The sequence below is a fragment of the Hemitrygon akajei genome, chromosome 17 (assembly GCF_048418815.1).
Source record: "Hemitrygon akajei chromosome 17, sHemAka1.3, whole genome shotgun sequence".
In the NCBI taxonomy this organism is placed as follows: Eukaryota; Metazoa; Chordata; class Chondrichthyes; order Myliobatiformes; family Dasyatidae; genus Hemitrygon; species Hemitrygon akajei.
The window spans coordinates 17513553-17801910 of record NC_133140.1 but is presented as its reverse complement, the minus strand read 5'-3'; the positions used below and the strand labels follow the sequence as shown (position 1 = coordinate 17801910).

The 288358-nt window shown below is 43.4% G+C and overlaps 3 protein-coding genes and 1 long non-coding RNA gene across 6 annotated transcripts; 3 read left to right on the top strand and 1 right to left on the bottom strand.

Annotated features, from left to right (window-relative positions):
• The first annotated feature begins 61152 nt into the window (after positions 1-61152).
• On the top strand, positions 61153-164766 carry exoc3l1 (exocyst complex component 3-like 1). 3 transcript variants are annotated; one of them, XM_073069717.1, is made up of 13 exons: positions 61153-61219; positions 98818-98978; positions 110675-110894; positions 118348-119020; positions 130903-131020; positions 136082-136207; positions 137832-137932; positions 138516-138623; positions 139138-139288; positions 140337-140459; positions 142671-142826; positions 154852-154976; positions 156930-164766. In XM_073069717.1, exons 1-13 carry the CDS (start codon positions 61186-61188, stop codon positions 157111-157113), a joined length of 2280 nt encoding a protein of 759 aa, XP_072925818.1. In that variant the 5' UTR covers positions 61153-61185; the 3' UTR covers positions 157114-164766. The 3 variants fall into 3 exon arrangements, with proteins under 3 accessions (XP_072925818.1, XP_072925817.1, XP_072925819.1); XM_073069716.1 differs by having other exon boundaries at positions 130900-131020; XM_073069718.1 differs by lacking the exon at positions 140337-140459 and having other exon boundaries at positions 130900-131020.
• On the bottom strand, positions 145935-176547 carry LOC140740510 (uncharacterized). The gene is made up of 3 exons (XR_012101871.1): positions 176485-176547; positions 170575-170737; positions 145935-146996 (listed from the first exon to the last, which is right to left on the bottom strand). It is a non-coding gene; the product is annotated as an uncharacterized lncRNA (long non-coding RNA).
• tmem208 (transmembrane protein 208) lies at positions 176541-210721 on the top strand. Its single transcript, XM_073069719.1, has 6 exons — positions 176541-176655; positions 176902-177000; positions 180408-180467; positions 190458-190594; positions 201222-201306; positions 208169-210721. The coding sequence occupies exons 1-6, from the start codon at positions 176650-176652 to the stop codon at positions 208304-208306; spliced, it is 525 nt and encodes a 174-aa protein (XP_072925820.1). The 5' UTR covers positions 176541-176649; the 3' UTR covers positions 208307-210721.
• A 30241-nt stretch (positions 210722-240962) lies between these two features.
• trim71 (tripartite motif containing 71, E3 ubiquitin protein ligase) lies at positions 240963-287416 on the top strand. Its single transcript, XM_073069715.1, has 4 exons — positions 240963-241971; positions 263313-263480; positions 279462-279596; positions 280601-287416. The coding sequence occupies exons 1-4, from the start codon at positions 241057-241059 to the stop codon at positions 282050-282052; spliced, it is 2670 nt and encodes an 889-aa protein (XP_072925816.1). The 5' UTR covers positions 240963-241056; the 3' UTR covers positions 282053-287416.
• Positions 287417-288358: the final 942 nt, after the last annotated feature.

Below are 288358 nucleotides of genomic sequence, written 5' to 3'. Positions count from 1 at the left end.
TTGGTTTTATCCCCATCATGAAGCAGAGTTGGTTCGGTCCCCATCATGAACCTGGGTTGGTCTTCCAATCATAAAACACGATTGGTACTGTCCCCATCATGAACCAGGTTTGTTTCTTCATCCCATCATGAACCACGGTTGGTTTTATGCTATTCATGAACCAGGGTTTGTTTTTCTCCATCATGAACCAGGACTGGTTAATTCCCCTTCATGTACTAGGATTGTTTCTTTCCCCATAATGAACCAGTGTTGGTTCTTTCCCCATCATGATCTAGGATTGGTTCTTTCCCCGTCATGAACAAGGGATGTTTCTTTCCCCATCATGAAGCAGGGTTGGTTTTTCCCCATCATGAACCAGGGTTGGTTCTTTCCCCATCATGAAGCAGGGTTGGTTTTTCCCCATAATGAACCAGCCTAGGTTCTTTCCCCATCATGATCTAGGATTGGTTCTTTCCCCGTCGTGAACAAGGGTTGTTTCTTTCCCCATCATGAACTAGGGCTGGTTTTTCCCCATCATGAAGCAGGGTTGGTTTTTCCCCATCATGAACCAGTGTTGGTTCTTTTCCCATCATGAACTAGGGTTTGTTTTAATCCCATTGTTAATCAGGGTTGGTTCTTTCCACATATTAAACCAGGGTTGGTTTTTTCCACATCATGAACCAGGGTTGTTTCTCTCTCCATCATGAACCAGGACTGTTTTTTCCTGCAACATGAACCGGGACTGGTTCTTTAACCATCATGGACCAGCGTTTATTTTTCCCCATCATGAACCTGGGTTGGTTCTTTCCCCATCATGAACCAGGGTTGGTTCTTTCCCCATCATGAACCAGTGTTGGTTCTTTCCCCATCATAAACCAGGATTGGTTCCTTCCCCATCATAAAACAGGATTGCTTCTTTCCCCATGATAAACCACGGTTGGTTTAACCCCATCATGAAGCAGAGTTGGTTCGGTCCCCATCATGAACCGGGGTTGGTCTTCCCATCATAAAACACGATTGGTACTGTCCCCATCATGAACCAGGTTTGTTTGTTCATCCCATCATGAACCACGGTTGGTTTTATGCTATTCATGAACCAGGGTTTGTTTTTCTCCATCATGAACCAGGACTGGTTAATTCCCCTTCTTGTACTAGGATTGTTTCTTTCCCCATAATGAACCAGCGTTGGTTCTTTCCCCATCATGATTTAGGATTGGTTCTTTCCCCGTCGTGAACAAGGGTTGTTTCTTTCCCCATCATGAACCAGGGCTGGTTTTTCCCCATCATGAAGCAGGGTTGGTTTTTCCCCATCATGAACCAGGGTTGGTTCTTTCCCCATCATGAAGCAGGGTTGGTTTTTCCCCATCATGAACCAGTGTTGGTTCTTTTCCCATCATCAACTAGGGTTTGTTTTAATCCCATTGTTAATCAGGGTTGGTTCTTTCCCCATATTAAACCAGGGTTGGTTTTTTCCACATCATGAACCAGGGTTGTTTCTCTCTCCATGATGAACCAGGACTGTTTTTTTCTGCATCATGAACCGGGACTGGTTCTTTAACCATCATGGACCAGCGTTTATTTTTCCCCATCATGAACCAGGGTTGGTTCTTTCCCCATCATAAACCAGGATTGGTTCCTTCCCCATCATAAAACAGGATTGCTTCTTTCCCCATGTTAAACCACGGTTGGTTTTATCCCCATCATGAAGCAGAGTTGGTTCAATCCCCATCATGAACCGGGGTTGGTCTTCCCATCATAAAACACGATTGGTACTGTCCCCATCATGAACCAGTTTTGTTTCTTCATCCCATCATGTACCACGGTTGGTTTTATGCTATTCATGAACCAGGGTTTGTTTTTCTCCATCATGAACCAGGACTGGTTAATTCCCCTTCATGTACTAGGATTGTTTCTTTCCCCATAATGAACCAGCGTTGGTTCTTTCCCCATCATGATCTAGGATTGGTTCTTTCCCCGTCGTGAACAAGGGTTGTTTCTTTCCCCATCATGAACCAGGGCTGGTTTTTCCCCATCATGAAGCAGGGTTGGTTTTTCCCCATCATGAACCAGGGTTGGTTCTTTCCCCATCATGAAGCAGGGTTGGTTTTTCCCCATAATGAACCAGCGTTGGTTCTTTCCCCATCATGATCTAGGATTGGTTCTTTCCCCGTCGTGAACAAGGGTTGTTTCTTTCCCCATCATGAACCAGGGCTGGTTTTTCCCCATCATGAAGCAGGGTTGGTTTTTCCCCATCATGAACCAGTGTTGGTTCTTTTCCCATCATGAACTAGGGTTTGTTTTAATCCCATTGTTAATCAGGGTTGGTTCTTTCCCCATATTAAACCAGGGTTGGTTTTTTCCACATCATGAACCAGGGTTGTTTCTCTCTCCATCATGAACCAGGACTGTTTTTTTCTGCATCATGAACCGGGACTGGTTCTTTAACCATCATGGACCAGCGTTTATTTTTCCCCATCATGAACCAGGGTTGGTTCTTTCCCCATCATAAACCAGGATTGGTTCCTTCCCCATCATAAAACAGGATTGCTTCTTTCCCCATGTTAAACCACAGTTGGTTTTATCCCCATCATGAAGCAGAGTTGGTTCAATCCCCATCATGAACCGGGGTTGGACATCCCATCATAAAACACGATTGGTACTGTCCCCATCATGAACCAGGTTTGTTTCTTCATCCCATCATGAACCACGGTTGATTTTATGCTATTCATGAACCAGGGTTTGTTTTTCTCCATCATGAACCAGGACTGGTTAATTCCCCTTCATGTACTAGGATTGTTTCTTTCCCCATAATGAACCAGCATTGGTTCTTTCCCCATCAAGATCTAGGATTGGTTCTTTCCCCGTCGTGAACAAGGGCTGTTTCTTTCCCCATCATGAACCAGTGCTGGTTTTTCCCCATCATGAAGCAGGGTTGGTTTTTCCCCATCATGAACCAGGGTTGGTTCTTTCCCCATCATGAAGCAGGGTTGGTTTTTCCCCATAATGAACCAGCGTTGGTTCTTTCCCCATCATGATCTAGGATTGGTTCTTTCCCCGTCGTGAACAAGGGTTGTTTCTTTCCCCATCATGAACCAGGGCTGGTTTTTCCCCATCATGAAGCAGGGTTGGTTTTTCCCCATCATGAACCAGGGTTGTTTCTCTCTCCATCATGAACCAGGACTGTTTTTTTCTGCATCATGAACCGGGACTGGTTCTTTAACCATCATGGACCAGCGTTTATTTTTCCCCATCATGAACCAGGGTTGGTTCTTTCCCCATCATGAACCAGGGTTGGTTCTTTCCCCATCATAAACCAGGATTGGTTCCTTCCCCATCATAAAACAGGATTGCTTCTTTCCCCATGATAAACCACGGTTGGTTTTATCCCCATCATGAAGCAGAGTTGGTTCAGTCCCCATCATGAACCAGGGTTGGTCTTCCCATCATAAAATACGATTGGTACTGTCCCCATCATGAACCAGGTTTGTTTCTTCATCCCATCATGAACCACGGTTGGTTTTATGCTATTCATGAACCAGGGTTTGTTTTTCTCCATCATGAACCAGGACTGGTTAATTCCCCTTCATGTACTAGGATTGTTTCTTTCCCCATAATGAACCAGCGTTGGTTCTTTCCCCGTCGTGAACAAGGGTTGTTTCTTTCCCCATCATGATCCAGGGCTGGTTTTTCCCAATCATGAAGCAGGGTTGGTTTTTCCCCATCATGAACCAGTGTTGGTTCTTTTCCCATCATGAATTAGGGTTTGTTTTAATCCCATTGTGAATCAGGGTTGGTTCTTTCCACATATTAAACCAGGGTTGGTTTTTTCCCCATCATGAACCAGGGTTGTTTCTCTCTCCATCATGAACCAGGACTGTTTTTTTCTGCATCATGAACCGGGACTGGTTCTTTAACCATCATGGACCAGCGTTTATTTTTCCCCATCATGAACCAGGGTTGGTTCTTTCCCCATCATGAACCAGGGTTGGTTCTTTCCCCATCATGAACCAGGGTTGGTTCTTTCCCCATCATAAACCAGGATTGGTTCCTTCCCCATCATAAAACAGGATTGCTTCTTTCCCCATGTTAAACCACGGTTGGTTTTTTCCCCATCATGAACCAGGGTTGTTTCTCTCTCCATCATGAACCAGGACTGTTTTTTTCTGCATCATGAACTGGGACTGGTTCTTTAACCATCATGGACCAGCGTTTATTTTTCCCCATCATGAACCAGGGTTGGTTCTTTCCCCATCATGAACCAGGGTTGGTTCTTTCCCCATCATGAACCAGGGTTGGTTCTTTCCCCATCATGAACCAGTGTTGGTTCTTTTCCCATCATGAACTAGGGTTTGTTTTAATCCCATTGTTAATCAGGGTTGGTTCTTTCCCCATATTAAACCAGGGTTGGGTTTTTCCACATCATGAACCAGGGTTGTTTCTCTCTCCATCATGAACCAGGACTGTTTTTTTCTGCATCATGAACCGGGACTGGTTCTTTAACCATCATGGACCAGCGTTTATTTTTCCCCATCATGAACCAGGGTTGGTTCTTTCCCCATCATAAACCAGGATTGGTTCCTTCCCCATCATAAAACAGGATTGCTTCTTTCCCCATGTTAAACCACGGTTGGTTTTATCCCCATCATGAAGCAGAGTTGGTTCAATCCCCATCATGAACCGGGGTTGGACATCCCATCATAAAACACGATTGGTACTGTCCTCATCATGAACCTGGTTTGTTTCTTCATCCCATCATGAACCACGGTTGGTTTTATGCTATTCATGAACCAGGGTTTGTTTTTCTCCATCATGAACCAGGACTGGTTAATTCCCCTTCATGTACTAGGATTGTTTCTTTCCCCATAATGAACCAGCGTTGGTTCTTTCCCCATCATGATCTAGGATTGGTTCTTTCCCCGTCGTGAACAAGGGTTGTTTCTTTCCCCATCATGATCCAGGGCTGGTTTTTCCCCATCATGAAGCAGGGTTGGTTTTTCCCCATCATGAACCAGTGTTGGTTCTTTTCCCATCATGAACTAGGGTTTGTTTTAATCCCATTGTGAATCAGGGTTGGTTCTTTCCACATATTAAACCAGGGTTGGTTTTTTCCCCATCATGAACCAGGGTTGTTTCTCTCTCCATCATGAACCAGGACTGTTTTTTTCTGCATCATGAACCGGGACTGGTTCTTTAACCATCATGGACCAGCGTTTATTTTTCCCCATCATGAACCAGGGTTGGTTCTTTCCCCATCATGAACCAGGGTTGGTTCTTTCCCCATCATGAACCAGGGTTGGTTCTTTCCCCATCATAAACCAGGATTGGTTCCTTCCCCATCATAAAACAGGATTGCTTCTTTCCCCATGATAAACCACGGTTGGTTTTATCCCCATCATGAAGCAGAGTTGGTTCGGTCCCCATCATGAACCTGGGTTGGTCTTCCCATCATAAAACACGATTGGTACTGTCCCCATCATGAACCAGGTTTGTTTCTTCATCCCATCATGAACCACGGTTGGTTTTATGCTATTCATGAACCAGGGTTTGTTTTTCTCCATCATGAACCAGGACTGGTTAATTCCCCTTCATGTACTAGGATTGTTTCTTTCCCCATAATGAACCAGTGTTGGTTCTTTCCCCATCATGATCTAGGATTGGTTCTTTCCCCGTCATGAACAAGGGATGTTTCTTTCCCCATCATGAACCAGGGCTGGTTTTTCCCCATCATGAAGCAGGGTTGGTTTTTCCCCATCATGAACCAGGGTTGGTTCTTTCCCCATCATGAAGCAGGGTTGGTTTTTCCCCATAATGAACCAGCGTTGGTTCTTTCCCCATCATGATCTAGGATTGGTTCTTTCCCCGTCGTGAACAAGGGTTGTTTCTTTCCCCATCATGAACTAGGGCTGGTTTTTCCCCATCATGAAGCAGGATTGGTTTTTCCCCATCATGAACCAGTGTTGGTTCTTTTCCCATCATGAACTAGGGTTTGTCTTAATCCCATTGTTAATCAGGGTTGGTTCTTTCCACATATTAAACCAGGGTTGGTTTTTTCCACATCATGAACCAGGGTTGTTTCTCTCTCCATCATGAACCAGGACGGTTTTTTCCTGCAACATGAACCGGGACTGGTTCTTTAACCATCATGGACCAGCGTTTATTTTTCCCCATCATGAACCTGGGTTGGTTCTTTCCCCATCATGAACCAGGGTTGGTTCTTTCCCCATCATGAACCAGTGTTGGTTCTTTCCCCATCATAAACCAGGATTGGTTCCTTCCCCATCATAAAACAGGATTGCTTCTTTCCCCATGATAAACCACGGTTGGTTTTATCCCCATCATGAAGCAGAGTTGGTTCGGTCCCCATCATGAACCGGGGTTGGTCTTCCCATCATAAAACACGATTGGTACTGTCCCCATCATGAACCAGGTTTGTTTGTTCATCCCATCATGAACCACGGTTGGTTTTATGCTATTCATGAACCAGGGTTTGTTTTTCTCCATCATGAACCAGGACTGGTTAATTCCCCTTCATGTACTAGGATTGTTTCTTTCCCCATAATGAACCAGCGTTGGTTCTTTCCCCATCATGATCTAGGATTGGTTCTTTCCCCGTCGTGAACAAGGGTTGTTTCTTTCCCCATCATGAACCAGGGCTGGTTTTTCCCCATCATGAAGCAGGGTTGGTTTTTCCCCATCATGAACCAGGGTTGGTTCTTTCCCCATCATGAAGCAGGGTTGGTTTTTTCCCATAATGAACCAGCGTTGGTTCTTTCCCCATCATGATCTAGGATTGGTTCTTTCCCCGTCGTGAACAAGGGTTGTTTCTTTCCCCATCATGAACCAGGGCTGGTTTTTCCCCATCATGAAGCAGGGTTGGTTTTTCCCCATCATGAACCAGTGTTGGTTCTTTTCCCATCATGAACTAGGGTTTGTTTTAATCCCATTGTTAATCAGGGTTGGTTCTTTCCCCATATTAAACCAGGGTTGGGTTTTTCCACATCATGAACCAGGGTTGTTTCTCTCTCCATCATGAACCAGGACTGTTTTTTTCTGCATCATGAACCGGGACTGGTTCTTTAACCATCATGGACCAGCGTTTATTTTTCCCCATCATGAACCAGGGTTGGTTCTTTCCCCATCATAAACCAGGATTGGTTCCTTCCCCATCATAAAACAGGATTGCTTCTTTCCCCATGTTAAACCACGGTTGGTTTTATCCCCATCATGAAGCAGAGTTGGTTCAATCCCCATCATGAACCGGGGTTGGACATCCCATCATAAAACACGATTGGTACTGTCCCCATCATGAACCAGGTTTGTTTCTTCATCCCATCATGAACCACGGTTGGTTTTATGCTATTCATGAACCAGGGTTTGTTTTTCTCCATCATGAACCAGGACTGGTTAATTCCCCTTCATGTACTAGGATTGGTTCTTTCCCCATCATGAACCAGTGCTGGTTTTTCCCCATCATGAAGCAGGGTTGGTTTTTCCCCATCATGAACCAGGGTTGGTTCTTTCCCCATCATGAAGCAGGGTTGGTTTTTCCCCATAATGAACCAGCGTTGGTTCTTTCCCCATCATGATCTAGGATTGGTTCTTTCCCCGTCGTGAACAAGGGTTGTTTCTTTCCCCATCATGAACCAGGGCTGGTTTTTCCCCATCATGAAGCAGGGTTGGTTTTTCCCTATCATGAACCAGGGTTGTTTCTCTCTCCATCATGAACCAGGACTGTTTTTTTCTGCATCATGAACCGGGACTGGTTCTTTAACCATCATGGACCAGCGTTTATTTTTCCCCATCATGAACCAGGGTTGGTTCTTTCCCCATCATGAACCAGGGTTGGTTCTTTCCCCATCATAAACCAGGATTGGTTCCTTCCCCATCATAAAACAGGATTGCTTCTTTCCCCATGATAAACCACGGTTGGTTTTATCCCCATCATGAAGCAGAGTTGGTTCAGTCCCCATCATGAACCGGGGTTGGTCTTCCCATCATAAAATACGATTGGTACTGTCCCCATCATGAACCAGGTTTGTTTCTTCATCCCATCATGAACCACGGTTGGTTTTATGCTATTCATGAACCAGGGTTTGTTTTTCTCCATCATGAACCAGGACTGGTTAATTCCCCTTCATGTACTAGGATTGTTTCTTTCCCCATAATGAACCAGCGTTGGTTCTTTCCCCATCATGATCTAGGATTCGTTCTTTCCCCGTCGTGAACAAGGGTTGTTTCTTTCCCCATCATGATCCAGGGCTGGTTTTTCCCCATCATGAAGCAGGGTTGGTTTTTCCCCATCATGAACCAGTGTTGGTTCTTTTCCCATCATGAATTAGGGTTTGTTTTAATCCCATTGTGAATCAGGGTTGGTTCTTTCCACATATTAAACCAGGGTTGGTTTTTTCCCCATCATGAACCAGGGTTGTTTCTCTCTCCATCATGAACCAGGACTGTTTTTTTCTGCATCATGAACCGGGACTGGTTCTTTAACCATCATGGACCAGCGTTTATTTTTCCCCATCATGAACCAGGGTTGGTTCATTCCCCATCATGAACCAGGGTTGGTTCTTTCCCCATCATGAACCAGGGTTGGTTCTTTCCCCATCATAAACCAGGATTGGTTCCTTCCCCATCATAAAACAGGATTGCTTCTTTCCCCATGTTAAACCACGGTTGGTTTTTTCCCCATCATGAACCAGGGTTGTTTCTCTCTCCATCATGAACCAGGACTGTTTTTTTCTGCATCATGAACCGGGACTGGTTCTTTAACCATCATGGACCAGCGTTTATTTTTCCCCATCATGAACCAGGGTTGGTTCTTTCCCCATCATGAACCAGGGTTGGTTCTTTCCCCATCATGAACCAGGGTTGGTTCTTTCCCCATCATAAACCAGGATTGGTTCCTTCCCCATTATAAAACAGGATTGCTTCTTTCCCCATGTTAAACCACGGTTGGTTTTATCCCCATCATGAAGCAGAGTTGGTTCAATCCCCATCATGAACCGGGGTTGGACATCCCATCATAAAACACGATTGGTACTGTCCCCATCATGAACCAGGTTTGTTTCTTCATCCCATCATGAACCACGGTTGGTTTTATGCTATTCATGAACCAGGGTTTGTTTTTCTCCATCATGAACCAGGACTGGTTAATTCCCCTTCATGTACTAGGATTGTTTCTTTCCCCATAATGAACCAGCGTTGGTTCTTTCCCCATCAAGATCTAGGATTGGTTCTTTCCCCGTCGTGAACAAGGGTTGTTTCTTTCCCCATCATGAACCAGTGCTGGTTTTTCCCCATCATGAAGCAGGGTTGGTTTTTCCCCATCATGAACCAGGGTTGGTTCTTTCCCCATCATGAAGCAGGGTTGGTTTTTCCCCATAATGAACCAGCGTTGGTTCTTTCCCCATCATGATCTAGGATTGGTTCTTTCCCCGTCGTGAACAAGGGTTGTTTCTTTCCCTATCATGAACCAGGGCTGCTTTTTCCCCATCATGAAGCAGGGTTGGTTTTTCCCCATCATGAACCAGGGTTGTTTCTCTCTCCATCATGAACCAGGACTGTTTTTTTCTGCATCATGAACCGGGACTGGTTCTTTAACCATCATGGACCAGCGTTTATTTTTCCCCATCATGAACCAGGGTTGGTTCTTTCCCCATCATGAACCAGGGTTGGTTCTTTCCCCATCATAAACCAGGATTGGTTCCTTCCCCATCATAAAACAGGATTGCTTCTTTCCCCATGATAAACCACGGTTGGTTTTATCCCCATCATGAAGCAGAGTTGGTTCAGTCCCCATCATGAACCGGGGTTGGTCTTCCCATCATAAAATACGATTGGTACTGTCCCCATCATGAACCAGGTTTGTTTCTTCATCCCATCATGAACCACGGTTGGTTTTATGCTATTCATGAACCAGGGTTTGTTTTTCTCCATCATGAACCAGGACTGGTTAATTCCCCTTCATGTACTAGGATTGTTTCTTTCCCCATAATGAACCAGCGTTGGTTCTTTCCCCATCATGATCTAGGATTGGTTCTTTCCCCGTCGTGAACAAGGGTTGTTTCTTTCCCCATCATGATCCAGGGCTGGTTTTTCCCCATCATGAAGCAGGGTTGGTTTTTCCCCATCATGAACCAGTGTTGGTTCTTTTCCCATCATGAACTAGGGTTTGTTTTAATCCCATTGTGAATCAGGGTTGGTTCTTTCCACATATTAAACCAGGGTTGGTTTTTTCCCCATCATGAACCAGGGTTGTTTCTCTCTCCATCATGAACCAGGACTGTTTTTTTCTGCATCATGAACCGGGACTGGTTCTTTAACCATCATGGACCAGCGTTTATTTTTCCCCATCATGAACCAGGGTTGGTTCTTTCCCCATCATGAACCAGGGTTGGTTCTTTCCCCATCATGAACCAGGGTTGGTTCTTTCCCCATCATAAACCAGGATTGGTTCCTTCCCCATCATAAAACAGGATTGCTTCTTTCCCCATGATAAACCACGGTTGGTTTTATCCCCATCATGAAGCAGAGTTGGTTCGGTCCCCATCATGAACCTGGGTTGGTCTTCCCATCATAAAACACGATTGGCACTGTCCCCATCATGAACCAGGTTTGTTTCTTCATCCCATCATGAACCACGGTTGGTTTTATGCTATTCATGAACCAGGGTTTGTTTTTCTCCATCATGAACCAGGACTGGTTAATTCCCCTTCATGTACTAGGATTGTTTCTTTCCCCATAATGAACCAGTGTTGGTTCTTTCCCCATCATGATCTAGGATTGGTTCTTTCCCCGTCATGAACTAGGGATGTTTCTTTCCCCATCATGAACCAGGGCTGGTTTTTCCCCATCATGAAGCAGGGTTGGTTTTTCCCCATCATGAACCAGGGTTGGTTCTTTCCCCATCATGAAGCAGGGTTGGTTTTTCCCCATAATGAACCAGCGTTGGTTCTTTCCCCATCATGATCTAGGATTGTTTCTTTCCACATCGTGAACAAGGGTTGTTTCTTTCCCCATCATGAACCAGGGCTGGTTTTTCCCCATCATGAAGCAGGGTTGGTTTTTCCCCATCATGAACCAGTGTTGGTTCTTTTCCCATCATGAACTAGGGTTTGTTTTAATCCCATTGTTAATCAGGGTTGGTTCTTTCCCCATATTAAACCAGGGTTGGTTTTTTCCCCAGCATGAACCAGGGTTGTTTCTCTCTCCATCATGAACCAGGACTGTTTTTTTCTGCATCATGAACCGGGACTGGTTCTTTAACCATCATGGACCAGCGTTTATTTTTCCCCATCATGAACCTGGGTTGGTTCTTTCCCCATCATGAACCAGGTTTGGTTCTTTCCCCATCATGAACCAGGGTTGGTTCTTTCCCCATCATAAACCAGGATTGGTTCCTTCCCCATCATAAAACAGGATTGCTTCTTTCCCCATGATAAACCACGGTTGGTTTTATCCCCATCATGAAGCAGAGTTGGTTCGGTCCCCATCATGAACCGGGGTTGGTCTTCCCATCATAAAACACGATTGGTACTGTCCCCATCATGAACCAGGTTTGTTTCTTCATCCCATCATGAACCACGGTTGGTTTTATGCTATTCATGAACCAGGGTTTGTTTTTCTCCATCATGAACCAGGACTGGTTAATTCCCCTTCATGTACTAGGATTGTTTCTTTCCCCATAATGAACCAGCATTGGTTCTTTCCCCATCATGATCTAGGATTGGTTCTTTCCCCGTCGTGAACAAGGGTTGTTTCTTTCCCCATCATGAACCAGTGTTGGTTCTTTTCCCATCATGAACTAGGGTTTGTTTTAATCCCATTTTTAATCAGGGTTGGTTCTTTCCCCATATTAAACCAGGGTTGGTTTTTTCCACATCATGAACCAGGGTTGTTTCTCTCTCCATCATGAACCAGGACTGTTTTTTTCTGCATCATGAACCGGGACTGGTTCTTTAACCATCATGGACCAGCGTTTATTTTTCCCCATCATGAACCTGGGTTGGTTAATTCCCCATCATGAACCAGGGTTGGTTCCTTCCACATCATAAACAAGGGTTGGTGCTACACCTTCATGAACCAGGATTGGTTAATTCCCCATCATGTACTAGGATTGTTTCTTTCCCCATGATGAAACAGCGTTGGTTCTTTCTCCATCATGATCTAGGATTGGTTCTTTCCGCGTCATGAACCGGGGTCGGTTCTATCCCCTTCATGAACCAAAGTGGGTTGTACCCCTATCATGAACCCATGTTGGTTCTTCCCCATTGTGAACCAGGGTTGGTTCTTCCACATCATGAACCAGGGTTGGTTCTTTCCCCATCATCAACCAGGGTTGGTTTAATCCCTATCATGAAGCAGGATTGGTTCCGTCCCCATCATGAACCAGGATTGGTTCTTTCCCCATCATGATCCAGGGTTTCTTTTATCCCCATCATGAACCATGGTTGGTTTTATCCCCATCATGAACCTGGGTTGGTTGTATCCCCATCATGAACCAGGATTGTTTCTTTCTATATCATGATCCAGTTTTGGCTTTAGCCCCATCGTGAACCAGGGTGGGTTCTTTCCCAATCATGAACCAAGGTTGTTTTTTCCCCATCATGAAGCAGGGTTGGTTCTTTCCCAACCATGAATCAGTATTGGTTCTTTCCCGATAATGAATCAGGGTGCATTTTCCCCCATCATGAACCAGGGTTGGTTCTTTCCCAACCATGAATCAGTATTGGTTCTTTCCCGATCATGAACCAGGGTTGGTTCTTTCCCCATCATGAACCAGGGTTCGTTTTTCCCCATCATGAACCACTGTTGGCTCTTTCCCCCTATTGAACCAGGGTTGTTTCTACCGCTATGATGAACCGGGGTTGGTTCTTTCCCCATCATAAGCCAGGATTGTTTCTTTCCCCGTCATGAACCCGTATTGGTTCTTTCCCCATCATGAACCAGGGTTGGTTCTTTCCCCATCATAAACCAGGGTTGTTTCTTTCCCCATAATGAACCAGGGTTGGTTCCTTCCACATCATAAACAAGGGTTGGTGCTTCCCCTTCATGAACCAGGATTGGTTAATTCCCCATCATGAACCAGGATTGGTTCTTTCCACATCATGAACCAGGGTCGGTTCTATCCCCATCATGAACCAGGGTTGGTTCTTTCCACATCATGAACCAGGGTTGGTTCATTCCCCAGCATGAACCAGGATTGGTTCATTCCCAGTTATGAACCAGGGTTGGTTTTATGCCAATCCTGAATCAGGATTGGTTCCGTCCCCATCATGATCCAGGTTTGGTTTTGTCCCCATCATGAACCAGGGTTGGTTGTACCCCTATCATGAACTGGGGTTGGCTCTTTCTCCGTCCTGAACAAGGGTTTGTTCTTTCCCCATCGTGAGCAAGGGTTGGTTCTTCCACATCATGAGCCTGGGTTGTTTCTTTCCCCATCATGAACCCGTATTGGTTCTTTCCGCATCATATAACAACAATCACAGCACGGAAACAGGCCATTCCGGCCCTCCTAGTCCGTGCCGAACTCTTAATCTCACCTAGTCCCACCTACCCGCACTCAGCCCATAACCCTCCACTCCTTTCCTATCCATATACCTATCCAATTTTACCTTAAATGACACAACTGATCTGGCCTCTACTACTTCTACAGGAAGCTCATTCCACACAGCTATCACTCTCTGAGTAAAGAAATACCCCCTCGTGTTTCCCTTAAACTTTTGCCCCCTAACTCTCAAATCATGTCCTCTCGTTTGAATCTCCCCTACTCTCAATGGAAACAGCCTATTCACGTCAACTCTATCTATCCCTCTCAACATTTTAAATACCTCGATCAAATCCCCCCTCAACCTTCTACGCTCCAATGAATAGAGACCTAACTTGTTCAACCTTTCTCTGTAACTTAAGTGCTGAAACCCTGGTAACATCCTAGTAAATCGTCTCTGCACTCTCTCTAATTTATTGATATCTTTCCTATAATTCGGTGACCAGAACTGTACACAATATTCCAAATTTGGCCTTACCAATGCCTTGTACAATTTTAACATTACATCCCAACTTCTGTACTCAATGCTCTGATTTATAAAGGCCAGCGTTCCAAAAGCCTTCTTCACCACCCTATCTACATGAGACTCCACCTTCAGGGAACTATGCACTGTTATTCCTAGATCTCTCTGTTCCACTGCATTCCTCAATGCCCTACCATTTACCCTGTATGTTCTATTTGGATTATTCCTGCCAAAATGTAGAACCTCACACTTCTCAGCATTAAACTCCATCTGCCAACGTTCAGCCCATTCTTCTAACCGGCATAAATCTCCCTGCAAGCTTTCCCCATCTTTCCCCATGATGAACCACGGTTGGTTTTATCCCCATCATGAAGCAGAGTTGGTTCGGTCCCCTTCATGAACCAGGTTTGTTTCTTCATCCCATCATGAACCACGGTTGGTTTTATGCTATTCATGAACCAGGGTTGGTTTTTCCCCATCATGAACCGGGGTTGGTTCTATCCCCATCATCAACAAGGGTTGGTTCCTTCCCCATCATGAACCAGGGTTGGTTCTTTCCCATCATGAACCAGGGTTGGTTCTGTCCCCATGATGAGCCAGTTTTACTTTTTCCCCATCATGAACCAGGGTTTGTTTTTCTCCATCATGAACCAGGGTTGGTTCATTCCCCATCATGAATCAGTTTTGGTTCTTTCCCCATCATGAACCAGGGTTGGTTCTTTCCGCATCATGAATCAGTTTTGGTTCTTTCCCCATCATGAACCAGGGTTGGTTGTTTCCCCATCATAAACCAGGATTGGTTCCTTCCCCATCATAAAACAGGATTGCTTCTTTCCCCATGATGAACCACGGTTGGTTTTATCCCCATCATGAAGCAGAGTTGGTTCGGTCCCCTTCATGAACCAGGTTTGTTTCTTCATCCCATCATGAACCACGGTTGGTTTTATGCTATTCATGAACCAGGGTTGGTTTTTCCCCATCATGAACCAGGGTTGGTTTTATGCCCATCATGATCTAGGGTTGGATTTTCCCCATCATGAAGCAGGGTTGGTTCATTCCCCATCATAAACCAGGTTTGGTTTTATCCCCATCATAAACCAGGATTGGTTCTTACTCCATCATGAACCAGGGTTGGTTTTTTCCCCATCATGAACCAGGATTGGTTCTACACCCCATCATGAACCACGGTTGGTTTTATCCCCATCATGAACCAGGGTTGGTTTTTCCCCATCATGAAGCAGGATTCGTACATCCCCATCATAGACCTGGGTTGTTTCTCTCCCCAACATGAAACAGAATTGGTTCTTTCCCCATCATGATCCAGGGTTGGTTTAATGCCAATCATGAAGGGGGATTGATTCCGTCCCCATCATGAACCAGGATTGGTTCTTTCCCCATCATGAACCAGGGTTTCTTTTATCCCCATCATGAACCAGGGTTGGTTTTATCCCCATCACGAACCTGGGTTGGTTGTATCCCCATCATGAACTAGGGTTGGTTCCTACCCCATCATGAACCAGGATTGTTTCTTTCTATATCATGATCCAGTTTTGGCTTTAGCCCCATTGTGAACGAGGGTTTGTGCTTTCCCCATCATGAACCAGGGTTGGTTCTTCCACATCATGAACCAGGGTTGGTTCTTTCCCCATCATGAACCAGGGTTGGTTCATTCCCCATCATGAATCAGTTTTGGTTCTTTCCCCATCATGAACCAGGGTTGGTTCTTTCCCCATCATAAACCAGGATTGGTTCCTTCCCCATCATAAAACAGGATTGCTTCTTTCCCCATGATAAACCACGGTTGGTTTTATCCCCATCATGAAGCAGAGTTGGTTCGGTCCCCATCATGAACCGGGGTTGGTCTTCACATCATAAAACACGATTGGTACTGTCCCCATCATGAACCAGGTTTGTTTCTTCATCCCATCATGAACCACGGTTGGTTTTATGCTATTCATGAACCAGGGTTTGTTTTTCTCCATCATGAACCAGGACTGGTTAATTCCCCTTCATGTACTAGGATTGTTTCTTTCCCCATAATGAACCAGCGTTGGTTCTTTCCCCATCATGATCTAGGATTGGTTCTTTCCCCGTCGTGAACAAGGGTTGTTTCTTTCCCCATCATGAACCAGGGCTGGTTTTTCCCCATCATGAAGCAGGGTTGGTTTTTCCCCATCATGAACCAGTGTTGGTTCTTTTCCCATCATGAACTAGGGTTTGTTTTAATCCCATTGTGAATCAGGGTTGGTTCTTTCCCCATATTAAACCAGGGTTGGTTTTTTCCACATCATGAACCAGGGTTGTTTCTCTCTCCATCATGAACCAGGACTGTTTTTTTCTGCATCATGAACCGGGACTGGTTCTTTAACCATCATGGACCAGCGTTTATTTTTCCCCATCATGAACCAGGGTTGGTTCTTTCCCCATCATAAACCAGGATTGGTTCCTTCCCCATCATGAATCAGTTTTGGTTCTTTCCCCATCATGAACCAGGGTTGGTTCTTTCCCCATCATGAACCAGGGTTCGTTTTTCCCCATCATGAACCAGGGTTCGTTTTTCCCCATCATGAACCAGTGTTGGCTCTTTCCCCATCATGAACCAGGGTTGGTTAATTCCCCATCATGTACTAGGATTGTTTCTTTCCCCATGATGAACCAGCGTTGGTTCTTTCCCCATCATGAACCAGGGTTGGTTCCTTCCACATCATAAACAAGGGTTGGTGCTTCCCCTTCATGAACCAGGATTGGTTAATTCCCCATCATGTACTAGGATTGTTTCTTTCCCCATGATGAACCAGCGTTGGTTCTTTCCCCATCATGATCTAGGATTGGGTCTTTCCGCGTCATGAACCGGGGTCGGTTCTATCCCCATCATGAACCAAAGTGGGTTGTACCCCTATCATGAACCGGTGTTGGTTCTTCCCCATCGTGAACAAGTGTTTGTTCTTTCCCCATCGTGAACCAGGATTGGTTCTTTCCCCATCATGAACCAGGGTTTCTTTTATCCCCATCATGAACCATGGTTGGTTTTATCCCCATCATGAACCTGGGTTGTTTGTATCCCCATCATGAACCGGGGTTGGTTCATTCCCCATCATGAACCAGGATTATTTCTTTCTATATCATGATCCAGTTTTGACTTTAGCCCCATCGTGAACCAGGGTGGGTTCTTTCCCAATCATGAACCAGGGTTGTTTTTTCCCCATCATGAAGCAGGGTTGGTGTTTCCCCATCATGAACCAAGGTTGTTTTTTCCCCATCATGAAGCAGGGTTGGTTCTTTCCCAACCATGAATCAGTATTGGTTCTTTCCCGATAATGAATCAGGGTGCATTTTCCCCCATCATGAACCAGGGTTTGTTCTTTCCCAACCATGAATCAGTATTAGTTCTTTCACGATCATGAACCAGGGTTGGTTCTTTCCCCATCATGAACCAGGGCTCGTTTTTCCCCATCATGAACCACTGTTGGCTCTTTCCCCCTATTGAACCAGGGTTGTTTCTACCGCTATGATGAACCGGGGTTGGTTCTTTCCCCATCATAAGACAGGATTGTTTCTTTCCCCATCATGAACCCGTATTGGTTCTTTCCCCATCATGAACCAGGGTTGGTTCTTTCCCCATCATAAACCAGGGTTGGTTCTTTCCCCATAATGAACCAGGGTTGGTTCCTTCCACAACATAAACAAGGGTTGGTGCTTCCCCTTCATGAACCAGGATTGGTTAATTCCCCATCATGTACTAGGATTGTTTCTTTCCCCATGATGAACCAGCGTTGGTTCTTTCCCCATCATAAACCAGGGTTGGTTCTTTCCCCATAATGATCCAGGGTTGGTTCCTTCCACAACATAAACAAGGGTTGGTGCTTCCCCATCATGAACCAGGGTTGGTTAATTCCCCATCATGTACTAGGATTGTTTCTTTCCCCATGATGAACCAGCGTTGGTTCTTTCCCCATCATGAACCAGGGTTGGTTCCTTCCACATCATAAACAAGGGTTGGTGCTTCCCCTTCATGAACCAGGATTGGTTAATTCCCCATCATGTACTAGGATTGTTTCTTTCCCCATGATGAACCAGCGTTGGATCTTTCCCCATCATGATCTAGGATTGGGTCTTTCCGCGTCATGAACCGGGGTCGGTTCTATCCCCATCATGAACCAAAGTGGGTTGTACCCCTATCATGAACCGGTGTTGGTTCTTCCCCATCGTGAACAAGTGTTTGTTCTTTCCCCATCGTGAACCAGGATTGGTTCTTTCCCCATCATGAACCAGGGTTTCTTTTATCCCCATCATGAACCATGGTTGGTTTTATCCCCATCATGAACCTGGGTTGTTTGTATCCCCATCATGAACCGGGGTTGGTTCATTCCCCATCATGAACCAGGATTATTTCTTTCTATATCATGATCCAGTTTTGGCTTTAGCCCCATCGTGAACCAGGGTGGGTTCTTTCCCAATCATGAACCAGGGTTGTTTTTTCCCCATCATGAAGCAGGGTTGGTGTTTCCCCATCATGAACCAAGGTTGTTTTTTCCCCATCATGAAGCAGGGTTGGTTCTTTCCCAACCATGAATCAGTATTGGTTCTTTCCCGATAATGAATCAGGGTGCATTTTCCCCCATCATGAACCAGGGTTTGTTCTTTCCCAACCATGAATCAGTATTAGTTCTTTCACGATCATGAACCAGGGTTGGTTCTTTCCCCATCATGAACCAGGGCTCGTTTTTCCCCATCATGAACCACTGTTGGCTCTTTCCCCCTATTGAACCAGGGTTGTTTCTACCGCTATGATGAACCGGGGTTGGTTCTTTCCCCATCATAAGACAGGATTGTTTCTTTCCCCATCATGAACCCGTATTGGTTCTTTCCCCATCATGAACCAGGGTTGGTTCTTTCCCCATCATAAACCAGGGTTGGTTCTTTCCCCATAATGAACCAGGGTTGGTTCCTTCCACAACATAAACAAGGGTTGGTGCTTCCCCTTCATGAACCAGGATTGGTTAATTCCCCATCATGTACTAGGATTGTTTCTTTCCCCATGATGAATCAGCGTTGGTTCTTTCCTCATCATGATCTAGGATTGGTTCTTTCCACATCATGAACCAGGGTCGGTTCTATCCCCATCATGAACCAGGGTTGGTTCTTTCCACATCATGAACCAGGGTTGGTTCATTCCCCAGCATGAACCAGGATTGGTTCATTCCCAGTTATGAACCAGGGTTGGTTTTATGCCAATCCTGAATCAGGATTGGTTCCGTCCCCATCATGATCCAGGTTTGGTTTTGTCCCCATCATGAACCAGGGTTGGTTGTACCCCTATCATGAACTGGGGTTGGCTCTTTCTCCGTCCTGAACAAGGGTTTGTTCTTTCCCCATCGTGAGCAAGGGTTGGTTCTTCCACATCATGAACCTGGGTTGTTTCTTTCCCCATCATGAACCCGTATTGGTTCTTTCCGCATCATGAACCGGGTTTGGTTCTATCCCCATCATCAACAAGGGTTGGTTCCTTCCCCATCATGAACCAGGGTTGGTTCTTTCCCATCATGAACCAGGGTTGGTTCTGTCCCCATGATGAGCCAGTTTTGCTTTTTCCCCATCATGAACCAGGGTTTGTTTTTCTCCATCATGAACCAGGGTTGGTTCATTCCCCATCATGAATCAGTTTTGGTTCTTTCCCCATCATGAACCAGGGTTGGTTCTTTCCGCATCATGAATCAGTTTTGGTTCTTTCCCCATCATGAACCAGGGTTGGTTCTTTCCCCATCATAAACCAGGATTGGTTCCTTCCCCATCATAAAACAGGATTGCTTCTTTCCCCATGATGAACCACGGTTGGTTTTATCCCCATCATGAAGCAGAGTTGGTTCGGTCCCCATCATGAACCGGGTTTGGTCTTCCCATCATAAAACACGATTGGTACTGTCCCCATCATGAACCAGGTTTGTTTCTTCATCCCATCATGAACCACGGTTGGTTTTATGCTATTCATGAACCAGGGTTGGTTTTTCCCCATCATGAACCAGGGTTGGTTTTATGCCCATCATGATCTAGGGTTGGATTTTCCCCATCATGAAGCAGGGTTGGTTCATTCCCCATCATAAACCAGGTTTGGTTTTATCCCCATCATAAACCAGGATTGGTTCTTACTCCATCATGAACCAGGATTGGTTCTACACCCCATCATGAACCACGGTTGGTTTTATCCCCATCATGAACCAGGGTTGGTTTTTCCCCATCATGAAGCAGGATTCGTACATCCCCATCATAGACCTGGGTTGTTTCTCTCCCCAACATGAACCAGGATTGGTTCTTTCCCCATCATGATCCAGGGTTGGTTTAATGCCAATCATGAAGGGGGATTGATTCCGTCCCCATCATGAACCAGGATTGGTTCTTTCCCCATCATGAACCAGGGTTTCTTTTATCCCCATCATGAACCAGGGTTGGTTTTATCCCCATCACGAACCTGGGTTGGTTGTATCCCCATCATGAACTAGGGTTGGTTCCTACCCCATCATGAACCAGGATTGTTTCTTTCTATATCATGATCCAGTTTTGGCTTTAGCCCCATTGTGAACGAGGGTTTGTGCTTTCCCCATCATGAACCAGGGTTGGTTCTTCCACATCATGAACCAGGGTTGGTTCTTTCCCCATCATGAACCAGGGTTGGTTCATTCCCCATCATGAATCAGTTTTTGTTCTTTCCCCATCATGAACCAGGGTTGGTTCTTTCCCCATCATAAACCAGGATTGGTTCCTTCCCCATCATAAAACAGGATTGCTTCTTTCCCCATGATAAACCACGGTTGGTTTTATCCCCATCATGAAGCAGAGTTGGTTCGGTCCCCATCATGAACCGGGGTTGGTCTTCACATCATAAAACACGATCGGTACTGTCCCCATCATGAACCAGGTTTGTTTCTTCATCCCATCATGAACCACGGTTGGTTTTATGCTATTCATGAACCAGGGTTTGTTTTTCTCCATCATGAACCAGGACTGGTTAATTCCCCTTCATGTACTAGGATTGTTTCTTTCCCCATAATGAACCAGCGTTGGTTCTTTCCCCATCATGATCTAGGATTGGTTCTTTCCCCGTCGTGAACAAGGGTTGTTTCTTTCCCCATCATGAACCAGGGCTGGTTTTTCCCCATCATGAAGCAGGGTTGGTTTTTCCCCATCATGAACCAGTGTTGGTTCTTTTCCCATCATGAACTAGGGTTTGTTTTAATCCCATTGTGAATCAGGGTTGGTTCTTTCCCCATATTAAACCAGGGTTGGTTTTTTCCACATCATGAACCAGGGTTGTTTCTCTCTCCATCATGAACCAGGACTGTTTTTTTCTGCATCATGAACCGGGACTGGTTCTTTAACCATCATGGACCAGCGTTTATTTTTCCCCATCATGAACCAGGGTTGGTTCTTTCCCCATCATAAACCAGGATTGGTTCCTTCCCCATCATGAATCAGTTTTGGTTCTTTCCCCATCATGAACCAGGGTTGGTTCTTTCCCCATCATGAACCAGGGTTCGTTTTTCCCCATCATGAACCAGGGTTCGTTTTTCCCCATCATGAACCAGTGTTGGCTCTTTCCCCATCATGAACCAGGGTTGGTTAATTCCCCATCATGTACTAGGATTGTTTCTTTCCCCATGATGAACCAGCGTTGGTTCTTTCCCCATCATGAACCAGGGTTGGTTCCTTCCACATCATAAACAAGGGTTGGTGCTTCCCCTTCATGAACCAGGATTGGTTAATTCCCCATCATGTACTAGGATTGTTTCTTTCCCCATGATGAACCAGCGTTGGTTCTTTCCCCATCATGATCTAGGATTGGGTCTTTCCGCGTCATGAACCGGGGTCGGTTCTATCCCCATCATGAACCAAAGTGGGTTGTACCCCTATCATGAACCGGTGTTGGTTCTTCCCCATCGTGAACAAGTGTTTGTTCTTTCCCCATCGTGAACCAGGATTGGTTCTTTCCCCATCATGAACCAGGGTTTCTTTTATCCCCATCATGAACCATGGTTGGTTTTATCCCCATCATGAACCTGGGTTGTTTGTATCCCCATCATGAACCGGGGTTGGTTCATTCCCCATCATGAACCAGGATTATTTCTTTCTATATCATGATCCAGTTTTGGCTTTAGCCCCATCGTGAACCAGGGTGGGTTCTTTCCCAATCATGAACCAGGGTTGTTTTTTCCCCATCATGAAGCAGGGTTGGTGTTTCCCCATCATGAACCAAGGTTGTTTTTTCCCCATCATGAAGCAGGGTTGGTTCTTTCCCAACCATGAATCAGTATTGGTTCTTTCCCGATAATGAATCAGGGTGCATTTTCCCCCATCATGAACCAGGGTTTGTTCTTTCCCAACCATGAATCAGTATTAGTTCTTTCACGATCATGAACCAGGGTTGGTTCTTTCCCCATCATGAACCAGGGCTCGTTTTTCCCCATCATGAACCACTGTTGGCTCTTTCCCCCTATTGAACCAGGGTTGTTTCTACCGCTATGATGAACCGGGGTTGGTTCTTTCCCCATCATAAGACAGGATTGTTTCTTTCCCCATCATGAACCCGTATTGGTTCTTTCCCCATCATGAACCAGGGTTGGTTCTTTCCCCATCATAAACCAGGGTTGGTTCTTTCCCCATAATGAACCAGGGTTGGTTCCTTCCACAACATAAACAAGGGTTGGTGCTTCCCCTTCATGAACCAGGATTGGTTAATTCCCCATCATGTACTAGGATTGTTTCTTTCCCCATGATGAATCAGCGTTGGTTCTTTCCTCATCATGATCTAGGATTGGTTCTTTCCACATCATGAACCAGGGTCGGTTCTATCCCCATCATGAACCAGGGTTGGTTCTTTCCACATCATGAACCAGGGTTGGTTCATTCCCCAGCATGAACCAGGATTGGTTCATTCCCAGTTATGAACCAGGGTTGGTTTTATGCCAATCCTGAATCAGGATTGGTTCCGTCCCCATCATGATCCAGGTTTGGTTTTGTCCCCATCATGAACCAGGGTTGGTTGTACCCCTATCATGAACTGGGGTTGGCTCTTTCTCCGTCCTGAACAAGGGTTTGTTCTTTCCCCATCGTGAGCAAGGGTTGGTTCTTCCACATCATGAACCTGGGTTGTTTCTTTCCCCATCATGAACCCGTATTGGTTCTTTCCGCATCATGAACCAGGTTTGGTTCTATCCCCATCATCAACAAGGGTTGGTTCCTTCCCCATCATGAACCAGGGTTGGTTCTTTCCCATCATGAACCAGGGTTGGTTCTGTCCCCATGATGAGCCAGTTTTGCTTTTTCCCCATCATGAACCAGGGTTTGTTTTTCTCCATCATGAACCAGGGTTGGTTCATTCCCCATCATGAATCAGTTTTGGTTCTTTCCCCATCATGAACCAGGGTTGGTTCTTTCCGCATCATGAATCAGTTTTGGTTCTTTCCCCATCATGAACCAGGGTTGGTTCTTTCCCCATCATAAACCAGGATTGGTTCCTTCCCCATCATAAAACAGGATTGCTTCTTTCCCCATGATGAACCACGGTTGGTTTTATCCCCATCATGAAGCAGAGTTGGTTCGGTCCCCATCATGAACCGGGTTTGGTCTTCCCATCATAAAACACGATTGGTACTGTCCCCATCATGAACCAGGTTTGTTTCTTCATCCCATCATGAACCACGGTTGGTTTTATGCTATTCATGAACCAGGGTTGGTTTTTCCCCATCATGAACCAGGGTTGGTTTTATGCCCATCATGATCTAGGGTTGGATTTTCCCCATCATGAAGCAGGGTTGGTTCATTCCCCATCATAAACCAGGTTTGGTTTTATCCCCATCATAAACCAGGATTGGTTCTTACTCCATCATGAACCAGGATTGGTTCTACACCCCATCATGAACCACGGTTGGTTTTATCCCCATCATGAACCAGGGTTGGTTTTTCCCCATCATGAAGCAGGATTCGTACATCCCCATCATAGACCTGGGTTGTTTCTCTCCCCAACATGAACCAGGATTGGTTCTTTCCCCATCATGATCCAGGGTTGGTTTAATGCCAATCATGAAGGGGGATTGATTCCGTCCCCATCATGAACCAGGATTGGTTCTTTCCCCATCATGAACCAGGGTTTCTTTTATCCCCATCATGAACCAGGGTTGGTTTTATCCCCATCACGAACCTGGGTTGGTTGTATCCCCATCATGAACTAGGGTTGGTTCCTACCCCATCATGAACCAGGATTGTTTCTTTCTATATCATGATCCAGTTTTGGCTTTAGCCCCATTGTGAACGAGGGTTTGTGCTTTCCCCATCATGAACCAGGGTTGGTTCTTCCACATCATGAACCAGGGTTGGTTCTTTCCCCATCATGAACCAGGGTTGGTTCATTCCCCATCATGAATCAGTTTTTGTTCTTTCCCCATCATGAACCAGGGTTGGTTCTTTCCCCATCATAAACCAGGATTGGTTCCTTCCCCATCATAAAACAGGATTGCTTCTTTCCCCATGATAAACCACGGTTGGTTTTATCCCCATCATGAAGCAGAGTTGGTTCGGTCCCCATCATGGACCGGGGTTGGTCTTCACATCATAAAACATGATTGGTACTGTTCCCATCATGAACCAGGTTTGTTTCTTCATCCCATCATGAACCACGGTTGGTTTTATGCTATTCATGAACCAGGGTTTGTTTTTCTCCATCGTGAACCAGGACTGGTTAATTCCCCTTCATGTACTAGGATTGTTTCTTTCCCCATAATGAACCAGCGTTGGTTCTTTCCCCATCATGATCTAGGATTGGTTCTTTCCCCGTCGTGAACAAGGGTTGTTTCTTTCCCCATCATGAACCAGGGCTGGTTTTTCCCCATCATGAAGCAGGGTTGGTTTTTCCCCATCATGAACCAGGGTTGGTTCTTTCCCCATCATGAAGCAGGGTTGGTTTTTCCCCATCATGAACCAGTGTTGGTTCTTTTCCCATCATGAACTAGGGTTTGTTTTAATCCCATTGTGAATCAGGTTTGGTTCTTTCCCCATATTAAACCAGGGTTGGTTTTTTCCCCATCATGAACCAGGGTTGTTTCTCTCTCCATCATGAACCAGGACTGTTTTTTTCTGCATCATGAACCGGGACTGGTTCTTTAACCATCATGGACCAGCGTTTATTTTTCCCCATCATGAACCAGGGTTGGTTCTTTCCCCATCATGAACCAGGGTTGGTTCTTTCCCCATCATGAATCAGTTTTGGTTCTTTCCCCATCATGAACCAGGGTTGGTTCTTTCCCCATCATGAACCAGGGTTTGTTTTTCCCCATCATGAACCAGGGTTCGTTTTTCCCCATCATGAACCAGTGTTGGCTCTTTCCCCATCATGAACCAGGGTTGGTTAATTCCCCATCATGTACTAGGATTGTTTCTTTCCCCATGATGAACCAGCGTTGGTTCTTTCCCCATCATGAACCAGGGTTGGTTCCTTCCACATCATAAACAAGGGTTGGTGCTTCCCCTTCATGAACCAGGGTTGGTTCTTTCCCCATCATGAATCAGTTTTGGTTCTTTCCCCATCATGAACCAGGGTTGGTTCTTTCCCCATCATGAACCAGGGTTTGTTTTTCCCCATCATGAACCAGGGTTCGTTTTTCCCCATCATGAACCAGTGTTGGCTCTTTCCCCATCATGAACCAGGGTTGGTTAATTCCCCATCATGTACTAGGATTGTTTCTTTCCCCATGATGAACCAGTGTTGGTTCTTTCCCCATCATGATCTAGGATTGGTTCTTTCCGCGTCATGAACCGGGGTCGGTTCTATCCCCATCATGAACCAAAGTAGGTTGTACCCCTATCATGAACCGGTGTTGGTTCTTCCCCATCGTGAACAAGTGTTTGTTCTTTCCCCATCGTGAACCAGGGTTGGTTCATTCCCCATCATCCACCAGGGTTTCTTTTATCCCCATCATGAACCATGGTTGGTTTTATCCCCATCATGAACCTGGGTTGGTTGTATCCCCATCATGAACCGGGGTTGGTTCCTTCCCCATCATGAACCAGGATTGTTTCTTTCTATATCATGATCCAGTTTTGGCTTTAGCCCCATCGTGAACCAGGGTGGGTTCTTTCCCAATCATGAACCAGGGTTGTTTTTTCCCCATCATGAAGCAGGGTTGGTGTTTCCCCATCATGAACCAAGGTTGTTTTTTCCCCATCATGAATCAGATTTGGTTCTTTCCCCATCATGAACCACGGTTGGTTTTATGCTATTCATGAACCAGGGTTGGTTTTTCCCCATCATGAACCAGGGTTGGTTTTATGCCCATCATGATCTAGGGTTTGATTTTCCCCATCATGAACCAGGGTTGGTTCATTCCCCATCATAAACCAGGTTTGGTTTTATCCCCATCATAAACCAGGATTGGTTCTTACTCCATCATGAACCAGGGTTGGTTTTTTCCCCATCATGAGCCAGGATTGGTTCTACACCCCATCATGAACCACGGTTGGTTTTATCCCCATCATGAACCAGGGTTGGTTTTTCCCCATCATGAAGCAGGATTCGTACATCCCCATCATAAACCTGGGTTGGTTCTCTCCCCAACATGAACCAGGATTGGTTCTTTCCCCATCATGATCCAGGGTTGGTTTAATGCCAATCATGAAGCGGGATTGATTCCGTCCCCATCATGAACCAGGATTGGTTCTTTCCCCATCATGAACCAGGGTTTATTTTATCCCCATCATGAACCAGGGTTGGTTTTATCCCCATCACGAACCTGGGTTGGTTGTATCCCCATCATGAACCAGGGTTGGTTCCTACCCCATCATGAACCAGGATTGTTTCTTTCTATATCATGATCCAGTTTTGGCTTTAGCCCCATTGTGAATGAGGGTTTGTGCTTTCCCCATCATGAACCAGGGTTGGTTTTATCCTCATCATGAACCCGGGTTGGTTCGTTCTCCATCATGAACCAGGGTTGGTTCTTTCCCCATTATGATCCTTGGATGGTTTTTTCCGCATCATGAACCAGGATTGGTTCATTCCCCATCATGAACCAGGATTGGTTCTTTCCCAGTTATGAACCAGGGTTGGTTTTATGCCAATCCTGAATCAGGATTGGTTCTGTCCCCATCATGATCCAGGTTTGGTTTTGTCCCCAGCATGAACCGGTGTTAGTCTTCCCCATCAGAAAACATGGTTGGTACTGTCCCCATCATGAACCCGTATTGGTTCTTTCCCCATCATAAGCCAGGATTGTTTCTTTCCCCATCATGCACCCGTATTGATTCTTTCCCCATCATGAACCAGGATTGGTTCTTTCCCCATGATACAACAGTTTTGGTTTTTCCCCATCATGAACCAGGGTTTGTTTTTCTCCATCATGAACCAGGACTGGTTAATTCCCCTTCATGTACTAGGATTGTTTCTTTCCCCATGATGAACCAGCGTTGGTTCTTTCCCCATCATGATCTAGGATTGGTTCTTTCCGCATCATGAACCAGGGTCGGTTCTATCCCCATCATGAACCAGGGTGGGTTGTACCCCTATCATGAACCAGTGTTGGTTCTTTCCCCGTCGTGAACAAGGGTTGTTTCTTTCCCCATCATAAACCAGGGCTGGTTTTTCCCCATCATGAAGCAGGGTTGGTTTTTCCCCATCATGAACCAGGATTGGTTCTTTCCCAGTAATGAACCAGGGTTGGTTTTATGCCAATCCTGAATCAGGATTGGTTCTGTCACCATCATGATCCAGGTTTGGTTTTGTCCCCAGCATGAACCGGTGTTAGTCTTCCCCATCATAAAACATGGTTGGTACTGTCCCCATCATTAACCCGTATTGATTCTTTCTCCATCATGAACCAGGGTTGGTTCTTTCCCCATCATAAACCGGGGTTGGTTCTTTCCCCATCATAAACAAGGGTTGGTGCTTCTCCTTCATGAACCAGGATTGGTTCTTTCCCCATGATACAACAGTTTTGGTTTTTCCCCATCATGAACCAGGGTTTGTTTTTCTCCATCATGAACCAGGACTGGTTAATTCCCCTTCATGTACTAGGATTGTTTCTTTCCCCATGATGAACCAGCGTTGGTTCTTTCCCCTTCATGATCTAGGATTGGTTCTTTCCGCATCATGAACCAGGGTCGGTTCTATCCCCATCGTGAACCAGGGTTGGTTTTTCCACATCATGAACCAGAGTTGGTTCTTTCCCCATCATGAATCAGATTTGGTTCTTTCCCCATCATGAACCAGAGTTGGTTCGGTCCCCATCATGATCTGGGGTTGGTCTTCCCATCATAAAACACGATTGGTACTGTCCCCATCATGAACCAGGTTTGTTTCTTCATCCCATCATGAACCACGGTTGGTTTTATGCTATTCATGAACCAGGGTTGGTTTTTCCCCATCATGAACCAGGGTTGGTTCATTCCCCATCATAAACCAGGTTTGGTTTTATCCCCATCATAAACCAGGATTGGTTCTTACTCCATCATGAACCAGGGTTGGTTTTTTCCCCATCATGAGCCAGGATTGGTTCTACACGCCATCATGAACCACGGTTGGTTTTATCCCCATCATGAACCAGGGTTGGTTTTTCCCCATCATGAAGCAGGATTCGTACATCCCCATCATAAACCTGGGTTGGTTCTCTCCCCAACATGAACCAGGATTGGTTCTTTCCCCATCATGATCCAGGGTTGGTTTAATGCCAATCATGAAGCGGGATTGATTCCGTCCCCATCATGAACCAGGATTGGTTCTTTCCCCATCATGAACCAGGGTTTATTTTATCCCCATCATGAACCAGGGTTGGTTTTATCCCCATCACGAACCTGGGTTGGTTGTATCCCCATCATGAACCAGGGTTGGTTCCTACCCCATCATGAACCAGGATTGTTTCTTTCTATATCATGATCCAGTTTTGGCTTTAGCCCCATTGTGAATGAGGGTTTGTGCTTTCCCCATCATGAACCAGGGTTGGTTTTATCTCCATCATGAACCAGGGTTGGTTCGTTCTCCATCATGAACCAGGGTTGGTTCTTTCCCCATTATGATCCTTGGATGGTTTTTTCCGCATCATGAACCAGGATTGGTTCATTCCCCATCATGAACCAGGATTGGTTCTTTCCCCATCATGAACCAGGGTTGGTTCATTCCCCATCATAAACCAGGTTTGGTTTTATCCCCATCATAAACCAGGATTGGTTCTTACTCCATCATGAACCAGGGTTGGTTTTTTCCCCATCATGAGCCAGGATTGGTTCTACACCCCATCATGAACCACGGTTGGTTTTATCCCCATCATGAACCAGGGTTGGTTTTTCCCCATCATGAAGCAGGATTCGTACATCCCCATCATAAACCTTGGTTGGTTCTCTCCCCAACATGAACCAGGATTGGTTCTTTCCCCATCATGATCCAGGGTTGGTTTAATGCCAATCATGAAGCGGGATTGATTCCGTCCCCATCATGAACCAGGATTGGTTCTTTCCCCATCATGAACCAGGGTTTATTTTATCCCCATCATGAACCAGGGTTGGTTTTATCCCCATCACGAACCTGGGTTGGTTGTATCCCCATCATGAACCAGGGTTGGTTCCTACCCCATCATGAACCAGGATTGTTTCTTTCTATATCATGATCCAGTTTTGGCTTTAGCCCCATTGTGAATGAGGGTTTGTGCTTTCCCCATCATGAACCAGGGTTGGTTTTATCTCCATCATGAACCAGGGTTGGTTCGTTCTCCATCATGAACCAGGGTTGGTTTTATCCCCATCACGAACCTGGGTTGGTTGTATCCCCATCATGAACCAGGGTTGGTTCCTACCCCATCATGAACCAGGATTGTTTCTTTCTATATCATGATCCAGTTTTGGCTTTAGCCCCATTGTGAATGAGGGTTTGTGCTTTCCCCATCATGAACCAGGGTTGGTTTTATCTCCATCATGAACCAGGGTTGGTTCGTTCTCCATCATGAACCAGGGTTGGTTCTTTCCCCATTATGATCCTTGGATGGTTTTTTCCGCATCATGAACCAGGATTGGTTCTGTCCCCATCATGATCCAGGTTTGGTTTTGTCCCCAGCATGAACCGGTGTTAGTCTTCCCCATCATAAAACATGGTTGGTACTGTCCCCATCATGAACCCGTATTGGTTCTTTCCCCATCATAAGCCAGGATTGTTTCTTTCCCCTGCATGCACCCGTATTGATTCTTTCCCCATCATGAACCAGGGTTGGTTCTTTCCCCATCATAAACCAGGGTTGGTTCTTTCCCCATCATGAACCAGGATTGGTTCCTTCCACATCATAAACAAGGGTTGGTGCTTCTCCTTCATGAACCAGGATTGGTTCTTTCCCCATGATACAACAGTTTTGGTTTTTCCCCATCATGAACCAGGGTTTGTTTTTCTCCATCATGAACCAGGACTGGTTAATTCCCCTTCATGTACTAGGATTGTTTCTTTCCCCATGATGAACCAGCGTTGGTTCTTTCCCCATCATGATCTAGGATTGGTTCTTTCCGCATCATGAACCAGGGTCGGTTCTATCCCCATCATGAACCAGGGTGGGTTGTACCCCTATCATGAACCAGAGTTGGTTCTTTCCCCATCATGAATCAGATTTGGTTCTTTCCCCATCATGAACCAGAGTTGGTTTTTCCCCATCATGAAGCAGGGTTGGTTTTTCCCCATCATGAACCAGGATTGGTTCTTTCCCAGTAATGAACCAGGGTTGGTTTTATGCCAATCCTGAATCAGGATTGGTTCTGTCCCCATCATGATCCAGGTTTGGTTTTGTCCCCAGCATGAACCGGTGTTAGTCTTCCCCATCAGAAAACATGGTTGGTACTGTCCCCATCATGAACCCGTATTGGTTCTTTCCCCATCATGAACCAGGGTTGGTTCTTTCCCCATCATGAACCAGGATTGGTTCCTTCCACATCATAAACAAGGGTTGGTGCTTCTCCTTCAAGAACCAGGATTGGTTCTTTCCCCATGAGACAACAGTTTTGGTTTTTCCCCATCATGAACCAGGGTTTGTTTTTCTCCATCATGAACCAGGACTGGTTAATTCCCCTTCATGTACTAGGATTGTTTCTTTCCCCATGATGAACCAGCGTTGGTTCTTTCCCCATCATGATCTAGGATTGGTTCTTTCCGCATCATGAACCAGGGTCGGTTCTATCCCCATCATGAACCAGTGTTGGTTCTTTCCCCGTCGTGAACAAGGGTTGTTTCTTTCCCCATCATAAACCAGGATTGGTTCTTACTCCATCATGAACCAGGGTTGGTTTTTTCCCCATCATGAGCCAGGATTGGTTCTACACCCCATCATGAACCACGGTTGGTTTTATCCCCATCATGAACCAGGGTTGGTTTTTCCCCATCATGAAGCAGGATTCGTACATCCCCATCATAAACCTGGGTTGGTTCTCTCCCCAACATGAACCAGGATTGGTTCTTTCCCCATCATGATCCAGGGTTGGTTTAATGCCAATCATGAAGCGGGATTGATTCCGTCCCCATCATGAACCAGGATTGGTTCTTTCCCCATCATGAACCAGGGTTTATTTTATCCCCATCATGAACCAGGGTTGGTTTTATCCCCATCACGAACCTGGGTTGGTTGTATCCCCATCATGAACCAGGGTTGGTTCCTACCCCATCATGAACCAGGATTGTTTCTTTCTATATCATGATCCAGTTTTGGCTTTAGCCCCATTGTGAATGAGGGTTTGTGCTTTCCCCATCATGAACCAGGGTTGGTTTTATCCTCATCATGAACCCGGGTTGGTTCGTTCTCCATCATGAACCAGGGTTGGTTCTTTCCCCATTATGATCCTTGGATGGTTTTTTCCGCATCATGAACCAGGATTGGTTCATTCCCCATCATGAACCAGGATTGGTTCTTTCCCAGTTATGAACCAGGGTTGGTTTTATGCCAATCCTGAATCAGGATTGGTTCTGTCCCCATCATGATCCAGGTTTGGTTTTGTCCCCAGCATGAACCGGTGTTAGTCTTCCCCATCAGAAAACATGGTTGGTACTGTCCCCATCATGAACCCGTATTGGTTCTTTCCCCATCATAAGCCAGGATTGTTTCTTTCCCCATCATGCACCCGTATTGATTCTTTCCCCATCATGAACCAGGGTTGGTTCTTTCCCCATCATAAACCAGGGTTGGTTCTTTCCCCATCATGAACCAGGATTGGTTCCTTCCACATCATAAACAAGGGTTGGTGCTTCTCCTTCATGAACCAGGATTGGTTCTTTCCCCATGATACAACAGTTTTGGTTTTTCCCCATCATGAACCAGGGTTTGTTTTTCTCCATCATGAACCAGGACTGGTTAATTCCCCTTCATGTACTAGGATTGTTTCTTTCCCCATGATGAACCAGCGTTGGTTCTTTCCCCTTCATGATCTAGGATTGGTTCTTTCCGCATCATGAACCAGGGTCGGTTCTATCCCCATCGTGAACCAGGGTTGTTTTTCCACATCATGAACCAGAGTTGGTTCTTTCCCCATCATGAATCAGATTTGGTTCTTTCCCCATCATGAACCAGAGTTGGTTCGGTCCCCATCATGATCTGGGGTTGGTCTTCCCATCATAAAACACGATTGGTACTGTCCCCATCATGAACCAGGTTTGTTTCTTCATCCCATCATGAACCACGGTTGGTTTTATGCTATTCATGAACCAGGGTTGGTTTTTCCCCATCATGAACCAGGGTTGGTTTTATGCCCATCATGATCTAGGGTTTGATTTTCCCCATCATGAACCAGGGTTGGTTCATTCCCCATCATAAACCAGGTTTGGTTTTATCCCCATCATAAACCAGGATTGGTTCTTACTCCATCATGAACCAGGGTTGGTTTTTTCCCCATCATGAGCCAGGATTGGTTCTACACCCCATCATGAACCACGGTTGGTTTTATCCCCATCATGAACCAGGGTTGGTTTTTCCCCATCATGAAGCAGGATTCGTACATCCCCATCATAAACCTGGGTTGGTTCTCTCCCCAACATGAACCAGGATTGGTTCTTTCCCCATCATGATCCAGGGTTGGTTTAATGCCAATCATGAAGCGGGATTGATTCCGTCCCCATCATGAACCAGGATTGGTTCTTTCCCCATCATGAACCAGGGTTTATTTTATCCCCATCATGAACCAGGGTTGGTTTTATCCCCATCACGAACCTGGGTTGGTTGTATCCCCATCATGAACCAGGGTTGGTTCCTACCCCATCATGAACCAGGATTGTTTCTTTCTATATCATGATCCAGTTTTGGCTTTAGCCCCATTGTGAATGAGGGTTTGTGCTTTCCCCATCATGAACCAGGGTTGGTTTTATCTCCATCATGAACCAGGGTTGGTTCGTTCTCCATCATGAACCAGGGTTGGTTCTTTCCCCATTATGATCCTTGGATGGTTTTTTCCGCATCATGAACCAGGATTGGTTCATTCCCCATCATGAACCAGGATTGGTTCTTTCCCCATCATGAACCAGGGTTGGTTCATTCCCCATCATAAACCAGGTTTGGTTTTATCCCCATCATAAACCAGGATTGGTTCTTACTCCATCATGAACCAGGGTTGGTTTTTTCCCCATCATGAGCCAGGATTGGTTCTACACCCCATCATGAACCACGGTTGGTTTTATCCCCATCATGAACCAGGGTTGGTTTTTCCCCATCATGAAGCAGGATTCGTACATCCCCATCATAAACCTTGGTTGGTTCTCTCCCCAACATGAACCAGGATTGGTTCTTTCCCCATCATGATCCAGGGTTGGTTTAATGCCAATCATGAAGCGGGATTGATTCCGTCCCCATCATGAACCAGGATTGGTTCTTTCCCCATCATGAACCAGGGTTTATTTTATCCCCATCATGAACCAGGGTTGGTTTTATCCCCATCACGAACCTGGGTTGGTTGTATCCCCATCATGAACCAGGGTTGGTTCCTACCCCATCATGAACCAGGATTGTTTCTTTCTATATCATGATCCAGTTTTGGCTTTAGCCCCATTGTGAATGAGGGTTTGTGCTTTCCCCATCATGAACCAGGGTTGGTTTTATCTCCATCATGAACCAGGGTTGGTTCGTTCTCCATCATGAACCAGGGTTGGTTTTATCCCCATCACGAACCTGGGTTGGTTGTATCCCCATCATGAACCAGGGTTGGTTCCTACCCCATCATGAACCAGGATTGTTTCTTTCTATATCATGATCCAGTTTTGGCTTTAGCCCCATTGTGAATGAGGGTTTGTGCTTTCCCCATCATGAACCAGGGTTGGTTTTATCTCCATCATGAACCAGGGTTGGTTCGTTCTCCATCATGAACCAGGGTTGGTTCTTTCCCCATTATGATCCTTGGATGGTTTTTTCCGCATCATGAACCAGGATTGGTTCTGTCCCCATCATGATCCAGGTTTGGTTTTGTCCCCAGCATGAACCGGTGTTAGTCTTCCCCATCATAAAACATGGTTGGTACTGTCCCCATCATGAACCCGTATTGGTTCTTTCCCCATCATAAGCCAGGATTGTTTCTTTCCCCTGCATGCACCCGTATTGATTCTTTCCCCATCATGAACCAGGGTTGGTTCTTTCCCCATCATAAACCAGGGTTGGTTCTTTCCCCATCATGAACCAGGATTGGTTCCTTCCACATCATAAACAAGGGTTGGTGCTTCTCCTTCATGAACCAGGATTGGTTCTTTCCCCATGATACAACAGTTTTGGTTTTTCCCCATCATGAACCAGGGTTTGTTTTTCTCCATCATGAACCAGGACTGGTTAATTCCCCTTCATGTACTAGGATTGTTTCTTTCCCCATGATGAACCAGCGTTGGTTCTTTCCCCATCATGATCTAGGATTGGTTCTTTCCGCATCATGAACCAGGGTCGGTTCTATCCCCATCATGAACCAGGGTGGGTTGTACCCCTATCATGAACCAGAGTTGGTTCTTTCCCCATCATGAATCAGATTTGGTTCTTTCCCCATCATGAACCAGAGTTGGTTTTTCCCCATCATGAAGCAGGGTTGGTTTTTCCCCATCATGAACCAGGATTGGTTCTTTCCCAGTAATGAACCAGGGTTGGTTTTATGCCAATCCTGAATCAGGATTGGTTCTGTCCCCATCATGATCCAGGTTTGGTTTTGTCCCCAGCATGAACCGGTGTTAGTCTTCCCCATCAGAAAACATGGTTGGTACTGTCCCCATCATGAACCCGTATTGGTTCTTTCCCCATCATGAACCAGGGTTGGTTCTTTCCCCATCATGAACCAGGATTGGTTCCTTCCACATCATAAACAAGGGTTGGTGCTTCTCCTTCAAGAACCAGGATTGGTTCTTTCCCCATGAGACAACAGTTTTGGTTTTTCCCCATCATGAACCAGGGTTTGTTTTTCTCCATCATGAACCAGGACTGGTTAATTCCCCTTCATGTACTAGGATTGTTTCTTTCCCCATGATGAACCAGCGTTGGTTCTTTCCCCATCATGATCTAGGATTGGTTCTTTCCGCATCATGAACCAGGGTCGGTTCTATCCCCATCATGAACCAGTGTTGGTTCTTTCCCCGTCGTGAACAAGGGTTGTTTCTTTCCCCATCATAAACCAGGATTGGTTCTTACTCCATCATGAACCAGGGTTGGTTTTTTCCCCATCATGAGCCAGGATTGGTTCTACACCCCATCATGAACCACGGTTGGTTTTATCCCCATCATGAACCAGGGTTGGTTTTTCCCCATCATGAAGCAGGATTCGTACATCCCCATCATAAACCTGGGTTGGTTCTCTCCCCAACATGAACCAGGATTGGTTCTTTCCCCATCATGATCCAGGGTTGGTTTAATGCCAATCATGAAGCGGGATTGATTCCGTCCCCATCATGAACCAGGATTGGTTCTTTCCCCATCATGAACCAGGGTTTATTTTATCCCCATCATGAACCAGGGTTGGTTTTATCCCCATCACGAACCTGGGTTGGTTGTATCCCCATCATGAACCAGGGTTGGTTCCTACCCCATCATGAACCAGGATTGTTTCTTTCTATATCATGATCCAGTTTTGGCTTTAGCCCCATTGTGAATGAGGGTTTGTGCTTTCCCCATCATGAACCAGGGTTGGTTTTATCCTCATCATGAACCCGGGTTGGTTCGTTCTCCATCATGAACCAGGGTTGGTTCTTTCCCCATTATGATCCTTGGATGGTTTTTTCCGCATCATGAACCAGGATTGGTTCATTCCCCATCATGAACCAGGATTGGTTCTTTCCCAGTTATGAACCAGGGTTGGTTTTATGCCAATCCTGAATCAGGATTGGTTCTGTCCCCATCATGATCCAGGTTTGGTTTTGTCCCCAGCATGAACCGGTGTTAGTCTTCCCCATCAGAAAACATGGTTGGTACTGTCCCCATCATGAACCCGTATTGGTTCTTTCCCCATCATAAGCCAGGATTGTTTCTTTCCCCATCATGCACCCGTATTGATTCTTTCCCCATCATGAACCAGGGTTGGTTCTTTCCCCATCATAAACCAGGGTTGGTTCTTTCCCCATCATGAACCAGGATTGGTTCCTTCCACATCATAAACAAGGGTTGGTGCTTCTCCTTCATGAACCAGGATTGGTTCTTTCCCCATGATACAACAGTTTTGGTTTTTCCCCATCATGAACCAGGGTTTGTTTTTCTCCATCATGAACCAGGACTGGTTAATTCCCCTTCATGTACTAGGATTGTTTCTTTCCCCATGATGAACCAGCGTTGGTTCTTTCCCCTTCATGATCTAGGATTGGTTCTTTCCGCATCATGAACCAGGGTCGGTTCTATCCCCATCGTGAACCAGGGTTGTTTTTCCACATCATGAACCAGAGTTGGTTCTTTCCCCATCATGAATCAGATTTGGTTCTTTCCCCATCATGAACCAGAGTTGGTTCGGTCCCCATCATGATCTGGGGTTGGTCTTCCCATCATAAAACACGATTGGTACTGTCCCCATCATGAACCAGGTTTGTTTCTTCATCCCATCATGAACCACGGTTGGTTTTATGCTATTCATGAACCAGGGTTGGTTTTTCCCCATCATGAACCAGGGTTGGTTTTATGCCCATCATGATCTAGGGTTTGATTTTCCCCATCATGAACCAGGGTTGGTTCATTCCCCATCATAAACCAGGTTTGGTTTTATCCCCATCATAAACCAGGATTGGTTCTTACTCCAACATGAACCAGGGTTGGTTTTTTCCCCATCATGAGCCAGGATTGGTTCTACACCCCATCATGAACCACGGTTGGTTTTATCCCCATCATGAACCAGGGTTGGTTTTTCCCCATCATGAAGCAGGATTCGTACATCCCCATCATAAACCTGGGTTGGTTCTCTCCCCAACATGAACCAGGATTGGTTCTTTCCCCATCATGATCCAGGGTTGGTTTAATGCCAATCATGAAGCGGGATTGATTCCGTCCCCATCATGAACCAGGATTGGTTCTTTCCCCATCATGAACCAGGGTTTATTTTATCCCCATCATGAACCAGGGTTGGTTTTATCCCCATCACGAACCTGGGTTGGTTGTATCCCCATCATGAACCAGGGTTGGTTCCTACCCCATCATGAACCAGGATTGTTTCTTTCTATATCATGATCCAGTTTTGGCTTTAGCCCCATTGTGAATGAGGGTTTGTGCTTTCCCCATCATGAACCAGGGTTGGTTTTATCCTCATCATGAACCAGGGTTGGTTCGTTCTCCATCATGAACCAGGGTTGGTTCTTTCCCCATTATGATCCTTGGATGGTTTTTTCCGCATCATGAACCAGGATTGGTTCATTCCCCATCATGAACCAGGATTGGTTCTTTCCCAGTTATGAACCAGGGTTGGTTTTATGCCAATCCTGAATCAGGATTGGTTCTGTCCCCATCATGATCCAGGTTTGGTTTTGTCCCCAGCATGAACCGGTGTTAGTCTTCCCCATCATAAAACATGGTTGGTACTGTCCCCATCATGAACCCGTATTGGTTCTTTCCCCATCATAAGCCAGGATTGTTTCTTTCCCCATCATGCACCCGTATTGATTCTTTCCCCATCATGAACCAGGGTTGGTTCTTTCCCCATCATAAACCAGGGTTGGTTCTTTCCCCATCATGAACCAGGATTGGTTCCTTCCACATCATAAACAAGGGTTGGTGCTTCTCCTTCATGAACCAGGATTGGTTCTTTCCCCATGATACAACAGTTTTGGTTTTTCCCCATCATGAACCAGGGTTTGTTTTTCTCCATCATGAACCAGGACTGGTTAATTCCCCTTCATGTACTAGGATTGTTTCTTTCCCCATGATGAACCAGCGTTGGTTCTTTCCCCATCATGATCTAGGATTGGTTCTTTCCGCATCATGAACCAGGGTCGGTTCTATCCCCATCATGAACCAGGGTGGGTTGTACCCCTATCATGAACCAGTGTTGGTTCTTTCCCCGTCGTGAACAAGGGTTGTTTCTTTCCCCATCATAAACCAGGGCTGGTTTTTCCCCATCATGAAGCAGGGTTGGTTTTTCCCCATCATGAACCAGGATTGGTTCTTTCCCAGTAATGAACCAGGGTTGGTTTTATGCCAATCCTGAATCAGGATTGGTTCTGTCCCCATCATGATCCAGGTTTGGTTTTGTCCCCAGCATGAACCGGTGTTAGTCTTCCCCATCAGAAAACATGGTTGGTACTGTCCCCATCATGAACCCGTATTGGTTCTTTCCCCATCATGAACCAGGGTTGGTTCTTTCCCCATCATGAACCAGGATTGGTTCCTTCCACATCATAAACAAGGGTTGGTGCTTCTCCTTCATGAACCAGGATTGGTTCTTTCCCCATGATACAACAGTTTTGGTTTTTCCCCATCATGAACCAGGGTTTGTTTTTCTCCATCATGAACCAGGACTGGTTAATTCCCCTTCATGTACTAGGATTGTTTCTTTCCCCATGATGAACCAGCGTTGGTTCTTTCCCCATCATGATCTAGGATTGGTTCTTTCCGCATCGTGAACCAGGGTCGGTTCTATCCCCATCATGAACCAGGGTGGGTTGTACCCCTATCATGAACCAGTGTTGGTTCTTTCCCCGTCGTGAACAAGGGTTGTTTCTTTCCCCATCATAAACCAGGGCTGGTTTTTCCCCATCATGAAGCAGGGTTGGTTTTTCCCCATCATGAACCAGGGTTGGTTCTTTCCCCATCATGAAGCAGGGTTGGTTTTTCCCCATCATGAACCAGGGTTGGTTCTTTCCCCATCATGAAGCAGGGTTGGTTTTTCCCCATCATGAACCAGTGTTGGTTCTTTTCCCATCATGAACTAGGGTTTGTTTTAATCCCATCGTGAATCAGGGTTGGTTCTTTCCCCATCTTAAACCAGGGTTGGTTCTTTCCCCATCATGAACCAGGGTTTGTTTTTCCCCATCATGAACCAGGGTTCGTTTTTCCCCATCATGAACCAGTGTTGGCTCTTTCCCCATCATGAACCAGGGTTGGTTAATTCCCCATCATGTACTAGGATTGTTTCTTTCCCCATGATGAACCAGCGTTGGTTCTTTCCCCATCATGAACCAGGGTTGGTTCCTTCCACATCATAAACAAGGGTTGGTTCTTTCCCCATCATGAACCAGGGTTGGTTCTTTCCCCATCATGAATCAGTTTTGGTTCTTTCCCCATCATGAACCAGGGTTGGTTCTTTCCCCATCATGAACCAGGGTTTGTTTTTCCCCATCATGAACCAGGGTTCGTTTTTCCCCATCATGAACCAGTGTTGGTTCTTTCCCCATCATGATCTAGGATTGGTTCTTTCCGCGTCATGAACCGGGGTCGGTTCTATCCCCATCATGAACCAAAGTAGGTTGTACCCCTATCATGAACCGGTGTTGGTTCTTCCCCATCGTGAACAAGTGTTTGTTCTTTCCCCATCGTGAACCAGGGTTGGTTCATTCCCCATCATCAACCAGGGTTTCTTTTATCCCCATCATGAACCATGGTTGGTTTTATCCCCATCATGAACCTGGGTTGGTTGTATCCCCATCATGAACCGGGGTTGGTTCCTTCCCCATCATGAACCAGGATTGTTTCTTTCTATATCATGATCCAGTTTTGGCTTTAGCCCCATCGTGAACCAGGGTGGGTTCTTTCCCAATCATGAACCAGGGTTGTTTTTTCCCCATCATGAAGCAGGGTTGGTGTTTCCCCATCATGAACCAAGGTTGTTTTTTCCCCATCATGAATCAGATTTGGTTCTTTCCCCATCATGAACCAGAGTTGGTTCGGTCCCCATCATGATCTGGGGTTGGTCTTCCCATCATAAAACACGATTGGTACTGTCCCCATCATGAACCAGGTTTGTTTCTTCATCCCATCATGAACCACGGTTGGTTTTATGCTATTCATGAACCAGGGTTGGTTTTTCCCCATCATGAACCAGGGTTGGTTTTATGCCCATCATGATCTAGGGTTTGATTTTCCCCATCATGAACCAGGGTTGGTTCATTCCCCATCATAAACCAGGTTTGGTTTTATCCCCATCATAAACCAGGATTGGTTCTTACTCCATCATGAACCAGGGTTGGTTTTTTCCCCATCATGAGCCAGGATTGGTTCTACACCCCATCATGAACCACGGTTGGTTTTATCCCCATCATGAACCAGGGTTGGTTTTTCCCCATCATGAAGCAGGATTCGTACATCCCCATCATAAACCTGGGTTGGTTCTCTCCCCAACATGAACCAGGATTGGTTCTTTCCCCATCATGATCCAGGGTTGGTTTAATGCCAATCATGAAGCGGGATTGATTCCGTCCCCATCATGAACCAGGATTGGTTCTTTCCCCATCATGAACCAGGGTTTATTTTATCCCCATCATGAACCAGGGTTGGTTTTATCCCCATCACGAACCTGGGTTGGTTGTATCCCCATCATGAACCAGGGTTGGTTCCTACCCCATCATGAACCAGGATTGTTTCTTTCTATATCATGATCCAGTTTTGGCTTTAGCCCCATTGTGAATGAGGGTTTGTGCTTTCCCCATCATGAACCAGGGTTGGTTTTATCCTCATCATGAACCCGGGTTGGTTCGTTCTCCATCATGAACCAGGGTTGGTTCTTTCCCCATTATGATCCTTGGATGGTTTTTTCCGCATCATGAACCAGGATTGGTTCATTCCCCATCATGAACCAGGATTGGTTCTTTCCCAGTTATGAACCAGGGTCGGTTTTATGCCAATCCTGAATCAGGATTGGTTCTGTCCCCATCATGATCCAGGTTTGGTTTTGTCCCCAGCATGAACCGGTGTTAGTCTTCCCCATCAGAAAACATGGTTGGTACTGTCCCCATCATGAACCCGTATTGGTTCTTTCCCCATCATAAGCCAGGATTGTTTCTTTCCCCATCATGCACCCGTATTGATTCTTTCCCCATCATGAACCAGGGTTGGTTCTTTCCCCATCATAAACCAGGGTTGGTTCTTTCCCCATCATGAACCAGGATTGGTTCCTTCCACATCATAAACAAGGGTTGGTGCTTCTCCTTCATGAACCAGGATTGGTTCTTTCCCCATGATACAACAGTTTTGGTTTTTCCCCATCATGAACCAGGGTTTGTTTTTCTCCATCATGAACCAGGACTGGTTAATTCCCCTTCATGTACTAGGATTGTTTCTTTCCCCATGATGAACCAGCGTTGGTTCTTTCCCCATCATGATCTAGGATTGGTTCTTTCCGCATCATGAACCAGGGTCGGTTCTATCCCCATCATGAACCAGGGTGGGTTGTACCCCTATCATGAACCAGTGTTGGTTCTTTCCCCGTCGTGAACAAGGGTTGTTTCTTTCCCCATCATAAACCAGGGCTGGTTTTTCCCCATCATGAAGCAGGGTTGGTTTTTCCCCATCATGAACCAGGATTGGTTCTTTCCCAGTAATGAACCAGGGTTGGTTTTATGCCAATCCTGAATCAGGATTGGTTCTGTCCCCATCATGATCCAGGTTTGGTTTTGTCCCCAGCATGAACCGGTGTTAGTCTTCCCCATCAGAAAACATGGTTGGTACTGTCCCCATCATGAACCCGTATTGGTTCTTTCCCCATCATGAACCAGGGTTGGTTCTTTCCCCATCATGAACCAGGATTGGTTCCTTCCACATCATAAACAAGGGTTGGTGCTTCTCCTTCATGAACCAGGATTGGTTCTTTCCCCATGATACAACAGTTTTGGTTTTTCCCCATCATGAACCAGGGTTTGTTTTTCTCCATCATGAACCAGGACTGGTTAATTCCCCTTCATGTACTAGGATTGTTTCTTTCCCCATGATGAACCAGCGTTGGTTCTTTCCCCATCATGATCTAGGATTGGTTCTTTCCGCATCATGAACCAGGGTCGGTTCTATCCCCATCATGAACCAGGGTGGGTTGTACCCCTATCATGAACCAGTGTTGGTTCTTTCCCCGTCGTGAACAAGGGTTGTTTCTTTCCCCATCATAAACCAGGGCTGGTTTTTCCCCATCATGAAGCAGGGTTGGTTTTTCCCCATCATGAACCAGGGCTGGTTTTTCCCCATCATGAAGCAGGGTTGGTTTTTCCCCATCATGAACCAGGGTTGGTTCTTTCCCCATCATGAAGCAGGGTTGGTTTTTCCCCATCATGAACCAGTGTTGGTTCTTTTCCCATCATGAACTAGGGTTTGTTTTAATCCCATCGTGAATCAGGGTTGGTTCTTTCCCCATCTTAAACCAGGGTTGGTTCTTTCCCCATCATGAACCAGGGTTTGTTTTTCCCCATCATGAACCAGGGTTCGTTTTTCCCCATCATGAACCAGTGTTGGCTCTTTCCCCATCATGAACCAGGGTTGGTTAATTCCCCATCATGTACTAGGATTGTTTCTTTCCCCATGATGAACCAGCGTTGGTTCTTTCCCCATCATGAACCAGGGTTGGTTCCTTCCACATCATAAACAAGGGTTGGTTCTTTCCCCATCATGAACCAGGGTTGGTTCTTTCCCCATCATGAATCAGTTTTGGTTCTTTCCCCATCATGAACCAGGGTTGGTTCTTTCCCCATCATGAACCAGGGTTTGTTTTTCCCCATCATGAACCAGGGTTCGTTTTTCCCCATCATGAACCAGTGTTGGCTCTTTCCCCATCATGAACCAGGGTTGGTTAATTCCCCATCATGTACTAGGATTGTTTCTTTCCCCATGATGAACCAGCGTTGGTTCTTTCCCCATCATGATCTAGGATTGGTTCTTTCCGCGTCATGAACCGGGGTCGGTTCTATCCCCATCATGAACCAAAGTAGGTTGTACCCCTATCATGAACCGGTGTTGGTTCTTCCCCATCGTGAACAAGTGTTTGTTCTTTCCCCATCGTGAACCAGGGTTGGTTCATTCCCCATCATCAACCAGGGTTTCTTTTATCCCCATCATGAACCATGGTTGGTTTTATCCCCATCATGAACCTGGGTTGGTTGTATCCCCATCATGAACCGGGGTTGGTTCCTTCCCCATCATGAACCAGGATTGTTTCTTTCTATATCATGATCCAGTTTTGGCTTTAGCCCCATCGTGAACCAGGGTGGGTTCTTTCCCCATCATGAACCAGGGTTGTTTTTTCCCCATCATGAAGCAGGGTTGGTGTTTCCCCATCATGAACCAAGGTTGTTTTTTCCCCATCATGAATCAGATTTGGTTCTTTCCCCATCATGAACCAGAGTTGGTTCGGTCCCCATCATGATCTGGGGTTGGTCTTCCCATCATAAAACACGATTGGTACTGTCCCCATCATGAACCAGGTTTGTTTCTTCATCCCATCATGAACCAGGGTTGGTTTTATGCTATTCATGAACCAGGGTTGGTTTTTCCCCATCATGAACCAGGGTTGGTTTTATGCCCATCATGATCTAGGGTTTGATTTTCCCCATCATGAACCAGGGTTGGTTCATTCCCCATCATAAACCAGGTTTGGTTTTATCCCCATCATAAACCAGGATTGGTTCTTACTCCATCATGAACCAGGGTTGGTTTTTTCCCCATCATGAGCCAGGATTGGTTCTACACCCCATCATGAACCACGGTTGGTTTTATCCCCATCATGAACCAGGGTTGGTTTTTCCCCATCATGAAGCAGGATTCGTACATCCCCATCATAAACCTGGGTTGGTTCTCTCCCCAACATGAACCAGGATTGGTTCTTTCCCCATCATGATCCAGGGTTGGTTTAATGCCAATCATGAAGCGGGATTGATTCCGTCCCCATCATGAACCAGGATTGGTTCTTTCCCCATCATGAACCAGGGTTTATTTTATCCCCATCATGAACCAGGGTTGGTTTTATCCCCATCACGAACCTGGGTTGGTTGTATCCCCATCATGAACCAGGGTTGGTTCCTACCCCATCATGAACCAGGATTGTTTCTTTCTATATCATGATCCAGTTTTGGCTTTAGCCCCATTGTGAATGAGGGTTTGTGCTTTCCCCATCATGAACCAGGGTTGGTTTTATCCTCATCATGAACCCGGGTTGGTTCGTTCTCCATCATGAACCAGGGTTGGTTCTTTCCCCATTATGATCCTTGGATGGTTTTTTCCGCATCATGAACCAGGATTGGTTCATTCCCCATCATGAACCAGGATTGGTTCTTTCCCAGTTATGAACCAGGGTCGGTTTTATGCCAATCCTGAATCAGGATTGGTTCTGTCCCCATCATGATCCAGGTTTGGTTTTGTCCCCAGCATGAACCGGTGTTAGTCTTCCCCATCAGAAAACATGGTTGGTACTGTCCCCATCATGAACCCGTATTGGTTCTTTCCCCATCATAAGCCAGGATTGTTTCTTTCCCCTGCATGCACCCGTATTGATTCTTTCCCCATCATGAACCAGGGTTGGTTCTTTCCCCATCATAAACCAGGGTTGGTTCTTTCCCCATCATGAACCAGGATTGGTTCCTTCCACATCATAAACAAGGGTTGGTGCTTCTCCTTCATGAACCAGGATTGGTTCTTTCCCCATGATACAACAGTTTTGGTTTTTCCCCATCATGAACCAGGGTTTGTTTTTCTCCATCATGAACCAGGACTGGTTAATTCCCCTTCATGTACTAGGATTGTTTCTTTCCCCATGATGAACCAGCGTTGGTTCTTTCCCCATCATGATCTAGGATTGGTTCTTTCCGCATCATGAACCAGGGTCGGTTCTATCCCCATCATGAACCAGGGTGGGTTGTACCCCTATCATGAACCAGTGTTGGTTCTTTCCCCGTCGTGAACAAGGGTTGTTTCTTTCCCCATCATAAACCAGGGCTGGTTTTTCCCCATCATGAAGCAGGGTTGGTTTTTCCCCATCATGAACCAGGATTGGTTCTTTCCCAGTAATGAACCAGGGTTGGTTTTATGCCAATCCTGAATCAGGATTGGTTCTGTCCCCATCATGATCCAGGTTTGGTTTTGTCCCCAGCATGAACCGGTGTTAGTCTTCCCCATCATAAAACATGGTTGGTACTGTCCCCATCATGAACCCGTATTGATTCTTTCCCCATCATGAACCAGGGTTGGTTCTTTCCCCATCATAAACCAGGGTTGGTTCTTTCCCCATCATGAACCAGGATTGGTTCCTTCCACATCATAAACAAGGGTTGGTGCTTCTCCTTCATGAACCAGGATTGGTTCTTTCCCCATGATACAACAGTTTTGGTTTTTCCCCATCATGAACCAGGGTTTGTTTTTCTCCATCATGAACCAGGACTGGTTAATTCCCCTTCATGTACTAGGATTGTTTCTTTCCCCATGATGAACCAGCGTTGGTTCTTTCCCCTTCATGATCTAGGATTGGTTCTTTCCGCATCATGAACCAGGGTCGGTTCTATCCCCATCGTGAACCAGGGTTGGTTTTTCCACATCATGAACCAGAGTTGGTTCTTTCCCCATCATGAATCAGATTTGGTTCTTTCCCCATCATGAACCAGAGTTGGTTCGGTCCCCATCATGATCTGGGGTTGGTCTTCCCATCATAAAACACGATTGGTACTGTCCCCATCATGAACCAGGTTTGTTTCTTCATCCCATCATGAACCACGGTTGGTTTTATGCTATTCATGAACCAGGGTTGGTTTTTCCCCATCATGAACCAGGGTTGGTTTTATGCCCATCATGATCTAGGGTTTGATTTTCCCCATCATGAACCAGGGTTGGTTCATTCCCCATCATAAACCAGGTTTGGTTTTATCCCCATCATAAACCAGGATTGGTTCTTACTCCATCATGAACCAGGGTTGGTTTTTTCCCCATCATGAGCCAGGATTGGTTCTACACCCCATCATGAACCACGGTTGGTTTTATCCCCATCATGAACCAGGGTTGGTTTTTCCCCATCATGAAGCAGGATTCGTACATCCCCATCATAAACCTGGGTTGGTTCTCTCCCCAACATGAACCAGGATTGGTTCTTTCCCCATCATGATCCAGGGTTGGTTTAATGCCAATCATGAAGCGGGATTGATTCCGTCCCCATCATGAACCAGGATTGGTTCTTTCCCCATCATGAACCAGGGTTTATTTTATCCCCATCATGAACCAGGGTTGGTTTTATCCCCATCACGAACCTGGGTTGGTTGTATCCCCATCATGAACCAGGGTTGGTTCCTACCCCATCATGAACCAGGATTGTTTCTTTCTATATCATGATCCAGTTTTGGCTTTAGCCCCATTGTGAATGAGGGTTTGTGCTTTCCCCATCATGAACCAGGGTTGGTTTTATCTCCATCATGAACCAGGGTTGGTTCGTTCTCCATCATGAACCAGGGTTGGTTTTTTCCCCATTATGATCCTTGGATGGTTTTTTCCGCATCATGAACCAGGATTGGTTCATTCCCCATCATGAACCAGGATTGGTTCTTTCCCAGTTATGAACCAGGGTTGGTTTTATGCCAATCCTGAATCAGGATTGGTTCTGTCCCCATCATGATCCAGGTTTGGTTTTGTCCCCAGCATGAACCGGTGTTAGTCTTCCCCATCATAAAACATGGTTGGTACTGTCCCCATCATGAACCCGTATTGGTTCTTTCCCCATCATAAGCCAGGATTGTTTCTTTCCCCATCATGCACCCGTATTGATTCTTTCCCCATCATGAACCAGGGTTGGTTCTTTCCCCATCATAAACCAGGGTTGGTTCTTTCCCCATCATGAACCAGGATTGGTTCCTTCCACATCATAAACAAGGGTTGGTGCTTCTCCTTCATGAACCAGGATTGGTTCTTTCCCCATGATACAACAGTTTTGGTTTTTCCCCATCATGAACCAGGGTTTGTTTTTCTCCATCATGAACCAGGACTGGTTAATTCCCCTTCATGTACTAGGATTGTTTCTTTCCCCATGATGAACCAGCGTTGGTTCTTTCCCCATCATGATCTAGGATTGGTTCTTTCCGCATCATGAACCAGGGTCGGTTCTATCCCCATCATGAACCAGGGTGGGTTGTACCCCTATCATGAACCAGTGTTGGTTCTTTCCCCGTCGTGAACAAGGGTTGTTTCTTTCCCCATCATAAACCAGGGCTGGTTTTTCCCCATCATGAAGCAGGGTTGGTTTTTCCCCATCATGAACCAGGATTGGTTCTTTCCCAGTAATGAACCAGGGTTGGTTTTATGCCAATCCTGAATCAGGATTGGTTCTGTCCCCATCATGATCCAGGTTTGGTTTTGTCCCCAGCATGAACCGGTGTTAGTCTTCCCCATCATAAAACATGGTTGGTACTGTCCCCATCATGAACCCGTATTGATTCTTTCCCCATCATGAACCAGGGTTGGTTCTTTCCCCATCATGAACCAGGATTGGTTCCTTCCACATCATAAACAAGGGTTGGTGCTTCTCCTTCATGAACCAGGATTGGTTCTTTCCCCATGATACAACAGTTTTGGTTTTTCCCCATCATGAACCAGGGTTTGTTTTTCTCCATCATGAACCAGGACTGGTTAATTCCCCTTCATGTACTAGGATTGTTTCTTTCCCCATGATGAACCAGCGTTGGTTCTTTCCCCATCATGATCTAGGATTGGTTCTTTCCGCATCATGAACCAGGGTCGGTTCTATCCCCATCATGAACCAGGGTGGGTTGTACCCCTATCATGAACCAGTGTTGGTTCTTTCCCCGTCGTGAACAAGGGTTGTTTCTTTCCCCATCATAAACCAGGGCTGGTTTTTCCCCATCATGAAGCAGGGTTGGTTTTTCCCCATCATGAACCAGGGCTGGTTTTTCCCCATCATGAAGCAGGGTTGGTTTTTCCCCATCATGAACCAGGGTTGGTTCTTTCCCCATCATGAAGCAGGGTTGGTTTTTCCCCATCATGAACCAGTGTTGGTTCTTTTCCCATCATGAACTAGGGTTTGTTTTAATCCCATCGTGAATCAGGGTTGGTTCTTTCCCCATCTTAAACCAGGGTTGGTTCTTTCCCCATCATGAACCAGGGTTTGTTTTTCCCCATCATGAACCAGGGTTCGTTTTTCCCCATCATGAACCAGTGTTGGCTCTTTCCCCATCATGAACCAGGGTTGGTTAATTCCCCATCATGTACTAAGATTGTTTCTTTCCCCATGATGAACCAGCGTTGGTTCTTTCCCCATCATGAACCAGGGTTGGTTCCTTCCACATCATAAACAAGGGTTGGTTCTTTCCCCATCATGAACCAGGGTTGGTTCTTTCCCCATCATGAATCAGTTTTGGTTCTTTCCCCATCATGAACCAGGGTTGGTTCTTTCCCCATCATGAACCAGGGTTTGTTTTTCCCCATCATGAACCAGGGTTCGTTTTTCCCCATCATGAACCAGTGTTGGCTCTTTCCCCATCATGAACCAGGGTTGGTTAATTCCCCATCATGTACTAGGATTGTTTCTTTCCCCATGATGAACCAGCGTTGGTTCTTTCCCCATCATGATCTAGGATTGGTTCTTTCCGCGTCATGAACCGGGGTCGGTTCTATCCCCATCATGAACCAAAGTAGGTTGTACCCCTATCATGAACCGGTGTTGGTTCTTCCCCATCGTGAACAAGTGTTTGTTCTTTCCCCATCGTGAACCAGGGTTGGTTCATTCCCCATCATCAACCAGGGTTTCTTTTATCCCCATCATGAACCATGGTTGGTTTTATCCCCATCATGAACCTGGGTTGGTTGTATCCCCATCATGAACCGGGGTTGGTTCCTTCCCCATCATGAACCAGGATTGTTTCTTTCTATATCATGATCCAGTTTTGGCTTTAGCCCCATCGTGAACCAGGGTGGGTTCTTTCCCAATCATGAACCAGGGTTGTTTTTTCCCCATCATGAAGCAGGGTTGGTGTTTCCCCATCATGAACCAAGGTTGTTTTTTCCCCATCATGAATCAGATTTGGTTCTTTCCCCATCATGAACCAGAGTTGGTTCGGTCCCCATCATGATCTGGGGTTGGTCTTCCCATCATAAAACACGATTGGTACTGTCCCCATCATGAACCAGGTTTGTTTCTTCATCCCATCATGAACCACGGTTGGTTTTATGCTATTCATGAACCAGGGTTGGTTTTTCCCCATCATGAACCAGGGTTGGTTTTATGCCCATCATGATCTAGGGTTTGATTTTCCCCATCATGAACCAGGGTTGGTTCATTCCCCATCATAAACCAGGTTTGGTTTTATCCCCATCATAAACCAGGATTGGTTCTTACTCCATCATGAACCAGGGTTGGTTTTTTCCCCATCATGAGCCAGGATTGGTTCTACACCCCATCATGAACCACGGTTGGTTTTATCCCCATCATGAACCAGGGTTGGTTTTTCCCCATCATGAAGCAGGATTCGTACATCCCCATCATAAACCTGGGTTGGTTCTCTCCCCAACATGAACCAGGATTGGTTCTTTCCCCATCATGATCCAGGGTTGGTTTAATGCCAATCATGAAGCGGGATTGATTCCGTCCCCATCATGAACCAGGATTGGTTCTTTCCCCATCATGAACCAGGGTTTATTTTATCCCCATCATGAACCAGGGTTGGTTTTATCCCCATCACGAACCTGGGTTGGTTGTATCCCCATCATGAACCAGGGTTGGTTCCTACCCCATCATGAACCAGGATTGTTTCTTTCTATATCATGATCCAGTTTTGGCTTTAGCCCCATTGTGAATGAGGGTTTGTGCTTTCCCCATCATGAACCAGGGTTGGTTTTATCCTCATCATGAACCCGGGTTGGTTCGTTCTCCATCATGAACCAGGGTTGGTTCTTTCCCCATTATGATCCTTGGATGGTTTTTTCCGCATCATGAACCAGGATTGGTTCATTCCCCATCATGAACCAGGATTGGTTCTTTCCCAGTTATGAACCAGGGTCGGTTTTATGCCAATCCTGAATCAGGATTGGTTCTGTCCCCATCATGATCCAGGTTTGGTTTTGTCCCCAGCATGAACCGGTGTTAGTCTTCCCCATCAGAAAACATGGTTGGTACTGTCCCCATCATGAACCCGTATTGGTTCTTTCCCCATCATAAGCCAGGATTGTTTCTTTCCCCATCATGCACCCGTATTGATTCTTTCCCCATCATGAACCAGGGTTGGTTCTTTCCCCATCATAAACCAGGGTTGGTTCTTTCCCCATCATGAACCAGGATTGGTTCCTTCCACATCATAAACAAGGGTTGGTGCTTCTCCTTCATGAACCAGGATTGGTTCTTTCCCCATGATACAACAGTTTTGGTTTTTCCCCATCATGAACCAGGGTTTGTTTTTCTCCATCATGAACCAGGACTGGTTAATTCCCCTTCATGTACTAGGATTGTTTCTTTCCCCATGATGAACCAGCGTTGGTTCTTTCCCCATCATGATCTAGGATTGGTTCTTTCCGCATCATGAACCAGGGTCGGTTCTATCCCCATCATGAACCAGGGTGGGTTGTACCCCTATCATGAACCAGTGTTGGTTCTTTCCCCGTCGTGAACAAGGGTTGTTTCTTTCCCCATCATAAACCAGGGCTGGTTTTTCCCCATCATGAAGCAGGGTTGGTTTTTCCCCATCATGAACCAGGATTGGTTCTTTCCCAGTAATGAACCAGGGTTGGTTTTATGCCAATCCTGAATCAGGATTGGTTCTGTCCCCATCATGATCCAGGTTTGGTTTTGTCCCCAGCATGAACCGGTGTTAGTCTTCCCCATCATAAAACATGGTTGGTACTGTCCCCATCATGAACCCGTATTGATTCTTTCCCCATCATGAACCAGGGTTGGTTCTTTCCCCATCATAAACCAGGGTTGGTTCTTTCCCCATCATGAACCAGGATTGGTTCCTTCCACATCATAAACAAGGGTTGGTGCTTCTCCTTCATGAACCAGGATTGGTTCTTTCCCCATGATACAACAGTTTTGGTTTTTCCCCATCATGAACCAGGGTTTGTTTTTCTCCATCATGAACCAGGACTGGTTAATTCCCCTTCATGTACTAGGATTGTTTCTTTCCCCATGATGAACCAGCGTTGGTTCTTTCCCCTTCATGATCTAGGATTGGTTCTTTCCGCATCATGAACCAGGGTCGGTTCTATCCCCATCGTGAACCAGGGTTGGTTTTTCCACATCATGAACCAGAGTTGGTTCTTTCCCCATCATGAATCAGATTTGGTTCTTTCCCCATCATGAACCAGAGTTGGTTCGGTCCCCATCATGATCTGGGGTTGGTCTTCCCATCATAAAACACGATTGGTACTGTCCCCATCATGAACCAGGTTTGTTTCTTCATCCCATCATGAACCACGGTTGGTTTTATGCTATTCATGAACCAGGGTTGGTTTTTCCCCATCATGAACCAGGGTTGGTTTTATGCCCATCATGATCTAGGGTTTGATTTTCCCCATCATGAACCAGGGTTGGTTCATTCCCCATCATAAACCAGGTTTGGTTTTATCCCCATCATAAACCAGGATTGGTTCTTACTCCATCATGAACCAGGGTTGGTTTTTTCCCCATCATGAGCCAGGATTGGTTCTACACCCCATCATGAACCACGGTTGGTTTTATCCCCATCATGAACCAGGGTTGGTTTTTCCCCATCATGAAGCAGGATTCGTACATCCCCATCATAAACCTGGGTTGGTTCTCTCCTCAACATGAACCAGGATTGGTTCTTTCCCCATCATGATCCAGGGTTGGTTTAATGCCAATCATGAAGCGGGATTGATTCCGTCCCCATCATGAACCAGGATTGGTTCTTTCCCCATCATGAACCAGGGTTTATTTTATCCCCATCATGAACCAGGGTTGGTTTTATCCCCATCACGAACCTGGGTTGGTTGTATCCCCATCATGAACCAGGGTTGGTTCCTACCCCATCATGAACCAGGATTGTTTCTTTCTATATCATGATCCAGTTTTGGCTTTAGCCCCATTGTGAATGAGGGTTTGTGCTTTCCCCATCATGAACCAGGGTTGGTTTTATCTCCATCATGAACCAGGGTTGGTTCGTTCTCCATCATGAACCAGGGTTGGTTCTTTCCCCATTATGATCCTTGGATGGTTTTTTCCGCATCATGAACCAGGATTGGTTCATTCCCCATCATGAACCAGGATTGGTTCTTTCCCAGTTATGAACCAGGGTTGGTTTTATGCCAATCCTGAATCAGGATTGGTTCTGTCCCCATCATGATCCAGGTTTGGTTTTGTCCCCAGCATGAACCGGTGTTAGTCTTCCCCATCAGAAAACATGGTTGGTACTGTCCCCATCATGAACCCGTATTGGTTCTTTCCCCATCATAAGCCAGGATTGTTTCTTTCCCCATCATGCACCCGTATTGATTCTTTCCCCATCATGAACCAGGGTTGGTTCTTTCCCCATCATAAACCAGGGTTGGTTCTTTCCCCATCATGAACCAGGATTGGTTCTTTCCCCATCATAAACCAGGGTTGGTTCTTTCCCCATCATGAACCAGGATTGGTTCCTTCCACATCATAAACAAGGGTTGGTGCTTCTCCTTCATGAACCAGGATTGGTTCTTTCCCCATGATACAACAGTTTTGGTTTTTCCCCATCATGAACCAGGGTTTGTTTTTCTCCATCATGAACCAGGACTGGTTAATTCCCCTTCATGTACTAGGATTGTTTCTTTCCCCATGATGAACCAGCGTTGGTTCTTTCCCCATCATGATCTAGGATTGGTTCTTTCCGCATCATGAACCAGGGTCGGTTCTATCCCCATCATGAACCAGGGTGGGTTGTACCCCTATCATGAACCAGTGTTGGTTCTTTCCCCGTCGTGAACAAGGGTTGTTTCTTTCCCCATCATAAACCAGGGCTGGTTTTTCCCCATCATGAAGCAGGGTTGGTTTTTCCCCATCATGAACCAGGATTGGTTCTTTCCCAGTAATGAACCAGGGTTGGTTTTATGCCAATCCTGAATCAGGATTGGTTCTGTCCCCATCATGATCCAGGTTTGGTTTTGTCCCCAGCATGAACCGGTGTTAGTCTTCCCCATCATAAAACATGGTTGGTACTGTCCCCATCATGAACCCGTATTGATTCTTTCCCCATCATGAACCAGGGTTGGTTCTTTCCCCATCATGAACCAGGATTGGTTCCTTCCACATCATAAACAAGGGTTGGTGCTTCTCCTTCATGAACCAGGATTGGTTCTTTCCCCATGATACAACAGTTTTGGTTTTTCCCCATCATGAACCAGGGTTTGTTTTTCTCCATCATGAACCAGGACTGGTTAATTCCCCTTCATGTACTAGGATTGTTTCTTTCCCCATGATGAACCAGCGTTGGTTCTTTCCCCATCATGATCTAGGATTGGTTCTTTCCGCATCATGAACCAGGGTCGGTTCTATCCCCATCATGAACCAGGGTGGGTTGTACCCCTATCATGAACCAGTGTTGGTTCTTTCCCCGTCGTGAACAAGGGTTGTTTCTTTCCCCATCATAAACCAGGGCTGGTTTTTCCCCATCATGAAGCAGGGTTGGTTTTTCCCCATCATGAACCAGGGTTGGTTCTTTCCCCATCATGAAGCAGGGTTGGTTTTTCCCCATCATGAACCAGGGTTGGTTCTTTCCCCATCATGAAGCAGGGTTGGTTTTTCCCCATCATGAACCAGTGTTGGTTCTTTTCCCATCATGAACTAGGGTTTGTTTTAATCCCATCGTGAATCAGGGTTGGTTCTTTCCCCATCTTAAACCAGGGTTGGTTTTTTCCCCATCATGAACCAGGGTTGTTTCTCTCTCCATCATGAACCAGGACTGTTTTTTTCTGCATCATGAACCGGGACTGGTTCTTTCACCATCATGGACCAGGGTTTATTTTTCCCCATCATGAACCAGGGTTGGTTCTTTCCCCATCATGAACCAGGGTTGGTTCATTCCCCATCATGAATCAGTTTTGGTTCCTTCCCCATCATGAACCAGGGTTTGTTTCATTCCCCATCATGAATCAGTTTTGGTTCTTTCCCCATCATGAACCAGGGTTGGTTCTTTCCCCATCATGAATCAGTTTTGGTTTTTTCCCCATCATGAACCAGGGTTGGTTCTTTCCCCATCATGAACCAGGGTTTGTTTTTCCCCATCATGAACCAGTGTTGGCTCTTTCCCCATCATGAACCAGGGTTGGTTCCTTCCCCATCATGAACCCGTATTGGTTCTTTCCCCATCATAAGCCAGGATTGTTTCTTTCCCCATCATGAACCCGTATTAGTTCTTTCCCCATCATGAACCAGGGTTGGTTCTTTCCCCATCATAAACCAGGGTTGGTTCTTTCCCCATCATGAACCAGGGTTGGTTCTTTCCCATCATGAACCAGGGTTGGTTCTGTCCCCATGATGAACCAGTTTTGGTTTTTCCCCATCATGAACCAGGGTTTGTTTTTCTCCATCATGAACCAGGACTGGTTAATTCCCCTTCATGTACTAGGATTGTTTCTTTCCCCAGGATGAACCAGCGTTGGTTCTTTCCCCATCATGATCCCGTATTGGTTCTTTCCCCATCATGAACCAGGGTTCGTTTTTCCCCATCATGAACCAGTGTTGGCTCTTTCCCCATCATGAACCAGGGTTGGTTCCTTCCACATCATAAACCAGAGTTGGTGCTTCCCCTCCATGAACCAGGATTGGTTCTTTCCCATCATGAACCAGGGTTGGTTCTGTCCCCATGATGAACCAGTTTTGGTTTTTCCCCATCATGAACCAGGGTTTGTTTTTCTCCATCATGAACCAGGACTGGTTAATTCCCCTTCATGTACTAGGATTGTTTCTTTCCCCAGGATGAACCAGCGTTGGTTTTTTCCCCATCATGATCCCATATTGGTTCTTTCCCCATCATGAACCAGTGTTGGCTCTTTCCCCATCATGAACCAGGGTTGGTTCCTTCCACATCATAAACCAGAGTTGGTGCTTCCCCTTTATGAACCAGGATTGGTTCTTTCCCCATCATGAACTAGGATTGGTTCTTTCCCCATCATGAACCAGGGTAGGTTGTACCCCTATCATGAATCAGGGTTGGTTCTTTCCCCATCATAAGCCAGGATTGTTTCTTTCCCCATCATGAACCCGTATTGGTTCTTTCCCCATCTTGAACCAGGGTTGGTTCTTTCCCCATCATAAACCAGGGTTGGTTCTTTCCCCATCATGAACCAGGGTTGGTTCCTTCCACATCATAAACAAGGGTTGGTGCTTCCCCTTCATGAACCAGGATTGGTTCTTTCCCCATCATGAACTAGGATTGGTTCTTTCCGCAGCATGAACCGGGGCTGGTTTTTCCCCATCATGAACCAGTGTTGTTTCTCTCTCCATCATGTACCAGGACTGTTTCTTTCCCCATCATGAACCATGGTTGGTTTTTCCTCATCATGAACCACGGTTGTTTTTTCCCTATCATGAAGTAGGGTTGGTTTTTCCCCATCATGAACCAGGTTTGGTTTTTTTACCATCATGAACTAGGGTTTGTTTTAACCCCATCATAAACCGGTTAGGTTTTGTCCCCATCATGAACCAGGGTTGTTTCTCTCTCCATCATGAACCAGGACTGTTTCTTTCTGCATCATGAACCGGGATTGGCTCTTTCCCCATCATGAACCAGTGTTTCTTTGGTCCCTGTCATGAACCTGGGTTGGTTCTTTCCCCATCACGAACCAGGGTTGGTTCTTTCCCCATCATGAAACAAGGTTGGTTCTTTCCCCATCATGAACCAGGGTTGGTTGTACCCCTATCATGAACCGGGGTTGGTTCTATCCCCTTCATGAACCAGGATTGGTTCTTTCCCCATCATGAACTAGGATTGGTTCTTTCCGCATCATGAACCGGGGTTGCTTCTATCCCCATTATGAACCATGATTGGTCCTTACCCCATCATGAACCAGGGTTGGTTTTATACCCATCATGAACCAGGTTGATTGAGTCAGGGCACAACTGTCTTTAGCATCCCAACTCTTTACCTCTCCCCTGCAATCTCATTTACATTGTAAGCATATACTTGTGAACTCGTGTTACGTTGTATATATGCAGAGTCATAGAACACCACAGCACAGAAGTAGGCCTTTCAGCCCTTCTAGTCTGTACTGAATTGTTACTCTAATAGTTCCATCGACCCACACCTGGATTATAGCCTTTGTACCCCTCCTGTCTGTGTACTTCTCCAAACTTCTCTTAATTGTTGAAATCGAACCCACATCCACCACTTCTGCTGACAACTCATTCCACACTTTCACCAGTCTCTGAGTAAAGAAGTTCCCCCTTAGGTTCCCTTTAGATACTTTACCTTTCACTTTTAGACTTTGACCTCTAGTCTACAGCCTCTAGTTGTAGTCTCATCCAACCTCAGTGGAACAAGCCTGCTTGCATTTATCCTGTCCATACCCCTCATCATTTTTTTATACCAATCTCCTCTCATTTGTCTATGCTCCAGAGAGTAAATTCCTGACCCATTCAACCTTTCCCTAGGACTCAGGTCTTCAAGATCCAGCAACATCCTTGTAAATTTTCTCTGTTTCCTTTCAGACTTGTTGATATAGGTCCAGAACTGCTTGTAGTATACCACATAAGCATTGGCCATTGAGATACAATAGGTATTGAGCTCTGCCCTTCCAAGTCGTTTTCTTCTTAAAGCTGTCCCTTAAAGGCTCCTTTTTACCATCTTTCCAACTACCTCCGTATTTAGCTCAAAATTAAGTTTTGGCTGGTGATGGATCTTTGGACACTTTGATATGGTGAAGGCTCCACACAATGCAAGCTATCATAACATCCAACATCATCACTTGTTTCAAACGCCAGCTTGGAAGGACTGATCGCTGGGCTAAGTTTCCAGGGAACTGCAACTAAATTTGAATTTAGAGAGGAAGGAACCTGGAAAACATTTAATGCATTTAATAACATTTAATACAGGGTGAAAAATATCATTTCTGTCCATGACATTGCAGAATTCAGAAACGTCATGCTTTATTACTAACATATGCTGTGAAATTTGTTATTTTGCAGTACAGTATAAGACATAAAATATACTATAAATTACAATAAAAAATATTTATACACTATAATATTTAAAAATCATAATTAGTGCGAAACTAGTGAGGTAGTGTTCATGGACTGTTCAGAAAACTGATTGCTTCTGTACTTCCACCCTGATGTTAGTAATGAGAAGAGAGCATGTCCTGATTGGTGAGCATTCTTAATGATGAATGCCATCTTTGTGAGTCATCTTCTTTTGAAGATGTCCTTGATAGTGGGGAGGCTTGTACCCATGATGGAGCTGGCTGAGTTTATAACCCTATGCATCTTTTTTTCCATTCCTGTGCAGTAGCCTCTCCATATGAGATGGAGATGTAACTAGTTAGAATGATCTGTAGACATTTGCTGGAGCCTTTGTTGGCATACCAAATCTCCTCAAACTCAATGAATTAGATGTTTGTCATATTAATAACACACAAAAACTAGACAAGGAAAAATTAAAACAAAAATAGAGGTGTATAAGATGATGAGAGGCATTGATTGTGTGGATAGTCAGAGGCTTTTTCCCAGGGCTGAAATGACTAGCATGAGAGGGCACAGTTTTAAGGTACTTGGAAGTAGGTACAGAGGGAATGTCAGGGTAAGTTTTTTACGCAGAGTGGTAAACATGTGGAATGAGCTGCTGGCGATGGTGGTGGAGGCAGATACAATAGAGTCTTTTAAGAGACTCCTGGATAGGTACATGGAACTTAGAAAAACAGAGGGCTATGGGTAACCCTAGGTAACTTCTAAGGTAAGGACATGTTCGGCACAGCATTGTGGCCAAAGTGCTTTTATTGTGCTGTAGGTTTTCTATGTTTCTATGTTTCCAAAAATAGAGAAAGCAGGAAATACTCAGTGGGGCAGGTATATTGTTAATATGTGAAAGGAAAGTGGAGTAAAGTTTCAAAGTACATTTATTATCAAAGTATGTATATGGTATAGAACTCTGAGATTTGTCTTCCCACAGGCAGCCTGTTCAAAGGAAAACATCAAAACCCAAATGCACAAAAAAATTCACACAAACAGCAAAAAACAAGTGAAAAATACAGAATATAAAGCATCAAACCACAAAATAATCGAAAAAGTCCAGGAATGTTCAGTTCCGCTTGGTTCAATTCAAACTAATGCTTTGTTGCTCACTAACTGCCAGTCTGCCCTGATCAAAACTGTGCAAAATAACAACAAAAAAAGGAGTGATCAGAAACACATCATAACGTGAGGTACAGTGGAAATCCACCTGTTCACGGGGGAGGAAATGCAAATACCACACAGACACTAACAGAAGACAGGATTGAACCTGGGGGCAATGACTCCACTAACTGCATCACTGTGCAATTATATATATAATTTCATCTCAACTCAGAACTAACTTCTAATCTCCGTGCTTCCAGTTGTCAATCATCTCCTCAAGTACGTTACTCCACCGTAACCACCGGTCCAATAGAAGCAGTCTTGGTCTGTGATTAGTTACATTGCGTTTTCAGACTGTAATTATGACAAGTAAATATTGCTGAAGAACTTGAGTCGATAATGCAGATCAGGTTTATCATCTATGGAAAAACTGCCATATTTTCAATATGTATATGATGGTGTTTAAAGTGGTTTAACATGGAATATAAAACATTACAGCACAGTAGAGACCCTTTTAACCTACTCTAAGATCATTCTAATCTTTCCCTTTTATCTAGTCCCTATTTTTATTTCATCCACATGCCTATCTAAGAATTTCTTAAATGCCCCTAATGTATCTGCCTCTGCCAACTTCCTGCTGACGCCTTTATTATTTTTCAGAATCTGGTCTTTACTGGCAAGCTCACCATTTCTCGTCTATTTCAAGTTGCCCTTGAGAGGTTAGTGAGCTGTCTCCTGGAACCACTGTATTCCTTCCGGTGAAAGTGCTCCCACCCTGCTGTTGAGGAGGCAATTCCAGGATGTAGACCTGAATGATGAAAGAGGGCGGGCAACTTATTAACCCATAATAGATGCCCCACAACTTGGAGGGATCCAAAAAGGTGGTAGTGTTCTGAGGTACCTGCTGCCACTGTCCTTCTTAGTGGTAAAGAACAGGGTTAGAGAAATGGATAAACAGGTAACAAGTAGATGGTGCACACTGCAGCCATCAAGCACCAGCAGAGGAAGGAATAAAGTTTGGGGTATTGAGCATAGTGCCAATCAAGAAGGTAGCTTTGACCTGTAGGTTTTAAGCTCTTGAAATTTTCTGGACATGCACTCATTCAGGCAAGTGGAGGCTATGCCATGGCAGTCCAGATGGTCACAGCCATGATTTTTAATGCCAGTTTGCAATGTGGAGAGTTTTTCAATGCGAATGCAGCTCTCTGCACAAGAACTGGTGGACAGACGCACCTACCAAAGCTGTCAAGGACACAGAGAATGCTACAGGGCAAGGTTAAGCAGGTTTATCTCGCTGTCTGCCACAGACCCAGTCATGCAGGTTTGACCTGGAGAGTTCAGTCAGATCTGTGACATACCAAGCTATCCATGATTATTGGCACTGGAGACATAAGAGTGCATTCTATGCCTTGGCACTGTCAGTACAAACAGATTAAAGATTAGTTTTTTTCTCACATGTACAATGAAACATAGAAGAAATACATCATTTGCATCAATGGCCAACACAGTCCAAGGGGGCAGCCTGCAAGTGCTGCCGCAGTTCTTGCACCAACATAGCATGCTCACAGCTTACTAACCCATCCATCTTTGGAACATGGGAGCAAACCAGAGCACCCAAAAGCCATTAACACTTGAAGATATCAGAGCAGAATTAGTTCATTGGGACCACACTGAGCCTGCTCCACCTTGGCTGATTTATTGTCCCTCTCAACCCCATTCTCCTGCCTTCTCCCTGTACCTGCCACAACCTTACCAACCAAGAACCTATCAACCTCTGACTTAAATGTATCCAATGACTAGGCCTCCACATAAATTTCACAATGCCAGTGGAGGTAACACATGTGGTCACAGGGTGAATGTACAAACTCTGTACAGAGAATGGCAGGAACTTACCTCCAGTTATTGGCTTTGTAAAGTGCTATACTGGTCGTTATTCCTCTGTGCCATCCAGGGAAAGAGCAGTGAAACTAGTTAAAGTAAGTGGGGGGAGGAACAAGGCATAGTGATCAGGTGGTTTCCTTGTCCGCATTTGACCATGAATGTTCAGAGGGGGTGAAGTCAGTGCTGAGGAATCCAAAGGCTGCATCCACCTTTGCAGTGAGAGTAGGAGGAATGTCAGAGGAAGACAGCTGAGTGGGCAGGGAGTGGGCCTTGTGGGGTGAGGGGGGCTAGATAGTGTGGGGGTAGGATTCTGAACAGTTGGGCTGACGGTGGTAACGTGGGGGGGAGGTGAGGGAGTGGAATGCTGCGGGAGGGCTGTATAATGTTGGGGAGGATCCACACAGGGGTCCCGGGTTTTGTATCCTGCCCTGCTTCTCCGGACGTTACCAGTCTAGTTAGAGAGCGTTGTTTCCAGTTTACTGGTTTGTCCCAAGCCGATCACCCTCCGCCCCTCTTTCCTCCTCTTGCTGCCGGACTCTCCCTCCCCGCCGCTGCGGAGGAAACTGACTCAGCGCTCAGTGTCCTGTTTCTTCTCTCCTCCCACTCTCCTCCCCCTCCCTGCTCTCCGCCTCTTATGTGACCACTTACTGCCATCCACAGCCCGTCGGCGACCGCACAGGGGATGTCTACAGAGGCTGGGAACCATCACAAACAAGGTAAGGGAGCCGGCTGCCACAACACTGCGCTGCCCCACGATAACACCCGTCCCGGGAAGCTCCGTCCCATGAGCCAGTTGGCCCGTCCTGCCCTGAGGACAGTCCATCAATCGCTCCGAACTTGGGAGTAGGTCTCCTCCCATACACCAGACTGCGGCTGTTCATCACACTGTTCTAGGGAGGGTGAGTAGGGAACAGCCACACTTGAGATTATTATAGACAACAGGTTAAAAAAATATTAGGTCTGTCTCTCTAACAGGGCTATAGGAGCATAAGCGAAGGGATAAATATCTATGTTTTAAACGCCAGCTATCTTGATCTCTCTGCGGCGTTTGAATTAGACATTTCTGGAATTTCAATTTCACTTCTGTCAAATTCCGCCGTTTAAAAAAAAACTTTAATGAATCCCTTATCACAGTCAGATCTCTCTCTCCCTTCTCGCTGACCCACCCACAATCTCCAGAGACCCGACTCGCTTAATAATCCTACCCTTGCCTTTGGGAAGCTTGTACTGGGAGGACGTCTGGATGGCAACTTGCAATGACTTGGTGGAGGAACGAGATGGGCTTGGTACGGATATTTGGGCTTCTCTTTCCCCCTTTCACTAGTCCGCGGAGGACAGGATTGGGTCTCGCCTCGAAATGCCGACGGTCCATATTTTTCAAAAGATGCGGTCTGACTCGCCGTCTTCCCCCAGCATCTTTTTTCATGTGTGTGCCGAACCACACCGTAGAAGTGCGCAGGAAGTTTGGTTTTGAGGGGGCGTCCCCCATGCACCAAGGTCCCACAAAAGTCAGTGGGTTCATGGCGAGATTATTTTAGAAGATTAGCTTGATGGAATGTTGATTTGAACTTTAAATTGTTTTGTAGTATCACCTCTTTAACCAAATCTTCCTTCCCCATACGAAAAAGCTACATCGTCCACTGAATCTGTCCAATTAGATGCTCGGGTGCTGCAGCGGAATTTGGAATATACTGGGTCGGTGCCAGACGCGACCAGTGACTCTGACACACAGACAATATATTTACTATTTTAAAAAATACAGACAGGAACCTGGGCGGAAATGAATATGCATTGTGTAGTCCGAAAATGTCGGAGCATTTCTCTTAGGGATGTAATGGCCAGGATTAGATGCCATGCCTTCATGCAGATTATTATTAACCACATGTAAACACTAGTCTCCAAACTGTCCAAGATGCAGTTCATGAAACGTTAACACGGAAACCGGTATAGAACTGCAAAGAATAACAGGTCAGAAACATAGAAACATAGAAAATAGGTGCAGAAGTAGGCCATTCGGCCCTTCGAGCCTGCACCGCCATTCAGTATGATCATGGCTGATCATCCAACTCAGAACCCTGTACCTGCTTTCTCTTCATACCCCCTGATCCCTTTAGCCACAAGGGCCATATATAACTTCCTCTTAAATATAGCCAATGAACCAGCCTCAACTGTTTCCTGTGGCAGAGAATTCCACAGATTCACCACTCTCTGTGTGAAGAAGTTTTTCCACATCTCGGTCCTAAAAGGCTTCCCCTTTATCCTTAAACTGTGACCCCTCGTTCTGGACTTCCCCAGCATCGGAAACAATCCTCCTGCATCTAGCCTGTCCAATCCCTTTAGAATTGTATACGTTTCAATAAGATCCCCCCTCAATCTTCTAAATTCCGGTAAGTATAAGCCTAGTCGATCCAGTCTTTCTTCATATGAAAGTCCTGCCATCCCAGGAATCAATCTGGTGAACCTTCTCTGTACTCCCTCTATGGCAAGAATGTCTTTCCTCAGATTAGAGGACCAAAACTGCACACAATATTCTAGGTGCGGTCTCACCAAGGCCTTGTACAACTGCAGTAGAACCTCCCTGCTCCTGTACTCAAATCCTTTTGCTATGAATGCCAACATACCATTTGCCTTTTTCACCGCCTGCTGTACCTGCATGCCCACCTTCAATGACTGGTGTACAATGACACCCAGGTCTCGTTGCATCTCCCCTTTTCCTAATCGGCGACTGTTCAGATAATAATCTGTTTTCCTGTTCTTGCGAACAAAGTGGATAACCTCACATTTATCCACATTAAATTGCAACTGCCATGAATTTGCCCACTCACTTAACCTATCCAAGTCACCCTGCATCCTCTTAGCATCCTCCTCACAGCTAACACCGCCGCCCAGCTTTGTGTCGTCTGCAAACTTGGAGATGCTGCATTTTATTCCCTCATCTAAATCATTAATATATATTGCAAACAACTGGGGTCCCAGCACTGAGCCTTGCGGTACCCCACTAGTCACTGCCTGCCATTCTGAAAAGGTCCCATTTACTCCCACTCTTTGCTTCCTGTCTGCCAACCAATTCTCTATCCACATCAATACCATACCCCCAATACCGTGTGCTTTAAGTTTGCACACTAATCTCCTGTGTGGGACCTTTGTCAAAAGCCTTTTGAAAATCTAAATATACCACATCTACTGGCTCTCCCCATCCACTCTACTAGTTACATCTTCAAAAAATTCTATAAGATTCGTCAGACATGATTTTCCTTTCACAAATCCATGCTGACTTTGTCCGATGATTTCACCTCTTTCCAAATGTGCTGTTATCACATCTTTGATAACCGACTCTAGCATTTTCCCCACCACCAATGTCAGACTAACCGGTCTATAATTCCCTGGTTTCTCTCTCCCTCCTTTTTTAAAAAGTGGGGTTACATTAGCTACCCTCCAATCCTCAGGAACTAATCCAGAATCTAAGGAGTTTTGAAAAATTATCACTAATGCATCCACTATTTCTTGGGCTACTTCCTTAAGCACTCTGGGATGCAGACCATCTGGCCCTGGGGATTTATCTGCCTTTAATCCCTTCAATTTACATAACACCACTTCCCTACTAACATGTATTTCCCTCAGTTCCTCCATCTCACTAGACCCTTGGTCCCTTACTATTTCTGGAAGATTATTTATGTCCTCTTTAGTGAAGACAGAACCAAAGTAGTTATTGAATTGGTCTGCCATGTCTTTGTTCCCTATAATCAATTCACCTGTTTCTGACTGTAAAGGACCTACATTTGTCTTGACCAATCTTTTTCTTTTCACATATCTATAAAAGCTTTTACAGTCAGTTTTTATGTTCCCTGCCAGCTTTCTCTCATAAATTTTTTTCCCTTTCCTAATTAAGCCCTTTGTCCTCCTCTGCTGGTCTCTGAATTTCTCCCAGTCCTCAGGTGTGCCGCTGTTTTTTGCTAATTTATATGTTTCTTCTTTGGACTTGATACTATCCCTAATTTCCCTTGTCAGCCACGGGTGCACTACCTTCCCTGGTTTATTCTTTTGCCAAACTGGGATGAACAATTGTTGAAGTTCATCCATGCGATCTTTAAATGTTTGCCATTGCATATCCACTGTCAACCCTTTAAGTATCATTTGCCAGTCTATCTGAACTAATTCATGTCTCATACCTTCAAAGTTACCCTTTTTTAAGTTCAGAACCATTGTTTCTGAATTAACTATGTCACTCTCCATCTTAATGAAGAATTCCACCTAATTATGGTCACTCTTACCCAAGAGGCCTCGCGTGACAAGATTGCTAACTAACCCTTCCTCATTGCTCAATACCCAATCTAGAATGGCCTGCTCTCTAGTTGGTTCCTCGACATGTTGGTTCAGAAAACCATCCCGCATACATTCCAAGAAATCCTCTTCCTCAGCACCCTTACCAATTTGGTTCAACCAATCTATATGTAGATTGAAGTCACCCATTATAACTACTGTTCCTTTATTGCATGCATTTCTAATTTCCTGTTTAATGCCATTCCCAACCTCACTACTACTGTTAGGTGACCTGTACACAACTCCCACCAGCGTTTTCTGCCCCTTAGTGTTATGCAGCTCTACCCATATCGATTCCACATCCTCCAGGCTAATGTCCTTCCTTTCTATTGCGTTAATCTCCTCTCTAACCAGCAATGCTACCCCACCTCCTTTTCTTTCCTGTCTATCCCTCCTGAATATTGAATATCCCTGGATGTTGAGCTCCCATCCTTGGTCACCCTGGAGCCATGTCTCTGTGATCCCAACTATATCATATTCATTAATAACTATCTGCACATTCAGTTCATCCACCTTGTTATGAATGCTCCTCGCATTGACACATAAAGCCTTCAGGCTTGTTTTTACAACACTCTTAGCCCTTATACAATTATGTTGAAAAGTGGCTCTTTTTGCTTTTTACCCTGGATTTGCCTGCCTGCCACTTTTACTTTTCACCTTACTACTTTTTTCTTCTACCCTCATTTTACACCCCTCTGTCTCTCTGCACTTGTTCCCATCCCCCTGCCACATTAGTTTAAAGCCTCCTGAACAGCAGTAGCAAACACTCCCCCTGGGACATTGGTTCCAGTCCAGCCCAGGTGCAGACCGTCCTGTTTATACTGGTCCCACCTCTCCCAGAACTGGTTCCAATGCTCCAGAAATTTTAATCCCTCCCCCTTGCACCATTTTTCAAGCCATGTATTCAACTAAAATATCTTCCTATTTCTACACTGACTAATTTCTACTCAGAAGCCGGGATTAATTATTTGTACGTATCGAGAAAAAGTTTGCATTGTGTGCCCAGCACACACTTATGTTGAGAAAACCCCGGTTGAGTGCACCAATTCATGGTGTGCCTTGATTCACCTTATTTTGAAACTGATGGCTGTCTTAATCACTTCATCTAACAAGACTTGCTTAATAAAGCAGCTTTTTGAACTTGTGGAATGACTAATTACTTGGGAACAGGATTTTTTGTTGGGGGACCCAGCTGACAGTAACTATAAGTTATTTATCTCTATGCAAAATAGTTATTGACTTGGAGCGGCAGCAGTAATGCGATCAATCTAGTCGAGTATGATATTCTCCAAAGGGTTTGTCTGTTGGTGGGTCCTCGGGTGGCTGGTGAGGCCGATTTAGGATCCACACAACAGGGACCTTACGGTGATTATCTTAATGTAGAACGCCTGGGTGTGACTTGTTTAACATGGGGAGTCTGATGCACAGGCAGCCACCACACGATCCATGACAGTTTGGGGTCAGGATCCAGTCGCATGGAGTGCAGGATGATTGAGGACCATTCACTGCTGCAGCTTTCCTTTGCCTTCACTGCCATTGAGATGTATCATCATCTCCTGCCAACTCCCCCACTGAGGTCTCGATTAGGTTGTTCTTTGTCTGGAAACTTACCCTTGACCTTAACACCATAGGTGACCCTACCAGTAGCTAATCACTAGATGTCTAAACTCCAGATCTTAGAAAGACACAAGTCTCTCCACAATGACAAGGTGATTATCCCTGGAGAAGTGGCTTGGAGTACTAATAGTTGGGATACCATAGGTGAAAATTCAGTACATAATACTTGCTAATAGAGAAGCTGAGCAAATAGTATTTGTCAATGAAGAAACTGAACTAATTGTTTTCAGGAGGAGAATCTTATGGCTTGAGGATGCGAACCCACAGGTGCTGTGAGTTGACTACCTGAACACGTGCCCTCGCTGACACAGTATCTGAAGCAGTTGTCCTCAGCTGCGAGGGATGTGAACCTGCATTGTATCTGATTTAAAGTGTGGCTGGTGGTATATTTGAAACTGTAGTATTTGCTGAAGTGTTCTCAAAACCAAGACTGCTAACTAATGGGTTACTATTTGATGATGGAGTGTCTGTAGCAACAGTACATGAAGATGGAGCTTGGGGTCAATAACAGTTCTTGCTGATAACTTGTCAAGGATCATTGTTACTTGTTGAGGGATACCTGAATGTTCAATGGATCCTGCTTGTTCCTTTTTTGATTTATTTGCAGTCTTCTTTGGATCTTTTGTACGTAGAACATAAAACAGGACAGCTCAGGGCAGGCCATTTGGCCCACAATGTTGTGCCAATCTCAACACCAAGTTATATTAAGAGTCCTCATGCTATGTACCATCCCATATCCTTCCATTCACCTGTGTCTATCTAAAAGCCTCTTAAACTTCACCAAACTGGCTGCTTCCACTATCAACACTGGGAACACATTCAAGCCACCTACTGCTCTCTGCATTACAAAAATATCTAGTACTCATGTTTTGTTTAAATGTCCCAACCTTAACCTTAAAGCATGTCCTCTGGTGTTGGACATTTATTTTACCCTGGGAACAAGTTTCTGACTCTCTACTGTATCTATGCCTCTCATAATTTTAAAAATCTCTATCAGGTCTGCCTTCAGCCTCCAGCACTCTAGAGAGAACAACTCAAGTTCGTCCAACCCTTCCTTATAATTCATACTCTCTAATCCAGGCAACATCCTAGTAAACATATTCTGTATCCTCTCTACATCCTTCCTGCCATGGGGTGACCAGAAATCCACACAATACTCCGAGTGTAATTTGACTGATGTTTTGTATAGCTGCGGCTTGACTTCCTTACTCTTACACTCAATACCCCTACCAATGATGGCCACCTTATCCATTAGAGAAACCACTGTCAGTGAGCTATGGATCTCTTTGTACCTCAATGTCTCTAAGGGTCCACCAGTAATGAGAGTATGTTATGCTCATTCTCTTTATGTGGAGTTTGATCCAATGTAACTGATCAACAAATCTCCTACTTTCTAGCTTCTAATGACAGTTTCACCTCTATCTACCTATACGTACTTCCAATAAAAGGGCTCACACTGAATGCCACCCTACCTTCTTCTCATAATAAATTTGAAAAGATATTTTGGTTTGATTTACTTCCTTAAAAGATTTTTACTGGTTATTGTTTTCTATACTTGCCTTGGAAACCACTGTCTCCCACTTCATAGCTTCCCCCTTCCCCTGGTTTTATTGATCTACACTCACTAGCTCTTTTTTTTTCAGCAGAGATCAGCCATGATGGAACGGTGAAGCAGACTCAATGGGCTGAGTGCCTGAATTCTGCTCCTATGTCTTATGGTCTTAATCTACTGGAGGAACTCAATTCCTTTCTCCCCACAAATGCTGCTCCACTGCTGAGATCCTCCAGGAAATTATTTGTTGTCCCAGACTCCAGTATCTTGGATGTCTCCTTTGTTCTCTAAGGGTTTATCAAGAACATTTTTCATCAAACTTTTTTCCCCACTCCTGAACTGCAGCTTTATCCATGTCCAGTTTTGTATGCAGCCCCTGCCTTGCCCTCCCAATGCCATCTTCACATAAAATTACCTTGTGATTTCTTAAAATGTTTGGCTCCTAAATTTGTTGAATGTGTATTCACTGTTTTATACGTTGCTACAGATACAGGTGCAGTGTGTATATTCAGTGGCCACTTTATTAGGTACCTCTGGTACATAAATGTGGCCTTCTCTTGCTATAGTGCATCTACTTCAAGATTCAATGTGCATTCAAAGAATCTCTCCTGCAAGCCTCTGTTGTAACATGAGGTTATTAGAGTTGCAGTCGCCTTCCTGTCAGCTTGAACCAGTCTGGCCATTCTCCTCTGATGTCTGCGAGGCTGGTTTCGACGGAGGTTTCATAGTGTGCTGCATCTGCGAGGCTGAGTCGGGCAGCGCCGTGGAAGTCCATAGCGGGGGTATTCTCTTCTGCTGCCTGCCTGGGATGGCGAGTCTGTCGGGACCCTGGGGACTTGTGGAAACTGTGTGGTGATTTCTTTTGAACTTATAGTCCTTTAACATCTTTGGACTATTTTTACTGTGCCCATGGTCTGTTTTTTTTTATCAATTATGCTATTGTTTGCACTGTTGTAACTATGTGGTTTTGTGCAGGTCTTGTAGCTTTAGTTTTTGGTCTTGTTTGTCTGGTGGATTTGGAGCTCCTTTCCGGGGAATGCGCTAAGACGGTAGCGCAATATTAATACGCAGCAGCCTCTCTGGACTCTGGATTGGGGATTGCCAAATGTTATGTGGATTTTCTAGTGTAGTCTGTTTTGTCATATGCTTTTATGATATCATTCTGGAGGAACGTTGTCTCATTTTTTAACTGCATTGCATTTGTGGTTTCTAAATCACAATAAACTGAATCTGAATCTGAATTAACAAAACATTTTCATCCACAGAACTACCACTCACTGTATTTTTTTTTGTTTTGTTGCACCACTCCCTGTAAATTCTAGAGACAGTGTACATGGAAATCTCAGAAGATCAGCAGGAGTATTTTGAGATACTCAAAGCACCCCATCTGGAACCAACAATCATTCTATAGTCAAAGTCACTTAGGTCACATTTCTTCCCCATTCTGATGTTTGGTCTGAACTATAGCTGAATCTCTTGATCATATCTGCATGTTTTTATGCATAGAGTTGCTGCCACATGATTGGCTGATTGCACTAACGAGCAGGTGTGCCGGTGTACCTAATAATTAGGTACCTTATACCTAATAAAGATATACTGTACTGTATATCTGGCTTGGGTAAAAAACCATCTGATTTTAATATTGAGGAAAAACTACCATCTGCACAGAGTTAGCTGCTTTTGGTATGGGTGATTAATGAGGGTTTCTGATGCCTAAAATTAGAAATATTTCTGTATAACAACCTAGCGAACACTCCACCTTTCTCTGTGAGGTAATGACAGCTTGATTATGACTCCCCACACAACACAATTTCCTCCTGACAACCCTAATCTCAGATAAATAATGGTCACTTGACTAAGTTGCTGCCAGGTGTGAGACTGACACCTATTAAGAGTCAAGGGAGGAGAGTCTGCAGTATTTGAGGAGGGGTGAGTAATTAGTGATCTTGCCACATATGCCACAACATTGCTAGACTGTACAGTCAAGCAGCAGGACATTTCAAATACCTGCTGACATAAGAATATTGGATGACTTTGCCAAGGGCTGGTGCCATCTGTATCTGTTGTAGTCCAAACTGCTGCTGTCTTTTTGTCTTCCTTTTTCGTTTTCTCACTCCATCTCTTTCATCTTTCTTCAAGTTCTCGCTCCCTCTTTTACTTCTCTCTCCCTCCTTCCTTTTACAAGCTGCACCAACTTTTTCCCTTTGATTATTCTCATTTATTTTTCTCTTCCTCTCCCCTTCCAGTCTTTTTCATGTCCTTTAACCTGTTCTCTTCCTTCCTCTCTCTCTCTGTTTTCCTTTTGCCTCAGTCCCATACCTGATCTGTCTCTTGGGCTGGATGTTGCATTCAGTGAACCTGGTCAAAGTCAAGGCACTATCAGTAATTCAAAAAATTTGGCAAGGGGTTTCTAGGCAATTTTTAAATAGACAACAAGCTGTCAGAGGACAACGTGAAAGGGTCATTAATTAAAAATACATCTTGAACCCAGACTACTACACTGCTAGTCATAAGCAGCACATGTTATAAAAGCAATAGCTAAATTTTACACACAAAAATGATCAAATGATCTGTTCTCTAGGAGCGCTGCCACAAAAAAAGCAACATTCATCATCATGAACCCCCACCATCGAGGCCATACACTCTTCTCATGGCTGCCATTGGGATGGATGTACAGGAGCCACCAGGTTCAGAAACAGTTAATGCCCTTCAGCTATCAGCCTCCAGAATCAGAATGGATAACTTCACTCACCTCAACGCTGAACTAGTTCCACAACCTACAGACTCACTTTCAAGTACTATACACTCATGTTCTCAGTATTATTCATTTCTTTGTGTAACTTATCTTCTTTTACATATTGGTTGTTTGTCATACTTTGCTATGAATAGATTTTTTCATAAATTCTATTTTTTTAACTATCCTGTAAATGACTGCAAGAAAATGAATCTCAAGGTTATCTCAAGGAATCTCCTTAGGGCATTGAAGAATGCAGTAGAACAGAGTGATCTAGGAATAATGGTGCATAGTTCCCTGAAGGTGGAATCTCATGTGGATAGGGTGGTGAAGAAATCTTTTGGTATGTTGGCCTTTATAAATCAGAGCATTGAGTATAGGAGTTGGGATGTAATGTTAAAATTGTACAAGGCATTGGTAAGGCCAAATTTGGAGTATTGTGTACAATTCTGGTCACCAAATTATAGGAAAGATGTCAACAAATTAGAGAGAGTACAGAGGAGATTTACTAGAACATTACCTGGGTTTCAGCACCTAAGTTACAGTGAAAGGTTGAACAAGTTAGGTCTTTATACTTTGGAGTGTAGAAGGTTGAGGGGGGACTTGATAGAGGTATTTAAAATTATGAGGGGGATAGATAGAGTTGACATTTGATAGGCTTTTTCCATTGAGAGTAGGGGAGATTCAAACAAGAGGACATGAGTTGAGAGTTAGGGGGCAAAAGTTTAGGGGTAACACGAGGGGGAATTTCTTTACTCAGAGAGTGGTAGCTGTGTGGAATGAGCTTCCAGTAGAAGTGGTAGAGGCAGGTTTGGTATTGTCATTTAAAGTAAAATTGGATAGGTATATGGACAGGAAAGGAACGGAGGGTTATGGGCTGAGTGCAAGTCGGTGGGACTAGGTGAGAGTAAGCGTTCGGCACGGACTAGAAGGGCCGAGATGGCCTGCTTCCGTGCTGTAATTGTTATATGGTTATATGGTTAAGGTTGTGTAGGCTGACATATACATACTTTGATAATAAATATACTTTGACCTTTTGATCTTTGATTTTTGCTTTCAGTTCTGCTGATTGAAGGGTAACAATTGGCCAGAATGCTGGAAATGTTTTCAGACAGCATGTGAAGCCTTGCCTTGAAGTCAGTTCAGAACGCCCTGTCTGACAAAGCACCACTCACCTGGTCCCTCACTGGAGTGTTGTTGCTTGGGTCTCTGGAGTGGAGGTGAGGTGTTCCCAGCAGAGAGTGACATACATAGCAACAATTCAGACTGGCTGTGGCTTTCCATCCAGTAGGACTGATGTGGGCACTCAAGCAGGGAAAAGCAGGACTAGTAAGTGCAGCCACATCAGAAAATCATGGAGTCTTACAGCATGGAAAAAAGCCATTTGGCCGAACTCATCCATGCCAAACATATTCCTCAGAGAGCTTGTCCCACCTGCCTGCATTTGGCCTGTAGCCCTGCAAGCTTCTCCTACCCATGTCCTTCCTTAGGCGCCTTCTTAATGGTCCTAATGTGCCTACTCAACCACTATTTCTGGCAACTCATCCCAAATACGCACCACCCTTTGCATGAAGAAGCGGGTTCTGTTGTCCCTTTTAAATCTCTTGAACCTCTCATCTTAAAACTATGCCTTTTAGTTTGATCACCCCCTCTCTGGGGAAAAAGACTATATGCTTTCATGCTGTTTACACACCTCTCTCAGGTCACCCTTCAATCTCCTACGGTCTGTTGTCCACATGCCTCTGTCAGGTCACCCTTCAATCTCCTATGTTCCAAGGAATAAAGTCTTAGTTATACAATGTCTCCTTGTAACTCAGCTTTCAAGTCCAGGCAATGTCGTGGAAAATCTATTCTGTACTTTTTCTAGTTTACTAACACCTTTTTATAACAGAGTGAACAAAACAGTACAGAATGCTCCAAGTGTGGCATTTACCAGCATCTTACACAATTATAACCATATAACAATTACAGCACGGAAACAGGCCATCTCGGCCCTTCTAGTCCGTGCCGAACGCTTACTCTAACCTAGTCCCACCGACCTGCACTCAGCCCATAACCCTCTATTCCTTTCCTGTCCATATACCAATGTAATACATTTTGGAGAGAAGTATAGGGGAAAGTCAGAGGCAGGTTTCAATACATAGTGCTGGGTGCATGGAATGCAATGTCAAGGATGGTGATGGAGGCAGGTAAATTAGGGAGATTGATGAGACTCGTAGATAGGCACTTGGATGAAAGAAAAATAGAGGACTATGTGGGAAGGAAGGTTTAGATTGACATTGGAACAGGTTAAAAAGGGGGCACAAAATTGTGGGCCAAAAGGCCTGTAATGTGCTATATTATTCTATGTTCTGTGTTCTTGCAGAACAAATTCTAAGCACTTCCTTACTGGTACAGTAACACAAAGAGATTCTGTAAATGCTAGAAATCCAGATTAATAAATACAAAATACTGGAGGAACTTAGCAGATCTGGCAGCATCTCTTGAAAAGAATAAACTGTTTTGGGCCAAGACCTTTTACCACCTTGGCCCAAAATGTCAACTGTTTATTCATTTTCATCAATGCTGCCCAACCTGTTCAGTTCCTTCAGCATTTTATATGTCTTACAGTGTCACTTTAAGCAGCCTGTAAAGGAAGGGTTTCCAACCTGGGCTCCATGGACCCCTCAGTTAATGGTGGGGTCCATGCAACAAAAAAGATTGGGAGAGCCTGCAGTAAAGAGAAACTTTTAATTTTCCAAGGCATAAGATGTATTGAGTGATTGTAAGTAATCCAGTTCCTGTCACTAGTGACCTTTGCTCAATATTGATCTTGGCTGTAAAGTGATTTCAGCACAGAATGATTTCATGATGCACTACTTCCACAGCACACTGTACTGATATGATCAGGCAACATCTACGGAGGAGAATAAAGAGCTGACGTTTTGGGCCGAGATGCTTCATCAGTACTATTAAACAATCGACGTTTTGGGTCAAGACCCTCATTGGGACTTCTGTACTCAATGCAGTGACCAAAGAAGGCCAAGATGCCAAAATCCTTCTTCACCACCCTGTTCACCTGTGAGGCCACTTTCAGGCCCTCTATTTTATAATCCTCTGGAGATGAGAAGGTGCCAACAGTAACTGCCGAAGGGTCTCAACCTGAAACATTGACTGTACTTTTTCCCATAGATATTGTCTGACCTGCTGAGTTCCTCCAACAATTTGTCGGTGTTGCTTGGATCTCCAGCATCTGCAGATTTTCTCTTGTTTGTGACATTATCCATTTGAGACCCATTTTGAAAACTGCCTAAAATAATAGGTTGGGTTTCTAGCACTGATTTTGGATTTGAGCTTTGCCTTCACTGGAGTTTTCTCTGTTCTCTGCATGGATCCTATCTGATGAAGAAGCTGATTTACTTGCTGTTGAGTTCGGACACCCAGTAGTAAATAGCTTTGAATTAGTCAAAGTTGATAAGGACCACTGCCTCAAGTCTTCAGCAACCCAACTCCAATCCTGATCTCAGATGTTACCTGCGTATTGTTGGCACCTTCTCATCTCCAGAGTATTATAAAATAGAGGGCCTGAAAGTAGCCTCACAGGTGAACAGGGTACCATAGAACACTACAGCACAGTACAGGCCCTTCAGCCCTCCATGTTGTGCCGACCCATATAATCCTTAAAAAAAAGTACTAAACCCATACTACCCCATAACCCTCCATTTTTCTTTCATCCATGTGCCTGTCCAAGAGGCTGTTAAATACCCATAATGTTTTAGCCTCCACCACCATCCCTGGCAAGTCATTCCAGGCACTCGCAACCCTCTGTGTAAAAAACTTACCCCTGATGTTTCCCCTAAACTTCCCTCCCTTAATTTTGTACATATGCCCTCTGGTGTTTGCTATTGGTGCCCTGGAAAACAGGTACTGACTATCCACCCTATCTATGCCTCTCATAATCTTGTAGACCTCTATCAAGTCCCCTCTCATTCTTCTTTGATCCAAGGAGAAAAGTCCCAGCTCTGCTAACCTTGCTTCATATGACTTGTTCTCCAAACCAGGCAACATCCTGGTAAATCTCCTCTGCACCCTCTCCATAGCTTCCACATCCTTCCTATAATGAGGTGACCAGAATTGAACACAATACTCTAAGTGCGGACTCACCAGAGATTTGTAGAGTTGCAACATGACTCTTGAACTCAATCCCCCTGTTAATGAAGCCTAGCATCCCATAGGCCTTCTTAACTACCCTATCAACCTGCTCAGAGACCTTGAGGGATGTATGGATTTGAACCCCAAGGTTCCTTTGTTCATCCACACTCTTAAGTAACTGACCATTAATCCTGTACTCAGTCTTCTGATTTGTCCTTCCAAAATGCATCACCTCACACTTGTCCAGATTGAAATCCATCTGCCATTTTTCTGCCCAACTCTGCAGCCTGTCTATATCCTCTTGTAACCTTCGACAACCTGCAGCTCCATCCACAACTCCTTCAATCTTCGTGTCATCCGCAAACTTACTCACCCATCCTTCCGCCTCTACATCCAGGTCAATTATAAAAATCACAAATAGCAGGGGTCCCAGGACAGATCCCTGCAGCACTCCACTAGTCACCGACCTCCAGGCAGAATACTTTCCTTCCACAACTACCCTCTGCTTTCTTCCTTTAAGCCAATTTTTTATCCAAACAGTCAAGGTTCCACTTATCCCTATGTTCTATAGATTCAGGAACAGTTCCTGCTGATTGGAGGGTGGCTAATGTTGTCCCACTTTTCAAGAGAGGAGGGAGAGAGAAAACGGGGAATTATAGACCGGTTAGCCTGACGTCAGTGGTGGGAAAGATGCTGGAGTCAATTATAAAAGAGGAAATTACGACACATTTGGATAGCAGTAGAAGGATCAGTCCGAGTCAGCATGGATTTATGAAGGGAAAATCATGCTTGACTAATCTTCTGGAGTTTTTTGAGGATGTAACTATGAAAACGGACAAGGGAGAGCCAGTGGATGTAGTGTACCTGGACTTCCAGAAAGCTTTTGATAAAGTCCCACATAGGAGATTAGTGGGCAAAATTAGGGCACATGGTATTGGGGGCAGTGTACTGACATGGATTGAAAATTGGCTGGCTGACAGGAAACAAAGAGTAGCGATTAACGGGTCCCTTTCAGAATGGCAGGCTGTGACCAGTGGGGTACCACAAGGTTCGGTGCTGGGACCGCAGCTGTTTACAATATACATTAATGATTTAGATGAAGGGATTAAAAGTAACATTAGCAAATTTGCTGATGACACAAGCTGGGTGGCAGTGTGAAATGTCAGGAGGATGTTATGAGAATGCAGGGTGACTTGGACAGGTTGGGTGAGTGGGCAAATGTATGGCAGATGCAGTTTAATGTGGATAAATGTGAGGTTATCCACTTTGGTGGCAAGAATAGGAAGGCAGATTACTATCTAAATGGAGTCAAGTTAGGAAAAGGGGAAGTACAAAGAGATCTAGGTGTTCTTGTACATCAGTCAATGAAAGCAAGCATGCAGGTACAGCAGGCAGTGAAGAAAGCTAATGGCATGCTGGCCTTTATAACAAGAGGAATTGAGTATAGGAGTAAAGAGGTCCTTCTGCAGCTGTACAGGGCCCTGGTGAGACCCCACCTGGAGCATTGTGTGCAGTTTTGGTCTCCAAATTTGAGGAAGGACATTCTTGCTATTGAGGGAGTACAGCATAGGTACACAAGGTTAATTCCCGGAATGGCGGGACTGTCATATGTTGAAAGATTGGAGCAACTGGGCTTGTATACACTGGAATTTAGAAGGATAAGAGGGGATCTGATTGAAACATATTAGATTATTAAGGGATTGGACACACTGGAGGCAGGAAGCATGTTCCCACTGATGGATGAGTCCAGAACTAGAGGCCACAGTTTAAGAATAAGGGGTAGACCATTTAGAACAGAGATGCGGAAAAACTTTTTCACTCAGAGAGTGGTGGATATGTGGAATGTTCTGCCCCAGAAGACAGTGGAGGCCAAGTCTGTGGATGCATTCAAGAGAGAGTTAGATAGAGCTCTTATAGATAGTGGGGTCAAGGGATATGGGGAGAGGGCAGGAACGGGGTATGATCAGCCATGATCACAGTGAATGTCAGTGCTGGCTAGAAGGGCCGAATGGCCTACTCCTGCACCTATTGTCTATTGTCTATCCTATGCCTCATGACTTTCTGAATGAGTCTCTCATGAGGGACCTTGTCAAATGCCTTGCTAAAGTCCATGTAGACCACATCCACTGCCCTACCCTCATCAATTTCTTTTGTTACCTCTTCAAAAAACTCAATCAGTCTCGTGAGGCACGATCTTCCCTTCACAAAGCCATGTTGACTATCCATGAGGGTAGTGAAGAAGGATTTTGGCATGTTAGCCTTCGGTCACTGCATTGAGTACAGAAGTCCTGATGAGGGTCTTGACCCAAAACGTCAATTGTTTATTAGTACTGATGAAGCATCTCCACCCAAAACATCAACTCTTTATTCCCCTGCGTAGATGTTGCCTTTTCAGATGAGTTCTGCCAGCATTTTGTGTATTGCTCTGGATTTCTAGCATCTGCAGAATCTCTTGTGTTATTGAGTATGGAAGCTGGGATGTTATTTTGCAGTTGTACAGGTGTTGGTGAGGCCACATTTGGAATATTGTGTTCAGTTTCTGTCACTCTGCTATAGGAAAGATGCTGTTGAGTTGGAAAGAGTGCAGAGGTTTACAAGGATACTGTTGGGACTTAAGGGACTGAGTTATGCAGAGAGGTTGAGCAGGTAGTGACTGTTTTCATTGGAGTGAGGGCAAATGAGGGGTGATCTTATGGAGGAGCATAAAATTATGGTGGGCAGAGAAAGTGTGAATGTGGAAATTTTTCTGCCAGGGAAGAGAGGGCACAGGTTTAAGGTGAAAAGGGAGAGAATTAATAGGAACCTGAGGGGAAACTTTTTCAACCAGACAGTGGTCATCACATGGAATGAGCTACTAGAGGAAGTGGATGAGGAAAATGCATTAACAACATTTAAAAGGTACCTTTAAGGTCAGGTAGATGAATAGGAAAGGCTTAAGAGGGATATGTGTCAAATGCATACAACTAGAACTCACTTAGCTGGGAACTTTGGTCAGCATGGACCAGATGGGCTGAATGGCCTGTTTCCAAGCTGTGTGTCTCCATAACTTCATGGGTTTTTGCCTGGTGCTATGGTTTCCTTCTACATCCCAAACTCAAGTTATATTGCAGCTGCTCTATATTGCCTCTGCTGTAGAACATGGGGAGAGTTGAGTGACAGGTGGGCAGAACAAAGTGGGGCAGGTGTAAATGAACACTTGTAGATGGGTCAGAGGACCTGATCTGTGTTGTATGACTCCATGATGCAAGATTTGGGAAACGTGTCTCAGGGAGTGAAGGTGCTATTCAGGTGGTTGAATAAAGGCATAGTAAAGGCATTTTATTTCAAATATACAATCTATGCATGAAAATATACAAGAAATTCAATATGGTACATAACTGCCTTTGCATTGACAGTGTTGTCAAATCTATACAGCTGTGCCATCAGCTGTTAGTACATTCTATGTGCAAAGCACTATTTCACTTGTGATAACAGTATTATTAAGCAATATCAAAATAAACTATATTTATAAGAATAAACAATTCAATACTTTTTCATACATTCACAGTCAATGTGTTAAGTAATATTCTATTATGTTCCTTAAAACCAATAGCACTTTTACCACTCATGTTGCCCCTTGGGTGTTACAGTACTACAATAATTGAGGATCTCCCTCACCCAACCTGGCCCCTCCCTGTTCAGTAGCAGAAGAACTCCAGTGCTGAGGTCCTTCCTCACCGGGACTTTGCAATGGCTGCTCCAAGCTTCAGCACATCCCTCCACAGCTTGGAGTGTGCCAGTCGGCAACATTCCTCTATGGTAAAGGTTCCCAATCTTTTTTATGCCATGACCCTCATCATTAACTGTGGACCTCAGTTGGGAATCCCTGCTCTACGGACATCTCAATGTGCTCTTTAAGGGATGTAATCAGTTCCATGCCTGACTACAACCTGTTAAATGTAGTTAGCCAGGTGGTGAAATGAGTGGTGCAGATTTTACATGAGACTGGTTGGGTGAAGGCAGATACCAGAATAGCCTTGAATGCAAATGTTTCTCCTCCATTTGTTCCTAGTGGTTGTGCTTGAACTGCTAAGTAATGACTTTGGAATCGTGCACCTCAAGACTGAATATGTTCTGTTTTAGTCATGTGACATTTGAATAATGGAGCTAATGGCAGCACTGAGAGCTCAGAAGATTGATGAGGTGCCTCTGTATGGGAACATGAGCATGTTTATTCCAGAGCCCGCTCTTCCTATAAACACTGTCATGGATCGGGCTGAAAACTTCCTGATTCGGTGTAAACTAGCAGTGTCCTATAGTGCATGATTCAGTGCTTAATACTGACCACGTTAAATTACCAGTCAAATGCTTCTAGCATGATGAAATCTCAGCTGCACACACGCCAGTTTGAAATGGATCAGCTACAACAAAGCCTACTGCTAGGATTAAGGGGGAAACAAGGTAAATATTTGCACTAAATTTTAGATGGAGGCTACCTGTACGACTTAATTGTACATGACTTTTGAGAAGCTGTCCTGTGTTCTTGGCCTAGTTTGTGTCTGACTGGTTTGTGTATTGACACTGAGTAGGCATTTCCTAGAGATTTCCTCAGACTCCAAACTACCAAGTCCTTTTAAATGACTTTTCACCCAGAGAGACACAAGACGATGCAGGTGCTGGAATCTGAAGCAACCAACAAAGAGATTGTTGGGCGAGTGACTCTGAGAGTCAATAACTCTCAGAGACGTGAGTCAAGGTAGGCTTTTATTGGCTGGAAGAAAGCACCGTCAGCAGCGTCAGCAGCAAGCGACCACCACACAACATCCTGGAGACTGAGGGAGGAGCAGTGCCTCCAATCGCCTTTATACCGGGGTCTGTGGGAGGAGCCACAGGAGCAGTCCGGGGGGGGGCGTGTCCAGACAGGTATATGTAGTTCACCACATTCACCCCCCCCCTTTGTTTTAAAAGAGAGTCCCCATGGGGCGAAGTTTCTTAAAAGTATATTTACAGGTTAAGTCTATCAGGTGGTCGAATCTGTTGCTGCGATCTACGTAGCACCGGCGGTGATTACACCGGAGACGGTGGTTGTGCTGGTTCCGGCCTGACTTGAGGTGTCAGCCTATTAGGCGTCAGTGATCCCTCATGCGTGTGCGAGACGCCCGGTATAGGAGTGTCGTGAGGAGTCTGTGTAGGGCTTGGTGTGCGCGGTGTCAGGTGGGTATACACCTCGGTGGGTACAGGGTTCATAGTTACCGTGGAGTGTTCGGGGTAGTGGTCTGCTGCTCCTGCGGGCACCAGGTCATGGACTGAGACCGTGTCCTCCCGCCCATCAGGTAAGACCACGTAGGCATACTGGGGGTTCACATGTAGTAGGTGAACCCTCTCGACCAGCGGGGAGTATTTATTGCTCCTCGCATGTTTCCGGAGCAGCACTGGCCCTGGGGATGTCAGCCAAGCTGGTAGGGTGGTCCCAGTGGCAGACTTCCTGGGAAAAGAAAAGAGGCACTCATGAGGGGTGACATTGGTGGACGTACATAACAGAGAGCGGATGGAATGGCGTGCCTTGGGGAGGACCTTCTGCCAGCGAGAGACCGGCAATCCCTTTGACTTAAGGGCTAAAAGTGTGGCCTTCCACACTGTGGCATTCTTCCTCTCCACCTGTCCATTTCCCCGGGGATTATAGCTCGTGGTCCTACTAGTAGCAATGCCCCTAGCCAGCAGGTACTGGTGCAGCTCGTCACTCATAAAGGAGGACCCTCTATCACTGTGGATATAGCAGGGATATCCAAACAGAGTGAAGAGCTGGCGCAGGGCTTTTATGACGGACGTGGCAGTGGTGTCGGGGCAGGGGATGGCAAAGGGGAACCGTGAGTACTCGTAAATAATGTTGAGAAAGTAGACATTGTGGTCGGTGGAGGGAAGGGGGCCCTTAAAGTCAACACTCAGTTGCTCAAAGGGGCGGGTGGCCTTGATAAGTTGTGCCTTTTCAGGGCGGTAGAAGTGCGGTTTGCACTCAGCGCAGACTTGGCAGTCCCTGGTCATCGTCCTGATGTCCTCAAGGGAGTAAGGCAGGTTCCGGGCTTTCAGGAAATGGTAAAATCGGGTGACCCCCGGGTGGCAAAGATCTGCATGGAGGGCATATAGCTGGTCGAGCTGTGCGCTGGCACACACTCCCCGGGATAGAGCATCAGGGGGCTCATTGAGCCTTCCAGGCCGGTACGGGATATCATAGTTGTAGGTGGAGAGTTCTATTCTCCACCACAAAATTTTATCATTTTTGATTTTGCCCTGCTGTTGGTTGCTGAACATGAACGCAACTGAGCGCTGGTCGGTCAACAAGGTGAATCTTTTGCCGGCGAGATAGTGCCTCCAGTGCCTAATAGCTTCCACTATGGCCTGGACTTCTTTCTCCACCGCAGAGTGCCAAATTTCAGGGCTTTGAAGGGTACGAGAGAAGAATGCTACTGGCCTGCCTGCCTGATTGAGGGTAGCAGCCAGCGCGAAGTCGGAGGTGTCACTCTCTACTTGGAAGGGAATGGTCTCGTCCACCGCATGCATCGTTGCTTTGGCAATGTCCCCTTTAATGCAGCTGAAGGCCGCGCAAGCCTCAGCTGAGAGGGGAAATGCGGTGGACTTGACCGGGGGCGGGCCTTGTCTGCGTAATCAGGGACCCATTGGGCGTAATAGGAAAAGAAGCCCAGGCACCGTCTGAGGGCTCTGAGGGTGGTGGGAAGAGGGAGTTCTAGCATACGGTCGGGATCAGGGCCAATGACCCCGTTCTCCATGACATACCCAAAGATAGCGAGTCGGGTGGTTCCGAACACACGCTTGTCCCTGTTATAGGTAAGGTTCAGGGCTTTGGCCACTTGGAAAAATCGTTGGAGGTTGGTGTTGTGATCCGGCCAGTCGTGACCGCAGATATGTGGTGTTATCCAGATATGGGAACATGGCCTTCAGTTGGCAGTGGTCCACCATCTGGTCCATTTCCTCTGGAAGACAGAGACACCATTCGTGACACCGAAGGGGACGTGCAGGAAGTGATAGAGCCTGCCGCCCGCCTCGAAGGCAGTGTAGGGGCAGTCCTCCGGGCGGATGGGGAGCTGGTGGTAAGCGGATTTCAGGTCTATGGTCGAGTACACCTTGTACTGAGCTATCTGGTTGACCATATCCGCGATGCGGGGTAGGGGGTACGTGTCAAGCTGCGTGAACCTATTGATGGTCTGGCTATAGTCCACGACCATCGTATTTTTCTGCCCGGTCCGAACAACCACCTGGGCCCTCCAAGGACTTGTGCTTAGCTCAATGATCCCCTCCCTGAGCAGCCGCTGCACCTCTGACCAAATGAAGGCCCTGTCCCCCGCGCTGTACCTCCTGCTTTTAGTTGCCACAGGTTTACAGTCGGGGGTCAGGTTGGCGAACAGCGGTGGGGGAGGGATCTTGAGGGTGGAGAGGCTGCAAGTGGTGTCAGTAGCGCAGCTGTTGGCATGGTGCTGGGTGGGATGTGCGGGTCGGTGTGTGTGTGTGGTCAGTAGCGGGGTATATGACGAAGTCTCACAAAACTGAGGATTCCTGACAGTGAGTGGTGGGAGGGGCCCGTCATATGCCATAGTCACACTTTTTCGGGGGCTCTGGAAGTCCAGCCCCAATAGCACAGGTGCACACAGTTGAGGCATGACCAGTAGCGCAAAGTCCCGATATTCTGTGCCCTGCACCACCAATGTCGCTACACAACCCCCCCGCTGTGGAATGCGACCCAGAAGCCATGGTGACCCTCTGGCTTACCGGCTGTGGTGCAGCGTTGCACCATGTCCAGGTGAATAAAACTCTCAGTACTGCCCATGTCAAACAGGCAGCTAGTCCTGTGCCCCTCCACCAGGATGTCCATCATTGACCTTGCAAGCTGGTGTGGGGCGCTTTGGTCGAGGGTTACGGAGGCCAGAGTTGAATCGCCGTCTTGGTGCCCGGTAAGCACCCGTGGGTTGGAGGCGGGGCGAGATGGCGCCAACAAAGATGGCCGCCCCTATGCCTCGCACGAGGCGGGCAGGCAAGATGGCGGCGACCAAGATGGCCACCCCCATGCCTCGCACGAGGCGGGCAGGCAAGATGGCGGCGACCAAGATGGCGACCCCCATGCCTTGCACGCAGCGCTGCTCAACCCCGCTCGTGGTTTAGACTTACAGACCTTGGCGAAATGGCCCTTCTTTCCGCAGCTGGAGCAGGTAGCTTCTCGGGCCGGGCAGCGTTTTCAGGGGTGCTTTTCGAGTCCACAGAAGTAACACTGCACAGACTTGCAACTGGCAGCAGCTGTGGTCACTTCGCCGGAGGGTTTCGGGGAGTTCATGAACTCGTGAGTGGCAGCAGCTGTGGTCGATTCGCTGGCGGGTGGCGGGGTCTGCGGCGTCCACGGGGCCAGCGGGAGATCGCGTGGCTGGACAGCATCAGCGTTGTGCAGAGCAGCCTCCAGTGTGTCGGCCAGCTCGATCGCCGAGCGTAAGGTAAGATCGGCATTTTCCAGCAGCCGCTGGCACACGTACACTGACCTGATCCCTGTAATGAAGGCATCTCGTACCAGGAGCTCCGCATGCTGTTCCGCCGTCAGTCCCCTGCAGTCGCAGGCCCGCACGAGTGTCTGTAGGGCCCGGACAAACTCAGCGCTCGACTCTCTGGCCCGCTGCCGCTGTGTCGCTAAGCGATGTCTTGCGTAGACGGTGTTCACCGGCCGCAGGTACTGTCTTTTGAGGGTGTCCAGTGCCCCTTGGTAGGTCGGCAGGTCCCTGATAAGGGAGTATACTTTCGGACTGACTCTGGAAAGGAGGATTTTGTGCATGATAGCAGGCTCAGTCACGGGAATCTCTTCCAAGTATGATTGGAAGCATGCGAGCCAGAGTTCAAAGGCAAGAGCTGCTTCTGGGGCTTGAGGATCAATGTCCAATTTTTCCAGACGTGAAATACTTTCCATGTTTTAAAACTTCCAGCCAATAGAATTGATGCACCATCAATAACTCTCGGAGACGTGAGTCAAGGTAGACTTTTATTGGCTGGAAGAAAGCACCGTCAGCAGTAAGCGACCACCACACAACATCCTGGAGACTGAGGGAGGAGCAGTGCCTCCAATCGCCTTTATACAGGGGTCTGTGGGAGGAGCCACAGGAGTAGTCAAAGGGGGGGCGTGTCCAGACAGGTATATGTAGTTCACCACAGCGAGGCAAAGAGATGGCTGATTGTTTTTGATCAAGAACCTGATTCAAGGTCTCACCCTGAAACACACTAGCCCTTTACTTTCTCAGATGCTGCCTGACCTGCTAAGTTCCTCTAACTGTTAGAAGAACAGGAGTTCTTAACCTTGGGGATCTGTGCATAGATTCCAGTGGGTCTGGGAAAAATTTTACATCTTTACTACCACTAACCTCTAACTGAAGTTTAGCATTTCCTTCAATAATGAATGTAGGTAATAAATCACAGTAGTATTAGTAGTACCTGTGACTTTGTCACCAATAGAAATCATAGAGATTTTCATGTCACAATACAGTTGTAACAAGTACCTCAAAACATCGTTTATTGCACACTCATCACTACTTTGAAATTACGGTAGGCATTAGATCTGCCGCTAGATCAAACATGATTGCAGTCTTCCTGTTTGCAGATGCTCGTGCAATGTAGCAGGCTAACTATCAGACAGCCCTGCAATTGGATCTCCAACATGATATGTACAGTATGTTTCTTTCTCCAAGACCACCTCACAGTTTAATGTTCGCATTCAAACTAAGCAACAGCCTTCACATGGATATGTCTTTAAAAAGTAAAACATAATTTTAATTTTCCTATATTTTAAATGTATAGTCTTGTTATTTATTGTGCTCATAAAGCACATATATTGCTATATCACAAATTTGTTTCTAATATTTCTAATATTTTTATAACTGTATTTCAATATAATTGCTTTCTTTTGTAATCCTGTGAATTTTATTAAGTACATTATTTTGAGAAGGGGTCTGTAAGCTTCACCAGACTGACAAAGGGGTCCATAGGCTTCACCGGACTAACAAAAGGGTCCATAGGCCTCACCAGACTGACAAAGGGGTCCATAGGCTTCAACAGACTGACAAATGGATCAATGGCATAAAAAAATTTTAAGAGTTCAAAAAACACACACAAAATGCTGGTGGAACACAGCAGGCCAGGCAGCATCTATAAGGAGAAACACTGTCGACGTTTCGGGCCGAGACCCTTCGTCAGGACTCAAAATATACTTTGTAGTTTTTTGACCTGGCATTACACTGACTCAGAAGATAATCTTTAATTCAGGGAGACTACATTCATTAAAGGAGGGTCAGCAAGATGGCAGTAGGTTGAAACCAGATACCTCGCATGACCAGAAGGGTAGAATCTCATCCTCTAGCCCCTCAGTTAGATTATTTTCTTCACCTGACTGACACCCTGCTAAATGTAGGTCAACCATTATTTTTGCTTAATGCTTATTTCATCACCAAAGGATCATAAGACTATAAGATATAAACCCTGGAATACCCACACCATGAGTTCAGAGGGAGTACCTTCACCACAATCACTGAAATGGTTTACAAGAGCATCTCACCATCACTTCGTGGTGCATGGCCAAGTGGTTAAGGCATTGGACTAGCTATCTGAAGGTCGTGAGTTTGAGCTCCAGCCAAGGCGGTGTGTTGTGTACTTGAGCAAGGCACTTCACCACACGTTGCTCCAGTCCACCCAGCTGAAAATGGGTACCGGCAAAATGCTGGGGGTTAACCTCGCAATAGACTGGCATCCTATCTGGGGGGGAGTTTCATACTGTCAGTTGCTTCACACCATGGAAACCGGCATAAGCACTGGCCTGATGAGCCTATAAGGCTCGGGATAGACTTTAACTTAACTTAACTCACCATCACTTCAGAAAGGCATAGGTTATATGCCCAGTTACCTAGGATTCCATGAGTGTCATAGAGTAAAACAGCACAGAAAAAGACATTTTGGGCTAATTCATCTATGCCAAGCATGGTCCCACCAAGATAATCCCATTTATCCATAACCCTCTAAACCTCTCCTATTCATGTACTTATTAAAATGTCTCTTAAATGTTACTTTACCTGCCTCAGCCATTTCATTCCATATACACAAATAAGTGACCCACAGATTCCTATTAAATCTCACCCCTCTCACCTTAAACCTATGTTCTCTGGTTTTCATTTTTACCCAGGGAAGGAGACTAAAGGGTATTCATCCTGCCTATGCCCCTCTTGATTCTGTAAGATCATCATAAAATCTTGTACACTCCAAGGACTAGGCCTAGCCTGCCCAACATTTCCCTATAACTCAGTTTCTCGAGTCCTGTAGGTATCCCCGTAAACCTTCTCTGCAGTCTCTTCTAGTTTAAATACTGTATATCTTTCTTATAACAAGGGAACTAATTCTGTACACAATCCCCTCAGTGTGTTGTCATTGTCTTGTACAACTGCAACATAAAAATATGAGCAAATAAAAAGAGTAATTTTGGACTCAACCTTTTTTCATCTTTGACTCCATACTTCTGGTCAAACATAACAATGTTTCCCGGTGCCCCTCGCTACCAGCCTGTCCCATGACTATCTGACAAAGGCTCAGTCACTCTATGCTTCCCTTCAGGTTCCCCCACACATCACATGGCTTTTATTGTTTTAATTTCAGATGGATTACTGGGCAGGAAACAAAAATTGGACCATTCAGCTTGTGTCGCTGTGGCCACATGTTTGCTGCAGGAAGTTACCTATGAGAATCAGAAATGGATATTTTCAGTCTATAATCTCTGTGGTCCATGAGTCTGAAATTCGGGTATATCCTTCCATAAATCTATATCTATAAATCTAGGGTTGGATTCACATGGTCTGAGTTCATGAGGTGAGAGGTGATAACTGTCCCAGGTTTATGTATTTGGCAATGCAATGTTGCTTCCATTTCTAATATAAGGCTTTGCTTTTAAGCCCTCCTCAGCTAATGAGATCCTAATAATGTTTGGGTTTAATGCTTACTGTGAATGCTTTTCACTTAATGCTTTAATGAAGTCAGTTACTGACTTCCCCACAATTCACCTTCCAAACTGGCGTCACACCTCCACTTCTCATGGGACCAATTTGATGAGCGACTTTGTTCCATCCACCACAACGGCTGGGTTTTTCCTGTGGCCACCCAGTTTAATTCTATTTCCCATTCTCATTCTGACATGTCAGTCCATAGACTCTTCTATTGTAACAATGATGACACTCTCAGTTTGGAGGAGTAACATCTCATTTTCTGGCTGGGTAGATGCAAACCTGTTGGAACTTCTGGTAATCTCTCTCCCTCCCCCTTCTCTCTTTTTCCATTCCCCATTCTGTCACTCTTACTCCTCTTCTCCTCACCTGCCCTTCATTTCCTTCTAATGCCCCACTTCCTCCCTTTTCACCATGGTTGACTCACCTCTCATATCAGATTTCTACTTCTTCAGCCCATTACCTTTTCCACCTATCACCTCCCAGCTTCTTACTTCATTCCTTCCGCCCACCCCACACCCACCCACCTTCCCTGTCACTTGGCTTCACCCGTCACCTGCCAGCTTGTACTCCTTCCCCTCCCCCATCTTCTTATTCTGGCTTCTTCCCCCCTTCCCTTCCACTCTTGATGAAGAGTCTTGACCTGAAATGTTGATGGCTTATTCCTCTCCATAGATGCTGCATGACCTGCTGAGTTCCTCCAGCACTTAGTGTGTCTACTTTCATTAACCCTGTCAACACCCTGATCCAGGGTCTCAGCCTTTCCGCATGGATTCCAAAGCAGGAAGTCAAATGAGTCATCAATGTCAGAAAAGGAGAGGCGGAAACTAACAAAATGTAATAGGAGCCTGTCAGGTGGTACACACACAAAAAAGAGGAAAAAAAGAAAGAACGTCAAAGTTAGACAGAGTTATTTTTGAACTGGTTTTGTAAGGGCAGGTGCAAATGTTTCCTCTCCAATGCAGTAGCTGTGGCTTCTTGTGTATTGTTCCAGTGCATAAAATGTGTTGCTTGCTACCCAAATTAAGCCTTCCAAATTTGCTACCCAAATTTATTATGATTCAGCATCTTAGTCCTAACAAATTCATTAAAATTTTTGCATTACTCTCATTTTAATGCTGTCAATAGATCAAGCACAGTTCACTCATTCCATCTTTGTGAGCTAGCTGGTCCTGACTAGAACTACAATAACACATAGGAGGAAAATAAGGCCATTTGACCCTTCAAGTCTGTTCCACCACTTCACTATAGCTGATTTATTTTCCCATTCTTCTGCCTTCCCCCATAGCCTTTGATGCCCTTACTAATCCAGAACCTATCAACCTCCACTTTAAATATACCCAGTAACTTGACCTGCACAGCTGTCTGTTGCAATAAATTCACAGATTCACCACCCTCTGGGTAAAGAAATCTATCATTTCAGTTCTAAAGGGACATCTTTGTATTCTGAGACTGAGCACTCTGGTCTTAGGCTCCCCCACTATAGGAAACATCCTCTCTACGTCTACACTTTCTAGGCCTTTCAATATTCAATAGGTTTCAATGAGATCCCTCCTCATTCTTCTAAACTTCAGTGAGTATATACCCAGAACTATCAAGCGTTCCTCATTTGCTAACACTTTCATTTCCAGGATAATTCCCATGAACCTCTTCAGAACCCTCTCCAAAGCCAGCACATCCTTCCTTAGATTCTTACATTCTCCTCATACTTTTTGTTTTGAATTTACCTCTGGATACGAGACAATTATCTTAGGTCTTAAACACCAACTCTAGACTGCACCTGAGCTGATGGAATGCTGGATTGTTGCAAATATCTCAAACACGAGGAAATCTGCAGATGCTGGAAATCAAAAGCAATACACACAAGTTGATATTTTGGGCTGAAATCCTTCATCAGGACTGGAAAGAAAGATGAGAAGCCAGAGTAAGAAGGTGGGGGGAGGGGAGGAAGAAGTATGAGGTGGCAGGTGATCAGTGAAACCAGGTAACCTCCATTCTGATGGCACAAACATCAATTTCTCAAACTTCAAGTAATTGCCCTCTCTCCTTCACCACCCTTTCTTCAACCCTGTCCTATCAGATTCCCTTTTCTCCAGCCCTTTATCTCTTTCACCAATCAACTTCCGAGCTCTTTACTTCACCCCTCCCCCTCTCCCAGTTTCATCTATCACCTGACTTCCCTTTTTTTTTCCAGTCCTGTTGAAGGAAACATTGACTGTTTACTCTTTCCCATTGACACTGCCTGACCTGCTGAGTTCCTCCAGCACTTTGTGTGTGTTGGTACTATCTAGCGTTCAGACATACACTGAAACATCCATCTGTAGAAGAGCAATATACAAGGTGTGAAAGGTATGCTCATGGGTAGAATAGCCTGGTGGTAATGGTGCCTGACTTACAAGCTGGAGGTTATAAGCTACAATCGCACTCCAGCGACTTCTGAAATTGAACAGATAAATCTGGTAAGTTGTGGGCTGATACCAAAGAAGACAAGCCCAGGAAAGCTGCCGTGCTTTTGCAAAAACATGATTACGTTGGTGATGTCCCTCATCTATCTTTCTGAAGGGATGTTAAACCAAGGCCAGGTGTGTAAGGGAAGATCCCAGAAGATAAAGAATTAGGGCAAGTATCCAATCAAATTATATATCGCAGACACCATTATAAAGCAAATTACTTTGTGCTATCTCTTTGTTGTTTGCAGCATGAAAATTTATAACAACACAAAATGTGACAACACTAGAAAGATGGCTGTAATAATGTGGGGTGTGTTGAAGTTAGGGAAGGATCTATAGTAATCCAGATCTATCTATCTGTATGTCCTCCTCTCTCAATCTTTTTCTCTCCCTGGGGTGACACAATAATTTAGCAGTTAGGCTAACACTATTACAGTATTCAATTCCATCTCTGCTGGGAGTTCATACGTTTTCCAAGTGACCACATGGGTTTTTTTCCGGGTTCTCTGGTTTCCTCCCACACTCCAAAGCTGTATAGATTACTATGTTAATTGGGTAGCATGGTCTCTCTCCCTCTAGTCCTTTCTTTTTTCTTCCCTCTCTCTCTCTTTTCCCCTTTCTTCCCCCCTCCTCCCCCTCTTCCCCCACCTCTGTCTCTTTCCCCCTCTCTTTCCTCCTCTCTCTTTTCCCTATCTTCTTTTTCTGTCTCCTCACCCTCTTTCCCTTTCTTCCACTCTTCATTCTTCTCCTCTTTCACTCCAGCACCCCCCACAACACTTTCTCTCTGTCCTCTTTCTCTCTTTTACATCCACCCAGATCTTTTACATCTTTTACATTACACACTCTGCAAATGTGTCACTGTGAAACACAAGGATATATCTATTCTGGCGATAGTGCAGATGAGATTCACTAGGATTATGCTGGAATGGAGGATAGGCTGGGTACATTTTCCCTGGAGTGAAGGAGACTGAGGGATGAGCTGACAAAGTATATAAGATTATGAGAGGCATTCATAGGATAAGTATGGTAGGGGTGTCAAAATCAAGAGGTTTAAGGACTTAGGGTGAAAGGTATAAGCTTTAAAGGGATATTGGGGATTTTTTTTTAGTACAGAGAGCAGTTGATATCTGAAAGACAATGCCAGAGGAGGTGATGCAGTCAGATGCAATTACTACATTTAGGAAGCATTCAGACAGGCATTTACCCCTGCAAGCGGGACAGGTGCTGACCCTGCTTCTACACTTCCTCCCTCATCACCATTCAGAGTCCCAAACACTCCCACCAGATAAGGCGACATTTCAATTGTAAATCTATCAGGGTTATCCACTGTATCCAGTGCTCCTAGAGCAGTCTCCTCCGCATCAGAGAGACCTGACGTAGATTGTGGCTTTACTTCATCTAGTACCTTCTCTCCATCCACCAATGAAAGGGTGACATTTTCCAGTGGCCATCCATTTTAATTCTGCTTCCCATTCCCATTCTGCCATGTCATTCTATGGCCTCCTCTAATGTCACAATGAGGCCACTCTCAGATTGGAGGAGCAACAATTCATATGCTTTCTGGTTAGCATTCAACCTGAGAGTCCAGAGGATGACAAGAATAATTTTGGAAATGAAAGGGTTAACATACGTGGAGCATTTTGTGGCTCTGGGATGGTACTCACTGGAGTTTGGAAGAATGAGGGGGATCTCATTCAAACCCAATGAATATTGAAAGGCCTAGATAGAGTGGACGTGGAAACAGCTTTCCTATAGTGGATTAGTCTAGGACCAGAGTGCTCAGCCTCAGAATACAAGGATGTCCCTTAGGAACAGATATGAAGAAGAATTTCTTTAGCCAGAGGGAGGTGAATTGGTGGAATTCATTGCCATAGATGGCTTTGGAGGACAAGTCTTTGGGTATACTTAAAGTGGAGGTTGCTAGGTTCTTGATTAATAAGGGAGTCAAAGGTTGCAAAGAATGGGGTTGAAGGGAAAATAAATCAGCCATGACAGAATGGCAAAACAAAGTTGATGGGCCAAATGGCCTAATTCAGCTCCTATACCCTACGATCTTATGGCACATACATAAATTTCACTTACCTGGTCATTTCTTCCCTCCCCTTTCTCTTCTTTCATTACCCTTTCTAGATTCCTCTTAGCCCTTCTCTTATTCTCACCACCCTCTCATGCCCTTCTTCCTTCCCTTTCTCCCCGGTCCACTCTCCTCCCCTATCAGGTTCATTCAGCCCTTTACCTCTTTCATCTATCACCTCCCAGATTCTCACTTCATCTCCCTGCCCCACCCACTTATTTCCCCCCTTACCTGGTTTCACCTGTCACCTTGCCAGTCTGTATTCATTGCCCTCCCCCATCTTCTTATTCAGGCTTCTTCTCCCTTTCTTTCTAGTCATGATGTCAGTTTATTCCTCTCCATACATGCTGATCTCCTCCAACATTTTGTTTTTGTTGCTAAGGCATAGAAGGATACAGACCTAATGTGAGCAAATAGGATCAGCAAATACAGGCAGAAAGGTTGGCACCTGTGCAGTATGCTGATGGGCTCATTTCAAATCCTTGCCTCTGATGCAAATAGTGGGACTACCTCCTGACACCCTCAAGTCCATTTCAAATAGGCAACAATAGGCTAATGTTTCAGCTATATAGGACCCTGGTCAGACCCCACTTGGAGTACTGTGCTTAGTTCTGGTCGCCTCACTACAGGAAGAATGTGGAAGCCATAGAAAGGGTGCAGAGAAGATTTACAAGGATGTTGCCTAGATTGGGAAACATGCCTTATGGAAACAGGTTGAGTGAACTCAGCCTTTTCTCCTTGGAGTGAAGGAGGATGAGAGGTGACCTGATAGAGGTGTACAAGATGATGAGAGGCATTGATCATGTGGATAGTCAGAGGCTTTTTCCCAGGGCTGAAATAGTTGCCACAAGACACAGGTTTAAGGTGCTGGGGAGTAGGTACAGAGGAGATGTCAGGGGTAAGTTTTTTACTCAGAGAGTGGTGAGTGCATGGAACGGGCTGCCACAACGGTGGTGGAGGTGGACACGATAGGGTCTTTTAAGAGACTTTTGGATAGGCACATGGAGTTTAGAAAAATAGAGGGCTATGGGGAAGTATAGTAATTTCTAAGGCACAACTAATGTTTCTAATGTTTGGCACAACTTTGTGGGCAACAAAGTATTACAAAGTAATACAACAGTATTGTGCTGTAGGTTTTCTATGTTTCTATGTTCCTAACAACTCTGGCTGTTAATCTAATGTTGACATTACATTCCACTATGGTTGGTTCCAGTTGTAACTCATAACCACAGGCTTACAAATCCAGTTTGAAATCTTTCAGATTGTAGGATTCCTGTCATTCAAGATAACATTGCATCCGATCAAATATTGAAAGACTGAGATAGTGTGGACATGAAGAGGAAGTTTCTTACAGTGGGAGAGCCTAGGACCAGAGGACAAATACAAGGATAGAGGAATACAAGGACATCCCTTTAGAACAGAGATGAGGAGGATTTTTTTTATCCAGCGAGTGGGGAATCTGTGGAATTTTTTGCCATATCAGCTGTGGAGGATGAGTCACAGGGTACATTTAAAGTGTAGGTTGATAAATTCTTGACAAGAAAGGGTATTAAAGGTTATGGGGTTCAGAGGGATGATAAAGCAGCCATGATGGATTAGTGCAGCAGACTCAATGGATTGAATGGCCTTATTCTGCTCTGATGTCTTACAGTGTTATGATTGTTGAAAATTCGGAGGCAAGAAATCAGACACAATTTTTGGGCAGTAAGTACTTTGGTATTGTTTCCCATGTTCCCAGAGCAAAAAAATAAATTTGAAGTACACCTTTTTATTGACATCATGTGTCTCCAGAGGAGAAAGTACACGCATGTCTGCTGCAGGTTGAACAATGCCTGTTCATTGAATCTCTGCAAGTCCACTAGGGGAGTCAAAAGTCCAATGTCTCCAGATTCATGGGTCTGCCGGAGGCTGGAGATCTGTTCTGGGGTTAGGGGACTGCGTATGTGTACGTGCGGGTGGGTGGGAGGGAGGCGTGGGGCTTGTTTTGCTGTTGTTTTGTTGCTTTGTATGTTCTATTTTCTTGTGTTTGTGTTGTTCTGCGGAACATGGTATGTATGCTATATGTGGGTGTGTGTGGCGACACTTGAGGGCTTCCCCCAGCACACCCTTGGCTGTGTTGGTTGTTCACAGAAATCACTGTATGTTTTAATGTACTTTGGATAAATAAATCTGAATCAGTTACATTGTGGTAAACAAGACAGGAAGGAGGTTGAAATTCATTTTCTGTAGAATGATGAATTGCTGCTTCTGTAACTCATCCCTGACTCCCTGTTGCACAGGCCATCTCAGTGACATTATCAGTCAGGTGCACCTTCAAAGTCGAGGGTGGCCATTCTTATCTCATCTATAGAAATCCTCCCTTGTATACGTAGTTATTTCTAAGTCAGCACAATATCTAAAGCTAATTGGAGCCTGATAGGAATCTGGCTGAACATCAGTGACCTGATTATTGACCAGTCAGTGTTGGTCAGCTGTTCCTCCATCTTCATTGTGTCCAACTGCAGCTTTCTCTACCTCAACAGCACAGTCAGAGTCTTGACGTCAATAGGTAGCAGCTTACCACCAGCTTCCCAAAGGCATTCAGGATGAGCGAAAATGCAGATGCCCTCGTCATATAAACTAACAAAATAGTTGTTGCAATCTTACACTCTTGATTTTGTTGGAAATATCTAGAAAAGAGAAAATATCAAAATAGAAAACAGAACAATGGAATTTGAATTATTCCATTTATAAGAAGAGTTATGCAATTGTTCCATGGTAAGTTTACATTGTTATATTTTTACCCTGCAGTACGCAGAGTTCTTTGTATAATGTGATACTGGGTGAGCTTAGCTTGGCTCCTGGTGACCTTGGGCACGAACATTGTATTTGACGTGTTAGAGAAGGAAATAAGGTTTGCTTTACCTTTGTGTAACTTCCTGCTGCTCAGAATAGTTTTCATCTTTGTGAGTCTGTCCATCAAAGTCATGAGCAATGTCAGAGCTCACCTGAGCTGCCCAATAGGTGTCACGTGGTCACAGGTCTGAGGCGGCATAGTACGTTGAAAGACTGAAAGAATACAGGGATATTGCTGGCACTAGAGACCCACATTATAGGGGAAGGTTGAATAGATTAGGACTTTATTCACTGGGGCACAGGAGAATGAGGGGAAATTTGACAGAGATATATAAAATTATGAGGGGTATACAGTAGATAGGATAAATGCAAGCAGGCTTTTTCTTCTGAGGTTGGATAAGACTAGAACTAGAGGCCATAGGTCAAGGGTGATAGGTGACATATTTAAGGGAAATCAGAGAGGGATCTTCTTCACTCAGAAGGTAGTGAGTGTGTGGAATGAGCTACCATTGAAAGTGGTGAATGTGAGTTCAATTTCAATATTTAAGAGAAATTTGGATAAGCACATAATGGGGGGGAGTATGGGGGGAGTTTGGGGGAGTAATGTTTCATCAGGATTAGACGGGCTGAGGGGTCTGTTTCTGTGCTGTAGTGCTCAATGACCCTATGACCACCGGTCATATCAATGTACAAAAATACCGAAGATCACACAGGAGTTTTCTCCCAAAGCAAAGACTGTTTGCTAAGATTACATACAATTGGGCTGAGGAGTGGCAGGTAGAGTTTTAGTTCTGATAATTGCAAGGTGTTGCATTTTAGTAAGGCCTACATAGAGAGATCGTTTTCCTTGGAAGTGGCAACTCCGGTAGACAGGAAGGCAAAGAAGGCATTTGACATCTTTGATTTTATTGGTCAGGAGCTGTGGTGTACAAGACTGCATACAGTTCTATTCGCCCAGCTATAGAAATAATATCATTAAACCGGAGAGGATATAGATATATTTATGAGGATGTTTCTGGGACTGAAGGATTTAAGTTATGAAGAAAGCGTGGATAACCTGGGACTTTATTCCCTGAAGCATAGGAGGCTGAGGGGTGACCTAAAAGCAAGGGTTCCCAACCTTTCTTATGCCTTGGACCAATATCATTAATCAAGGAGTCCATGGACCCCAGGTTAGGAACCCCTAATCTAAAGAGTTTTATAACATTGTATTGGGCACAGATGAGGTGAACAACCACAATCTTTAAGGGAGTCCAAAACCAAAGAACAGAGGTTGAAAGCAATAGGGAATAAGTTTAAATGAGACCTGAGGGGTAAGTTTTTCACACAGACGGTGGTGACTATGTGGAATGAGTTGCCAGAGGAGATGGTAGAGGTGGATAGAGATATGACATTTAAAAGACATGGAAAAAGGTACATGAATAGGAAAAGTTTCAAAATTCAAAGTTAATTTATTGTCAAAATAGATAGAGGTATGTGTTATCATATCCTACCTTGAGATTTCTTTTCTTGCAGGCATTTACAAGAAAAATAAAGAAATAAAATATTATTTACATGGAACACAGTAATCTACAGCACATTACTGACCCTTTGGCCCACAATATTGTGCCAACCACGTAATCTATTCTAGAAACTGTCCAGGATTACCCTACTGCATAGCCCTCTATTTTCCTAAGCTCCATGTACCTATCTAAGAGGCCCTTAAAAGTCCTCATTGTATCTGCTTCCACCACTGCCGGCAGTGCATTCCATGCACCCACCACTCTCTGTGTGAAAAACTTATCTCTGACATCCCCTTGGTACCTATTTCCAAGCACCCTAAAACTGTGCCCCCTGACGTTAGCCATTTCAGCCCTGGGAAACAGCCTCTGGCTATCCCATAATCAATGCCTCTCATCATCTTATACACCTCTCACCCTCTCAACCTAGTTGAGACCAAGTTCACTCAACCTATTCTCATAAGGCACACTCTCTAATCCAGGCAACTTCCTTGTAAATTTCCTCTGCAGTCTTTCTATAGTATCCACATCCTTCTTGTAGTGAGATGACCAGAAATGAACATTGTACTCCAAGTGGGATGTAACTAAGGTCTTATATACTATAACGTTACCTCACGGCCCTTGAACTCAATCCCATAGATGATGAATGCAACGCACCATACGCCCTCTTAACAACACTGTCAACCCGCACAGCAGCTTTGAGTGTCCTATGGACATGGACCCCAAGATATCTCTGGTCCTTCACAATGCCATGCGTCTTACCATTAATACTATAACCTGTCTTCAAATTTGACCTACCAAATTGAACCACTTCATACTTATCTGGGTTAAATTCCATCTGCCACTTCTCAGCTCAGTTCTGCATCCTATCGATGTCCCGCTGTAACCTCTGACAGCCCTCCACACCATCCACAACACCTCCAACCTTTGTGTCATCAGCAAACTTACTAACCCACACTTCTACTTCTTCAACCAGGTCATTTTTAAAAATCACAAAGAAGAGGGGTCCCAGAACAGATCCCTGAGGCACACCACTGGTCACCAACCTCCATGTGGAAAACGAACCATCTACAACCACCCTTTGCCTTCTACGGACAAGTTAATTCTGGATCCACAAAGCGAGGTCTCCTTGGATCCTATGCCTCCTTACTTTCTAAATGAGCCTTGCATGGAGAATCTTATCAGATGCGTTACTGAAATCCATATACACAACATCCACTGCTCTACCTTCATCAATGTGTTTTGTTATTTATTAATTTATCTAGAGATCCAACACGGTTACAGGCCCTTCCAGCCCAACCACCCCACGCTTCATAATTACTCCCATGTGACCAATTAACTTGCTAATTCATACATCCATGAACTGTTTGTTCTTCTGCCATCAGGTAAACGTTACAGGAGCATCAAAACTAAAACCACAAGGCTACTAAACAGTTTCCTCCCACAGGCAGTCAGACTGCTAAATAGCTGTTCTACCTGACTCTGCTTTGGACACTTATAACTTGTTTTTAACTGACATGTGGCTGTTGTGTTTTATTATTTATTGTTATGTTTATTATTTAGTGTTGCGTTTGTTATGTGATGATTGCACTGCTCCTGGGAAACGCTGTCTCATTCTGCCCTGCAGAGCTGATGTACGGTTAGAATGACAATAAAGTTTTTGAATCTTTTTTGAATCTTGAATTTTTGGAATGTGGGAGGAAACCAGAGCACCAGGAGGAAACCCACATGGTCATGGGGAAAATATACAAACTCCTTATAGACTGCAGCAGGATTGAACCCAGGTTGCTGGCACTGTAGTGGTGTTGTGCTATTTTGCCATCCTGTATCTATGAAATAGAAACTACAAAAAAAATAAACAAAGACTGACAAACAGTCAATGTGCAAAACAAAAATACTGAGAACATGTTTTGTCAAAGAGGTTTAGAGGATATGCGGTAAACTCCAATTGTAGCTCATCACCTCAGGTTTACCTCATCACCTCAAATCTGGCTTCAAATCATTCAGATTTCAGAATTCCTGTCATTCAAGATAAGATTACAACCTATTGAATATTATAAGGTCTAGACAGAGTTCAATGCAGGAAAATGGGACTAGCTTATATAAAACAACTTAGGTGGCATGGTCAGGTTGAGCTGAGGGTCCAGCTTCCTTGCTATATAACCCAACGACTCTATAACAATCATTGCTAATGTTTCTATGAACTACAGTATGTATATAGATAAAGCTGTGACAAGCATACCTTCTGGACCTTGAATAAGAGTAAAAGGGAAGCAATCAGCTTCAAGTAGGGTCAGAGGAGAGGCCTACCACTTGGAAGGCCCCAACAGGATTCATACCAACTAGTCAGAAACCAACATGGTGAAATAGACCAAAATGATATAGTCTTTTTGGTATTTCAAAGATAAAAATAAACTTTCTATATATAGAAGGGAAGGGATTTTTTTTTTAACACTCCCGTCCCTCTGTTAAGAAGGCAAGACAGTGACTATACTTCATTGGGAGTTTGAAGAGATTTGGCATGTCAACAAATACATTCAAAAACTTTTATAGTTGTTCAGTGGAGAGCATTCTGAGAGGATGCATCACTGCCTGGTATGGGGTGTGGGGGAGGGGCTACTTCACAGGACCGAAAGAAGCTGCAGAGGTTTGTAAATCTAGTCAGCTCCATCTTGGGTACAAGCCTACAAAGTACCCAGGATGTCATCAGGGAGCAGTGTCTCAGAAAGGCAGCATCCATTATTAAGGACCTCCAACACCCAGGGCATGCGCTTTTCTCACTGTTACCATCAGGTAGGAGGTACAGAAGCCTGAAGGCACACACTCAGCGATTCAGGAACAATTTCTTCCCCACTGCCATCCGATTCCTAAAAGAATGTTGAATCTTTGGACACTACCTCACTTATTTTTAATATACAGTATTTCTGTTTCTGCATGTTTTTAATCTATTCAATATACATATACTGTAATTGATTTACTTGTTTATTTATTATTTTTTTCTCTCTCTGCTAGATTATGTATTGCATTGAACTGCTGCTACTAAGTTAACAAATTTTACTCCACATGCCAGTGATATTAAACCTGATTCTGATTCTGCTAGACAGTGCATGGCCCGAGCTGGAGAAAGCTGAGAAGCTGGCCCGTGGAGCTGCGTTAAAATGGGCCTCAGGGATCTTCTACCGTCCAGACCAATTAGAGAGATTGGGCCAGTACCGCAAGAGGGAAACCCAAAGAACGTCCTCTGTTCAGTCCAGGCTGAAGGTAAGTGTGAATGGGATCATGTGTGAAAGTGAGGCTGCAACATGTTAATGCACTGCCAAAGGTGTCACTAGGGTGTGAAAGCGGTCCATCCATCAGCTAAAAGAGTAGCTGAGGGTAGTGTCAGATCAAAGGAAAAGTTGAAGAATGAGAACCAAAAAAAATGCTGCAGAAGGTGAAGGCTGACTGTGAGAGAAATTCAGCAAGGAATACAGAAACAAAATTTCTGTGTTACAGCCATAGGTAAAAGTGAAATGATTGACAGTAGTTCATGTGGATCCTTGCCAGCCAGAGACAGGAGGTACAGGGGAAGAAGGAAAATGGCAGAGAAAATAAACAACACACACAAAATGCTGGAGGAACTCGGCAGGCCAGGCAGCATCTCTGGAAAAGAGTACAGTCCACGTTTTGGGTCTAGAAGCCAGGACTATGTGTGTCTTGGATTTCCAGCCTCTGCAGATTTTCTCTTGTTTGTGAGAGGAATTAAACAAATATTTTGTGTGTAGCTTCACATTAGCAATGTAAAAATCTGTAAGGATTTAGTATTAATGAACAGTACTGGAATTATTAATTACACAAGAAGCCAATAGATCTGCAGGAACTGATTGTAACACCTGAGTAGTACCAGTCTTACCGTGTGTGACTCGTCATCCACTCTTTAGAGAAAATCAAATTACACTAGGTGCTAGTAGGCCATCAGAAGAGTCCAGGTAAGGAAAAGGAGACGATGAACAGAAACCACACACTTCTGGAAATAAGGTTTTGCGTATAAGAAAAAAAAATGTACAAAATATTTACATGAGCAAGAACAATTCAAAATTCAACATTCTGTTTAGGTTCCAAATCTCAGATATCAACAAAAGCCAAATTACTGTTTAGTTAGAATCAGTGAACTTCATTAGAATAACCTTTGTTACTCCAATTTCTCTAACTAATTATATCCAGTGTTATTTCCTATTTAAAAGTTTACAGACTAATCTCTCCTTCTTACTTATCCCTAGTTAGTTCAAAACCAAATATAATTCCTATTCTCAAGTATTATAGTTAACTTCAGTTTCAGTTTCAGGCAGTACATCTACAAGTGCAAATACAGTACTTTTTAGTACTTAGTACTAAATTTAGTACTTAGGAATACTAAGAGATAGGATCTACAAGTAATTGGATAGACAGGGACTTATTAGGTGAGTCAACACGGCTTTGTGCATGTTAGGTCATGTTTAACAAATCTATTAGAGTTTTTTGAGGAGGTTACAAGGAAAGTGGATGAAGGGAAGGCAGTGGATGTTGTCTACGTGGACTTCAGTAAGACCTTTGACAAGGTCCCACATGGGAGGTTAGTTAGGAAGATTCAGTCGCTAGGTATACATGGTGATGTGGTAAATTAGATTAGACTTTGGCTCAATTGGAGAAGCCAGAGAGTGGTCGTGGAGGATTGCTTCTCTGAGTGGAGGCCTGTGACTAATGGTGTGCCACAGGGGTCAGTGCTGGGTCCATTGTTATTTGTCATCTATATCAATGATCTGGATGATAATGTGGTAAATTGGATCAGCAAATTTGCTGATGATACAAAGATTGGAGGTGTAGTGGACAGTGAGGAAGGTTTTCAAACTTGCAGAGGGATTTGGACCAGCTGGAAAAATGGGCTGAAAAATGGCAGATAGCAGCTGAATACAGACAAGTGTGAGGTATTGCACTTTAGAAGGACAAACCAAGCTAGAACATACAAGGTAAATGGTAGGGCACTGAGGAGTGCAGTAGAACAGAGGGATCTGGGAATACAGATACATAATTCCCTAAAAGTGGCGTCACAGGTAGATAGGGTAGTAAAGAGAGCTTTTGATACATTGGCCTTTATAAATCAAAGTATTGAGTATAAGAGTTGGAATGTTATGGTGAGGTTGTATAACGTATTGGTGAGGCCGAATTTGGAGTATTGTATACAGTTTTGGTCACTGAATTACAGGAGGATATTAATAAGGTTGAAAGAGTGCAGAGAAGGTTTACAAGGATGTTACTGGGACTTGAGAAACTGAGTTACAGAGAAAGGTTGAATAAGTTAGGACTTTATTCTCTGGAGCATTGAAGAATTAATAGAGGTGTATAAAATTATGATGGGTATAGATAGAGTGAACACAAGCAGGCATTTACCACTGAGTCTAGGGGAGAAAAAAACCAGAGGACATGAGTTAAGGGTGAAGGGGGAAAAGTTTAAAGGGAGCATTATGGAGGGCTTCTTCACACAGAGAGTGGTGGGCATGTGGAATGAACTGCCAGGTGAAGTGGTAAATGTGGGGTCACTTTTAACATTTAAGAAAAACTTGGACAGGTACGTGGATGAGAGGTGTATAGAGGGATATGGGCCAGGTGCAGGTCAGTGGGACTAGGCAGAAAAATGGTTCAGCACAGCCAAGAAGGGCCAAAAGGCCTATTTCTGTGCTGTAATGTTCTATGGTTCTTCACAGTTCGTGTCTTCAGCTTCTAATCGATGCTGCGTTTCTCTCCTTGTCTGTCCTGTGTCCAGCCCGCCCCTTCCTTGCATAGTGTTTGTTTTCAAATTTTCTTTTTTAAAATCGTTTCCATTCCTCCGCAGGTAAAACTTTCTAACATTATAATTTTGGGTTTAATTAACCATGATGATCTGCATGTTATGGAGAAAACTGATGGACTGATTGTCACTTTGCAAAGTTCCACTGATTTAGAGATAAGAATAACTTTACTTCAACCCAGTTAAATGTGAAGTGGTTCATTTTGGTAGGTCAAATATGATGGCAGAATATGATATTAATGGTAAGACTCTTGGTAGTGTGGAGCATCAGAGGGATCTTGGGGTCCGAGTCCATAGGACGCTCAAAGCAGCTGTGCATGTTGACTCTGTGGTTAAGAAGGCATATGGTGTATTGGCCTTCATCAATCATGGAGTTGAATTTAGGAGCTAAGAGGTAATGTTGCAGCTATATAGGACCCTGGTCAGAACCCACTTGGAGTACTGTGCTCAGTTCTGGTTGTCTCACTACAGGAAGGATGTAGAAGCCATAGACAGGGTGCAGAGGAGATTTACAAGGATGTTGCCTGGATTTGGGAGCATGCCTTATGAGAATAGGTTGAGTGAACTCAGTCTTTTTTCCTTGGAGCAACGGAGGATGAGAGGTGACCTGATAGAGGTGTATAAGATGATGAGAGGCATTGATTGTGTGGATAGTCAGAGGCTTTTTCCCAGGGCTGAAATGGTTGCCACAAGAGGACACAGGTTTAAGGTGCTGGGGAGAAGGTACAGAGGAGATGTCAGGGGTAAGTTTTTTACTCAGAAGTGGTGAGTGTTTGGAATGGGCTGCCGGCAATGGTGGTGGAGGCGGATATGATAGGATCTTTTAAGAGACTTTTAGATAGGTACATGGAGCTTAGTAAAATAGAGGGCTATAGGTAAGCCTAGTAATTTCTGAGGTAGGGACATGTTCTTTGTGGGCTGAAGGGCCTGTATTGTGCTGTAGGTTTTCTATGTTTCCATTAGTTGTCACATGTATCTCAAAACATACAGTACAGCGAAATAGGGTGATTGCGTGAAATCAAATCAGTGAAGATTGTGCTCAGCAGCCTGCAAGTATCGCCATATCTCCAGCACTCTAATAGCGTGCCCACAACTCACTAACCCTAATGTGTATGTCTTTGCAATATGGGAGGAAACTGGCGTGGTCATGCAGAGAATGTACAAACTCCTTTCAGACAGTAGCAGGAATCGAACATCGATCTTACAGCTGGTACTGTAATAGTGTCACGCTTTTCAGAAGCTGAAAGCACTAAGTGTAACTGCACTGCTTAAAAATGAAGGGAGAGAGAGAACTGATGGCCAATTAGCCTGCGATATGTTGATTGAAATTCTACATTTCCTTAAGACATAGAAGGAACATATTAAGCCCATAGAGTCCTGCTGGCTCTCAGTGCCATTCCATTCCCCCCACCCCACTAACTTACCCTGTCACCTATTCTCCACATGGTCCCATCAAAGCGCAACACCTCACCCCCAGATTCTACCTCTTACCTACACAGGAAGAACAATGTACAGCAGCCAATCGGCCTACCAAACCACATGTCCTTAGGATGTAGAAAGAAACTGGAGCACCCAGGGAAACCCATATAGACACAGGGAGAATGTGCAAATTCCACAAAGACAGTAGCTGGGATTAGCCTCGAGCATGGGTTACTGCAGATGTGACGTATTAGCTCTAGTAAATATGCCACTGGGCCGACCACACTAGAATCTACAATGAAGAATGCGGTAATGGTCTTAAGATATCTTGCACAAGCTTTGGCCAATGCCCCACCTACTCATAAACCTTTGTCTTCTCTCTCTGTGACCATCTTATGATTCCTCCCGAAGCTGAACCAGAACCAAGCTTTCCGCAAGGACTTAACCTTTCCCATAGTCTGGGCTGCAGTTGTATTGCCCCTGGGTACCCTCCTGCTGCTGCCCCTACCTCCAGACCAGGAACTGAGTGCTGATTGCTGGCGTCCCACCTAGAGAACTGCCCTCTTCTGCTGCCAAAATGGGATGGTGTCCATTAATCAAGTCAAGTCAAGTCAAGTCAACTTTTATTGTCATTTCGACCATAACTGCTGGTACAGTGCATAGTAAAAATGAGACAACGTTTTTCAGGACCATGGTTTACATGACACAGTACAAAAAACTAGACTGAACTACGTAATAAAAAAAAAAACACAGAGAAAGCTATACTAGACCTACACTGGACTGCATAAAGTGCACAAAAACAGTGCAGGCATTACAATAAATAATAAACAGGACAGTAGGGCAAGGTATGAGTCCAGGCTTCGGTGACCCATAAAAACAGGGAAGTCGCTGCACTGTGGGGAAGAGTAGCGATTGGTAATTGGCAATTGGTAGATTATTGTCACATATACTGAGATACAGTGAAAAGCATGTCTTGCATTGCTGTTCAAACAGATCAGATCATTATACAGTGCAATGAGGTAGAACAAGGTAAAGCAATAACAGAATGTAGAATAAACTGTAACAGCTACAGAGAAAGTGCAATGCAGGTAAACAGTAAAGTGCAACGTTTCAACAGGTCATCAACAAGATGCTCAGTTATGCTGAAAAGTGGCCAATGATGTTCAATGCAGAAAAAAATGTGAAGTGATGCACATTGGAAGGCTGAACAAGGTAAATGGCAAAATTCTTGGCAGTATGGAGGAACAAAGGATCTTGGGGTTTTTACAAATTTCTGCAGCTTCTTTTGGTTCTGTGCAGTAGCACTCCCATACCAGACAGTTATGCAGCCTGTCAGAATGCTCTCCATGGTGCATCTATAGAAGTTTTTGAGTGTATTTGTTGACATACCAAATCCCTTCAAACTCCTAATGAAGTATAGTCACTGTCTTGCCTTCTTTATAATTGCATCGATATGTTGGGACCAGGTTAGATCATCAGAGACCTTGGCACCCAGGAACTTGAAACTACTCACTCTCTCCACTTCTGATCCCTATGAGGATTGGTATGTGTTCCTTCATCTTACCCTTCCTGAAGTCCACAATCAGCTCTTTCATCTTGCTGAAGTTGAATGCAAGGTTGTTGCTGCAACTCTACTCCATTTGTTGGTATATTTCAGTCCTATATGCCCTCTCATCTCCATCTGGGATTCTACCAACAATGGCTGTATCATTAGCAAATTTATAGATGGTATTTGAGCTATGCCTAGCCACACAGTCATGGGTATAGAGAGAGTAGAGCAGTGGGTTAAGCACACACCCCTGAGGTGCACCAGCATTGATTGTCAGCGAGGACGAGATGTTATCACCAATCCACACAGATTGTGGGCTTTCAGTTAGGAAGTCAAGGATCCAATTGCAGTGGGAGGTACAGAGGCCCAAGTTTTGTAACTTCTCAATCAGGATTGTGGGAATGATGGAATTTAAATGCTGAGCTCTAGTCGATTTACAGACCTTCGTTGCCAGACTTCAGCAGACGATGTACCTCCTGGTTCATCCACAGTTTTGATTTGGGAATGTACAATAAGTCACATACTCATCCACACTGATTTTAATGAAGTCAATAGCAACTGCAGCAGACTCATCCAGATTTGAAGACAAATCCCTGAATACAGTCCAGTCCACCGATTCAAAGCAGTCCTATAGACACTCTTGTGCTTCCCTTGTCCATACCTTCTCGGTCCTCACTACTGGTGCTGCAGTCTTCAGTCTCTGCCTATACCCAGGGAGTAGAAGTACAGCCAGATCATCAGACTTCCCAAAGTGAGGGCGTGAAATAGAACAGTAGGCATTCTTGATGGTGGTGTAGAAATGGTACAGTGAGTTGTTTCCTCTGGTATTTCAAGTGGTCTATTGAAGGTAATTGCTTAGTAATTTTTTCAGACTGGCCTAGTTAAAATCTCCCAAAATGATGGTGAAAGCATTAGGATGCGTTATTTCATGCATTTTGCTCAGATCATCTAAAGCCTGATTGACATTGGCCTGAGGTGGAATGTATACCACTACCAAAACGATCACAGAAATCTCCCGCAATAGGTAAAAAGGACGGTACTTAACCCTTCCCTCAATTCCTCAAAGTTGCCTTGCAGGTTGATAGAGTGGTTAAGAATGTGTTAGAAGTGTTGGCCTTCATTAGCAGGGAGATTAAGTTCAAGTACAGTGAGATTATATTTCAGCTTTATAAAACTCAGGTCTGCCTGGTTTACCACCAATCATGAAGCTAGACTTCTGAGGGGACAGGAATATCCACGACCAAGTCTCATCCAGTGAAAACCATTGCAAAGATTCAGTAATGCCATACTTATAGTTTGGGAAACACAAGTGCTTAGTTTCACTTTTTTAGCTATGATTCTAAAACAGATACTCACTCGACAAACAAGAGGAAACCTACAGATGCTGGAAATCCGAATAACATACACAAAATGCTGGAGGAACTCAGCAGGCCAGGCAGCATCTATGGAAAAAAGTACAGTTGACATTTCGGGCCGAAACCCTTCAGCAGCACTGGAGAAAAAAGCCGAAGGGTTTCAGCCCAAAATGTCGACTGTACTTTTTTGCATAGATGCTGCCTGGCCTGCTGAGTTCCTCCACCATTTTGCGTGTGTTACTAACATATTCACTCTGCCTTGCAGCATTGAAATATTTCCATTGTGGCTACTCACTCCTCCATAAACAGAACTCACAGGACCCCTTATCTTTCGGAAATGCTCAGGAGAATGCAAGGGAGGTTCAACAGAAATGTAGCAGAGCTGAGGTGACAGGGGATGATATGTAGAGAGGGCAGAAAAACCAAAGTTATACATAGAGTAAAGAGGATTAAAGGAATATGTAGTAAAGTCAAGTTGACTTTCATTATCATTCGCACGCAAGTTATAGGTACAATAAAAAAATTGCTAGCAGCAGTATCACAGGCACATAAGTTTAGATCAAACACCGAATAATGATTATACATGAATTACACAAACTGAAAACAGACTGTGCAATTAAGACATTGGTGCAAAAGAAAACACAATGAGAGAAGTCTATGGTAGTGCAAGAGGTACCCCATAGTGTTCAGTTGCTGAAGTAGGGATAAAGTTTCACAGGTTGGTTCAAAAATCTTATGGTTGTGAGCAAAGTAGCTGTTTCTGAATGCGGAGGATTTTGATGGAAGCAGTGGGAAGAGAGCATGACCTGGAGTGTGAGGATCTTTGATGACCCAGCACCTCATTGATGGGAATTGCTGTGTGTGTAATGGACCAGTCTGTGTCCTCCACTCCCTGCACCCTGTTGCATTCCTGTGTGTTGGAATTGCTGTACCAGACCATGCATGATGCAACCAGCCAGGATATTTTCAATATTACTTTGATTTAAGTTTTTTTAAGAGTATGTGATGACATGGCAAATCTCCTTAAACTTCTAAGCAATATTCCAAATTTCAGAATCAGGTTTATTATCACTGAAAGATAGAAGCACAGAAAACCTACAGCACAATACAGGCCCATCGGCCCACAAAGCTGTGCCAGACATGTCCTTACCTTAGAAATTACCTAGGGTTACCCATAGCCCTCTATTGTTCTAAGTTCCATGTACCTATCCAGGAGTCTCTTAAAAGACCCTATCGTATCCGCCTCCACCACCATCGCTGACAGCCCATTCCACGCACTCAACACTCTCTGTGTAAAAAATTTACCTCTGACATCTCCTTTGTACCTACTTCCAAGCACCTTAAAACTGTGCCCTCTCGTGTTAGCCATTTCAGCCCTGGGAAAAAGCCTCTGACCATCCACACGATCAATTGCCTCTCATCAGTTTATACACCTCTATTAGGTCACCTCTATCAGATGTTGTGAAATTTGTTGTTTTGTGTCAGCACCACTGTGTAATAAATAAAATACACTACAAATTTAAAAAAATAAATAAGTAGTGCAAAAATAGTGAAATAGTGTTCATGTGTTCATTGTCTGTTCAAACATCTGCTGGCAGTGGGGAAGAAGCTATTCTTAAAATGCTGAGTATGTGTTTTCAAGCTCCTTTACCTCCTCCCCAATGGTAGTAATGAGATGAGGCAGTGGGAGGCCTTAACCTTGGATGTTGCATTTTCGAGGCATCACGTTTTGACTATGTCCTCAATAGTGAGAAGATTTGTGACTTTGATGAAGCTGTTTATAATATTACAATTAAGATGAATTCTGCTAAGAGAGAAAGGGAGGAACTGTTTCCACTAGCAGGAAGGTTAGTGCTTAGAGGTCATATACAAGACAATTGGAAACTAATCCAGGGCAAGTGAGGAGCAAGAGAATTTTTTCCTGTGTAACACTCTCACAAGGGTTTATATACAAACTTGGCTCGTTAGCTAACTCTGCTAACAGCCACAGACTCAGTGATGAGAAGGACACCTTTCATAAACAATGTACATCTAGGGTTGGTGTGATTTGGGGTTCAACCAAATAGGAATGTCATGATGTTCCGTTTAAGGAAACCTCGATTTGAGTGAATACTGTGTAAGAACTGCCCATACACAGTTATTGGTAGCCCAGACATGACAGATCATACACCAGAATAAAATTATAAAGGAAGTATATTTACCAAGTTCATCTTTATCAAACAGTTAATAGAAAAAGAAAAGAAAAGGGCCCAATGTGCACATAGTCGTTGGAGATCATATTGGAGTCTTCGGGTGTGTATCTTTTATTCACGTGCTAGACAGCACCGTCCACATTCTAAACTTCACTTGGAATCCATCTCAAATAGACAGACTCTCTCAGGAGTATTGGCTCTTCCTCCTTGTGGCCATTCATCTGCACAAAGCACTTCTTGTAAAGGGATCTCTCCTTCCAACAGCTTTCTGTGGCATCATTTGGGGGTTATATGGGAGGCAGGGTTTGAGGGTCGGCACAACATCATGGGCCGAAGGGCCTGTAATGTGCTGTACTATTCTATGTTTTATGTTCTATGTTCTATCCCTTGTGCCCTGTTCCACAGCTTCCAGCAAAAAGACCCCAAATCAGACTACTGTCCTTCAGAAACTCTTCCCCACAGCTCTCTGGGACCTTCTCTCACATCCACAAACCTGATTGGCTGACTCACATTCCAAAGTTGGACAACATGTGTCTTTATCTTTAAAGACAAAACACACTTTCCAGCATGGCACACCGCCTTTAGCAGAAAGCTGCTAATATAAACTACCTCACAGCATAGTAGTAGGAATCTTAACCAAGGAATTTTACCTGTTACTCAGCATACAGTGTATTACAAAAGGCTGGATAACATACATGAAGAAGTAAGTTAGAATAATGCTTGCAAGCATAAAAACTACAAGGTTATGAGGCAAGAAAGGGACTTCCTTTATTTCAGAATGGAAGCCTTTTGTACGATGCTGTCTGTGTCACTCCAGAGAAAGCAGAATAACAGCAGAGAAGGTGCAGAGGGTCTTTGGTGCAGCGGGTTCATGTTGACCATCCAGCATCCATTTACACCACGGGTTCTTAAGCTGTGGTCCATTGGCCCCTCGGGGGTCTGTGGATAGATTCTGGGGAGCCTGTAAACTTGGATGGGAAAAAAATTTACACCTTTATTTTAATAAATCTCCAAATGAAATTTAGCATTTTATATATATTACTATATCACAAATTTATTTTTTAGTATTTTGATAACTGGATCTGAATATAATTGGTTTCTTTTGTAATCCAGCTTCACCAGTTTGCCAAAGGGATCTATGACATTAAAAACGTTAAGAACCCTTGATTTACATTAATCCTCTGCTAATCCCATTTCACTCCCCCCATGTTCCTATCAACTGCTCGCACACAGATTTTCCCACTCACCTACACAACCAACCTGCATACCTTTGGGGTGTAGGAGTGAAGCAGAATACCCAGGGAAAGCCACACAGTCTCAGGGAACATGCAATCATGTCTCTGATCTTGTTAGCAGGATTGGAGGGTGTAGTCATTATACAAGGCTGTCTCAGCAAGTCCTTTTCTGTTTGGAACACAAAGATTTGGTTTGGATACCTAAAATTCTGAGGCACTTATACGGGCCAACAGAAAGAACTGAAAGAGCAACATCTAAAGGATACAGACTTAACTTAGTTGGGATTAGATCAGACTTGAGCAATTTTGTTTACCCTGTCAGTAGTTGGTATACCTAACTCTTACAGGGGTTGGTGGAGGCAGAAAGCTTCCCTGTACTTGGACATGGAATTCATCTGAATTTTTGCCCAATATGCACACAGCATGTTGAATGACCTTCTAGTGTAAATTTCTATGATACTTTTCACGGAAAGGCTCCTTCAAAGATTTAGCATTGTGTAACATAAAATATTTTTGGAATTTGTTCTTTCCTGATTCAGCAGCAAGAGGTATCCAAATACAAATGAAGCACAGTACATGCGTTAAGGATTATGCAATTAATTTATTACAGTAAAGAGTGAAATACAAAAAGGATGGAAAATGCTTAATAGAGATAGAGAAGCAAACAAAATAAAACTCATAACCAAGCACTGAACCAATCTATTCAGAGGAATCACAAGTGACGAACAGCCTTTTCTAGTCTTACTTTCTATGCTGTTCTCTCTTCCTTTCTATTTTTCTACATAGACATAGAACAGTATGGCACAGTACAGGCCCTTCGCCCACAATGCTGTGCCAAACATGTACTTACTTTAGAAATTGTCTAGGGTTCCCCATTGCCCTCTATTTTTCTAAGCTCCAGGTACCTATCCAGGAACCTCTTAAAAGACCCTATTGTATCCGCCTCCACCACCGTCACTGGCAGACCATTCCATGCACTCACCCTGACATCCCCCCGTACATACTTCCAAGCACCTTAAAACTGTGCCCTCTTGTGTTAGCCATTTCAGCCCTGGGAAAAAGCCTCTGACTATCCACATGATCAATGCCAGCTTATCATCTCATCATCATTATTTTGCATATTTGTACACGTACCAAGGACAAATCAAGTTGACGTCTTTCCTTACACATAGGCATGACTGGCTGAAGAGTAAGTGTATGGTTCCGATGGAGGGGTGGGAGGTGAGGTGAAGCTGAAACTGCATTTTTCTTTTCTTTTCCGATACTGAGTATCCCGACCATTAGGGTACAGATGGGGAGGAATTGTGAGCCCCAGCTGGGAATGGTGAGAGGGGTATTCCAAAGCTGCACGAGTACACGCGCTCACTGTCCGCCTGAGGGAATGGCTGCTCTTTTGTTTCGCAGTCTGCTGTTCAGTCCTACCTGGAAGGGGTTGGGACAGGCCTCGGGCAGCTAAGAACCTCACTGGATGACGTCCGAGCTGTGTGCCGCACGATGGTGGAGGTGCAAGAGGAGTGCCAGAACAAGGTGAACGGCTTCGAGAGCCTCAGCCAGCTGAGTGGGCTGGTTTCTGACCATGTCCAGTTGTCCACTGCAGTGCACAATCTGCATCAAGTCTTCTCAGGTAAGGAGCCTGCTGAATATTCCACTTGCCTACTTCCCGTTTCCCACCTATTTAAGGATTTTGATGTGATCAGCTTTCTAACAAGTCCTGTTTTCCAAGAGGCTGGCTGGGCCAGAATTACTGACCCAGTACACCGAATGGCCTCACCACCCCAGTTCACGTGGATTGGAGGATGCTTGAAGTCAAAGTCTAGGTCAAGTTCCTGGTCAGAGGAGCAATGGAAAACTTAGTTTCAGCAGCATCTCAGCCACATAGCATCAGATACACAATGTTCACATAAATTAACTGTAAATTATACAGCAGCACAATTTGAACTTCCATCTTGGGCAGAGACTGGTTAGGTTGGTCTTGTTTTCCTGGAGTGAAGGAGGCTAAGACAGGATAGGTGGATGTAGATTATGAGAGGTACAGATAGGGTAGGTGGTCAAATTCCTGATGCCTCATTGGGGTTTCAAATACATCATAGCTTCAGGGTGAGAGGAAGGAGTTTTAAAGACATTTGACAAGGTCCCTCATGAGAGACTCATCCAGAAAGTCATGAGGCATGGGATAAGTGGAACCTTGGCTGTTTGGATAAAAAAATTGGCTTAAAGGAAGAAAGCAAAGGGTAGTTGTAGAAGGAAGGTATTCTGCCTGGAGGTCGGTGACTAGTGGAGTGCCGCAGGGATCTGTCCTGGGACCCCTGCTATTTGTGATTTTTATAATTGACCTGGATGTAGAGGCAGAAGGATGGGTAAGTAAGTTTGCGGATGACACGAAGATTGGAGGAGTTGTGGATGGAGCTGCAGGTTGTTGAAGGTTACAAGAGGATATAGACAGGCTGCAGAGTTGGGCAGAAAAATGGCAGATGGAGTTCAATCCGGACAAGTGTGAGGTGATGCATTTTGAAAGGACAAACCAGAAGACTGAGTACAGGATTAATGGTCAGTTACTTAAGAGTGTGGATGAACAAAGGGACCTTGGGGTTCAAATCCATACATCCATGCAGGTTGAAAGGGTAGTTAAGAAGGCCTATGGGATGCTAGGCTTCATTAACAGGGGGATTGAGTTCAAGAGTAGAGAGGTCATGTTGCAACTCTACAAATCTCTGGTGAGACAGCACTTAGAGTATTGTGCTCAATTTTGGTCACCTCATTACAGGAAGAATGTGGAAGCTATGGAGAGGGTGCAGAGGATATTTACGAGGATGTTGCCTGGTTTGGAGAACAAGTTATATGAAGCAAGGTTAGTAGAGCTGGGACTTTTCTCTTTGGAGAGTAGAAGCATGAGAGGGGATTTGATAGAGGTCTACAAGATTATGAGAGGCATAGATAGGGTGGATAGTCAGTACCTGTTTCCCAGGGCACCAATAGCAAACACCAGAAGGCATATGTACAAAATTAAGGGAGGGAAGTTTAGGGGAGACATCAGGGGTAAGTTTTGTACACAGAGGGTTGTGAGTGCCTGGAATGACTTGCCAGGGATGGTGGTAGAGGCTAAAACATTAGGGGTATTTAAGAGCCTCTTGGACAGGTACATGGATGAAAGAAAAATAGAGGGTTATGGGGTAGTGTGGGTTTAGTACATTTTTTAAGGATTATATGGGTCGGCACAACATGGAAGGCTGAAGGGCCTGTACTGTGCTGTAATGTTCTATGGTTCTATGGGATTTGAGGAGAGAGCTTTCATAACACAAAGAGTAGATGCTACCTGAAACATGCTGGAATCAGAGACAATCACTATGTTTAAGTGGCATTTAGACAGACACTGAGATAAACAAAGCATTGAAAGATCCTAACTTGCACATAGGATGAATGCCGGTTGGCTAAAAGGTCAGCATGTAGCAGATCAAAGAAACTGTTTTTGTGCTGGTGGAATCTATGTTGACCGGCACTAGGACAGCACTGACTCATTGCAACAAGTCTGATGCCTCATCCGGCGACTGGGCAAACACTGACGGGCTCCCTCTGTATACAGGGGATCACTGAGCAGAATTGCTGACATAAATCTCTGCCGTAGCGCTTTTGCCTGAAAGCATTCTGTCTGAGACTGAACCGCAGGAAAAGTTCACAGATCAGAAATTAGTACCTCTTCTTGGACAGACAGCACTTTTACCCACTGAAGTTTGAATGAATTATTAATGAGCAAACCTGTAGTGTCCTGTCCCTTTGTACAATCAGAATCAGGTTTAATATCACTGACGTGTGTTGTGAAAATTGATGTTTTGCAGCAGTAGTACGGTTTAATACATAAAAAACTATAAATTACAATAAGAAATATATATTAAATTAAATAAGTAGTGCAAAAGAGAGCAAAAATACTGAGGTAATGTTCATAGGTTGGTTCATTGTCTATTCAGAAATTTGATGGTAGTTTCAGTGAAGGGCCAGAAAACTGGACAAAATTGCTCACTCACAACCAGTGACCAGACCAACACTACCCTTCCAAACACCCCAGTACAATGATCAATGTTCCAGCCATATTGATGTAGAAGGGCAGATAGCGTAAGGTGGATGTAAGGAACAGAAACAGGTTGGGGAGGGAGAATAAATTGAATAATAAATATGTTTAAATAGTTAAGCTGAGGTTGGGTGAGACAAGAACTAGAGGTCATAGGTTAAGGATGAACCTAAGGGGAAACATTTCAGATGAACTTCACTCAGAGGGTGGTTCAAGTGTGGAACAAGCTGCCAGCAGAAGTGTTGAATGCAGGTTCGATTTCAACATTTAAGAGAAGTTTGGAGAGAATCATAGACAGGAGGGGTATAGAGGTCTACAGTCCAGGTGCAGGTCGATAGGACAAGAGACAAAGAAGAATAACAGTTCAGCATGGACTAAATGGGACAAAGGGTGTGTTTCTGCATGGCAGAGCTCTATGACGCTAGAATTCCCAAGCCGTTGAAGGAAGATCATAAACAAGAGATTCTGCAGATGCTGGAAATCCAGAGCAACACACATAAAATGCCAAGCAGCATCTATGGGCTGAGACTCTTCATCAGGAATGGAAGGAAGATGCCAGAATAAGAAGGTCAGAGAGTGGAAGGAGGACAAACCAGGTGGGTGAGGTAGGGAAGGATGAAGAGATAAGAGATCAGAGTGGAGAAATAGAACAAGAAGAAAGGGAGGGGGAAAAAATTACCAGGAGGCAAAATTAACATTCATGCTATCAGGTTGGAGGCTACCTTGACGGAATATAAAGCGTTGCTCCTCCACCATGAGACTGGTCTCACCATGGCAGCAGAGGAGGCCGTGGATCAACATGTCGGAACAGGAATGGGGATAGGAATTAAAATGGTTGGCCACAGGGAAATTCCCTTTTTGTGGATGGAGTGGAGGTGCTCAGCAAACATGTCGCATCTCACCAACACAGAGGAGGCTGTATCAGGATTAATGGAATGATAGCTGCAGACAGTGGAGAGTGGAGGGGGAGGTAAGGGGTGGTAGGGTCCCATTGAAGATGGCGGAAGTTACAGGGAAGCAACATATCTTGTTATTGACAGCCCTCAATGGCTTTTATTCTTGGAAGGATTGTTGCAGATGATGGGAAGATTTTCTTGCTGCAGCTATGAAGTGGAACGCTACCAAAGTTGGTCACATTCCAATGGTAAATTGATATATTCTTCATTCACAAAGCTATTCACTGGATATGATTGCAATCAAGATTGAAACCAATCAAAAATTAATTTGTTGGTGGCATGGTGATGTTTGGCTGAGGCTGATGTTAAATAAATTCACAGTGAGAAAACAGACATCATTGATTCTCTCTTCAGAACTAGATCTATGCACTAGAATGGAGCAGTCATCCCAGCTATAGTTACCTCCACCTCTTTCCTGCCTGGTTTTGGCCTAAAGATTCCCTGTTGCTATGTGGACAGTGCTTTCTTTGTTCTTCCTACTTAAAACAGGAAACAAATATTTTCCTGGAATTTCTTATCTTGGGTACAGAGAGATTGTTGGGAGGGAGCAGCCAGATGACTGACTAAGCAGGAGGAATTGTTTTTGTCCTTTGGTAGAGATGTCAGTATTACAGTATTAGGGCATCGAGGGCATCTTCAAAAGGTGATGCCTCAAAAATCCATCGTTACCCTCTTCTCACAGCTACCATCAAGAAGGAATGTGTGCCTGAAGACACACATTCAATGCTTTAAAACAGCTTTTCCCCCTCCCCCATCAGATTTCTGAATGAACAATGAACCCATGCACACAAGCTCACTTACGTTTTCTTTTTTGCTCTCGTTTTGCACTACTTCTTCAATTTATTTTTCATATATTTTTCATATTTATTTTTCATGTATATTTCTGATTGTAATTTATATTTTATTATTATTATTATATATTGCATTGCACTGCTGCTGCAAAACAATGAATTTCACGACCTATGCCGGTGATATTAAACCTGATTCTGATTCTGACTTAAAAAGGCAGTTAGATGGGAATAGAAAGCTATGGTCTGAATGCAGACAACTGGATTAGCGTAGATGAGCTGAAAACTCAGCACAGAAATGATGGACGAAGGCGGTGTCCCTCTGCTGCATGATCCTCTGACTCTTATTTTCATTAACCATAGAGTACATTCAGGTTACTTTCATCTTACTGACAATTTATATTGTCCTCTGACTGCATGAGCTTTCTTCTTTCATTAACCATGGAGTACATTCAGATTACTTTCATCCTACTGACAATTTATGTTGTTCTCCGACTGCATGGGCTTCCTCCAGGTGCCCCGGTTTCCTTACACACCCCAAAGGCCTACTGTTTGGGAGTGTTAATTTGTCATGGTAAATTATCCCTAGTATAGTGGAAGAATCAGGGTAGAGTTAATGGGAGTGTGAGAGGGTTATTGGGGTATAGCAGTGATAGGATTGCTCTAAGAGAGCTGGTGTCTACTCGATGGGCAGCATGGCCTTCCTCTATGTTGCAAGGAAATATTTGACAATCAGTCTAGTTGGTCCAAGGTGCAATGTTTCCACATCCAGTATATCCTTTTTTAAGAACTGATATAATCCGATCAAGACTGCCTTACATTTAAATTTTATGTTTCATGCAGTAAAGTCCATAGCTCATTTGCCTTCCCGCTTCCTGTGACCATTTGTTAGCTTTCTGCTCTTCTCAAAATAATTCCCTATATTCACTCTCCACTTCAACATCTAATTCCATCTCCCAATTCTAATTTTCTCTTATCCCCACTCTCGTTATCTCTTCTGCTACCCTCTTGGTCATTTATCCACTCTGACTACATCTCTGTCTGGACTTTTTGTGCCCCACATACAAGATTCAAGTTTATTTATCACCAGTACATTGAAACATACAGCGGTATTTGATATTTGAGTTAACAACCAACACACCCAAGGATGTGCTTAGGACAGCCCATGTGTTGTCACACAACCCAGACCAACCTATCGTACTGACATGCTTGGCAAACAACACAGAACACAAGAAACAACAAAAGTGAAACAAGCCCCATCCCTCCCTCTCTCCCACGGTCATACTCCATTGTCACCTCCTATTTCTTTTACCTCTTTTCAGTTACATGGTCCTCTTTTTCAAGCTGAAACATAAAATATCTTAACTGGCATACTTTCAAAAAACCTACTTATCTTGACAACTTAAAAAGTTTCACCTGGCTATCTAAATTAAACCAGAGCTGGAGACAAATTGAAAGTGGGAAATCATTCATGCATTTTCCAAAACCCAAATACATCACCAGCAATCTGGATACATGAAATAGCATCTTTCCATCTAACAATATTTTACTCAGACAATATCCACTGGAAATTTTATGTAACGAACTTTTAAATGTCCCATTGCCAAATGTCTTTTGAAAACCCAGTTATAGCACAGGGCGCCACAATAAGGTAGCAGTTAGTGCGACGTTACTACAGCTCGAGGTGTCAGAGTTCAGAGTTCAGTTCTGTCATCTGTAAGGTGTCTGTATGTCCTTCCCGTGGAATGTGTGGGTTTTCTCCGGGTGCTCCGGGGTTTCCTCCCACAATCCAAAGACCTACCAGTTGGTAGGTTAATTGATTATTGTAAATTGTCCTGTGATTAGGTTGGTGTTAAATCAGTGTTTGCTGGGCTGTGCAGATTGAAGGGGCAGAAGAGCCTATTCTGTGCTGTATCACAATAAATTTTTTAAAATCCCTGATTCCCCCTTACTTAACCTGTTTGTTACTGTCCTAAAACAATAAATCCCATGAGATTTCTTAAAAAAAGGATTTGTTTTCAAGCTGACTCTGTCTTATCATTTATTAAACTCCGTAACAATGGAATTTAACATTTTCCTACCATATGATCTCACGCTAACTTTTCTTCTTTCTCTAGTAGCAATGAAGTGATTTCCACCATAATGCACTGGCACTGTCCCAGAACCTGGGGAAGTTTTGAAAATAATCATTGATGCATTCAACACCTCTAATGGTACTGCCTTTAGAACCCTGAGACAGTTAGTGACCACAGTGATGTCAAATGGATCAGTGATGATCTCCCGAAGTATCACTGGGTTATAGTGAATGACTTCTATGTTCTATTTGAATGGATAATCGGAGACTTTTTGTTTAGAGGGATATGGATCAAACACGAGTAAATGGAACAAGGAACGTAGAAGGAGGGGAAATTTGATAGAGGTATACACAATTATGAGGGATATAGATAGGTTAAATGCAAGCAGGCTTTTTCCAGTAAGGATGGGTGAGGCTCGAACTAGAGGTCCCGGGTTAAGGATGAAAGGTAAAATGTTTGAGGGCAATATGAGGGGGAACTTCTTCACTCAGAGGATGATGAGAGTGTGGAAGGAGCTGCCAGTGGAAGTGGTGGATGTGGGCTAAGTATCTTAGAAGCCCCTAATGTATCTAACTCTACCACCACCTGAAGATGGGCTGAAGGGCCTGTTTCTGAACTGTAGTGCTCTATGGCTCCATGATTCTATCCCCCAACAATACAAAAAGCCTGCACGCCACAACTTCAGAAAAATCACACACAATTTATTCTTACAGGTAGCTTCCCTTTAATTGTTGTTCAGTTGTTGTCGAATCCAACTCTACGTGACCTCATGGACCATACACTCCATAGGGTTTTCATGGCAAGGTACAGAAGTAGATTGCCAGGCCTTTCTTCTGTGCAGATACTGCTGCTGCCCAGGTTGGGACCTGGCTGGGTTTGAACACAGGACCATTTGCCTTGAAGTCCAGTGTTGATGCCATTACAGCAACAGCAGGCCCAAACTCTACTTAATATCTGAGCTGTGTTGCTCTATGACTCTCATGCTCAGTTAAGATGGTTGGCATGAAGGAGTTGGGCTGTTGGACTTCTTGCTGTGCTATATAACCATGTGGCTCTAAGGAGGAAGTCTACAACAAGGGATGGGGGAATGAGTAAATAAAGGTTTGCTGTGAGCACATAATTTGGATTAAATATGAAGTGACTTGTCAGTCTGAAATGTTAAGTGCTATCAATCTGTGTGAGCTGTTTGTTGCAGTCCCCGAAGTTGTGGCTGAGACACAGCAGCTGATTGAGGAGAGGAGGCTGCTGGAGGCACACACCAAGCTGATGGAGATGGAGTGCTGGCGTGATGACATCCTTTACCAGCTGCATCGAGCCGGCAAGCAGAAGACGGAAGGCGAGCAAGTCGTCCTGTCATACTTCAGTGGTGTTGGCCAGCTCAATGAGGACCTCGCTAAGGAACTCTGGGATGTTGTGAGCTGCGGCCTGACCTTGGTCAAGCAGGACCCTGCCCTCTTTGTCTCGGCTATTCGCGTGATTGAGCGGGAGGAGAAGATCGACCAGGTGACCATGGATAGTCAAAGCCAACACAAATTTCTCCCCCCCGGACGGCCCAAGAACCTGAGACAGGTGTTTTTTAAGGTTATTGAGCAATCAACCGCAGCGCAGTTCAGAGCAAGGCACACAGACACGAAGGGGCCAGGCCTGGCAAATCATTTATCAGCCTTACAGAACAATGTCCTCAATGATTTGAAAGTAGTAAAACACTTGATGGTTCAATGTTGTCCTCCGCACTATAACATCCTTCAGACCTACGCCGTGCTCCACCACACTTGCCTCTCAGGACATCTGCAGGATATAATATCCTGGGACCTGGAGAAGGGTGAAATCTACACTGTGCTGCACTGGATCCGACATGTCTACCACAGGTATGTGGCAGGGCAAGTGATCACCTTTAGACATGCAATACTTTGAGAAATGATCCAAATGGTAAATGGTGTTGCTTGTAATCTCAACAAGCAGAGAAAACCAATGGTTTAAGATCCAAGGATCTTAAGAGCAAAAGGATAGTAAGGGATAAAATTGGTCCTCTTGAAGATCAGAGTGGTCGGCTATGTATGGAACCAAAAGAAATGGGAGAGATATTAAATGGGTTTTTTGCATCTATATTTACTAAGGAAACTGGAATGGAGGCTATAGAAAAAAGGCAAACAAGTAGGGAGGTCATGGAACTTATACAGATTAAAGAGGAGGAGGTGCTTGCTGTCTTGAGGCAAATCAGAGTAGATAAATCCCCAGGACCTGACAGGGTATTCCCTCGGACCTTGAAGGAGACTAGTGTTGAAATTGTAGAGGCCCTGGCAGAAATATTTAAAATGTTGATATCCACGGGTCAGGTGCTGGAGGATTGGAGGATAGCTCATGTAGTTCCATTGTTTAAAAAAGGCTCAAAAAGTAAGCTGGGAAATTATAGGCCGGTAAGTTTGACATCGGTAGTAGGTAAATTATTGGAAGGAATACTAAGAGATAGGATCTACAAGTATTTGGATAGACAGGGACTTATTAGAAAAAGTCAGCATGGCTTTGTGTGTGGTAGGTCATGTTTAACCAATCTATTAAAGCTTTTTGAGGAAGTTACCAGGAAAGTGGATGAAGGGAAGGCAGTGGATGTTGTATACATGGACTTCAGTAAGGCCTTTGACAAGGTCCCGCATGGGAGGTTATTTAGGCAGATTCAGTCGCTAGGTATACATGGAGAGGTAGTAAATTGGATTAGACATTGGCTCAATGGAAGAAGCCAGAGAGTGGTAGTGGAGGATTGCTACGCTGAGTGGAGGCCTGTGACTAGTGGTGTGCTACAGGGATCAGTGCTGGGTCCATTGTTTTTTGTCATCTATATCAATGATTTGGATGATAATGTAGCAAATTGGATCAGCAAATTTGCTGATGATACAAAGATTGGAGGTGTAGTGGACAGTGAGAAAGGTTTTCAAAGCTTGCAGAGGGATTTGGACCAGTTGGAGGATGGGATGAAAAATAGCAGATGGAGTTTAATGAGGACAAGTGTGAGGTATTGCACTTCGGAAGGTCAAACCAAGGTAGAACATACAATGTAAATGGTAGGACACTGAGGAGTGTAGTAAAACAGAGGGATCTGGGAGTACAGATACATAATTCCCTAAAAGTGGTGTCACAAGTAGATAGGGTTGTAAAGAGAGCTTTTGGTACATTGGCCTTTATAAATCAAAGTATTGAGTATAAGAGTTGGAATGTAATGGTGAGGTTGTATAAGACATTGGTGAGACCAAATTTGGAGTATTGTGTGCAGTTTTGGTCACCTAGTTACAGGAAGGATATTAATAAGGTTGAAAGAGTGCAGAGAAGGTTTACAAGGATGTTGCCGGGACTTGAGAAACTGAGTTACAGAGGAAGGTTGAATAGGTTAGGACTTTATTCCCTGGAGCGTAGGAGAATGAGGGGTGATTTGATAGAGGTGTATAAAATTATGACTGGTATAGATAGAGTGAATGCAAGCAGGCTTTTTCCACTGAGGCTAGGGGAGAAAAAAACCAGAGGTCATGGGTTAAGGATGAAGGGGGGAAAGTTTAAAGGGAACATTGGGAGGGATTCTTCACATAGAGAGTGGTGGGAGTGTGGAATGCGCTGCCAGATGAAGTGGTGAATGCAGGCTCACTTTTGACATTTAAGATAAACTTGGACAGGTACATGGATGAGAGGGGTTTGGAGAGATATGGCCCAGGTGCAGGTCAGTGGGACTATGTAGAAAAATAGTTCAGCACAGCCAAGAAGGGCCAAAAGACCTGTTTCTGTGCAGTAATGTTCTATGGTTCTAAGTAATAGAGTAATAGAGATCCAAGTAATAGAGTAATAGAGATCCAAGTAATAGAGTAATAGAGATCCAAGTAACAGAGTAATGGAGATCCAAGTAACAGAGTAATAGAGATCCAAGTAACAGAGTAATAGAGATCCAAGTAACAGAGTAATGGAGATCCAATTAATAGATTGTAAGAGATCCAAGTAATCAACCATCAACGATGACCTCACCTGCATTTCTTCCATTTCACGCACATCTGCTCTTACCCCATTCTCCTGCCACTCTATCAGGGTTCCTCTTGTCCTCACCTCCGCATCCAGCAAGTAATTCTCTGAAATTTCCACCACTTCCAATGGGAACCCACCACCGAGCACATCTTTCCTCACCCTCCCTCCACTTTCTGCTTTCCGCAGGGATTGCTCCTTATGCATTCCCTTGTCCATTCATCCCTCCCTACTAATCTCCCTCCTGGCACTTATCCTTGCAAGTGGAACAAGTGCTACACCTCCTCCCTCACTACCATTCAGGGCGCTAAACAGTCCTTCCAGGTGAGGCAATACTTCACCTGTGAGTCTGTTGGGGTTACTTACTGTGTCCGGTACTCCCAGTGCAGCCGCCTGTATATCGGTGAGACCCAATATATGTTGGGAGACCACTTCGCCAAGCACCTATGCTCCATCCGCCAGAAAAAGTGGGATCTCTCAGTGGCCACCCATTTTAATTCCACTTCCCATTCCCATTCCAGTATGTCCATCATCCACTGTCATGATGAGGGCACACTTAGGTTGGAGAAACAACACCTTCTATTCCGTTGGGTAGCCTCCAACCTGATGGCATGAACAATGTTTTCTCAAACTGCCTCCACCCCTTCTCCTTCACCATTCCCCATCCCCTTTTCCCTCTCTCTCCTTACCTCCTTGTCCTCTGCTGCTGCTCCTCCCTTTTCTTTCTTCCATGGCCTTCTGTCTTTTTCACCCTATCAACTTCCCAGCTCTTTACTTCATCCCTCCCCCTCCAGGTTTCACCTGTCACCCGTGTTTCTCTCTTCCTCCCACCACCTCAGCTTTTTTGTTTCAGCCCAAAACATTGACTGTACTCTTTTCCTAGATACTGCCTGGCCTGCTGAGTTCATCCAGCATTCTGTGTGTGTTGCTCAGATTTCCAGCATCTGCAGCAAGGAAATAGACTCTTCAATCCATCGATTCCATGCTGGTCAGCAACTATGCATTTTATAGGAACTAGTAGATTCATCCATCTTTGTTTCCCTCTTGCATTCCCTTTAACTTTCCCTAGATTCTTTGAAGGAATTATAGATTTCTATTCCCAGCACCCTTTGTTCTTTGACACACTTCATTTACTTTGTAAGTCCTACTCTGGTTTGTTCTCCCAAAATTGCAAAACCTCAGACTAGTTTGCATTAAATTCCATTTGCTATTTTTCAGTCTATTTTCCCACCTGGACCAGATCATGCTGCAAACTTTGATAGCCTTCCTCACTGCCCATCACAGCACTCAATCTTGGTATCATTCACAAATTAATTGATCCAATTTATCACATTACCATCTAACCCAGCACTGATCCCTGCAGCACATCACTTTTTAGTCTAGCAACCATCTACTACCACTCTCTGTCTTCTCCCACCATGCCAATGCTGAAACCAATTTACTACTTAGACTTGAATGCCAAGCAACTGAACCTTCTGGACCAGCCTCCTATGCGGGATTTTATTGCGAAAGTCCATGAAGACAATGCCCTCTGCCTTTCCTTCATCAAATTTCCTTGCTACCTTGTCAAAAACTCTATAAGATTAGTTAGACTTGATCCACCATGCACAAAGCCATATTTATACATCATGTCCCTTAGAATACCTTCCAATAATTTACCCACAACTGATGCCTGGTTCACTAGCCTGCCATTTCCTGGCTTATTCTTGCAGCCATTCTTCAACAATGGAACATTTATTATCATCCTGTCCAAACTGAGCACGTGGACAAGGACAGTTCAGATGCAAAGAAATATGGAAAAATATTTTCCTCTTTGGTTCCTTTTGACAGAAAAGTGTGCACCAAAGAGGTGCATGTCAGTTGGTGAGAAATTGATGCTGAGGTGAATGAAGAGTGCTTGTATACAAGCCCACTGAAAGCCAACGTGCAGTTGCAACAATTGATTAGGAAGGTGAATGCTGTGATAGTTTTTATTCCAAGACAGCTTGCATACAGGAGTAGAAATGTCTTACTGCAGTTATGGAAGGCCTTGCTAAGATAGACCTTAGACCTCACCTGGAGTGCAGTATACCTTTCTTGGCTCCTTCACCTAAAAAAGGGCATACTTGCCATAGTGGGAATGCAGCATAGATATGTTTAACTATTTCCAATGTGCATAGGTTGCCAGATGAGGAAAGATTGAAAATGTGCACTTGCAAAAATTCAACTGAATCAAAGGAGATATCACTGGGAATGACAAAATTGCTACACGGTTTGATAAGGTGGTTGGTTACACCGCGGTTATCTCCCCTGGCTAAGGGGTCTCAAACCAGAGCATCAAAGTATTCGAATAAAGGATGGAGATGTTTTATATAGAGTCATAGAGCACCACAACACAGAAACAGACCCTTCAGCCCATCCAGTCTGTGTCAAAACATTATTCTGCCTAGTCAGCTGAACATGGACTGCAGTCCTATGTTCCCTTCCCATCCAGATTTCTCAAATGATGAAATCAAACCCACATGCACCACGTCCACTAGCAGATTCTCACCATCCAGAGTGAAGATGTTCCTTCTCAGCTTCGCCTTAATATTTCACCTTTCACCCTTAATCTATGACCTCTAGTCCTAGTCTAATATTCCAATCTGCAGTCTATAGTCAAGGCTAGATATATTTACAAAAGTCTGAGTTGTCGACTGGTTATCTGACAATGCTACCTCAGAATGGTTTTGTGAATGGGATTTACCTGTGCAAAGATTGCACATGTTTGATTTGTATTGAAATGCTGGCCAGAGGCACAGCTAAGTGCAGATCACAAACCTTCTGTATTTTAGCCAGAATGGTATAAGGAGTTAAAGTCCTTCACCGTATCAATTGTTTTCTGATACCTTGCGAAGATACCTTAGAAAGGCATATGGTGTGTTGGCCTTCATTAGTCAAGGGATTGAGTTCAAGAGCAGTGAGATGATGTTGTAGCTCTATAAAATCCTGGTTGGACCACACTTGATTTATTGTGTTTAGTTCTGGTCACTTTATTACAGGAAGGATTTGGAAGCTTTAGAGAGAGTGCAGAAGAATTCACTAGGATGCTGCCTGGGTTAGAGAGCATGTCTTATGAGGACCAGTTGAGCAAGCTAGGGCTTTTCTCTTTGGAGCAAAGGAGAATGAGGGGTGAATTGCTAGAGGTGTACAAAATCTATCGGCATAGATCAAGCAGATAGCCATAGAATTTTCTCCAGCCAAAATTAGCTAATTTGGCTAATAGGGGGCATATTTATAAGCTGATTGGAGGAAAGTATGGAGGCAGATAGCAGAGGAGGGTTTTTACAGAGAGAGTCGAGGGTGCATGGAATACCCTGTCAGGGATCGTAATAGAGGCAGGTACAAAAGGGGATATTTAAAAAAACTTAGATAGGCACATGGATTATTAAAAAATTGAGGGCTATACAGATATATTGATAGGTTGAGCTTAGAGTAGGTTTAGTGTTCGGCACTACATTGTGGGCTGTTGTTGTGTAAATGAAGCCATCAGAGAAAAGTACTGGTAGATATGAAGCAGCCCCTTTATTTGATAAAGCAAAATACAGCAAGCATCAGATGGATATTCTTTAGCTGGAAAGGTCTTCCTGTGCACAGCACTACACACATTTTATGTGCAAAAGATTAAAAAAAAATTCAGGACAATTAAAACAAATCTATAGTTCCAATCTTCCCAACATCACACCGAAACAAGCGTTAATCACTCTCACAGCCATGCAATAGAATGTTGATTGGACTCGTGCATTTGCAGACAATCAGCCAAGTACCTGTTTCCTGGTCTGCCTGTTCGGTGAATCTATTGTTCAGAACTGCATTAAAATCAAATCCACAATCCATATTCAGATCTGAAGACTGCTGGCCCAAGTTATCTGCTAAATCCAAAAATCACTCGAACATGGGCAAAGGGCATAATTTCTGTTGTAGTGTTCTATATTCTGTGAAGTTAATTGAACTCACAGAAGTCCAGAGGTGTCAGGGGCTAGATGAGCAAGACAGTCCACTTGATATTTCATGTGCCTCATCCTTGCATCTTGAACCAAAATGCAGTGTTTTGCCTTTGTTGGGAAGGTTCATGGAGCCTCCTCCTCTTATCACTGCTTAACATTAGTGTGTTGCCAAGTGACAGCTTCTACCAAGGGAGTCTGGGACACCTGAGCAGCATGGTTGTGAAGGAGGAGAGCGGTGTCAATGTTGAGTAAAGTACTGGAAGTTCATAAGGGACAACTAGCTGAGTCTGCTTTGGTTGTCATCAGCCTTGTTGGTCATTAGTAGCTTAGCAATGCAGGATGGTTAATCTATAGGGATTGAGGTGATATATGCAGCTCATCATGATTGATAATATGTTTGGAAATCAGATTTTACTTATTTAAAATAAATCAATTAAAACTGCAGATACATGAAGTTTGAACTCTGGGTACCGGAAAGGCTCACCAGGTCAAGCAACATCTGTGGAACGATGCAGGTCCAAGTTACACACAATTCTGATTGTCATTATTTGTCCCATTGAAACATACAGTGAAATGCGTCAGATCAAGTTAGTGATTTCTGGGGGAACCTCACTTTCAGCCCCAACATAACATGCCCACACCCCTAACCACACATCTTTGGAACATGGGAGGAAACCTACAGAATGACAGAATGACAGTGACAGTTACACTGACAGACTGTGTAAACTCCTTACAAACAATGGTGGAAATCAAACCACAATCTTACAGCTGTCTGCTGTAAAGTGTTGCACTAACTGTTACCCTACTGTGCTACACGTGATCTGTTTAACTAAATGAACTAAATCTCTACGATGATTGGGGTCTGAACTTATCTCTGCAAATCATTAGCTCAGGGTTTTAAAGTATTTATTGAATAACCAAAGTGCTATGTATTGTGGCAACTGGTCAGTGAGGTAGCAGGGCTGGGTACAGAAGTGCAGCAGTTATACTTATTGGATACGTTATCCTGGGGAATGCGAGTTCAAATCCCACCATGGCACTCTGAGGAAGGAGTGATTTATTTAATTGGATATTATGGAATCAGAATTCCAATGGTTGATGAGGATTGTGGCATGCACTGTGCTGTTTTATTTGGACAGCTAGGTTCACTGGCAATCACCAACAAAGGCTCTTCCAGCTGCTTAGTGCCTGGACAATAGCAATAAAATAGAACGGATTTATTTGTTAAAGCCTTTTCAGTCTCCAGGATGCCGTAAGTTGTGTTATCTTTTCTCAAATATTATTCTTGCAAACACTCCCTGCTCATGCTCAATCTTTCAGCCTGGAGGACTCTCAAAAACATTGAATTGCACTATCTTCATGTGCGGGGAAACAAAACCAGTGTCGGCTACTCCAGAACTGTCTGTATGGGTTGGGTGTGTGTGTTTCAGCTACTTTGACAGAAAACTTGTTTTGAGTCCCTATATTGGTGTCATTGTATTTCTATTTATATATTTCCCACTTTTATGAACAGCTTTAGTAAAGCCAGTGTTTACTGCCCATTCTTAATTGTCGTTGACGAAGTGGTGATGAGCTGCCTCCTTGAAGCATTGCATGCCCGTAAGGAACAATGAACCACAATGCAGTAGAGGAGGGAGAATCTGAATCAGTCACAAAATGTGTTCATCTGAGGGCAGGATAAATCTTCAGAGATGTTGACAGCCAGGAACTTGAAACTGCTCACCCTTCCACTACCGACATTTTGATGAGGACTGGTATGCATTTCATTGACTTCCCCTTCCTGAAGTCCTCTATCAATTCCTTGGTCTTACTGTAGTTCATTGCAAGGTTGTTGTGGCGACACCACTCCACCAGCCAATCTAGCTCTCTGCTGTAAACCTCCTCGTCAGCATCTGAGATTCTAACAGCAGATGTGTCATTGACGAATTTATACCGTAGGTGGCGCTTGGAGCTGTGCCAAGCCACACAGAAAGAGTTCAGAGCGAGTAGAGCAGTGGGCTAAGCACACATTCTGGAGGTGAGCCTGTGAGGATTGTGAGCAAGGAGGAGATTTTGTTTCTGATCGGCACTGACTGTGGTCTCTGACTGAGAAATCAAGGAGGTCATTACAGAGGGAGGTAGAGAGGTCCAGATTTTGAAGCTTATTGATTAGTACTGAGGTAATGCTGTTGTTGATTGTTGAAGAGCAGCAGGAGCAGGAGTTCTCAGATTTCAAAATGGAGCTGATGAAGGAACGGGTATGCTCTAGAAGGGTACACATTGGAACCAGTTCTGATTCAGATTAGATTTGTTTATTGTCACATACAGCAGGGTGCAATTAAACAGTACTGCAGCATAAAAGCCAGGACCAACAGGCTCCAGGACTGCTTCTTCCACCAGGCCATCATACTGCTTAATTCATGTTAACGCAACTATTTCTATGCTATATTGACTATCCTGTTGTACATAATATTTATTATAAATTACTATAAATTGCATATTGTACATTTAGACGGAGACACAATGAAAAGATTTTTATTCCTCATGTATATGAAGGATAAAGTCAATTCAATACCGTGCTCCCGTGAAGCTGACAAATTGAACTATATACATGGCAGTAATAAATGCAACAATACCTGTGCACACAACAAAGTGTCAGAAAAATAGTCGCGGAATCTGAAGGGTCAATAACAGGGATGGCACGGTAGTGTAGAGTTTAGTGTAATGCTTTAAGGCACAAGGAATCACCAATCAGAGTTCAATTCCCGTTGCTGCCTGTAAGAAGTTGGTTCGCTCACCTCACAACCGCGTTGGTTTCCTGTAGTTTCCTCCCACATTCTGAAGAGTTATCACGGGCTAGGTTTCTGGCCATGCGATGATTAGACCGTGTTGGTCGTTGATGCAAATGACACCTTTCACTGTATTGATGTATGTGTGGCAAATAAAAGCTGATCTTTATCTTTTAAACTGTTAATAATGGAGGTAAAATTAAGAGTCCAAGGACATGGCTGCACTTTGTCCAGCAGTGGAGGGAATGAGTCTTCAGGGTAGTGAATGCCAATTGAATAGGCAGCTTTGCTTTGCCCTGGATGGTATTGTGCACCTTGAGAGCTTTTTGAGCTACAACCATCCAGGCGAGTGCAGAGTATTCTCTCGCCATCCTTGTAGGTTTTACATTGCAATGAGGTCACTCATACAGGATATCGAGCCTCCTCACGTGGTCCAGTCAAGTTCTGGGATATTGATGCTGGATCAGTCAACAATGTTAATAGCATTGAAATCTTTAAATCTTCGATGGTCAAAGCTAGGGTGTTTGACTCTCCCCAGAACTTTTGTGATGTGTATGTTACTTGCCTGTCTGAATATTACAAAAAATTTGCTGCACACAGGCACAACTGCTTCAAAGATTCAAAGTACATTTATTATCAAAGTTTGTGTGCAGTACACAGGCAGCCATGAAACAAGAAAGAAAAACATCAACCCCTACACACAAAAAACAGAACAAATCACACAAACATCAAAAAATGAGTGAGAAACATAGAATGCAAAGCACCCAACCAGTCCAGCCTTATTCAGCTCAGTTCAATCCAGCTCTGTGTCACTCGTTATCTTAACTTCAGACCGCAAAGCCAGTTCGCCTCGAACAAAATCGCACAAAATAGCAACAAAAAAAGGAGTAAGCAGAAATCCAAAACACATGAACTACAGTGTTCAATCCACAAACCACTGAGGAGCTGCAAATAGAAGTGAACAATCAGTGAAACAGAACAGTGTAAGTAGTATCATTAATAATGAAAGCGCATTAAAGAAAGGGCAGCAAATATCATTTTGTTGTTACTCTCAGCTTAAGAAGGAAGAGTCTCCAGAGCTATGGGGAAGGGACAGAGAAGTAGGGTTAAAAGCAACCAAAAGCTGTGGGTGCTGGGGATCAGAACAAAAACAGAAAACACGGGAAACACTCAACAGGTCAGGCAGTGTCCTTAGAGAGAGAGATAGAGTCAAACACCTTTCATTAGAACTGGAAAAGTGTTAAACTGCAGAGTGGGGTAGCGGAGGACTAATTGGACACTCTTTGCAAAGACCTGGGACAAATTGAATAAATATAGTCATAGTCATAGAGGCATAGAACAGTACAGCACAGAAACAGGTTCTTTGGCCCACCTAGTTCATGCCAAACTATTATTCTGCCTAGTACCATCAACCTACACTTAGACCATAGCCCTACATGCCCCTCATCCATTCACTCAACCTTAGTGGAAAATGTCTGCTTGCATTTACCCCTCATAATTTTGTATACCTTGATCAAATCCCCCCTCATTCCTGAGCTCCAGGCAAATAAGACCTAACCTGTTCAACCTTTCTCTATTACTCAGGTTCTCAGGTCTCAACAACATCCTTGTAAAATTTGTCTGCTCTCCTTCACTCTTAGAGATATCTCCTGTAGATAGGTAACCAGAACTGCACACAATACTTAGACAACTTTAACATAACATCCCAACTCCTGTACTCAGTACTTGCAATAATTTGATAGTTGCACAGGAAATTGGGAGCAGGAGTAGGCTGTGCAGTAACTCAGACCTGCCACATCATTCAATATGATTTTGGCCGATCTTCCCCAGTCACTTCATCTGTGCCAATACCCCACTGCTCTCAGTTTCCTGAGCTATGTATCTATTTCCTCATTAAATATCCCAAAGATCCAGCCTCCACAATTCTGCAGGGGAGGGTATTCCAGAGATTCACCATCCAGTGTCAGGAGAAGTTCCTAACTACCTTAGTTATGATTGACTACTTCCTACCCCCACCCCTCAATCATGTAGCCATTGTAATCATTGGGAAATCAAAGCATAGAAGGCATGGGTGTAAATGAAAGGGGAGATATTTAATAGGAACCTAATGGGCCACTTGCACCAAGAGGGTGGTCAGCGTATGGAACAAGCAGCCAGAAGGAAATGTATTTAGACACGTTCAGGGACAGGAAGGCATGAACAGGAAAGGTTTTGGGGGATACGGGCAGAATGGGACTTGGTTAGATGGAAATCTTGGTCGGCATGAACTGGGTGGGCAGAAGAGCCTGTTTCTGTACTGTATGACTCTCTAATCATGTCCTCATTTGAGAATCTCCTCCTAGTGGCAACATCTCAACATTTACTTTGTCATGCCTCTTAAGAAGAGATTCCTCTCAACACCATTCTCTTGCCTTCTCCCTGTGACCTTTGACACCCTTACTCATTAAGAACCTATCAACCTTTGCTTTAAGTATACCCAATGACTTAGCCTCCACAGCCATCTGCAACAATAAATTCCACAGAATCGCCATCCCCTGACTAAAGAAATAACTCCTCATCTCTGTTCTAAAGGGACATCCTTGTGCCTGTAATTCTAGATTCCCCCACGATAGGATTCATAGAGTATTAGAGTCATAAAGGACAGGAATGGGCCCTTTGGCCCACTGTTTTCATGCCAACACTTGCACCCTGACTGTACTAATCCCATTTATGCATATTAGATTCACGGCCATCTTATGCTCGCAGAGCATCTGTCCTCGTTCTGCTAAACTCCAAACATTCTGTACCTGTTTGTTCTCATTACACTCTTTAACTAAATTGGCTCCCTAATTCCTCGGCCTTGAACATATTCCTGCTGACAGGAAATGTCCTCTGATGGAAGGGAAGGAGGTCTGCCTCAGAAGCAACTGCTGGTAATAATATGCTTGTAATTGCCTCTGAAGGTTAATCTTTCCTAATGGTGTTATTGCTTCCTTGTTTCCTGTTTTCCTTTTTGTTAATTTTCTTTTTCCCCAGCAGTCCTGAAATGATGGATCATCCCGATCTTTTTCCTGATGTTGATGTCGCCTCACTGGGCCCTCTGATTTCCCAGGATGCACTGGAACAGCTGCAGATTAAATATGTAAATGCTGTCCGGGTGAGTGTATGAGGTTTTAAGCTTGGGAGGGCCAGCCAGCACTCAAATTTATCAGATGACTTTTGGAAAAACCCAACTTTAAGCAGCAGCTCTGCAGATACTTGTAACGACAAATCAAAGCAGTGACTCACAGTGTTGAGGCTGGGACTTGCAACTGCAGGGTTACAGTGATATGAAAGATTCTGCAGATGCCAGAAATCTTGAGCAATGAACACAAAGTACAGGGAGGAACTCAGCAGATCAGGCAGCATCTGTGGAAGGAAATGAACAGTCAGCATTTCGGACTGAGACCCTACATCAGGACTGGAAAGAAAGAGGGCAGAAGCCAAAATAAAAGGGGTAGTGGGGAGGGCAGGGGCTTGAGCTGGTAGGTAATAGATGAACCTGGAGGAGAGAGGGTAGGTAAGTGGGTGGGGAGTGGGAATGATGTGAGAAGGTGGCAGGTGATAGAGCAGACTCAATTGCCTGAATGGCCTAATTCTATTCATATGCCTTATGGAAAGTGCTTAAGAAGATGGAATAAGACAGGAGAGGACAAGTGGACCATGGAACCAGGTATAGATGATGAGCAGGTTGTGAGGATGGGGGAGGGAAAAGAGAAGGAGGAATGAGCCTAGAGAGATAAGAGAAAGCAAAGAAGAGAACAGAAAGTTAGGGAAATCAATGTTGCTGCTAGCTGGTTGGAGACTAAAAAGACAGAATATGAGATTATGTTCCTCTAATTTGTGTCTAGCTTCCATGTAACAGTAGAGGAGTCCGTGGGCAGACATGTTGGTGTGGGAATGGGAAGGGGAAATGAAATTGCTGGCCCAAGTGAGATCTTGGCTGTTATAGCAAAAAGAACCCCTCCACCCAGCCCACCCCCCAACTTGTTTGGTGTTGAGGTAGTTGATCAGACTTGATTTTACTGGAAGTTGGAACTGGCTCAATGGGTTAAATTTGATTGAACAAATAATGGATAAGTAGTCACATGAGCTTTCTGGTAGTACTTACATCGATAGCATTCATGTGTATGCCCTGGGAACCATAAGATGATATTGTACAATAAAGATTTCGTAGACGACTGCAGGTTTTGTTATTTCATCACTAGATCTACACGCACACAACACTGGAGGAACTCAGCAGGTCAGGGACAATCTATGGAGGGAAATAAGCAGTTGACATTTCAGGTTGACAATCTTTGGTCCACTGTCCTCTCCTATCAGATTCCTTCTTCAGCCTTTTACCTTTTCTACCTATCACCTCACAGCTTCTCACAACAATCCCCAATCCCCAGCCACCTTCCTTTTCACTCAGTCTCACCTCTCATCTGCAGCTTGTACTTCTTACCCTCCCACCCCTTTCTTATTCTGGTGTCTTGTCCCTTCCTTCCTTGTCCTGATAAAGTGTTTTGTCCAGAAATGTCGACTGTTTATTCCCCTCCAGAGATGCTGCCTGTCCTGCTGAGTACCTCCAGCATTTTGTGTGTGTTGCTCAAGGCTTCCATCATCTGCAGAATTATTTGTCGTCACTAGATCTGGCATTTTGTAATATTTATTCATTATCCAGAATGAAGCCAACATTCATTGCTGATCCTGAAAGACTCCTGAACAGCATGGCTTGTGGCCATTTCAGTTAAACACATCAATGGGTCTGGAGTCACATATAGACCAGTCCTTGTGAAATATGAATGATATTGATGGATATTCTCAACAATTAGCTGTGGTCATCAATAATGAGACAAGTTGTTTTATGCAACAGTGGGTCTACTGTCCCCACAGTGTGGATATACAAAGCTATGCAGTGATTTAAACACCTTCTCAAAATTCACCCGAGGTGGAAGCTTCCTTCAGGGATTTTAATTGGGGGGGGGGGGGAATACATATATATATAAAAATACTTGTGAAAATATATTGCTGCTTCAAGGGCAAATAAGAGAGGCTGGAGACGAATGTCTTTCCACCATGTACTGCAGTTGAAATCCAATTAATCCATGCAGGAAATGATAGAAAATGAGCTTTCACACAGGAAGTGATGTTCATACAAATTGAACTACACCAGAACAATAAGAATTAAACCTGGGTCTCAGGAATGTTAGTCTCATAGCTTAACAACTGTGCCACCACTGTACCAAGGCCCAACTCTGCCCTGTCCAAGCAGTGTCCATATCCAGCATTACCCTGATAGAGAAATGCCTGACTCCCCTCTTCCACCACCAACCGTCTCCTTGAACACTTCACCACAGTTTCTTCTGGCTTTCAGTCTCAAAGGTTACAACAAATGTAATGCTTATGATCCACTGTCCAGTGACCTTTGTAACATTCCCTGCCCCACCCAAACTGGGATTCATGCAAGGGATGCCTTCCTTTGATTTTTCTCCAAACTACCGACTACCACACATGTCCCACACTCACTTTGTCAATAAGACCATAAAACTAGAAGTAATAGAAGCAGAATTAGAGCATTTTGCCCATTGAATCTGCTCCACCATTCCATCATGGCTGATTCATTATCTCTCTCAACCCCATTCTCCTGCCTTCTCCCCGTAACCTTTGATGCCCTGACTAATCAAGAACCTATCAACTTATCAACTTCCATTTTAAATATACACAATGACTTGGCCTCCACAGCTGTCTGTGGCAATGAATTCCACAGATTCGCCACCCTCTGCCTATTGAAATTCCTCCTCACCTCTGCTCTAAAGGCATGTCCTTGTATTCTGTGCTCTCTGGTCCTAAGCTCCCCCACTGTAGGAAACATTTGTTCCATCTCCATTCTATCTATGCCTTTCATTATTCAACAGGTTTCAAAGGTTCTCCTCCCCCCCCCCCCCCCCATTCTAAACTCCAGTGAGAACAGGCCCAGAGTCATCAAACACTCCTCATATGCTAACCTTCTCATTCCCAGGATCATTCTCGTGAACCTCCTTGGGACCTACTCCACTGCTACCACTTTGTTTCTTAGATAAAGGGCCCAAACCTGCTCACAATATTCCAAGTGTGGTCTGATCAGTGCTTAAAAAGCATCAGTATTATACCCCCCCCTTTAGTGCAAAAGACCACACTCTACCAAACTGTTGAGCATCATGAGATAAGGATTAGGGCTTGTATGAATGTAGTTCTTTTTTTGCCTTGTTGAAGAATTCAGAAACAAGCCATGCATCTCCCAAGACAGTGAAGATTGACAACCAGCATAAATGAGACAATGAATCAGATTTCAGGGAACAACCTGTTTCCCACGAAGACAACACAGCAGTGAGCTCACTGATAACAGCACTCAATCTCATCAATGGACCTTCTTGTGACTTTCAATTTCTCAAGCAATTAACTTGAAGTAAAGCCATTTCAGTTCCCAGCATGTTTTCAATCAAGACACCCCTGAATGTATATGAGAAAGTTAGGTTAGGAACCAAGATGGGGGGTTGGAACAGGAGTCCAGAACGAATCCGGAGAGAATATTAGGGAGTAAACAGGACAAAGGATGGCACAGTAGAGCAGCGGTTAGCATAACACTATTACAGTGCCAGTGACCTTTGTTCAATTCCCACTGCTGCCTGGAAGGAGTTTGTGCGTTCTCCCATGATCACATGGGTTTACTCATGGGTTGGTGAGTTAATTGCTCATGTAGACATGTTTGTTTGTTTATTTATTGAGATACAGCGCGGAAAAGGCTCTTCCGGTCCCTCCAGCTGCACTGCCCAGCAACCCTCAGATTCAATCCTTGCCTAATCACTGGACAATTTACAATGACCAAATTAGCCTACCAACCAATATGGCTTTGGACTGTGGATGAAAACCAGAGCACCCAGAGGAAATGCACACTGTCGTGGGGAGAATGTACAAACTCCTTATAGGCAGTGGCAGGAATTGAACCCGGATCGCCTGTACAGTAAAGTGGTGTGCTAATCGCTGTGCTACCATGCTAACCATTTGGGTGGTGCAGGCTTGTGGGCTGGAAAGGCCTGTATCTCTAAATAAGACAGCTCTTTCAAGTTAACAAAATACTTTATTTGACCAGGAAGGAAGAGTGTAAGCAATAAAACTTTATATTCATGGTTCGTAAATTCTGTAGTGTAAACTATAAAGGGAAAAAGACACAAACAAACATAGCACTCATGTGGCCTCCTGATAGGGATCCAGTGTGAATAACTTCATCTCCTCACTGCTGAACTGATTCCATAGCCTATTGATACAATATGAAGGACTCCACCTCATGTTCTCAGTATTATTTATTATGTTTTTAATTTATTGTTGGCACAATTTGCCTTCTTCTGCAGATTGGATCTTTGTCAATGTTTGTTGTCTATGGTTTTTCATAAGCTCTATTCTAATTTTTTAATTTTCCTATGGATGCCTGCAAGAAAATGAATCTCAAAGTAGTATATGTAATTAGATAATAAATTTACTTTGAACATTTAACTTTGAGACGATGCCTGTTTCATCATTCCAGAGGCTTCTCCACCTGACTTAGCCCCATCATATACAGCAATAAAAGCTCAGACATGGTCCTTCCCCACAGAGCCTTAGTGTTGGCTTCACTGAGTTCCAGTGCGTTCTGCTGCCAAGGAGTCTGGGTGCCCCAGCTAGAACAGGATTCTGTTGACATAATGTGATCCCACCCACCATCTCAAAATGGTGTCAGATCCTCTTTAAGGAGCAGCAGGCCATTTCCTTGCCCTACTGGTTTGTCATCTTTGTGTCACACATGCAAAGGAGGAGGTTGTTGTTGAGATGAACCCCTGTCTGTCACTCAGAGTTAACAGATACCAAGTTTATACCAAAGTATGCATTAATTAAGATAATAAGTGATTTGGCAACTCTCTCATATTTCTTCCATACTATCCAGGTCCACAACTCTATGCAGAAACAAAGTGACCTATTGCCATTTTCCTCCACCTCACCATGTGAAACAGCTGTCTCAGGGGTAGCCCAGCCCAGTCTCCGATCCAGTTTGAAAGGCAAGACCAGGTTAATAAACAAGCCCAGTGTCAGAACCAGACCTTTGCTCAAGGAAGCCTGGTTACCTGGGGGAAAGCACTCATGAGGTCTGATGTAACTGAATTCTGAATCCTCCATGTTTCAGATAGCACTGTCTGACTGGATGCAGAAGGCACTGGACGCTGAGGTGAGCGACTGGCACAGTGAAGGGGGGCCAGAGTCTGACCACGAGGGCTACTATCACTCCAGCCTGCCGGCCATCGTGACTCAGGTCAGCGGAACGGCGGCATCGTACCGGTGCACATGCTGTGGCGGTCCAAGGACCTTGGGCGTGTTGGATTAGGGACTAAATTATTACTGATTCTCACTTCTTTTTGTAGTTTAACTTTCTTTATGCTTGCTTATATGTTGATATAATCACCTGTTTGTCCATAAATATTCAATGGATTTTCAGTCATTTGTAGTATAACTGGTTCTGTATTTTATGTAGTTTTTTGTCTGTAAATCAGTGTCACATCAGCATAAATTGAATTGTCTCATAGGCTGTTCTTATCAAAAAAAAAATCCCCTTGTCACTCCAACTGGAACAGTTTTCAGTATAAAGAAGGATCACCAGGAAGGTTCTTTGTTAAAGTGAGTTCGTTAAAGGTAAAGTTAGTTATAAACACAAGAGATTCTGCAGATACTGGAAATCCACAGTAACACACACAAAATACTGGAGGAACTCAGCAGTTCAGGCAGCATCTGCGGAGGGAATAAGGAGTCAACATTTCAGGCTGAGACCTTTCTTCAGGACTGGAAAGGAAGTGAGAAGAAGCCAGAGTAAGAAGGTTGGGGGGGAGCGGAAAGAGTATAAACTGGCAGGCGATATGTGAGACCAGGTGGGGGATGGGGAGGCGGTTAAAAGCTGGGAGGATCTTCCTCTCTTTTTACATTCCCTATTCTGGTTACCCTCTCACTCAATCTCCTCTCCTCAGCTGCCCTCATCTCTCTCTGGTGCCTCTCCTCGTACCCTTTGGTCCTTGGTCCACTTCCCTCTCATATCAAATTGTTTCTTCTTCAGCCTTTTACCTCTTTCACCTATCACCTCCCAGCTTCGTCCTTCATCCCCCCTCCCCCACTTTCTCCCTCACCTGGTTTCACCTTTCACCTGTCAACCTTACCTTCTTATTCTGGCCTCTGTCCCTTTCTTTTCCAGTCCTGATGAAGGGTTTCGTCCTAACATATCAATTGTTCATTCCCCTCCATAGGTACTGTCTGATAGAGTTTGTTACCTGCTGCTGTTATTTGCTCGCACTGCTTTACTGTTATGAACATCTAATAACAAAATGTGCATCTCTTTCTGGACTTGAGAAGAATCTGTTGGACAGTGTCATCTCCAGAACCAACAGCTGTCAACTGCTGCTTGCTGCACTCTCACCATCTGCTAGTGTCGCAGGTCTGGAACACCTGCTTCCAGCCAGCAGTTATCGAGTGACCTTATCTTCCTCATGGGTCAACTCAACTTCCAGCTCCATGTCCATTTGTGGCACTGGAGCACCCAGAGAGACCCTCAGAACATGCAAACTTGATTGAATGGCAGAGCATACTCGGTGGGCTGAATGGCCTAATACTGCTCCTACATCATATGGTCTAACTCCACACTGATGGCACCCGAGGTCAGGATCGAACCCGCATCGCCGAAGTAGTGATTCAGCTGGCTGTGCTGCTCGGCTGCTCTGTGGGTGAGCCCTAAAGTTTTGCCATTGCTCACAATCTGCAGCAGCCAATAGGCCTCGAAGCCGGTTGGTCACACAGGGATGCTGACACAGCTCATGAAGGATGTCAAATGATGTGTTGGAATGTACCCTGTGCATTCTTGCCTTGAGCATCAAACTTTTTCCTCTCCCATCCAGATGCTGGAAGAGAACGTCCAGGTGGCGATGATGATCGGTGACCACCTAAGGGACCAAATGATCGTGATGGCTTTGCAGGAGCTCGAGTCCTTCCTGTACAGGTAACTTCCATAAAGTCAATGGAGGGAGGAGTCACATGTTCTCCACTGCTGCCAACTCGCACAGTGATGAGGAAACCATAGAGTGTATTCTGTCAGGTTAAATTTACTATCAAAATATATCGTGTCACCATTTAACCTCTTGTAGGCATTTACAGGAAAATAAAGAAATACAATAGAATTTATAAAAATCTGTTCTTTGTTTATGTACAGATTTTTATAAATTCTGTTGTATTGTACTGACAAACAACAAAGGAAGACAAATTGGGAAAATGAAATAAATAATAATGAGAACTTTAAAGTGAATCTGTAGGTTGTGGAATCAGTTCAGAGTTGAGGTGAGTGAAGTTATCCACACCAGTTCAGGAGCTGAATGGTTGTAGGATAATAATTGTTTCAGAACTTGGCGGTGTGGGACATAAGGCTGCTGTACCTCCTACATAATGGTGGTAGAGAAAAGAAGGCATGGCCTGGATGGTGGGTGTCCTTGATGATGGATGCTGCTTTCCTATGGCAGTGCTCTTTGTAAATGCAGATACCTCCCATCCTGATCCATTGTACTTTACGGACCTGATGTATATTTCAGGTTCCGGGAGGCTGTCATCAGCTATGGGAGGGAACGGAATAAGGATACCCAGCCTAAGCATTACATGCTGAATCTCCTGGCTGCCGTCAACAACTGTATCGCATTCAGGTACGATGAGATTTCTCAGTTACTGTCTGTACGTCAGATCACTGGCAGAAGGGAATGTAACGAACATTTCTTACGATGCAGAGTGCAGGATGAATGTACAATGAAGCTGGTGTCTGGGTCCATGTTTGCATGTGTGCACTATTAGACTTCACCCTCTTCCCAGCCTTGACCCAAGAGTATCCAGCACTAAAACATAGAACACTACAGCACACTATAGGCCTTTTATTCCACAATTTTGTGCCAAGTGTGGTCTAACCAGGGCTTTATAGAGCTGCAACATTATCTCACGGCTCTTGAACTCAGTCCTCCGACTAATGAAGGACAATAGACCAGAGCTTGGGATTTGAGCTGGGGTGATATTGATCAAGGTCCATAGAAACAAGGGTCTTGGCAGAAGGGGAGGACTGAACCTGCCCTATTGGCTGGATGAACAAGAAAAGTGGTTTGGAGGAGGAGGAAACAGATTGTTCCATTTGGGCATGGGTTGAGTGACGTTGTCCCCGTTGTGTTTCAGGAAATCAGTTCAGTGGCTGCAGCAGCAAAGCGACAGAGCATCCCACAATGACTGCTGCTTAAAAGCTGCTCACACCGTTGACGTGGCCGTGGATCGAGCCATGAAGAAGAGCTGCAGGCTACTGATAGATGAAATGCTCCTGGAGCTGCAGGTACTCAACTGAGCGTTGCTTACTCAGTGAAGAACTGGAGTGAGTGGGAACACCAGTTTAATAAGCAGGGATTGTAAGTTCTAATACTGGATCACTTCAGGCAATCAGAACAGCAAGCTGTGGGTTCATATCCGAAACAGACAACTTAGGATTTACAATTCTGTAAAGAGTTTACAATTCTGGCATCAAACACCTATTTACTTCAGGGAAGTAAACTTTTGATCTTCTTCAGATTGAATCACAGAGCACTACAGCACAGAAACTGGCCCTTCAGCCCATCTGGTCCATGTTGTACAATTATTATACCAAGTCTCATCAATCCACTCCTGGACCATAGCCTTCCATATCTCTCCCATCCATATACCTATCCAAATCTTAAATATTGATATCGAGCCCACATCCACGACTTCTACCGGCAGCTTATTCCACACTCACACCACCCTCTGAGTGAAGAAGTTCCCTCTCATGTTCCCATTAAATATTTCACCTTTCACCCTTAACCTACGACCTCTAGTTCTAGTCTCACACAACTACAGTGGAAAATGACTGCTTGCATTTACTGCATACCCCTCATAATTTTGAATACCTCTATCAAATCACACTTTCATTCTCCTATGCTCCAAGGAATAAAGTCCTAATCTATTCAACCTTTCCCTGTAACTCAGGTCCTCAAGTCCTGGCAACATCCTTGTAAATTTTCTCTTTCAATCTTATCAATAATTTTCCTGTAGGCAGGTGAACAGAACTCCACACAATGCTGGCCTCACCAGCATGAGTCCTGTCCCATAGCAAGTTGGCAGACTATTGTCTCCCCTCTGAAACTGGCCTATGGAATTCAGTAACTGGTGGAGTACTGTAAAACCAACCCATGTTTTATCAGCCTTATGCAAATTTGGATAGAGACCAGGGATGGTTAAAAATAGGGGAATATCCTATTTATCTGATCAAAGGTCTTTCATGTCCATTGTGCAGTCTTGAATCTCATTATTTAAAGTGTATTTTGGCATTAGTTGTTGGGTGTTAAACTCACTGGGAACACTCTCTTTAGCCTCATTTCCTTACGTTGATGTCTGGGTCCTGGCTCTCTGGTTCCGAGTTCATTGACTCCGCCTGCAGTGTTTTGGACACATACTACAGTTATTTCATCCGCATCAGGGAGCCCATCTTCCAGGTGAGAATTGAGCTCTGTCATTTGCTCAGTGTCCGCCTTCTGCCCATTTCTAATGTGACCCAGCAAGAAGTTTAATGAGTTGCTGTAAAGGGACAGGAAGCGGGATGCTTGAGTAATCCAACTATGAACCAATAGCAACTTCCTTTGTTTATTTATTTAGAAATGCAGCATGGTAACAGGTCCTTCTGGTCCAATGAGCCCATGCTGTCCAATTACACCCATACGACCAATTAACCTACGAACCCAAAAACCTTTGGAAAGTGGGAGGAAACCAGAGCGCCCGGAGGAACCCCAGGCAGTCACAGGGAGTACATACAAGCTCCCTACAGACAGCGGTGGGAAATGAAACCGGGCTACTGGTGCTGTAATTGCGTTATGTTAACCACTCATTTTCTTTATTTTATTTTGACATGGAACATTTAACTGTTTCTCTTTCCACAGATACCCCAGTCTGCTGGTGTAGCATTTCCTATTTTTATTTCAGATTTTCTGCTGTTCTTTTGATTATTATTTTATCTCCATCCCCATTTTGATTTTACTATGGATGTAAAATGGTGAAGGGGAAGCCCATGATTGTCAGTAGCCTTTGTGCATTTGAGATTGTTTAATGTCATTTCCAGTACACAAGTATAAAGGAAAACAAAATAATTATTACTCCGGATCTGATGAAGAACAAAGAAAACACAATGAGATAAAGAACACAATTAAAAAACAAAATAAATATAAATCCATAAGATACCTTGTGTACATAGATTGATTGTATATACATTTAGTGACTGTAGGTACAGGAGTTTCTGTACCTAAGGTGACTGACTGGAAATGATAAAGTAGTGGTGGAGGATGTGTTAGTGGGTGGAGGTGTTGATCAGCCTTACTGCTTGGGGAAAGTAACTGTTTTTGAGACCGATGGTCCTGGCATGGATGCTACATAGTCTCCTCCCTAATGTAAATTGGGACAAACAGTCCATGAGCAGGGTGGGTGGGCTCCTTCATGATATCCTTTGTCCAGCACCTTTCTGTATATATGTCCTTGATGGAGGGTAGGCTGCTGTTGGTGATGCATTGGGCAGTTTTGACTGCTCATTGTAGAGCCTTCCTACCCATTGCCGTGCAGCTTCTGTACTCTACGGTGAGGCAGCATGTTCGGATGCTCTCTACTGAGCATCTGCAGAAGGTGATGTGCATTCTACTTTAATTTCCTTTCAATCTTTATGATTCGGGGGATTCGCAATGCAAGTGTGTGAGAATGTGAAAGGCAAGTCAGTTTATGAGGGACTCGCTGGGGCTCAGAGACGATGAGGCCATAGAGCCCAGACACTAATACCCATCATCCCCATTGTCATGCTGTTGTTACAGCCAGCTGACAATAAGCTAGGATTAAAAATAGAAAAGTACTGGGGATACCCACTGGTTGGGTAGTGTCTGTGGGAAGAGAAGCAGAGTTAATATCTCAGGTCACACAGCATGGAAACTGGCTTTTCAGCTCAATTGTCCATGCCAACCAATATGTGTGTTTGAGCAGGACCCATTTGCTGGTATTTGACCCATTTCCCTCTGCGCCATCCTTATCAGTGTGCCCGTCCAAGTGTCTTGCCACATTCTATTGGCACCCCACCTCTACCGCTTCCTCCACCACTTCCTCCTGGTTATTTCTTCCAAACATCCAGCACACTCTGTGTGAAGAGGGTTCCCCTCAGGTCCCATTTAAAGCCTTCCTCTCCCACTTTAAACCTATGTACTCAAGGTTCTGACTCCCCTACCATGGAAAGAGGACTATGACCACCACCTTATCTATCCTCCTCATGAGTTTGTTGATGTCTGCAAGACTGAAGAACTTTCATCAGAGCTGGGAAGGCGATAAAAGAAGCTGGGGGCTGGGGGACATCTCTGATAGGGTAACCTTAGAGATAAGCTGCAGGCAAGGTCAGTGGGTGACTGGGAGAAGTCAAAGGGTGAGAACGTAGACAAGTAGTGTAGGAGCTGTGAGAGACAATGTAAGTGGACAGTGACCCCAGGGATGGTTTGCATCCTGAGCCATGTATCCACATAATGGGGTGCTCTAATTCATTGGGTATTGATGATTCCCTACTGAGGGTAAGAGAGAAGGGTGATTCACTAAGAAGCAGAGCTATAATGGAAAGGGAAAGTAGTGGCAAAGCTGCATATTCCCGGGTGTCATGATGAAGTCTCCGGGCTGTGTTGACCCCACAGTTCATGCTGGTCGAGGGCCTTCGTATGGTGGTCGTTGAATACTTACGCAGGCTGATGCTGAAGAAGATTGTCTGCAAGAACCCCGCTGAGCGGGAGAAGATGGCACACAGAATGTCGCACGATGCCACACAGCTGCAAGAACTTTTCTGTAATCTGGTGAGTGATCTACAGTCATAACATTTGTTAAATTCCAAAGCACTGACCTGTGTTGTCCTTCATTCAGCTTTTGTGCCATTTGTTGCATGTTTATGTGGGTTGGAGCATTGGTCACATGCTTAAGGAATAACTGTTGATGCTCAGTCCCCAACCATAAGCTTGTCAGGGTAAGTGTAGATGGAAAGAATTCACACCGAGTCCAGGGTTTGTGTTCATAACAGACTCTCTCATTATTACAAGCTGACGTCAATTGGGGAGTCACTCATCCAAGAAAGAATGCTCCCGGATCCAAAGTTTCTATTATTCTTATAGTATTTATCTACTTTTCTCCCACTGTCTCTACTTCACATGTGCTGTGTATACATTGAGTGAGGTAAGCCCTTTTGCAGTGTCAAGCGTTAGCACCAAATTTTGATGTGGGATATGTGCAGTTCCACTTTTACCTGATGAGTACAATGGCTGGCTTCCATCTTGGAGTTTTAAGAAGCCATTGCTAGGCTATTAACCAGCCATAAGTTGACTCTTGTGCCATGATGAGGCCATCCCGAGGATGGAGGAGAAACACCTTGTATTCCAGCTTGGTAGCCTCCAAATTGGTGGCATGAATATCAATTTCCCCTTCTGGTAAAAAAAATTTGACCCCCCCCCCCCCATTCTTCTTCTATTCCCCACTCTGACATTTTACCTCTTCTCACCTGTCTATCACTTCCCCCTGGGTCCCCTCATCCTTCTCTTTCTCCTATGGTCCAATCTCTCCAGTGTTCCCTCTCATATGCAATGACCAGTGTGCAGAAAAATCTTGTGTTCTGCAATGTTTTGCCTGGTTACAACAACTCGTGCTCACTGCATTTTATATATAGAGGTATTCATTTTGACAGCAACAAACACATCAATAAGAACTTTGATCTCCTTGGGGTTTGATTGTTTTCACTCTCATTCATCTACACTCTCAAAAAACATACATAGCAGGCCTGTAGCGGGTCATGAAGGATTTTCTTGCAGTGCTTTTGCACACCATCCATGTGTGATTTCCTTGCTAAATGATGCTTCAAAAAGTCAAGTTTCCAAATATCACTCCACTTTGAGTGATGTTTGAGAGCACTTTGAGAGGCCCCACAACTACTAAACCATCAATTATTGTTTTAAGATCCATTCGGTTTACTGATGCCCTTCATGGGAGGAAATCTGCTCTCCCTACCTAGACTAACCAATATGAGTCAGAACAATAAACATCTATACAAATACTTGAGTCACAAAGGCAAAGAGAGCAATTGGACCTTATGCAAGTGAAGGTGAATGCAGATGGCCATTGCGGGCCAAAGGACTCATTTCTGTACTCTACCACTCTATGACTCCAACTGTACCTTCCACACCTTTGACATTCGCCCCTTTCATTCAGAATGGAGACTATTCCTGTCTATGGAATCATTAAAATGTTGCCACTGCCTATTAACCAGCAACCTTTAGGGTCATTGAGTACTAAAGTTCAAAGTAGAGTAAATTCATTATCAAAGTACATACATATCATCATATACAACCCTGAGATTGATTTTCTGTGTGCACACTCTTAACAATAAAAGATCAGAGTGCAGAAGATAACAAACTGTGCAAATGTAAATATAAATAAATAGCAATAAATAACAAGAACATGAGATAACATCATAAAGAATCCTTAAAATGAAATCATTGGTTGTGAGAACATCTCAATGGATAGGCAAGTGAGTGTAGTTATCTCCTTTTATTCAAGAGCCTAATGGTTAAGGGATAGTAACTGTTCTTGAACCTGGTGGTGTGAGTCCTGAGACTCTCATACCTTCCACCTGATAGCAGCGAGAATAAAGGATAACCTGGTTGGTGAGGATCTGATTATGGATGCAGCTTTCTTATGAGTGTTTCATGTAGATTTTCTCAATGGATGGGAGGGCTATGCACAGAAACAGGCCCTTTTGTCATAAGGGGGCATGGAGACTGGACCCAAATGCAGGACACAGACACTGAAGTACTAGGAACAGGACTGGGCAAAGCTAGAAGACAGGACAAGTTGCAGAGACCTTGGAGTCCTAGGAGATCTTGTGGCTAGCCTCCCAGGCAGGACGCAGGACTCCCGGGCAGGATGCAGAGGACAACCCGACAGAGGCGAGGAACAGGAAGGGACAGAACCAACCACAGGGCAACAGCAATCTGGCCTGACTTACCCAACAGAGGCAAGGGACAGGAAGGGAGCTTGGTCTGGGGTGGCTCCAAGACTCAAGGCAGCCAGAAGATTTGGGCAGGCTACAGAACAGCCAAGTCCATACCTCACTCAAAGAGCTCATCTTTCAACAGTGGGTACTACCAACAACCCCCAACTATGCTCAATCCCAGAGCCACTTATATTCACAGCCAACTGATGAGCTTCAAGTGCAGATGCTTGAGCCCAACCAAACCAAGATGAGCCTCAGGTGCAAATGCTTGAGACCAAGCCGAAGTGAGGGACAGTTGGAGGACCCGGAGTCCGGAGTCTGCGGACCGGACCGTGAACTAGAATGTGGACTTCAGACCGGACCATGACACCTTTAGCCTATCTAGTCCATGCTGACCTGATCTTTTGCCTAGTTCCATCTGCTTGCACTTGGACCATATCCCTCTGAAACCCTCTCATCCAAACTTCTTTTAAATGTTACAATTGAACACACATCTGCTATTTCCACATTCCACCACCCTCTGTGAAGACGTTTCACTTCAAATTTCACATTTCACCCTAATTATGACCACTAGTTTTAGTCTCACCCAACCTGAGAGGAATAAAGCTGCATGCATCCACCACATCTATATCCCTAATAATTTTGTATACCTCTGTCAAATCTCTCCTTATTCCCCTGCACTCCAGGGAATAAAGTCAACCTTTCAACCTTTCCCTGTAATTCAGATCCTCAGCTTCCAGCAACGCCCTTGTAAATTTCCCATTTTATTACATACTTGTAAATTTTCTTCTTGATCAATTTTGTGTGTATTCTGTTGGGTTTGAATTTGCAATTCCTTCCACAGAGAACATGCTGGTCTGTAGGGTAATGTAATTGGGAAAAAGGTACATAATTCACAACCACTGACACTGAGTTGGGGTTTCTCTTTAATAGGCTGATCTGACTTGATGATTTTGTTACATATGGATTTTTTAGCACATTTTGTGTTCAGATTTAGGAGTTCAACAAAATGTGTTATGGGTTTCATTAAACATAAAACACCTTACTTGGTTTTATTTCTGAAAACCTATGTTGTTGACCCCAATGCTCTGGGACAGTTATTGAACATGTTGGCCAACACAGTCACTTTGAAACTGATAGAGTTTTGGGAGCAAAATGCTGTCACTTGGTTTGTACAAGATGAGGCCCAATTCTCACTTTGAGAAATTTCCATCAACAGCACCAAATTCTATGTGGTAGCATCATTCAACAATCCCTCAGCTGCAAGTATCGAGTCTGCTAGAACACCTCCTTGAACAAGATAAATACTGATCCCTCAAAACTCACCTTTTACAGACTTTTGGACTATCGGTGTATGAGCACACCTAACAATTGCTTACCTTACCTTATTACCTTATTTTACCTATATTTTTAAAGAACTCTTCATGCAACAAATGCCTGGTCAAGTTTGCATAGCCTTCGCTAATGCTACAGGGTGCTTGTTAAGATGACTGATGGTCCACACTCAGCTAGGCTGCAGTGCATCATTCCTCCTCTTTCCTCTACCTCAATAAGCCCAGTCAGCAAGGCCCCCAACATAAGGATGCCTGTGCCTGCAAAACAGATGGAAAAGAGCCAGGCCTGTGTTTTTACATGCTTGCTTTGGTACGAACACTAGGAAGTGCTGACTGCCTTGCTGCTTCAGCACTCCCAGCGCATTGGGACATCAGAGATTTCAGCTGCCAGGGTCTTCTACTGTTGATGAGAAGGCAAAGAATGATGAAACCTCGCAGGAGGCCAGCAATGGCAGCAAGATCCAGACTTACGGGACACAACAGGTGATGCTCTGCTTCAAAGGGCAACGTTACTTATGTGACTTTGTCCTGGCTGAAGTGCCAAGACCTCTCCTCGGTGTGGATTTCCTGTTGATCTTAAGAACTGCCAGCTTGTTGGTGTCAAGGACTTTGGGTTGTTACCCTGCTCTGCCGGTAAGTTTCCCACAGCAATCCTGTCAAGCACATAAAACAACACATGTGAGTTTACTCAACTGTTGGGCGAACTCCCAGACTTCACCAAGCCCATATAACAACCTCTCCCTCAATGTCACAAGAATAAAGGAGTTGGTTGTGGACTACAGGAGGAATGGAGACAGACCCCTATTGACATCAATGGATCTGGTGGTTGAGAGGGTGAACAGCTTTAAGTTCCTCAGCATCACCGAGGACCTCACGTGGCTGTACATACCAGCTGTGTGGTGAAAAAAGCACAACAGCACCTCTTTCACCTCAGATGGTTGAAGAAATTTGGCATGAGTTCCCAAATCCTAAGGACATTCTACAGGGGCGCAATTGAGAGTATCCTGACTGGCTATATCACTGCCTGGTATGGGAACTGTACTTCCTTCAATCGCAGGACTCTGCAGAGAGTGGTGTGGACAGCCCAGCACATCTGTAGATGTGAACATTCCTCTATTCAGGACGTTTACAGAGCCAGTTGTGTAAAAAGGGCCCGAAGGATCATTGGGGACCTGAGTCATCCCAACCACAAACTGTTCCAGCTGCTTCCATCTGGGAAATGGTACCAGAGCATAAAAGCCAGGACCAAAAGACCATAGGACATATTAGAATTAGGCCATCTAGCCCATCGAGTCTGCTCCGCCATTCAATCATGGCTGATCCTTTTTTCTATCTCCTCCTTAAGCCCAGTTCCTAGCCTTTTCCCCATAATCTTTGATGCCATATCCAATCAAGAACCTATCAATCTATGCCTTACATACACCCAACAACCTGGCCTCCATAGCTGCATGTGGCAACAAGTTCCTCAAATTCACCACCCTTTGGCTAAAGAAATTTTTTCACATCTCTGTTTTGAAAGGGTCCCCCTCTACCCTGAGGCTCTGCCCTCGTGTCCTAGATTCTCTCACCATGGGAAACATCCTTTCCATATCTATTCTGTCTCGGCCGTTCAACATTTGAAAGGTTTCAATGAGATCCCCCCTTGTCATTCTGAATTCCAGTGAGTACAGACCTAGAGCCTTCAAATGTTCCTCGTATGATAACCTTTTCATTCCTGGAATCATCCTTGTGAACCTCCTCTGGACTTTTTCCAATGCCAGCACTTTTCTAAGGTGAGGGGCCCAAAACTGTTCACAATACTCAAGGTGAGGCCTCACCAGTGCCTTATAAAGCCTCAGCATCACATCTTTGCTTTTGTATTCCAGACCTCTTGAAATGAATGCTAACATGGCATTTGCCTTCCTCACCACCGACTCAACCTGCAAATTAACCTTCAGGATGTTCTGCATAAGGACTCCCAAGTCCCTCTGCATCTCAGATTCCTGGATTTTCCCCCCATTTAGAAAATAGTCTGCACACTTATTTCTACCACCAAAGTGCATGACCATGCTTTTCCAACATCCCACCAGGCCATCAGACTGATTAATTCATGCTGATACAATTGTATGGTCTATGCTATATTGACTGCCCTGTTGTACATACTATTTATTACAAATTACAATAAATTGCACATTGCACATCAGAATCAGAATTAGGTTTATTATCACCGGCATGTGTTAACTTAATTTGCTAACAGCAGCAGCAGTTCAATGCAATACATACTATAGAAGGGGGAAAATACATAAATAAATAAATTGCAGTTTCTGTATATTGAAGATTAAAAATCGTCAAAATCAGAAATAATATGTATTGAAAAAGTGAGGTAGCGTTCATGGGATTCAATGTCCATTTAGGAATCGGATGGCAGAGGGGAAGAAGCTGTTCCTGAATCACTGAGTGTGTGCCTTCAGGCTTCTGTACCTCCTCCCTGATGAGAAAAGGACATGCCCTGGGTGCCAGAGGTCCTTAATAATGGACGCTGCCTTTCTGAGACACCACTCCTTAAAGATATCCTGGGTACTTTGTAGGCTAGTACCCAAGATGGAGGTGACTAAATTTACAACCCTCTGCAGCTTCTTTCAGTCCTGTGCAGTAGCCCCCCCACCATCTGATGCAGCCTGAATGCTCTCCACAGTACATCTGTAGAAGTTTTTGAGTGTTTTTGTTTACATACCAAATCTCTTCAAACTCCTAATGAAGTATAGTAGCTGTCTTGCCTTCTTTATAGCTGCATTGATATTTTTCTTCGAACGAGGTTGGAGGCAACTGAGAAGAATGAGAACAGGATACTAAACTAGACCAATTGCAAATAAGAGAAAACCCACAGATGCTGGAAATCCAAGTATCCAGTCGACTATTTTCCATAGATGTTGTCTGGTCCACTGAGTTCCTCCACCATTTTTTGTGTGTTACTAAACTAGACACTAGATGATATTCCAAGTAGAGCTGATGATTGAGGACTGAACCTCAGAGAGACAATGTTGGTAGTCAAGGGTAAGAGCTGGATCCAAGATGTCCCTTTCAGAAACCCAGCGCCTTTCCTTTGGTCCAAATCCTTTCCAGTCCATGAGGAACTGTCAAACACCCTGAACAGTTCATGAGTCCAGAATTCTTTTTATGGTGAAGACCTGTTCCCCATTGATAAATCTGGGTGACAGTGGGATTGATTGTGGTGGGCTAAAGGACTGGTGTCCACAGGTTTTAATTTAGAAATGTGGAAAGTGGAATTGATCTTGAGGGTCTTGGGGAGCTGCAAGGTGTAAGCCACTGGGTTTGCTTTCTTGAGAACCTTGAAGGATCCAATAAACTTGGGTGCCAACTTCCTAGACTCCACCTGGAGAGGCAAATCCTGAATAGACAGCCAGACCTGGTTCCTAGGCTGTAACGTTGGTCCCTGTCTTCTCCTGTGGTTAGCCTTTATTTCAGCCTTTGGGTAGAGACCAACAAAATCTCCCTTGCCCTAGTCCATTTTACTTGTAGCATCAGCCAAGATCTTCAGCCGCAGGGACCCTAACCTCAGTCTGCTGCTCAGAAAAGAGAGGCAGAAAATATCAAAATTGGCATTCAAACTGGTACAACCCATCTGCAGAATGCTGTAAAGTGTGAGCAACCTCTGCCCACATCAAATAGTTGCACCACTCATCTGAATTTTCTGAGGTCAGGCACCTTATGGTTCATTCCGTATCCTGGTTCACCCATTCCATCTGGCCATTGGGCTGCGGATGAAACCCAGAGGAAAGACTTGCGGTTGCCCCAATCAGTGTACAGAACACCCTCCATAAATGTGATGCAAATTGAGGACCGTGATCCAAGACAGCTTGACATGAAGTCCATCATCTAGAAGCCTCTTTTGATATCTCTGACATGAGCGACGCTCTCATCCATAGGCTTCAAGAAGATTAAGATATCATCCAAGAAGACAAAGGCGTGTTTATGGAAAGCATTCCAGAGCACATCTGGAAAACTGCTGGTGTGTTCACGAGGTCGAAGGACATGACCAGATACTCATAGTGCCCTGTCAGTGTGTCTAATGTAGTTTTCCACTCATCACCTTCCTTTATAGGCAAAATAAATTGTACACACTCCACAAGTCTAGGTTCGAGAATACTCTTGCCCCTCGGAGAACCTCGAAGGCAGTGTTCATGAGTGGAAGGGGGTAATGATTTTTTGGCAGTTATGCGATTCAGCCCTCTATTATTGATGCATGGCTGCAGGCTCCCATCCTATTTCTGTACGAAGAAGAAGCCTGCACTGGCTGGTGGGGTGGAGGGCCAAATGAACCCCTTTTCAAGAGCCTCCTTTATGTGTGTCTCCAGAGCATTTCTCTCCAGGCCTGAGAGTGCGTATAATCAACCCCGCAGAGGACAAGTACCAGGCAGTAGATCTAGAGCACAGACATAGGGTCGGAGCAGTGGAAGAGTCAAAGCTTTCCCCTGGCTGAAGACCTCTTCCAAATCCTTGTAGATGGAAGGGATTTCAACTCACCTGGGTGTTTCAACTACCCCAAACCTTCCTCCAAGGATGATTCCTGAGGCCCCCTAGATAGCAGGAGTGATTCGGCAGACCCAAGAGTCTCCTCCATAGGTTCACTAGAGTCTTTAGTTGAAACAAAGACCAAATCGGAGTCCAAGTCCTCATCCAAATCTTCAGACAATGCCAATGAAGTGTGACAAATCATCTTTGTGCTCCTGGGTCTAGGCTCCAAGTGTCTACATTTAAGAGCCTTTCCCTTAGATTGGACCTGGTGACTGGATCCCTTAAGCTTAGCTGATAGAATTCCAGACCTCCTTGGCTCTCTCCTGAACTAGAGACCCCCTCTGTCTAGTTCCAGTATACTCCACCCCCCTCGACTGGACAGGGTCAGGACTTGCACAGTCCTGCTGGCTGGAGCCAGATTACCTGCCCTTGGAGACAGGACTGGGTCTCCTGAAGGCTCCAGGTTATTCCGAAAGAAGTCTGCCTCCTTGTTGGCCACAGGTCTCAAGAGAGCCTGAGGTCAGAACACCAAGCCGAAAACATACACTCTTGCAGCGACTGGACCAGTCAATGGTCCTCCCTTCCTTTCGGCTGACAAGGGTGCCCAATGATCAGGGGTGTGTGAAGGGAATCGATGATATAGAAATAAATGTCCTCCACATGCTCCTCTTTCCTCATCCGCAAAACTGATGTCTGCTGCAGGATGTGCCCTGAACCAAGTGGACGACCATCCAGAGCTGTTGCGGACATGTGGTGGCTCAACTCCTGTAGGGGTATGTTAAGCTGATGGGCAGTCCCCAAGTCCAGGAAATTTCCTTGCTGCCTCAGAGTCCACAAAGGCCTTCACCTCTCGCCAGTTCCTTCCCCAGGAGATCTCCACCTTCAGTGTGACCCCATAATCAGTAGGGCTGGGAGGAATGGTTGCTACCGTCAGGGTCCTCCTGACAGCTGTCCTCCTGACTGCTGCAGCTTCGGACATTTGGCCCATAGGTGACCTGCTTATCCATGGTAATAGCAGCAAACTTGACCCCAACACAGGGACTTCTTATCAGCGGAGAGTCTTGTGCAGCCGATTTGCATGGGCTCAACAAGACCCTGAGCAGGAGATGGGCTGGACATTGTCCAGGTCAGGAAGTGGAACTGTGATACATTGAGGCTGGGCTCAGGCTCGCCCTCTTCAACCTTTTAAGGTAGCCCACTTTTCCTCCACCAAGCGATTATCGAGGCCTCCCTGTTCCAGCCATTCTCTTCGGCCAAAGTCTGAAACTCAATAGCTTAGTTGGCTGCTGACCAACTGCCCTGGCACACCTTCATCAGATGGTCCGAGGTTCTGTTTGCTCCTGATAGATGATGGAACACTTTCTTCACGGTGACTGTGAACTCTTCCAAACCCGAGAAAGTCTCCAGCCTCTGCTCCCAATGCGCCTTGGCCCATGCCAGTGCTCTCCTGGTCAGGAGAGAGATCATGAAGGCCACGTTTCTGCACTCTGTAAGGAGCCGGGACAGCTGGAGTTCAAACACCAGCGAACACTGAGTGAAGAAGCCGTCGCAAGAGCCCAGGTCACCACCGAATCTCTCCAGGGTTGGAAGATGGACTGACTCGACAGAGTGACGGACAGCCTCAACCAAGTGACTTTGGTTTCCACCTTGTGATGCTTGGTGACCTTGAGGTCGTGATTCTCCCAGCTCTGTCTAGAAATTTTCTCACTGTGGCTACCCACAGCTGACGAGAAGCTCTAAAACCCCACTAGATCCATGTTAGGCTCAATCGTACTGTAATGAGAGACCTAGACGAGGGTGGTTAGGACCCAAGTGCTGGAGTAGAATTGAGACACGATATGAGACTGAAATGAGAACAGAGTACTAAACTAGACACTAGACACTGAAAAACTTCTATAGTTGTACCGTGGAGAGCATTCTGACAGGCGGATCACTGTCTGGTATGGAGGGGCTACTGCACAGGACCGAAAGAAGCTGCGGAAGGTTGTAAATCTAGTCAGCTCCATCTTGGGTATTAGCCTACAAAGTACCCAAGGAGCAGTGTCTCAGAAAGGCAGCGTCCATTATTAAGGACCTCCAGCACCCAGGGCATGCCCATTTTTCACTATTACCATCAGGTAGGAGGTACAGAAGCTCGAAGGCACACTCAGTGATTCAGGAACAGCTTCTTCCCCTCTGCCATCCAATTCCTAAATGGGCATTGGATCTTTGGACACTACCTCACTTTCTTTTAATATACAGTATTTCCGATTTTGCATTTTTAAAATCTATTCAATATATGTATACTGTAATTGATTGACTTGTTTATTTATTGTTAATAATTTTTTTCTCTGCTAGATTATGTATTGCATTGAACTACTGCTGCTAAGTTAGCAAATTTCACGTCATATGCCAGTGATAATAAACCTGATTCTGATTCTGATAATTCAAGTAGAGCTGATGATTTAGCGCTGAACCTCAGTTCAGTTGCTATTTAATTATTAAAATCCTAGTGACAAAGCATGGCTACCAATTAGCTGGGTGGGCTTGAATCTTTCAAAGCCAGCTATCCATATTCCGGATAGTTAGAGGATCTAAACCCCGGGGGCTTGCAAGGTTGTGCTCATGTCATAACATTGATGTTGTGAAGCTGATATCACTGCACCAAGCCCATCCATCTCATTGAAAGATGAAAAAGCAATGAAGTAGTGAATAGCTGGACTACAGATGTACACTTCAAAATTGTTGATGAAAATAGTTTTACTGTAATTAAATAAAGAAATAATATTATTTGTAGCTTTAACTAGATTTGAATGTTTTTGTAACTATTTGTCACTGCTTTGAATTTACAGTTCTTATTTCTTTCACTGTGTATTGTAAATCAAAATTCTTTATAGTTTTTATGCAATGGCTGGAAAAGGGAGAGGATAGTGGGGATGTGGTCTGGGAGCCAAGGGGTGGTAACCCAAAAAGCTTGAGAACTTCTGTGATAGATGGAAGAGGTAAAGGCTGTAGAAAAAGGAATCTGATGGATGAAATCTGATCAAGTTTATCATCATTCAACCCTACACAGTTAAACGAAACAATGTTCCTCTAGGACAAAAGTGCAAATCACAGTGCATAGAATCACACACAGCATCTAGAGTTACGATACAGCAAGTACAATCACGCACAGCACCTATAGTTATGGTACAGCACATACAATCACACACAGCACCTATAGTTATGATACAGCACATACAATCACACAATAATATTAGCACAATTTGATGGTGCATGGCATGTTGTCCTGGAGCCATGTTTCTATAAGAATAAGCTCATAGCAATTCCTCATTTCACCTTGGGGCGGTTGCAGACAAAGATAATCCAGTTTGTTTCCTGAGAGCAACACTAGAGAGCAGTAACAGGAGAGCCAGCCCGCTGGGGTTAGCCTATAACCTAGCACGAATTCCATCATGCCCTCTCACACCGTTTCTGGTCCCTCCATCACTAAGTAGCTGTAATAAGTGACACCGTCATGTTATGAAGGGTACCACATACCACTCACACTCAGTGCACAGACACTCAAGGGAGAGTTTTTCTGCTTCCAAAGAAAGAAAGCCTTGCATTTATACAGGTCCTTCTAAACTGCTAGACACCCTAAAAGCACTTTACAGGCAATAAGTATTTTATTTTTGTGATGAACTCAGCAAGGAAGGAAATGGCCAGTTAGTTTCTGTAGCAGTGATAACTATTAATTGTGAGTTGGTGGGGGTGGTGGTGTGAAGGATCTGGGAGAGAAGTTTGCTCCCAAACCCCTTCCTTACTGAAGTACTGCCATGTTATCACTCACACTGAGCAGCGACACATGCCTTCATTGGACATTTGCTCCAAAGATCTCATTTCCAGTGTAATGGAGCTGGATTACTGAACTAGATGTTAAATTTGAGGCAAAGGTTTTGAGATGGTAAGGAAAGGCAGGGATTAACAGGGTGAAATTTGCTGACATCTCCCCTTTGCTTCTGCCTGCTACAGGGACTGGGAGATGCTGATCGGCTCACCAACGTGATTTCCTCCATCTCGGAACTCATCAAGCTAACAGACAGCTCCCTGCTCAGCCTGGAGGTCTCTGGCTTGGTGGCCAATTATCCCGATATCAGGTAACTCTTCCCACCAAAGCTGCACTTCCTTCACCAGTCCATATCCAACAGTGTGGCACCGAGCATCTCAGCCACACTCCAATCCTCAGCCCACCTCCCGAACTGACTGAGATCTCTTTGTAACCTGTTTCACTATCAACAACATTAGCTACCTTGCTGTTTATGCCCTGTGCACTCATATCCAAATCATTTCCATAAATAATGAATAACAGAGGTCTCAACGCTGGCCTCTGCACCCCACCCCCCACCTCCACCCACTAATTACAGGTCTCCAGTCGAAGAATTGAACTGAACCTTTACCTTATCACCGAGCCAAATCTGAATCAGCCTCGCTAGTTCCCCCTAAGAACATTTGAGAACATCCATATTTGTACAATCATGATGGAACTATGTGTCCTTCCCTTGGAAGAATGAGAGAGCATAATGCTACATCTCTCCTCTCAGACTGCAGCAGTGCCCACTGGTCATGGGGAGTGGGGAGGGGTGCAATGCTCTCATCAACACTCTTAGTACTCGTGCACTCATGTTTCATGATCTGGACATCACTGGCAAGACAGCACTTATTGCCCATCCTGGAGTGGCCAGCATTTATCGTCCATCCCGGAGTGGCCAGCATTTATTGGCTCTCTCTGATGAACAGAGGGCTTTGTTTGGCTGTTCAGAGGGGTATTTTAATGGTATAGGTGACTATATAAAGGCAAAGATTTCCTCCACTAGAAGACTTTTAGTGGAGGAAATACAGTAAAACCCAGTTAATCTACCACCTTGGGGACTTTGATGGTACTAAACAAGCAGATTTTCTAAACTAACGGATGTAATTCCATTAATGCTCCAACACACTTCCAAATCACTTCTTTTTGATGTTATACAGTAGATAGTACATTTTTCAATTAACCCAATAAGTTCTGGTAAGTTTAAAGAAAGCACACGAAACTAAACCTGGTGATTGTACAGGGAGATAGGAACTTGGATAGGGATGGGGGATGGTGGCAAGGAGTGGGTGGGGTGATGGGGCTTGATAATTGAAGTGCAATCAGTGTGGCCTGCAGGAAAGGTGAACAAAACCCGATGGGGTAGAGTGCATGACCATGGATTAAAGCAGGGGAAAGCCAAAGAGAAACAAGGGGCCTGGTGATTGAAATGTAGCTGGTGTAATCAGCAGGAAGTGTGAGCAGAATTCCTGGCAATGAGGAGTAGGTGTGAGTTAAAACCGGAGATAGCCAATCAATAGCAAATGTCAGACCATCCACCCTGAGTTTCTTGCTGGAGTTTAGAAGAATGGGGAGACCTATTGAATTTAGGAATCATTGAAACCTACTAAATAATGAAAAGTCTAAATAGAGTGGGCATAGAGTGGGTGTTTCCTATCCTATATGTTCAGAGGGCACAGCCTAAAAATAGAAGGACTTTCCTTTAGGACAGAGATGAGGAGGGATTTCTTTAGCCAGAGGGTATTGAATCTCAGAGTTGTATATGGTGATACATGTACTTTGATAATAAATTTACTTTGAACTGAATCTGTGGAATTCATTGCCACAGCCAGCTGTGGAGGCCAAGTCATTGGATATATTTTTAAAGTGGAGGTTGATAGTTCCTTGATTGGTCAGGGTGTCAAAGGTCATGGAAAAGGCAGGAGAATGAGTTTGAGAGGAACAACAAAGCAGTCATGGCAGAATGGTGGAACAGAGTCAATGTTTTGAATTGCCTATGTTTTATGGTCTTATGGTCTATATTTGCCTTGATTTAACTTTGTGGCAACTACAATTCAGTGTTTCAGCCAGCCCTCCCACTGATTTACGACTTTGCACTTGAGGGCATCAGGTGGACTGGATGTTCAACTATTCTATGTTGATAGGTTGTGTATAAGTGAGGATGAATAGGCCAGGAGACTTTAGCAAAGACTTGTGCAGACTTCACCTTTGTTCCTTACTAAGAGACCGTTTCCTTTCCCAGTGATGAGCATGTTTCGGTGCTGCTGGACATCAGGGGGGACGTGTCCAAGGAGGTCCGCGGCACAGTGCTGGACATGCTGGAGCAGAACAGCCAGCCTCCAGAAGGCTACCAGTCCATCTTCTCCGATATCTTGGTGCCAGCTCCAATCCTTCCCTTCTGCCTCCCCACTGTCAAATGCGGTTAAATCACAGGGCATCAATTCTATCCTCAGAAGAGGCTCCCTCAATAAGGAACAACTGATGTGGTGATTGTGGACAGCTGAGTGGCAGTGCGAGTTGGGATTTTTTTCTACCACTATGCCCAAGCCTGATAGGTACAGAAGCCCTGACAGAAAATGTGGGCTTTTTGGGTAGGTAACTCTGGGCACCAAGGGTCTCAGATCTCTGCAGCACGTATAAACCCCTCCTACTTACACAGCATGTTACAGGTTCCTGGAATTACCTCACTTCTTGGCTCAGTCAGTGAAGCCAATAGGCATGTACCCCACACAACCTGGATTTAACTCTGCCCGGCATTCCCAACGAATTATCCATTATTCCAAAGGAGCATGTATGACAACATTGAGAGCAGCATCAGACTGGCCTGGCTTTTCTAGCCTCTCCCATTTGCCTCTTTCCCTCTCTCACCTGCCAAGTCCACCCACAAGGAGGATGGGATTAGAATGAGGTCTGTTAGACTCTGTGTGACAGTCAGGATTACTTTGGATGGTTATCGTGATGGCTATGGGCTGAAGGGCCTGTTTTGTGCTGCCTTGTTCCCACGTTCTATGACTCCAGACACTCCCACAGACGACAGGGAAAATGTCTCCGAGGCAAGGGGTTGCCAGGTATCATTCTGCCCAGGGGGTATTCCCAATGTAGCATTCCCAAAGGCCCTCAAACCTTGGAAATAAGGGCACGTTCAAAGACATTGTCCCTGGTCTGCATCAGACCATGGATTATGGCCACCATTAGTCTCTTGAGACACAAATTTGGGGGCTGCCCTTCACCTAGGTTAGGTTATGGTGGATTGGCAGAAGAGAGGGGAGGGGAAGGGAAATGTTGACTGTTGCTGACCTTGGTTTGCTCCACACCCCAGTTCAACCTTCCACTCCCTGAGCTCCCCTCAGGTTGGCTGGGCCTCTCCTATCCAGGTGAAGGAAGCAGCTCAGAGGATAGGCTCTCCAGCTGAGGGCAGAACCAAGATGCCTTGACCCATTCCCCCAATCCATCCTTTTGCTGGTCTCACTAACCACTGTCTTTGCTGGATTCGAGACCCTGAAGCTAGCCATGTTCCTTCTGGTGAATGAAAAACTAGAGCATTGTTAATTTCCAGAGGAGCCATCAGTTTTACAACAGCGTATTGACATGTCCCTGTAGTCAATGATGTAGGAAGACATCAAAGCCAGATGTCACTGCAGCAAGGATATACCAACAACAAACACTTTTTCACATTGTGCCACATTTCTATGTTGGATTGGTCACGGATTAACATGAGGAGACCAACACACGGTTTGATCTTCTGAAGACCTCCTGAAACAGATCAAGTCTGATTCTGCCTGGAAGTTAAGGAGGAGATCTGGTGGGTGAACCCACATCTGTCTAATACTGCTGGTGGTGAGCCAAGACAAGGATCCATTGTACTTGTCCAGTTCAGGCCACAGAGACCTGAGGCTTTGCACTGAAGTTCCTGGAGCCAAGCCAGGAGACACCAGGGTCAAATGCAGAGCTCACCAGGTTATCTGTGTAATGAAACTCTTCAGTCACTGTATAGCTTCCTGCCTGCTTCCACCCTGTCATTTCATCATTATTGGAGAGGCCCCAGCACACAATCCCTGAGTTAGAGCACCATCCCCTTCCCACTCACTGAAAACCACCCAAACCTAGTTCAGGGGACAGTCACTGTAACTCAGCCTTACTCACTGAGAAGTCATAGACATAGATATAGAACAGTACAGCAGAGGAACAGGCTCTTCATCCCACAATGTTGTGCCAAAACAGAAACGTAAACCAAACATCCCCACAAACTAATCTCTCCTACCTACATATTCCTCCATCTTCCTCATATTCATGTGCCAATCTTAATGTCTCTTAAAAGCCTCTAATGTATTTGCCTCTACCACCAAACCTGGCAGTACATCCCAGGCATCCACACATCTTGGAGTAGAAATCTTAAACCACACATCCACTTTCAACCTACCCGCGCCCCCCCCCCCCCCACCTTCGATGCATGCCCTCTGGTATTAGACATTTCTACTCCAGGGAAAAGATACTCAATATTTACTTTATCTATGCCTCTCATAATCTTATAAACCTCTATCAAATCTCCCCTCACCCTCTGCCGCTGCAGAGAAAATAACCCAAGTTTGTCCAGCACCTTCTGATAGTACATGCCCTCTAAACCAGGCAGCGTCCTTTTGGACCCTCCCCAAAGCTGCAACATCCTTCTCACAGTGGGGCGACCAATGGTATGCAACACTCCAAATGTGACCAGAGTTTTACAAAGTTGCAACATAACCTCTTGAGTTTAGAACTCAATGCCTCAATTAATAAAAACCAGCATTCCATAAGCCTTCTTAAACACCCTATTGACCTTTCTAGGAGCTATGAACTTGTCCTAACAGGGTACTGTCTCCTTACATTTCTACCAAGCTGCAACACCTCACATTTATCTGAGTTAAACTCCATCTGCCATTTCTCTGCCCATATTTGCAAGTGCTCTATATCCTGCTATATTCTTAGCCAGTCTTCTACTCTATCCACAACTCTACAAATCCACAAGTTTACTAACCCACCAATCTACATTTTCATCCAGGTCATTTATGTACATTACAAACAGCAGAGGTCCTGGAACAGAACCTCCAGCTCAAATAAGTTGCTCCGACTACTACTCTCTGACTTCTATGTGCAAGCCAGTTCTGAATCCAAACAGCCAATTCACTGCGAACCCCATGCACCTTGATCTTCTGGATTAGCCTCCCATGAGGAACTTTGAAAAATGCTTTTTATATGTCTAAATATGTAGACAATATTTACTGCCCTATCCTCATCAATCTCTAAGACTCTCCCGCAAGGACCATACCTAACCTAATCTTTAGCTATTCTGAAAGTTAAGGAGTTGTGGTTACTGTTCCCTAACTGTTCCTCAATTGCCTGGCCATACTCATTATCCAACACCAAGTCCAGTACAGCTCCTCCTCTCATTGGACCATCTACATATTGATTTAAGTCACTGGTCAAACACTTCAAATGTAGCGAATTTTGTTTTCTGTTGCATTCCCTATGTTTGCTGTATTGAGCGATGTCTCTTTCACTGCTCATTAGCTTTACATTCTGATGGGAGAAACAACCTCTTCACCCTTGTCCCAAAGGCTGACCCTTCCCAGCCATGAATCAAGAGGTAGGTATTTCCCCACTCTGTTGGTGGAGCTGGATCCCCAGCTGTGAACCCATGCCTTGGGCAAGTCCTGACACCCTTTCCAGTCGCCCTACATGCTGCTTAGCCATGTTCAGCCAGAAGAGGAAATGATTGATCCATCACTGGTTCATCCTGAGATCCCCTCCATCACTGAACCTGACTTCTGCCAAATCAATTCTCCCCAGTCTATCAAGAAATGATTACAAACCCAATACAACAAACACTGGAGGGCCCAGACTACACCTGGCTGTTATACTAAAGATCTGAGCTCCACAATTAGCCCAGCCTCTAAGCAACTCTTCCAGTGCAGTTACAATATTGACATCTACATGGCAATGTAGAAGATTGCCCAGGTAAGTCTTGTGCACCAGAAGCAGCACCAATCCAATCCAGAACAAACACAAAATGGGGAGGAACTCAGCAGGTCAGGCAGCATCTATGAAAATGAATAAACAGTTGACAGATAGATGTAGCCTGATAGGCCAAGTTCCACCAGCATTTTTTGCCTGTTGCTCTGGATTTCTAGCATCTGCAGAATCTCTTGTGTTTATGGTTTGCTATTCCAACCCAGCTGAATGCTACCTAATCTGTCTACTTTCAGTCATCAGCAAAGTGACAGAAGGCGTCGTCAATCATGCTGTCAAATGCCACTTGCTCTATAGTCCCTGGTCTGGATTCTGCCAGAAATACTCTGTTCCAGACTGCTTATGGACTTGTCAAACCATTGCTCCAAATCCCATTAAGACTTCTTGTTATGTTTCGTAACTTCAAAACTTCAAAGAAATACACATGACTTCAAAATCCAGGTCTAAATTCAAGTTTACTTTCAGTGAGCCATGCACGTATCATGTGGTACTGTGATGACGTATGTAATTAATGTATTTTTACATATAACCCATAATTAATTATTTAAATGAACAGGAAAGCTAATCAACATATATATACAAGACCACTCAAATATTACTGAAATATTAAATACACAGCGCTTCCCACCATCTCCAACGCACAAATCAAGAGGGTAATAGATTACCGTGCACTAGCCTGGATGGGCGCAGCCACAGTAAGTCTCACCAGCATCAACCAAGCAACCCAATTAATTGGCACCCCCTCAACTGCTCTGAACCTCCATTCTCTCCACCTGCAGCACAAGTGCTATAGTGTGTACCATCTACAACATATACAACAGTTCCTTGTCCAGACAACTGTGGTTAAAAATGTCCTAAGATTATGAAACACAGTTTATAAATGCAAGACCATACAAACAGGTATTAAGTTTCCTTATTATTGTCAATATTGCTTATCATTAACTTTTTGCACTCAGAAATATGGAACTAAGTTAACATCAAATCATTAATTATATCCATTGAAAAAAGTTTGAATCAGAGGAACAATGACCTCCATTACCATAACACAGCACCCTAAATAATTTGTTCTGTTAACAATAGATGCTAAAAGGCAGTGAATCTGTAAGTATTAAAACAAATGTATACAGTACTTATTCCAATAGCTGGGGGAGTCTAGGACCAGACAACACAGCTTCAGAATGCAAAGATATCCCTTTGGAACAGAGATTAGGAGGGATATTTTTTAGTCAGAGGATGCTAAATCTCAGGGTTGTATATGGTGACATAATTGAAGTGAATTACGTAATTGTACTTTACTAATAAATTTACTTTGAACTGAATCTGTGGAACTCATTGCCACAGATGGCTGTAGAGGCCAAGTCATTGGGTATATTTAAAGCGGAAACTGATAGGTTCTTGATTAACAAGGGTGTCAAAGGTTACAGAGAGAAGGCAGGAATATGGGGTTAAGAGGGAAAATAAATCATCAGTGATCAAATAGTGAAGCAGAACAAATGGGCAAAATGGCCTAATTCTGCTCCTATGTCGTATGATCTAATGGACAGCAACTCCCAAGCCGGTAACCTGTATGGTTTGAATGCCCAATAGTGCAGGTGCATGAAAATACTATAACCTGCAGATACCCCTCCAAGTCACACACCATCCTGACAGGCAAATCTATCATCACCCTTTCATCATCGCAGGGTCCAAATCTTCCATTTTGCTCCCCAAAAGCACAATAGGAATACCTTCACCAGATGGAATTGGAGAAGGCAACTCACAACTACCTTCTCAAAGGCATTTGGGAACAGGCAATAAATGCTGGCCATCAGCAGTGCCCAGATCAGAGAAATGAAGACAAGAAAAAGCCACAGCTGAAAATCCTTCCCCCACTAACCCCTCACCTACCAACCCTTCAGGAGTCTGCTGCCCAATTCCAACACCAACCTACCTGCTGCCCAATTGCTAGACAGCAGTTTACTCCAAAACTTGGGCTTCAAATGCCTGACCACATCCTCAGGGTCCCATCCCTACAGCTGGGACTGGAACTCAGACCCCACCCTGGTACCCTTCATCTGCTCTGTCATTGCAGATTGGGGAAAAAAAGGCTTCTGAGAGCTTGTGGTCTCAGATTCAGATTTATTTAGCACCTGTATAGTGAGACGTGCAATGAAGTGTGTTGTTTGTGTTAACAACCAAAACACTGCTGGGGGCAGCCTGCAAGTTTTACCTCACATTTCAGCGTCAACATAGCATGTCCACCTTTCTTGGCAGAACAACACAGAATGCAGCAAAAATCTGAACATGTCAAGCAACAAATTAACAACAGTGTTCCTTCCTCCCTCCCACCCTCTCATGCACACACACAGTTCTCTAACCCAGCACCATCCATATTCAGCCTCCAGCAGACTCGTATATTCGCAGACATTGGGCCTTCGATTTCCCCAGCAGACTCACAGAGAGTTGTAAACTCACAGTTGGCCATCTGCAGTACTGCGTGAAGCTGTGTGCAGGCCCTGATGGCTTGGTAAATACTGCCACAGTCAGGCAGCCACTATTCATAGGCAAAGCTCTCTCCCTGACACCAAAGAGACTGCAGATACTGGAATCTGAGGCAACAGGCACAATCCTGCAGGAGGAACTTGGTGGGCCGTGGGGCATCTGTGGGAGGAAAAGAACAGTCAACATTTTGACCCGAAGCATGGACAATTCCTTCCCCCCTCCCCCCCCCCCCCCCCACACACAGATGCTACTCAACCATCTGAGAACCTCCAATGGATTGCTGAAAGCTCTTTCTTCTAGGGCCATGCCGAGAGATGTAGATGGAAAACCCAGTCCATCCTGGTAGGTGGCTCCTAATGTTGGCTCACTCCAGGACCACTATTCGTTACCAATGTTTATAATCCTCAAGCAGAACCAGAATCTAGCTAAACCTGTCAGTCTATAATAAATGGCATACATTTATGCCACACCTTTCACAACCTCAGAACATGCGAAGGGGCTCCACAGTCAGTAGATCTGTGGATACCGAAGTAAGTTGGAGCAGCTGATAGATGAGATCCCACCAACACCCATGATGTAATAATGTTATGCAGATCAAAACAGGACCTTTGGCACATTGAGTCTTCACTGACATCAACCATCTTAATCCTGTTCACTCTCTCCACATTCCCTTCAACTCCCCCCAAGTTCTAACTCTCACCTACTTACAGCAGCCAATTAATCCACTATCCTGCTCGTTTCTAGGATGTGGGAGAAAACTGGAGCATGGGGGGAAAGGCAAGAGCTCACAGAGAGAATGTGCAAACTCCACACAGACGGTGCCTGAGGTCAGGGTGGAACATGCATCTCTAGGGCTGAAAGGCAGCAGCTCTACAGCTGTGCCACTGCACCATATGGTTCACTCACACTGATCTGATTAAGGCAGGGACATTGACTAATAACAGCCCTCCTCAGTATGCTGCAGATGGGACAATACTCATCCAAAAGGCAGCTTGGACATACCGTGTCTGATCTTTGGCTTGTGAAGCTGGCACTCCGTCATTTGCAGGGCACCAATGAACAGAATGCAGAATTACTCTGCCAGAATGCATCATAATCACCCAAGATAATCACCATAATCACCTCATCCACCAAAGATGATCCTAAATCTCAGATGATCTTCCCCCAAATGAGAACCATGGAATCCCAGATTTAACAAAAAAAATTGAAGATGATTCTTTGTTCTGAGACTATGCAATTTCCCCCTCTCCATTCTACCACCAAAACCTAGAGGAGCAAGGCTCCCCACAGCCACTCTGCACAGGGGCTTGCTAGATTCAAGCAGACTGTGCTAGGGAGGTGGAACACTACTTGCTTGTTAGATTGCAATGTAAATGCTAAAAGTAGCTGCAAGAAAATGCCCTAACACCAGGAGGCAGCAACACAGCCCAGTAACACAGCCAATGAACTGCCCATAGTATCTGAATTTTCCATGGTTCCAGGAACATTGTGTAAACTGGGAGAGAAACCATGGATACTTTTGGTTCAAAGACACTTTTGCTTGCTTCCTAGATATATTCATTCCTGCCTAAAAATAAAAGCACAATGGACTTGGACTCTGTCTGGCTCTTTGTTTGTGAATGACAAGTTTGCAGCCATTGGTTTCATCAGGATCTGGTGTGCAATCAGCACTGGTAGAATTATCCAACACATTCCTCACAATGGAATCATCACAAACTTCCAGAGCCTGGGATTGAATTCAAGATTATTTATTGTCATTCTTCAGTACACAAGTGTAAAGGAGAATAAAATGATTGTTACTCAAGATCCAATACAGCATAAAAAAACACAATAAACATAAAGAACACAACAAAAAATAAATATAATTACATATTATTAGCTGGTATTAGATAGATTGATTATATATACAGAGTGACAGGACCTACGTACAGGAGTTTCTTTACATAAAGTATGGATGAAGATGGTTGTCAAACTTTTCAAATGACTCCAGAGATTTAATCAGGGTTTAATATATTTAACCTGACGTTGCTGGTGATAGGGGTGTTTTTGTCTTGCAATATGATCAGCAATAATTTTCAAAGGTTTTGAACTGTTCTCCAACATGTTGTATATGTGTGAGATGGAGTTTACAGACTGTGGTAGACATTGAGGATGAATGTGCAACATACACAAAAAATGCTGGAGGTCAGGCAACATCTGCAGAGAGGAGTAAACAACACATTTTGGGCTGAGACCCTTCATCAGGACTGGAAACAAAGGGGCAAGAGGCCAGAATAACAAGGTAGGGGGAGGGGAAGGAGTACAAGCTGACAGGTGGTAGGCGAGACCAGGTGAGGAGGAAGATGGTTGGGTGGAGGAGGGTGATTGAAGTGAGAAGCGAGGAGGTGACAGGTATAAGATGAAAAGGGCTGAAGAAGAGTAAATCTTATAGCAGGGGAGAGTGGATCATGGAAGAAACAGAAGGAGGAAGGACACCAGAGCAAGGTGATAGGCAGGTGAGAAGAAGAGAAAAGGGAAGAGGGAAGCCAGAGTGGGGAATGGAAGAGAGAAGGTGAGGGGAAAAAAATTCTGGAAGTTAGTGAAAGCGGTGTTCATGTCATTTGGTTGGAGGCTACCAGATGGAATGTGAGGTGTTTTTCCCCTGACACGAGGGTGTCCTCATTGTGGCAGTTGAGGAGGCTGTGAACTGACATTTCAGAATGGGAATGGGGATTGGAATTACAATGGTTAATCACCAGAAAATCTTGTTTGTTGCAAATGGAGTGAAGGTACTCGACAAAGCAGTCCCCCAATCTATGCCAGATCTCACAGATGTAAAGGAGGCAACACCACGAACACCAGATGTGTAGACCCCAGCAAACTTGTAGTTGAAGACCTAAAACATAGGAGCAGAATTAGGCCATTCAGCCCATCGAGTCTGCTCTGCCATTCCATCATGACTGACCCTGGATTCCACTCAACCTCATACATCTGCCTTCTTACCATATCCTTTGATTCCCTGACCAATCAGGAAATGATCAGCTTCCACCTTAAACATACCCATGGACTTGGGCTCCACCACAGTCTGTGACAGAGCATTCCACAGATTCTCTACTATCTGGCTAAAAATGTTCCTCCTTACCTCTGTTCTAAAAGGTCACTCTTTTATTTTGAGTCTGTACCCTCTAGTTGTGGATATCGCCACCATAAGAAATATCCTCTTCAAAGCCACCCTATCTAGTCCTTTCAACATTCGGTAGGTTTAAATTAGATCCCCCTGCATTCTTCTAAATTGCAGTGAGTACTGGCCCAAAGCTGCCAAACGTTCCTCATATGTTAAACCCTTCATTCCCAAAAACACCCTTGTGAACCTCCTCAAGACTCTCTCCAATAACAACATATTCTTTCTGAGATATGGGGCTCAAAACTGTTGCCAATATTCCAAGTGCACATGACTAGTGTCTTATAAAGGCTCATCATTATTGCCTTGCTTCTATATTCTATTCCCTTTGAAATAAATGCCAACACTGCATATGCCTTCTTTAGCATAGACTCAACCTGTAAATAAATCTTCTGGGAGTCTTGCACATCTGATGTTTGAACCTTGTCTCCATTTAGATAATAGTATGTACTATTGTTCCTTTTACCAAAATGCATTATCATACATTTCCCAACACTGTATTCCATCTGCCACTTCTTTTGCCCATTCTTCCAATTAGTCTAAGTCTTGTTGCAATCGCATTGCTTCCTTGGCACTATTTACCCCATCCACCTATATTTGTATCATTTGCAAACTTTGCCACAAAGCCATCAGCTCCTTTATCCAAATCACTGACAAACAATGTGAAAAGTAGCGGTCCCAATACCGACCCCTGAGGAACACCACTAGTCACCGGCAGTCAACCAGAAAAGGCCCCTTTTATTTTTGCCTCACCTGGAAGGACTGTTTGGGGCCCTGAATGGCAGTGAGGGAGAAGGTGTAGCACTCCCTCTGCTTGCAGGGATAAGTGACAAGAGGAGATCACATATCAAATCAACCATTACCATCTGGTTTGAAGCAGAACTATAAAACCATAGAACACTACAGTTCAGTACAGGACCTTCAGCCCTCCATGTTGTGCTGACCCATATAATCTCTAAAAAAATACTAAACCCACACGATCCTATAACCCTCCATTTTTCTTTCATCCATGTGCCTGTACAAGAGGCTCTTAAATACCCCTAATGTTTTAGCCTCCACCACCATCCCTGGCAAGTCATTCCAGGCACTCACAACCCTCTGTGAAAAAAAACTTACCCCTGATGTCTCCCCTAAACTTCCCTCCCTTAATTTTGTACATATGCCCTCTGGTGTTTGCTATTGGTGCCCTGGGAAACAGGTACTGACTATCCACCCTATCTATGCCTCTCATAATCTTATAGACCTCTATCAAGTCCCCTTTCACGCTTCTACTCTCCAAAGAGAAAAGTCCCAGCTCTGCTAACCTTGCTTCATATAACTTGTTCTCCAAACCAGGCAACATCCTGGTAAATCTCCTCTGCACCCTCTCCATAGATTCTTCCTATAATGAGGTGACCAGAATTGAACACAATACTCTAAGTGCGGTCTCACCAGAGATTTGTAGAGTTGCAACATGACCTCTCTACTCTTGAACTCAGTCCCCCTGTTAATGAAGCCTAGCATCCCATAGGCCTTCTTAACTACCCTATCAACCTGCTCAGAGACCTTGAGGGATGTATGGATTTGAACCCCAAGGTCCCTTTGCTCATCCACACTCTTAAGCAACTGACCATTAATCCTGTACTCAGTCTTCTGGTTTGTCCTTCCAAAATGCATTACCTCACACTTGTCCGGATTGAACTCCATCTGCCATTTTTCTGACCAACTCTGCAGCCTGTCTATTTCCTCTTGTATCCTTTGACCACCTATAGCTCCATCCACAACTCCTCCAATCTTCATGTCATCCGCAAACTTACTCACCCATCCTTCCACCCCTACATCCAAGTCATTTATAAAAATCTACATCCAGGTCATTTATAAAATTCTCACAAAATATGAAAACATCAGAAAAGGTCATAGCCTGCAGCTCACCATCATTGCATGGCTTGTATGTGGCCAGGACAAAGAAGCAGCAGGCAAAATTATTGTGGACACTACAACATGAAACCGCCTTTTCCAAAAGCTCCCTTCTGGAAAGCACTATAGGGCTACTAAACAAATACTTCACACCAGTTTAAAAGTTTCTTCCCCAGGTAGGTAACCTAATCATGCATTCTAGTAGACCTCCACCACACACACCCTCAATGTATCACCTCAGTCACTACACTGCGTTTTAAACAACTGTTTTTGATGCTGTTTACATTGTAAGTACATGCTGGTATTTATATATTTATGCACTTTTTATTCCATATCAATACACTAAGCTCTCACTTTATCTTTCTCTAATTTTTATTCTTTATAATTGTTGAATGTTGTTGATCTTTGTTGCATCTCGACAGAGGGGCTGTTTATGCGCAGGGTGAAGTGGTCAGCCTGCACTATCCTGAAGTCCAAAATAATCTCTTTTATCTTGTTTATTTTGAGATTGAAGTTGTTGTGCTCGAACTGTTCTACCAGAAACCTAAGGATGCACACTCTCCATTTGTTGAATGTGGTCTCGAGCTGCCTGTATCTACTCTCTAAGTTCAGGCTCCTGTATCTCCTCCCTGATGGTCTTGAGAGTCATCTATCTCGCCTCAATTGGTCTTGAGGCTCCTGCATCTCCTCTTTAAAGTCTTGACACTCCTGTATCTTCTCCCTGGTGCTCTTGAGCATCCTGTATCTCCACTCTAATAGTCCTGACACTCCTATATCTCTTCTCTAATGGTCTTGGGAATCCTATACCTCCTCTCTAATGATCCTCAGACTACAGTAACTCCTCCCTAATAGTCTTGAGGCTGCTGTAACACCTCTCTAATGGCATTGAAACCCTGTATCTCTGCTGTAATGGTCTTTAGACTCCTGCATCTCCACTGTAATGGTCTTCACGCTCCTATATCCCTCTCTAATTGTCTTGCAGATCTTGTATCTCCTCTCTAATGCTCTTGAGATTCCTTTATCTCTACTCCAATGGTCTTGAGGCCCCTGTATTTCCTTGCTAATGGTCTTGAGGCTCCTGTCTTTCTACTGTAATGGTCTTGAGGCTTGTATCTCCTCTCTAAAGGTCTCAAGACTCCTGTATCTCCTCTCCAATCATATTGAGACACTTGTACCTCCTTTCTAACAGTCTTCAGGCTCCTGTATCTCTTCTGTAATGGTCTAAAGCCTACTGTATCTCCCATTTAAAAGTCTTGACACTCCTATATCTTCTCCCTAATGGTATTGAGACTCCTTTATCTCCTCTCTAGTAGTCCTCAGACTACTGTATCTCCTGTCTAATGGTATTGAGACTTTTATATCTCCTCTCTAGTGGTTGGTATACTCCCATAATTGCCTCTCTAATGGTCCTGAACCTCCTGTATCTCCTCTCTAATGGCCTTGAGGCTCCTCTATCTCCTCTCTAATGGGCTTGAGACTCCTGAATCTCCAGTGTAATGTTCTTGAGGTTCCTGTATCTCCTCCCTAATGGTCTTCAGACTCCTGTATCTCCACTCTAATGGTCTTGAAGCTCCTGTATCCCCTCTCTAAAGGTCTTCAGGATCCCATATCTCCTATCTAATGGCCCTGAGACTCCTGTATCTCTTCTCTAATGATCGTGAGAATCCTGTAACTCCTACTAATACTTTGAGGCTCCTGTATCTCCTGTTGAATGGTCTTGAGTCTCCTGTGTCTCCTCTCTAATGGATGTGAGACTTATTTATATCCTCTCAAATGGACTTTCAGACTCCTGTATTTCAATAGGTTTCAATAGGTACATTTAATGTCAGAGAAATGTATACAATATACACCCTGAAATTCTTTTTCTTTGCAAACATCCATGAAAACAGAGGAGTGCCCCAAAGAATGAATGGCAGTTAAATGTTAGAACCCCAAACCACCCCCAGCTCCCCCTCCCCCTCATAAGCAGCAGCAAAGCGATGACCACCACCTCCCCACCAGCAAAAAAGCATCTGCATTCTCCACCAAGTACTCAAGCGTGCAGCAAAGCATCAATAAAGACACAGCCTTGCAGCATCCCAAAGACTATTCATTCACCCGGTATTCAAAAAACCACAGGCTCTCCCTCTCCCTAATAAGGAAAAAAGAGGTGTCCCTGCTTTCACAGTGAGAGGGGAGACATAACAAAACAACTCGCTGATTTACTGTGTTAAAAGTCCGTTGTGTTGCTTTTTCCGAGCTCTGTGCCCAAAAGAACTCAGGTCTCTGGGCACACAACCAACAGCCAGCTCGCTGCTTTTGATCTTCTGTGTACTCAGGCGGTGGCACCGACCTCAAATTTGCCTACCTCCAGAGCCATGGAAATCCGGCACCCTGAAGCGCAGTAGTCTTCCAGGCCGCGACCTTGGCATATCGAAAAGCAGCCGGTCGTGAGGCCCTGAGAGCGGGTCCCATTTCCGCAAAGAACCTAAGTCAGTATGTAGCTCCAGGTCAGGATCTTCAAAAGAACCCTGGAAAGGAAAATAAAGAGATATTATAGATAGAAATAGAACGGTTTCGAGTATGCAAGCAAAGGAGTCGCCATTAGGCGCCATCATCCTAAGCTCCACTCTCCTTCCTAAGCATCTTGAGACTCCTGTATCTCCTCTCTAAAGGCCCTGAGACTTCTATATCTCCACTCTAAAGGTGTTGACAGTTCTGTATCTCCTCTCTAATGGTCTTGAGACTCCTATATCTCCTGTCTAATGGTCTTGAGATTCCTGTATCTCCTCTTATTGTCTTGAGAGTCATGTTCCTCCTCTCTACCGATCTTGAGGCTCCTGTATTTCCTCTCTAAGGGTCTTGAGACTCCTGTATCTCCCTCTGATGGTCTCGAGACTCCAGTATATCCTCTGTAATCATTGTGTTGCTCCTGTACCTCCTCTCTAATGGTCTTGAAGCATATATCTCCTCTCACAAGGTCTTGAAGCTCCTGTATATCCTTTCTAATGCACTTGAGGGTTCTGTATCTCCTCTCTAATGGAATTGAGACACCAGTATATCTTCTCTAAAGGTATTGAGACTCTATAGGTCTTGAGACTCCTGTATCTCTTCTCTAATAGTCTTAAGACTCCTGTATCTCTTCTCTAATAGTCTTGAGAATCCTGTATCTCCTTACTAATAGTCTTGAGGCTCCTGCACATCCTCTCTGATGGTGTTGTGGCTCCTTTATCGTCTCTGTAATAGTCTTGAGACTCATGTATTTCTACTCCAGTAGTCTTGAGGCTCCTGCATCTCCTCTCTAACACTCTTGAGACTCCTGTATCTCCCATAAAATGGTCTTGAAATTCCTGTATCTCCACTCTAATGGCTTTGAGACTCCTGTAACTCCTCCCTAATGATCTTCAGACTCCTGGATCTCCTCTCTAATGGTCCTGAGGCTCCTGCATCTCCTCTCTAAAGGTCTTCAGGCTCCTGTACCTCCTCTCTAATGGTCCTGAGGCTCCTGCATCTCCTCTCTAAAGATTGTCAGTCTCCTGTACCTCCTCACTAATGGTCCTGAGGCTCCTGCATCTCCTCTCTAAAGGTCTTCAGGTTCCTGTACCTCCTCACTAATGGTCCTGAGGCTTCTCTATTTGCTCTCTAATAGACTTGAGACACTAGTATATCTTCTCTAAAGGTATTGAGACTCCACTCTAGTAGTCTTGAGGCTACGGTATCTCCTCTCTAATGGTCTTGGGAGTACCTATCTCCTCTCTAACTATCTTAAGACTCCTATATCTCCTTACTATAGTCTTGAGGTTCCTGTACCTCCTTTTTAATGTTGTTGTGGTTCCTGCATCACTAATGGCTTTGAGAGTCTTGTATCTTCTCCCTAATGGTCTTAAGACTTGAGTACCTCCACTCCAATAGTCTTGAGGCTCCCGTATCTCCTCTCTAACACTCTTGGGACTCCTGTAACTCCTATTAATGACCTTGATGCCCCTGTATCTCTTCTTGAACGGTCTTGATTCTCCTGTATCTTCTCTCTAATGATTGTGAGACTCCTTTATATCCCCTCAAATGGTCTTTCAGACTCCTGTATCTCCTCCCTAAGAGTCTTGAGGTTCCGGCATCACCTCTCTAGTGGTCCTGAGACTCTTGTACCTCCTCACTAATGGTTCTGAGACTCTTATATCTCCTCTCTGACTATTCCTAATCATATTACACCTCTCCAAATGTTCATAAATCCTGCCTCTCAGGATCTTCTCCATCAGCTTACCAACCATTGGAGTAAGACTCACTGGTCTATAATTTCCTGGGCTATCTCTACTCCCTTTCTTGAATAAGGGAACAACATCTGCAACCCTTCAATCCTCCGGAACCTCTCCCATTCGCATTGATGATGCAAAGATCATCGCCAGAGGCTCAGCAATCTTCCCCCTCGCCTCCCACAGTAGCCTGGAGTACATCTCATCTGGTCCCGGCAAAATCCAACTTGATGCTTTCCAAAAGCTCCAGCATATCCTCTTTCTTAATATCTACACACTCAAGCTTTTCAGTCTGCTGCAAGTCATCACTACAATCACCAAACACAAGGAAATCTGCAGATGCTGTAAATTCAAGCAACACACACAAAACGCTGGTGGAACGCAGCAGGCCAGGCAGCATCTATAGGGAGAAGCACTGTCGACGTTTCGGGCCGAGACCCTTTGTCAGGACTAACTGAAAGGAAAGATAGTAAGAGATTTGAAAGTAGGAGGGGGAGGGGAAACTGCAAAATGATAGGAGAAGCCCGAAGGGGGTGGGGTGAAGCTGAGAGCCAGAAAGGTGATTGGCAAAAGGGATACAGAGCTACAGAAGGGAAAGGATCATGGGACAGGAGGCCTAGGGAGAAAGAAAGTAAAGGGGGAGGGGAGCACCAGATGGAGATGGAGAACAGGCAAAGAGTGATGGGCAGAGAGAGAAAGAAAAAAAAAGGGAGGGGGAAAAAAACTAAATATATCAGGGATAGGGTTAGAAGGGGAGGAGGGGCATTAATGGAAGTTAGAGAAGTCAATGTTCATGCCATCAGGTTGGCGGCTACCCAGCTGGTATATAAGGTGTTGTTCCACCAACCTGGGTGTGGCTTCATCTTGACAGTAGAGGAGGCCATGCATGGACATATCAGAATGGGAACGGGACGTGGAATTAAAATGTTTGGCCACTGGAAGCCCCTTTGTTTAAAAAAGGAAGACATCTCCTTCGTCCTGGAATGACGTCCCCCTCCTACTTTCAAATCTCTTACTATATTTCCTTTCAGTCAGTCCTGATGAAGGGTCTCGGCCCGAAACATCGACAGTGTTTCTCCCTATAGATGCTTCCTGGTCTGCTGCATTCCACTAGCATTTTGTGTGTTACTACAATCACCAAGATCCTTTTCCATAGTGAATATGGAAGTATTCATTAAGTACCTCTTATTTTCATTTCAAATACCAAAGAAAAAAAGAATCATCACAATAATAAATAAATAAACAATAATATTGAGAACATGAGATGAAGAGTCCTTGAATATGATTCTTAAATTTGTGAAAACAGTTCAGTGAAGGGGAGTGATGCTGTCCCAACTTGTTCAAAAGCCTGATGGTTGAGGAGTAAACACTGTTCTGGAATTTGGTGGGGTGGACTGAGGGTCCTGTACCTTCTTCCTGATGGCAGCAGTGAGAAGCAATCATGGCCAGGGTGAAGGGAGTTCTTAATGATGGATGCTGCTTTCCTGTGACAGCGTTACTGGTAGATGTACTCAATGCTGGAGAGGGCTTTACCCATGATGGATTGGACCGTATCCATTACTTTTTATACAATTTTCCATTCAAGGGAATTGGTGTTTCCATACCATAGTGTAGATGGGCAAAAAGGTCTACATGGAAGTGGTTGACTAAGGGATTATTTCTGTCTGGTACAACTCTTTGATTAAACTGATAGGGCATTTTGACAACACTGTACAGTTTCCGTCTCCAAATTTAAGGAAAAATGTACTTGCATTGGGGACAGTGCAGAGAAGTTCCACCAGATTTGTTCCCAGTGTGAAGAAAGATTGTGCAGGTTGGGGCTATGCTTACTAGAACAGAGATGAAAGAATGGTGATTTTGTTGAAGCATAAGATTCTGTGGGGCATTGACAAAGATGGATAATTAGAATATGTTTCTCTTAAGAGAACAATGGGTTCAGTTCCAGATTAAGATTTCAGCATTTCCAACAGACACAAGGAAGAATTTCTTCTCTAAGGGTGCTGTGACTTCTTGCAATTGCTTACCCCGCTATCCATGGTGGCACTGTCATAGAACGTAGAATGGTACAACACAAGAACATGTCATGCCAAACAGGTGAAATTAATAATTAAATTCCCAACTAAACTAATCCCATCTGTCTACATTTCCTGCACATTCCTGTGCCTATCTTTAATACCCCTCACATATTTGCCTCCACCACCATTGGCACTGCAACCACCAACCACACTACAGTAAAAGCATGCCACACACATCCCCTTTGAACCTACTCCCTCTCATCTTAAATGCATGCCTTCTGGTATTGGACAGTTCAACCCTGGGAAAAATATACTGGCTATATACCCTGTCTGCATCTCTTATAATCTTATAAATCTCTATCAGGTCTCTCCTTTGCTGTCCCTGCTGCACAGAAAACAACCTAAGTTTGTCCAATGTCTCCATTTAATAAATGCTCTCTAATTCAGAGAGAATACAATAAGCGTCTTTTGCACCCTCTCCAAAGCCTCCACATCCATCCTGTAATGGGCAAATAGAACTGAAGGAAAGAAGTAGATGTTTTTAGAGTTTATTATTGTCACGTATACCACGACACAGTGAAAAACAAAGTGTAACAACTGCTGAGAAGGTGCAAGTAAGCAATAAGGAGCAGGATCATGACAAGGTACATTGTGTGGTCAAGAGTCCATTTTATCACAGGGAACTGTGGGATAGAAGCTCCCCATCAGCCTATTGTTACATGCCTTCAGGTTTTATATCTTCTGCCTGATGAAAAAAGGGGAGAAGAGAGATTGTTTGGAGTGGGTGGAATCTAACTAGATTTCTATAAAACTGGAACTTAACTCTTGAACTCAGTCCCTTGATTAATGAAGGCAAACATTCTGTAAATCTTCCTTACCACTCTAACCACTGGAGCCACTTTCACAGAACTATCTAATTTCTAAGGAAGCTGAGATCCTTCAATTTGTGCAGCAGGATGTTGGAGATCTTTTACCAGTCTGTTGTAGCAAGTGCACTCTTATTTGCTGCTTTTTGTTGGGGAGCTGCATTGGTGCTGGTGGTTTAAAAAGACTATACAATCTAAATAAAAAGGCTGGATCCGTCCTTGGTTACAACCAGATCCTTTTGAATTCGTGATGGAGAGGAGGTCACTAAACAAACTGTTATCCATGAGGACAATCAGGCACATCCTCTCCATGACCTACTGAATAAGCAGCGGATTCTCCCCGAAACGTCGTCACTACCTCCTCCCATAGATGCTGTCTGGCCTGCTGAGTTCTGCCAGCATTTTGTGTTTTTTATTTTTTTGAATAAGCAGCGGAGCACCCTTTCAGTCATTCAGCTCCTGTCACAAGAATCGTTACAGAAAATTTTTCCTACCAAATGCAATAAGCATAACAACAGTTCATCTCTGTGCGACAGGAGGACACATCATAGTACAATAGTCTGTTTTATTATTTCATACATTACCATTGCACATCATTGCAAATTATTGCTCATTGGTAAATTATTATTGCGTATATTATCCGTCTGTACTTTATTATTAGTTAAGTCTGCACACTGCTAAGTGTGTTTTAAACGTTGCTGCTGTAACGAAGGAATTTGCCACTCGAGATCAATAAAGTACAATAATAATAATAATAATAATAATAATAATAATAATAATAATAATAATAATTTGGACCACAAGATCCATCCGCTCATCAGCATTTTCAAGGATCTTGAAGGCAGTGATTGACACATGTTCGAACTACAAGGAGATCAACGGTAAGGGAAGTGACATGAGTGTTCCAAGGCTAAAGCTGGATCGGTCATAATCTTACTGAATAGTGAAGCAGGTTCGAGGAGCCGAATAGCCCACTAAAAATTTTTATATTATCTGTCAAGGGCGGGTATGCATTTGAAATGATTTAGGTACAGGCATCATCCAGCGGAAGCTGTGGAGGAAGCCGTGCTGCTTGACCCGCAGATACTGCCGAAGAAGCAGGTGAGAAAGGTGAGGAGGGCGGTCCGAGGACAAGGTCGGGTCTCACCTGCCTGACATAACGCCAGTGCGCTGCCCGACCACTCGACGTCAATGCAGATGTCACGTCGCTGACGAAAACACTGTGCGCCGGAAATACGATGGAGCGCTGACTAGCCGTTCAGCGGCCTCGGTTGGCGGTTCGGTCACCGGTATTGTGTGAGGACCAGTAGCCATGGCGGTGAGTGCGGAGCATCGGGAGACTGGAGCCAGGGCTTGGGGCCTCCGTGAGCCAGAGTGCAGGGTGGGTTGGAGCAAGGTGCAAGAACGGATTGGGAGGGGAAAATCTATGTAGATAATCAAATGGAAGGACTTTGCCTTCGTTGATAATGTCCCATGTGTGTTTTTGGAATATCTCAGGACGGATAAAATATAATTTTATACTTTGCCTCACTGATTCTGATTAAATAATTTCTGGCTTGTGCAGCCGAAAACCGGCAAGGTTGGAACAAAAGGCAAGAAGCAGATCTTTGAAGAGAACAAGCAGACGTTGAAGTTTTACCTGAGGATTATTCTGGGAGCTAATGTAAGTTGAAGGTTTTTGGGAGGGGAAAATCTTGGGGTTTCCTTTGCATACTTCAGTTCTCGCTATTTTCCAAAGACAAAGGTTGCTAGGGTAATTGGCATAGACTCGGTGGATGAAGGGCCATTATCTATGCTGTTTTGCTCTAATCTTTATAAAACACCATTCAACTATTTTTGTTGACTTAACTAGCTCCTAACCATAACTGCTCTGTATTGAATTTTTTAGCATAACCATTTCCCTTTTCCGTTTCAAAATCAGGTTTAATATCACCAGCTCTCAATTGCAAGATAAAGTTTGTCAACCTGGTTTTCTGCATTAATTATTCAAAATGTGGTCTGATCTTCATCTCAGTCACAATAGTAAACAACCACATTCTGCCTAAACTAATAACATACAAACAGTAATACTTTGCATGTCTTTATTGAACACATTGTTTAATCATTCACAGTCCAGGTTGGAAAATGTATGTGAACCCTTGTATTTAGTAACTAGTAGAATCTCCTTTAGCAGCAATGACCTCCACCAAATGTTTCCTATAGCAGCTGATCAGACTTGCACAACAGCGAGGAGGAGTTTTAGACAATTCCTCCATACAAAACTGTTTCAGTTCATCAATATTTCTGGGATAACCTTACATGAATAGCCCTCTTCAGGTCATGCCACAGCTTTTCAATTGGGTTAAGGTCTGGACTCTGACTCAGTCATTCCAAAACAGGAATTTTCTCCTTTTTAAACCATTCTGTTGTTGATTTACTCTCATGTTTCGGGTCATTGTTTTGTTGCATCATCCATTGGCTACCCTGACTTTCTCCTGTAAAAATGCCTTGATACAATTTTGAATTCATGGTTCCCTCAATGCTTGCAAGCTATCCAAGATCTGAGGCAGCAAAGCGGCCCCAAACCATGATCCTCCTTCCACCATGCTTCACAGTTGGGATGAGGTTTTTGGTGTTGGTTTCAGCGCCCTTTTGCCTTCAAGCATAACGGTGTACATTTATGCCAAAAAGCTCAAGCTTTGTCTCATTTGTCGACAGGACATTGTGCCAGAAGTATTGTAGAATATCCAGGTGATCTTTTGCAAACATGAGACATGTTTGGAGAGCAGTGGTGTCCTTCTATGAACACCATTCTTGATCAGTGTTTTTCTTGTAGTGGGCACATGAACAGAAACTTTAGCAAGTTCCAGAGATTTCTGTAGGTCTTTTGCTGTTATCCTTGTATTCTTTTTCACTTCCTTCAACATTGCATGCTGCGCTCTTGCTGTGATCTTTGCAGGACGTCTAGTCCTATGGAGGGTACCAACAGGACTGAATTTCCTCCAATTGTAGACAATTTCTCTTGGTGTGGACTGATGAACACTCATGTCTTTAGAAATGCTTTTGTAGCCTTTTCTAGCTTCATGAATCTCTACAGTTCTTCTTCTAAGGTCCTCTGAAAGTTGTTTTGATCAAAGAATGGTGCACATAAGCAGATCTTTCTTAAGAAGAGCAGGCTCTGTCAGTAACCTGACTTTGTGTGTCTTTTTTTATAGGGCAGGGCAACTCTACAACACACTTCTCCAATCTCATCCCCTTGAATGGAATGCCTGACTCCAAATAGTTTTTGTAGAAGGCATTACCCCAGAGGTTCACATACTTTTTTGAACCAAGACTGATTGTAAATGGTGTTTTCGGTATTGATGAGTAGTAGTACAATTGTTAGTTTAGGTAGATTGTGTTTGTCTATTATTGTGAATTAGATGAGATCGGACCACATTTTATGATAATACAGCCAACCAGGTAATTGCAAAGGATTCACAAACATTTTCTTGCAAAGGTACAATTCGTGAAATTGGTTGTGTTATGACAGCAGTATGTTGCAGTACATAGTAAAAAGAACTATAAGTTACTATACCCCTTTGATGTGGACAGTGCCCATGATGGAGTAGGCTGAGGTTACAACTTTATTGTCTGCTTTATATCCATCTTCCTCTCCAGCTTTATTTACTGATTGACTGCAATACATTGTGGAATAGGTCTTCCAAGCAATCACCCAGTAATCCCTGATTTAACCCTAACTTAATCAGGGCCATTTTAAAATGACCAATTCACCTTCTAACTGGTATGTCTTTGGACTGTGGGAGGAAACCAGAGCACCCGGAGGAAAGCAATGCATTTCATGGGAAGAACGTACAGACTCTTTACAGATGACATTGTAATTGAACTCAGAACTCCATTGAACACCGAGCATTAATAGTGTCAAGCTGCCACAGAGCCCGTTTCTCTTGCCCCTTCTAGCATTGCATTCTACCTCTTTGGCAAATGATGCCTGCTTTATCATCTTGGCTTAATCTCTAACTTGATCTGTGTTAACCTTCGTTTCCTTGCAGAGCCTGATCCTCTCAGCTTTTACTGGATATCTGACTGAATGTCTCTCTGTTCCTATTCAGCTTCATTCTTGCCTGTTAAAACATGATTTAAATCAAGTATAAGTAATACAGTGGACCTCACCAGTATGGTGTGCTTTATCTATGAATTTATTCCAGCCCTGTGATTAACATTTTCTTCCTACTATAAGAGATATTAAGACCATTGATATGGCGTGCAGACATAATGGTTAGCATAACAGTTTACAGTACAGGTGACTTGGGTTCAATTCCCACCGCTACCTACAAGGAGCTTGTACGTTCTCCCCATGACTGTGTGGGTTTCCTCCAGGTGCCTAGGTTTCCTCCCACAATCCAAAGACCTATTAGTTGTTTGGTTAATTGGTCATTGTAAGTTGTTCTGTGATCAGGCTAGGATTAAATCGGGGGATTGCTGGGCGGCACAACTGGAAGGGCCTCTTCTGTGCTGTATCTCAATAAATAAATTTTTTAAAAGACCTTAAGATATAGGAGCAGAATTAGGTCATGTGGGCCATTGAGTGTGCTGATCCGTTTCCCTCTCGGCACCAATCTCCTGCCTTTCCCTGTATCCCTTTATGCCCTGATTAATCAAGTATCTCTCAGCCTCTGCCTGAAATGTGCCCAATGACTTGGCCTTCACGGCCACCTGTAGAAAAGAATTCCCACCTTCTGGCTAAAGAAACTCTGTTCTAAATGGATTCCGCTCTATTCTGAGATTGTGCCCTCTGGTCTTCGGCTCCCCCAGCATAGGGAACATCTTCACTCACTCATCGAACAGCCACTCGATCGAGGCCTTTCAACATTCAATAGGTTTCAATGAAATTCCCCCTCTTTCTTCTGAATTCCAGTGAGTAAAAGCCCAAAGCCTTAATGCTCCTCATAAGATGTTTTTCAATCCTAAAATTATTTTTGTGAACCTCCTTTGAACCCTCTTCTGTGTACCCTAGAAAGATGAACAAGGGTTTGCTGTTCTATCTGGTTTGTTGCCCTCTTCTTAACCTCCTCATTCTCTTTGCCACAGGCTATTTATGGAGCAGTGAAGCTTTTCCTTTTCTATAGCTCAGTCACATTCTGGACCTGGGTAAGTCTGTTTGGTCTTCACAGTTCCTATTATCAGGGTTGAAACTGATGGTGTTAGTCATTCAATTTAGTTTTTGTTTATGCAATCTGACAGAAGCCTCAAATCTTCTTGTATTTAGTGGCTTTGTAGCCAAGTGGTAGAGGGCAGTTACCTGAAGATAAATGTTTCCATGAGTATCATGTGCCTTTTGATTTTGTGTTTTTAGATTCTGTGCTTTTGCTTGATCTTTTTTGTTTTGTTGCCATTTGCACATTTTTTTTTTGTGCATGGGGAGGGGGTTTTAATATTTGATGTTCTTTCTTTGAACTGGTTGGTTCCATGATTGTTTGTTTTGTGACTGTGGGGAAGATGAATTCCAGGGTTGTAAACTGCATACATACTTTAATTAAAAAATGTACTTTGAACGTATCTCTAGCACTGAACACTTTGGTACCACAGATGGTGATGCTTTTTGTCGCCTTAACTAGGTGACTCTTGACGGTTACAAAAATAATGTGGCAACAGTACTGTGCAAAGACTTAAAATTATTCTAAATCATGAAAATAAATAGTGCAAGGAAGGGATTGAGGTAGTGTTTGCGGGTTTGTGGATTACTCACAGCTTGGCATAGTGGCTGCAATGTACAGGATTTGAAGAGGATTGTAGACTTAGTCAGTTCCATCTCGGGCACAACCCTCCCCACCATTGAGGTCGTCTTCAGGAGGCGGCAACACAAGAAGTCAGTATCCATCATTATGAACCCTAAACATCCAGGACAGGGCCTCTTCTCATTGCTACAAGCAGGGGGGTGTTACAGGAGCCTGAAGACCTGCACTCAATGATTTAAAAATGGCTTCTTCCCCTCCCCCATCAGATTTCACCAGCTGGTATGGAAATAACAGAGCCATGAATGCAAAAGGTGGATTTAGTCCAGTCTATCACAAGCTAAGGCTTCTCCACCATTGAGTACATTTACCTGGAGCACTCCCACTACAAGAAAGCAGCATCCATCATAAAAGACCCTCTCCCCCTCCCCCCCCCCCCCCCCCCCGGCCACCATCCAGGTTATGCTGTAGCGATGTGCTACACACAGTGCTGAAATAACGACACGCAGTCGGTAAGTCGTTTTGAGACTGGTTTATTCAAACTTCGCGGTGCTGGCATTTAATCCCTAGCGCCCGCCCTCTCCGGGTGGAAATGACATCAGGGGTACATTACCAAAGTCTCCCCCCGCGCACTGGCTATTTGTGAGCCGGTTCGCCTGCACAGAAAGTGGGTCACCACATAACCCCCCACCCAGAACCGGCGATACACCCCCCAATGTCCACAGTCTGGATCAGCCTCTGTTTGGGAGGTCTGCCTCTGCGCCGCGGTGTCTGAACCTCGACCAGCTGCACCAAGTCCACATGGGCTGGTTTGAGTCAGTCCACCGTGAAAACCTCCTCTCTCCCCCCAATGTCCAGAACATATGTGGACCCGTTGTTGTTGATCACCTTGAACGGCCCCTCGTACGGCCGCTGTAGCGGTGCCCAGTGTCTGCCCCTTCGTACAAACACAAACTTACAGTTCTGCAGGTCTTTGGGTACATGGGTCGGGGTCCATCCGTGCTGTGAAGTTGGTACGGGGGCCAGGTTGCCGAGCCTTTCGCGTAGCCTGTCCAGGACTGCTGCGGGTTCTTCCTCTTGCCCCCTTGGGGCTGGTATGAACTCTCCCGGGACGGCCAGGGGCGTGCTGTACACCAACTCGACCAACGAGGCGTGCAGATCCTCCTTGGGCGCTGTGCAAATTCCAAGCAGGACCCAGGGAAGCTCATCCACCCAGTTAGGTCCTCTCAGGCGGGCCATGAGAGCCAACTTCAAGTGACGGTGGAAGCGTTCCACCAGTCCGTTCGACTGTGGGTGGTAGGCAGTTGTGTGGTGTAGCTGTGTTCCCAACAGGCTGGCCACAGCCGACCACAGGCTGGAGGTGAACTGGGCGCCTCTATCGGAGGTAATGTGGGCTGGTACCCCGAAGCGTGCTACCCAGGTTGCGATCAGTGCTCGGGCGCAGGAATTGGCAGATGTGTCAGTGAGCGATACCGCCTCTGGCCACCTCGTGAACAGGTCTACCATAGTTAGGAGGTACCGCGCTCCTCAGGACACTGGTAGGGGGCCCACGATATCCACTTGAATGTGGTCGAACCTCCGGTGGATGGATTCAAACTGCTGCGGCGGGCTTTTTTTTTACAAAATCCTTTATTACAAATATCAGTGCTGTACAATATATACAAAACAGTGGCAAACACAATTACTTCACTACAAATAGAGAATAGACATTACACCAGAATGTTGCCATCTCTATCCACGATGGCATTTACACCCCGCGGAGCCCAACGGTCTTGAAACTCCTCTAAGGTCGCCGTGGACTGCGCGTGTTCTTTTTCAATATTTACCCGGGCACGAACATACCCCCTAAACGGGGTATTTAGTGTGCTGCTGCACCTTGGCTGTTTGGCACTGCGCACACGTTCTGGCCCATTCACTGACCTGCTTGTGAAGTCCAAGCCACACGAACTTGCTGGAGACCAGCCAGACAGTTGTCCTGATAGATGGGTGCGCCAAACCATGTATGGAGTTGAAAACTCGCCGCCTCCAGGCTGCCGGGACGATGGGGCGAGGTTGGCCGGTAGCCACGTCGCACAGGAGGGTCCTATCACCTGGGCCTACGAGAAAGTCCTGCAGCTGCAAACCCGAGACTACGGTCCTGTAGCTGGGCATCTCATCGTCTGCCTGCTGCGCCTCCGCTAGTGCTGCATAGTCCACCCCCAGGGACAGGGCCTGGACAGCTGGTCTAGAGAGTGCGTCCGCCATGACGTTGTCCTTTCCCGAGACATGCTGGATGTCCGTCATGTACTCAGAGATGTAGGACAGATGTCGCTGCTGGTGATCCGACCAGGGATCGGACACCTTCATGAACACGAAGGTCAACGGTTTGTGGTCCGTGAACGCGGTGAACCTTCTAAGTACCTGAAATGCCGGATTGCCAGATACAGTGCCAACGGCTCCCGGTCGAAAGCACTGTACTTGAGTTCGGGTGGTCGTAGGTGCTTGCTGAAGAACGCCAGGGGTTGCCAGCGCCCCTCGATGAGCTGCTCCAGCACCCCACCGACTGCTGTGTCGGATGCGTCCACCGTGAGGGCGGTCGGAACGTCCGTTCTGGGGTGCACCAGCATCGCGGCATCTGCCAAGGCTTCCTTGGCTTTAACGAAAGCGGCCGCGGCCTCCTCGTCCCAAGTAATGTCCTTGCCTTTACCCGACATCAGGGTGTACAAAGGGCGCATGATACGGGCCGCTGAGGGGAGGAAACGGTGGTAGAAGTTCACCATACCAACCAACTCCTGCAGACCTTTGACCGTGTTGGGCCGGGCAAAGTGGCGGATCGCGTCTACCTTGGCGGGCAGAGGTGTTGCCCCGTCTTTGGTAATCCTGTGGCCCAGAAAGTCGATGGTATCGAGACTGAACTGGCATTTGGCCGGGTTGATCGTGAGGCCTAAATCACTCAGGCGGGAGTAGAGCTGGCGGAGGTGGTACAGATGCTCCTGACGACAACTGCTGGCTATAAGGATGTCGTCCAAATAGATGAACTCAAAGTCCAGGTCGCGTCCCACTGCATCCATTAGCCGCTGGAACGTCTGTGCAGCATTCTTCAGGCCGAACGGGGTGATGAGTGCTGCTTTGGGGATGTCTTCAGGGTGCACCGGGATTTGATGGTATCCCCGGATGAGGTCCACTTTGGAAAAGATTCTTGCCCCGTGCAGGTTTGCTGCAAAGTCCTGTATGTGCGGCACGAGGTAGCGGTCTGGAGTGGTAGCCTCATTCAGTCTGCGGTAGTCGCCGCATGGTCTCCAACCCCCGGCTGCTTTGGGCACCATGTGCAGGGGGGAGGCCCATGGGCTGTTGGACCTCCGTACGACCCCCAATTCCTCCATCCTCTTGAACTCCTCCTTCGCCAGGCGGAGCTTTTCCGGGGGGGAGTCTTCATGCGTGGGCGTGGAGGGGTGGTCCCTGGGTTGGAATGTGGTGTTGTACCCCGTGTCTGGGCATGGCTGCCGTGAACTGCGGTGCCAGAACTGATGGAAAGTCCGCCAGGATTCTGGTGAATTCGTTGTCCGACAGCGTGATGGAGTCCAGGTGTGGTGCCGACAACTTGGCTTCACCCAGGGAGAACGTCTTGGAAGTCTCGGCATGTACCAGTCTTTTCCCTTGCAAGTCGACCAGCAGCTGTGAGCTCGCAAGAAGTCCGCCCCAGGGAGTGGTTGGGCCACTGTGGCCAATGTGAAGTCCCACGTGAACCGGCTGGCGCTGAACTGCAGCTGCACTGTGCGGGTGCCGTAGGTCCGTATCGTGCTGCCGTTTGCGGCCCTCAGGGTGGGTCCTGGCCTCCTGGTGCTGTTGTCGTACCCCGTCTGGGGCAAGACGCTGATCTCCGCTCCAGTGTCAACCAAGAAGCGGCGTCTCGACTGTTTGTCTCAGACGTACAAGAGGCTGTCCTGGTGGCCAGCCGCCATAGTCATTAGCGGCAGCTGGCCCTGGCCCTGGCCCTTGCAGGGCGGGCGACAACGGCGGGCTTTTGTGCCCCATCGCTGGTGGTAGAAACACCACTGTTCACTGGCCTCCTCACTCCTGCCTCTGCGTTGTGTGTGTCCCCCTGCCGGGCCTTGTCTGGTCTGCTTTTGGGTGCGTGGCCTGGTAATCTGACCGACGGACTTGGCTCTCCCTCTTGGCTTTCCACAGCACGTCTGCCCGGGCCGCCACCTTCCGGGGGTCGCTGAAATCTGTGTCGGCCAGCAGCAGATGTATGTCCTCGGGCAGTCGCTCTAGGAACGCTTGCTCGAACATGAGGCAGGGCTTGTGTCCGTCAGCCAGGGACAGCATCTCATTTATCAATGCTGATGGTAGTCTGTCTCCCAAACCATCCAGGTGAAGCAGGCGGGCACCTCGCTCACGCAGTGAGAGGCCAAAGGTCTCAATCAGCAGCGCTTTGAATGCTTCATATTTGCCTTCTTCCGGGGGCGACTGTATGAAATCCGCAACCTGGGTGGCCGTCTCCTGGTCAAGGGCGCTTACCACGTGGTAGTAACGCATGGAATCAGAGGATATCTGCCGAATCTAGAACTGGGCTTCTGCTTGGCTAAACCACACGCGTGGTCGCAGCATCCAGAAAGTCAGCCGTTTTAGCGAAACTGCGTGAACAGATGAAGAGTCGGTCATCTTTGGTCCAAATCCTGTTTGGACCGTTGGGGTCACCAATGTAGCGATGTGCTACACACAGCGCTGAAATAACAACACGCAGTCAGTAAGTCGTTTGGAGACTAGTTTATTCAAACTTCGCAGTGCTGGCATTTAATCCCTAGCGCCCGCCCTCTCCGGGCGGAAATGACATTAGAGGTGCATTACCAAAGTCTCCCCCCGTGCACTGGCTATTTGTGAGCCGGTTTGCCTGCGCAGGCCCGGCAGGGGGGTGCACACAACACAGAGGCAGGAGTGAGGAGGCCAGTGAACAGTGGTGTTTCTACCACCAGTGGTGGGGCAGAAAAGCCCGCTGTTGTCGCCCACCCTGCCAGGGCCAGGGCCAGAAAGTGGGTCGCCAAAATGCCCTCTTTGCTACTACCATCAGGTAAAAGGTACAGAAGTCTTGGGACCTACATCACCATGTAGTACAGTTACTACACTACAACCACTAGGTCCCTGAACCAGTGTGAATAACTTCATTCTACAGCCTAACGTCTCGCGTACAAGGACTCTCTGCAGCTTGCGTTTTCAGTGTTATTTTTGTTTGCACAGTTTATTTTGCTTATAGGTTGTTTGTGAGTCTTTGTTTATGTATAGCTTTTTGTAAAATTCAATAGTATTTTTTCTTGTAAATGCCTGCAAAAAACGTATATCAAGGTATTATGTGGTAACATATACATACTTTGATAATAAATTTACTTTCAACCTTGAACACTGTAAATCTCCTGAAAGATGAGTTTGAACAGTCCAAGATGGTTGTGGTTTTCTGATTCTGGCTTGACGTTAGAGATTTGCGAGTGACCTTTGAGACTGGTCTTTTTATTTGGGATGGAAGGCTTGAACTACACAGTACCAAACTTCCAATTGAATGCCCTTTGGCCTATCTAATCTGTGATGAACTATTATTCTGCCTTATTTCAATTGACCTGCACCTGGACTATAGCCCTCCATACCCCTCTCATCCAAATTTCTCTTAAATGTTGAAATCAAACCCACATCTGTCACTTCTGCTGACAGCTTGTTACACTCTCTCACCATCCCGAGTGAAGAAGTTTCCCCTAATGTTCCCCTTAAACAGTTGACCTTTCGGCCTTAACCTCTATAGTTCTAGTCCAGGGGTGGGCAAACTTTTTGACTTGTGGGCCATAAAGGGTTCTAAAATTTGACCAGGAGCAGATGGACGGAGTGTTTTGGTAATACACCTCATAAGAGAAAATAAAATATCATGGGATATGTAGAAAACATGTGCTTTAATTTCAATAGAAAATGAACAAATGCATTACAACAAAATATCTGTCTTTGAAGTCCCATGGTATTTAGCTATTTATTGAAATGACTTTTAAAACACTGAAAATTAAATGAATAAAATACAGCTTTTTTTAATAGTAACAGTTATTATTTTAAAGCACTGAAAATTCTGTTATCCTTCAAGATATTATCATCATCACTCTCCTCCAGACTGTCTTTATTTCAAAAACGGTAGGAGATGCAGGTCTACTTGTCCTGCTCCTTCTTATTCAATTGTCCCCTGTGCCAAAACTCAACAACGACCAGCACAAGGACAGAACAGTGACAGCGCGCCAGTATGCGGAGCGCGTTATTTGATCTGGAGCGCATTTTTTATTTTGAGAACGTACGTGCACCTGCGCACTACTCATGTCCATCACTTAACAGAAATGACATGTAACATGTAAGGCTTATTGAAAAAAATAACGCCAGAATTGTGGGGAAAAAATGTTAACAATGTTTATTAATATAATTTCATCAAGTTCTGTGGGCCGGATTAAAAAGCTTAATGGGCCGCATATGGCCCCCGGGCCGTAGTTTGCCCATGCCTATTCTAGTCTCATCCAACCTCAGTGGAAGGTGCCTGCTTGTATTTACCCCATTTATAGCCCTCATACTCTTGTGTACCTCTATCAAATCTCCTCTCATTCTCCTACACTCTATGGAATAAAGTCCAAACCTATTCACCTTGCCCAATAACTCAGGTTCTCATCTCCTAGCAGCATCCTTGTAAATTTTCTCTGGAGTTTTTCAAGCTTACTGACATCTTTCTTGTAGATTGTAAATTGTACAAATAAATAAATGTGTGGAAGGACCATGAGGACCTTGTGCCCTGTTGACATGAACTGACTGGATTGCAGACGAAAATTGACCCTTTGGATAGTTAGCATCCAAGAACAGTCATAGTACGTCACCTTTTCCGCCAACTGCGAGCCATGTTGGGAAGGTAGGGCTACAGTGAGAGAGAATGCAATACACGACTCACAGCTCTCTTCAAACCCATTCGAAATACACAATCCATGGAAGTTGCAGCACAACGATGCTCTTCGCTGTTTTATGAATATTGATTGCTGAGATTGACCTAGTCCTGAACATGTCTGCACCATCCCACCATCTAATATGGAGGGGCCAGTGCACAGCATCAGAAAATGCTGCAGAGGTTTGTAAACTCAGCCAGCTCTATCATGGGTACTAGCCTCTCTATCATCGAGGGCATCTTCAAAAGTTGATGCCTCAAAAAGGTGGCATCTGTCATTAAGGACCGTCACCACCCAGGACATGCCCTCTTCTCATTGCCGCCATCAGAGGGGAGATACAGGAGCATGAAGACACATTCAACATTTTCAGAATTGCTTCTTCCCCTCCACCAACAGATTTCTGAATGGACATTGACTCCATGAACATCTCCTCACTTGTTTGCTCTCATTTTGTACCACTTGTTTGTATTGTATATACAGTGGATTCCAATTGATTGTACAATATCAGGACCAGTATGTTTTGGCACAGTTAAGTAGCTGCCCTAATTAGCTGAAGTTTCATGGAAATAGTTAAAAATGTTTTTTAAAGACAAACTGTCATTTAACTGATTAACAAATTATGTATTTAAATCATATATGTCAAACTCAAGGCCCGCGGGCCAAATCCGGCCTGCGGTGGAATTATCTTTGGCCCGCGAGATAATATCTAATTACTATTAAAGCTGGCCTCAGTAATCGAAGCGCCTATGGCGTATGATATGGCTAATGCTGAGTTTATTCAGGTACCCGGTTTTCAGGGTTTTTAGTGTTTATTCGGCAGTCTTGCTCGGCAGTCTTCTTCATAAGAAACGGAATTTGTAAAGTGAAACACTTTGTAGTTATAGCAGAGACTGAGACACATGAGAGCAGGCTGAAAAAACGGAGGCAACGAAAGCTGCGTTCGCACGCGTCCGACTGATCCGGCCCGCATGAAGCTGCATTTTGCTCAATCCAGCCCGTGACCTAAAATGAGTTTGACACCCCTGATTTAAATGAAATATAGAGCAAATTATAATGCTACCCATACTACTACAGTACTATAAAACTATTAGTTTCTAATAGATGTTCACCCAGTGTAGGCTGCTGTGATCTTTTGATTGACTGTAAATGAACAAAATCAGTGCAGCCATTGAGTACAGATAATAGACTGCCTTCATTGCCTTTCTGTGTGAAGTAGTGTTGGATTCCAACAATAAATAAATAGTGTTAGATGGATGGTTTTTAATTTGGTCCATTAGTGTCATCTTTTCCAGCTAGAGTCATATCTTTTTCTGATGTATTGGCAAGTGTTTGAATCATTTTAAGTCAAAAAGAGCAAAATTATCGAAGATTGCTGCATTTTGAATTGCTGCCCATCAACTAAAATGGATAATATTACACAGGCACATGCAACTGATGCTAATTAGAAACTGTTCACTCTAATTCTGGTGTAGTGTCTAATGGCTGCACAAGTTCACATGACTGGCGCTAGTTAGAAACTTCGACAGGTCTCCCGTCCCAATTAACTGGCATAGAGACATTAGTTTTTTGTCCCAAATAAGTGGCTGTGCTGATTGACAGATGGCCCAATTACCCAGAATCCACTGTATATATTTCTTATTACATTTTATAGCTGTAGCCTCAGGCTCGCTCAGCTCGCTTCCATCTCGGGGGAGCAGCCTTAGGCCCCGCCAAACTGGGTAATCAGCTTGTGTAGGTGCTGTGTGATGTCCCCAACACACCAAATAACAGACAGTACACCTTATACAATTAAATGGGTTCACTTTATAGATCTTACTGGAACTATGTACTTAATAGAGATACAATATAAAAGGAAAAGTAAAAGGCGCCAAACTTATCAAAGTTCAAACCACTTCGTGCACAAATGTTGGAGCTCAATTAACGAAGTCTTCTGGCCACCATTCGATCCCCTCCGACCTCCTCGACTCGTAGTGATCAACCAAGCACCCCTGGCACGTCTGTCTTCGTCTCCTCTCCTTGTGGTAAACCCTGGCCTCAGACCCCTGCTCGGGGTCCGTTCCATCGCCCAGCTTACAGCATCGCGTCCTTTCTCTCTCACCCCCTCGCGCTGACTCCCCAAAAGCCCGCCAACAATAGCTTACAGACCCAGAAGAGCGAATAACATCTATCCCAAATGGTTAACAAATGAATACAATTCTCGTTATCAGTAATTTTAACCCAAACAAAGCTGTGAAAGAAAGCACTCTCTCTAGTTATCATAACAAAGAAGCATTCCTACTTTTAACAAAACAAAGAAGCCATTTTGATTAACATACGCAGTAACATAAAGAGAAAAAAGAAACCCCTTTACACCAAGAAACCCCCTTACATAGCATATATTATGCATTGCACTTCCTGTAACTAAACAACAACAGTATGTCAGTAAATAATAAAATTGAATCTGATTCCTTCAGTAAACTGCTTTCTTTCTGCGGCAGGGATTGCTGGCCTTCGCCGTGGTTGTCTACAGCTTCAGCTACCGTTGGATGCAAGGGATGGCCCAGCCCGTGTTCTCTAGTGACAACACGCTTCTCGATGGTGGCATTGACCTGAACATGGAGCAGGGTATGGCAGAGTGAGTGTCCACAGTGCTGCTTGTTCAAGTATTTGAATGTTGTATTTTAGTCAATTAGCCAAAGGAGAACCAGTGTAATTGTTTGAAAAATAAAGAAAAACATTGGTTTTGTCACTCGTATATCTAAATATACAGTGAAATACGGCAGTTTGTCTATTCAAATCAGCAAGTATTGTGTTGAGCAGCCCACGGGTGTTTGCAGTGGCAACGTAACATGCCTAAGCTTACTGACCCTAACCATATGTCTTTTTGAATATGGAAGGAAACCCACACGGTCATGGGGAGAATGTACAAACTCCTTGTAGGAATCAAACCTCAGTACAGGTTGAGTACCCCTTATCCAAAATTTCATAATTCATTTTTATTTATCGCTGACATGACATCAAAAATGGAAAATTCCACAAAATGCTGGAAAGCTTCTCAGGCGACAAGCAGGTCTCTGCACCACAGACAGTCTGAGAAGTAACCTCATGAATGTAATGAACAGAAACTAATGAAAAAAATAGAAAAAACACTATAAAGCAAAAAAGATTAAGATATTGATCGTGGATAGAAAGAATAGATTCGTCCATGTTGGAGTGATGAGGTTATGGAGTACTTGCTGACACAGGACAAGATAGGACAAAGTCAGCATGGTTTCCTTAAGGGGCAAATCTTGCCTGGCGAACCTGTTTGAATTATTTGAGAAAATTACAAGTAGGACAGATAAAGGGAATGCAGTGAATGTTGTATATTTGCATGTTCAGGCCTTTGACAAGGTACAACACATGAGGCTGCTTATCAAGTTAAGAGCCCAGGAAAGTTACTGGCATGGTTAGGGCATTGGCTGATTGGTAGGAGGCAGTGAGTGGGAATCAAAGGATCTTTGTCTGGTTGGCTGCCAGTGACTAGTGGGGTTCTGTAGGTGTCAGTGTTGGGTCCACTTCTTTTTACACTATATATAAATGAGGTAACAGGTAGGCTGAAGAAGGACTTGGGACAGATTAGGAGAATGGGTAAGAGAGTGGCAAATGAAATGCAATGTTGGAAAATGCATAGTCATGCACTTAGGTAGTAAAAATAAATGTGCAGACTATTTTCTAAATGGGGGAAAAGATCCAAAAATCTGAGATGCAAAGGGACTTGAGAGTCCTTGTGGACACCCTAAAGGTTAACTTGCAGGTTGAATCAATGGTGCAATGGTGCAATGTTAGTAGTCATTTCAAGCTATCTAGAATACAAGAGCAGGGATGTGATGCTGAGGCTTTATAAGGCACTCATGAGGGTGCAATATGAGTGTTGTGAACAGTTTTGGGCTTCTCAAAAGATGTGCTGGCATTGGAGTGGGTCCAGAGGCAGTTCACAGGATGATTCCGGGAATGAAAGGATTATCATTTGGTAGCTTTGGGTCTGTACTTGCTGGAATTTAGAAGGATGAGGGGGTTCTCATTGAATCAGGAGCAGGTTTATTATCACTGGCATGTGACATGAAAATGTTAACTTAGCAGCAGCAGTTCAATGCAATACATAATCTAGCAGAGAGAAAAATAATAATAATGAATAAAATAAAAATAATAATAAATAAGCAAGTAAATCAAATATATTGAATAATTTTTTTAAACGTGCAAAAACAGAAATTCTGTATATTCTTAAAAAGAAAGGTGAGGTAGTGTCCAAAGATTCAATGTCCATTTAGGAATCGGATGGCAGAGAGGAAGAAACTGTTCCTGAATCACTAAGTTTATGCATTCAGGCTTTTGTACCTCCTACCTGATGGTAACAGTGAGAAAAAGACATGCCCTGGGTGCAGGAGGGCCTTAATAATGGACACTGCCTTTCTGAGACACCACTCCCTAAAGATGTCCTGGGAGGCTAGTACTTTGTAGGCTAGTACCCAAGATGGAGCTGACTAGATTTACAACCTTCTGAAGCTTCTTTCGGTCCTGTGCAGTAGCCCCTTCATACCAGACAGTGATGCAGCGTGTCAGAATGCTCTCCACAGTACAACTACAGAAGTTTTTGAGTGTGTTTATTGAGATGCCAAATCACTTCAAACTCCGAATAAAGTATAGCCACTGTCTTGCCTTCTTTATAACTACATCGATATGTTGGGGCCAGGTTAGATCCTCAGAGATCTTGACACCCAGGAACTTGTAGCTGCTCACTCTCTCCACTTCTGATCCCTCTATGAGGATTGGTATGTGTTCCTTCGTCTTACCCTTCCTGAAGTCCACAATCAGCTCTTTCATCTTACTGACGTTGAGTGCCAGGTTGTTGCTGTGGCACCACTCCACTAGTTGGTGTATCTCACTCCTGTGAGCCCTGTCATCGCCCTGAGATTCTACCAACAATGGCTGTATCGTCAGCAAATTTATAGATGGTATATAACCACATAACCATAGTTGAGCAATGCCTAGCCATACAGCCATGTGTATATAGAGAGTAGAACAGTGGGCTAAGCACACACCCCTGAGGTGCGCTAGTGTTGATCGTCAGCAAGGAGGATATGTTATCACCAATCTGTACAGATTGTGGTCTTTCAGTTAGGAAGTTGAGGATCCAGTTGCAGGGGGGGAGGGTACAGAGGCCCAGGTTCCTCAACTTCTCAATTAGGATTCTCAAATCTTTTGAATGTTGAAAGGCCTAGACAGAGTAGTTGTGGAAGTGGTGTTTCCCATGGTGGAGGAGTCTAAGACAAGAGGGCACAGCCTCAGGATAGAGGGGCATCCATTTAAAATATAGATGCAGAGTAATTTTGTCAGCCAGAGGGTGGTGAATTTGTTACCACAGGCAGTTGTGGAGGCCAAGTCGTTGGGTGTATTTAAGGTGCAGATTGATAGGCTCTTGATTGGATACGGCATCTAGGGTTGCAGAGACTGGTGCTGAGGAGAAAAAATGATCAACCATGATCTACTCCATGGGGGAGTAGACTCAATTTGTCAATTCTGCTAATTCTGCTTCTGTCTTATGATCTTTTGGAATATATGCCGCTTAACAGTATGCTGATCTTGAAACAAGCAAAGATCTAACATGACAAAGTGAAAATTGAGGGTAATTGAATATTCATTAAGCTAATTGCAGAAATTGAAGAAAAGGCACAGCATTAAATTTTTAGTGTCTGCTGATCACGAAGATCTAACACCAAAACAAGTCTATGATGCTGATTGTTTTTATACCTGATGTAAAATCTGAATAAAAAGTAAAATACCAATACAGTGTACTGTAACCTTTTTAATCAAAGCACAGCATCATAGGTGCAGACTGAAACCCTGCTGTTTGTTGTTGTTCAACACCAGTTATTCTCTTGATGCTGCTGTGCTGCTTTTGTTACCCTGCACAGATTATATTCTCATTTTATTAATGATGTGTAATAATTTTCATTGTTAAGTACATAATGTAGGATGAACAAGTATCGGTAGCACATAAATTCAGAGTCAGAATCTCTTTCCCCTCCCCCCATTCCTGTGACTATGTGGGTTTCACCCAACAGTCCAAAAATGTATGGTTGGTAGGTTAATTAATCATTGTAAATTGTCCCATGATTAAATCGAGGGATTGCTGGTCTGTGTGGATTGAAGGGCCAGTAGGACCTGTTCTGCATTGTATCTAAATAAATGATGCAAATGACCAGGTTGAGAGAAAAACAATTTTCATTTCACAAAAACATACATGCTTTTCAAGAGTATTTGAGTGGAATCTGACTTGCTCTTTAAGAACATTAACGACCACTTTTACAGGGAGGAGCATGAAACAGAGAATTTGGTAATCTCACCCAATCTCTTACTCCAGAATTAATGATGGGCCTAACTGAATTTCATTCACATTTACACCTTTGGACCTGCCCATCTGCCCTTTAATACAGTTAGCTGATCAGCCAGTCATGTGGCAGCAACTCAGTGCATAAAAGCAAGCAGGCATGGTCAGAAGGTTCAGTTGTTCACACCAAACATTTGAAAGGGAAAGAAATGTGATCTGCGTGACTTTGACTGTGGAACAATTGGTGCCAGACAGAGTGGTAAGAAACTGCTGATCTCCTGAGATTTTCATGCACAAAGACTCTAGAGTTTACAGAGTCTGGTGTAAAAAAATGAAAAATGCATCCAGTGAGCAGCAGCTCTGTGGGCGAAAACACCTTCTTAATCAGAGAGGTCAGAGGAAAATGGCAGACTTGTTCAAGGTGAAATTAACTTAAATAACCACATGTTACAACAGTGGTGTGTGGAAGAGCATGTCTAAATGAACCTTGAAGTGGATGGGTGACAGCAGCAGCAGACCATGAACATAAACACACTATGGCTACTTTATTAGGTACAGGAGGTATCTTACAAAGTGACCACTGAATTTATAATGGCCCTATTTTTTTTTTACATTTTTTTATTAGTTTTTCAAAACATTTTACAAATTAAAAACCCCAAATCCCAATGAGGAGCATTAATACAGTGCAAAATTAAGCATACAATAACAATATGCTACAAAGGAAGAGAATTTAACAAAAAAGCACCTAAATTAAAGACAAGTAAGCTTAGTGTCCTCCCCAAGCCCCACAACACAAGATAAAAAACAACAACAACTCCAGACCAACCACAACACAGTATAAAGAGTATAGGTCAGGACAGTCAAACTCCCAGACTGTGAATACACTTAGCAACAGAGGATAATAATGCCTACTACCAGAAAAAAAAGGGAGCTGAAAGCAAGGGACCGAAAAGAAGAAAAAAAAAAGGAAAAAAAACCCTAGTCAAGAGGAAGGTTATGAAAGTACTCGATAAAAGGTTCCCAGACCTTATGGAACTTTAGATCCGAATTAAGAACTGAATAATGAATTTTTTCGAGGTCCAAGCAGGCCATAATGTCGTTAAGCCATTGCGCATGAGTGGGCGGGGCAACATCTCTCCATCTAAGGAGGATCAAGCGTCTAGCCAGGAGAGAGGCAAAGGATAGTATTCGGCATTTGGTCGGACCCAGACATAAATCTGTCTCACCCCAAAAACCGAACAGAGCAATTAAGGGGTTTGGTTCTAGGTGCTGATTCAGAATACCCGATAATGTAGTGAAGACATCTTTCCAGAATTTCTCCAAGCTAGGACAGAGCCAGTACATATGGATGAGAGAGGCCACGCCCCTCTTGCATTTATCACAGAGCGGGCTAATGCCAGGGTAGAATCGAGATAGTTTAGATTTAGACATATGGGCTCTATGAACAATCTTAAACTGTAAAAGGCAATGGCGAGCACAAAGAGAGGTTGAGTTAACCGATTTGAGAACTGAGTCCCAGCTCTCCTTGGATAAGGAGATATTTAAATCCTGCTCCCAGGCCATTTTAATTTTATCCACAGGGGCCCGTCGTAAGGCTGCTAGTTTATCTCGGATAGTTGAAATTAAACCTTTACCTAGTGGATTAATGGAAAGAAATAGGTCCATAACATTTTTCGCAGGCATTTCAGGAAAGTTAGGAATTAAAGGAGCAGTAAAGTGTCGGATTTGGAGATATCTGAAAAAGTGAGCGTTAGGCAGGTTGAACTTAACAGAGAGCTGCTGAAAAGAAGCGAAGCGATTATCAATGAAGAGATCTTCAAAATGTCTAATGCCCTTCCTGTACCAAACATGGAATGCTGAATCGTACGTAGTAGGTAAAAAAAGGTGATTATGTGCGACAGGGCTAGAAACGGAAAACCCCTGGAAACCATAGCATTTCCTAAACTGAGCCCATATACGCAAAGTGTGTCTAACAGGAGGATTAGCTATTGATCTGGGCAGACTGCTAGGGAGTGCAGAGCCAAGAAGTGCAGAGATAGATAATTCTTTAGTGGAGCTCAACTCCATTGCCACCCAGTTAGGGCACTCGGGTTGGCCGTGGAAGAAAGACCAGAAGGTAGCACAACGTATATTAGCTGCCCAATAATATAAGCGAAAGTTAGGTAAAGGCATGCCACCCTCTTTTTTAGATTTTTGGAGGTGGATTTTATTCATTCTAGAGCGCTTATTCTGCCACAGATATGACAAAATAATAGAGTCTAAGGAATCAAAAAAAGATTTAGGAATAAAAATTGTGATAGATTGAAATAAGTATAAAAATTTGGGGAGAACATACATTTTAACAACATTAATATGACCTACCAATGACATAGATAGAGGTGACCATTGTACCAGACTCTGTTTTATAGCATATGAAAGGTTGACAAAGTTTTCACGAAAGAGATCTTTAAACTTCCTTGTGACTGTAATTCCAAGATAAGTAAATTGATTATGGACTACTTTAAAAGGGAGATCACGAAATATTAGTTCTTGTGCTTCTTTATTAATTGGGAAAAGTTCACTCTTATGTAAATTAAGTTTATAGCCAGAGATCTGGCTAAACTGGTCAAGAAGTGAAAACATTAGAGGTAAGGATGTAGACGGATTTGAGAGAAAGAGTAATAAGTCATCAGCATAGAGAGAAACTTTATGCTCAACACCTCCTCTCCAAATCCCGGCCAATTCAGGACAGTTTTGAAATGCTATCACCAGAAGTTCTATAGCCAAATCAAAGAGAAAGGGACTTAAGGGGCATCCCTGACAGGTGCCACGTTTGAGATTAAATACTTGGGATTTCTGAAAATTAGTTAAAACAGAAGCAGTAGGACACAGGTACAGCAATTGGATCCAAGAGATGAAACATTGGCCGAGGTCAAATTTTTCTAAGACTGCAAAAAGGTAGTTCCACTCTATACGATCAAATGCTTTCTCCGCATCAAGGGAAATAACACATTCAGGAGTCCCAGTTGGAGCTGAGTATAAAATATTAAATAGACGCCGAATGTTAAAAAAAGGGAGACGGTTTTTAATAAAGCCTGTTTGGTCACCAGAGATAATGGAGGGAATAACAGTTTCTAATCTATGAGCCAACACTTTAGCTAAGATCTTTACATCAACATTGAGCAGAGAGATCGGCCTGTACGAGGAACACTCTGTTGGGTCTTTGCCCTTTTTTAAAAGAAGAATAATAGATGCCTCATTGAAAGAGGGTGGCAATTTGCCGTAATTAAACGAGTCAGATAATACTGAAAGTAACTGAGGAGAAAGAAGTGAAGAAAATGATTTATAAAATTCTACAGGGAACCCATCAGGTCCAGGAGATTTCCCTGAGGACAGTGCAGAAATTGCAAAAGATATTTCTTCTGATGATATAGGCGCATTGAGTTTGGCTTTGAAATCAGATGAGAGTGAGGGGATATTCAGATTCTGTAAAAATTGATCAACAGAGATATTGTCATTCAGAGATTCAGAGGAATAAAGCCAAGAATAAAAATTTTTAAATGCATCATTAATTTCTAAATGATCCAATGTAAAGTCTCCGTTCTCCTTCCGGATCTTTGTAATATGTTGTTTGGCTTTGGAACGCCTCAGCTGATTGGCTAGGAATTTACCAGACTTATCCCCATGAATGTAAAAGCGACTCTTGCTTTCGAGAAGTTGGCGTTCGACAGGTTGAGTGGACAGAAGGTTAAATTTAGTTTGGAGTTCAATGCGCTTCTTGTATAATTCAGGGTTCTTAGTTTGGGCATATATTTGATCCAAATCTTTAATCTGGTTAATGAGGTCTGATCGATCTGCACGGGATCTTCTGTTGAGATTTGCTGTGTAAGAGATTATTTGACCCCTCAGATATGCTTTCATGGCATCCCAGACAATCTGGGATGGCACTTCAGGTGATGTATTAGTGTTAAAATAAAAGGTTATCTGACCCTTAATAAATTTTACAAAATCATCATCCGATAATAAAGTTGAATCAAACCGCCAGTGTTTATTCCTCTGAGGGAGACCAGGAAAGTTCAGAGAGAGGGTAATTGGGGCATGGTCAGAAATCAGTATACTCTGATAGTCACAAGAGTGGGCAAATGGGATAAGTTGGTTATCGAGTAAGAAATAGTCAATTCTAGTGAAGGTATGGTGAACGTGAGAAAAAAGAATAATCTCTGTCCGTAGGATGGAGGAAACGCCATATATCAGAGATACCAAAATTAGAGAGAAACGATTGGATAGCTAAGGCAGATTTAGTAGGTGATCTGGTAACAGAGGACGATCGATCCAGTTTAGGATCCAACCAACAGTTGAAGTCACCACCCAGTATAAGAGAGTATGAGTTTAAGTCTGGTAGTGAGGGAAAAAGCCATTCAAAAAAGTTAACATCATCAAAGTTGGGAGCATACAGGTTTGCTAGTGCAACTTTAGTGTTATATAGTTTACCAGAAACAATAATAAAATGGCCATTTGTATCAGATATTTTATTATGGAGTTCAAAAGGAATATTTGAGTTAATAAGAATGGAGACTCCCCTAGCTTTAGCGGCAAAGGATGAATGAAAATGCTGACCCGCCCACTTTGACAGAAGCCGGGAGTTATCAAAACAACGAATATGAGTTTCTTGAAGGAAAGCAATGTCAGCTTTGAGTTGTTTGATATGTGAGAATACCTTCCTCCTTTTAACAGGGTGATTCAATCCCTTTACATTCCAGCTCACGCATTTAAGTGCACTAGCCATTATCAATTACTAATGCATAAAAGGCAGCAGGCATATAAAAAGTCAGGCAGAACACTAGCAGTCTGGGAGCAGAGATGTAAACATAGATTCGTAAAATCAAAACATATACATGTCCTGAGCAATAAAGAGAAACAATAAATACAGTGAGTGATGTTGGAACTGGAAAATCCATCCCACCCACACAACCCAAAACTAGACGGCTACCAAAACAAGTAGCTAGCTCTACCAAAAAAATTAACCCAAATACAACTTCCAGATCTGTGTCATTGACAACAGTTCCATATAAATACTATAGCAAATAGTAACTAGTTTATGCACTAGAAAACATAACTACAGATTAGAACACCTTCTGCAGAAATATAAAACTTAATACAGAGAAAATCGGAAAAAAACCAAAACTAACCTACCCGCGAAAAATTATAGAAGAATAAAGTAAGAGAAAGGGGGGAAAAAAGATTAAAAAAAAAGGAGAGGAAGGGGAAAATTATAAATTCAAGACGAGTATTTATCAACCATTTACAGAGAGGAGAGAAAAAAATTCAGAGATTAGAAAAAAGGGGTGAAGAAAGGGAAAAAATGATAAAATAAATAAATATTTAAAAAAGGAAAAATAAATCAGCAATTAAACTGTGAACCAACAAACAGGGAGGCCTTCACTAAAGACTTTGAACCTCCAAAACAAGTTAGAGTCAGTTGTAAAACTCTGTAGATAAGGTTATATAAGAGTAAAAATAGATTACACACACACCAATTCCCGGGAGAGATTGTCAACAGCCCTTAGAGTTTCAATGAATAATGTCTGAGTGATTCAAGTGAAGTCTGAGTCCAGAAAAAGTAATTTTACTACGAGGAGTACTTATCCACCATTTTAGGAGGTCCGATCAGATTCCGAAGATGACTGGATAGCCGGAAGACTTGCCACAAATGCTTCAGCTTCCTTCACCGACCTGAGCCACTTGTATTTTCCAGTATTAAGCTTCATTCGTAGATCAGCAGGATTGCGAAGAGAGGGTTTAAAACCACGATCAAACAGCACTTTCATTACGCCTTTAAACTCAGCGCGCATCTTTAAGGTCTGGGGTGCAAAATCTTCCACAAAGCAAATGGTTGTATCCTGGAAAGGAAGAGACCCCCTGCGACGTGCCTCCACAATCAGACTGTGTTTTACCTGGTATTGATGGAAACACAAGATTACTGGTCGCGGACGGGAGCCCAGAATTCCGGGGGGAACGTAAACTCTGTGTGCCCGTTCGAGTTCGGGCGGCTTCGGAAGCAAATCTTTCCCGAATATCTCACAGAGAAACTCGGCGAAAAACTTCACGGTTGATCCCTGTTTGGTCGCCTCTGGCAATCCAAGAATTCTAAGATTGCAGCGTCTGCTGCGATTTTCGAGATCCACCATTTTGGAAAGGAGTTTGTTAGATTTTTCCTCTAAGCTGGAACAGAGAGTCTCCAAGTATCGAACACGACTTCCTAAATCTTCAGAAGTCGAATCGATGCGAGATAAGTGTTCAGCATGCTTGTCCACTTTATCGTTGATCCGATCCAGTTTGTCTTCCAACTGTTTGAAAGCGGTTTTAAATTCCTTTAAAATTTTGTCTCGGAGCTTTCCGAGCGCAACCAAGGTCTCGTCCGAGGGCGCCATAGCTTCCTTTCCCCCGGATTTAGAACTCTTGCTAGACATTGTAAGTTAGATATGTTCACAGGCAAGTAAGAGATACTGAAAAAATTCCTAACTAAGGTTTAAAAAATGGAGACATTTAGTGCAAAGATAGCGACATTAATGGAACAAAAGTTCGGAGCAGCTAAACAATCGCCATCTTACCAGAAGTCCCCCTAATGGCCCTATCTTAACTTCATTTACATCTAACATGAGTATTCTGCACACGGAAAGTGGCAAAAGCTCAGATGATGCAAAGTTGATTGTTAATTTTAAAGCTTGTTTAATAGCCAAAAAGGAATGAAGCAATGCTGCCCTACTGTATGATAAGAAAGCTGCAATCTCATTGGAGCAACACTGAGGGACTGAATATGTGTGTTTAAATGCTGTTTCTGTCAATGAAAATTGTTGGCAGTTCCATAAAGCTTGCCTTGATGGGTGCTAACCTGCCATTCTTTCTCTTACAGGCATTTGAAGGACATTATTTTGCTTACTGCTATTCTGCAAGTCCTCAGCTGTGTGTCCATGTATTTCTGGTACTTATGGCTCCTAGTAAGTTCAAACTAAATTCATTATCAATGTACGTATATGTCACCATATACTACCATGTTTTTTTTGCAAGCATTTACAGGAATATAAAAAATACAATAAAATTTCTGAAAACTACACATATATATAGAGGAAGTCTAAAACCAGAGAACACAGCCTCTGAATAGAGGGGTGTCCTTTTAAAACAGAATGAATGAACTACTTTCGCCAGAGAGTGGTGAATCTGTACAATTCATTGCCACAGGCAGCTGTGGAGGCCAAGTCATTGGGTATATTTAAGTCAGAGGTTGATACATTCTTGATTAGTCGGGGAATGAAGGGATACAGGGAGAAGGCAGGAGATTGAAGCTGAGGGGGGAAGTGGATCAGCTGTGATGAAAGGGGCTGAATGGCCTAATTCCGCTCCTATATTTTATGATCTTCTAAACAAAGACTGAGACAAGCAACCAAAATGCAGATGAAGATAAAATGTGCAAATGAAAAATAAGTAAATAACTAACACTGAGAACATGAGTTGTAGTGTCCTTGGAAGTGAATCTGAAGGGCCTCAGTGCAAAACATCGACTGTTAATCTTTTTTATATATGCTACCTGACCTGCTGAGTTCTTCCAGCATTTTTTGTGTTGCTCTAGATTTCCAGTATCTGCTGAATCTCTAATGCTTATAGGTTGTGGAATAGTTTAGAGGTGAGGTGAGTGAAGTTATGCTTGCTTGTTCAGGAGCCTGAGGGGTAATAACTGTTTCTGAACCTGGTGATGTGAGACCAAGGTGGTACCTCCTGCCTGATGGTAGTAGCAAGAAGAGAATTTAGCCTGAATAGTTCAATAGTTCCATTTCATATCAGAAATGTATACAGTATACATTCTTGTTCTTCGTAGACGTACATGAAAACTGAAGAGTGCACCAAAGAATGAGTGACAGTAAAAACGTTAGAACCCCAAAGCCTCCCTCATTCCATCTCCCATGCACAAGCAGCAGCAAAGCAACAGCCCTCCCCCCACTTACTTCAAAAATCATCAGCTCCACCCACGAAGCAAGCAATATCAAAGCCCCAAGACAGAACATATCACAAAAACTAATCGTTCACACAGCAAGAGGAGAGACATAAACAAAACAACTCGCTGATTTGGAATGATAAAGTCTGCTGCGTCGCTTTTATTCCGAGTTCTCCAACTCCAGAATCAGCACCAAACTCTTCCCCCACTATCGAGAGAGAGAGAGCACGCAATTCGGCGTGTACAGAACACCCGACAGCTGATCCACTGTTTCTGATGTTCTATTTTCACCTGCAACATTTCAGTCGGTGAAGCCGGCAGAACCCTGAAGGCATGCTAGTTTTCTAGTCAGCATCCTTGGGATATCAAAAAGTGGCTGGTCGTGAGTTCACAAGAGCGGGTCACACCACTGCAGAGAACCCAAGTCTGAGTGTAACTCTGGCTCAGGATCTCCATCCTGAAAAGGAAAGAGTGACATCAAAGGAAGAAAATAAGCATTTCTGTTTCCACAAATTAGCTCAAAGGAGTCGTTGTTAAGCGTCATCGTAGCTCCATGGGGGTCCATGATGATGGATGCTACTTTCTTATGGCAGTGGTGTCTTGTAGATGTGCTCAGTGCTGAAGATGACTTGGCTAATGATGGACTGGACTGATTCCACCACTTTTTGCAGACTTCCATTCTCAGGGATTCTTATCATCCCAGGCTAAGATGCAATCAATTAGGATCCTCTCCACTGTACAGCTATAGAAGTTTGTCGAAGATTTAAAACGAGGTTAAGATCTATTTACTGCATGCTTGTGTTTTCAAAGGAATTTTTCCGAATAGTGATGGGGTGTGGTTCAAGAAGGAACCAGGGTTAAGGGCACAACATTATGTGCAGGAGATGAAGAAGGAACAAACTGCCAGTCTAGACATTTTAGTTTAATTGTACTGCCTGTGCACTATAAAGGCTGACTGCTCTTGTAGCCAGACTTGTGTTTGGTATATAACATATATAACCATATAACAATCACAGCACGGAAACAGGCCATTCCGGCCCTCCTAGTCCGTGCCGAACTCTTCATCTCACCTAGTCCCACCTACCCGCACTCAGCCCATAACCCTCCACTCCTTTCCTGTCCATATACCTATCCAATTTTACCTTAAATGACACAACTGAACTGGCCTCTACTACTTCTACAGGAAGCTCATTCCACACAGCTATCACTCTCTGAGTAAAGAAATACCCCTTCGTGTTTCCCTTAAACTTTTGCCCCCTAACTCTCAAATCATGTCCTCTCGTTTGAATCTCCCCTACTCTCAATGGAAACAGCCTATTCACGTCAACTCTATCTATCCCTCTCAAAATTTTAAATACCTCGATCAAATCCCCCCTCAACCTTCTACGCTCCAATGAATAGAGACCTAACTTGTTCATCCTTTCTCTGTAACTTAAGTGCTGAAACCCAGGTAACATCCTAGTAAATCGTCTCTGCACTCTCTCTAATTTATTGATATCTTTCCTATAATTCGGTGACCAGAACTGTACACAATATTCCAAATTTGGCCTTACCAATGCCTTGTACAATTTTAACATTACATCCCAACTTCTGTACTCAATGCTCTGATTTATAAAGGCCAGCGTTCCAAAAGCCTTCTTCACATGAGACTCCACCTTCAGGGAACTATGCACTGTTATTCCTAGATCTCTCTGTTCCACTGCATTCCTGAATGCCCTACCATTTACCCTGTATGTTCTATTTGGATTATTCCTACCAAAATGTAGAACCTCACACTTCTCAGCATTAAACTCCATCTGCCAACGTTCAGCCCATTCTTCTAACCAGCATAAATCTCCCTGCAAGCTTTGAAAACCCACCTCATTATCCACAACACCTCCTACCTTAGTATCATCGGCATACTTACTAATCCAATTTACCACCCCATCATCCAGATCATTTATGTATATTACAAACAACATTGGGCCCAAAACAGATCCCTGAGGCACCCCGCTAGTCACCGGCCTCCATCCCGATAAACAATTATCCACCACTACTCTCTGGCATCTCCCATCTAGCCACTGTTGAATCCATTTTATTACTCCAGCATTAATACCTAACGACTGAACCTTCTTAACTAACCTTCCATGTGGAACTTTGTCAAAGGCCTTGCTGAAGTCCATATAGACTACATCCACTGCTTTACCCTCGTCAACATTCCTCGTAACTTCTTCAAAAAATTCAATAAGGTTTGTCAAACATGACCTTCCACGCACAAATCCATGCTGGCTACTCCTAATCAGATCCTGTCTATCCAGATAATTATAAATACTATCTCTAAGAATACTTTCCATTAATTTACCCACCACTGATGTCAAACTGACAGGTCTATAATTGCCAGGCTTACTTCTAGAACCCTTTTTAAACAATGGAACCACATGAGCAATACGCCAATCCTCCGGCACAATCCCCGTTTCTAATGACATCTGAAAGATCTCCGTCAGAGTTCCTACTATCTCTACACAAACTTCCCTCAAGGTCCTGGGGAATATCCTGTCAGGACCCGGAGATTTATCCACTTTTAAATTTCTTAAAAGCGCCACCTCTTTAATTGTCATAGGTTCTATAACTTCCTTACTTGTTTCCCACACCTTACACCATTCAATATCCTTCTCCTTAGTGAATACCGAAGAGAATAAATCGTTCAAAATCTCTCCCATCTCCCTCGGCTCCACACATAGCTGACCACCCTGATTCTCTAAGGGACCAATTTTATCCCTCACTATCCTCTTGCTTTTAATATAACTGTAGAAGCCTTTTGGATTTACTTCCACCTTATTTGCCAAACCAAACTCGTAACTTCTTTTAGCTTTTCTAATCTCTTTAAGATTCCTTTTACATTCTTTATATTCCTCGAGCAATTCCTTTACTCCATGCTGCCTATATCTATTGTAGACATCCCTCTTTTTTCGAACCAAGTTTCTAATATCCCTTGAAAACCATGGCGCTTTCAAACCTTTAACCTTTCCTTTCAACCTAACAGGAACATAAAGATTCTGTACCCTCATAATTTCACCCTTAAATGACCTCCTTTTCTCTATTACATCCTTCCCATAAAACAACTTGACCCAATCCACTCTCTCTAAATCCCTGCGCATCTCCTCAAAGTTAGCCTTTCTCCAATCAAAAATCTCAACTCTAGGTCCAGTCTTGTCCTTCTCCATAATTATATTGAAGCTAATGCTATTGTGATCACTGGACCCGAAGTGCTCCCCAACACATACATCTGTCAGCTGACCTATCACATTCCCTAACAGGAGATCCAACACTGCCCCATCTCTAGTCGGTACTTCTATGTATTGTTGCAAAAAACTATCCTGCACACATTTCACAAACTCTAAACCATCCAGCCCTTTTACAGAATGAGCTTCCCAATCTGTGTGGAAAGTTAAAATCTCCCACAATCACCACCTTGTGTTTACTACAAATATCTGCTTTCTCCTTACACATTTGCTCTTCCAACTCACGCTCCCCATTAGGTGGCCTATAATACACTCCTATCAGTGTTACTACACCTTTCCCATTCCTCAATTCCACCCAAATAGCCTCCCTAGAGGAGCTCTCTAATCTATCCTTCCAAAGCACCGCCATAAGATTTTCTCGGACAAGCAATGCAACACCTCCTCCTCTGGCCCCTCCTACTCTATCACACCTGAAGCAACTAAATCCAGGAATATTTAGTTGCCAATCACACCCTTCCTGCAACCATGTTTCACTAATAGTTACAACATCATAATTCCAGGTATCAATCCACGCTTTAAGCTCATCCACCTTTCTTACAATGCTCCTAGCATTAAAATAGATACATTTAAGATACTCTCCACCTCCTCCTCTCTTTTCATCCCTAGCAATGCATTCAAATTTATTATCCTTTTTTTTCTTCTCCCCTACATCTTATATGCATGGTATAGGACATGCATATTGAATGATATGGCCCTGGACAATGAGAAGCAGAGAGATCTTAGTGTATAAGTCTAAGAATCCCTAAAGATGGCAGCACAAATGCACGAGATGATGAGGAAGTATATAGGAAACATGCCTTCATTAGCTGGGCCATTGGATAGAAGAGCAGGAAGGTCACAGTACTATATCATAAAACTGCTTTGGCAGGTGTTGAAGTATTGTGTACAGTTGCTGTTGCCATGCTGTGGGACTAGAGAGGTTTGAGGAGAGCTTTATCAGGACACTAAGTCAGATGAAGCACTTTGGTTACATGGATAGGCTGAGTTTCTTTTCCGTGGAGCAGACAAGGAAGCTAATAAAGGTGTATACAATCACAAGGGACAAAGATGTTACAAACTTTTTCCCTGTCATGGAGATACCTAAAACGAGAGGATATGGGCTTAGAGTAAGGGGCAAAAGGTTTACAAGGAATCCAGAGAAGAAGTTTTAATTGACCCCGAGGGTGATTGGAATCTGGAATACTTTGATTCAGCAGTTAACATTTAATCAGTATCTACACAAGCACTTGAATTGTGAAGGCACAAAGGATATTTGATGGACAGCATATGTGTGGATGGGCCATGTGGCCTGTTTCTGTGCTGTAGGACTCTAAACTCCATCTGAGCAGTGCTCAGAACTGTAATGAGAATCCCCCACAATGAGTACAGTGTTGGATGAAGAGTCAGGTCTAGTGTTGATGCTGATTGGAAAATAAATATTACCATCTTTTGAACATGGTGGTTTTAGTTCAACATTTATCTACTTTATCTTCTCTAAATTACAGCCCTGTTGCCTTGCCCCTACTGGGCAGAGCAATAAATACTTTATCGATGCCAAAGGAAATTACAGTGTACCAGTAGCAGTCCAAGTGCATGGATATACAAATATTAGAAAAGAAGTAAGAAAGAATTTAAAAAATAACCTCAACAGTCTAACAGGAGGGGAGGGGGGTTCATCGCATCCCTGGCTATAGGTTGGCTGATTATTGAGCCAACTGGTCAAGAGTAAGAATGACCTCCTTGTAGCTCTCTTTGGAGCAGCACAGTTGTCTTAGTCTGTTACTAAAAGTATTCCTCTGTACAGCCAAAGTGGCGATCAGAGGGTGGGTAACACTATTCAGAATTGCCAGGATTTTTCGTAGGGTCCTTTGTTCTACCACAGCCTCCAGTGTATCCAGTTTGACTCCTATAACAGAGCCAACCTTTCTGATCAGTTTATTGAGCCTGTTGGCATAACCTGTGTAGATGCCATTGCCTTAGCACACCACCACGTAGAAGATTGTACTGGTAACAACAGACTGGTAGACATGTGAAGGAGAGGCCTGCATACTCCAAAGGATCTCAGTCTCCTCGGAAAGCAAAGGTAACTCTGGCCCTTCTTGTGATAAAGCTTCTGTGTTGGTGCTCCACTCAAGTCTGTCATCCAGGCGCACCCCCAGGTACTTGTAGGTCCTCACCTTCAGCAGGGAGCAACACAGGCTTAGTCTTCCTAAAGTACACCACCATCTTACTGATGTTGAACTACAAATTATTCAGCTTGCACCATTTGACAAAGTCCTCCATCAGAGAATTTCTGCAGATGGCATGACTTGGTGTTGTATCTGAAGTCTAAGGTATATAGGGTAAACAGAGCTGCTTAAAGCCATGAAGGTGTTATAGTTATAAAGGTGTTTGAAGGGGCTCTTGAACCCATAATCCATCAGTTCATTCATATCAACAAGATGTATGGAATTGCAGAGTGACGGAGAGCAAAGCTGAAATTCCCAGTCTGACTCCCTTTGTTTCCCCCCTGCATAATCCCTACAAAACAGTTATAACCCTGAGGAAACTTATGCTCCCACTCATTTAAGCTTGTACTCCCAGATTGACTCTCACATTTCTTTTTTTTAGGCACCAGCAAGAGCTCTTTACTTACTGTGGGTGAATATCCTAGGACCCTGGTTTACGGCGGAACCTCCCACAAACTCAGATGTATCCGAAAAGAAACAGAAGAGGCAAGAGCGACGACAGATGAGGAAGCTGCAGTAGGGTGGCAGAGCTGTTCCCAGACCCTTGTTAATAGATGGATTGCTGGAAGCTAGTCTCACCTTCCCCACTCCCCCACCCCGCCCCTCCTGTTGCCACGTTCCCAGTCATCACTTTGTTGAAGCCCTGTCTGCACTGAGAGACGGTCACTGCTTCTGAACCACAGCCCCCACACTTCTATGCTGCATTTATCCCGAGCCAAAAGAGAGCATTACTCAAGCTTCGAATCCTGCCTTGTGTCACTGAACTGGTGGGTGGATCGAAGGTAAATGTGATGTGTTGACATTTGTGGATCACTACCTCATGCTGCAGTTTGTTAGTTAGCCCCTGTGATTGTTCACTGCAGTACTCCTCCCCAATGCCTTGTCTCCCCAAATTCATAACCGGGGCGTAATTCATCAGGTGTTAGTCATTGTTTGGGACTAAGCGGCTTGGACATTGCTAACGTGAAAGCCTTGGCCAAAGGAAGAACTGTGGATGAACTGAGCTCTGCTTTTGGTGTCCACATCTGCTTTGCACTGCAGAGCCCGAGTATGGAACTGTTGGCATCGACAGAGACTCATCTCTGACCCAGCTGAACAGTGGAAACCCATGGTCAGTTATCAAACATGAAGCCTGTCACCGCTTGACCAGGACCTGAGTCTGGAGATGCTTGTGTTTGCTGTTGTCTCCAATCTTTTGCTAATAAGGCCAGTCATGTGCCATTACCATGGCAACTGCATGTCTTCTGAGTGCAACCCCAGCAGCCTTCATCCCCATACACAGACACACACTTTTTCAACTTTTGTACTATGAGCTAGCAAACCTGATTCTGGCAGGTCATTGCTCAGGATGTAGTCCATGGCCTCAGTTGTCTGCATGTGGAGACGAGTACAGAAATAGCAAGGGGAATCTGACCTTCCAGCAATCAGTGACTCCATCCACCACTTTGACTCTATTTCCCATAGTTTCCTTGGCTAGAAAAATCCTACTAGTATTGTCTATTAAATTAATTGAGTTAATTCCTGCTCAGTAGAAACTTTGCTACGCAGGAACTAATTGTTTACATCTACTAATTTAGTAGAATTTTATGAACTTCTTCCTTGTTCCTGAGTACCCTGAATTTATGACCCCTTTACCATTAGTGATTGGAAAAGTTTCCAAATAGAACTTGAAATTATTTCATAGGATCTAAAGCCTGCAGTATGATACTGCTCCAGTAAGTTCAAGTGCAGTTTGTAATACTTCTTCAAAATGTAAAACTCCTTGGAATGTTGGAAACCTTCTGCTGGCATGCTTAATCTATCCTCCCCTGCAGGACTTGTTTTCTTAGCGCTCTCTTTTTCCTACCTCAGTTTTCCACAACACCATAAATTGAACTCTGCTACTCACTGAGTCTTTGGAAACACGAGCACAAATTCTCAACAGATACTGCTAAGCCATTCGGAGCGGGCTTATTATCTGGAGGTGGTGTGGCTCAAATGAGGGTGTATATTCATGAAAGATTCAAGGCATTGTTGTTATAAGAGTAGGGGATTATCCTGGATGCCATGGTAAGTATTTATCTCATGAGGGTATTATTGAATCGGATTTGGGTTATTACTATGTGTGGAATCTTACTGTGTGTAAACCTTTTGCCCAGATTATTACATTGAAACAATACCTTCAACGAGTACTTCATTGGCTGAGCCACCCTGAGACTATATGAATGCAAGAACACCCAAAATGGTGGAGGGACTTAGCAGGTCATGGAAAAGGATAAACGGTCAACCTTTCAGGCTCAGACCCATCATCAAGACTGGAAAGGAAGGGGAAGGAAGCCAGAATAAGAAGGTGGAGAGGGAAGGGGGGGGCGGTTGAAGTGAGAAGTTAAGAGGTGATAGTTGGAAAAGGTAAAGGGCTAAAGAAGGAATCTGTTATGAGAGCAGAGTAAATTATGGGAGGAAGGGAAGGAGGAGGGTCTCCAGACAGGTGATAGGCAGGTGAAGAGGAGTGAAAGGGGAGTCATAATGGAGAATTGAAAAGTAAGAAGATGAAGAGAGGAGAAATATAAATGCCAAGACTACCTTCATGTGAATGAACTCCTTGATTCTTAATTTCACCTTGATATAATGCTGTGCCTCTCAGTCAGACACTGAGCTGCAGACAGTCCGCCAGTTCCATAAGTGCAGGCACTGGGGATTGGAAAGGGCATTGGCGGGATTGGCGCAAGGACCAAGGGTTTTCACAGTAAGCCATCTGCTGTCTGAATGCATCGCTTGAAGTGGTGAACGAGTGAGGAGGCAGTGGCTGCATGGGCCAACAGTCACCACCGAATGACTTCGATCTTTATTTACTGTGTTACATCAGTGACAATTAATTTAAGGTTTTATTAAAATGAAACAACCAAATTTACAGAATCAAATATTGAATAAATATTATATAATGTGTTGCATTGTGCCTTTGACTGCATCAGATTTCATATTTTGCCTGAGTGTATTGTTACTGCCTGTGTGAATTACAAGGAAAAGTCACATTTCAGTCTCTCAACTCAATCTCGAGTTGAATCAGCAATTATGTGACTTATTCATTCATAGGGTGTGGTCATCCCACTGAGCTGGCACTTTGTTGCCCATGGAAACACAGACTTCAGATTTTGAAATCTGGGGCAATGAACAAAATACTGGAGGAAATCAGCAGTTCAGGCAGCATCTATACTCACCATCTTCCTTGTATTCAGTTATCCATCCCTAAGATGCCTCATGAAGTATTGCAGTGGTGTGGGTGTACCCTCAATGCTTTTGGGGTGAGATTTCCCAGATTTTTACCCAGCAATAGTGAAGGAATCCCTGGATGATGAAGGGGAGGGGCAGCAACAGAGGGAGATAAAATGAGAGAGGGAACTGGGATGGTGAAGAGAAGGGGGGCATTACTAGAAGTTCGAGAAATCAATGTTCGTGCCATCAGATTGGCAGCTACCCAGGTGGAATGTAAGGTGTTGCTCTTCCAACTTGAGCGTGGCCTCATCACAGCAGTAGAAGAGGCCATTGACTGGCATGTTAGTATGGGAAGATGAATTAAAATGGGTGACCACTGGGAGATCCTGCTTTTTCTGGTGATTCTCGGCGAAGCCGTCTTCCAATCTGTATTGGGTCCTGTGGATGTACAGGAGGCTGCACCGGATATGGTAGATAACCCCAACAGACTCACAGGTCAAGTGTTGCCTTAACTGGGAGGAATGTTTGGAGTTCTGACTGGTAGCGAGGAAGGAGGTGTAGCGTTGTTCCACTTGCTGGAGAAGGGTTGGAGGCTGTGCCATTTACTATCAATGTTACAAGCCAGTGAGAGGACAGAATGGGTCTGATGCAATGATTGATTAACCAGCTTGTCAGTTGTGAAATTGCACGTGAACATGCTTTGGTGACAAGATATAAAATAGAAGACTTGGTAGCTGTAAGATACAGAAGCAAATTGATAGGTTTGCCTCAACTCTGAAGGATTTATGTTTGGTTGTCTTCCCATGGTTCCCACCACTGCTGGTGATGCTCTGGCCACAGATCACAATAGCGTTGATAGCACTGAATATTCTGGCTTACCGTATGTCATAGGAGCAGAGTTACGCCATTTGGCCCATCAGGTCTGCTCTGCCATTTTATCATGGTTGATTTATACCTCTCAACCAACTTTAATAATCAAGAACCTATCAACTTCTGGTTTAAATATACCCAATGACTTGGCCTCAGTAAATGTATTTAAGACAAGGTTGCATAGCAAGGTTGCACAATTAAGGGTTGTGGGGAAAAGGCAGGTAGGTGGATATGAGTCCATGGTCAGATCAGTTTGTGACGTGTGAAGTTGCATTGAGAAATGACCCTAAGGCAGTAATATGATCATGACTAGAGACAGTAAAGATCTTGAGAGAGTTTAGGGAGCTAGGTAGAAAACTAAAAAGTGCGGCCTGCAAGGTAGTAATCTCTGCTGCCTGTGAGGATAAGAATAAGATAATTTGGCAGGTGAATATGTGGCTGAGGAACTGGTGCAGGGGGCAGGCATCCAGATTTTTGTATCTTTGGGATCGCTTCTGGGGAAGATAGGAGCTGTACAGTAGGGTTGGGCTACACATGAACCCAAAGGGCACCAGTACTCTTGTGGGTAAGTTTGCTAGAGCTGTTTGGGGGGGTTTAAATTAATATGGCAGCGGGTGGAACCAGAGTGATAGGGCAGAGGATGGGGTAGTAGGTTTACAAACAAAAGCAGTACTTTGTAAGGCATCTAGAAGAGACGGTCTGGTGACTGGGCAAAATTGCAGACAACAGGATGAGCTGCATTGTAAAAGGGGAGCAAAAATTCAAAAAAGGTGATGAACACAGGACTGAAGGCGTTGTATCTGAATGCACGCAGTATACAAAATAAAGTAGATGAGCTTGTAGCACAGATAGAGATTGGCATATATGATGTGGGCATTATTGAGTAATGGCTGAAAGAAGATTATAGTTGGGAGCTTAGCATCCAAGGATACAGATTGTATTGAAAGGACAGACAGGTAGGCAGAGGGAGTTGGGTGGCTCTGTTGGTAAAATGAAATCAAATCATTAAAAAGGGATGACTTAGGATTGGAAGGTGTAGGATTGTTCTGGGTAGAGCTAAGAGACTGCAAGGGGAAAAAGACCCTGATGGGAGTTATATACAGACTTCCAAACAGTAGTATAGCAAAGATATGATTTAAAAATTACAGCGAGAGATAGAAAATGAATATCAAAAAGGGAATGCTACGATAGTCATGAGGGATTTCAATACGCAGGTGCACTGGGAAAATAAGGAGGGGAATTTGTAGAATGCCTATGAGATGGCTTTTTAGAGCAGCTAGTGGTAGAACCCACTAGGGGATCTGCTATTCTGGATTGGGTGGATTGCACATGAACCAGAATTGATTAGAGCACGACAGGTAAAGGAACCCTTAGCCAGTGGTCATAATATGATAGAATTCACCCTGCAATTTGAGAAGGAAAAGCTAAAGTCAGTGGTATCGGTATTGCAGTGGAGCAAAGGGAAAATCAGGCATGAGAGAGGAGCTGGCCGGAATTGATTGGAAGAGAACACTAGCAAGGATGTTGGCAGAGCAGCAATGACTAAAACTGAGGTCTGAAGGTAGATCAATCAACTGGACCAGATATGTACACTCCAGGGTTCTGAAAGAGGCTGCTGAAGAAATTCTAGAGGCATTATTGAATTGAATTTATTTCTTACATCCTTCACAAACATGAGTAGAAATATTTACGTTACATCTCTGTCTGAATGTGCAAATTGTAGTAATATGTAATAAATATGTACAGTAAGATTTACAACAGAACAGTATCGCTTAGAAATACAATTGCGTCAGTGTGAATTAACCAGTCTGATGGCCGGGTGGAAGAAGCTATCCTGGCTTTAATGCCACTGTACCATTTCTCAGATAGTAGCAACTGGAAGTTTGTGATTGGAGTAACTTGGGTCCCCAAAGATCTTTTGGGTCCTTTTTACACACCTGTCTATGTAAATGTCCTGAATGTTTTTTCAGGAATCAATTGATACTGACGTGGTTCTGGAGGACTGGAAAATTGCAATGTCACTCCACTCTTCAAGAAGGGCAGAAGAAAAGAATTACAGGTCACTTAGTCTGACTTCAGTGGTTGGGAAGTATTGGGATTTGATTGTTATGGATGTGGTTTCTGGGTACTTGGAGGCACGTGATAAAATTAGACTAGTCAACATGGTTTCCTTCAGGGAAAATCTTGCCTGACAAATCTGTTAGAATTCTTTGAAGAAATAACAAGCAGGATAGACAAAGGAAAGTTGATGGGTGTTGTTACTTGGATTTTCAGAAGGCCTTTGACAAGGTGCGCCACATGAGGCTGCTTAACAAGTTAAGAGCCCATGGGATTACAGGAAATATACTAGCATGGATAGAGCATTCGATGATTGCAGCAGGCGAAGTACGGGAATGAAGGAAGTCTTTTCTGGTTGGCTGCTGGCAACTAGTGGTGTTCCACAGAGGTCTCTGTTGGGATTGTTTCTTTTTACATTGTATGTCAATGATTTGGATGAAGAAATTGATGGCTTTGTGGCCAAATTTACAAATGATACAAAGCTAGGTGGAGGGGCAGTTAGTGTTGAGGAAGCTGAAAGGCTACAGAAGGACAGATTAGGAGAATGGGCAAAGAAGTGGCAGATGGAATACAGGAAGAGTATGGTCATTTACTTTGGTAGAAGAAACAGAAGGGTAGACTGTTTTCTAAATGGAGAGAAAATTCAAAACTCTGAAGTGCAAAGGGACTTAGGAGTCCTTGTGCAGGATTCCCTAAAGTTTAATTTGCAGGTTTAGTTGGTGCTGAGGATGGAACTGCAATGTTAGCACTCATTTCAAGAGGACTCGAATATAAAAGTAAGGATGTAATGTTGAAACTTTATAAAGCAATGGTGAGGCCTCATTTAGAATACATGAGCAGCTTTGGGTCCCTTATCTAAGAAAGAATGTGTCGGAGATGGTTCAAAGGAGTTCCACAAAAATGCTTCTAGGATTCATAGGAGAAGCATTTGATGGCTCTGGAATTCAGAAAAAAGAGAGGGGATCTCATTGAAATCTATCGAATGTTGAAAGGCTTTGATAGAGTAGATTTGGAGAGGATGTTTCCTATGGTGAGGGAGACTAAGACCAGAGGACACAGCTTCAAATAGAGGAACATCCATTTCGAATTGAGATGAGGAGGGATTTCTTTAGCCAAAGAGTGGTAAATCTGTGGAATTCATTGCCACAGGCAGCTGTGGAGGCCAAGTCATTGTGTATATTTAAGGCAGAGGTTGATAGATCCTTGATTAGGGAGAAGGCGGGAGATTCGGGCTGAGAGGGAAATGGATCACCCCTGATCAAATAGCAGAGCAGACTTGATGGTCTAATTCTGCTCCTATATCTTATGGTCTTATAATTTGTTAGTTGATTGTTTCCTTACTATTCACCCACTTTTTTTCTTCCCTAGAAAAAAGTTCCTACATTATGTAGACACGAGAGACTGATGGAACTTAGAACATTACCTTTGGCTCACAGTGCTGTGCTGATCCATTAACCTACTCTAAGATCAATCCACCCTTCTCTCCTACATAGCTCTGCATTTTGCTATCCATGTACCTATCTAAGAGTTAAATGTCCCAAATTTATCTACCTCTACTAATATACCTCGTAGAGCATTCCTACTTCTGACATTCCCCTATACTTTCCTCCAAAATCTTAAAATTATGCTCCCTTATACTATCCAAAGGGAAATGCTTTAGCTCGCTCAACCAAAGAGCTCTGCAGATATTTGTTGTCCTCACTATCACCTCCCAGACTCTGTCAATATTTCCACCCCTCCTCCTCCTACCCAATTCCATCTGTCTATCAACCTCAACTCACCTGGATCCACCAATCTGCCTTGGTAACTTTGGCAGAAAGGTAAGTATTGGTCACACACTGGGCACAGCTCTCCTCTTTTCCTTCATGTTGTCCCATTGGTTCCCTGCAAATCCTTCCAAGAGAACATGTACAGCATCAGTTTAATGTCTCATTTTTAAAATGACAATCCAGTTACTTCGCCCTCACCTGGTCTTTCTTATCACCTGCTAGCTTGTGCTACTTCCCCTGCCCTCACTTTCTTATTTTGGCTTTTGCCCTCTTCCTTTCCAGTCCTGATGAAGTGTCTCTATCTGAAACATTTACTATTTATTCCTGACCTGCTGACTTACTCTGGCATTTTGTGTGTGTTACTCTGAATTCCCAACATCTGCAGAAATGATCCCATTTTCTTGCTACATGTACCGAGACATTGAGGACATTGTGCCAAAGAGAAGTGGTTTCTGGACACCCTGTTATAGGAAGGATGTGGAAGATGTAGTCTGATTTTTAATGACCAATGTGCACAAAAATCTTCTGCTGTGCAATTTTTTGCCCAGTGACAACATGTGCGCACTGAATTTTATATATATTTTGATCTCTGGGTTTGATCATTCGACTGCACTCTGACAAAACACACCTAGCAGGCCTGTGGTGGGTAATAAAGGATTTTCTCACCAGAGCTTTTGCACACCATCCATATGTGATTTGCTTGCTAAATGACATTTTAAAAAAGTCAAGTTTCCAAGTATCACTCCACTTCTTTGTACTTGCAAATAGTGAATCAATAATTTCTTCAATAAAAACTGTATAAATAAGTCAGTTCTGAAATCTGCAGACAAATCATCGCAAACACCACGTTGTCAACACCATCCTCATCAGAGACTGGAAAAGGAAATGTGATTGTGTATGATCGTGCAATATGCTTAACATGCCAATGAGGTAGAGGGTGACAACCATTTGTGCTCAGTTTATATAACCATATAACAATTACAGCACGGAAACAGGCCATCTCGGCCCTTCTAGTCCGTGCCGAAGGTTTACTCTCACCTAGTCCCACCTACCTGCACTCAGCCCATAACCCTCCATTCCTTTCCTGTCCATATACCTATCTTTTTTTTAATGACAAAATCGAACCTGCCTCTATCACTTCTACTGGAAGATCGTTTCACACATCTACCAGTCTCTGAGTAAAGAAGCTCCCCATCGTGTTACCCCTAAACTTTTGCCCCTTAACTCTCAACTCATGTCCTCTTGTTTGAGTCTCCCCTACTCTCAATGGAAAAAGCCTATCCACGTCAACTCTATCTATCCCCCTCATAATTTTAAATACCTCTATCAAGTCCCCCCTCAACCTTCTATGCTCCAAAGAATAAAGACCTAACTTGTTCAACCTTTCTCTGTAACTTAGGTGCTGAAACCCAGGTAACATTCTAGTAAATCTCTGTACTCTCTCTAATTTATTGACATCTTTCCTATAATTTGGTGACCAGAATTATACACAATACTCCAAATTTGGCCTCACCAATGCCTTGTATAATTTTAACATTACATCCCTACTCCTATACTCAATGCTCTGATTTATAAAGGCCAGCATACCAAAAGCTTTCTTCACCACACTATCCACATGAGATTCCACCTTCAGGGAACTATGCACCATTATTCCTAGATTACTCTGTTCTACTGCATTCCTCAATGCCCTACCATTTACCATGTATGTCCTATTTTGATCAACCCTACCAAAATGTAGCAACTCACACTTATCAGCATTAAACTCCATCTGCCATCTTTCAGCCCACTCTTCTAACTGGCCTAAATCTCTGCAAGCTTTGAAAACCTACTTCATTATCCACAACACCACCTATCTTAGTATCATCTGCATACTTACTAATCCAATTTACCACCCCATCATCCAGATCATTAATGTATATGACAAACAACATTGGACCCAGTACAGATCCCTGAGGCACACCACTAGTCACCGGCCTCCAACTTGACAAACAGTTATCCACCACTACTCTCTGGCATCTCCCATCCAGCCACTGTTGAATCCATTTTACTACTTCAATATTGATACCTAACGATTGAACCTTCCTAACTAACCTTCCATGTAGAACCTTGTCAAAGGCATTACTAAACTCCATATAGACAACATCCATTGCTTTACCCTCGTCAACTTTCCTTGTAACCTCTTCAAAAAATTCAACAAGATTTGTCAAACATGACCTTCCACGCACAAATCCATGTTGACTGCTCCTAATCAGACCCTGTCTATCCAGTTAATTACATATACCATCTCTAAGAATACTTTCCATTAATTTACCCACCACTGGCGTCAAACTTACAGGCCGATAATTGCTAAGTTTACTCTTAGAACCCTTTTTAAACAATGGAACCACATGAGCAATACACCAATCCTCTGGCACCAACCCCATTTCTAATGACATTTGAAATATTTCTGTCAGAGCCCCTGCTATCCACCAGCATTTTGTGTGTGTTTGAATTTCCAGCCTGGCCTGCTGTGTTCCAACAGCATTTTGTGTGTGTTCCCTGCTATTTCTATACAGTTTATATTCCTTTGTGTGCTAGTAGGAAAGGATGTGTGCAGATGCACACATCTTGGAGGAAGCATTGCTTTAGAGTGAATGCAAAAGAGGTTTACCAGGATGCTGCCTGGATTACAGAGCACGAGCTATGAAGAGAATCGAGAAAACCTAGGGTTATTTTCTCTGGAGCTTCAGAGGTTGATGGGAGACCTAATGGAAGTCTATACAATTATGACAGCCATAGATAGACAGTTGTTGTCTTTTCCTCTAAGGTCATAATGTATAATGCTAGAAGGTGTGCATTTAAGGTTTTCTACACAGGATTGTGGGTTCCTGGAATGCACAGCCAGGGGTGGTGTTCGAGGCACATGCAGTGGAGGTGTTTAAGATGCTCTTAGATACGGCAGGCATGTAAATATGGAAAGCATGTAGGAAGATGGACGATATACAGGTAGAAGAGATTAGCTCAATTAAGTGGCATTACCTTAATTAGTCTGGCGGGAGGACTTGTCCTGTGCTGTTATGCTAGATGTTCTACATCCTGACTTCGAAGCCAAAAAGACAGTGATGCAATAACTCAAGGAATTTTTAAAAAGCCAAAAAATTTTTAAATAGTCTAGCTTATCTACCAAATATGCGTATAAAGTCTTGAAATGTTTTGTAATTCCACAGTCCTGTCTCACCTTTCAAATCAAGTCCGACTGGACAATTCTTTTCCCATTCATTTCCAAAATCTAAGTAATTAATAGCTGCAACAAATCACTCCAGGTGAATACAAATTAGTCTGACCATAAACTTCCTTAATGTCTTAAAGGGGTAAATTAGGGGACCACTTTGTCGAGCATCTCTGCTCCATTTACCAATAAGCGAAATTTCCCGGTGGCTAACCATTTTAGACAATAGACAATAGGTGCAGAAGTAAACCATTTGGCCCTTCGAGCCTGCACCGCCATTTTGAGATCATGGCTGATCATCTACTATCAATACCCGGTTCCTGCCTTGTCCCCATATCCCTTGATTCCCCTATCCATAAGATACCTATCTAGCTCCTTGAAAGCATCCAGAGAACTGGCCTCCACTACCTTCCAAGGCAGTGCATTCCAGACCCCCACAACTCTCTGGGAGAAGAAGTTTTTCCTTAACTCTGTCCTAAATGACCTACCCCTTATTCTCAAACCATGCCCTCTGGTACTGGACTCTCCCAGCATCTGGAACATATTTCCTGCCTCTATCTTGTCCAATCCCTTAATAATCTTATATGTTTCAATCAGATCCCCTCTCAATCTCCTTAATTCCAACGTGTACAAGCCCAGTCCCTCTAACCTCTCTGTGTAAGACAGTCCAGACATCCCAGGAATTAACCTCGTGAATCTACGCTGCACTTCCTCTACAGCCAGGATGTCCTTCCTTAACCCTGGAGACCAAGACTGTACACAATACTCCAGGTGTGGGCTCACCAGGGCTCTGTACAAATGCAAGAGGATTTCCTTGCTCTTGTACTCAATTCCTTTTGTAATAAAGGCCAACATTCCATTAGCCTTCTGCTGCACTTGCTCATTCACCTTCAGTGACTGATGAACAAGGACTCCTAGATCTCTTTGTATTTCTCCCTTACCTATCCCCATTTCCACTGCAGCATGCCAATCCATAGCCGCCTCTTTTGCCATGTTGAATCCACTCCCAGTGTGGAAGAGCAACATCTCATATTCCATCTAGGTCGCCTCCAACCTGGTGGCACGAACATTGAATTCTCCTTCTGGTAATTTTATTCAATTCACCTCCCCATTCCCTCTACTTCTGTTCCCCTCTCTGGCCTCTTACCTCTTCTCCTCACCTGCTTATTACCTCCCCCAGTGCCCCACCTCCTTCCCTTTCTCCTATGGTCCACACTCCTATCCTATCTGATTTCTTTGTCTCCAGTCCTTAACTTTTCCCACCCACCTGTCTTCACCTATCGCCTTCCAGCTTATCCTCCTTTTCCTTCCCCTCCCCTACCTTTTCATTCTGGCATCTTCCATCTTCTTTCTCTGTCCTGAGGATAGGTCTTGGCCCAAAACCTTAGGCTTTTTATTCATTTCCATAGATGCAGCCTGACCTGCTGAGTTCTTCCAGCATTTTGTGTGCGTTGCTGTCTTAGAGGGTGTTTGTCAGGTATTTTTGTCCTGGAATATCCAGCAGACTGTCTGTTCCACTATCTCCCCCTCCCCCCCCCACACACTCCCTGTATCCACAGCACTTAAAGTTCACCCCCCCACAAACACCCTGTACTCCCAGCACTTAAAGTTCACCCCACCACACACACCCTGTACTCCCAGCACTTAAAGTTCACCCCCCGCACACACACACACACCACCCTGTATCCACAGCATTTAAAGTTCATCACACACACACACACACACACACACACACACACACACACACACACACACACACACACTCACACACACACACACACACACACACACACACACACCGTATCCACAGCACTTAAAGTTTAGCTTTATTTGTCACATGTACATCGAAACATACTTTGAAAAGCATTGTTTATGTCAATGACCAGAGCAGTTCAAGGATGTGTGGGCGGATATTGCAAATGGTTCCACATTTCTTGCAGCAGCATAACGTACTTACTAACATAACTTACTAACTCTAACATACTATCATGCTTTGGAATTTGGGAGGAAACTGGAGCACCCAGAGGAAATGCACATGATCACAGGGAGAACATCCAAATCAGTGGCAGGAATTGAATCCTGATCATTGGTGCTGTAAGCACTACACCATGCCACAGATTGCTCTTGATTAAAGCTGCAGCTCCTTCTTTTGGAGTCTGAATCCGCTATTTCTCATCATCAAGCTTAACAAGTAAGGCAGTTTGTGCCCCCCCCCCCCCATATTTTTGTACTGAACTAATTCCAAGACGATTTCATCTCAGGAAATGAGGGAATGATGTCTATGATAACGTGAGGGTGGAAATGATGAGGGCATTGGCTATGGTGATTTGTTCTGCACAGCTGCAAAGAGTTTCTTGAAAGGTGTAAAAGTGGTCTAGTGGTCACAACAGAGCCTGTCTTTAAGGATCAATCCAAATCACAGTAGCAGTGCTTCAACATGAGAGAGGAAGAGGAGAGAGGGGAGGGGAAGAGAGAGGGAGAAAAGGAGAGAAGGGAGGGAGAGGCGAGTAGGAGGGAGGGAGGGACAGAGAGAGGGTGAGAAAGAGAAGGGAGAAAAAGTGAGAGAGAGAGAAACTCTTCTATATATAACGTAAACAAGTATGCCCAATTAACAAATAATCAAAATGGCAAAATTGTAGCATTTTGAAATACCAGTTTCCCAGTTTGGGTTTGGGGATGATAAGGCTGGGAGTTTGGAACCTCAGATGTTTAAGGTAATACTTTAGCATGAATCTGATTTGTGTGTTTCCCTTGACTGAAGACAATAGATGGAATGTTAAATATCCTACCTATTGTTTTAATCTGGCACCAGGACTATGTCTGCTCTTCATGCCCATGCCTTTTCTGTATACTCCCGGAGTTATTCTAACAGTTTTAATCACAGGAAGATCTACTTTAAAGCCCACTTGAGGGAGGGAGTGAGAATTGGTAAATTAGTTTATTAATGTCACATGTATCAAATGCTGGAGGAACGCAGCAGAGCAGGCAGTATCTATGGCATGCCACAGTACATGGAACAGAATTATGTAGTTTAGCCCATTCAAATCTGCTTTGCCAGGTTATCATGGCTGAGTTATTATCCCTCTCAAAACCATTCTTCTGCCTTCTTCAAGGAATGATGCTTCATAAAGGCATCATTGAGGATACCACCCTCCCATCACCCAGGAGGTGCCCTCTTCTCATTGCTACCATCAGGAAGGAGTACAGAGGTCTGAAGGCACGCACATTCAGGAACAGCTTCTTCCCATCCGCTATCAGATTTCTGAACAGGCATTGAACCAATGAACACCACCCCACTACCCTTTTTCAAAATTTTGCACTACTTATTTAATTTAACTAGTTAATATACATTTGTATATACGTACTGTAATTCACAACTTTTCTTCTCTATGATTATGTATTGCACTGTACTGCTGCTCCCGGCCTTCACATGGAGGAACTGTTCCTACCAATGGGAGAAGGGGCAAAGGCAGGTCTCTAGCACCTCAAAACCAGATGCTTCGGGCAGATGGGGCTCGTTAGTCCTGCTCGACTGCCCACCTAGGAGAAGGAAAACTCTGATTTTAAAACCTCCGCCACCTTGCAGCCACACCCAATCATGGGAAAGGCTATGGGAGTAAACCCTGAGAAGAAATCCGGAGCCGGAGTCCCGTAGGCGGTCAATAGGGAGGATTTCATCAATCTATTGTCCGGCAACTCCTGCAGCCGAAGAGGCCACTATGTGTAACGATCTTCGTGCCAGTGGGTCCTGACCTCCGAGGCCAAGAGAGTGAGACTGTCTCCATGCTACGACTTTTTCACTATAATATCTTTCATGCACAGGTCCTTGTGTGTGCATCTTTGTCTTCTGTACTGCTGCTGCAAGGACAACAAATTTCACAACATTTGACAGAGATATGAGACCTGATTCTGATTCTCCCCAATACTTTGATGCCCTGTCTAACCAAGAACCTATCAACCTCCACTTTAAATATACTCAATGACTTGGCTTCCACAGCCATCAGTGCCAATTAATTCCACAGATCCACCACCATTTGGCTAAAGAAACTCTTTCTCATCTTTATTCTAAACGGACATTTCTCTATCTTGAGGCTGTCCCCCAGTACAGGAAACATGCACCATATCTAGGCCTTTCAATATTCAATAGGTTTCAATGAGATGCCCCTGTCATTCTTCTAAATTCCAGTGAGTATAGGTTCAGAGCCATCTAATGTTCTTCATACATTAACCCATTCATTCCCACAATCACTCTCATGAACTCCTCTGGATCCTTTCCAATGCCAGCACATCTTTTCTTAGATAAGAGGTGGACAGGTCAAAAAACCTCTCTGGGAAGAGTAAAGGAGATGATGTATGCTTCATGGTCAATAATGCTTGGTGCGACCCCTGGAATGTGCATGTCCTCAAATCCTTCTGTTCCCTGGATATGGAGTACCTTGTGTTGCTGTGTAGACCTTTCTGGCTGCCTAGGGAGTTCATGGCTGTTATTATTACAGCTGTGCATATTCTGCCACAGGCTGATACTGACCTAGATCTCAAGAAACTGTACAAGACCATCAGCACCCTGGACACTGCCTTCATCATCGCCAGAGACTTTATTAGGGAGTCATTGTCTAAAGTCTCTCTGAAGTTTTGTCAACAGATCCAGGTGAGCACATGGGGAGATAGCATTCTCAACCACTGCTACTCTCCCTTCCTCAATGCTTACAAAGCGCTCCTCCATCTGCCGTTTGGGAAGTCTAACCATTCCCATCTTTCTTCTGCTGATGTATGAACAGCACTTACAATGTGACACAGAGCTTTTGCCACCAGTAACCACCAGGAGCTCAAGAAATGCAGCTACAATCTGCACAAAGTCACCAAGGCAGCAAAATGACAATACAGAGACAAGATTCAGACTCAACTTTCCATCAACAACACAGGCAGCTTATGCCAAGGTCTGCACAGCTTTGCAGGCTTCAAAGCTAAATGCAGTAGTGCTGCCAAAGTCGCTGCCTCTCTCCCAGATGAGCTGAATCTTTTTTTACGCACGGTTCGATGTCGCCAACACTGAGCCCCTGAGGAGAGCCACCTTGGTCATCTCTGAAGCTGAATTGCAGGTGTTTCCAAAGAATGGACAGTCGCAAGGCTGCGGGACCAGATGGCATCCCAGGGAGGGTACTTAGAGTCTGAATGGCACAACTGGCAGGTGTGTTTACAGACAGTTATAATTTCTCCCTCTCTCTGAGTTTTAATCTCTCCCTCTCCCAGTATAGAGTGCCCTCCTGCTTCAAAACATCTACCATTGTCCCTGTACCTAAAAACACCCAAGTAACATGTCTGAACGATTGACATCCTGTCACACTCACTTCAATAATAAGCAAAGGCTTTGAGAGGCTGGTCAAGGTATGCTACCACCCATACTGGACCCCCTACAATTCACCTACCGACATAACCGAATAACAGATGACACAATAGCCACACCTCTATGCACTGTCCTTACACAGCTGGAAAAGAAGGTTGCTTATGTGAGAATGCTGTTCTTGGACTATAGTTCAGCAATCAACACCATAATTCCCTCCAGGCTTGACAAGAAGCTCAGAGCCCTCGGCCTTCACCCTGCCTTGTTGTTGGTACCTGTGTTGTTGGTGCTGCCTTGAGTAGCTGGATCCTGGACTTCCTGGTAAGAGTGGGCTCTCTCACCTCTGCCCCTCTGACCCTCAACATAGATACCCCTCAGGGCTGTGTACTGAGCCCCCTCCAGTACACTCTGTATACCCTTGATTGTGTCACCACCGCAGCTCCAATCTGCTTATTAAATTTGCTGACGATACTACACAGATGGGCCTAATCTCAAATAATAATGAGGCCGCCTACAGAGAAGAAGTCATCTCTCTTACACAGTGGTGTAAAGAAAACAACCTCTCCCTCAATGTCGCAAAAACAAAGGAGCTGGTTGTTGACTACAGGAGGAATGGAGACAGACCAAAAGCCCTATTGACATCAATGGATCTGGGGTGAAAGGGTGAACAGCTTTAAGTTCCTTATAGATGGGAGAGGATCCATCACTGAGGATCTCACATGGTCTGTACATAATGGCTGTGTGGTGAAAAAAGCACAACAGCGCCTCTTTTACCTCAGATGGTTGAAGAAGTTTGGTATGGGCCCCCAAATCCTAAGGACTTTCTACAGGGGCACAACTGAGAGCATCCCAACTGGCTGCACCACTGTCTGGTATGGGAACTGTACCTCCCTTAATCGCATGATTCTGCAGAGTGGTGTGGACAGCCCAGTACATCTGTGGATGTGAACTTCCCACTATTCAGCATATTTACAAAGACAGCTGTGTAAAAAGGGCCAAACAGATCATTGGGACTCAAGTCACCCCAACCACAAACTGTTCCAGCTGCTACCACCCGGAAATGGTACCACAGCATAAAAGCCAGGACCAACAGGCTCTGGGACAGCTTCTTCCACCAGGCCATCAAACTGATTAATTCACACTAATACAATTGTATTTTTGTGCTATATTGACTGTCCTGTTGTACATACTATTCACTACAAATTACTATAAATTACACATTGCTCATTTAGACAGAGATGTAATGTAAAGATTTTTACTCCTTATGTATGTGAAGGATGTAAGTAATAATAAAGTCAATTCAAAACTGCTCACAATACTCCAAGTGTAGTCTGGCCAATGCCTTATAAAGCCTCAGCATTACATCCTTTCTATTAAAAACTCATCCTCTTGAAATGAATGCTAACATTGTGTTTTCCTTCGCCACCACTGATTCAACCTGCCAATTAATGTATAGGAAATCCTGCACAAGGTCTCCCAAGTCCCTTTGCACCTCTGAGTTTTAAATTTTCTCTGCATTTAGAAAATAATCCAAGACTTTATTCCTTCTACCAAAATGCATGACCATACACTTCCCTACACTATATTCCATCTGCCACTATTTTGCTCATTCTCCCAATCTGTCCACATCCTTCTGCAGACTTCCTGCTTCCTCAACATTACCTGCTGCTCCACTTATCTTTGTATAATCTGCAGCACTAAGCCATCAATCCCATCATCTAAATCGTTGACATATAATGTGTAAAGAAGCAGTCCCAATACCAACTCCTGGGAAACACCGCTAGTGACTAGTAGCCAATCAGAATAGACCCTCTTTATTCTGATGCTCTCCCTCCTGTGGACAGCCAAAGTTCTATCCATGTTACTATTTTTCCTTCAGTGCCATGGGATCTTACCTTGTTAAGCAGCCTCATGTATGACATCTTGTCAAAGACCTTTTGCAAATCCAAGTAAGAGGCACCATCCACTGCCTCTCCTTCATTTATCCTGCCTGTTATTTCCTCAAATAATTCCAATAGATTTATCAGGCACAATTTCTTGAGAAAACCATGCTGACTTTGGCCTATTTTATCATGCACCTCCAAGTACACCAATACCTTACCTTTAATAATGGACTCCAATATCTTTCCAACCACTGAAGTAGCCTAACTGGCCTATACTTTCCTTTCTTCTGCCTCCCTCCCTTCTTAAAGAGTGGAGTGACAGTTACAATCTTTCAGTCCTCACGAACCATTCCAGAGTCCAGTGATTCTTGAAAGATCATTATTTTATTAATTACTCATTAAATGGCAGATGAGTTGAACAGGTATTTTAGATCTGTCTTCACTAGGGAAGACACAGACAATCTCCCAGATGTAATAGTGGCCAGAGGACCTAGGGTAACGGAGGAACTGAAGGAAATTCACATTAGGCAGAAAATGGTGTTGGGTAGACTGATGGGACTGAAGGCTGATAAATCCCCAGGGCCTGATGGTCTGCATCCCAGGGTACTTAAGGAGGTGGCTCTAGAAATCGTGGACACATTGGTAATGATTTTCCAATGTTCTATAGATTCAGGATAATAATGTTATCCCACTTTTTAAGAAAGGAGGGAGAGAGAAAACAGGGAATTATAGACCAGTTAGTCTGGCATCAGTGGTGGGGAAGATGCTGGAGTCAATTATAAAAGATGAAATAGCGGCACATTTGGATAGCAGTAACAGGATCGGTCCGAGTCAGCAAGGATTTATGAAGGGGAAATCATGCTTGACTAATCTTCTGGAATTTTTTGAGGATGTAACTATGAAAATGGACAAGGGAGAGCCAGTGGATGTGGTGTACCTGGACTTTCAGAAAGCCTTTGATAAGGTCCCACATAGGAGATTAGTGGGCAAAATTAGAGCATGTGGTATTGGGGGGTAGGGTACTAACATGGATAAAAAATTGATTGGCAGACAGGAAACAAAAAGTAGGGATTAACGGGTCCTTTTCAGAATGGCAGGCTAGTGGGGTAACGCAAGGCTCGGTGCTGGGACTGCAGCTATTTACAATATACATTAATGATTTAGATGAAGGGATTAAAAGTAACATAAGCAAATTTGCAAATGACACAAAGCTGGGTGGCAGTGTGAAATATGAGGAGGATGTTAGGAGAATGCAGGGTGACTTGGACAGGTTGGGTGAGTGGGCAGAATCAGTGTAATGTGGATAAATGTGAGGTTATCCACTTTGGTGGCAAGAACAGAAAGGCAAATTACTATCTGAATGGTGTCAAGTTAGGAAAAGGGGAAGTACAACGAGATCTAGGTATTCTTGTACATCAGTCACTGAAAGTAAGCATGCAGGTACAGCAGGCAGTGAAGAAAGCTTAAGGCATGTTGGCCTTCATAACAAGGGGAGTTGAGTATAGGAGCAAAGAGGTCCTTCTGCAGTTGTACAGGGCCCTAGTGAGACCACACCTGGAGTATTGTGTTCAGTTTTGGTCTCCAAATTTGAGGAAGGACATTCTTGCTATTGAGGGAGTGCAGCATAGGTTCACGAGGTTAATTCCTGGGATTGCGGGACTGTCATATGTTGAAAGATTGGAGCGACTGGGTTGTATACACTGGAATTTAGAAGGATGAGAGGGGATCTGATTGAAACACATAAGATTATTAAGGGATTGGACACGCTAGAGGCAGGAAACATGTTCCAGATGTTGGGGGAGTCCAGAACCAGAGGCCACAATTTAGGAATAAGGGGTAGGCCATTTAGAACGGAATTCAGGAAAAACCTTTTCACCCAGAGAGTTGTGGATCTATGGAATGCTCTGCCTAAGAAGGCAGTGGAGGCCAATTCTCTGGATGCTTTCAAGAAAGAGTTAGATAGAGCTCTTAAAGATAGTGGAGTCAAGGGATATGGGGAGAAGGCAGGAACGAGGTACTGATTGTGGATGATCAGCCATGATCACATTGAATGGCGGTGCTGGCTTGAAGGGCTGAGTGGCCTACTCCTCCACCTATTGTCTAATGCCTCCACAATCTCCTCAGCCACCTCTTTCAGAACCCTGGGTATCGGTTCCAGGTGACTCATCTACCTTCACACTTACAGCTCCCCAAGTACCTTCTCACTTCTGACCCCTGACACTTTTACATTTCTGGCATTCTACAATCATGTTCCACAATGAAGGCTGATGCAAATTTCTTATTAAGATCCTCTGCCATTACGCGCCGATGTCGGATTGGCAGAGGGAGGGATGTACACAACAACCACAATTGCATGTGAGATTTCCCTTGGCAAATAATATGGCCGGAGTCCAACAGCAAAAAGTTCAATATTCGGGCTACAAACACGTTCCTTGATCATAATATGACCAGGATTGCACCATCTGTTGTTAACCAGAACAGCAAGCCCCCCTCCTTTACGCTTACCGCTCTCAGTGCAATTCCGATCGGCCCGAACAGTCTGGAAGCCCTCTATGGAAATGTTTTGGTCGGGTATGTCCTTGTGCAGCCACATTTCAGTAAAACACATAACACTGCTTTCCCGAAAAGTCCTCTGACTCCTGACTAGCGCTGTCAACTCGTCCATTTTATTACCCAGCGATCTCACATTGCCCATAATGAGAGAGGGGAGACACGGCTTATAACTCCTCTTCTCCATAAGTCTCTGTTGTCTCAACCCGGTCCTCCTCCCTCGCCTTTTTGATCCCCCTCTGCATCCATTGCAACCCGGATATATCTGACTATTCTCTCTCTCGCAAACTCCAGGGTGAATTCTATCATATTGTGATCACTGCCTCCTAAGAGTTCCTTTAACCTTAGCTCCCTAATCAAAACTGGTTCAATACGTTACACTCAATCCAGAACTGACTTTCCCCTAATGGGCTCAACCACAAACTGCTCTAAAAAGCCATCTCATGGATATTCTGCAAATTCCCTCCCTTGGCATCCAGCACAAATCTATTTTTCCCAATCTACCTGCAAAATAAAATCTCCCATAATTAGTGTAACATTGCCCTTATTACATACTTTTTCTTAACTCTACCCTCAAGGATTCTACATCTTCGATCCTATGTCATCTCTTTCTAAGAATTTGATTTAATTACTTAACAGACAGAGCCACCCCGCCCCTTCTGCCTACCTGTCTGTCCTTTTGATGCAAGGTGCTGTTAAGCTCTCAACTATGATCTTCTTTCAGCCATGACCTAGTGATGCCCACAATGTCATACTTGCCAATTTCTAGCTGTGCTACAAGATCATCTACCCTATTTCGTATACTGCGTGGATTCAAATATAACACCTTCCGTCCTGTATTCATCACCCTTTTTGATTAACCCCCATGTTACACTTCAACTTATCCCACTTACATATATTTTGCCCTTTCATCTATCTTTCCTTCCTTCCTCATAGTCTCACTATACACTACATTGACTTGGATAACTACTGCCCCATCCTTAGCCCTATTACTCCGGTTCTCCAACTTAGTTTGAAGTCTCCCAAACAGCCCTAGCAAACCTGGTTATAAGGATATTGGACCCATCAACAGGACTGGTGAATGATCTTGCCCTAAAACATCAACTTTTTATTCACCTTCATAGATGCTGTCTGACCTGTTGAATTCATCCAGCATTTTGTGTGTGTCGCTCTGGATTTGCAGTATCTGCAGGATCTCTTGTTTGTGACATGAAAAACCTGTCCTGCATACTGTAGATCAATTCATTGTATCAGTACTTTGAACTTGTACAAGGAGAAACAATAATAGGTTGCAGAATGAAATGATACAATTACGGAGAAAGTGCAGTGCAGGTCGACAGTAAAGTGCATTTATAATGAGGTCAAAAGTCCATTCTATTATAATCGTCGTCGTGGCTATCCCTCGAGGTCAAGAATAATGGTCTTCGTTCCATTTCCACAGAGCGAAGACACCTGTGCGTGTATTTTTTAAATGTCTACTTGATGTTGCACTCCAAGAAGCACATGATACTTCACAAATCAACCAACTGATTCCAATGGCATGGAAACCACAGCGATTGGAGCTGATGGATTTGTTGCAGCCTTCACCCATCTTCACAGCCATTGAGTTCGAAGTAACTTCGTCCGCCTGTTCCACCGTTGAGGTCTTGGTTGGATTGTTCTTTGTCAGGGACCTCACCCTCGACCTTACCACCATGGGTGACCCTACCAGGAGCGTAGCTCCAGACGGCTTTGCTTTCAGGATGTCAGGACCACACAAGCTTCTCCACCACGACAAGATGACAATCCACAGAGAAGATTCTATTGTACTAGGGAACTGTCCTACAGTGGGATGTAGGATATCCTTGAGCCTGTTGGTATGCCCTTTCAAGTATCTTCTGCATGATGGAAGAGGGAGAAGAGAGAATGTGTGGGATGGGTGATATCTTTGATTATGGAAGCAGTGAAGAGTATGGACAGAATCCATAGGGACAGGCTGTTTTCTGTGATGTGCTGAGCTGTGTCCACAACTCTCTTGTTTTTTTGTGGTCAGGGGCAAAGCTGTGATGTATGCGGATGGGATGTTGTCTATGGTGCATCGATAGAAAGTAAAGGGGATGTTCCAAATTTCTCTGCACCCTGAAGTAGAGGTGTTGGTGAGCTTTCTTGTCTGTGGAGTCTACATGGTTGGACCAGGACAGGCTATTGGTGATGTTCATTCCTAGGAATCTGAAACTTTCAATCCTCTTTGTTAGGGAATATTCTGGAGTTAGGGTATGTAGCCAATATTAATTTCTCCAGCAGCCAGTCTTCAGACCTGAATGTGGATTGTAGATTGAATTTAAAATGCAGTCCTGAATAATAGTATACCTGGAGCTGCATGCTGGAGTTGATTACAAACCAGACAATGCTGATCAACATTTATAAGGTGTTGGTGTGAAGAAGGAAGCATTTGAAAACTATATGTAATTCAAAGGAAGCATTGTAGCTGCTTTGTATCTATAGAATTGTCCTGTTGTTATCTTTGATCTTTGGCATATAAAATATTATGTAATATGGAGTTGAACGGGCCTCTTCTTACAAGGGTGTGTCTCCTGTGATTGTGTTCATGTGACAACCTCTTGACCACATTGATGTAAACAGGACTAACCTCCACCTCTTTCTGAAATCACCAGCTCAGTCAGTTGCCAGAGAGAATGACAACAGTATCTAGTGAATGGAATTTGTGTCAGGAACCAAAGACAATATCTGAAACATATCACAATATCATTTCAGTACTTAATTGGAGCATATTTCTCCTCCTCTGGCATTAGATGTCAGACATGCTGCATCACAGTACATACAAAATACTGGAGGAACTCAGCAGGTCAGGCAGCATCAAGGGAGGAAATGGAGGAAACAGTTGATGTTTCAGGCTGAGACTTTTCATCAGGATTTGACAGAAAGGGGAAGAAGACGGAACAAGAAGTAGGGGGGACAGGAAGGAGTACTAGCAGGTGATAGGTGAATCCAGGTGAGGAGAATGTACAATAGATGGGTGGGAAAGGGGGGAGATGAAGTGAGAAGCTGGGAGGTGATAGGTGGAAAGGGTAAAGGGCTGAAGAAGGAGGAATCTGATAGGAGAGGAGAGTGGACCATTAGAGAAAAGGAAGGAGGAGGGACATCTCCTCCAAGATGAAGGAGGAGGATGCTATACAGCAGTCTTGAGATGCTTGTTTAGTCAAGAGAGATTCAAGACCATTCAGACTTCTCCAAGAGAGATGCAGGTCCTACACCAAGAGAACTAGGTCCTGTGCAGTGATTATAGGGAGGTAGGGAAGAGGCTGAAGAGCAGGATCTCCAAGATAGTAATCTCTGGATTACTCCCAGTGCTACATGCTAATCAAGGCAGGAACAGGATGATAGTACAATGGATGAGTGGCTGAGGAACTGGTGCAGGTGGCAGGGTTTCAAATTATTGAATCATTGTAACCTCTTCAAGAGGGACTATTTTCACCTGAACTGGAGGGGATTCAATTCCTGGCTGGGAAGTTTGCTAGAGCAGCTTGGAGAGGTTTGAGCTAATTTAGCAGAAGGATAGGAAACAGAGCACCAGGTCAGAAAGTAGAGGAATGGAGAGGAAGGTAGAAAAAGGGAGGAACAAAGTAATATATGTATATGTTGGGATGTATGGTTTGAAATGTGTATATTTTAATGCTAGGGGTATTGTGGGTATAAGTGATGAAGTTAGAGAATGGATCAGTACATGGGACTATAATGTTGTGGCCATTACAGAGACTTGGCTGAAAGAGGACAGGAATTGGTGTTTAATATCCCATTCTTCAATGTTTTAGAAAAGCTAGAGAGGAAGGGGAAGGCATAATGGAGAACTCATCCACTGACTATATGAGTAGGACTTAAAAATAGGAGGTGTGCAATCACACTGATGGGATTGTACTACAGAGCCCCAATAGCCACCAGGATATTAAGAAACAATAGGATTGTTTTCATAGAGGACTTCAACTTCCCTAATATAAACTAGGATCTTCTAAGTGCAAGATATTCAGAAGGGACAGAATTTATTGGGTGCCTTCAGAAGGGTTTCTTAATTCAATATCCAGATTGTTCAACAAGAGGAAGGGCTGCAATAGAACTGGTGTTGGGTAATAAACCTGGCCCTTACAGTGGGTGAGCAGTTAGGGAACAGTAACCACAACTCCTTAAGTTTTAAGATATCTATAGATAATGATAAATATGGACCTTGCGGGAGTGTATTAAATTGAAGCATTATGAGAGCATTAGGCAGGAACTAGGGAGAGTTAATTAGGAACAGTTGTATTTCAGCAAGTCCACATCTGACATGTGGAGGGTGTTTAACTACCAACTTCACAGAGTACCGGACAAGTGTGTTCCAGTCAGAAGGAAGGACCAGAACGGCAAGGTAAGAGAATCTTGGATGCCAAGAAAGGTGATGAATTTAGTCAAGAACATATAGGAAAGTATGTAAAGCTTAGGAAGCTAGAATCTTACAGAGCCCTTCAGGATTAAAATGAAGCCAGAAAAGAACTGAAGAAGGGAATTAGGAAAGCTGGCAGGGGGAGGTGGGGGTGGAGGGACATGAAAAGTCTGGGGCAAGTAGAATTAAAGAGAATCCCAAGACATTCTATACATATAGCAAGAGTAAGAAGACAACTAGGGAGAGAGCAGGACCATTCAAGGATAAAGGGTGGGGGAGAGGAACATTTGCTTGGATGCAGAGGTAGTGGGTGAGGTCCTTAGTGAGTACCTTATATCAGTATTTACCAAAGAGAAGGATGTGGAGGATAGGGAGATCGGTGTTAAGAGTATTGATATGCTAGGGCATCTTGTGGTAACGAAGGAGGTGGAGTTGGGTCACGTAAAGAGCATTAAGATGGATAAGTCCCCAGAGCCTGATGGGATGTACCCCAGATTATTGAGAGAGGCAAGAGAAGAGATTGCTGGGGCCTTGGCCAATATCTTCGAGTCCTCTCTAGACACAGGCAAAATCCTGAAGGACTAGCAAATAACTAATATTGTTCCAGTATTCAAAGATTCAAAGTACATTTATTATCAAAGTATGTATGCAACATACAACCCTGAGATGTGTCTTCTTGCAGGCAGCCATGAAACAAAGAAACACCATGGAACCTGTTCAAAGAAAACATCAAACACTCAAGGTTCAGAAAAAAATTAACAAATCACACAAACAGCAAAAAGTCATGACTTATTAACTTAATTGAGTTTTTTGATGAGGTGACAAAGGTGATTGATGAAGGTAGAGCTGTGCATATTGTCTATATGGCTTTTAGTAAGGCTTTAAACTAGGTCCTTCATGAGAGGTTCATTCCAGAAGATTAAGATGCTTGGGATCCATGGTAACTTGGCCGTTTGGATTCAGAACTGGCTTGTCCATAGAAGACAGAGTCTAGCTGGAGATCTGTGATTAGTGGTGTTCTGCAGGGATCTGTACTAGGACCTCTGCTGTTTGTAATGTATTTTATGACTGGAATGAAAATATAGATGGGTGGGTTAGTATGTTTGCAGGTGATACAAAGGTTGGTGGTATTGTCAATGACTGGCAAAGAATACAACGGGAAAAGATCATTTGAAGATATGGATAGAGAAATGGCAGATGGAGTTTAGCTCAGCCAAGTGTGAAGCATTGCACCTTGATAGGTCAAATGAAAAGAGACAGTACAAGACCTGTAACAGCAGGATCTTGGGGTCCAGGTTCATGGCTCTCTGAAAGTGGTTACATAGGTTGACAGCATGATTGAGAAAGCATATGGCATGCTTGCCTCTATTAGTTGAGGCATAGAGTTCAAAAGTCAAGAAGTTATATTTCACCATTAAACATTCTAGTTAGGCCACATCTTGAGAATTGCGTACACTTCTTGTCACCCCCATTATGGGAAGAATGTCAAAGTTTTGGAGAGGACGCAGAAGAGGTTTACCAGGATACTGCTTGGATTAGACTTCATTTGCTATAACAAAAGGTTGAATAAACTTGGGTTGTTTTCTCTGGAGATCTGATAGAGGTTTATAAGATTATAAGAGGCAGATATCAAGTAGACTGACAGCATCTTTTTCCCAGGGTTTAAACATCTAATACCAGTGGATGTGCATTTAAGGTGAAAGGGGGTATTTTCAAAGGTGATAAGATGGGCAAGTTCTTTTAAACAGAGAGTGGTGGGTGCCTGGAATGTGTTGCCTTGGGTAATAGATAGAGGCTGATATATCAGAGACTTTTAAGAGACATTTAGATAGGCACATGAACGTGAAGAAAGTGGAAGGATATGGATAGTATGTTTGTAGAGGGCATTAATTTAGTTGGCTGTTTGATTACTAATTTAATCTGCTGAGTTCCTCCAGCATTTTGTGTGTGTTTCTCTGGATTTTCAGCATCAACAGAATCTCTTGTGTTTACTCCCATAGGAGTATTTTATTTGCAGTCATGTCTCTAATGTGGACCTGGAACTCGAGTAAAGAGAGAGTATTTGGACTATACCAAAACTGATGCTATTTTGATCCTGCTTGACGTTTCTTTTGGATGTAGTGGAAGCTGAAAGAGCCTGTGTCCTGAGCAGGTGCGTGATAGAGGACTCTCTGATCTAAGGGCTGTTCCCAGGGACACACGTAGAAATGAATATCCTGATGCTGTAAGATCATCAACTCGGTCAAAGGCGTCCTTTGACCTGCCTGAAACTTGTTGGTCTGCCAGCACATCCAGATGTCATAGACACATGCTGCTGACTGGCACTGTTCAAGCTGCAAGAGAACGTGCTGAAGGGACACACTGAAGTTTGGAGCAGCCACAACAAGAGCTTAGCTGGGAAGGACTACTGCATAGGGTTCTTCCACTACTGAACGGGAAGTGGCTGTACTGGATGAGGAAGCCCCTCAATTATTGTAGTAGTGTACCACACCAGGGGCTACATGAGCAGCCACAGTCCTCTGGTTTTAAGAAATGATCCTCTCTGCAGTCTTCACAATCCTAGGGATTTGCTGTCAGATGCCTTGCAATTCACATACCAGATGGTGATGCAACTAGTCAGGACACACTCGATGGTGATCCTGTAAAAATTGGTTAAAACGGTGGGGGTGGTGGGGGGGGGGGGGGGGGAGCCTCAATCTCCACAGGAAGTGTTGTGCTTTCTTGATTAAAGAGATGGCATTGAGGGACCATGGACCATGGACCATGATCATGTGGAGGATGTCCACAAAAAGAATTGTGATAAGCTCCGGTTCATTTTGGTTGTACACATCAGATCTCAGATATCATTCCTACTCTTTAATACAGAAGGTATGATTACAATATTTAGAAATGTAAAATAAGCCATTTGATTGAATGTTTCAAGATCGCACCGGCAATATACAGCAACGTTTGTGCGGGCAGCTCACAAAACTACAGGATACTCTACTTGCTATTCTTCTTCTGAATTATGATCACTGCAGTCTGCATTTCCCTTTAAAAGTGTATTTTTTTAAACAGTCTAAACAAACTAATGACTTTACAATCTCCTGAATTAGAAGGTGAACTTGACTCTGGTGACTGCAAGTACGGCTATTGCCGGGGCAGCCATCACTGGTGGCAAATGCTGTGTTGAGGCCCATGAGCAGAAAATGAACCCATGCTCAGCTCCATTACTTCACACTGATTAAAACATCGACCCAGATTAAAGCAGAGTGGAAAACAAACCCTTGTCCTTCTCAATGTTAGCCAAGATCCCCCACCTGAACCCATCTCCCTCCATTCTCGCTGCTACCATCGGGCAGGAGGTGCAGGAGTCTTGGAAAGGAAGGGGGCAGAAGCTAGAACAATAAGGTAAGGGAGGGAAGGAGTACAAGCTGGAAGTGATAGCTGAAGCCAGGCGAGGGAGAAGGTAGATGGGTGGGTGAGAGAGGGAGACCTAAGACCTCAGCAGGTGAATGACCGGTAGCACTCACATCGACAGTGATGAAATGAAAGCTTTGAGAGGTTGCTCATGAATAGACTGAACTCCTGCCTCAGCAAGAACTGGGACCCATTGCAATATGCCTATCACCACAATAGGTCAATGGCAGACACAATCTCAGTGGCTCTCCACACGGCTTTAGACCACCTGGACAACACAAACACCTATGTCAGGATGCTGTTCATTGACTATAGCTCAGCATTTAATACCATCATTCCCACAATCCTGATTGAGAAGTTGCAGAACCTAGGATTCTGTACCTTCCTCTGCAATTGGATCCTCGACTTCCTAACAGAAAGACCACAAATCTGTGTGAATTGGTCGTTACACTGAGGATACCAGAAGAGAGGAGGGGGGCGACGATGAGGAAGGAAAGGATGCTTGAAGTACAGGAGACCCCAGAGGATGTACCTCTCGTAAACAGGTACACTTTCTTGGAAGCTGTCAGGATAGAAGATACTGCCAGTCTAAGTCAAAAATTGGTGCAGAAGCAGAGCCGAGGAGTCATACATCAGGAAGAGCCGTGGTAGTAGGGGACTCCATAGTAAGAGGTACGGAAAGGGATTTCTGTGGCAACAGATGAGATTTAAGGATGGTGTGTTGCCTCTCTGGTGCTAGGATCCAGGACATCATGGACCGATTGTAGGGAATCCTCAAGGGTGAAGGTGAACAGCCGGAAGTGGTAGTGCATGTCAGCACAAATGACATCGGGAAGAAGAGGAAGGACATTCTGCAGCGGGACTTCAGAGAACTCGGAAGAAGTTCTGAAAGCAGGACTTCCAGGGTGGTTATCTCTGGTTTGCTTCCAGTTCCTCGTGCTGGAGAGGGCAGGAACAGGGAGATAATGGATCTGAATGTGTGGCTGAGGAACTGGTGCAGAAAGCAAGGATTTACATTCTTGGACCACTGGGATCTGTTTTGGGATAGGGATGAATTGTACAAAAGGGACGGGTTGCACCTTAATAGGCGGGGGACCAGCATTCTGGCAGACAGGTTTGCCACTGCAACATGGATGTGTTTAAACTAAGTAGTGGGGGGGGGGGGGGGGGAGGGGATGAACTGGAAATATAAGGATGGAGTTAAAGGGAAAGTGAAAATAAGAAAAGTTAAAAAGGACAACAGAATCAATGGAGCAGAAAGCTCAAGAAGAGATCATACAGTATGGCCAAGTGAAATAGGAATTGATATGAAATGTGAGGGGAGTAACAAATTAACAGTATTATATATGAATGCATGAAGTATAAGGAATAAAGTAGATGAGCTTGAGGCTCAGTTGGAAATTGGCAAGTACAATGTTGTGGGAATAACAGAGACATGGCTTCAAGCGGACAGGGCCTGGGAAATGAATATTCAAGGATATACATCTTATCGAAAGGACAGACTGACTGGCAGAGGGGGTGGGGTGGCTCTGTTGGTGAGGAATGATATTCAGTCCCTTGTGAGGGGGGGGCATAGAATCAGGGGATGTAGAGTCAGTATGGATAGAACTGAGAAATTCTAAGGGTTGAAAGACCCTACTGGGAGTTATCTACAGGCCCCCAAACAGCAGTCTGGATGTAGGGTGTAAGTTGAATGAAGAGTTAAAATTGGCATGTCGCAAAGGTAATGATACAGTTGTCATGTTCAACATGCAGGTAGACTGGGAGAATCAGAATGGTACTGGACCCCAAGAAAGGGAGTTTGTGGAGTGCCTCCCAGATGGATTCTTAGAACAGCTTGTACTGGAGCCTACCAGAGAGAAGGCAATTCTAGATTTAGTGTTGTGCAATGAACCAGATTTGATCAGGGACCTTGAGGTAAAGGAACCATTAGGAGGTAGTGACCATAATATGATATGTTTTAACCTACAATTTGAGAAGGAGAAGAGAAAATCAGATGTGTCAGTATTACAGTTGAACAAAGGGAACTATGGAGCTATGAGGGAGGATCTGGCCAAAGTTCAATGGAACAATACCCTAGCAGGGAAGACAATGGAACAACAATGGCAGGTATTTCTGGGAATAATGCAGAAGGTGCAGGATCGGTTCATTCCAAAGAGGAAGAAAGATCCTAAGGGGAGTAAGGGGTGGCCGTGGCTGACGAGGGAAGTAACAGACAGTATAAAAATAAAAGAGAAGTATAATGTAGCAAAGATGAGTGGGAAGCCGGAGGACTGGGAAGCTTTTAAAGAGTAACAGAAGATAACAAAAAAGGCAATACGCGGAGAAAAAATGAGGTACGAAGGTAAACTAGCCAAGAATATAAAGGAGGATAGTAAAATCTTCTTTAGGTATGTGAAAAGCAAAAAAATAGTTAAGACCAAAATTGGGCCATTGAAGACAGTAACGGATGAATTTATTAAGGAGAACAAGGAAATGGCAGATGAGTTGAACAGGTACTTTGGATCTGTCTTCACTAGGGAAGACACAAACAATCTCCCAGATGTAATAGTGGCCAAAGGAACTAGGGTAATGGATGAACTGAAGGAAATTTATATTAGGCAAGAAATGGTGTTGGATCAACTGTTGAGTCTGAAGGCTGATAAGTCCCCAGGACCTGATGGTCTGCATCCCAGGGTACTTAAGGAGGTGGCTCTAGAAATTGTGGACGCATTGGTAATCATTTTCCAATGTTCTATAGATTCGGGATCAGTTCCTGCAGATTGAAGGGTGGCTAATGTTGTTCCACTTTTCAAGAAAGGAGGGAGAGAGAAAACAGGGAATTATAGACTGGTTAGCCTGACGTCAGTGGTGGGAAAGATGCTGGAGTCAATTATAAAAGAGGAAGTTATGACACATTTGGATAGCAGTAGAAGGATCAATCCGAGTCAGCATAGATTTATGAAGGGAAAATCATGCTTGACTAATCTTCTGGAGTTTTTTGAGGATGTAACTATGAAAATTACATCCATGTGACTGTGTGGCTAGGCATAGCTCAAATACCATCTATAAATTTGCTGACAATACAACCATTGTTGGTAGAATCTCAGGTGCTGACAAGAGAGCATTCTGGAGTGAGATGTGCCAACTAGTGGCATAGAATGTTGCTAGGACAGTTCCGGCCACATCATTGTAGGAAGAATATCCTACCTGCAATGATATGTTCAGAACATTCTTAAATAAAATCTGGGAAAAGGATTCTACCCACCCCAGTCCATTGGCTGTTGCAAGTCTAAAAGTCACCACATAGGACATGAGATGAAATACTTGGGTCCTGTATCTCCTCCTTGATGGTAGTAATGAGAAGAGGTCATTTCCTGGGTGGTGTGTTGCCTTAATGAAGGATGCCACCATTTTGAGGCATCGTCTTTTGAAGGTGTCCTCGATGCTGGGAAAGCTAGTGCCCATGATGGAGCTGGCTGACTATGCCACTCACTGCAGTTTTCTTCCAATCCTATGCAGTGGCCTCTGCATGAGACGGTGATGAAACCAGTTAGAATACTCTCCACAGTACATCAGTAGAAATTTGCTAGAGTCTTTGGTTACATACTAGATCATATATGATGCCAGTTGGATGTGTTCTGTAATCTACAAATCTGAAAATTGAGTATGAGGAAATGGGACATAGTTGCTTCTATACTCAAGGTGCTGGAGTGAAGGGTAACAGAGGACAGAAAATCTCAATCCCACTTACATGGAGTGTACATGTATGTTTTCATGATTCTTGCGTGTGCTTATTGGTAAAATAGAATGATAGAAAGCTCATGAGAGTTGAATATGAAGATATTTGTCAAGTAAACAGGAACCCAGCAAACATAGGGTTCGTCCATTTCTCTCCAGATGCTGCCTGGCCCGCTAAGTTCCTCCAGCGCTTTGTGTGTTGCGCCAGATTTCCAACATCTGGGATATGCGATTTTTCTTTCTGAAATTGGTGTATGAGATTGAATTATTCTCTCGCCGCTGGTTTCTTGCAACAAAGAAACGAGCAGTGACACCTCCCCCCCAACCCCCGCTCAGTTTAGCATTGCCACAGTACGTGTCCAGCACACCGAGGGCCGCTCCGATCGAAGATGCCAGTGAGGGCGAATCATCTCCTCTCAGATGTTATGAATGGTTTATATTTTTTAAATGATGAATGGACGCTGAGACAGCAGGCCGGTTACGCTCTGCCGCTCACACCTGACGCTAAGGAGGAGTTACGTGGTGACATCAGCGACGGCGCCCCGCCCGACGTTAGAATGCAAGCCGGCTGGAAAGGGGGAAAAAAGAAGCGGGCGCGCGAGGTGGCCGGAGCTGCTGCTCGAGAGGGAAAGCGCGAGAGAATGGAGCGTGCGCCGGGGCGAGGCGGCGGCCGGGGACGACGCTGAGGGGGAGGAGGTGTCACCGGGGAGTGGGGGACCTAGGGGTCGATTGGAGTTTGGGGGGTGGGTGGGGTGGGAGGGGAGGGGAACCCCCACTGTCCCGGCTCGGCCTTGCCCTGCCCTCCGCGGGCCACCCCGCACACGGCGCCTCCGCGGGGGGGAATATGAGCCCCCGCCGGCCCGTCAATGTGGCTATCTCGCTCGCTGCACAGGGGAGCGGTTCTCGCTGAGGAAGCGGAGCGGCTGCCCTCCCGGCCGGCCGAGCTGGCCCAGGGCCACTTCTACCCACGCTGCTACCAGCGCTCCGAGGCCGCCATGGCCGCACCGTTCTGCGGCCAGGAGCAGCAGCAGCAGCCGCCGCCGTGCCAGGAGCAGCAGGGCCTAGGCCCAGCCCGACCCGAAGCGCCGCCGCCGCGACAGGAGCCGCTACCTCCGCCGCAGCAGCAGCAATGCGGCCTCTGCTGCGCCCGGGGCCCCGGGTCACGCTCCCGTTCCAGCCCGGCTGACGAGCTGCGGCTACTGCCTTGCCGCCACTCCTTCTGTCAGGCGTGCCTAGAAGCTCACGGCGGCAGGCGACGGCGGCCCGGGGGCCCTAGCAGCAACAACAACGGAGGGCCAGCCCCTCACCGTGTCCGGCCCGAGGCCGAGCCCTCGCCTCCCGCCGCGTCTTCCTCCTCTTCTTCCTCCTCCTCCTTGGCCAACTCGTGCGGGCCTCCCGACCTGGCCTGCCCCATCTGCGACAGCCGCATGCCGGCCGCCGACAATGACGGGCTGCCCGCCGACCTGCTGCTGCTCAACAACCTGCTGGACGTGGTGTCGGCGGCCGAGGACGAACTGGACGGAGGCGTGCAGCGGCGGAGCCGCGCCAAGGGCTCGCAGTCGGGCTGCAGCTCCTGCGACGAAGGCGCGCCGGTGACCTCCCGCTGCATGGACTGCGCCGAATACCTGTGCGATCACTGTGTCCGGGCGCACCAGCGGGTCCGGCTCACCAAGGAGCATGTCATCCAGCGCTTCAGGCAGCACCATTACAACCAGCAGCCGTTCGCCAGCCTGCCGCTCGCACATGACCGGCTCAGCTACTGCCAGCACCACGATAACCAAGTAGGTCTGGGGTCAGCTCGGGCATTGGGGGCAAAATAGTTCTACACTTGCAAACAAAGCTAAGGTTTGCATTTTTCAAATCGGAATTTTGATAAGAATTGGTGGAATTTTAGCACTTGATTTACGAAAGCGTCATTCAATTCTTCATTAATGAAGTTTTATTTACTGTCATTTTAATTTTTCGTATTTGTATCATGTAAACCCGTGTCATCAATAGCTATATTCGCGGTATTGTATACTTTTCATATCGGGAAGTCACAGAATGTTAAACGTTTGGGACGAGCTAAGTTTTAATTAACACGCAAATTGCGGGAGGCAGTTAGGCAGCATCTCTAGAAATATATAAACAGTCGACGTTTCGGGTCGAGACCCTTCAGGACGGCTTTAATTATACTTTCAAATAAGCAAATTTGATTTCTGTAGAAGTTTTTATTCAACGTGTTTAGTGTTCCATGCCCAGCGTTAAAAACACTGGGTTATTCGTTTACTTTTTTCCCCCCGAAAATGTTGCGATGACACTACTTTGCTTGCAGATCGAGCCATTAAAGTGCTCACAAAGATAACAATGATTCATTCAATCATTGCATCCGTCGTTTGTTAGTATTTGTCTCAAAAAGTTACAAGCAAATCCAATTTGCAGGCAATGTCTTTCCGTGGGATTTGTAGTCGAATTCAAATTCTTTAGTGCGATAACGATATGTATCGCTCGATATTTTCGTTTCAACGATATTTTTTACCTTTGGTTATAAATTCCGACAATTATGATTTTCCATGTCGGAATATGTTAAAATCCAGCAATGTAATTTAAATTGTAACCAGAAAAAAATTGCGAACAGCGTGTTTTCACTCATAAAATGCGAACATTTTTAAGACTTTAATCCTAAAATATATTTGATTGATCTTAATTTTATTTTGATAATTTTATTTTCCTAGCCACGATTAAAGACGCCGACCACTCTCCTTCGATGGTGTCAGTTCGTTAATGTGCCACCTTGAAATAATGTGTTTTGGAAAACGTGGTATGGGAGCAACAACAGTTTAGTGTAGCAGGCCATGTTCCTCATCACGAGCTAGTGATGCGCCGTTTCCATTCATGGCCCTGCCACAACATATCAATAGCGTATCGATTCGTCCTGGCATGTCGTCCGGTCGGAAATAATTTAATTCAGCGCCCTGGAGAATTTTTAAAAAGTCTGATTTTTTTTTTAAGATTTGGCATGTGTGCGCGTACACGTGCCCTCCTTCCTTTCCAATCTAGGGTTGCTCGGCTTGTTTTTCGAGAAGAAAATGGTGCCTGCTGTTGGGCGGGCTGAGTCAGAGCGTGCGATAAAGCAATTAGATCCATTCATGTTTTGCATGCTGCAAGCGAAAGGGCTTTGTCCCCCTTCGCAGATCACTCTTGGAACAACCTTCACCGTTCACTGTTAACGCGCTTTAAACGAGAGCACGATATCAATTGGCTGTTATCTAATTGTTTATAAACGAATATTTTCCAACCAAAATAGAGAAAAAGTACCCAACTATTTAGCGTACGCTACATAAATAATGGGTTTGGTTATTGGAATTTGTTAGGTAATTTTTGTAGGGAGTGCTTCAGAATCTAGATGAGAAACTACATTCGGTACATAACCCCATTTCAAGGGTGCTTTTCACTGAAATCCAAAGGGCAAATGTCCAGGGTTATTGAGAAGACTTATAAGGCTGAAGAAAAAACTTCAAACAGCTCCCAGATTAGTTTTAGTTTAAGTTAGTATGCACTGTACTATAAAGTCATGAACATTTCAACATGCTTCATATCTGTGGTTGTAAGAAGTACTTGAATATGGTGTTCATTTTTCTATGTTTCTGGTACTCCCATGGGTGAAACAATTGAGTTACTTTTTTTCTAAGATTTAGCTACATTTTTGGGGGGTTGGATGTTGGCTTTAGTATTCTTCTTGGTGAGATTTTAGAGCAGGGCTGATCACAGTAGTGCATTTCTGATCAGTGTTGATCTTAGAACCTGAACCATGATTGATTAATTCTGTCATTATTTGAGTAGTGGCGAGTCCTTCAGTATTATTTGCAGATGTTATTAGGATTTGTTAATTGTTGGAGGACTGAAGGGTGTTCCACACGTGGCTAATCAAAAATGGCATCAAGTTGAAAAGGAAGTTATACAATCTTGCAGAGATTAGTGGAATTGATTTTAGAAACTAGGAAAAATTAAGTTGAAATTGAGGATGAAATTAGATTGAGAAACTAGCAAGAAAACTAAAAATAGAACGCTACAAAGATCTGCAGAGCGGCTGAGGTAAACATTTGTCTTTTTGTAGGACAAGAATTTATAGCAAATAGGAATTGTTAGAGACGGGACAAATATGTTTGTCTTCATAGCTGGAGATGTGTCGTTTTTTTTAAAAACAGTGGTAGAAAGCCATGGGCAAGAGGGAGGGGGAGAGAACCCCGCTGGGCATCCAGCGACATAACAGCAGACAGATTCCATGGGCTTTGTTATGGAACCTTAAGTGACTCCAGAAATATTGGATTCAGTAGGTGCAGTCTTCCAAATCTGTGGATCTTGGGAAAGTCATTTACCAAAAATTGTAAAGTGCACACTATAAGAAAAACGCTGATTGACCTGGCATCTTTTTTGGTGGTGGGGGGGGGGGGGATGATGAAATCCAACATTAAGAAAGCCCGAGCAGGATGTCGAGAAAATCCAATGATGAACATGGTTTTCTGAAAGGGAAATGGCTTTAGATAAGTTTATTGCAGCTCTTTTAGGGTATAACAAGCAAGAAGGATAAAGGTGGGAACCAGTAGATATCTTATAATTGGACTTCTAAAAAGCAATTTTAGGTGCCATATGGTCTTCATCCAAGGTATTGACATGAATAAGATTGTTTTCTATTAATTAGTCAGCCTGGATAATTAACTTTGAAAGTTGGGAAATCATTAATTAGTACAGTCTATGGTGTAACTTGCAATCAAAGTTCATACAGAATGTATTGTCAAATTTACTGAGAAAGCAAATTATGGGATCTCATTTGCAGAAGATTACGCTTACCAGATGGAAGATAATTCAGGAAATTGTGAAGCTACTCACTTAGCTTAGGAAGAATAGTAAAGTGGAATGATTAACATGAAAGACAGTGGGGCATGTGTCCTTGTACATGTAACTGAGTTATGAGAAGCAAATTGGTCTTCATTGTAAAAGGGAAGGAGCAACAAACTTGTATGTCAACACTCGCACAGCACCTAGAGTACTTGGTGCATGCTACTTTTACTTAAAGGGATGAAAAGTTCATTATTTTACTTCCCGTGAAGGTGTTTAAAGAAACAGTAAGTGGATTAGGCCCCTTATCAGTTGAAGTTTTAGAAGAATAAGATGTAATTCTATTGAAATGTGAGATTTTGAAGGGTTTGAGAGGCAGTGGGTAATGCAGAACAAGGGAGAACAGTTTTAAAGAAAGCTGCTAGCTCTGAGGATTGAAACTATGCAGTTCTTTAGAAAGCAGTAGGATGCTGCATTATTAAAATCTTCATGAAGATGGAAGCAACTTTGTATATGGGAGCAGGCAGCAAAGGCTCATCTATCTCCTAATTTTTCTGTGAATAAATACCTATTGCATTCACACCTTAAAATACAGGTATGCAGACATTCTGATGCATAACATGTTAAAGTGTATTAGGTTTGTGTTGCATAGGTTTTACATAATTAATTTCTGGTCATGGTCTCATTAGCTTCAGGAGTTGCAGCAGAGTTCAATGGTTGAAGTTATTAATGATTTGTATAAATATTTGGATGGTCTAGTTTTCTGAAACAGCTGATCATGTTATAGATAGCATTTTCATTGAAATGTGGGTTTAAGTCTGCTTTATTTCCCTCAAATCATTGCATTGGTTTCTGAATAATCTGCCCATCATGTTTTTGTGCATAGATTATTCATTTACCTTCTAAAAGCTACTATTAAATGTTCTACTATTATAAATATCCTTTATATAACTTAAAATTTTAACATGGGTTTCTCTTTAGTGATTATACTCCTGGGTTAGAAACTAGTGTTCACTTGGGCTTTTGATTACAAGCAAGCCACACAGGCTGTGCTGGTGATGCATTAAGTTATCTCCACACACTGCAACCAAAAACCCTGTGCCACTTCCAAGAGCGGAAGAGCCTTGGCTAATGATTCTCACTTGTTATCATTAAAATAGCTTATGTGGTCGCTTTTTTGTGATATTATTCAATTGTCCCACACATTTTTCTATATTACAACAGTAACTAAAATTTAGGTGATACTTTATTTTACAGAAGTCTTGCGGATATAAATGCCAAATTATAAATACAATAAATAGAAGTCAATTTCACTTTACGTAGAGAATCTAATAACTGGATTTTAGACCACTCAATTGAATTAATTTATGGATATACTCTAATGAAAGATGGCCTATGATTATTGGAATTATTGAATTTGCTTTGGATCCTCAATTTAATGCTAGAATAATTTCTGCACAATTTTTATTAGAATATTTATATATACAGCTCTCAATATAACCAAAATACAATTAACTGGTTTTGAATGTAATTCTGATGTTCGCCTAAATCATTTTTAGTTCACCAAATCTCCCTTTTTTTTTTGTGGTACCTTTTGAAAGGTGCTAGTGGAAAAAAATTATTCTGTTCTTATCAAGCTTCCATCACTTTGTTCTGGTTTAATGTTTGTGATGAACCAAGATGCAGAGTGTAAATTGGCACTTGTTTGAAGATTCGGTGCAGGACGGTGGTAGGAGAGAGAGGGAGAGCAATTAGTGTGTTCTTTTCTTCAAATTTCTTTTCAAAGGATTTATTCCGTCTTTCTATTATGTCTCATAGATCCAACATCTCTCTCAGCAGGCCTCCTTCATGGAAAATCATGGTGACAGTAAAAGTTGTGTGGGAGGGTAGCTGGCATTTGAACCTTATGGTCAAAATGGAGCTCAAGTTGCAGGATGTTGGCATGGCTGGTTCAGTGGGAACAAGTTGCTAATCAGGAAGATTAAGTTTGAAAAATGTTAAAGAATTTGAATGCCAAGATGATGCCTTTGCATGAACTGCATCTTTTTTTGTGTATCGGATCACAGCTTGGAGTTGGTCATGGGAGATGCTTGGTGAATATTTTTATAGTTAATTTTTGTACAGGAGCTATCGCTGATAGATTTTCTGGCTTTTTAACAATATCACAATGAGTTACTAAATTTGTGATCTAAATGATCAAGACTTCATTAGTGAATAAACAGCAATCCCAGTACAAATTTACAACATTGTTCTCGACTTCATGAATTTGAGAACAATGGAAGTATTTAAGGCAGTAAGAAACTTCTACAGATTGTTGGCCAGCTCAAAAATGTCCCTGCCCAAAGGCTTCATTTGGCCATTTAGATACATGTGGATGGGTGGGTGGAGGGGGGACAGATGCTTGAAGAAAATACTGCTTTCTAGTGGCAACAATTGGCTCTTAAATCAGTAAAAGTTGTTATATTTTGGTTGGCAAGTGAGTTCAATGAAAACATGAAACACATACTAGAGTGGCTGACTAGAGTGATACAGTGTAGCTGTGTATGCTGTTTGGCTAGGGGGTGCCATGTTTACCTGCATATGGTGTTACTCTTGCTAAACCAATTGTACCCAGCTGATTCTGCTCACTTTTGCTGACTGGAGAGCTCGATTTGTATAATTGGGAAGTCATTGGGCGTTATCTTGATGCTAGGAGCTTTTGAGTGAATTAATAAATACAACTGAATATGCTGCTAATTTTGATAGTTTTGGCTAGTTAAGTATTTTAAACTCTGATTTCCTTGCTGCATTTGCTCCATGTGACCTTTTTCCACTGCATGCTGCACAGCTGTGTAGTTTTATTGATTGTGCAGAGTGGTGAACTAAATTTAATGTTGTGCTTCAGGCATTTTCTTCAAATCTATATATAGGTTTACTTCTTTTGAATTTGTTAAGGATGTCCTCAGCTTCATCATTTTTCTGGGCGTAACCAGGAGACACTTGCTATGCTCAACTGTTTTAATGATGAACGGCACAACAGTTGGGCCTATTCCATTTCCTACTCACAGCTGCTTTCCATGTGTGCAAGCCAATTGCTAACTGGTAATAACTTGAAGTAAATGTGTATGTTAATTGTTAAACATATAGTTGGTCTAAGTTTAAACAAGTTATTTGCTAGATGTGTATATGAAATATTTTGATTTATCCAATTTCTGTCTTGCCCTTCTGCACAGTTTTCATTGAACTCCTTGGTATCATGTTCAAACTGATCTTCAAAAATGTTTCTCAGTGGATAAGTACAATGACACTGAAGCTTATGGAGTACTCATTTGTCCCTTTAAAAGTTACTTAGAATAGATTTGGATCGACTTTTGGAATTGACCAAACCTTTTTGGTTAAGCAACACATACAAAATACTGGTGGAATGCAGCAGGCCAGGCAGCATCAATAGGAAGAAGTCCAGTTGACGTTTTGGGCCGAGACCCTTCATCAGGACTAACTGAAAGAAAAGATAGTATGAAACTTGAAAGGGGGAGGGGGAAATCCTAAATGATAGGAGAAGACGGGGGGGGGGGGGGGATGAAGTTAAGAGCAGGAAAGTTGATTGGCAGAAGGGATACGGAGCTGGAGAAGGGAAAGGATCATGGGACGGGAGGCTTAGGGAGAAAGAAAGGGGAGGGGAGCACCAGAGAGAGATGGAGAACAGGCAAGGAGTGATTGTGAGAGGAGCAGAGAGGAAAAGGGGGGGGAATAATAAAGGATGGGGTAAGAAGGGGAGGAGGGACATTAATGGAAGTTAGAAAAATCAATGTTCATGCCATCAGGTTGGAGGCTACCCAGGCGGAATATCAGGTGTTGTTTCTCCAACCTGAGTGTGGCTTCATCTTGACAGTAGAGGAGGCCATGGATAGACATATCAGAATGGGATGTGGAATTAAAATGTGTGGCCACTGGGAGTTCCTGTCTTCTCTGGCGGACAGAGATGATATCCATGGCCATTCTGATATGTCTATCCGTGGCCGCCTCTACTGTCAAGATGAAGCCCCACTCAGGTTGGAGGAACAACACCCAATATTCCAACAACCCGATGGCATGAACATTGATTTCTCTAACTTCCATTAATGCCCCTCCTCCTTACCCCATCGCTGATTTATTTATTTGGCCCCCTTTTTTTTCCCTCTCTCTGCCCATCACTCTTTGTCTGTTCTCCATTTCTCTCTGGTGCTCCCCTCCCCCTTTCTTTCTCCCTAGGCCTCCCATCCCATGATCCTTTCCAGCTCTTAGCTTCACCCCACCTGTCTTATCCTATCATTTCGGATTTCACCCTCCCCCTCCTACTTTCAAATCTCTTACTATCTTTCAGTTGGTCCTGACAAAGGGTCTTGGCTGGAAACTTCAACAGTGCTTCTAACTATAGATGCTGCGTTCCACCAGCATTTTGTGTGTGTTGCTTGAATTTCCAGCATCTGCAGATTTCCTCGTGTTTGCGTTTTTAAACCTTTTTGGTTGTTTGGCATTTTTTTTAGCTCAAGTACTTAGTTCCACTTGTGAAGGAATGTCTCTTGTTATACACCATCCCAATTGGGAAGTTTATTGCATTTCCTTTGGTGGTTTAAGATTTTGGAATTCACCAATTGACATTACTTGGTTGCAGGTGGATTTCACTTGTACAGGAAGGCTGAAAACAACCATCTCCTATTGTTGATAGGCCACATTAAAACGTCTGACTTAACAACATTTCCAACCATGAACACCTTTACTATCTATGTCCCCACCCTTTATCAATCATCATGTCTTAAGAATTTTTAATTTCTGACATGCTTTTGCATGGTGAGAAGAAATTAGTTTGGATAGTTAAGTTTCATGGGCCTCTGAAATGAGTCCACCAGATGCTGTCAGGCAGCATTTGTTCAGGAAGAACTGTCCTTTAATGCTGGTAACCTTTTGTCAGACAATATTGTGGGAAAACTGATACAATTAAAAATCATCTGGTTTTCAAATGCTGCATAAAGGCATGTGTGTGGACAGCTCCTGGCTGATTTGTCATCCTAATCTCTAGGGGGTGGGGAAAGAAATACTAGTGGATGCTTGCCTATAATGAGGTCCTGGTTGATTTATGGCAGGTGGTATAACTGGTGTAGCGTAACTGCTAGGCACTTTCTAGCTGAGTTGCCAATGAATTTTCTTGTAGTGACAACATAGAGGTTGTAATTTAATGAGGTTTAGTGACTAGATTTGTACAAGTAGTTACTTATTTTTCTACCGGTTACTATTTCTCCCTGTTACTATTTCTCCCCTTCCCCAATTCTCGAGAAAGTGAATAAAAAAATCAGTTCAGGCAATATTTATTAAGCAGAAAACAGTTAATGTTTTGGGTCAATGATATTCATCTGTGCTGTTCCCCCCCCCCCCAAATAATTTGTCCTCACAAATTAGTAATTTCTCAATTATAACTTGTTAGCAAATCCTAACTGTGTTAACAGAATGAATTGTGGGTTATTTAGGGTTTTTGTTGCACATTTATGGATTTAAGTTGACTGCATTGTCATATTATCTGCATTAAGTTGTTTGGTGTTGTCTGACAGGTTTATCACATTTCAGTTAATCTCAAGCACAGCACATACTCAGTGAATTACTTCCCACTTGCCTCTGTGGTAGCACGTCCAGTATTGATTCATTAATAATTAGTGATAAGAAATGACATGTTAACCTAAAGTTTGCTTTGCTTTAAAGATACTGACCTGTTTCCAGCATTCTACAGTTGGAGTGCTGTAGTTATAACTTGAAGATTTAGATTTCAAAATTTAAAAATCCAGGTCTAGTGCCCTCTGCAGCAGGCACTTCAAAACGCTGGAGAGATATCATGAGCACTGTCTATACAAAATTCCTGAATCTGTTGGCAGAGTTGGTGTGTGTGTGTCAGCCTGATCTCCCAAATCTTCTATAGCAATTGTTCTGATTCCACTGAGTGGGTTCTGGTCTTGTCACATTTGCATGCTCAACACTATGCTTTAGAAATGGATGCACTATCCTTGTGGCATGAAATGACCAGATGGGCAGAGAAAATATTGAGGCATTCTGAAAATCTTTTGCAACATCTGCACTTTCTAAAGGGAATCTCTGCCCCGTGACCACAAAATGAACATTTGAAATTGCATGAAGCTCTTAAAGCTATTTCAGGAACAGCTATAATTCCGATGGAAAGGATGGCAGGGTTAAGGTTCTCTCCCAAACTAGTCACCTGCCTTCTCATTACATACCTTCTGCTCATGTGGTAGAAAATACTGTGTCCACAATGGTCTCATCAGTTACAGAACTGGGTCTGAAAGAATCTTGACTTAAAGGATCCCCTGAGAAGAGCATGGCAAATTTGGTTTGCCTCTGATCTGAGATCCCAAAACAGGAGAGCTAAAGAATGGGTAGTTTGGGAGTATGGGAATTCTAATGTGAGAAAGGAAATGCATTTTGAAATTGGGAGTGGTTCAGCTGAACATTTGAACTCAGCAGAAGCAATTTTATTTTCTGTTGTTCTTGACCTTTGGGTGATGTTGACATGAGGTGGCCACAATGGGGAGTATCTTGTTCCTTATGTGATCATCCTTTACACTGAGCACAAACTGGACATCATTTGAAAATTCAGAAATCATTTACATACTTAGCTTTTGATTCCATGATAACTGTCCACCAACATGGAGGTTAATTATGGTCTTTATTTCACTCTGGAATTGGACTGTTATCAGTTTGGCTGTATTTTAAAAATGTGTGTGATCTGAGAGTAAGCTGTACTCTACAATTTAATAAACCTTAAATTTTGAGGAGAAATTGTTTCTGTATGGGTCACTTAAAAAGAGACTGGCTAATGTTTTTGGCTCTGGATTGTTTTTCATGTATGTTGGAATTGGGTCTGCTGGGAAAGATTTTCTGTGCAAGTAGTTGAGGGGAAAGTTAATTTGATTCTGCTTCTAGTCACTTTTGAGTAAATTTGTGTGTATATTCATACTTGACCAAATCTCTGGTTTTAAGAATATACACTAAAACGGGTTCCCAAACTGGGGTCCTTGAACCTTTGCTTAATGGTATTATTAGTTCATTGCATTAAAAAAGGTTGGGAATCCCTGCACTAAAGGAAGAAAACATTGAGTTGGTTGTTACTTTTAAAGGAATTTGATATTAGAACTGGATAGGGAAAAAAAATACTTATACACAATAGTGTAGCAATTAGAGCACCAGCAAAGTGTTTGATTCCCACCACTGTCAGTAAGGAGTTTCTGTGTTATCCCTGGACTGTGTAGGTTTCATTCGAGTGCTCCAGTTTCCTCCTACATTGCAAAGACATGCGGCTGGGGTGAACATTCAAGTATTTGTACTCCACCACTGCAACCTCTTCTTCCAGAATGTATACAGGTCTTGTAACAATCTTTTTCATCCTAAAATTAATCACCATCTTCCTCATTTAGAACACATTCAGGAGCAGGTGATTCCTCACACACCACTTGTCCACCAGTCCCCTATACTCTCACTGCTGCCCATCTCTGATATGTCTAACCACTGCAGAGTCATCAGAGAATTTCTGCATGTGGCAAGACTCAGTTGTACTGAAAGTCAGAGGTGTTCAGTATGAACACAGACAGTACAGTCAGTCCCTTCTGGTGCTTCAATGCCAGTCACCACCACCTCAAGAGAGAAAACTACCCAGCCCTACAAAGTCTGTCTGCCAGGTAATTGGTAATCCAGGGGATAGCGTATTTGTCTGTGCCCATCCATTGCAGCTTCTCACTCAGAAAAAGTGACTTGGATTGTATTGAAGGCACTAGGGAAATAAAAAAAAAATGTGATTCTCACAATGTCACCAGTGTCATCCAGGTGGGACAGGTAGATGATAGCATCATTCAGTCCCACGTGAGGTTGGTGGGCAAACTGTTAGCTTAAACGATTTAAGAGGCTAAATGACAATTAACTGGTATGATTCCTGATATCTTCACTACTGATTCAATACATATGAATTGTTATTTGATAGAAGCATTTCATGAGGTGAGGAAATCAATTTTGCATTTGAGGACGTAATGATCTGGTTTTACTATTTTGGAGCAACTGATACCAAATTATTGTAAATGTGCTGCTACAATGTATTAAGGAAGCAGCATCTATTTTGATCCCTGCATTTATCTTCTAAGATATGCTTTGTTCTAACCCTTCACTCCTTAAATGTCTTCATTCTCAGGGAGGGGGCAATAAATGCAAGGAGGGGTGGCACGGTAGCATAGTGGATAGTACAGTGCTATGTGTTACCAATGACCTGGGTTCAATTCCCACCGCTGTCAGTAAAGAGTTTGCACGTTCTCCCTGTGACCATGTGGGTTTCCTCCCACAGTCCAGAGACGTACAGAGAAGGGCCTTTTTTGAGCTGTATTTCAATAAATATAATTACATTCACGTATATGTATATTTTCTTGCACGTTATTACTTCAATTCTAGGCTATTATATATTTTAATAGTAACATAGATCATAGTAGTTGTGTATGTTTGTTCAAAGAGTAGTGATTTTTGTCGCTGATGGTGATAAATAAGCAGGAAGACTATTTTCAACTGTTGTTTTGAGGCTTCAAGCTTTCAGGCTTGGAGATGCTGGAAATGACAAGGAGTAAAAATGAAATTATTTTTGCTACTTCAGTTTGGGGACTATGGAGAATCTGAAGTTATCAACAAATCACTTTGAATGTTACAATGAAAATGAAGATTTCGAGGATGCAATTGTTAAAACATTTTTTGAAGGCAGTCCATTGTCTGCACTAGATGATTGTATGGGTTTTGTTCATTCAGTCAATCAAAAGTGTACTTCAGATGAATTCCTTTAACTATTAGGAACTAATACAGATCTATAGTACTGTAATGATGGTCTTCTAATTTGTTGTAAATTTCATCTATATACAATTTGTTACTCAAACAGTAGTTCCTTTTTTAAAATATAGCTTTTTAACTATTTCCATGCAACTTCAGATAATCGGGGCAGCTGCCTGGGCCAAAATGCACTGATCCCCATGTGTCCCAATTAACCATACTCTACTGTATATGAATAGTGACTACATAACTGATAATGGCTGCTGGTGGTATTGGCCTCTAGAGCTTGTTATTAATGTATGACTTTTTTTGTCACTAGTGACCTTGTGTTTCTGGGGATATGACCTTACATGCTTTGCTTTGAATTGTATGCTTAAAGAGTAAGACTGTAGGCGTCTAAGGTGGGAAGAGTGAAGAGAAAATAGGTTTTCTGAGGATGATCATATTTAAGTATTTTGGGGATGGGGTCTTCCCCCCCCCCCCCTTTTTCAAATACAATTGTGATTTAAGTTGATGTTTAGAAATATAGATTTTCAGTTAGATGTTGTAGCTGGCCATGTATTCCCAAGACCGGTAAAAGAAAAGTAAGCTGAGGTTCTAGAGCCTATTCAGTAATTTAACGAGAGTAAAGTTTATCTTCTGATGTCTTTCATTGTTGAAATTGCCAGTCAGTTTTAAGGATTGTCCTGAAATGAATCTTCAGTTTAATGGAGTGAATCTAAGTGTAATGGTCAGAACAGGCTCAAGAACTTGCCCACAGAAGGCAAAGAGTGGTTATAGATGGGTGACATTCTGCATGGAGGTCGGTCACCAATGGGGTGCCTCAGGGATCTGTTCTGGGACCCTTACTCATTGTGATTTTTATAAATGACCTGGATGAGGAAGTGGAGGGATGGGTTAGTAAGTTTGCTAATGCCACAAAGGTTGGGGTGTTGTGGATAAAGTGGAGGGCTGTCAGAGGTTACAGTGGGACATTGATAGGATGCAAAAGTGGGCTGAGAAGTGGCAGATGGAGTTCAACCCAGATAAGTGTGAAGTGGTTCATTTTGGTAGGTCAAATATGATGGCAGAATATAGTATTAATGGTAAAGACTCTTGGCAGTGTGGAGGATCAGAGGGATCTTGGGGTCCGAGTCCATAGGACGCTCAAAGCAGCTGCACAGGTTGACTCTGTGGTTAAGAAGGCGTATGGTGTATTGGCCTTCATCAATAGTGGAATTGAATTTAGGAGCCGTGAGGTAATGTTGCAGCTACAGTCAGCCCCTCCTTATCCATGGGGATCGGTTCCGGGGCCTTCTGCAGATTCCAAAAAATGTGGATGCTGAAGTCGGTGGACTTTAGGACCCGGCAGAGCACTGGAGCTTACAGTATTTAACCTGTCTCAGTGCGGTGGACTTTAAGACCTGGCGGAGCTTGGGACCCGCTGCCCACAGTGTTTCTGTTCCGGAAAATGATCATGATTGAAAGTAAAATGGAAATATAAAGCGATCGGAACAATTTTAAAGTGAGAATAATGGAGCATGTGAATGCCCTGCCCCGATGAAAGCTACAATTATTACTAAGCAATACAGTGGTTTAATTATTGAAATACATACGTGTTTTAAGTGTTTTTTATGCATAGAAAGGTAAAATATACAGTATACTAAGACAAATGTTTGACAAACTGACACTAAATAATACCAGATGTACCTGTTCCCACTTAAAGAACTTCTGCTTTTTTTTTTGATTCCCGATCCGCGGTAACCTCTGTACATCCTCCCATATACTTTAAATCATCTCGAGATTACTTATAGTATCTAATACAATGTAAATGCTATGTAAATAGTTGTTATACTGTATTGTTTAGGGAAAATGACAAGAAAAAAGTCTGTACATGCTCAAACAACAAGTGCTGGAGAGAGATTTTACGGGTTTTCCCAATCCGTGGTCGGTTGAATCCGTGCATGCGGAACCCGCGGGTAAAGAGGGCTGACCTCCTGTTCAGACCCCACTTGGAGTACTGTGCTCAGTTCTGGTCGCCTCACTACAGGAAGGATGTGGAAGCCATAGAAAGAGTGCAGAGATTTACAAAGATGTTGCCAGTATTGGGGAGCATGCCTTATGAGAATAGGTTGAGTGAACTTGGCCTTTTCTCCTTGGAGTGACGGAGGATGAGAGGTGACCTGATAGAGGTGTATAAGATAATGAGAGGCATTGATTATGTGGATAGTCAGAGACTTTTCCCCAGGGCTAAAATGGTTGCCACAAGAGGTTTAAGGTGCTGAGGAGTAGGTACAGAGGAGATGTCAGCGGTAAGTTTTTTACTCATTGGTGAGTGCTTGGAATGGTCTGCCAGCAACTGTGGTGGAGGTGGATATGATAGGGTCTTTTAAGAGACTTTTAGATAGGTACATGGAGCCTTGTAGTTTCTGAGGTAGGAAATGTTCAGCACAACTTTGTGGGCCGAGGGCCCTGTATTGTGCTGTAGCTTTTCTGTTTCTATGTAAGTGAATGGAGTTGTACACAGGAAGGTAGAAGCAGAAGATCAAAGTTTTAGGTTGAGAAGTGATGAGGCTGACTGCTTTCAAATCTGTGGAGGCCTGTTATGAAAATATTTTGAAACCAAGTATGGGAGATTGAAATACAACAGGGAAATGTAGGTAATTGAAACTGGTACAAAACAATGAAGAACTTGTTGGAATTTTACTAAGAATAGAAAATTGGTGACCATAGAAATAGTGGAACTATTGAGTTTATAAATAACAAAAGCAAGGTTAACATTTTCCTCAGGTTGGACTGGGGAAATGTGCCTCTAGATGATAGATGCCTTTAGTGTCCTCAGCTGCATTGACAATTCACTGTTATGCAGTAGCTATAGCAGTATGTCAGTGAAGTTGTAGTTGATAAGAGTGAAATATTTGATTTTGAAATTTCGTAATTTGTTCTTGTGCTCCAGTTAAGTTGGGCAATGGTTAACATTTTGATCTGTTCCAGTTACCACAATAATACTAGTTTAGGCATTTCAAAAATGGTTTGGTTTTAGAGCATGGTAACTTTGTGGTATTTGATTATTTGCGCTGTTCATGTTAAAGTAGCAGTAAGGGTACCGGTGTAATTATGGCAAAAGCTCACTTTTGTTTTGATCAAGTAAAATGCCAGTATGGTTTCCATTGCCAGGTACTGGAATAGTTTTCTGCTTGTTCTTCTAACCAGCGCCTCTTGTTTATTGAAAGGAGATAATTTAACAAAGTAATCAAACAAATTTTAGAAGAGATACTTAATGACATCTTGCCATGTGTGCTGTTTTAGGAAGAATTTTAGATCTTTTGCAAAGTCTGTTTGTACACAGTTGCTCAAGCTTTAAAGAAATAATTGGTTGACACAAGGTGAAGTTTAAGTGAATTACTAGCACTTAATACTGTTTTGGCATGTTGCTAGAACAGTTGAACCTGGCTTGTATCCAAACATTGACATGTCAACAATTGAGAGTAATGATTATACATTTTGTACCACCCTGTAGGCAAAGCTGAGGTTACATAGAAGAGCACAATTTCTGAACTAACAGCTTGCCCAAAGTCTGGATGTTAGTTTTCTTTGTTTTTTTTCCCCCCAAGTTTTTGTCCATGAACAAAGATCTTTTATTTAGTATTTTCCCCCATTTGTTATGTGACCTCCCATTCACATTTTATGCTATTGAACAGTTGAGATTATGGATTTAAAATGCTAGTGTACTCCTTTACTTTTCATGCTACTGGAATTACTAATGGAGTCAGGCAGTGTAGATTATGATCTTCTATCCTGGATTTCAAAGTTCAAAGTAAAATTTATTATCAGAGTACATACATGTCACCACATACTACCCTGAGATTCTTTTTCTGTGGGCAGTTTGTTTTAGCTGTTGGAATGTTTTCAGTAGAATGAGTGAAGCTCAGAAGTGCTGAACTTCAACAGTTGAGTTCTTGCAATATTTGGTACTTATGCTTTTCCTACACTTGTGTATTTGTTGAGCTTTAAAATAAGGGATTGCTTGAACTGGATCAGAACTCGTGCTGAAAAAGTTCAATGATTGCCAGCATTTTGGTACGAATAGTGGTGATACCAGAAAGCTAGTCAAGGGGTGTATTTCTTAGAATTACGTACATTAATTTTTCAGGGAACCTAAATTACGGTTTGTGGGTGGTACTCTTGCATTTTATTTTTCATCATCTTTCTTTATGGAAATGTTTTACTTGTGAATTAGTACCTGAAGAATTTGAGTAATTAAATTTCTTGGAAAGCACCTATTTGCGGTTACAGAAATAACCACATCTAATTTGTCATGAAACCAAATCGGTAAAGTGTGCTCCTTGTATCTTTGGGAATTGGCTTGTGTATTAGTCCTTATTGACAGTGGTGTTGTGGTTTAAAAAGGTTTAATACAGTAACATTTCACATCTGGGATGTTGCCAGCAGCAGCATAGCCTGGCAGACGTCCAAATGACTCATTGTGTACTGTGGTTAGTGTTATGAAAGCCAGAGTTTTAAATTCTAATAAACATGTTGTTCACTCCTGGATTTTTAAATACCTTGTCTTTATAAAATGTAAATGCCTGCCCAGCCTGTTATATGGACCAATTACATAGGTTCAGTATATACATTTTTCCACTAGCTATGGAATTGTACAAGATGATAAGTAAAGCACTAACTGGATGTTGAAGTTTAACCTTTTTATGTTAGAGTTTATCAGAAATTGGCATTTTCCCTTGTACTTCCTTATCCACTTAACTAGTTTTGCCTCCTACTATGGAGGTATTGCATTTAATCTTTCATAGCTGTGGGAAGTTTCTAAGTACATCACTATCAAAACATGAACAAGATTCCACAAAAGGTGTAATAATCTGTTTCAGTAATATCAATGTAACGATAAATAATGCTGACATATGGAGATGAACTCTTTTCTCTTCAAAAGTGGTTCTCCAGGATTTCTAGCATCCATTGGAGAACTTGGATGGGGGGCTTCTGTTTAATATCACAAGGATTAAACATTTTCAGTTTAAACTCAGAATAGGAATCGGGTTTATTTTCATGGTCTTATGGCAATGAATTTGCTTTGCAGCAGTGGTACACAACGAAGGCATAAACTTACTACATGTTCATGAGTCATAGAGAAATCTGACAGAAGGGAAGAAACTGTTTCTGAATCACTGAATGTAAGTTTTCAGGCTCCTGCACCACCTCCCTGTTGGTCATGAGAAGATGGCATGTCCTGGAAGGGGAGGATGCTTAATGATGGATGTCACCACCATTTTTCCCAATAATCTTTTTTGTATGTCCTTACTACATTCATTTTTTTTAGCCATCGCACATTCGTAATGCCTGACTTGCTGATTTTCCCTTCTTTTGCTGTTGCATGAAATAGAGCCCTATAAGCTAATGCCATGCAAAATGAGACTTTGTTCACCCTGGTTAATTGGTAGCTCTGCTCTGTGTCTTTATTGAGTACTTAAAGTGAGATGGTTTTGGCCTTTGGTTAAATAGCCAAAATGCCACTAAAGGGGATTTTTTTTCCAGTGCTTTAGTGTTGATATCTTAAGTCAATACGTCATTTTGTGAGTCAGTCAACAATGACTCACAGCTGACTTTACACCTAGGGCATAGATAATTGAGAACTTTGAAATTCTCTGGTGGAGAGCATTTTAGACAAAATTTAAACTATATTTTATGTTATGGATTTGGAAATTGGGCACAGGCTATGAGATGTCTATGGTCACAAATCTGATGGCAGCCTTTTTTCATGAAAAATTATTTGTGGTAAAATAAAGTGATGGATTAGTCTTTCATCATTGAGAAGGGAAGGGCTTTTCTTCTATCTATACAAGTTCCACAGAACCAAGTTGGATTCATGCCCTAGTTCTTCCTGAACTATCTTGTGTTAATACATTGGAGATTTCATAACTTAGAAAAAGTATCACTTTGTGTGTACGAAATATAATACCAAAGGAGTTTATTGTCAAACAGACAAAATTGTATGTAGAGTTAAATTGAAGTTGTCTTGTGCTTCCTAATTCAAACATTGAGTTACTGTAATGTAGGTGTGAACAGTTTAACTACTAACAGACATGTTGGTCCAGGATTGCTGTACCTTGACAGTCATCTTATGCAGAAAGTTGTCTTTATCTTAATGGCTGTTAATTCAAAGTCTTTGTCTGCTCTGCTTAACAAAGTTGCTACTGAAATCTTAAAAATAACTACATTTTATAGATATGAGATTATTATTGAAAGTTGTAAACCTAAAGGTCATACCCAAGGAAATGCATATTTGTATTTTCCAATAACTAATGCATTTCTCCTCTATATTTTACAATTTGCAAATGAATATCGGTTTCATTTGAGCACCATGGCTTAGTAATGGGTTATCTGTTATGTTTTGCGTAGACAAAAACTTCAGTCACATCTTGTGCACATAGGAGTCCAGAAGGGAGTATAACAAAAGTTCACCTAGATTGAATTCTGGAATAGGATGGGTTTTGTTATGAGGAGGTAATTAAGCATCCTTGGGGATCCAATACTCGCTTGAGTTTATAAAACAGAATTTCTTGCAGGTCTTGATGGTCGTTGCAAAAATATTCCGCGTGGGATGTTTGTAACCAGGATTGTGGTCTCTAAGCAAGGGCCACTGGGATAGTCCACCTTTTGGAACTCTAGTATTTGAAACTAAGATTGATAAATCTTCAGATATTAAGGAAATCAGGTGATGTGAATCAAGTTCAAGGGGACAAGTGTGTACATCTGATATTTCTGTTGTTAAAATGGTTTATAGGAACAAGAAGTCCAATTGGATTTGAGTGAACTCCATCTAAATTATTTGAGGTTCCTTAATTTCACAAGATGAAAGCAATCATATTCTGATTGAGTGACTTACATGAAGTTGCTTTTAAATTGGTCTTTGCCCAAATGGACGTCCAGACTGTGGATTTCCAGAATTAGTCATGTTTCATAATCAACCTTTGTTACCAGGTAGATCTGGCATCTATTAATTGCTCAATGGCATTAGTTGCTACCCAGTCTGCTGTGCAATTTCTACATTTTTCTTCATTTGCAGTTCATTTATCATTTAAATGGTTTTTTTGTGGAACTTATGTGTACAATCTGGTTGATCCTGCTTGATGATCATTGTTACCTTCTCAAAACAATTTAGTTGAATAGAGGTACTTTTTTCTTGAGACTAGATATTTAACAGAGTATTAAGACTTCATTCTGGTCTGCAACTTGAGGATAGGGATGTAGTTTGATTTTCCCCATATGCTGTCCAGAAACCTTGGATGATGCTAAGGGAAGATCGTGCCCTTTCTCTCCATGCTGTCACTGAGGTACAAGGGTATTTTCATTGGGCAGTTGTATTACCAGCACCAGGTTTGGAGAAATTATGATGGAATCCTAGAAATCTGAAGTAAAATGTTAGGAAATGCCCAGCAGCTCAAGCAGAATGTGTGGGAAGAGAAAGAGTTTTAAGTTAAAAGCTCATTGTTTTACTAATCTACCGCAAATGATCATGTGTTAGCCTCAGTACCTTGATCTCATCTGTTTTTAATTTCAAAGTAGATAGTTGTGGTTTGGAAGCTGAAAATGGGGGAAATTACAAATGCAGTATAGGGAAAAGTCAGAAATATTAAAGAATGAAAATCATAAGAAATTGGAAATCCAAATGTAGTATTACTGGTTTTTTTTTAAAAAAGGGAAACATAACCGAGTTCAGACTAGATAACAATATTTGTGTAATGGGAGGGGTAACAATTAGTGCCAATGTGGTTCTGTGGAAGGGAAATTCTTTTCAACATTTTTTTTTAAATTGAACTGCTAGGGCAGTTAAAAGGTAGAGTAGGATGTAGTTTACCAAAAGGCATTTCATAACAGTTAGGGTGTTTCATGCTGTATGATTCTAAAATGCCACAAGGTGTTGCCTTGTCATACTGAGGATCATGTGTTATTTTGTGTAAAAGAATTAGTTAACTAACATAAAGTGGGAATACATGGATTTGTGGTTAGCAAGCTATAAGGAATAGCACCATTGTGGACTCCAGCTGTTTGCAGTGTGTATTGATAAATGAAAAAACGAAAACTGTTCATTGATTATTTATGTTAGGAAGAATATTATTTGAATCATGTCACTAATGAATACTGGTAAATTGAGAAATTGATGTGCCTTGTGAAAGAAAGGAATTATAATGGTTTTCTTTTTGTAGGAATGGTGAAGTAGAAAAGTGGGTTTTGCTGTGTCTCAGATGAAGCTGTGACAATGTAGTTTCCTTTCCACAGGAAAAGTGCAGTACACCCTATCCTCGTTATATGTGGGGGATACTTTCCTCGCAGTTGATGCATAATGTGAATAATTATTTAAATGAAGAGAATAGGGATGCATTCCAGAGGGCTTCCTAAATGTTTTATCTGTAATTTATTCACATTTTTATACCAATACGACACAAAAGCAGTACCACAATGCAACATTTGTATTTCATCAATTTAAGGTAATATTCAATGTAATAAATCATAGAAAGTTAACATACTAGGGTGTACAGTACTCACCAACAGTGCTGTGGGAGATGAGTGGTTGTTGTGGTGTCGGGCAGCTTTACATGGATAAGATGGATGGTTGTGGGTCGTCAGGATCATCAAGCACAGCAAGGGGTGAAGGAAGACTCACAGAACTCTGAACTGCAGGCAGCAGGAGATGACACTGGTTTGAAGAAAGTGGTGAGGGTTGTTTGCTTGGCAGCATTTTGTTTTTCAGCATAAATTTGCTTGTAGGGAAGAAGGTTTGACGCAGGGAATGACTGAAATGCTGTCTCCATTCTAAACTTGGGTCCATGTCCATCGCCATTTGTGCCAATTGTTCTGACTTCCACCATTCTCTCACCGTCAGTAAACTCCCGGGATTTTCAAAATCGTCTGTTGCTTGCAGCATCTGAGGGAGTTTGCTGTAAAAAAAAAATGTGGTTCACACCTTGGTAGAGTGGTTGAATCAGCGATGGCAGTATTCAAGGCTGAGACATTTCTTCTGTTGAATATTGTGAATCCTTGGAATTCTTTTCTCAAAGCTCTGGGTGCTAGGTTACTGAGTATATTAAAGGCTGAGGTGGTTTCTTTTAATTTGAGGCAATCAAAGGTTGTAGGGATCAGAAAGGAATGTGGAGTTAAAGCCAGTGGTGAGATCAGCCATTGAATGCTGGAGTGATCTTGTGGGGAATAAATTACCTGCTACTTCAGCATTTTGAAATAACTTATGAATATTTAAAATTGCTGTGATTATTAGGAAGTGGAGCCATGGTTACCATTTGAAATTTATAATATTTTAACAAAAAATAATTATAACACGATGAACTGAAGTTCCTTTTACAGAACAATTTTGCAAAATTATTTGTTAAAGCATCATTTCATTCGTGCTTTTGTGAACAAATTGAAGATTTTCTCTATATTAAATGAATGTCTTAATTTGAAATTTATCAATGCTGATAGGTTTCTTCTGTTTCAGGTGATGCGTCTGTACTGTGATACCTGCGCTGTGCCGATTTGTCGAGAATGCACAATGAGCCGTCATGTAGGTCACAGCTTTGTCTACCTCCAGGATGCCGTACAGGACTCCAAAGAAATAACCTTACAGTTATTAGCAGATGCACAGCAAGGCCGGCAGGCCATTCAGGTTTGCAAATGTGTTGTTGTAATTTTCCTGAGTTTAATTTGCTCTAATCTTTTCTAATCACTTCTACTCTTACTCCTTTCTGATTTCCACCCTCCCTGCCCACCTCTCCCTGAACTTGTATGTCTTAGCAGTAGTAGAGACGTGGCCATTCAGAAACCTGCCATTCTGAATGCAATTGGCATTTAGAAATAGAGCTCGATAAGTTTCAGGTCATAAGTAGCTACATTTGTGCAAATGTGCTAAACATCCAGCAACATTTACAACTGTGGAAATAGTAGATTAAAAAGCAAATGACCACCCCACCATTTGCTTTCCTACCCACAACCATAAATTTGCCATTTGAGCTTGCAGAATCTCATATCCTCTATCAGTACTGGGCCTATGCAGCTGAGTGATTGAATCCTAGAACTTGTATGCTGAAACATTCAGTACACAATTCTGTATAAGGCTGCTGAGTCATAATGGGACCTTTAACACGAGAACCACCGTAATGGCTTCCTTTTAGATTTTGGCATTTTCCGTATAAATGTTTTATCAAGGATTCTTTCTGTAAATCTATTAAGGAGATACTTCAGGTAAGAGTACTTAAAATAAATTGTACGTCTTTCTCATTTTCCTGTCTATTGTGGTTTGGAAAGTGATGGTGAGGCCTGTGTCGGTCAGGGTGGACCATGGATGTTGCATCCTAGCCACCTTAGCTACACAAGCCAGGGCAGTATGATATAGAGAGCAAGCTGTTGCCCATGTAGCGAACTTTCCCTCTCTAAGCATCATTTGAACCCAAATGAAGGGCAGAGACCAGCAGTGTCGCAGGAGTTGCGGGTCAGCTTTGAACTCAATGTAGGACTTCCTTTGAGAGTTCAGCTCTGACTTTTCCCTCTGGGTTTACTCCTAAAGCCTTCACTATGAGAGGATATAGTCACAAGGCAGCAGAAGCTTAAGATCAGAATTTTCCTTTTCATAGATGAGCTGCCAACCATGGCTGACGAGCCCCATCTGTCCAAAGCGATTGGTTTTAAGACTCCAGAAACCAGTCTTGTAAAAACAAATCTAGAAAAGTTTTTATTCCCTTAATTTTCCATGTTAGAAAAGCCTTATCCAAAGTTGATGGTTTAAAAAAGAAATTAGAATAAATATTACTAGAAAGTAAAAAATCATTTAATTTTTAAAAAAAATCTACGAAATTGAAACCAAATTTTTAAAATATGTTTAACAATAGGGTTAAGAGCTTGTCTACCTATTCTGGAGAGCAAAAAGGGAAGAGGAGCTCCTAATAAAGAAGCTAACGAAAACCTCACTACTGAATTTTCGTCCAGTCGTAACCATGAAGGGCAATCTTGGTCATCTATATCATAAATCCAAAAAGTAATATAGTGAATATTCTATGCCGGGCATAGAAGCTGAGCCACATATGAAGGCCAGGAGCTGACTTGGTCATCAGAGGCTATTTGAGTCGTATAGCATCTAATAGGTAGTGGGAGCTTGTTGCCAGTACCATTCCTGGCTGCAGCAACCTTAAGGAGCCACAGGAAAGTGAATGCTGCTGTGAACCATGTTTGCTTAGCACTGCTATTTAAACATTGCTGCACCACAGCAGTGTTTGGAAAATAATTTGAGCACAAAATCACTACCTATTTTAAGGGAAGACAGGAATGCATTCAGTTGTGAGATTTATGGAGTCTTTTATGGTTTTTATCAAACATAGGCTTAACGTTCTTCTAATACTTCCCTCCCTGAAGATGACTGCCAAGGCTGGTACCTTGTTTGAGTGTTATTAAACCCTTTGATACTTAGGACATAAGATAGAAGATTCTGTGCTAAACTAGCTTTTAAAAAAAAAAACTCCCCAGAACCACCAGTATTTGTCTTCTGCGTTCAGGAATATAATTAGTTTATTATGGGAAATTTGAGGGTGAGTATAAATCATCAGCTTCTATTTGTTTGATTCTGCATGGCTGTTGAGTATACCTGTTGCAAACTCCTGACTTAACTGTTAGATTGTTTACTGACCTTTGGGATGTTCCAACTTGAGTTTTATTTTGTCCTCTTACAAAGACAAACGTTGCAGGACCTTAAGATTGCCTTGATTTAGCATTCAAGTCCACAGAGCACTTAGCAGTTGGCTGCCATTGACATAATTTGTAGAACCACCTTCAGTTTTGGTTATACATTCTGTATTCCTGATTAAGTTCCCACTGTGCCTGTATTTATCAGAATGGCAAAACGCCTTCTAAAGTTGCAGAAGGTTCTAGAAAGCCACGCTGCACTATGAGCAATCTACAGTTACCGTTCTACCAAATTGTTTGGATTTTTTTGTAATGTTATACCTCTGCTTTTCTTGCATTTCTTTAATTCTCTATTTTGGTGTTTAGTTTGTCTCATAACTGGTCATTTGTGGGTGTGGTGCTGAAGGAGACCTGTCGTCGGATTAAAATCAGTATTGTTGGATGGAAAGGCAGGACAGAGATGGATATTCCAAAGGTTTATCAAGATAAATACAGTTCCAGTAGCACGTGTTCTTGGTACCACCTAGGATGAAACAGCTTGGTTTTATTCACACCAATTGTCATGTCTCTATCTTGGTTGCAATGTACAATCCAAAATGTGTACTGGTGTCTTTGCTAGTATGTTCCAAAGCCTTAGCCTCTTTCACTTGGGCAGGCTAGGGCAAATAGACACATGCCAAACTGGCTGCCTTATTGTGATAGGACATTCAGCCCATTAATCCAACCAGCTCCCAGCAGAGCAATCCCATCAGCCCTACTCTTTATTATGCTGTACCCCTGAAACGTATTCCCTTCCATACCCATCAATTTCCCCTTTACTTATTTTGCCACTTCAAACAAAAGTTCACTGTAGTCAATTAACCTACTGTGTCCTATACCATCACCAACCTTATCAGCTCTGGGGATCTCCCATCCACTGCCACCAACCTCATAGTTCCCACACCCCGCACTTCCTATTTCTACCTCTTACCCAAGATCCACAAACCTGCCTGTCCAGGTAGACCTATTGTCTCAGCTTGCTCCTGCCCCACCAAACTCATTTCTGCATACCTGGACACTGTTTTATCCCCCCTTGTACAATCTCTTCCCACCTATGTTTGTGACACTTCTCACGCTTTGAATTTTTTCAGTGATTTTAAGCTCCCTGGCCCCCACCGCCTTATTTTCACCATGGACGTCTAGTCCCTATATACCTCCATCCCCCACCAGGACGGTCTCAAAGCTCTTCGCTTCTTTTTGGATTCCAGACCTAACCAATTCCCCTCTACCACCACTCTCCTCTGTCTAGCGGAATTAGTTCTTACTCTCAATAATTTCTCCTTTGGCTCCTCCCACTTCCTCCAAACCAAGGCTGTAGCCATAGGCACCCGCATGGGTCCCAGTTATGCCTGCCTTTTTGTTGGCTTTGTGGAACAGTTCATGTTCCAAGTCTATACGGGTATCCGTCACCCTCTTTTCCTTCGCTACATCGACGACTGCATTGGCGCTGCCTCCTGCACGCATGCTGAGCTCGTTGACTTCATTAACTTTGCCTCCAACTTTCACCCTGCCCTCAAATTTACCTGGTCCATTTCCAACACCTCCCTCCCCTTTCTTGATCTTTCTGTCTCCATCTCTGGAGATGGCTTATCTGCTGATATCTACAATAAGCCTACAGACTCTCACAGCTACCTGGACTATTCTTCTTCCCACCCTGTCTCTTGCAAAAATGCTATCCCCTTCTCACAATTCCTCCATCTCTGCCGCATCTGCTGTCAGGATGAGGCTTTTCATTCCAGGACGAAGGAGATGTCTTCCTTTTTTAAACAAAGGGGCTTCCCTTCGTCCACCATCAACTCTGCTCTCAAACGCATCTCTCCCATTTCCCGCACATCTGCCCTCACCCCATCTGCCCGCCACCCCACTCAGGATAGGGTTCCCCTTGACCTCACCTACCACCCCACCAGCCTCCAGATCCAATGAATAATTCTCTGTAACTTCCGCCACCTCCAACGGGATCCCACTACCAAGCACATCTTTCCCTTCCCACCGATCTCCTGGTACTTATCCTTGTAAACGGAACAAGTGCTACACCTGCCCTTACACTTCCTCCCTCACCACCATTCAGGGCCCCAGACAGTCCTTCCAGGTGAGACGACACTTCACCTGTGAGTTGGCTGGTGTGGTATACTGCGTCTGGTGCTGGCCTTTTATATATTGGTGAGACCCGACGCAGACTGGGAGACCGTTTCGCTGAACATCTATGCTCGGTCCTCCAGAGAAAGCAGGATCTCCCAGTGGCCACACATTTTAATTCTACATCCCATTCCCATTCTGATATGTCTATCCATGGCCTCCTCTACTGTCAAAATGAATCCAAACTCAGGTTGGAGGAACAACACCTTATATACTGGCTGGGTAGCCTCCAACCTGATGGCATGAACATTGACTTCTCTAACTTCCGTTAATGCCCCTCTCCTTCTTACCCCATCCCTGACATATTTAGTTTTTTTCTCTTTCTGCCCATCACTCTGCCTGTTCATCTCCCTCTGGTGCTCCCCCCTCCCCCTTTCTTTCTCCCGAGGCCTCCTGTCCCATGATCTTTTCCCTTCACCAGCTCTGTATCACTTTCGCCAATCACCTTTCCAGCTTTTAGCTTCATCCCACCCCCTCTGGTTTTCTCCTATCATTTTGCATTTCCCCCTCCTACTTTCAAATCTCTTACTATCTTTCCTTTCAGTTAGTCCTGACAAAGGGTCTTGGCCCAAAACGTCGACAGTGCTTCTCCCTATAGATGCTGCCTGGTCTGCTGCGTTCCACCAGCATTTTGTGTGTGTTGTTTTAACCTACGAAAATATCTTTGAAATGCGAATGTACACACTTTACAGACTGCATCCGCTACCCTGGCATGACAAAGCATTGAAATGAAGGTGCAAAAGAGGTTTTTTGTGTCTATGACCATACAAGTCATAGGAGTAGAATTAGGCCATTCAACCCATCAAGTCTGCTCCACTATTCAGTCATGGCTGATTCATTATCCCTCGGAACCACATTGTCCTGCCTTCTCCCCATAACCTTTGAAGTCCTTACTAATCAAGAACCAGTCAACCTTCACTTTAAATATACGACTGACTTGTTATGTCAAGTATATAGCAGCTTCTTTTAGAATAATACTGCCAGACCTCCATTAATACTGCTTGATCCTCCAGACTGCAGATTATTTTCTCAGGCAACACAAGTGAATTTGCAGATGCTGGAAATAAATATAAACACAAAATGCTGGCAGAGCTCAGCAGGCCAGACAGCATCTATGGGTGGAGGTAGTGACGACGTTTCGGGCCGAAACGTCGTCACTACCTCCACCCATAGATGCTGTCTGGCCTGCTGAGCTCTGCCAGCATTTTGTGTTTATATTAAATTATTTTCTCAAGTGACTTTCAGGAATCTGTGATGTGTTCCTTTTTCTTTGACGCATGATAGTGCTTCCAGTCCAAAAATGTAACGTATTTGCTGATAGTTCACGGATCTACTGTTAATTCTTATCATGCTGATGTTTGGTGGAGAAACCAGGACACCTCACAGATGCTAATTATGGTGAACTTCAGTGCTCTGAATACTTCGTGACTTCTTTTGGGTCAGAGTTAGGTTATCTGTTAAAGTAGAACAGCTCTGTTTTTAGATTGAGCAAACAGGTTAATTTGTAAGCATTCAGTGGCTCTTGCATAATCTAGCTCCTGCCATTTGTCAGATATTTTAACAATTAAGTCCCGCTTTTTAAAAAAAGCATTGAATATTTCCAATTTTCAAGGCTAGTTGATTATTTTGAATTTAAAAACTTGTCTTTTAAAGACTAACTAGTATGTTAAACTTTGTAATTTGTGAAGGGAAATTGACTTCCTTTCGCTGCAGTGTTACACTTACATACATAGAAGTCCCTTTTTTAAATTTGTATTTGATTAAATGAAATATGTGGAATGTGTAATAGATGGGCTTCCCAGACTTGAAACGTTAACATGTTTTTCCATTGGGGTAAACTGCCAAGTAAAATAAATGAATTTATTTACTTGGGGGTGTTGCTGTCTAGCTGTTAAAATGGAAGCAGAGTTAACTGTAGAGAGAAATGTAAAAGTATGAAGCTTGCCAGATTATTACATCTCAAAAGTCTCCCAATGAAATGTAAACATTGTAACTCGGCTGTTATGAATCTGCTTAGATAATCAAAACTCTTTAACATTAGTGAACCGCAACTTAATGCCAGTAATGTTTCTCTTCAATTCAGCTGTTTAATTTTGTACCCTGAAACTGTTAAAGTAAAATTGAGAATTTCATCATACTCAGAATGTGCTGTCTGACTATTCCAGCATTTATTGCCCATTCCTTAATGTCCTGGAGGTGACGATTACCATTGGCGGTGACGATTACCATTGGCGGTGGCCGTTACTGCTATGTTGAATAGGAAGTCTGAGGCTTCGATCTGTCAGTGGAATGACAATGTTTCCAGGTCATGGTATTGCCTCACTTGAAAGGGTACCAGCATATATTAAGCTGCTTACAAGCTTCAGCACAATATATTCAGTTTAGTTTGATTTCAGTTTTCTCTTTACTGCTATAGTTCAGCTCCTTGAATAGGTTTGCTTTCAGCAATACTTTGAAGTTTGTCACTTTACTTTGTGAATAACTGCACCTTTATCAAGGCTGCTGCTGCAAAAAATGGAGATCGTGTTTTTGATACTTGTACTGGACGTTTAATTCAGTATTGTAAAAGGCAGACCTTTAAAAATTGAGCTCCAGCAGCTGCTGTCTCGGTAGGTATGGCAAGACCTAGTGATCATAGCTTTTTACTTTGGCTGCTGGAATGAATTTCTGGTTCATCTGGATAATGGAGCAATGATGGTTTTATTTATGCAAGTGCCTTGGATTCCATTTAATTGGACCATCAGTTATTTCAGAGCAGCCACTTATTTGAGGAAACTTAAAGAAGGTTGAAAGTAGCCAAGATTATTTCCATTATTTGGGACATTATGCCACTTAATTGGGACTGCAGGACAGTTTCTAACTTGCATGGCTGTTAGATACTACGTCGCTGTTAGACACTACATCGTGCTTAGAACGAACAATTTTTAAATAGCGTCAGCTGTGTGTGCGTGTTCAAAAAGCAGTGATTTTTGTCACTGATAGTTGGTGAGAGCTAAGCAGTAAGACAACTCTGAAATGTTGCTTACTGAGAATTCAGGCTGGGTGTGAAAATGAAACAATTTCACTACAAGTTAAGAACTATGGAAAATTTGAAGCTATTGGAAATCATCTTTAATGTTACAGTGAAAATGAAGATTTGGAGGATGCAGTTGTCAAAGACATTCTATGAAGGCAGTCTATTATCTGCACTAGATTTCTGTGCTGATTTTATGCTGAGTATTAATAGAACATGACAGTGTACACTGGGTACATTCCTCTGTAAATAACTAGTAGGAGCTAATAGTTACATAGTACTATATTAGTATTCTAATTTGTTCTGTATTTCATTTAAATACATAATTTGTTATTCAGTTAGTCATAGGATATGACAGCACAGAAACAGGTCCTTCACCTCATTTAGTCCATACCGAACCATTAATCTGCCTAGTCCCATTAACCTGCACCTGGATCATAGCTCTCCATGCCCTTCTCATCCGCGAACCTATCCAAAATTCTCTTAAGTGTTGAGATCGAATCTGCATCCACCACATGCACTGGCAGCTCCTTCCTACTCTCGCCATCCTCTGAGTGAAGTTCCTCTTAAGCATTTCAGCTTTCACCCATAACCTATGATCTCTAGTTGTAGCCTCAATGGATCTGGGTTTGAGAGGGTAAACAGCTTTGTTCCTTGGCATTCCCATCACCAAGGACCATAGTGGTCTGTACACACCAGCTATTTTATTTCTATCTTTCCTGCAGGTAGGTGACCAAAATGTTTCAAATTGGGCCTCACCAAGGTGTTAGACAATTTCAACATAGCATCCCAGCTCTTGTACTCAGTACATTGATTTATGAAGGCCAATGTGCCAGAAGATTTCTTTATGACCTTATCTACCTGTGACTTGTTATCCTTGCCTTTTATCTGACAGGAACATACAAACATGGTACTCTCAAAATTTCACTTTTGAAGATCTTTCCGTTACCAAGTACACTTTTGTCAGAAAACAAACTATTGCAATCCCTGTACACCCATGACTGTCGCCACCCACTAATCTGCTAATTAAATTTGCCAATGACATTACATTGATTAGCCTAATCTCAAACAATAATGGCAGATGGAGTTCAACCCAGAGAAGTGTGAGGTGGTACACTTTGAAAGGACAAACTCCAAGGCAGAGTACAAAGTAAATGGCAGGATACTTGGTAGTGTGGAGGAGCAGTGAGATCTGGGGGGTACATGTCCACAGATCCCTGAAAGTTGCCTCACAGGTAGATAGGGTAATTAAGAAAGCTTATGGGGTGTTAGCTTTCATAAGTCGAGGGATAGAGTTTAAGAGACACAATGTAATGATGCAGCTCTATAAAACTCTAGTTAGGCCACACTTGGAGTAGACAGAGTGGACAGCCAGCACCTCTTCCCCAGGGCACCACTGCTCAGTACAAGAGGACATGGCTTTAAGGTAAGGGGAGGGAAGTTCAAGGGAGATATTAGAGGAAGGTTTTTCACTCAGAGTGGTTGGTGCGTGGAATGCACTGCCTGAGTCTGTGGTGGAGGCAGATACACTAGTGAAATTTAAGAGACTGCTAGACAGGTATATGGAGGAATTTAAGGTGGAGGGTTATATGGGAGGCAGGGTTTGAGGGTCGGCACAACATTGTGGGCTGAAGGGCCTGTAATGTGCTGTACTATTCTATGTTCTGTGTTTTATAATGAGGTGGCCTACAGGGAAGAAGTCATCTCTCTGACACAGTGGTGTCAAGAAAAACAACTTGTCCCTCAATGTTTCAAAAACAAAGGAGCTGGTTGTGGATTACAGGAGGAATGGAGATGGGCTAACCCCTATTGACATCAATGCATTTGGGGTTGAGAGGGTAAACAGCTTTGTTCCTTGGCACTCATATCACTGAGAACCTCACATGGTCTGTACACACCAGCTATGTGGTGGAAAAGGCACAACAGCACCATTTTCGCCTCAGATGATTGAGGAAGTTTGGTATGGGCCCCCAAATCCTCAGAATTTTCTACAGGGGCACAATTGAGAGCATCCTGACTGGCTGCATCACTGCCTGATATGGGAACTGTACCTCCCTTAATCACTGAATTCTGCAGAGAGTTGTGCAGGCAGCCCAGTGCATCTGGAGTTATAAACTTCCTATGATTCAGGACATTTACAAAGACAGGTGTGTAAAAAGGGCTTATAAGATCATTGGGGACCCAAGTCACCCCAACCACTATCTATTTTAGTTGCTACCATCCAGGAAACAGTACCACAACATAAATGCCAGGACCAACTGGCTCCGGGACATCTTCCACCAGGCCATCAGACTGATTAACTCACACTGATTTGAGTGTATTTCTATGTTGCATTGACTGTACTATTTGTTATAAATTATTATAAATTACTACGATTGCACATTTAGAGGGAGATGTAACGTAAAGATTTTTACTCATGTATGTGAAGGATGTAAGTGGTCAGTTCAATTCAATTCAATTCAATCCACACTTGCTAGAAGCTTTTTGATAGGATCTAAATAGGTCTTTCTCAAATTTATATCTGTCTGTGGACTAGACCTATAGGCTAAGCACACATCCCTGAGGTTCATGAGTTTTGATTGTCAGCAAGTGGAGATGTTATTTCCAATCTGCACTGATTGTGATCTTCTGGTTAGGAAGTCAAGTCGCAGAGGGAAGTATAAAGACCCAGGTCTGGAACTTTTCAATCAGAACTATAGGATATCTTTTTAACTATTTCTATGAAGCTTTGGTTAATTGGGGCAGGCACTTAATTGGGTCAAAATGTACTGGTCCTGATGTGTCCAATTAACAAGAGTCCACTGTAAATAATAAGTGAATTGTGCTTTTCTCTGCTTTTGTGCATACAATAGAACGCCACGCAGTTTTTTGTCTTCCCCTATCTAGACAAAGACATTGAATCAGTAACTTGCTAGATGTGATGTGTAACTTGCAAGACTCAGAACTGACCAAGCTCTTCCAGACAAACATTCTGAATATTGGTCTCAAAGCTGTAGCACTTGGTGTAGAATAAACTTGTTGCAAATTTTCTATGTCTTTATGCCCCAATCTGTTGCTGCTGCCATATTAGAAATCAGTGGTTGTGCATAATAGTCCATTTACAACTGAATTGGTGTCAATAACTTTTTTCTAAACTTATTATCATGACAGGTAGAAAGAGCGGTTGAGCACGGTCTGAATTGAATTGACTTTTTTTTTTACATCCTTCACGCATATGAGTAAAAATCTGTTACGTTTCCATTTGAATGTGCAATGTGTGATTTATAGTAACTTGTGATGAATAGTACGTACAGTAATATAGCATAAAAATACAACTGTATCAGCGTGAAATCAGTCTGGTGGAAGAAGCTCTCCCGGATGATAGCAGCTACAACAGTTTGTGGTTGGGGTGACTCAGGTCCCCAATGATCCTTTTTATACACTTATCACTGTATATGTCCTGAATAGTGGGAAGTTCATATCTACAGATGCGCTGACCTGTCCGCACACCTCTCTGCAGAGTCTTGCGTCTGAGGAAAGTACAGTTCCCATACCAGGCAGTAATGCAGCCAGTCAGGATGCTCTCAATTGTGCCCCTGTAGGAAGTCCTTAAGATTTGGGGATTCATGCCAATCTTCTTCAACCATCTGAAGCGCTTTTGTACTTTTTTCATCACATGGCTGGTATGTACAGAACACACAAGATCCTTGGTGATGTGTATGCCGAGGAACTTAAAGCTGTTCACCCTCTCAACCACACATACATTGATGTCAATTGGGGTTAGCCTGTCTCCATTCCTCCTTGTAGTCCACAACCAGCTCCTTTGTTCTTGCAGTGTTGTTTTCTTGATACCACTGTCAGGGTGATGACTACTAATCTGTAGACTGCTTCATTATTATTGAGACAATCATGTAGTATCATAAGCAGATTTAATTAGCATATTGGAGCTGTGGATGACAGCACTGTCTTGGGTACAGGATCAATGTAAAGGAGAGGGCTTAGAACACAACCCTGAAGGGCTCCTGTGTTGAGGGACAGGTGAAGGATCTGAGTCTGCCAATGTCTTGTTTGAATTTTAATAATTTGATTGAATTAGTGTTCCATTTCACGAGACCACATTTGATCAACATACCATAAGTGTTTCAAATTCGAGGCAAATAATTAACTTTATTGCTGCTAAAGAATGACAGTTGATCTTTTTATTCCCACAGGCAGTAAGAGGAAAAAATATTCTAGCAGCAGTATTTTCTGCAGATAGCATAGGTTAGAGTTGTATAGAATTTTTACAGTGAGCTCTTTCTTGCACCGTGAAAGGCTGCATTCATTCACAGGATGTGGATATTACTGCAAAAGCCAGCATTTCTTGTCTCTTGGACTGAGTCATTTACTAGGGTCTTTCAGAGGACAATTGAGTCAACCATCCTGATGAGTTTAATGTTTGATATGGACCATGCAGGGTAAGGATATCAGATTTCCTTCTCTGAAAATTGTTTGGTATCAGATTCTTTTGACTATGTGGTAGCTTCTTTCACAATGATAGATTTTATTAATATAACTAAAGATTTATTTAAATAGTTTTAATTAGGGAATGGGGCATGAAGAATGGTAATCCAGCTGAAAAATGGGAAGATGATTTTTCTTAATGGGTTCTAAGTCATTTAGAGAATGTCCTACTTTGCATTGAGTTGACCTTTCAGCAGCACCATATTGCCTTTTTTATATATTGGAGCTGATTAAATGGATTTCTAGACCAAGGTGGTAATGCATTTCATCCTTTTGCTCAAGTATCTGCAAAAAGGATTCTAAAGGGAGGACATGTTTGACTTCTTTAAGGACTTCAGAAGCTTGGTGGATGAATGAGAACTATTGCATACCTACCCTGTGTTCATTTGCCAAAGATGCTCGATAAAGTGCTTCGAAAGGTTACTGCAACAAATTAAAAATTCATGGAATAGATAGAGGATTAGCTAATTAGAAGAAAATAGATTTGGGCCAAATAAAATGGGCCATTTTAGACCATAAGACATAGCAGAATTAGGCATTTGGCCCATTGAGTCTTCTCCACCATTCAGTCGAGGCTGATCAATTTCTCCCCCTCCTCAGCCATGCTCCCCAGCCTTCTTCCTGTAACCTTTGATGCCATGTCCAATCAGGAACCTATCAATCTCTGCCTTAAATGCACCCAATGACCTGGCCTTCACAGCTGCCTGTGGTAACAAATTCCACAAATTCACCACCCTCTGGCTACAGCAATTTCTCTGCATCTGTTTTAAATGGACACAGCTCTATCCAGAGGCTATCTTAGACACTCTCTCTCTCCTCCAACCCCACCCACCACCACCATAGAAAACATCCTTTCCACATCTACTGTGCTAGGCCTTTCAACATTTGAAAGGTTTCAATGAGATTCTCTTCTCCTCCCCCCCCCCCCCCCCCCCGATCCTACTGAATTCCAGCAAGTACAGTCCCAGAGCCATCAAATGTTCCTCGTGATAACTCTTTCATTCCCACAATCATCCTTGCAAACCTCTGGACCCTCTCCAATGCCAGCACATCTCTTCTAAGTTGAGGAGCCCAAAATTACAATACTTAAGGTGAGGCCTCACCAGTGCCTTATAAAGCTGCAACATCACATCCCTGCTCCTGTATTATTGACAGCTTGAAATGCTAATATTTTATTTACCTTCCTCACCGCTGACTCAATCTGCAAGTCAACCTGTAGACTCCCAAGTCTTTTTGCATCTCAGACTTTTGAATTTTCTCCCCATTTAGAAAATATCCCAAATTTATTTCTACTACCAAAGTGCATGACCATGCATTTCCATCATTGTAATTCATTTGCCACTTTCTTGTCCATTCTCCTTAGGTCCTGAAATCTTAAGTCCTTCTACATTCTGCTTGTTTGCTCAACACTACTTACCCCTTAGCAATCTTCCATATCATCTGCAAACTTGGCAACAAAGTCATCTTTTCCATCATCTAAATCATTTATATACAGCATAAAAAGAAGTCACAACACTGACCCCTGTGGAACACCATTAGTCACTGGCAGCCAACCAGATAAAGGATCCTTTTATTCCCACTCAGCCAATGTTCTAACCATCTAAGTAACTTTCCTGTAATACCATGGGCTGTTAACTTGGTAAGCAGTCTCATGTGTGGCACTTTATAATGTTCTATGAAACAATATGTTCATGGCATTTCCAAAAATTGCTCACTGAAAATGTGATTTCAGTGTAAAAAGCTAGTTAATCCCTTGTTTGGGAAATCTTCCTGAATGAAATTAACATGTGAATAAATATTTAAGTTAGTGTTAGGAAATTTATGGCAAGGCAGATCTGTTTTTGCGGAATTTGGTATTTTTGACCAAACTGGTCATTGCATTATTTGCTACAGTAAACTTGAACTGCGCTTCAGATGTTGTCCTTGGAAATAGTTGATTAAAGGGAGGCTTTTGGAAGAAAATTTTAAAGCAAGTAACATTTTGAATAGACGTGAACATGTAGAATGAGAGGGCTTGTGTTTTGTAGCAACTTCTATCAGATAAATTGAGCAAATTCAAGGTTACATTAAAAGAATAACAGCTCACTGTTGCATAAAGGCCTAGAGCTTTTGAAATTCATGTTGGGAGCTCAGCATGGTTGATAAGAGTTGAGATGTACAGTTGGGCAATGTTATTAAAACCCCTTTTGGGAGCATTTCAGTAGCATAGTGAATGCATCACGTTGTAAGTCTATAGAATGGGAGTACTCCAAATCTGCACCTATTGAAGTCATAAAGCAAACTGACAAAGCAGTGATACCCATCTGCTTATCAGTTTCAACATTACAATTACCTTGAGCTGATTTTAAGTTTACTTCGCAGCTTGTAACTTGTCTATTCAGAAAATGTTTAATTTTAGAATTTGATTTCACAAAGGAATAGATGGGATTGAATTATCCAGTTATCCAATGATCAGATTTACTGCTGTTAGAAAAATAAATGATATCAAGAGTGCTGGAGGCAGTTGAGTCTTTTATATGGCAAGCAGCTGTCTCAAGTTACCGTCTCAGAAGTTATGATGCATTGGCACAGCCTGGCACTGAAAAAAAAATGTTTATAACCCACGAAATAGTATTGCCACTGAGGGTGCTACACATTAAAAAAATTCTGTAGAATAATTTGATCTGATAGACTTCGATAAAAGTACTGTTTTGTTTGTGCAATTGGAACTGTATGTAGATCAGATTGAATAATCCAGCTTCAAGATGTGCATCATATTTTGGCCTATGATAATTCATTGTTGTAATCTGAATTAGAAAGAAATAATGGATTTCAACAGGTTCTTAACCTGTAGTTAACTATCATCCTTGGAGATTATTTCTGAAGTGTGATCGCTGCATTTACAATTCCTGTTTGTACTGCTACAATTTGCTTTTGTCTTGTTTTTTTGGAACTGGAGCATTGGTAGTAAAAGCTGAAATTTTTGGCACCTGTTTACCCTTAATGTCTTTTGATTTTAGTTTTAACTAGCACCCTTGAAGCCATGCAGTTAAATAGTGCTTAGCAGCATTGACACTAAAGATCCAAATACTATTATTAATCCAGGATGTTTTGGGGGTTAATCCTGAGGAAAAATCCCTTCTCAAAAATTTATTGCAGCCTTGATCAAAATTTTGGTTGGCTGTCAAGGAGTTTGGGGAGGAAAAGTTAAACTAGTCATACGTTGAATAAAAGTAGTTCTGCACCAAAGGTTATGGTAGTTAGATTTTTTGATTATTTTAGTATTACTACTGTATTAACAGTAAATTTTATTTCTTTTTGTTCAATGCTGGAAAACTGGCTCAATGATAAACTTTGAATCCTCCTCTACTGCAGTAAAATGTTCAGAAATGGTATCCCAGGTTGCAGATGGCAAAATTTATTTTGGTTTTGTCATTGTTAGTATGAAATGTATCCTTGGAAAATATGAGGTTTTTAATTACAGATTTGAGTGAAGTGTAGCTTTGTATAAATTAAATAGCTAGTAGACCTGCAGTGATGAGGAATCTCCATACATAGGTGTATACCTTAGCAAAATGCTGGAAGAAATCAGCAGACTCAGCAGCATCTATGGAAAAGAGTAAACAGTCAATGTTTTGGGCTGAGACCCTTCTTCAGTTCCTTATCTGTGTTTGTTGAGCCTGAAATAAGTGTGACTGCTGGCAATTTTACTCTTCATTTGAGACATTATACAAATTAGTCTAATCCTGTCAGTGTCTTGCAAGAAAAGGAAGTTCAAAGTAAATATATGTCACCATATGTGACCATGAGATTCACTTTCTTGTGGCATACTCAATAAATCTGTAATACAGTCAATGAAAGGCCACACTTGATGTTCAACCAGAATGCAAAAAGTGACGATGTGCAAATACAAAAATAAATAATAAACAAGTTAATGAGATGAAGTCTTTTGAAAGTGAGTCAAATGGGTTGTTGGAACATTTCAGGGATGGAGCTAACAGTTCAGTGAGTGGTTTGGGCTCCTTTTAATTTCCTTACATTTGAAATTTAATTTATCATCTGTCCTAAAATTAAGTAGAATTACACCTTGAAGCTTTGGGCGCTGGGGGCAATTTTAAAACATAAAAATGAGAAGAGTTTTGGATAAGAGTCTTATATAATTGGCCCTCTGAACGTGTAGTTCTGATATTCTAGAGCATTCTTGTGATGCCAGTGCTTTTTGTTCAGTGGCCATATTAGTGTAAGTAATGTTATTTGTGACATTAATTATACTTGCACCTCTTCCCTATTATTACCATTGCCCTGTACTTCCTCTCCATCTTGCAGCTCAGTATAGAGAAGGTTCGAGCTATGGTGGAACAAGTAGAGATGAAAGCTCAAGTTATTCGATCAGAAGTCAAAGCGGTAACTTCACGGCACAAGAAGGCTTTAGAGGAACGTGAATGTGAGCTATTACGAAAAGTGAGTTGGAGTTTGCTCAATTTCTTTTTCTCTGAACATGCTTTCCAGTCTATCAGTTTGATTCTATTTCAAATCATTGTATTAATTTGGATTAAATTCAAGCTCTGATAGTTGAACTCTGAACTGCAGCATATAGTTTGACTGATGCAACTCAATATTTAATGTCATGTGGAATATTGCCACTTGCCCTACTACAAAATTTCTTTGTGTCTCAAATATTGTATTTGGACTTGTATATGGATTTAGTGATGTTACTCATGGTCATGGATGCAGTGTGGATTCAGCCCACTGAGTCCACATTGACCATCATCCACCCAATTACAGTAACACAAGATTAATCCCATTTATGTTTTATCTAGAGATACAGTAACATGGGTCAGGAGCCCACATTATCCAATTGTACCCATGTGACCAATTAACCCACTAACCTCTATGTTTTTGGAATGCGGGGGGAAACTGGAGCACCCAGAAGAAACACACCATCAAGGGGAGAACATACAAACTCTGCACAGGCAGCGGTGGGAATTGAACCCTGGTCACTGGCACTGTAATAGCTTTGCTATCCTACATTCTCATCAACTTCCATCATAATCTACCAATCACTTGCGCAATAGGGGCAATTTACAGTGGCCAGTTAAACTCCCAACCCACACTTTGTAGTAGGAACAGAGGGCATCCAGAAGAAACAGCATCGGAGACCAGGATTACTTCCTAGATCTCTGGTGTTGAGATCTCTAGTTCTTCTAATGTGCCATTGTCCTGCTGTGGTAATGATGGACACAAAGGTGGTGGTTGCAGATCAGGAGGTCTCATCCATTGATAGTGATGGTTCTCGTCTTTCTGTCTTTAAAAAAAGTGCAATCTGTTTGAGTGAAATGTCAGAGGCCAATTGATAAATGTATTTCAGCAGAGAAGAAAATGTTACTAAATTAAATATTCATAGAAGTAATTTTTGGAATAATGTTCAATATTTTCAATATTAATTAAAATCTTCATATGAATAGGTGGAAAAGATCCGGCAAATGAAGGCCAAGACTCTACACCTCCAAGTAGAAGCACTGCGTGAGAATTTATCCAGGCTGGAGAGCACAATAGACTGTGTGCAGAAGGCCCTATTAGATGGGCGAGATGTGGATGTACTCTTGGCAAAAGAGCAAATGTTTGTCCAAATCCAAGATCTGAAGAAACTTAGGAATCTCCTTCAACCTCAGGACGACGACACCCTTTCGTTCATTCCGCCTGATGGTGTATTATACAAGGCCATCAAGTCATTAGGCATAATCAGTAGCAGTGCATATGCCCCACTATCTACAGCTGCTGGTGAGGGACTGAAACGAGCACTGCGTGGGAAAATGAGCAGCTTCACCGTGATCACCAAGGATCACACTGGCGAAGGGAGATCATCTGGTGGTGATTTGGTAGTAGTTGTTATAATGGGACCTGATGGGTGTCTCTTTCGAGCAGATGTTCTTGACCATCATGATGGCACCTATACAGTTAATTACTCCCCACATCTGGAAGGAGAGCATGTAGTTTCAGTTACAATCCGTGGGCAGCATATTGAGAATAGCCCCTTCCGTGTAATTGTCAAAGCAGGTCGTAACTACACTGGGATTGGGCTTCCAATTTGCTCTTTTGGTGGAGAAGGGGATGAGGATGGGCAGCTCTGTCGGCCATGGGGTGTCTGTGTCAACAAAGAAGGTTATATCATTATTGCTGATCGTAGCAATAACCGTGTCCAGGTGTTCACACCAAGTGGGACATATCACCACAAGTTTGGCACAGCAGGTTCCAGACCTGGACAGTTTGATCGTCCGGCTGGTGTTGCATGTGATCAGAATTGTCGGATCATAGTGGCCGATAAGGACAACCACCGTATTCAGGTTTTCACTTTTGAGGGGCAGTTCATCCTTAAATTTGGGGAGAAAGGAAGCAAAAATGGTCAATTCAACTATCCTTGGGATGTTGCTGTCAATACTGATGGGAAAATCCTGGTGTCAGACACCCGCAATCACAGAGTCCAGCTTTTTGGGCCAGATGGAAACTTTGTCAGTAAATATGGCTTTGAGGGGGCTTTGTGGAAGCACTTTGATTCTCCTCGTGGAGTGGCCTTTAACCATGAAGGACACCTAGTGGTAACAGATTTCAACAATCACCGGCTGCTGGTAATCCACCCTGACTTCCAGTCAGCGCGCTTCCTTGGTTCCGAAGGCACAAGCAACGGGCAGTTCCTCCGACCTCAGGGTGTAGCGATTGACCAAGAAGGCCGCATCATTGTAGCCGACTCCAGGAATCATCGTATTCAGATCTTTGAACCAAATGGCAACTTCCTGTGCAAGTTTGGGACGCAAGGCAGTGGCTTTGGGCAGATGGACCGTCCATCTGGAATAGCCCTAATGCCAGATGGACTGATAGTAGTAGTCGACTTTGGCAACAATCGTATCCTCCTGTTTTAATGCTGTGTTCTTGTTTTTCTATATTGTGGATTTGTTGCTCAGGGACAATGTCTTAATTGTTTTCCCTATAGAAGACAGGTATTTTTTTCTGTCATCTACCTCATGTTGGTATAGTGTGAGCTTGAGCTGTGAGACTACTTCAAAACTACGTAAATTTATAGCAGACCTACCTCACTGCCTGCAGATGTTGGGCTGACTAATGTTTGAATATTTCCATGGAACTGTGCAAGTGTGTCCAGGCAATTGGTGCCTTTATGATCTGAATCCAAAGACTTGTATCTTAGTATTAAAAGTTGTCTTGTAGCTTTATTTAATGCAAATCTCTCAGGTAGGAAGACTATTGGCCACTTGTATAAGCCTAAAAATAGCCAATTGTGGGTGACTGATAAAGGCTTTGGCTGCCTACCTGCATACATGTTGTTTTCAGGGATTATTTGATATTGAACATCTTGTATGTTTAGCCCTATGCTTTCTGAATGTAACCCTACACTCCACCTGAATGTAAACTAAATACCTCTTTTGTTTTGTTTTAGGGTGTAATGTTCTTTGGCCTGATGCACATAGAAGCTCTTGAGGGGTTCTTCTGAGTGTTAATTTTGGGGTGTTTCATAAAACAAAAATATTGAGTTGTCATGTGATACCCTGAAGCTCAATCTATATTTATGACACCTGGAATAACGAAAATATATTTACCTCTACTGCAATCTCAGGTACCTGTATGAAATCTATTTCCTACTCAATTAGTAGGCTGTATTTGGTCTTGGAGGCAGTATTACTTAGTATTGGAAGAAAATCGGCTTTTTTTTTAAAAAAAGCTCTGTTTTTGGCTCTTGTATAGTCCTATTTGGGATCCACAGAAAAATGGTGTAAATCTGCATGGCCTTTTATCATGTGCTGTGACCAATACCATAGACAGAAATTAGGTATGGGCCTAATTTGAATATCCAGTCTGTTCTCAATACCAGCCTTTCTCAATGGGAAAATATTCAATCATCTAAGTAATTGTACTTGGATATAATAGTGCTTTATGCATTATTTCTATTGCATTTTGAGAAGACCTGATCAGTTCTTTATTGCTGGGATTAAGAGAATGTGGTTGTATTCTGTCCTTTGGTAGAAATTAGGTCAGTTCTTTTCAGCTTGAATATAATGGTTTTGTTTGCCATGTGCTGAAGCAATGACAGTGCTGTACGTGAATACTCTGATAGAACATTGGTTTAGTATTGGAGCAAGGGTAGACTCCATAGATGTAATTCCTTCTCTCAATCACCTATTTCCTTGTAGCCCAAAGCAGCCAGTTTATTTAGAAATGAGACAATGTCTCTTTAAAACTATTCTACAATGTTTATGCAAATTTCCATCACAGCCTTGAATTGAGATTTGAGCTTTAAAGAATCAGTATTTATAGTCTAGGAGCTGCAGCATATAAACATGACACTTGCTTAAAAATTGTTAACAACCAAAGTAGTATAATTTTAACAAAGCCAGTTTCAGTTGACATTCTAGGATGCTCCACTATTTCTGCTGCCTTACTAGTCTGGTAATCAACGTTACAGGCACAATTTATTTCATGTTTAAAGCCATCTTCCTGCTGTTGTAGACAGCAGCAAAGCTACAAAGAATATATGTACCATCCTGCCAATCGTGGGATAAGGGTCCAGTAGTTCTTAAAAAAAAAAGTGAACACTATGGATTTCCAAACGTCTCTCTGTTTTAAGATAACTGCTTTTGTCTCAAAATTTAAAATTTGATTTTTGAACTTCACTGAAGTTCAGCTACTTATCAAAACATGGTGTTGCCCCAGAAAGGATTCGCTTTGAGCTTCAACAACAATGAATGCTTTGGCCAACCTCTGGATGCAGTCTTTCTGAATTCTAATGCACAAGTTCTGAAATGCAGAGTAATTTTAACCCTACTCCAAGCTGACTTAGCTGTTTAGTAGGAATTGTTTAGAATGGAGGTGGGTGGAAATGTTGGTCAGCAAACTATTGGGAAATCTATTATGACAGGGTAATATTGATACAAATCGATTTCTATAGGTTCCAACCAATTATGCAGAAAGGTGATGATTTCTAGCTGGTCTTCAGTAGAATTGGAAATTACCTTAGAATATACATGATCCAGAGACAATTTAAAGTGTGTACTGCATAATTGTGAAGTTCCTAATGGAGTGGTTTAGCTTTCAAGATGAAACTGGCTAATGTGCTGCTTCAGGTGGACTGTAACAGTTGATTTGATAAGTTGTGGTTAGCTGTTGTAGTGTAGAATGGCTTTTATTTTACACAATAGGAAATTGCTTGAGCAGTGGTTAATAATTCACACTAAACTGTTGTGGAACCAGTCAGTCTGAAATCTACTTTAAAGCTCTCCAATGTTTTGAAATTTGAAATAAGCTTTGTCTTTAGAATTAAAGCTCTACTGAGTCTAGTTCCTGTACTTTGAATGCTGTGCTCTTAGCTTTGAGTTTTTTACAGTTGCAACATTATGTGGGCTGCTTTAGATCTCTTGGGCATTTTTTTCCCTTCAGCACAAATTTAGAGATGCAAGCACATACCTGGCATCCCCACTTGGGGTGTTATCAAAGGTAATTCCACTGCCTTTAAAAACCAAAATAAATAACTTGTATAAACCAAGTCAGTCTGTTAATGTACCATATTATTGAGTTCCTCTGGGATAGCAGTGATCCACATTTTTCAAAGCGAAGTATCTTCTGAAAGTAAAATAGTATGACCCCATTCCTAGTGTTCAAATCATTTCTGTTGATACTGTGAGTTATTTGATGTGAAGTAGGACTCAGTGATTTCTGGAGTAATGGAGTTTTGACTTCTGACCATTACTGTGCTTTGCTGTGGCTCCTGGGGACTTCACTAGTACAAAGTATGATGACCTGTCTGATTATGTTGCTTCCCAATGAGATCATCAGAAAGAATTTGGTGGAATGGCTGTTCAAAGCTAATTTGTTCGTGAATTTGTCTCTTGAACATTGTTTTGATGGGACCATATATAATGAAAGACTGGGGGACCTTTTCCAGATGTAAACTGCATGTTAAAGATTGGATTCAGGGGTGATGAAGTTAGTTTTTTTTCATAAAATTTATTCCTTATTCTTTCCTGCCTATTTGGCTTAGATGTCTGCTATCCAACTGGTAACTTAATATGTTCTTGATTCAAATGTGTGTAATGTTGAATTGTGTGATTTAAGACTCGGGAGTATTCAAAACACGTCACTTTCCAATTTTGTACAAATCTCCATAGTCTATTTTAGCTTGAATTCAGAAAAAAAATTCACACAGCCTTACAAAACAAATGTGTAGAAAATTCACTAAAAGTGCTTAATGGATTTATGTTCACAATTCTTAAACTCAATCAGGCACAGTATCTTACCTCAACCTCAACAAATAGATCAACTTGCAGAACCCTAAGTAGCCAATAATTTAGAGACTAGGGTCTTAATGATACATAATTCTCAGGGAAGTGATCCTACTCTCTGAAGGTTTTAGGGTTGCAAGATATGGTTCTCGTGCCTTGTCAGGTAATGGCTTTTGTCTACCTCGGTGCTTCTTTCTGCAGCAGCTTCAAACTACCTCAAGTTTAATCCCAGTTGGCTCACATGTCACTGGGCAAACGGCTTGCACCGGGGGCTAATGTGCATTGTTTTGATACTGGGATTTTAATGGAACCCATGAATCAGCTGCTGAAAAAGTGTAGAACAAAGTAGTAATTGCATACTGGTTGGTGTAAAACCTTACTAGTAGATCTAGGTTTATCTCCTTTGGCCACAGAAAATCCCATTCTGCCTGCAGTGACTTCATTGACAGTATTTGAAGTTCTGTTAAAATGTTTTACAGGAAAGAAAGGGCTTTTACAATTGCAACATTCCTCTTTATTTGTAGCAAAATGTTACTACTTAAGTAAGTCATTTATTGTATGAAGGACCTTTCTTCCTTTCAACTCAGTGGCATCAAAAAGAAGATCCTGGGAAAATTTTAATTTTCTATCTAGTCCTGCTGAATGTTGCCAATTTATTAATATGATAAGCACACCACTTTTGAACTTTCAGTGCATCAATATAATTTCATCAAATTGTGGTGTTTCACATCTGATGTTATTGAGTTGATAAAATGGTAGCCACCAGTTTTCCTTTCTCTACACATTGAATGTGTATACTTAAAAGTGTAGAAATAGTTGGAGACAGATCTTCGGAATTATTGCTGGTGAGAGGTGGCAGTGCCATGTTTGGCAGAGAGAGGTCTCGGATAAGGTAGATTTGGGAACCAGTTGGACTACTGGCCAAAGAGGTTGTTCATAATCCACTAGTGTGCCTGCACAAATGGAACTTGGTGATTCGGGCACTTAGAATTGGTGAGTTTTCTAAGCTTGCCAGTAGGTCCAATTTAGTCTTGCAGGATTTGACCTTTTGTTACTAGCCAGTGCAGTTGTCTCAAACCTGACTTGAAATACAGTAATCCATTTCACATACCTAAATAGTTTGATGTTAAAATGTAGGCAAGAGTTGTTGACTATTCATTGACAAGATGTGACCCCAGTTGTTAATGGGAGCACCTGATGTGCTGTTTGTTTAAAACAGATTTTGTTTTTGTGGACTGATTTTATGAAGTGCTTAAGTTTTTTTTATATTCTGAAACTGGGTTTCAAACCACTAGTTAAGCAGACTTTATTCAAAATTTATTCTTGAGAATTTAAGTGTCTGGTCCAAGATCCAGAAATCCTGGTTGAGAAGACGTAATATATAGCTTAAAAGAAGTTTTCGCTGTTTTCTAAAAGCAGGGAAATTAAGTTCTGGGCTCATTATTTTAGAGGCAGAGCTGCAGTAAAATCAGAAGTTCTATTGATTTGTGTAAGAAGTGATTTTGCTTATTGCCTCTGTTCTAATTTTAACTGTAGTCTGTGTTCTAGATTAAGGGGATAGCATTAAAATGTCTGGTGCAAGTGGTCAAAGGCCCTTTTCTCAAACTTAGACAAGTGCCTCAAAATAACAGAGCCTGTATCTGTATTTAAAGATGTCCAAGCAGTATTTAAGTTACTGTTGTGCAACAACCCAGCATTTAATGTTCATTGGTGGTTACCACTACTTAAAGGAGAGGGGAAAATGGGGTCCTAGACTACCAAAAAGTTCATTTTAATAGAAAATTCCTCTTGGGTTTGTCTTTACAGTAAGGTGACGGGTATTTTTTTTTCCTCCGTTATATAATTTACCTCTGAATCATAAGACCCAGCCTCTGCACCAAAGAATGAGGTTTACTGACCTGGAACACTTCTTATTCCTGTGTGTTTGAAAGCCTAAATTGATGTTTGTGCAATTTTATCTGGATGAAAGTTCAATAAAATTTGTTTACAAGTTAATACATTGTTGTATCATTTCTTTCAGAAACATTAAATTAATGCAATGTGACCTTCAGGATTTTGTGGGGATTTTTCACAATGGACTGCAACCCAATTTTCTATTGATTATAACAAAGCATGTTTAATTTGAAGGGTGTTAAAAGTGGGAGGATCCAAAGTTCCATAATTTATTATGGGGCTAAGTTTTAAAAACCCCTGTTTTAAGTTTATTAACCCTGGGGTACAAAATTACCTATCCAATTGGCTACACTGAAATGAATTCATTTTAAACATGAGATTCTCCTGATGCTGGAAATTCGGAGCAATACACCAAAAGCTTGAGGAATTCAGCAGTCAGGCAACATTATTGATGGGAATAAACAGTCAACATTTTGAGAGAAGACCCTTCATTTGATGGATCCTTGCAAATTGTTGTAATTTATTGACAGTACAATGCTCTTAAAATCCCATCTTCATCTTCACTTGCATCCATCATCTGCTACTACCCCCTTAGAAACAGAAAGAGGAGCATCATTTCCTGTAAATTTTCCAACTTTTTTTAGATACTGTAAAAGCTGTACTTTATGTACAAGAAATTGAGTTCCTTGCACTGCTTTGGCTCTTTGTTAGAGATCAAAGATGGTCTGGATGACTAATATATTCTCCCAAGCATACGATTGCAAGTTAGTGAACTTGTTCTCTGGACCACATTTTTAGTCATGTACTCGATCTATATGAAGCCTATATATATAGTCTGATGAATGTACTGTCTTTACATAGATTAAATCTTTTTGTCTCCATTAGCTGCAATTAGAAGATCTGTGAAATACCATAATTGGTTTTTTACTTGTTAACTATTATTTTCATCCTTATTGGTTTTTTTTAATGTGATCTTTCATTACTTAATCTCCATTTGTGCCACTAAGTTCATCTGGTTACAAATGTTTTGTACACTCAGCCACT

What these genes read in the sequence shown, in the direction of transcription:
- tmem208 (XM_073069719.1), top strand. An exon ending in GGATTATTCTGGGAGCTAAT is followed by an intron (nt 177,001 to 180,407) that starts GTAAGTTGAAGG and finishes TCTTTGCCACAG; the next exon opens with GCTATTTATGGAGCAGTGAA. An exon ending in CAGTCACATTCTGGACCTGG is followed by an intron (nt 180,468 to 190,457) that starts GTAAGTCTGTTT and finishes TTTCTGCGGCAG; the next exon opens with GGATTGCTGGCCTTCGCCGT.
- exoc3l1 (XM_073069716.1), top strand. Translation starts at nt 61,186, where the DNA reads ATGTCTACAGAGGCTGGGAACCATCACAAACAAG. An exon ending in AAATGCTCCTGGAGCTGCAG is followed by an intron (nt 139,289 to 140,336) that starts GTACTCAACTGA and finishes CACTCTCTTTAG; the next exon opens with CCTCATTTCCTTACGTTGAT. An exon ending in AAGAACTTTTCTGTAATCTG is followed by an intron (nt 142,827 to 154,851) that starts GTGAGTGATCTA and finishes TGCCTGCTACAG; the next exon opens with GGACTGGGAGATGCTGATCG.
- trim71 (XM_073069715.1), top strand. Translation starts at nt 241,057, where the DNA reads ATGTGGCTATCTCGCTCGCTGCACAGGGGAGCGGTTCTCGCTGAGGAA. An exon ending in GCCAGCACCACGATAACCAA is followed by an intron (nt 241,972 to 263,312) that starts GTAGGTCTGGGG and finishes CTTCTGTTTCAG; the next exon opens with GTGATGCGTCTGTACTGTGA. An exon ending in AATGTGAGCTATTACGAAAA is followed by an intron (nt 279,597 to 280,600) that starts GTGAGTTGGAGT and finishes TCATATGAATAG; the next exon opens with GTGGAAAAGATCCGGCAAAT.